This window comes from Chaetodon auriga, chromosome 18 (genome assembly GCF_051107435.1).
Source record: "Chaetodon auriga isolate fChaAug3 chromosome 18, fChaAug3.hap1, whole genome shotgun sequence".
In the NCBI taxonomy this organism is placed as follows: Eukaryota; Metazoa; Chordata; class Actinopteri; order Chaetodontiformes; family Chaetodontidae; genus Chaetodon; species Chaetodon auriga.
The window spans coordinates 12,626,371-12,914,728 of NC_135091.1; the positions used below are offsets into that span (position 1 = coordinate 12,626,371).

General features: G+C 42.6%; 14 protein-coding genes across 24 annotated transcripts in view; 10 read left to right on the top strand and 4 right to left on the bottom strand.

The window, feature by feature from the left end:
• The first annotated feature begins 223 nt into the window (after nucleotides 1–223).
• On the top strand, nucleotides 224–7,439 carry lca5 (lebercilin LCA5). 3 transcript variants are annotated; one of them, XM_076756883.1, is made up of 10 exons: nucleotides 224–653; nucleotides 1,043–1,127; nucleotides 2,461–2,886; nucleotides 3,270–3,511; nucleotides 3,618–3,923; nucleotides 4,219–4,356; nucleotides 4,455–4,545; nucleotides 4,667–4,803; nucleotides 4,904–5,078; nucleotides 5,151–7,439. In XM_076756883.1, exons 3-10 carry the CDS (start codon nucleotides 2,493–2,495, stop codon nucleotides 6,065–6,067), a joined length of 2,400 nt encoding a protein of 799 aa, XP_076612998.1. In that variant the 5' UTR covers nucleotides 224–653; nucleotides 1,043–1,127; nucleotides 2,461–2,492; the 3' UTR covers nucleotides 6,068–7,439. The 3 variants fall into 3 exon arrangements, with proteins under 3 accessions (XP_076612998.1, XP_076613000.1, XP_076613001.1); XM_076756885.1 differs by having other exon boundaries at nucleotides 261–438; XM_076756886.1 differs by lacking the exons at nucleotides 224–653; nucleotides 1,043–1,127 and adding an exon at nucleotides 2,286–2,318.
• Nucleotides 7,440–7,597: 158 nt separating this feature from the next.
• Nucleotides 7,598–15,772, top strand: fam167ab (family with sequence similarity 167 member Ab). Of its 2 annotated transcripts, none has more exons than XM_076755632.1 (3): nucleotides 7,598–7,717; nucleotides 10,843–11,413; nucleotides 12,443–15,772. In XM_076755632.1, the coding sequence occupies exons 2-3, from the start codon at nucleotides 11,045–11,047 to the stop codon at nucleotides 12,704–12,706; spliced, it is 633 nt and encodes a 210-aa protein (XP_076611747.1). In that variant the 5' UTR covers nucleotides 7,598–7,717; nucleotides 10,843–11,044; the 3' UTR covers nucleotides 12,707–15,772. The 2 variants fall into 2 exon arrangements, with proteins under 2 accessions (XP_076611747.1, XP_076611748.1); XM_076755633.1 differs by having other exon boundaries at nucleotides 7,638–7,797.
• Nucleotides 15,773–18,258: 2,486 nt separating this feature from the next.
• Nucleotides 18,259–26,473, bottom strand: ccm2 (CCM2 scaffold protein). Of its 2 annotated transcripts, none has more exons than XM_076755494.1 (10): nucleotides 26,073–26,473; nucleotides 22,369–22,545; nucleotides 22,142–22,225; nucleotides 21,856–22,039; nucleotides 21,445–21,581; nucleotides 21,076–21,211; nucleotides 20,808–20,865; nucleotides 20,551–20,686; nucleotides 20,304–20,442; nucleotides 18,259–19,572 (listed from the first exon to the last, which is right to left on the bottom strand). In XM_076755494.1, the coding sequence occupies exons 1-10, from the start codon at nucleotides 26,100–26,102 to the stop codon at nucleotides 19,277–19,279; spliced, it is 1,377 nt and encodes a 458-aa protein (XP_076611609.1). In that variant the 5' UTR covers nucleotides 26,103–26,473; the 3' UTR covers nucleotides 18,259–19,276. The 2 variants fall into 2 exon arrangements, with proteins under 2 accessions (XP_076611609.1, XP_076611611.1); XM_076755496.1 differs by lacking the exon at nucleotides 26,073–26,473 and adding an exon at nucleotides 23,314–23,413.
• A 4,606-nt stretch (nucleotides 26,474–31,079) lies between these two features.
• On the bottom strand, nucleotides 31,080–80,581 carry xkr6b (XK, Kell blood group complex subunit-related family, member 6b). Its single transcript, XM_076756827.1, has 3 exons — nucleotides 79,610–80,581; nucleotides 35,500–35,696; nucleotides 31,080–34,786 (listed from the first exon to the last, which is right to left on the bottom strand). The coding sequence occupies exons 1-3, from the start codon at nucleotides 80,176–80,178 to the stop codon at nucleotides 33,816–33,818; spliced, it is 1,737 nt and encodes a 578-aa protein (XP_076612942.1). The 5' UTR covers nucleotides 80,179–80,581; the 3' UTR covers nucleotides 31,080–33,815.
• Nucleotides 80,582–88,071: 7,490 nt separating this feature from the next.
• On the top strand, nucleotides 88,072–97,676 carry mtmr9 (myotubularin related protein 9). Of its 2 annotated transcripts, none has more exons than XM_076756411.1 (11): nucleotides 88,072–88,144; nucleotides 88,538–88,727; nucleotides 89,328–89,436; nucleotides 89,534–89,659; nucleotides 89,768–89,941; nucleotides 90,068–90,285; nucleotides 90,411–90,572; nucleotides 90,703–90,844; nucleotides 91,071–91,291; nucleotides 91,694–91,845; nucleotides 94,982–97,676. In XM_076756411.1, the coding sequence occupies exons 2-11, from the start codon at nucleotides 88,546–88,548 to the stop codon at nucleotides 95,143–95,145; spliced, it is 1,650 nt and encodes a 549-aa protein (XP_076612526.1). In that variant the 5' UTR covers nucleotides 88,072–88,144; nucleotides 88,538–88,545; the 3' UTR covers nucleotides 95,146–97,676. The 2 variants fall into 2 exon arrangements, with proteins under 2 accessions (XP_076612526.1, XP_076612527.1); XM_076756412.1 differs by having other exon boundaries at nucleotides 88,099–88,144; nucleotides 88,543–88,727.
• Nucleotides 97,677–100,043: 2,367 nt separating this feature from the next.
• On the top strand, nucleotides 100,044–106,412 carry tdh (L-threonine dehydrogenase). Of its 2 annotated transcripts, none has more exons than XM_076756807.1 (9): nucleotides 100,044–100,168; nucleotides 102,026–102,220; nucleotides 102,589–102,631; nucleotides 102,779–102,849; nucleotides 103,563–103,712; nucleotides 103,839–104,011; nucleotides 104,129–104,219; nucleotides 104,539–104,808; nucleotides 105,273–106,412. In XM_076756807.1, the coding sequence occupies exons 2-9, from the start codon at nucleotides 102,034–102,036 to the stop codon at nucleotides 105,410–105,412; spliced, it is 1,125 nt and encodes a 374-aa protein (XP_076612922.1). In that variant the 5' UTR covers nucleotides 100,044–100,168; nucleotides 102,026–102,033; the 3' UTR covers nucleotides 105,413–106,412. The 2 variants fall into 2 exon arrangements, with proteins under 2 accessions (XP_076612922.1, XP_076612921.1); XM_076756806.1 differs by lacking the exon at nucleotides 100,044–100,168 and adding an exon at nucleotides 101,186–101,248.
• A 5,676-nt stretch (nucleotides 106,413–112,088) lies between these two features.
• Nucleotides 112,089–131,901, top strand: pinx1 (PIN2 (TERF1) interacting telomerase inhibitor 1). The gene is made up of 7 exons (XM_076755603.1): nucleotides 112,089–112,122; nucleotides 112,721–112,830; nucleotides 112,950–113,042; nucleotides 113,188–113,275; nucleotides 114,192–114,281; nucleotides 118,671–118,753; nucleotides 130,435–131,901. Exons 1-7 carry the CDS (start codon nucleotides 112,104–112,106, stop codon nucleotides 131,143–131,145), a joined length of 1,194 nt encoding a protein of 397 aa, XP_076611718.1. The 5' UTR covers nucleotides 112,089–112,103; the 3' UTR covers nucleotides 131,146–131,901.
• Nucleotides 131,902–134,119: 2,218 nt separating this feature from the next.
• Nucleotides 134,120–137,923, top strand: sox7 (SRY-box transcription factor 7). Its single transcript, XM_076757118.1, has 2 exons — nucleotides 134,120–134,584; nucleotides 135,590–137,923. Exons 1-2 carry the CDS (start codon nucleotides 134,353–134,355, stop codon nucleotides 136,570–136,572), a joined length of 1,215 nt encoding a protein of 404 aa, XP_076613233.1. The 5' UTR covers nucleotides 134,120–134,352; the 3' UTR covers nucleotides 136,573–137,923.
• Nucleotides 137,924–152,167: 14,244 nt separating this feature from the next.
• Nucleotides 152,168–161,786, top strand: LOC143336664 (uncharacterized). The gene is made up of 4 exons (XM_076756928.1): nucleotides 152,168–152,647; nucleotides 155,809–155,974; nucleotides 156,147–161,494; nucleotides 161,604–161,786. The coding sequence occupies exons 1-4, from the start codon at nucleotides 152,168–152,170 to the stop codon at nucleotides 161,784–161,786; spliced, it is 6,177 nt and encodes a 2,058-aa protein (XP_076613043.1).
• A 3,118-nt stretch (nucleotides 161,787–164,904) lies between these two features.
• Nucleotides 164,905–172,436, top strand: LOC143336524 (uncharacterized). Its single transcript, XM_076756750.1, has 2 exons — nucleotides 164,905–171,445; nucleotides 171,486–172,436. Exon 1 carries the CDS (start codon nucleotides 164,909–164,911, stop codon nucleotides 171,443–171,445), a length of 6,537 nt encoding a protein of 2,178 aa, XP_076612865.1. The 5' UTR covers nucleotides 164,905–164,908; the 3' UTR covers nucleotides 171,486–172,436.
• A 5,559-nt stretch (nucleotides 172,437–177,995) lies between these two features.
• Nucleotides 177,996–186,888, top strand: blk (BLK proto-oncogene, Src family tyrosine kinase). The gene is made up of 14 exons (XM_076756028.1): nucleotides 177,996–178,073; nucleotides 179,222–179,300; nucleotides 179,489–179,579; nucleotides 179,672–179,702; nucleotides 180,069–180,162; nucleotides 180,533–180,631; nucleotides 180,749–180,852; nucleotides 180,951–181,100; nucleotides 181,508–181,660; nucleotides 181,751–181,930; nucleotides 183,652–183,728; nucleotides 184,561–184,711; nucleotides 185,930–186,061; nucleotides 186,189–186,888. The coding sequence occupies exons 3-14, from the start codon at nucleotides 179,490–179,492 to the stop codon at nucleotides 186,389–186,391; spliced, it is 1,464 nt and encodes a 487-aa protein (XP_076612143.1). The 5' UTR covers nucleotides 177,996–178,073; nucleotides 179,222–179,300; nucleotide 179,489; the 3' UTR covers nucleotides 186,392–186,888.
• A 9,054-nt stretch (nucleotides 186,889–195,942) lies between these two features.
• Nucleotides 195,943–218,346, top strand: fndc4a (fibronectin type III domain containing 4a). The gene is made up of 6 exons (XM_076757049.1): nucleotides 195,943–196,959; nucleotides 204,741–204,856; nucleotides 206,341–206,545; nucleotides 213,319–213,408; nucleotides 215,619–215,752; nucleotides 217,332–218,346. Exons 1-6 carry the CDS (start codon nucleotides 196,884–196,886, stop codon nucleotides 217,371–217,373), a joined length of 663 nt encoding a protein of 220 aa, XP_076613164.1. The 5' UTR covers nucleotides 195,943–196,883; the 3' UTR covers nucleotides 217,374–218,346.
• Nucleotides 218,347–226,347: 8,001 nt separating this feature from the next.
• LOC143336153 (low density lipoprotein receptor adapter protein 1) lies at nucleotides 226,348–267,667 on the bottom strand. 2 transcript variants are annotated; one of them, XM_076756097.1, is made up of 10 exons: nucleotides 267,278–267,667; nucleotides 245,492–245,634; nucleotides 243,185–243,297; nucleotides 236,504–236,618; nucleotides 236,025–236,097; nucleotides 235,652–235,738; nucleotides 233,166–233,293; nucleotides 232,352–232,386; nucleotides 227,987–228,015; nucleotides 226,348–227,202 (listed from the first exon to the last, which is right to left on the bottom strand). In XM_076756097.1, the coding sequence occupies exons 1-10, from the start codon at nucleotides 267,360–267,362 to the stop codon at nucleotides 227,156–227,158; spliced, it is 855 nt and encodes a 284-aa protein (XP_076612212.1). In that variant the 5' UTR covers nucleotides 267,363–267,667; the 3' UTR covers nucleotides 226,348–227,155. The 2 variants fall into 2 exon arrangements, with proteins under 2 accessions (XP_076612212.1, XP_076612213.1); XM_076756098.1 differs by lacking the exon at nucleotides 227,987–228,015 and having other exon boundaries at nucleotides 226,973–227,202.
• A 1,469-nt stretch (nucleotides 267,668–269,136) lies between these two features.
• The window catches only part of LOC143336237 (E3 ubiquitin-protein ligase RNF19A), a 21,167-nt gene continuing 1,945 nt past the window's right edge, over nucleotides 269,137–288,358 (bottom strand). The window contains exons 2-10 of one of the 4 annotated variants that reach the window (XM_076756251.1): nucleotides 281,963–282,595; nucleotides 280,699–281,189; nucleotides 277,179–277,384; nucleotides 276,907–277,054; nucleotides 274,737–274,899; nucleotides 274,511–274,625; nucleotides 272,049–272,180; nucleotides 271,163–271,433; nucleotides 269,137–270,916 (exon numbers count right to left, since the gene is read on the bottom strand). In XM_076756251.1, coding sequence (XP_076612366.1) covers nucleotides 270,634–270,916; nucleotides 271,163–271,433; nucleotides 272,049–272,180; nucleotides 274,511–274,625; nucleotides 274,737–274,899; nucleotides 276,907–277,054; nucleotides 277,179–277,384; nucleotides 280,699–281,189; nucleotides 281,963–282,115 — 1,962 coding nt within the window. In that variant the 5' untranslated portion in view covers nucleotides 282,116–282,595 and the 3' untranslated portion in view covers nucleotides 269,137–270,633. The remainder of the gene's footprint in view (nucleotides 270,917–271,162; nucleotides 271,434–272,048; nucleotides 272,181–274,510; nucleotides 274,626–274,736; nucleotides 274,900–276,906; nucleotides 277,055–277,178; nucleotides 277,385–280,698; nucleotides 281,190–281,962; nucleotides 282,596–288,358) is intronic. The other 3 variants (XM_076756252.1, XM_076756254.1, XM_076756253.1) reach the window with 3 other exon arrangements.

A 288,358-nucleotide genomic window follows, 5' to 3' on the forward strand; every position in this document is an offset into this window, starting at 1 on the left:
ACTGAAATCGTATCAGCAGCTGTGAATGACACAAGTACAATATCTTGCGTATAAAATGGAGGAGGAGGCAATGCTTTACAGCATAAACACTGAGCTAATATGGGGTTGAAACCATGGTATTCCATATATTCTCCTTTATTTACATAACGCTACTGTAAATGTACTGGTACTGTACATCACAACACGCACTACAGCGCCACGGTGGTGGTAGAGGGGTATTGCAGGGAGTTCTGCGGTTGCCATGGTACGGCGTCAGCGGTGCTGGAGCCATACTCTGCACTAAGAACATTGTACCTGAACGCCGCTGACTGCCAAGATTAACACTACACTGTCTTGCAGTTTTGTCGTGGATGATCATTACACTACGCTGGATTTTAAACCGATAGTCAGGTTTTTTTATTTCCAGAAAGGGCGGACGACACCTTCTTACAGCTAACGGTAGCTAAAGTTCACCCTAGCTTGCTAGCACTTGCAGCTATGTAGCTTGCTAACATTAGCCGATTGAGTGTAAACCAGAGGTTCTTAACTGCGATAAAAAGTTAAACGTAAAACAGACAAAGCAGCAAGATTTAGACGAGTAAACGCGGAAAACGGCGAGGCTGGCGCCAGCAGACGCTTAGTGGTGACGTTAAAACACATACCACCTGTTGATGGTAGGTTTTTGTTGCTGTGCTAGCATAACAAGCTATCGTCAATAAGGCAGTTAGCCTTAGTCTCAGTTAGCTTTCGACAACCCCTTATAGGCTAACGTGTGCTCATGTCGGCGATCTGAAATGCTGTTTGGAACATCACCCACTTTTCTCTCTGTTGATCACCTCTGTTTGATAATGTCGTATGGGAGTAAAGTTAAAGGGTCTTCTGACTTCTGGTTGGCACTACGTACATTTTGTTGCTTTTACTTGCCAAGCAATGCACAATGCACCTGTCAACAACAGACGGTCCGTTTTAATCCTATCTGTTCATGTCACGGAGGGCCGGGGAAGCTAGTACCACCTCTATAGTAAGGCCTTGATAACACGCATCTGGTCTTTGCTTTCACTAGGGATCTTGTGAGCTGACTGCAGTGGTTTTCTCCCTCCGGAGTATGATGGAGCAGAGGATGATGAATCTATAATGTAATATACGTGGTAAGTGTTGAGACTGAAACTTAATCCTAACACCAACCAATCTGTTTCTGAGACGTTTAACCTGACCCCGACCTTCCCCTTCCTATAACCAGTTAACTCTGCTACGCCAAATCATAACTTAAGCCATAACTCTAACCACAACACTGTGTGGAGCACATAGATGGGGGAACAGACATTAGATTTGGTATGATGATCATTGGTTTAATTATGTATTGAATGTGTGTAACGAGGACATAATGATCATTTCTATATTTAAATCGTCAGGCATGAAAAGCGTTTGACAATAATGGCACTGAAATTGTGAAGTAAATCACTTTAAATGAACTGTCCTCATTACATTTTGTTAGTATATATTTCTTGCTGATGTTTAGAGAGGAGAAAAAACATAGCATGAGAGCCAGTTTTACTGTTAAAGACTGTAGTCTACATGTAATGAACCGGGTCTCATTCAACACTGTATTTAACTGCCGAAACACTGTCTTCCAGAACAGGTTTGTGTTCAGGTGAAGGACCTTTCTGTCCTGCTTGACCCACAATTATGCTGTTGTTCTGTTTATGGCGATGCTGCTGTGTGTATTGGTGTTGCCATAGATGCGTGCCCATCAAGTGATTCTGTTATTGTCAGGGCTAATGAAAGGGCCAGATGACTGCACGACCTCTCCATGCCATTAACACAAATATTACAGAGCGTACACACTCCTCAGTATTAGTCTTGAACTCTTTGTTTAATCTTCAAACTACTCAAGGTTGTTAGGCCACCAACATAAAAGACTGACATTATAATAGATACAAATACAGTTACTTGCAAAATAATGTCAGAATTTCCTACAGTACGTGATAAAACTGTATCTACAATCAAAGGAATAAAAATATCAGGTGTGACCATAAACACTTTAATGTGTGTGCACATGTGCATCTTAATGCTTTTAGAAAGGATACTGTGGCTGTTTAATACGTCACCAGGGCAGACGGGGGCAGTCTAGTATTTTCTATGTAGCAGCAGTGGTGTGGAATAGTGATATCATTCATCATTCAGCCTCATGGAAAATCCTACCTCATGCGTGTTGTCGCTTGGTGACCGAGACACACAATATGGAAAACCACAGAGAAACCAGCTGCCCTTGCCTTCTTATTACAGTTTTGGATGAATTTTGAGATTTTTCGTTTGGCTTGCACAGTAGAAATGTTGAGGTCAGTGTATTGGGACTTTTAATGTAGGTCTGTTAAATCAGGTCAAGTACATCCTGTTCAAGTAAGCCATTGTTATTGTTAAACTGTAGCTCCTTATGTAATTCAGAACCTGATATGTTTCCACCCACCTTTCGTGTTAAAGGTCAACACAGCGTTTGTTCTCCAAGTGACAACATGGAATCTGAAAACATAACTGACCGATACGAAGACAACCGGGATGTCGATCAGAGTCGCCAGTCACTCCGGAGTACAAAGAAAGAATCCCGCGGATCGTCTTTCAAAAAACACAAAAAGAACTTCCGTGACAAGATCCAGGATGAGGATGATAAAGACAGCTGCATTGAGAGTAGATCGAAAACCCGAACCTGGCATTCAGACCCAGATCGGGACCAGGTATCAGACGGAGAGGATCGGAGAAGTAGTCGGTCATTTTACTCAGAGGACTATGAGAATGAGTCTCTCTCAGAGGGCTCCATCTCACCATACTCCCGCTCCCGGACTCCATCCCCTACTCCTCAGAGAGGGGTGCGGGCAAAGAGGATTTCTAGCAGCCCCCTGCACAAGACAGGTATGGACAGAAAGGATGTATGTGTGGACAGAAGAAGAAATGAAACCCTTACTCATTGAATATGCCGTACTGTCCAGGTGATGGCAGTGTGAGGCAGATTTTAACATTGTAATTTCTGCAGAAGAACAAAAATTGATTAAGATTTTAAGAGCATTTCTTACCCTGAACTTTGACTCACAACTCGTTTGTTACACACACCATCCTTTTCCTGTTTAAGTTCTAATTGAATAATATAAAAGTTCTTAACAATATGCTAATTATGTTGTTATGAGTAAAGTTTGAGCCTGTAGCTTCACTTGTCCAGGTGTTTTAGTCATGTTAAAGTGTTAACTGTCAGTACTTTTATGTTATTTCTATATAATATGCGCTTCTGTGCCTCGTAGGCGGTGTGGGGCGTCGGGGTGTGTCTCGCCCACAGCGTCCAGGTGGCCAACCCCTGATCCAGCAGCATCGAAGGGGAGTGCGTTCGCATAGCAAGGAGTCCACATCCCCTAAAGATCTGGACCTGGTCACCAAGAGGATGCTTTCAGCCCGCCTGCTAAAGATCAATGAACTGCGTAATGCACTAGCTGAGCTGCAGCAGCGCACTGATGAGCTGCAGAAGGAGAATCGGATTCTCAGACAGGTGGACCAGACCCTCTAGTTAAGCTTCAAATCAACCACAACCTTCACATTCTTTTTCTTCCACGTCATCTATCCTAAAATTGAGTTTCTTCTTTTCCACGCTGCAGCTTCAGGTGCGTCAAGAGAAAGCCCTGCAGCGCTACGATGACACAGAAAGCGAGATTTCCCAGATGCTGTTGCGCCACACCAACGAGACCCAGGTGCTGCGCGAGCGGCTCAGGCGAACTCAAGAGCGGGAACGGGCAGCCGAGCGGCGGTTGAAGGACAGCGAGGATCAGCTGCAGCGGAGTCAAGTGACCATCGCCCGGCTGAAGAAGCTGGTCGACCAGCGTGACTTAGGAGCCAGAGACGAGCTGAGCCGCAGGTTAGAGGAAGAGAAGGCTCGGGCCCAGGAGGCAGAACGAAAGATTAAGGTAAATTTAATTTATATATCATGTATTATCATGCATCCGATCTTATCCATGGCGTTTGAAATGTAGCTTATAGATTTGACTCCTTGTTATCAATTAATTGGTGTCTGGGTTAAATGGCTGTGCTATAGCTAGATAAACAATCAAGTGCAGCTAATAAGCAATATGAACTCTCATTTGCACCAAATGTGTATGTATGGACATCTGTAAACAAATTTCATCATCAGACTCCAGTTTCTTTTTGTCACATTGCAGTTCCAGAGTGTATTTTTTTATCTTTGTGTATTTGTATTTGAAGGAGCTGGAGCGCAGCATGGAGCTGAGCAACAGCAGTTACCAGAGACAGCTGGCTGCAGAGAAGAAGAAGACCATCAGTGCCCAGGAGGAGATCAGGACCCTACAGGAGGAGCTGGAGCGACTGACTAACAAACTCAAGGTCTGTACTGTATACACAATAATACACTTAAAGGTAGCAACTGAAAGAAACTGTGCTGTTTTGTGTATTCAGTGTATGAAATATTCATTTCTCGTTAGGAGAAGGAGAGAGAACTAGATGCCAAGAACATCTATGCCAACCGCATGATGAAACCCTCAGTAAGAAAAGACACTGATGCGAAGAGGAAAGGTAAGGCCAAACCACTGCTTTCTGCTCATTAGTGTTGTGCCTTTTCTGTATCAAGGCATGGTTTGGAATGGGATTAGCAAAATGAACTCAAATGTATCATCTGCTTTTGTTTCACGTATAGTCCCCAGCAGGAACAGCAGCAAGGCAGTGCAGACTAAAGACAGGATGTCTAGTCTGGATTTCCCGACACCTCCCCCTGCCATCAGCGATACCAACGAGTACAGCGAACAGGCACCTGATGAATACTTATCTCTCAAGGTACAAAGAAGTGACTCCTCTTCACTTTGCCCCAACGTCCACTCTTTCTCCTCTGTCACTTTCACTCATGCCTCTGTCTCTCAATCAATTTATACAACAGGAGCTTGACACAGTGGACAGACAGGCAGAGACAGAGCATCAAACTTGGGAGCAGCAGAAGATGAGAGACAGAGAAAAAGGAAGAGACAAGGAGAAGGAGTTGGTGAAGGAGAAAGAGGAGAAGCTCAGCCGGGAGATAAAAGTGCTTGAGGAGAAGGCAAAGAGACAACGAGATGGTAAGATAAGCAGAGAGCAGACATATGCATTGAGAGTACAGTAAAGCAACAGTCTTTGTCTTATGTCCACAGGCTGGGAGAAAGAAAAGGAGGAAGACGACAGAAAGATGACAAGTTTTCTGTCAAACCAGGAGGAAGACAACGCAAAGCATGGCCACGTCCAGGAAGAGGTGAAGAAGTGGAACCAGGAAGCTTTGGCCAACCAGCAAGCAGTAGAGGAGGCACGTCGTAAAAAAGAACTGCTGCTGGCCAAGATGCGCGAAATAGACCGTCACAACCAGGGAGCCCAGGACGCCATGTTCGCTGAGTCTAGTCCCTCTGAGTCCAGTAAGGGTGCCAGTAGCCATTCCTCTCCACGTCTTCCTGAGCAGAGGAACCATAGCACTTCAATTTTCAACCTCACAGAATCGGAGGAGCCGGCCAGTTTGCGCGCTGGTGCCGGAAGCCGGGAAGGTGGAAGGAGAAGATCAGGCGCAGAGGGTGGAGCTGTTACTACGGGAATCGGGAGGAGAGCGCTACGGTCCCAAATCTCCGGTGACGACTTGGCATTCGGAAGCTACGCGCCTTCTTTCGGAAATTCAGCTTCCCGAGGTTCTTTGGGCTTCCCGCCACCTCCGCCCACAGAGGACAGGGACTCTGCGTCAGAAGCGATAGGTGTTTTTAGTCTCAGAGGGGTGGAGACAGAGAAAGAAAAGGAGATGGAAAGAGGAGTGAGGAAGGACAGGAAGTCTGGCCTCATGCAGCAGCTGTTCGGTTCCCCGGCAGCAGATGCTGGTGACAGCGTGAGCACCTCCAATAAAATGGAGGTCCTCAACAGTCCCCCGACGACCAATGGACTACGCTCAAGAAGGGAAGGACTGCTCAGCTTCAACTTAGTGTCGTCCACTCCTCCGGCATCCTCCCTGAACACCCTACAGGTCGCAGATAGCAGACCTGCCATCCGCGCCATCGCCTCATTCGACGATGACATCGAGGAACTTACTTTATGAAATTAGATTCGAAGCCAGTCGTCTATCAGTTCAGTCTGAACACTATTGATTTCCCAGTAAGAAGCAGCTTTTACCAACAGAAGCAAAGGTAGAAGAGAAAAGAGGTTTCGAGAATATCACATGACTGTAAATTGTGTTACTGTCTTTTTAATGTTTCAGCATGTAGAAACTGATTTGAACGTGACCTTTGAGCATTCAGGTGCGTGTGTATGTGTGTGTGTGTGTGTGTGTGGACACGTGGATGGCAGAGATAGATGTCACAGTGTTGCTGAAAGCAGTAATGTAGATGCAGATTTTTGACCCTGTGATCTGTTTTAATGCTAGTTGTGTTGGCTGTGGTGTTAACTGGTTGCACTTGTTAGATCTGAAACGGTTCCCCAGGTTGAGTTCTTGTTTTTCTGGTAGAGTAAGACTGGTAGTTTATCAGATCAAAACAAGGTCGGTACATCTAAGACTTTGAATATTAAGCCAGTAAACAAATGCAAACCAAAGTGTGAGCAGTACAGTCACTTTTGGCTGCAAGTCCATTTTTCTGCATTTAACATTTTAGCGCTTTGCCATATTTTTTAGTAATAATAGTTTGGGATTGCTGTTATTATTGGTTGATTTGGATTCTTACGTGTCTTTGTCTATATTTGGACACATTTTATTCCACACAGTTTGAGCACAGTGAGTTGTTTTAGAGTCCATGCCATAAGGGTGTGCCACTTAGCATTATGATAATCAAAGAATATTTAAACGGCTTGCTAAATGTCCGACAATTATCTTAAACGGGTTATTTTTAATACAGTTATTCTAAAGATTCATAACATTTTCTGCAGGGTTATGACAGCCAATATCATATTGATACTGATCAAATACTCCATTACAAGGAAAATGTCGTAGAAACATGTTAATGACCTGTAGTCAAATGATACTAAATAATCCTATAAGCTCAGTGAAACAGTAAGTTGTATGTGTGTTATATTCCTTGTCACCTGCACTGATATGACTCATAGCAGACAATCAGCACTAAAACACACCACCAGTGGCTGTCGGAGAAGCTACAGCTGTGTGGAAGTGAACAGACAAAATGCCCTGTCTTTATTTATTATTATGTTCCATGATGGAGAATCACCACAGATTCTCACAGCGTCAGTCAAACTGATACCTTCACCTTTTATGAGGAGCTCTTTGTATTTATTCTGGCAGAATTTATTATTGTAACTTTGGTAAGGGATGAAATGTGGAACCAGTGAAAACTTTGTGGTCAGTCAGTCTGTGTTTGTGTTTTAAGATTTTCACATTTTGTACTTATTGCATTAATAATAATAATAAAAAAGTTTCATGTGCCGTTTTTATGTTCATTGAAAATAAATGCTAATGAACGTGATGCTGTTGCCTTGTTATCAGTCTGTGGTGCGCCCTCATTAATATTCATACGGCGGGAAGTCTGATAGGGATTCCTGGGACGTCTCCAAGCAACCAGAACCTGACGCAGCCGCCCCGCCCCTCCTCCGGTAGCTCCCTGCTCAAAAACAAGTGGCCCGCGGAGCTGCTGGGGGATACTGGTGAAGACAGATCGGGCTGGTGGAGGTGTGCACTGATGCGGCTGCTCGGACTCACTGTGGCCGCCTCAAAGTTGGATCGCAGCGGCTGAATTCTCACCAGGTAAACGAGCCACGCGCGGGTTGAATGGTGTTGATGGTGGTGTCTCACCTTGCAGCCCGGCGTCAGACAAGCAAGAGGAGGTGAGGATGGACGCCCGCTCACATGGACGCGCTCTCTGTGGGTTTATACGTGCGTGGCGCTGAGTGGCATTTCAGCCTTCATGTGGTTCATTTTTGTGCAGAGATCACGTCAGCCTGTTTCCTGAAGACGGGGACGACGTGTTGCCTTCAGGCTCAGAAACCTGCATGGCAACGTGAACAAAATGAGCAAAGGTGTTAAATCAGTAAACTTGAGCACAACTTTATATTGCATATTGTTATGGGTCAGGCTCAGGTTTAAGAAAGGTCAGGTGGAGAGGAAAATAGTTAGTAGTGTTCTTATTATAGTAGTAGTATTGTTTTGTGTTGGTCTTTTTTCACCTATAAAAAAGGATTAAAGAGACAAGAATGCTTTGAATTCTTATTTATGTAACGTTGACATAGTTTACCAGTGGTGGAGAGTACAAGCACTCAAGTACTGTGCTTCAGTACGACTTTGAGGTACTTCACCTGGGTGTCTTCACTCAATTCTGTTTATTTGATAGCTTTAGCAACTATGGCTACTTAGCAGATTCATATTAATAATACAAAACCCAATCAGCAAATACACTGTGACGCATTGTTATGGAGCCTGTGCTGAAATTCATAAGCTACCCTGTCGTATATACCAGCTGTTTACCAGCTGCAACATTGAAGTGATGAACACATAAATGCATCAGTAATTATGATTCAGTAATGTAATAAACAGCATTCTGAAATGGACCATTCTGCATAATGAGGACTTTTACTCTTGGTACTCTAAGTTTAACGTTAATGCTTTTGTACTTTTACTTAAGCAGCTTTTTCTTAATGCAGGACCTTTTAAAGTAATTTAAACTTAGAAGTATTTCTACACTGTGGTATTGCTACTTAAGGAAAATATCTAAGTACTTGTTCCACCACTGTTCTGAGTGGGTTTTTTTTTTTGTTTTTTTTTTTAGAAAGTGTCATAGCCTCTGCAAAAGCTCTTAAATTTAACCCTCTTCCTGAACATAAACAACCACAAAAGAACACCTGTTGGTACCGATAGCCGTTATGGGGTTTTCTCTTTATTTGTCATAGGCTGAGGCCTTATGGCAGATTTTGAAGCACAGATTATTAAGTTTCTGTTGCCATCACAAAGGAATCCAATACACCACAGTAATTGGGTGTTTACCCTCTGAATACTTTTTGTGTTAGGCTGCTCCTTGTGATCCTGCTGATGATTTCTAGGGATAATCATGCTCATATTCTGTGATGCTGTAGATTGGCGAGATACACTCTAAAGCCTGATTAGTTGCTGTGCAGTCATGTTTGTTATGCAGACATGCCTGCATGTTCCAGAGAGCCAGACTTCATAAGCCAGACCAGGTTTTGGCATCTTAGAGTCCAGCACTGCAAAATAAATTTTGTTGGTGTGGCAACGATGCAGCTGGATGTTGCTGAGCAATCAAATTCTGCTGCCTTGAAGCCAGAGGGGTGTGTGGGGTGATGCTTGGCAATTTGGATTCCAGTTGGGACATTTGGATGATGCAGATAAATGGTCTTTTTCCCCCCCTCTGCGTTTGTGCATTTGATATTCAGAATGTAAATTTTGGCTTCCTAAAGAGAGAAATTTCCATGCTGGTCTATTCAGAAGTGGCTGGCTCCACCAAAAGTGCTCCTTAAATAATCAAGCCGCCAACAAGGAGCTGGTTTGTGGTTTTTCTGTTGTAATGATTTTAAACCCTTTATTTCTTCATAACTGTGATCACAGCTCATTTTATTTAGTATAATATAATATTAGCTCTCACACACAGGCACACTCTCTCCCATCTTTCTAAACCTCTTGGCTCTGCAGTACCTATTCACAATTACAACCACCACTGCACACACGGGGTCTTCACAAACAAAAATGCATGTGCTATGGATTTTCATCCTCCTTCATTGGTCTCCTGTAACCATGTGGTCTCCAGAGACACGCTGAGTCCTTCAGAGGAGTAGGAGTGGATCCATTCTGAGGCATTCACAAGTCAGCCCCTCTGCACAGTGAGAGGTCTATTTTACCTTGCAAAACAGCCAAGCCTATCATTACATACAGTGACTTCACTGCTGGTCTGCTGTGCCCATTATGGAATAACTGAGCACTAACCACTTACTGAGTGCTTGAAGACTTTGTAAGAGGACACTGGGCAGAGAGTCTGCTATTATGAGTGTGTGTTTGTTATATCATTTAAGAGGCCGCATTGAAGATTTAGTTTGTGACTTTGCTGATTTTCCTTTGAGCCTCCAGACTGAGCCGCTGTCGCTGTGACATTTTGTACAGACATTCAAATTATTCTTTGACTTTCCATTTAACACCATCATCATGTCAAAATTTTATAACAATGCTAAAAAACAAAAAAAAAACAAAAAAAAAAACCAACAGCCTAGCCTAACAACTCAGCTGCACTTTGTTTTGTGCTAATTATCAGATGTTAGCATTGTAACTGTGAGCTGGTTAGTATTCAGCTCAAAGCGGAGACAAAATGCACAGTGTTGAATAGTGTTTAAAAAAAAAGGTATAAATATCTAATGAGGAGTACCTGAATATGTTCAGGAGCTGTTACAGTAATCTGTGAAGCGGGTGTTTTATTGTATTAGCTGTAAATAGACGGGCTGCTGTAAAAGAGCAAGGCTGTCAGCCCCTCTTGCTGCCGCTCGTCTGTCACCTCAGGTTGGTTAAAGCAACACGCCGCGAGGACCGGCGCTGGAAAATTGCTGACTCATTTACAGTCCCTGTGTCGTTGCTATGGAAACAATTTGTTCCTGTTAAATGAAACTCCTGTACATGTGTTCCCTCGGCGTGCCGATCATTTATTACTTGATATGAGGAGCCAAATGCTCACTCTAAATCGGTTTACAGGATGAAGGAGAGAAAAGTTTAATTACACTCTGCGTTCAGCCTGCTTGAGATGCAATCTGTCCTGTTAGACAACTGAGCCTGTCGTGCCGCAGCTGAAGCGTAACCTTTTTGTCAGATGCCACGTTAGTTTGGCCAGCGGTAGAGTCAGCGAATGTTTCATAACTTGCTTCTTCTCTTCTCTACAGTTTTAAAGATCATCTGCCTCTAAAACGACAATGGATCCATTAGAAGTCCTTTGAAGATCCATTTCCCTAAAGAGCAGAGAAAGTGGAGCGTAAACCCACCACTATGGTCATTTATAACAAAGGAAGAGCCCACCAATGAAGAACACATATCTTTTTTTACTTTGACTCACTTTTTAGGGAGCTTTTTCTATTTGCCACACTGATGACGGACACACCTTCAGCTCCTCAGATAAAGGTGGACCAGGCTTGTGTCCTGGAGGAAGCAGACTGTGGAGAAGACGTGGATTTGCCGACGGATGACCATCTCATGAACTTGAAAGCCTTGACGGAGAAGCTAAGACTGGAGACCAGGAGGCCGTCTTACTTGGAGTGGAAGGCTCGACTCGAGGCGGAAAGCTTCAGAGAGCCCGGAAATGGAAAAGTCCCGATGAAATTTGAGCCTGAAGGGAAAGTCGTCGCACCCAAAGAGGCTGTGGGGAAATCTGATGTGTTTCAGTCCAAGCTGCCATCAGGTGTTCTGAAGGGGTTTGGGAACATCGATGAAGCTCTCAGTTGGCTGAGGAGAGAACTGGTGAGACAATCCTTTACAGCACACACGTTTATCAGCTATGGATCATGGAGCATTTTGCGGTTCTAAAATACTTAATTTTGTTTAGTATTTGCAGCCAGTTGATGGACCTGTTTCAGCTGGATCCTTGAGGTTCAAGTACACACTTTCACTCAGATTTTTAATTTGAAGAGCTGTATAATTTTGCAGTTAAAGACCTGAATAGAAAATAACTTCCTGCTACTTAACTAATTAGAATTTAACATTGGACACAATGTCCAATTACCGGCCAGAAGAATCCCATTCACAGCGCTGAGTGAGATTGATTGGGACTCAGGCAATTGCATCAGATGTTTGCAACAGGCAGTTTCTGCAAGTGTAATCGTTTTTACTCTGCTCAATTACTCTGCACATTCACCCACGGCTCATCAGCCTGGGCTGAGCACGCAAAGAGACACCGTCAGAGGCAGCATCGTCCTCACAAAGACAGTGGACAAGAGGGATGATTATGATGCTTGCACAGACCTTTGCACACAGACGGTGGACACAAAAGAGATCAAAATTGAGAGAGCTTATGATGAGAAACTTGTTTGCGGATGTCCCACTGTGAGTTTGCTTTTTACATTTTGCTACCCATTAAGGACTGAATGCTCAGACCTCCCATCAATCTGTATCATGTGAGCCATGTGTAAACTGTTCATGCAATCATACTTTGAAGTAAAACGAGGGCTAGATGAGAAGATTGATATCAAACTCGTACCTGTACGGTAAACATGGAGCCACAGCCAGGAAACAATTAGCTTAGCTTAGCATAAAGAATGGAGGGTAACAGCTGGCTTTATAGGTGGTGTTTGTTATTGTTTTTTTACCTTTGAACAGAGCTAGGCTAGTTGTTTCCCCCCGTTTGCAGTCTTTGTGCTAAGCTAAGCTAACAGGCTGATGGATGTAGTTTATCGTTTATTTATCGTGAAGGCATAATAGTGGCATTGATCTTCTCAGCTTCATCGTCAGCAGGTTGTTTGAGCGCCGCTGTTTTCTATCTTTCTCCATCAGACAGACATGCGCTTGCAGGACCAGCAGCTGGCGAGGCAGCTCATGCGGCTCCGCAGCGACATCAACAAGCTGAAGATCGAGCAGACGTGCCACCTGCATCGCCGGATGCTCAACGACGCCACCTTTGGCCTCGAGGAGCGGGACGAGCTGGCCGACCTGCTGTGCGAGTGCCCGGTGACCCCAGGGCTCGGCCTCTCGGCCCCGCTGAGGCTCATCGGCGTCACCAAGATGAACATTAACTCTCGCCGTTTCTCGCTCTGCTAGTGGCAGCGCTTCAGGCAGGAAATCCCCAAAACAAAACAGCCTGTCTAATACTGCCTTTGCTCCAGTGCAACATGCCAGTGGCCGTGTGTTAGATAGTGATCAAATCCTTTATGCATTTAGGGTTTGACCACAAAGTTGTGAGGACGAACCTCGATGTAGACTCTGTTTTACGGCCCCTGTAATCAAAGACAGAGGTTTAGGTAATGTATATCATTTAAAAAGAAGAATTTGAGTCGAGTATGTACATACAAAGTATCTTTGCCACTAAACTATACATGGCAGCTATATACAGAAAGCTCTCTGTCTGACAAACCGCAGCAGATTTTAGACCTGTTGGCCACCGTGACTTGAAACAGAACACTTGCTGTTTTCAAACTAAAGTGAAGCTGTTTGCTGCAACTTTCCTGCTTTCTATCAACAAGCAGAGATGAAATATTTAAATACATTTTTACTGCGTACAGACGTCTGTATGATGCTTTCAGTGACAGTCAGGATCTTTTTGTCCTTTGTTCCACGTTCTGGATCTTAACCTAAATGTTTTGTGCTTTTAAAAAGATGCCTTAATATTGATAGAAATTGTACTTTAGCCAATGCATATTTGAGTTAGCGAGTAGTGCTGTAACAATTTAGCAAACATTGCTTTTTTTTTGTAGAATATGACGAAAATGATTTGTTCTTTATGATGATTGTCAAGGAGCACTACTGACCTTTGCTTCTTATAAGTAAGGATGTGTTTAACTCTTGGTTGGAGTATTTTATGCTCTAGTTGTTCAGTTCCAGCCATTTAAGGTGGCATTTTCTGTTTGAAACAAATACGTGGTTCAGTTTCTTGGATAAACATTGAATTATAACTCATCTAGATCTCTGCGTGTACACAGTGACATGATTATGTAGGTCTTATTATGCGCCCCCTGTTATGTCTGGAGTTATGATGAGATGTATCATTAGAGGTAGCTTTGCCTTTCTCATTTTCTTTTGAGTTTTGGAGGTTTTTCATTTGAAAGTATAGTCTGAATGCACAGACCATGCAACAGGAGAAAGGAGTTTCATGGTTTAAGATGCCCCTCCTTGTGGCCCAGATATACTATCACACAATCTGAACATAATCACAATTTAAAAGGTCTCACACACACCATCTAATTTGTTGGCCACAACAGAGCAGATTACCTCCCCCTGAAAGACAAGGTTAACATCTGTGTCTGCCACTGCTCAGGCAGTTCCAACATTATGATTAGCCTGTTGTACAAACACAATACTCAGCCATTGCGTCCCCAAACACTGAGGCTCAATGCCACCTGGAAAGAAAACAGCTGCTATGTCAACATGATCTTGTGTTACTAAGCCGATAATCCCTGGAACGTACAGTACTTTCAAACCAGTTTGCTAAATTTTCATACCTTAAATGGCGTCTTGTTAATGCTAGCATGTTTTCACAAACGTGCTGGAAATAAATAACCCATTAAGAAGTTGGCAGCGTTACTTTTTCAGCCTTTAATTTGCTGTCGTCACGTCAAACTCTCACCAGTGGCCTCTCATGTTTTCTTGCGGTGAGACTTGTCACTCGAACGCAGCATGAGTGGGGAGTCTTTCATCAGCACACTGTTTATTAAAGCGCTCACTGAACCATGGAGGGATCGGGGAGATGAAGCATATGCAATAAAGATACACTGAACCAGCAATCTTTTTGCACGTGGATGCAGTGTACGTCACTGTGGGCCACTTAAACACAGAAGTTACTCATAACTAAGTTTTCAGAAGGTCTAAATGGAATATCCTGCCGTGTCCCGTGTTACTCATGAATAATACATGTGTTCATGTGCTTTTTTTTTTTTTTTTTTTTTAACTAGCGTCGTACACTGGGTGAGAGTTAGATGAGAAGATTAATACCGCTCTCATTTCTGTCCATTAATTACAAAGCAGCCAGCAGTGGATTAGTTTATTTTAGTGCAAGGACTGCAATCGGGAATAAGATAGTTTGGCTCAAAAGAAAACAAAATCCACCTCCAAGCTTACTAATGAACTCTTTATACAGTATTTGCTTTGTTTATTCTGTACCAAAAGTGTAAAAGTGTCCATTTTTACAACCTGGCACATAATCCCCCATAAAATGGCAGTTTTTGTATGCTGTATTTGTTAGGTGTTGGTGGGCTAGCCTAGCTGTATCCCTCTGTTTCCAATCTTCCTGCTAAGCTCAGCTAACGGGTGCAATAATAATAGTAATAAACTTTATTTGTATAGCACCTTTCATACAAAAGAGACCACATGCACCAGATGCTCCACATGAAAAACACAGAATGAACAAAAAATAGATAAGGATAGACAATGAATGTAAAATAAGATGGAGAATGAAACCCAAATGATAATAATAAGATAAAAGTACGGATAAAAATAGAAGCATCAAAGCTTTAAAACAGCGGCAGGCCGCCAAACTTTGCCTTGTGTGCACACTCTACCAATCAGCACCTCTGAAGCAAACAGGCCGGCTTCATATTTAACAGATATGAGAGTGGCATCGATGTTCTCATCAAACTCTCAAACAGAACATGAATGTTTCCAAACGCTGAATTATTCCTTTAAGCTTTTGAAAAACGAATCTGGCCTCCTCTCTTCAAATGAGCCCCTGTCGTTTCTAATGCTTTTGTTCTGCTAATAGCTGTAATCTGTGCACGCTGCACCAGAACTTGTGTAAACAGTTGGGAACCACCCGGGCTCCCACAGTTCTGGGTATGTGTGAAGACGGCGGGGGTCATGAGGTTTTGCATGTGAGAGTCAGTGGAGCCCACTCACTGATCCCTGTGTCCCTCTCCATCTGGAGGGCCTGAGGTGGCACGTCATGAATGACTTTGCTGAGCCTGAGATTTTCATGCATGAGCTCCAGCTTTATGTGAGTTTATCGCTGCTGAAAGCCACCAACTCCTTTTGACTGAGAGGCTGCCAAAGGGGCCATCACATGCTTTTTCTAACACGCTGCAGGCGATCAAGGTGGTTTCTTTTTTTTTCTGCGTCAACAGAATGCTTTTTATTATTTTTACGCTATTGTAATGAAATAAATACAACTGTTCCAAATGCTTTGTGCTTGTTCAGATTCTAGTTCTGCCCAGCAGCTTTCCCTGGAGTTTGCCATTAATTTCATGCCTAAACCATCTCATTTGCATGACAAAATGACTTGACAGGCATAAAATCAGGCGCTATCTCTGCTGCTAAAGCATGAGGACAGACACTTTATAAAAAGATGAAAAAATTCGGCGTCATGTTGAGATCTGAAATCAGCAGTTGATCTAGATTTGGACAAACGGTATGATGTGAAACTGACTTGTGAGAACTTTCTCCAGTTAGAGCTCAAAGAGGTGAGTTATTCACTATCTTTACCTTTTGTCTACCAACTTCTTTTTCTTATGATGTTCACGGCTGAGAATGTAGCTGCCTTCCTGTTCCAGGAACGTAACAGATGTGACACCAGAGAGGTGCCGCGCTCACCATGACTGAGCTGCAAACTCAGGCATGAATGGCTGAGAGAAACCTCACCAAGGTGAACCACGGGGTGAGGCTGGCGAGAATCCCAGACTGCATCTGCACGCCGAGCCTCTGTGTGCGAGTGTGTCAGCACATCTTATCTCAGATTTACTGTAAGGACGAGACATTTAAGAGCAGCACATCCCAGACGAACCGCAGTACTCTAATTGATTGGCTATTCCTCATGTTGGCTGTTTTGTGGATGCTGTCATGGAGGATGTGATGATAGATTTTCCTATTTTCTCATTTGTGACACGTTGCAAAGCTTTCACCGCTCTATCTTTTAACCAGCAGTAACACTCTTAATTCCAATGGTGTGGAAATAAGAGCTGGATCAGACTGTTTTTGTTGGAGCAACAAGGCACGCTGTGGACTCGTGAGGCTTTAAGCTTGACCAATTAAACCCCTGGAGTGCTGAGACACCGATTCTGACCATGTTGGATGTTGGAAAATAGATTTATGAGGTCACAGGAACACTTGGACCAGGTCCCGAACACATATTAAAACATGTCCAGAAGCCAAAAATAGCTTTTAAAGCATGGCTTGCTATGTGGGATATTCATTTAGGGAAAAAGTCTCTTGCTTGCAGGGTCCTTTTCATTTGAGATGTGTGCTGTGTTTAGAGGCTAGTGGGCAACAGGGTCTTGAATGTGATTCACAGATGAGTGGGTGTTATAGATTTAAAGATATACAGTATTTTTTGAATACCCAAATGATTTTCTAGCCACTTGGGGGCACCAGAAACAAGCTGTAAACACAACTTTTTTTTTTTTTACATATTGTGACGTTTAATGTTGATATGGCGAACTTGTTGGCAAACAGCTGCCTATTAGCACAACCAGCAGACAACTCCACCAAATATCTGACTCTTTAGCTGCCAAATGCTCTGAAACGCTCAGCAAGTCACAGCTTATCCAGCTGGGTGCAGACTTCATCTGCTGTTTGGTGCTGGGCGGGTAGTGCGGCGGATTTATCAGTGAAAATCAAAACGATGAGCTGAAAGATGCTACGACGCCCTGTAGAACTGAGGAGAGCTGCAGTCAGGTGGTAAATCTACAAGCAACAATTTTCACATACAAGTAGTTCTGTTATCTTGCTTTCAGTCCTGATAATGAAGCTTTCAGTGAAACAAGTAAACCCATCTGATTCTTATTAAGGTGATGAAGTCACTACAGGGGCTCCAGTCGCTGCCGTAAAGATGCTAAACTCTTTCACTGTTTATAAAACAGCATGGGATCCCTTAATGACTTAATTAAACCCACTGATCTATTTAATAATTACTTTACTTTGAATGAGGCACTTCAATGAGTCATTCTGCTCGGTCTAAAATTGGATTAAGAGGAGAATTTACAGGAGGCCAATTAGGCTTCTGCCAAGTACTGTGAGAAAGCAGACACATCGAAAACAATCATTTACTCTCCCTCTGTACCCAAACAATGAAGCAGCATTGTTGCAAATGGGTACATCTAACCAAGAATAGCTTGTCTGTGTGATGAGAAAGAATCTGTTTGCTCGGTGAGATCAGAGGCTTCTTGGTTGGCTCATCCCTTTGTTGGAGGCAGACAGCGTCTCAAGCCAAAGCGGCGATCTGAACCCAGGTGTCGTGTTCCAGTCTGGACATGCACTCCTACACCTCTGCTCCACAACAGACACGGGGCAGCCCAGACGGCAGACAAACACCTGCTGATTCCTGCTTGTTTTGTACTTTTAAAACTCAGAGAGGGAAATCATATCAAAGGAGATCTGTAGAGGACAGAAAGGAATGCGCTCGACTCAGACTGTCCTGCCAATTTCTCGTCCCTCACACTCACAAAGCTAATCCCTCACTGTGAGGGCGACGTCCAGCGTGACTGCTTTGATGAAACTCAGGCAAGTTCCACAGCAGCTTAGGTGCATCCAAGCAGATGATCAGTCAGGGAGGATCATAATCACATTACAAAACCTTCACCTCTCCTGTCCGTTTCGGTGCATGAAAGTCAAATTAAATGAGGAGGTTAGTCTCACTTTAACCACGTGTTTTAAAAGACATCACAATGTTTGGAGTTTTACACCAATCCATTTAAAGTAGCTGTTATTTAATAACCATGATTTGCTCAACAACTGTAGTTACAGTTCATAATTAGCTGTCTGTGCGTGACAGACAGTTGGCAGCAGTACTGCAGTGTAAAGGCACGACGACAGATACATGTAATGTGTCAAGACATAACAAGACGACCTGCAGGAGAAGAACAAAACTTTTAAATCATAAATTTACATCGGCCATAACTGGCTTTGTCAAATACAGTCCCCATTCAGCCGCTTGAACTGGATGAGAATTTTCGTTTTTACAGCATTTCCTTGGTCAGTTGAATAAGACAAATTTCTATAAATGAGTAAACACTGGTAAGAAATGATAGTGTAAAAACAAAGTGGTACACAAATCTTACTGGAAAACAAAATTATATATAGCAAAATGTTACACTCTCACAGCAACAGGCACATGTGAAATAAATGAGGAAAACCAAAGTTCTCCTTGTGGATGAAGCTGATTGACCTATAATAATACAAAAAAAGCACAAACCAGTACATCCTCAGTCTTCACCTTCTAAGAACATGTAGACAGCCCTCTGATGGACCCTCCAGAGTCTTTGAGGGGATTCAGAACAGACTGGAGAATTCTCAAAGACTCTGGAGATTTGCGCTACAATGCTGACAGCAGTGGCAGATACTGCCAATAAATGAGTACAAAAATCAAAAGGAACTTCAAAAATATATCAAAGGCCATGAATCCAAAAGTAGGGAACTGACTGCGTGTCACCTGCAGGGTCTGCATAAGTGCATCTGCTGACTTCATGTTTTTGTGGTAACAGGTTGAGGTTTTTCGCAAGTGCGCAGGGACTACGGAACGTCCTCTTGACAATCAGAGGAAAATACAATTAACCAGTTCTCAGGTCAGTGCTCAGGACCACCTTCATCTGATCCGTTCAGCTCATGCCCACTGTTCATTTGAAGATTGGCTGCCATTCTGTGTCAGCTCTTGCAAAGAAAAAAAAAAAAAACCTCCCATTGCTCGCCGTGTCAGGGCGTCACTCCCTCCTGGTCCATGCTGCAGCCGAGAGCTTCGATGTCATTGCTGATGTCAGTGATCATGCGGTCCCATTCGTCTCCCTCAGAGGCGTCCTGGCCCTCATCCGAGGCAGCGCTCCCTCCGGCTGCTCCGTTACCATTGGTGGTAGAATCGGAAGCGGAGCTGGCTGTGCGCCGGTAACGGCCAAAGCTGTCTGTAATGATGCCTCGGCCGTCCTTCACACCAATGGTCTCGAGGAAATTCTCAAAGTGCTGGCTGTCCTTCTCTGGTATGAAGGGACGCAGGCCTGCAGGGACACATTATAATGCACATGGTCACGGACTGTGTCTGACGTGACATCTGTCCTGTTAGCAAAAATGTACAACAAATGTGTTTGTGCTATCTTTCTATTCAAAAGCAGGTGGATTTATATTATTGAGGACACACTAATGCAGATGGAAAGAAAACCAGAAGTGACTGTGAGGCGTGGCTTTACTGGTATAACCACCAAGCAATAATATGACACTAATGTGGCACAGTCAAAACCAGACCGCATCAGCACATCGACCTATTTTAAGAGCAGATGCATAAATCCCAGTGTGATTCAACAATCGAAGTGGCAGTGAACACATCAGTGTCACCATGACTTAAGATGAGACCAGTTCAATACACAGGACACAAAACGAGGCTCGTGCAGTGAAAATGATTCAGGATAACAGTACTCAGTTAGCAAACACTCCCTCACTGATCTGGTTAAGATAGCATCAGTGATTCATCCATGATCACACAGACTGACTCATGATACCATAAATCCAATTTCTTTAACACAGTTTGAAGGCGCAATTTTACTTTTTTTGTACGTTTGTTGTGCTTTTCTATTAACAGTTTCATTAGATTGCTGATGGATCAGCTTCCAGTTGACTCAAACATATTTTCCAGTTGTAACTGTGTAACAGCCTACTGTTAATCTGCTTTTCAGACCAAACTTTGTGCTTAAAGTGCTGCATCTTAACTAATGGGGACACAGTGTGGTCGTACCAAGTAGAAGGAACTTCCTGCTGTCCCCATAGAGTTGTCGCAGGTTAATGCAGAACTCATGGATGGAGGCACCGTTACGGTATTCATGGAGCAGGGTAGCAAACTGCTGGATCTCCTGTGATGACAGTTTGGTCCGCAGCTAGTAGGGGGAGAGATTGAAAAGTCAGAATATGAATTAGTACAGCTTGAAAAAATGTCTTATTACTCTGGAAAACAGACAAAGGAAGAGAAGGTGAAATCGTCGTACTGTGGTCATGTAGTCCTGCAGCAGCTCTGCAGCAGTGGTGCTGAGCTCCCCTTCACTCGCCGTCTTCGTCTGAGGGGACGCTGGGGTGGAAGCGGATGGAGAGTTTTCTTCCGCCTCCATAGAACCCTGGAAAGGACTGAGAGAAGACGGCACCCCTCGTAAGTGACAAGCAAGAGTGACCCACTTTACGCTTCTTGAGTACTGTGACTAAAATGGAAGCCTGTCATTAAGGTAGAACTCTTCACCTGTGTACTTACAATGTGTTGGCTTCCTCTTCATAGGCCTCTTTAACATCCACTTTACTTGAAGAGTCATCTTCAAAATAAAAGTACATATTTACAGATTTACATCGACTTACTAGCTTGAGAGGGAGGTAAAACCAAAGACATTACACTGATGAATATTACACCAAATTAAATTTACAAAGCACATTTGTGACGCTTGTATAGAGAAATAGAATCAATAATCTGTGAAACTGGTTAAGTTTGTTTTTCTCGAGTGAGCAAGTCTGTTTTTTCCCCTCACCACTGTATAGAGAAAGGTGTCTGGTAGGTGTAGTTGCTCCATCAAAAATGGCTCTGTCCAAGAAGTCGATGGTTGATTCAGTGTAAACGATCTGAAAGACCTGGCTGAGCAGAAGACACAGCTCCTCTGCTGCTGCCTAAAAGACAAAAAAAAGGGACACCATTAACAATGCACTCTTCTGCAGAGACTTATCGATGACAGTATGCTGTAATACGTTTTTGTCATGTCAGCATTATCACAACATCCTGTAACTTCATTTGAAATTACCCCTGTATGAGACTGATGACAAGTGCACCATTGCTTAGCTGTAATTTACCATTTGTGGTCTTCATACCACTAGGAAACATCACTGCAGATGCAACAGAATACCTTATTATCAACGGCCAGCACAAGCAGGCAGCAGACTTCTACAAGCACGGCTCCACTCTCTGATAAGGAGCTCAGGGTCTGGGACTTGTTGAGATCAGGACACGAGCTGGGACAAGGAGAGCCTCCTGACTCCTGGGCTGAAACACATCCAAAATACATTACATACACATAGAAATACAAATAATTTGATAACTCAAATGTTGAATTTTTGTCAACTTAACAGACACTATTTTGGACATTTTTGAAATATGTGAATCCAAACTTTTCTTCATTATTGGGACACATTATTTGAGTTACCAAATAATTTAACATCATTGCTGGTTCCTCTCCCAGAAAGATGTCGATCAAGCACTTGTTTCAAATCTGATTTAGTAGGACTTTTTATTCTATTTAATTTTTTTTTTTTTTTACCTGTTTTAATCACCACGAGGTGCAAAGAGTCGTCCCTGATGTAAGAGACAGCAGCGATATCATGGATGGGCACTCTAAGGATGATGTCTTCTCCATCGCGCCACACAAGCTTTATGTTGTATGCCGACAGGCTCACCACTGCGTCCTGCTCTGACGTCAGCTGGCCTGCCAACTGATGAGACTTCTGAGGATCACAGAGGCACACAATGTGGGTAATTATCCCCTGATATGATAGAAATTAGAAATAGCACATCATCAGGTTAAATGCTCTCACTCAGATACTCACCCTTGCAGTGTCAATGAGCTGCAGCACTTCTGTGCGACTTGATGGGTTCAAGTATCCTGGAACTGATGTCAGCTGCCCCAAATACTGGACAGAACACAACACAAACTATTCACTGAGAGTTGTACAAAAATCCAAAAAACATAGTGTAACTAATAGCCTGTAAATCATTATTTCCTCTGAACTGAACAATATTACAACATTTTAAATATATGGGTGGTCACACTCACTTTGACTTCCTTCTCAATGTAGTCATTGAGCAGGATGTCCGGGTCGATGCGGTGGTCGGGCTGAGAGAGTGAGAAGGTGTGGAGGGCCCTGCGCTCAGTGGCTTTCTCCTGAGCCTTCTTGTCTCTGCCCTTCTCTCCTTTCAGGAAGACTCGCTTGAACGGAGACACGATGCCAGGCTGGCGAATAAAGACAAAGAGAGTACATTTACTACAGTAAATGACACTCAATGTGTGCGGATATGTAGCATTTCAAACTCTTTCATTTATAAACCGGTGGCATTGTATGTTTCAATGCAACAATACATTACTAATAGTACAGGACCATTCATATTCACCACATACATAAAGTTGCAATGAGCTGGAAACACAATAAAGCAATTGCAAATGCAGTGCAAGATCAATGCCCCACCCCCCCAAAACAAGCAGGAACTATATGAAACTTCTGTTGACAGTGGTCCTTGTATGTCTTGTCGTTTCTGCTGACGCTGCCTGGCCTCGCTGTGCTGGTAGCTGCGGAGTAAGACACAGCAGATGGACTCTTTGAGAGTCCTCCGCGTTACCCAATATGTGTTGCTCAAATGTCAACAGTAGCATGTGCAAAAGGAAACTCTGCGTTTTGCAATACTGCAGCGGTTTGCAATTGGAGTCAGTGAAAAAAAATGGAGAATCACATCTTAACATGTAAATCATGAAAAATGGAACTTAAATCATCAATGAGCTGCTGCCACATAGAAAAAAAATTCATTCTCCTTCTTTTCTCAAAAGAGTATCTGTATTTACTTTTGAGCCTCTTCATTGCTTTGCTCTCAAATGACCCACAAAAAAACATGCAATTATATTATTATTTAGCTCTTGCATCAACAGGTAAAATGTCAACACCATAGCCTTGACAGGCGTAAGCATATGTATAATACAAATCATTTCAAAAACTTTTAAAAAGCCTACCTCGTTCTCCATGAACCCACACACAACAAGAGTCTCCTATTCAACAGCAAGCACACAGCCTGGCAGCTACGCTCGCACTGTCTGCACAAGTCACCTGCTACCTCCACTCACACACAGTGACAGCTGCCAAGTGGTGACATACAGGATCCAACACAGTGTGAGTGTGTACGTGAGGGGTGTGACCCCCCACAGAGGAAGGGAAGTGCATCTGTCGCTGCACTCAGGCACAACTACAGGAAGGGGACTAACCACAACTTCCTGTGATGACACGCGCACTGATGCTTTGAATTTTGATGCTGCAGAAGGCCATTTTTTAAACGTTCTTTCAAAGTAGTTTTGAAAACCGCTTCACAGATGTTGAAGACAAAAGAGTGTGTGTGGTGATAATCAGTTTTACTCCAAATCTTCAAATTTTATTGTGATGTGACAACTGCTGCCTTCAATCAGTCGCTCACTCAAGACACAGCTCTGCAGCTCCAAGTCCATACATGTCGCTGTTAAACCACATGTTGCATCTACATCACTGCTTATGCTGCAGATTAAACAGGGCAAAAAGTGCAGACAATGACGTAGCTCTATAGGACTTGTTTCCTAGACTTTATAGAACAGCACAACCTATGACCACTGCATTATTTAACAGTTTGGAGCTCATGTAGACAAGTGCATTAACATTTTATGGCTTCTCCTTGTGAAATGTGAGACAAGAGCTACCATAGCTGACCCCTATTTTTTGGGGTGAAAGTCAGTTTACAAAGAAATATAAGTGAGGACAGTGAATGGTGTCTTTGTGCTGTGATGGCCAGGTGGCCAACAAGTGCAGGTGTACTTTCAAACTTTCTCACACATGAGAACAATGCAGGAAAACTTATAGCAGGTCAAGAAAAACACTGCTGCTTTTATCTAACCTGCAGCACTTTCATTCAATAAAGATGCTCTTCATTCTTGATTTCATAAGAGTCTGTAAGACATTACCAAGCCAGCTGGCCTTAAAGCAAGCAAAGCATTCATTCATTCATTCAGTATTCACTCTGCGATGTTCCTGTAAGCTAAATGAATAGTGAAATTCTGTAACTTTTCCAGACAGTTACCAGACAAATCCCAGTCGAAGTTACATGCTGTCCCAGAGATTCCCTGACACAGAGGACACTTTTGTCATTGAGTTTATACAAATCAGTAAGCAAAGTGAAAAGTATGAAGGGGTCTGAGCTTTCAATTGAACCTGTGTAATGATCCAATATTCTGTAAGATGAACATAAAAATACATCTGGGGCAAATGCTGTTCACTATCACCGCCAAGTGGCACAAACAAGAACTGTACATACTGGTAACACTGATCCCTATTACAGATCATGGACTCTGAACAGTAGGTGCTAAGCCTTGTTGAAAAAAGCACACATTTTCATTTTTCTTCTGGCAATAATACGGCAAAAATCATAACCACTTTCATGAAGCTGAAACATTAATTTGTACTGAGATTAAAAGGAATATTTCCACCTGAGGATATCAAGACTTTCCAAAAAGCTAAAAGACTACAAGGCAAGTGTAAATAATTTACTATGAGTATCTTTTTTGTGGTCACAATAATTAGGCAACTTATGATCAGCAATAAGTTTTTTAAGAGCAGGCTTTGGGTTCGTTAACACTGCTGACAAAAACATTTCCTTGCCCCAACAAACCGTCTTAACACTAGGATATCACTTCATTTCCGTGCAAATTCCCCTTCACATCAGGAGGAGGTGGAATTTGATGGGAAGTAACTGCAGTGTTATTGTCATGGAAAAATGATGGAAGGAGGAGCACAACCATTGCTAAGATGTCACCTCAGACACATCACTTCTCATTAGGCTGCCCAGGCTGTGGGAGCTGGACAGTGTCCTGCCCTGTAGTTTCCTCCTGTGCCAGCCAGAGGAACAGAGGGGAAAATATCCCTTGTGTCGGCTCTAACACGCAGATCTGTGTCCATTTCAAACGGGATCATAATGTAATATGTATGTCCCATATGTTTGAGACAGGGTGGGGTGGCTGGCACAGGCAGGGAGTGCTGCTCCCCTCCAGCATGACACTTATACTCGCTGCCTTTGACAGCCTGTGTTGACCACACAGATCAACCATGACCCACGCCTACACGGCACAACGAAGGTAATGACTCTGGGAAACCTGGCTGTGTGTACATTAGCTTCTGACACTGCGGTTTATAACCGTCTGTGTCACCCTCACTATTTATAACACCACAGCTGTTAATACATTAACCACACGGTCATTAATACAACAATGGCCTCTAGTTAGCGTTACCACTTTTACCACAACGACCGCACACTACACCTGAACACATTTTAATGCTGTACAAAGCGAAATAGGCAAACTTGAAGTTGATATTTATAGAAATATGAGCAATAAAAACTTGGTGAAGCTCATGGTAATCTTGAACTGAGACGGTGACGTTTTAACATTAACTTATAACACTTCACTCTCCTTTAGGCTCAATCTGTTGCGCCTTAACTTACCTTTATTTAATGTCTATTCGATGAGTGAAGTTACACATTTCTCCTCTTTAAAGCAACGCTGGTTGATAGAAAAAACAACATATATTTCAGCGTGTATCTTGAGTTCTTTCCCACTGTCCGTTCATATTTACTTGATAGTTAGCTGAACTTTAGCCATCTAACAGCTAAACTCCCCCGGTCTCACTAGCTAGTAAGTTAGCATGCTAGCTAATCAACTTGCAGTACAAAGTAGCCTATGTCAACTGCCCGACTTACCTTTTTCACTTTTTTCACATCATCCTCCATGTCTATGTAAAGGTCCTCTTCTTCATATTCAGCTCAGCGTGGAGATCCAGGTGAGACAAGACATAACCACCGAAGCTTTTAACCAGCACTCATCTGACAGTAGTTAGATTACTAGCCTATCTTAGCTTAGCTTAGCCTAGCTTAGCGTTGATAAAGCGATGCCCGGATTTGAGCCGATAGCGAAATGCCATCCTCAGTTTTGCCTTATCCGTCAACCATTAGTTGAAACGCCGGCGTTCCAGCAGCTTGAAAATGATATGCTTTAGTGAGGCTAAAACAGCTAAAGAAATAGCCTGTAAACAAGACAAACTCGGATAAAACAGGCAAAACTTTTCAATCGTGCCGCCATTTTGGGCGTTGAACTGTGGTCCAGCATGCTTTGCATTGCACAAACCAAAACAGCTGCTCGTGAGTGGCTCAGCGATAATACCGCGTTTGACCGCACGGAACTGCGGAGTCACCTCACTTTACCTTGACTTAAGAAGATTATCAATGAATTCAATGACAGAGACTCGTTTCAGACCAAAGAACTACAGCCATTCATGCAGACTGCTTTAGTTACTTTTTGTTTGCTTGCTACTGCCCTTTGCTAATAACTCCTTTATGTCTCATTAGAAGAGGTTGAAGTTTTGACACTTCTGTCCAGTCTTCTTTAGGAAAGCCCCAAATCTCACTTATTGTTCATCACTTAATTATGCACAAGATCTTTAAATAACAGCTGATATATGTGACTTAAACCCTTTCAGTTCAAGTGTACCTGTGAGCAACACCAGTTCACCTGGCACACTTAAATATACTACAGCTGTGATTGATGTTACACCTGTGCTTTACTGCAAAGGTGAGTCTAAATTTCTTGCCCTGAGAAGAGTTTTACCAATAATCTATAAACAACAGTGGCACGATGAGGCTGATAAAATGCAAATGTCTCACCTGTGACCTTTTTGAGGGTGGTAAGAGACAATGTCTTAGTTTTTCTATGACAGGAATGACAGCGAGAGGCAGACGAGACAGGAAGAGAGAGAGACAGAAACAAGAGGCAAGACGATGTGGAGGTGAAAAAGAATCTCTCTCAAGGTTTGCTGCAGCAGTGCCAGGTAAGATCTGCACATGTCCAGTCAGTATTCACTTGGTAATCATAAATCTGCCCTGGTTTTCCTAAAGCTGAGGGGGGCTTTGTTTGAAGTGTATGAGATTGTTAGAAAATGTGACTTTGATGGCCTTTCTGTGATGTGTGATTTCTTTATGTAAATTATAAGAATTAAAGGCACCAGTTCTGATTTTGCTATGCTAAAATGTGAAAATACACGTGGGCATCAGTGCAGGAATACAGCAGAGTAAGATCTGCCAAAGTATTTAATTCAGTAACCTTGTGTTCAGGTCTGCCGGGGCCTTATTTGGCTTCTGGTTTATGTGCGATATAAAAATAGAGTTCTCAGCAGATGGAAACTCTCAGTATACTATATATTTTCAAGTGAATCATATTGCATTTGCAAAATTTGCCCATCGAAGGATGACCTCAGACTCATCCTCCAGATATCCACTCACCATGGAAATGCAAATGTAAGCTTTGCCCACGTCTCCACATCTATATCTCCACTACTGTTGCAAAATAAATTCTTCAATCCTCATTAAACTTCCCCCAGTTAGTCACATCTTACCCCTTTGCAAGCCATATACTGCAGCTTTGTTGAAATGTGTCACGTGCATGTGAATACAGTACTGATATATTGCACTTTCAAATACTATATTTATTTTTCTCTTCTGGGATGAACAGTCTGATATATGAATCTACAGTAAGGCTTAACATTACATTTTCAGCATAATATTTCTCTTTTCATCTAAAAACCAAAACATACAAAAAGAACTTTAGCACCATATGTTATTAATAATATTCATATTGTTCCCAAAAATAGGACATCAGTTTTGCTTTTTTAAAGAACGGGGATTCCATGAAACAATTTACTTACATTTTATATTTAACAACAACAAAGAAATCATTCCTTATATGTTCTCAGTCACAACATAGGTTGTATGAGTACACTTTCATGAAGATGCTACAGATTGTAGCGAATTTGCTTACTGACATTGTGCCAACTTTTGGAATACCCCGGATAAATCATGTAGTCTAGGGAGCATCCTGATAGATTTGTGAAATACACCAACAAGCTAACACAATCTAGAAATTGATTGAATATAAACAAAGCAATATTTCCCAACACCTTTGATAACAATTTCCAAAAATCAGCAGCAATTAATATGACAACCATAGTTGCTTCATTGGAATATCAAATCCATTTTTAAACAAAATATTACAGCCAATTCTACAATAACAACAAAAATAGATACACACAGATTAAGGACATATAGATGACAGGAATTTACAACACAGCAATCACGTTCTATATATATATTTTTTTTACCCAGATCCCAGTAGCAGAAGTACATTTGTGCTCCTGTGCATTTGCCAGAAAGACGCAGTTTGTCATCTGCCGGTTTCATTCTCTCAGAGAAAAGAAAGAAAAAAAGTCCTAGTGCAGATTGAATCATTGTAAAATAAAAAAACATACTGTATGCTGAAACCAGTATAATAAACAGTATATGAAAAGTAGAGTAACTGTTGTTTTTTTGTGCAGTTTGGAAAATCAAAATGGCACCATTGAGAGTTGAGTTCTGCTGTAAACTGTGTGGTTTTGAGGTGCTAGTTCTGGAGCATTTTCAGACTGCAAGTTTGTTAGGCACAGGCCCGTCAGTCACCCGGAAGGCTATGCTCTCAGAAAGCCAAAATGTGGACTGCAGTCCACAGTGGTAGCACCGTTTTAAATGCATTTATTCAGCACCAGGTTCTAAACAAAAATCAGAGAAGGATTGAAAGTAAAGTAAGAAAATGCACCGTTTTATCATCTGAACATACTGTGCCATTGGTCAAACAGATGGTCCTGACACAAAGGTACAGACTTAAACCAAGTCAAACACTACAGTGACCTGCTGCTACACATTAATGCAGAAATCAGAGGGTTTGATGTGCAGTCGAGAGCACTTACATGCTAAATGTTGAGGGTCACCTCACAATGAGTTCTAAAGGCATGCTGGGAGGTGGTGGGAAAACCAGGAAATGAGGTTATTCAAAAGTGAATCCGTGACCGGGCCTGTTACTTCATTCCATTGTAAGAAAATGCAACGTAAGTGATTTTTTTTGCGCATTTCGTCATCATTGACTTTTTCCTGCGTTATATTCCAACTGCAGGCATTATTGTTTTGGCTAGAAGATGTATTGTTCACACGAGACATACGACACAGAAAGTTTACGTCTTGGCACCACAAATCATTCATCATTGCAAGACAGAAGAAGATGTAAAGGCATAGACAAAAGTACAAAACAATCATTGACCAAATCGTTCGGTATCGTGGCTGGCATCTGTTAAGACTCTCCATCAAACCCAAAAACTAACGCTTGTGAGCTCAGTCCAGACTGCTAATTGTAACTTACCGAATCAACTTGGGGATGCTGCGATTCAGCTTACTCAAACGTAATAAAGATGTGGAACCCTACGTTCAAGTACGGAAGATGTTCAGTATTGCCTTACTTTTTCTCCTATGTCTTTGACAGAACCAGTAACTGGGTTTCACACGGCACCCAGCGCTTGGTTCTGTCACACTGTGAAGTTCAGCTGTAACACTCTAACGAGGAAACAGTACAGTCCTGTAGATGACAGCTTGGATGGAACTGTAAGACTGAGAGGCGTTGTGGACTGAGGTGCGAGCTGACAGGATTGAGAACAGGGAGAATACTGTTTGGTGTCGTCATCGCATTGGTGAGTGTGCTGGCACATGAAACAGGAAAAGAAAGACATTGGCATTGTTGTTTTGCGGACCTGGCTGCCACGGCTGGATTGAAGCACCCAAAGTAACAAGGCACAACAAGGACTGAGGAGAACAAGCTCGCTGTTCAAACGCTCTTGCTGTGTGTTGTGGCTGTCGAGGGATGTTGAGCTGGGCAGGTTACCTGACAGAAACAATTCTCTGCAGGGGATTTCTCTGTGACCTTGTATATGGTATACAGTGTGGCAGCCTGAATACTACACACTACATACTATGTACAGTATAGAAACGGTTTCCTCTTACACTCTTGTGTAGCTTAGCTCTTGAAACTTGTGTACAACTTAAAACGATAGAATTATATATAACCACAAAAAACCCACTTATTAACCAGCTTCAAGCTAACCCTTTTCACTAAATACAGAATGTGGCAAAATGGTGATTGTTCTGTAGAAATACGGAAAATATACTGCATGTTTCATAAAAATCCAGACTTGTACATATAGACTCTTTGTAGACTTGATTAAAATCAATTAGTTTAATTAACTGCCATAACTATGATTTTAATGACACAGTTAAGCAAGCATAAATACTCTGCGTTTTACGACATGAAGCACCACTAGATGAAACGTAGCCCAGTTGTACATAATCTTGTCCGAGATGCTATATAATACTTCCCTTCCACACATACACACACACACACACACACACACACACACACACACCTACAAATGAATGAATCACAGTGTATTTGCACCTGATTTGGACATGTGTCCACGTCTGGAAAAGGTCAGCAGTGTTTGGAAAGGATGCACCGTGCGCCAGGCAGCCAACTACCACAAAAAACTGCCCCAACCCCCCCAAAATAATAGGAATGAGTAATCATTCCCAACAACAACAACAAAAAAAAACAAAAACAAAAACAAAAAAATGAGCAAACCATAATTTAGTGGTACTATCCCAGCCGTGGAGTGGTCCAGGATGCAGTATGTTAAGGAAAAAATGGAGACCCTTGAGGACATGCCTGGTGATGAGAACTGCATTGAGACACCCCTGAGTCAGCTGGTTCAGTGGTCTTGTTTGTTGGTCCTGAGGAACCCCTGTATTGGCTGTTTTGCTTAAGTTTTTTTTTTTTTTTTTTAAGTTTTATATTTATTTTTTATCTTAACAATACTTATTGTTCATTATTCATTCACTGACTAACTATTAACATGGCTGTTCATTCACTACAACAGAGAGGAACTACTCTGGCTATATGGTAAACAATGAACAAGTTGGTTGTTTGCATACTCATGTATTATCTATACATATGGTGACTTGGATGTTTGCTCCACCCTAGCTGACCCAACAGTTCTCAATTACTCAGGGCTGAACATCACTTTTAAGCTGACGGGTGGCAGACCCTGGATGTTGAAGCTCTTGGTTATGGCAGTGTACCTCATTGCATGTTCTCATGTCAGGATCTCCAGTTGTTCAGCCTCAACCCCGTCGTTCAGTTACCAGAGAGTGTGAGAGTGTTTCACAGGAGGGTACCAAGGCCCAACACGGCAGAGACGGGGAAGAGGGCGCAGCAGCAACCAAGGATGGAGCCGAACAATCGGCGAGAGAACAGACCGGTGGGAAAGGGCTGAGGACACACACTGACAAGCATGCGCACGCACTACAATGCAAGCACACTTCCATCCCCGAATACATACTGTAGGTTATACAGCACGTGAGGGAGAGGTAAACACTCACCTTTCTCACACAGGCACACAAGGAATTATCCACCATACTCCAGTCAAGCCCTTTATCACGATCTGTCCTCATGTTCTTTTCCAACCCCGGCAAAAAACCCCTCTCGCCTTTGGCCTGGACTCACATGGCATCTGCCTTTTACAGTACGATGTTAGCAGGCACCCGTGGCCACAGCTAAGCAGAAAGCCAGTGAGCCAGGACAAAGGAATCTCTGCTTGGTGTTGGGCTCTTGGGCATCCCTTGTTGGGTGCATTCATACTAATGCCTGATACTAAACTCATGCCAAACACTGCAATGTAAAAAACGCACATTATATATTCAGATGAATCACTGACTAAATAGATTAAACTGGAGTATGAAATGCATTCAGTTTTCTTATGGATTGTTCAGTAGCCCTCGCTGGAAATTTTAGTCAAGTTCTTTTGACTTAGAAGGCATTTTTTAAAATTTCTTGTATTTTTGTCATGAGTGGTCATCCTGTGGCTGTCTGTGGTGATGAACTCCCGCAGGTTCAGCTGGCAGATGTATATCAGTGTATAATTGCTTCATGGCAGGCCTATAGATGGCACACATTTTGACTCATTCTACTGGTTCAAGGGGCAGATAAATTGGAAAGACAGTACTTTAAGATGCGATTTGGCTTTGTTTCAACTGCGCTAGCAGGTGCCAGAACAGTTGCCCTGTACACCCATATAAGAGCACAGCCTCTTTGAGGGCACACTGATGTTGAGGAAAATACCTTTTTTAACACTGCACCGCACAACATTTTTTGTTATGTAAAAAAGTGTGTGTTCTGGCAAAATATAGTTATGTTAATGACTATAAATGTGGACACAAATACGCACTGAAGTATAATAGCATAGAAATATCTTCTCAGATTTGTCATCCTTTTTTTTTTTTAAAGAACTTATTACAAGTCTTTGCACCCAATAAGCGTATATTAATCAACCTAAAACATTTGTTGATAAGAAAACAAAACAGGGAGGTTGGATAAGGGAGTACTTTCTAGGAATCCGAAGGGAATGGTGGAGGATTCCTTGAAGGCTGTCTTTGCACTTCAAAAAAAAGTGCGTTTTAACACACATTGGTACCCTTCTACCCTTTACTAAACACCTACAATCTTTAAAAAAAAGTCTTTGGAATGTTTTTTACTTAACTCTTCTACCCACCAATTTAGAAAACGTTGTGCTCATTTCGCTTACATTCTACATTCCTTCTATTGTGTTTTTTCACCTCTTTAACATTTTGTGCTGTCTCAACTACAGGCAGAAATGACCAAGTAAGGCGTGCTGTTACAGCTTGCCTCCACTGGAGGGCAGTCTGCACCGTAACGATTGAATGTGTGGGTGGAACTGATTGAAGGTCAGTGTGCTTCTTTTTTCTTCCATACATGATGCGATTACGATTTAGGATTTTGAACAAAAATAGGACAGCCAGGATACACTTGCACCACGTAAGCTCACAGAGAAAAAATCCATTTTGAATTACAGTAATTGCAGAAACGACACATCTTTGACTGTGTCCTCTCTATAAGGGTATCATGGTAGAAATTTCAGTGCCTTTTAATTCATGGGCTAAGGACTTGGTAAACATTATCATACATTTCAATAATTTACATAAAGAATGGCAGTAAATGTTGGGATGTGCAAAGACCTGCCTCCTCTGAGACTCTCCTCCATCATTCCCATCAGGCTTTGCGCCAGTCCCATGTCACAGGGACATACAATATGCCCTTCACAAGTATTCACAGGTTGAATCACCAATACAGTATAATGCATTAAACATATTTCATAATGAAACATTCATATGTTATCTACACACTCATACAGAACCCCCCTCTATCAATGTAGAGGGATTTATATGAGACTTCTGTATATATCACATAAGATACTGTAGGTTCATAATTTTCTCTCTGTGCTGTATGTTTTTTTTCTCCAAAAATAAACCATGACTGTGTGTGTTAAGACTGTCTTGACAGATTTTCAGTTGAGAAAACACACATCTCCTGCAGAAAAATTGAATGATCAGAGAGAAGGAGAGAGCCAAGTGTCAAATGGAAAAAAATAATATCTGGAGAGGAAGAAGAGCAGAATGAAAGAAAGGAAGGCATGTGCATTGTTGTGTGTAAGAGGAGGTGACAGAGCCGTGGAGAAGATGCCTTCAGAGGGAGGATTCGTACTGCAGGAGTTCATAAAGAAGCGGACCGTCCCTATACCTGATGCCCACCGCATTAGGGCTAATGTACTGCAGTACATTTATGGTCCTGCGCAGGCGCCGATCCACAAAGTGGGCATCCCAGGCTGGGTAGCGTTTTCTGGGCATGTCTATCTTGATGAGAGGACCCTCAGGCCGGATGGGCCTGCCAGCTGCATCAACAGGCTCTGTGGACCTCACCTGGAAAACCGGAAGGCAGGTGTCCGTGGCTGTTTCATCTGACTCCAAATATTCCCCTGCCAGACCCCGTGTGGGGGTGGCCTGAGAGCCACGGGGGCCTGGTGTGGGAGCCATGGGCTCGGCCTCAGGGGGTAACGGAAGGCCCCACAGCAGCTCAGCACAGCAGGAGCTGGCCAGCACCCTAAGCCGGGGGCCCATGGGGTGTAGAACCCCATAATAGAGAACCATACAGGCCACACCTGAGGCAAAGCACAGGAAGACGCCACAGAGGGCAAAAGAGGCATAGGCGTCAGTGGTGGCTGGGTCGCGGTACGCATACCAAAGGGAGCTGAGAATGGCATTCTCTAGCAGTACTACTGTGTAATAGGCCACCATTCTGTACCGCGTCCGACCCTCACGTACATTGAACCAACAGAAGACATAGACCACGCCCACCACCATGTTGAACAGTACCTCCTCCCACTTGGACATGCAGAAGTCGGTGCCGCCATGGATGACCCAGAAAGCCATGGCACACCAGTGGAGCACCACAAAAATGCCAAAATAGATGTGGAAAACAGAGGCAAATAGGGCAAGGGAGAGCACCCGTGAGGAGATGGTAAAAAGGCGCCAGAACAGATGCACCAGAGCACCTCGGTAACTCATGCTCTTCTTGTCATCACGTGAATCGCGCAGCAGTTTGTGGTAAGAGGCTAGCACCCAGGCCAGGGACAAGAGGGAGGACATGGCAGAAACACCTGTGAATGTGGACAGAGAGAGAAAGAGTAAGAAAAAAAAAATCATTTTTAAGCATGAATCATAACCCAAAGAATTATTATTATCTTGACTTGGCTGTCTGTCCATTCACTGTACGCAGTATGTTTTATTTCAACCAAAGCCATCTATCACATTTTGAAAAGCAATATTATTGCCAACATCGTCATAGGTCGGTCAGTCAACACTGTCTCCATTTAGTGCGCCAATTCAATTTCCTTAAGTCTTGTATAATAGTAGAGACAGCAGATATGTCAGAGCAGAAACCTGCTGCATAAATGATAGAGGGAGAGAGAGAGAGATTATCTGCAGAGTACCAGCAGCAGCATGGTGCCTCTCAGCAAATGTAGTGATGGCATTTCTATAGACACGCAGACAGGGAAGGGTATCACTTGCCATGATTGAATTGCCTTCCTTGGGGAGCTGTATCGCATGAGCAAACTGTAAATGTAAAAGAGCTTTCAATAACAAAAGTGATGAATGCTGGGAATTGGACACAGTGGTGGAGCATACTGCACACTGCAAATAAAGTGCCGTGTGAACTTTACAGAAAATGTATTTGTCAGGTGTAAAATATGGAAACATCTCAGCATCGTGTGATAACCACAGTATGACATCCAGTGTGATGCAAGAAAGACACAAAAGACAGATGTCTTGAAAATTTGACTCTAGTATAGAGCCTTAGGGAGCCCCTTACACTGCAGCCACTCAGCCTTGTTGCTCTGGATCATGATGCAGAGCTGCAGCACCAGCTGAGGGGCGCTTTCTAAGAAGGTCTCCAGCAGTCGCAGCATGTTGACATCGGCATACTCGTACATCATAGCCCAGTAAAAACGCCGCTGGTTCTCCTTCTGCCGGTGACTTTGTATCCCGAGGTACATTGTGCGGATATACCTGCAGGGAGAGAGAGGATGGACAGTTTGACAATCCCAACGTTCTGGTGTGCATCTAATTCTACTTATTTCACCATATTGGTAGAAAAGGAACAAGAGCACTCATTGACATCAATCTTTGCTACTCAGAGAAATGCATAAACTCACTGTTCAGCACACCTGCACACGGTTGAGTTTCGACAACACTAGAGGGCATACTTAGCTACTTTTTAAACAGTAAAATATATCAATCTGCATTTATGAGGAGTTTATCATAGGATTCTGAGTTAGTTAAAGGGACTTTTCAGATGTTTACCAACGAATAAAGTTGACATCAGTGGTACAAATACTTAAAGGAGATTTTAAAAGCTTTACTGTCTGATGTTCTTTATGATTCTTGTGACTGTTTTTATTAATTCCATGTTTATTGTGTGATTGTGTTCTTGATTCCTCATTGAATAAAGATTACATAAAACACATAAATCAGGGATTTGCCCAAAATGTGTGGATTTTGATTGCCACATAAACTATGAGCACAGCATCTTGCTCTAGAAGCAAGCAGATCTAGTGATAAAACAGACAAGAACACCAATGTGAGTATGACTGAGAAAAAGCAGCAGTGACAGAAACATCACTGGTACATACATGATACAATCCTCTCTTTGGCCTCTGAAGGTGTGCTTATTGAACTTGTTATAGGAGGCATATAGTAAGCAAGGCAATAATCATTCTCTAAAGTGCACCACATGACCCGTGTTGCCAGCAGCTGGACTGGCTATTTTCATGACTGATGGGGTTTCATAATGGTGAAGTGACTCTGGTGAAGCTGGGGAGATGGTCGGTAATGCAGCTGAGAAGTGGCAGCTAATTGAATCAAGCTCCTATTGCAATCAAAGCTGTAGCACTGCTTTTTTGAAAGGGCGAGACACCGGGAGTCATTGTGTGCTGCTGAGCAAAAATGTAATATGCTCAGGGCTGTGATATAGCTAATTAAGATCATAATCGTCTTTGGGTATGGATTTTGAAATGGAGCGGAGCATTTGGAGCCGCCAATTAACGTGCGCAGAGGAAGACGAGCAAACAACGATGAGGGAAAACGTTTCGCAGATCGAAGCTTTGGACAGGAACATCACAGTGTGTGATAAAAAATGCACAGTGAAACACATCAATCCATCCAACAAAGGAAGGAAAACAGAGCATATTAACCCACATCTGGCTGTAGAGAAAACAATCACTGAAACCAGTTATAGTGGTTTATAGTTATCTTAACAGTAGCTTCAGCCATTGCATATTGGGTGGTAGCTGCAGGGCCTATCTGCCTGAGCTGGCAGAGTGGCCAAATAAATCCAGCACTTGATGTGAAGGCAGTCAACCGAGGACAATAGTGTAGCAAGGACAGAAATAGACTAGACAGTAGCACTCCCCAAAACAAATTGAGAGGCCATGGATCTAAATTCCGTTCCTAAAAGTGAGACACAAATTCACTGCAGCATAACAAACAAAAGCAGAAAATGCTTATGAGTGGTTTTTCAACGTAATTAGCTTCTGCATTAGCTATTGGAGACGAGATTACCGTTTAATTTGAAATGAGGTTGACAACAGTGCGGTGTAAAGAATACATCGTCTAGTGGGGTCTAATTGCTCTTGGTTATTGTTTTGGCGAAGACTTAAGCATTAACCACTTCCTGCTCTCCATACATACAATACAACTCTGAACAGCTCACTAGACCTTCAGTAAATGTGACAATGGGAACATGGAGTATTTGGCACACGTGGAAGGCCTGAGAGGGAACCGTGTCTCTTTTTGTTCACTTGTGCTCACAAAATAATGAATGATCTCGACATACGCTTTGTTTTCCTCCGCTCACAAAATGTGATCTTGAATAAAAATGATACGAGGTTGTTGTTCTTGCAGAATCACTGTTCCTGTGATCACTAATTCATTATTTAATGGTAAAACAAATTAAGCATGCGCTGGTGAGAGATCACAAAAAGACCTAGAAATGTGGCACCCAGGAAATAAGTCACATCTAAGCACAAACTAGGAAACTAAATTGGATTGGTCTTGTTTTTCAGCCTTCAACAAAGCTCCCTCTGCCTCCCTCTTCTTTTTCTGACGAAGTTGGCAAACCTCTCTGGTCCAGTCTGTCAGTCTGAGAGTCAATTAGCTAACCTGAGAAGACAGCCAGAGTTTCCCAAAAGCTGGACAAGAAACTGAAAAAGTGAAACAATGAAGCGAAATGTCTGCGCACAACAACCATAGCTACAGTATGAGGGTGGAGCCTTGAGAGACGAGCTATGGGATTAGATAGAGTTTCTTACAGTAGCTATCATGGAAAAGGAAAGCTCATATACAAATATGCAGTGAATTATTATAACCAACATTTATGTGTTTTTTCACACAATGTAGAGTACACATATTACACACAGCCAAGGCTGCTGCTGCACGGAGGAATCAAAAGTAGAGAAAAGTCTGGCTGGGCAAGAAAATTCAGGGGTGGCGGTCTTTCTCGGGACAGCGGACAGGGGGAACCACAGAGGTTCAACATGGACAAAAGTTTTTTGGGATCAATAGCTCTGGGCTGTAAGAGGCACCATTATATCCAGAGGTAAAGGCTGGCATTCCGTGACATTTTCAGTTGGACTGGTAAATGTCAGATGGAACAAGTCAACCCCTCTCCCTCACTAATGACATGCCACAGAGACCTACACAGGCCCTTTGTCTCCATCCCCCAATTTCCATTAGTCTGTGTGTTCCACTGATACGTCTCACTGGTCTGTAGAGCCTCCGTCAGAAGCAGTAATCTTCATGGCCTCCATAGCCGCCGTGCCTTGGAAAAGCAGGACTCTGCAGCCATGCTAGCAGCTCTGTGAGGCTGTATTTGTGCGCAGCAGTGCTTTTGGTGGCATGCTGCAATGCTCACAGTGTCCAAGGTAACATGCTGAAATTTAGCAGGGGTAATGCTTACCACGCACAGCATCTTGTTTTAACATTTGCTAATTAGCACCAAACACAAAGTTCAGATCTGTTCAGAACTTTCATGACCATATATGCAATAGTTGTTGAGACATTTCACCAAAAACAAAAATAAACCATTGCAGTTTATTTTACTAAGTTGGAATTTCTGAATACTTGTTTTTTCCAAAATGTTTTTTGGAAAGTAATTTGTCACTAATTATTGAGGGAAAGGGACGATGTTCAAAGGGTACATTTGCAATTAATTCATTTGAATTAATTGTTAGTGTAAGTCCCTTAGTCAGGGTGCACCAAGTCAACTGAACATGCAAAAAAAAGTGTAATTTATCGACAGGCAATATATGAATAAATGTGAAATGATTTTATATTTATATATTTTTTTAATTCATTCAAATATCCCTGTATATTAGTTCCAATTAAGATGAGATAATCCTTTATTAATCCCACAGCAGGGACATTTGCTGTGTTAACTACAACATCAAAGGGGATTGTGTAATAGTAAAAAGCGTCAGTGAAAAAAGCAAGATGCGATAAATAAGTAAACAATATAATAAGTGAAACAGACGATGGTTGAATTCACATATGAAATATTGATAATGCACAGTTCAGCATACACTGATGTTGTACATGAGTGAATTTGTCAGTCTGGGTGTGTGTGGTCTCCTGGCACACTAACAGCAGCAGGAAGGAGGGAGCTGCAGTATCTCTCCTTCACACAGCGCGGGTGAAGCAGTCACTGAAGGATCTGCCCACTGCGGTCAGGGTGTCCTGCATGGGGTGGGAGGTGGTCTTCATCAGGGAGGATAGCTTAGCCTTCACCCTCCTTTCTCCCACCACCTCCACTGGGTCGAGGGGGCATCCAAGGACAGAATCATGAAGGACAATATAACAGGGTGTCTTCCTCACCCTCACTGGCTTAGTATCAGCAACTGTGCTCGCCTGTATTTTCTTTTGCTTCAGCTCCATCGCCCATAATCTATTTTAAACTGACAGCCTACTGTATGTGCAGTAATTCAAACTTCAGCTCTGATATTCAAGCAAAAAAAGCTAAATGAGAGCTCTCGCTGTGCACATTCACTTTCAGCCCTTTTCCCGTCTGATAACACACTTTGTTAGTTCATATTCCCTCGATTTCAGCAAAAAAAAAAAAAACTTGTACAGTAGAACACTTTGGGTTTTGCAGCTGTCAGAAAAATCTGAACTCACTCCATCACGCCTGCAACACACACATAGTGCATGCCTTCGCAAGACTCACACACATCCCGCGATTGTGATGCACACTGTTAACACTCCCACTGTGCCTTTTTCAGATGTAGTAACACAAATGGCTCTCTAAAAATAAGCACACACAAATGCAGACACGTGCGTGCACAGGCTTGCTCGTCAGTGCTGTAGGTAATAGGGGATTTCCTTTCTATTCCAGACACATTTGTCAGATCTCTCTGTCTTCCTCCCCTCGCCTCCCGCCCTCACTCCACTTAGGCTGTGGTCCACTCCTTTATGCTTTCCTCTCCCCCTTCCCTTTCAGCTCCATAGCTCCTCTACAGGGCTCCTCATGAATTATTTGTGGCAAGATCATAGCGATCGCTCATGGCTCGTTAGGCAGCGTACGCATGGCCTAACAGCTCGACGCTGTGCCGGGGTCATGTTCCAAGCTCAGCCGTCTGCCATTGCTGTCGAGACACAGGCAACCATTAAACCCCCCCCCACCCCTCCACACACACACACACACACACACACACTACACTACTCATATGCACAATCACAAACACTCCATCAGAAATCTGAAACTGACTAACCAAAGGGAGACGTCTGCTTTAAAGCCCAGATACAGATATGAAACTTTAATTACAAGGTTTGCATGAGTAGAGATTTTGAGATCTGAGTATGCGCTGCAGTGAGGGACAGGTGGAACGGCAAACACACACACACACACACACTCACACACCATGTGGACAACTTGGCCATGTTGTTCCTCCCTCTCCTCCAAAGTCATTGACCGATGAGTCATCCAACCACCCTTACACTAATCCCTCGAGTGGGTGGTTAGAAGGATCACACACAGACACACACACACACACCTAGCCAAGTTTCACAGCATCTGTCTCTGAAGTCATGCTCGTGGGAAGGCTCAGCAGCTCAGACTGTATTCATATCTTGTCATAAGCTGATTCACAAGAAGATCACAAGGACTATTACCGCAGCATGAAGCAGAGCTTATGCATCAGCTGCTAACAGGTGGAAACCGGCAGAACGCTAAGCATGGGGGACACATAACATACGAAAGGCCTGAGGGTTTTTGAGGACGTGTGTGTGTGTGTGTGTGTGTGTGTGTGTGTGTGTGTAAGGTGGAGGCAATGCCAGCTGCAATGAGTCACACCCTGAGTCACTGCGAGGGGCCGCACATCGACTCTCAATGAGGTTTAAACCTCCTTTATCAGGGAGATTGAAATTCTCCTCCTTTATTTGGGTATCTTCACTTCCCTGTGTCTTTCTCTCTGTTTCGCAGCTATCCCGAACACGACATCTTGCTTCCAAAACAGAATTAAATTTCTGTGTGTGGAAATTTTTCTTTCTTTCTTGTTTTCTGAGGAAAGTGGTGTGTGTGTGTGCGTGTGTGTGTGTGTGTGTGTGTGTGGGGGGGGGGGTAGTTACAGCAGGTACTGCTGGTCTGTTTCCTCCCTCCGTTTTTCCTCTCTCTCGTCATTGGCTAGTGACATCTTGATTAAGACTATTATTTCAAAATGACAGGCCTTGACTGACGCTGACATGAAATTAACGTGCACATCCACTAAATAAAAGGAGTAACAATTGCTGTGAGGACTACAGCCTTGAGAAGAGTTGCAAGCGATTATAAATCTTTTTACAAAACAATTAAATATTACTACAAACTCACTGAGTTACCCTTGTAATCTGAAATTCCTAAGTTTGATCATTCCTAACTGGTTTCTCCATGTCCATGGCTGGATCATCGGCCCCTATAACCTTCTAGGACGCTCGTGTCTAACTATAAAACAAAATATAGAAACATGATTAAGATGTGTTTATTTCTCAATTCCTCCCTCTAGGTCTGCACAGTCCTCCGCCTGCCTGAAGGAGTCAACATGCTTGGAACAAAGTGATTCTCGGATCGCCACACAGCATCTGAAACCTTCTCCCTGACAGCTTTGTGACGGTGAACCTGGGGAGGCTGCATCCAGCATTTTTTGTCTTTCCCACACTGACAATCTGTCAAGCTTGCCCACTTCATGCAGCGATTGGTCAGCTGCACAAAGGTGAGAGTTTGCGGGATTTAAACTTCTCAGTCTCCACGGCTCTGAAGACAGACTGCCTGAAAGCGTGCACCATGGTTCCCATTAGAATGATTACTGCATTGAAACATGTTGTATGAACTTCTTCATTTCAAGTATACCCAGATCTTAACTCATGATCAAATTGTCTTCCCTTGAGTTAAATACTGCGCCTTAGCCGCTCTAAGGTTAAGGTCTCCTTCTTTTAGTCTAAATTACCAGAGTTATGAAGTAACAATCACAATAATATCCTCTTTTATGGTCCTGCAGCCTTGATAAAGTGCATGCGTGTGAAGCAAACATTCCTGTTGAGCATATAAGGGACAGATTTTCCTGTCTCCCAGTGTTACCTCACTGGGATGGAGACAGCTCTCTATGAATGAATGGCTAATAGCATTTCTAGTGATACTGATTTTCAAAGGAGAAAGTCGTCTTTTCACTCAGCCCTAGTAAGGTCAACAGCACAGGTCAGCGATAGAAAAACTGGCAGGGATTCAGTCTCGTGCTCAAGGACACCTCAGATGGCCTTCTCACAAATCTGCCATCCCTTTGCCCTTTACAGAGAATGAAAGTATCACAGCTCCGACGGGAGCTTAACAGTGATGTCAGTGTTGTGTTATTCATCATTCGCCAATTTGTGAAGTGCCAAAGGAAACTGCTACAGCACACATCTCTTCAACTCAGCATCTTATCCTCTGTGGGAAAGGAATAGGAAATGAAAATATAACATTATCAAAAAATGTTTACGTATGTCAAGACGAGGGATTCTTTCACTCAGTGTGGCTCAATGGGCAACCCCTTTAAGAGCGTACGATAATGTCTTTATCCTCCTTATGGTGGTGAACAGCCAGCGATGAAAGGCTGGCTGAGCTGAGATCTGAGTCCCACAGGCGAGTCAGATACACTCACATACAAACACACAACGATCTGTGACCAGTGCCTTTGGGCGATTCCTACACCGAGCTGCTGGAATGTTGAATGGAGACCGGGCTGACGTGATGCAAGCTGAAAGTGATGGGGAGTGGCAAGCTGAGATGAGAGATGCTGTGTCAACTCTGCTCCACCCTGTCAGTTCTTGGAGTGTGCACTAGTTAAGCACCTCTGACGTCTTGACTAAATATTATCACTGTAATTACAGCACTTCATACATATGCATCATTTCATGTGGTCTGTTCGGAGACAAGATTTATGATTTGGTTTTTCAAAGGTTGCTAACGCCAGTAAGAATCTCACAAGTTAACGCCTAATTTAGCCTACTGCAGTTTGGCGTGTCACTGGAAATAAAGGGCATTTTTCTCAGGAAACATTTGAGCATGTCACAATAGGCATAGCACAGGTGAAACAATACAATTAATGATGACTGAATTCAATTTTTAGCTGCTTATAAAAGGAACACGCTTTTGCAAGAAGTTACAGAATGAAAACAATTTTACGACTAATACAATCGCTTCAACTCATTTACAACAAGCCATAGCTGACACTGTTTTGTTTTTGGTTTCACTTATTAATACTAAAATATGTGACAAAAGTGGCTACTTTAGATTTGACTACAAGACCAGCACTCTGGGTAACCATTCTTAATAATACTTTATCACTCCCAAATCAAAATAACAAGCGATTTTGGTGTTTTTCCCATTTTGCCTATTATAATTGTTAAATATGAAGCTACAGTTAGCGACAGTTGGCTCATCTTACCTAGCTTACTTGGGTCTTCATGCTAAGATAAGCTAACGGTCCCCGGATGTAGATCTTCTTTCATTTAACATGAAGAAAGTGAACACTAAGTATATTTCCTGAGATGCCAAAGCACCCTCTCAACTGTCCCCTTAACACTGATTCAGATGTAGAAGAAAATGGATATTGTTTCACATTTCATGTGTTCTTTATCTGTCTCACAGAGCACAAACACTGACCCCCAGCATGAATAGCAGCTCTCCTCTGCTGTACTCTTTCGTCTTTTCCTCTCTGCACAGCCAGTCATTTGTCACCATTAGCAACGGTCCTCAGGTACCCCAACTCATTGCACTGTGATCACGTGACATTGTGCAACCACTAAGACGACTGGAAAGCAGAAAGAAGAGAGAAAACAAGAAATGGGAAGAAAGGATATAAGATGTGGACGAGGGAGAAGAGAGGAAAGGAATAGAAATGATAAGAGAAAGTAAAGAGGGGTAGATGTCACAGACCACATGATCACGGCCTCTCTGGCTTTCACATGGCCAGCAGCCAGAGATTCAGGCTGATCTAAGATAATGTGCGGTCATTCTCCAATAATGGACTAAAGCATGATGTGGATAAGGAGGAGCAGATTCTGTATCAGTGCTAAAGAGCGGGAATGTTGCCTTGCCTTTCAGATACAAAATACTATCGATCACCTCAGCTGGACATCAGCAGCTATCAACAGCAACGGGGCTGCACTATCCAATATCCAGATGGGTAATCAAATAAAGGCCAGGCTTAATTAGATGATTGATTTCGTTTAACTCTTAAAATTAAAGCTGCATAATGCAGCTCTGACCAGGGTTATCAAATGGAGATTACACAGCGACTGAAAGTACACACCAAACAGCGCGCAGTCACCTCAGCCTGAACTCTAAAGCTGAGAGGTTTAAGACATAGATCATTTCCCAAGAACATTCTCACATTCAAAACATCCTTTTACCCCAAAAAACATTGTTTACAGCATTGTTTTCTCCTTTTTGAATGCATAATTCCATCCAAAGGCAGTTTTTGCTTGTTTTTGCCTTTTGTGTTTTCTCAAGTAGTCATGGTGTAGAAACTGGTTTTGCTTATCAACCTGATGTCTCTGTTATTCACCTGGTTTTGCACGTCTAAATCCATTATTTTCAATGAGAGAACAAAAAGCACAGGTCTGAAAGGTATTTTCGCTGTTGATTAATCAGCTGAATATTCTTTTGATTAATCGATTGATCATTTGGTCTACAAAATGTCGGAAAAATAGTGAAAAATACCCATCACAGTTTCCTCTTCAAATGTCTTATTTTGTCTGACAATCAGTCCCAAAGCAAAAGGAATTCAGTTTAATATCAAAGTCAAGCAGTAAATCCTCACAACTGGGAAGCTGGAGAGAAAGAATTTTCAGCATTTTGCTTATTAATTTACTGATTACTTATCAAAATAGTTGCAGATTAATTGACTCATTGTTTCAGTGTCAAAACACAAAAAACGGTAATGTTATTTGATGTAAAACGAACAATTTAAGAAGTGCAGCACCCTGCAGGCTCCACTCTCCATATTCGTTCTTCTTGATCTGAGTTTTTTGAGGACGTGGCTGGCAAAAGCTTTTGGATTTGTTGTTTGTTTTTTAAAGGTTAAAGTGTCAGTTGCGGCCATATTTCTGAATTACCTTCTCAAACACGCGGCACGTTACAGCTGGTTTCACAGCTCTTTATTTCAAATGTTCTGTAGAATTTTCACCCGAGGCACGCACACACACACGCACACACACACACACACACACACACACACACACACGCCTTCCTCTGCCACCACTGAGACAAATTTGACAGCAAGAGCTTAAATATTAGGATAGACGGTTATTACAGTAACAGCAATTTGTTACTCTGTGGCCTTCTGCTACCTCAAAATGCTTTCTTTGGAGAGAAATAACATTGCCAGCCCAGAGTGAAATCCTCTTTCTCTTTCACTTTCCCGCTGTCTGTCTATCACTGTCCGTCTCCCCACCCCTCCTGCGCTGTTTTTGTGGCTGCTCTTCAGCCAGAGGAAGGGCCAGATTATGTACGGATTAAGACGAAAAGGCTTGACCCACTTGCTTTTCAAAGAGCACCAAACCAAAAAGGGCCGTGTGGAGGCTGGCATCCATTCAATGTCAGCACTTCTGTTGTACTGTGCGAGACACTTGAAGCTCATGTTTATTGCTCTTAAGACTATAATTAGCAGGGCTGGCTTATGGTGTTAACATGCTTCCCTGAGTTACCAACTGATTGAAAGTTCTGTGTGTAAATCTCCCTTTGTGCCCGTGAGTGTTTACCGCTGCAATCACATAACCAAAAATATATAATAATAATATGTTTTGTTTTTAATTTGTTTATTCCTCAAGGTTTGATGGGCCTGCTCGCAGGTTAGGTGGCATTATGCATTCTTCAAGCCCCGAGGATAACACAAGAATGGAGGCGAGAGCCAAGTCAGCACACAAGGAGGAAAAGAGGAGGAGGGGGGAAAGAGATAGAGAGGAGAGGCAGTGGAGATAACCGCCAAGAAAGTGGAGGAGAGCCGGCAAGAGGAGGAGAGAATAGAGAGAAGTGACAGTGTGATGTAGTGACAGAGGAAGTGGAAGGAGGCGAGAGGCGGCGAAAGTGGCGAGACAAAGACACAAGGAAAAGCTACAAGAGGTAGAAGAGAACCTGGGGAGTGAGAGGAGAGTGAGAGGAGGGGAGTGAGAGAGAATGAGACCCAGGAGGTAAACTAATCACTGAGCACGCAATGCAATTTTCTGGCTCTGTGCCTCCACTCCACCATACTCCTCCCTCCTTCGCTCTCGCTCCCTTCCTCCCGCCACGCACACACACACACCCCCTCCCCTCCTCGTCTCGGGGGCTCTTTTTACTATTCCACTCACACACGCTGTCTCTTGCTCCTCTATCTATCAGGCTGTACCATTCCAGTGTTCCCCTCCTCTCTTTAGTACTGCCCAGTAAATCCCCTCTGGCGCCCAAAAATGGATTGAGCCACTCTGGCCATCAGCTTTCAAAAAATATGCTGCATGACGGGAAAGAGCTTTTTTTTTTTGATGAGGAGGATGTTGTGTCTTTTAAATAACTATTATTTAGTGCTGCAGGATATTTCCTTAGGTGTGCTTATACCTCATCATAAAGATGGGGTTTGTGAGTGATAAGGTGAATGATGGGAAAATACATCTGCAGTCTGCAAGAGCAAAGGAAAAAAATGATATAAAACAGAACCTGTCTGTTTGCATCTGTGCATGTGTGTGCGCTGTGTGCCTTTGCCCCGAGGTGAAGGCATTTAGGAAACGTTTGATATCTCTGCAGTAAAGGTTTGAAAGTGTGTTCAGTCTCTCTCCCGAGAGCGTCGGCGGCGCCTGCCTGCCTCAATGTTTTGCAGCGCCTTGATGATGATGATAGATGTTCGCTCCAGACATGCAAATAAAGGAGGCGGCTCCCCAGAAGTGCGCACATTCTCTCACTCACAAGTGCACGCGCCGCACACACGCAAGCACATGTGTATGTTTGACTATGATCAAGTCATCCATTGATATATTAATCCTCCTCTTTAGGGAATATACCCCAGGGAAAATGCAAAAAGCTCCCACACACAGCAGTCTCCAAACTGCCCTATTTTTGCAGGCACGTCGACTAGAGAGGAAGATTAGTCACATAACCTCCTAATTTGAAAGATAGGAGCCCTTCTCTAAGAGGAAGGTGTGAATGTGTGAGAGGAAAGCAAGCTAGCTCATTATTGACATGCAGTATATGTCACCTCATCCATCATAAGCGACACTGCTGCGACTGAAGTTTATAGGGACACACAAATACACACACACACACACACACACACACACACACACACACACATACACACACACTTAGTTAACGCACAGACCACAGGATCAATTTCAACAGGCTTATCAAATTTTCATTCTTACACAACAGTATCGGTGTCACACACACATATAGCCTACTGCATATAAAACATGTGTATAGATGCAACTACATTAGGCTTCAGCACTGACCGATACATCAGTTCCTACTGCATGTCATGACCGATGCATTACACTTAAGACACCCACACTAAAGCACTTACACATGTATGTCTCTTCCGTTCAGGCACAAATCCTGACAGCAACACACACAAACACACACACACAATCACATTTTTACACCAGGCTTCGCACCATCAGACGGCATCACTATGGGAAAGCCCCGAGTCCCATGCTAACCTGAGGGGATCCAATGACAAAAAGCATATGTGTGAGCCCCCAACTGTTAGTCTGACAGGCCCGCTGAGCAAAACCTGTTGTGACAGATCAAAATATCAGCCTCGCAGGCACAGGCAAGGAGGGGGAGAGAGGCAGCCAGAGGGAGAGAAAGCACATAAAGTGGCCACCATAACAACTAATCCAGAGACTCTTTAGCTATGCAGGGGTACTTTAAGGTCACAGACAGCCACTAATGCAGAAGGGCTGCACAGCAGACAGAGAGAGATGGAATTACTGACAATGAGGAAAAAAATTAAGAGTCATCATAGTTTCCTTGAGGAACACACACACACACACACAAACCCATGCACACACACACACAAAGCTGTGTGGTGGAAAAGAAATATCTCTCCTGCCCATTCCCGCATTTTCAGCCCTATAAACAGCTTCCTCCCATCACCCAAACACGGCCTAACACAATGTGATATAAATCCTCCGAGACAGCTGCCTGGATTCATGGTGTCAGCTTTTCCAGCTCTTACAAAAATGCACACACACAAACATACAAACACACACAGAGACAGTAGCAGCCACAACACACGTACAGACAGACATGTACCTCTCTAGGCTGGGGGAGGGTGAGATGGAAGATAGAGGGGGAAAGGAGACGTGGGGGATGGGACCAGGTCGATTGAGGTATCCTGGAAATCCTTCCTGTCTTCAATGAATCTATGCAGGAAGATCAGATGCTGACAGGGCAAAGCCCCTCTCTGGACATCGGATCTAGCCTCCTCCAAGGGGACTTCATCAGTGTGAGGAGTGCGTGATTGGCTGTTTGAGCATACACAACCCCCTCCTCATGCAGTAATACTTGTCTTATCAATAAAAGGAATGTGTGTATGATAGCCGCTATATCTCCTCGTCTGTGCCTCAGGGTGAAAAAGGAAAAGGCTGTGATGTGCGATAAGACACATACGGTGTGTTGCAAAAACAGTGAAAACAGTGTAGTGTGTATGATGTATTGACAACATGACAAAAGGGATGAGTGTGTTTTTATAGAATACTTTAAAGGTAGTGCTGTATGGGATGTCAAAAAATACACTGTCTGACAGGAACGAATGTTGTATGCATTTCTAAGTGTATACCAGGATGGACTGTGAGCTCTGGCTGGATTTGAAGCTCAGGTATTTGAGAAGAAACTAAAAGTCCCACACACTGTCAGTCACTTTGATGTTTGCTCAAAGGCTTTCACTGGCAAGATTCAGTTGTCAAAAGCTCTAAATTTAAGAGGTTTTGATCATTCTTTTGATTCACATTTAAAATGCCAATTGTCAAAAAATACCCATCATAGTTTCCTAAAAGGACAATGTCTTCAAATGTCTTATTTTGCCCGACAATCAGTCTGAAACACCATCATCATCATCACCAACATCATCCGTGCATATTAAAGCAATTGTCCGTAAAGAGCCACATACTCCCGGCCAAGAAATGGTCCAGCACAAAACTCCATGTAATAACACAACTTGATGTTTCAATACTTTTACACAGCAAGATATAACATGTTCATTAATGAGCTTTAGAGATGCTGGTAGGTGGATTCCTTTTTATCTTCAGACAGAGCCAGGCTAATCTTCCTGCCTACTAGCTGTCGCTTCATAAATTCATATTTAACCCGTTATTAAGTTCTTAGATTAGGGTCAACTTAAACATGTGTGCTGCGATCATCTGTGCCAGTTGTTGCTGTTAGTGTTTAACCTTTTAAAATGGCAAACAGTCAATCATAAGTGGGGATTAATGGATGACAGAGACCACCCCTCGCCACCTTCTAGACACACCTCTGTATGACTCATCTTGTTTTCTAAGTGCAGCCGGTTAAGTGAAAAGCTTTAAATAATTTGAATATTTTATTCAGCTATTACAATAACACTAGTTGACATAACACTAGTTTCACTCACGGCAATCATGCGTACCTTCCACATGAAAGAACTACTACGCTGGTCAACCTGAATGAAGCCATGTTTCTCTCCATTAAGGCTTGTTCCACATGTCATGAGACATGGTGAAACACGGGTTGGCCATTACCACTCCAGAGCACTTTAAGTTCAGTGGGTGGGCGGAGAGAGAGACAGCAGGAAAGAAGTGAGGGTCTGTGGTTGTTTGGATGAGAGTTTAAACGAGGTCGTGTTTGACTGAGTTTGCCTGTAAATGTGGGCTGAGTAAGTGAATGAGGAGAAGCAGTAAGTAATGGTCAGAGTGGAGAAGATACAGGATTACAAGGTGGAATTGAATTTATACACACACACACACACACACACACACACACACACACACATATACATGCACGTGTGTGTGTGTGTGTATAGAAACTAATATATAAATCCTTTCACAGTCTTAGTACACCTTTAGTTTATAATATAAAACGTACAAGTACATATGACTCAACAGAGCATACAGTATATGGCTTCAGCAATGCTATTTTAATAATAATCTGAGGCTTACTTCAGCTGAGACATACATACAGCAGGAGAGAGGGAGTGAGAGAGAGAGAGAGAGTGAGAGAGCATCAGAGAGAGCTGATCACTCCTGGGAGTTGCTAAGTGATGGTAACTGGACTCCAACATGTTTCAGTCTGGGAAGTCTCCTGATGAATAGGAGGGAGAGAGGGCAGTGGAGGAGGGCTGGGAAGGAAGACACAAGAAAACTTAGCTGTGTAATGTACAGGCACGGAGCCAAGGCATCCATTTCATTCACAAAACCCCTGAGCAAGTCCAACCTGAGGCTGAACAACCTGCTCCTATCCAACCCAGGGGAACATGGACAGGAAGCTGCTCTCACCCCTCCTTCTCCTCGCTCACTTGTATCCCCTTCTGTCTCTCCTTTGTTCTTTTGCTCCTCTTTTTTGCTTCCCTCATTAGGTTTTCCCCTGCCTTTAATTTTCTCCAAAGTCCTACAATGCTACCTTTCTATGCAGCATCACTTTGAATGTGTTGACAAGATCAACCAGCCAAACCAACGTTGTTTTGGGACTCCCTGACTGAGTTTATTAAAATGTTTTCCAAGTGTGAAATTAGTCATTTGGCATGGAACATATAACGTTCTTTTCTTTCATTTTCAAATGGAATGAAATAAAATGTTAATTATACCTATAGAGTGGCCATCAGCTGAACACTTTCACGTGCTCGTGCTGTCTGGGCTGTGCAATGACTGTAATTATCTGAACCAAATTACTGAGGTCTGTGTTTCAATGTTGCACCCTACTAAAATTACAATAGACTCTCCAAAATGGAAGAGTATGGTTTTAAATTTTTCATAAAAAGCATCCCTTTACACATGCAGCAGCTCATCTCACCCTGACCCTGGGGTAATTTGAGTCAGAGGCGCTGCTTCAGCTTGTATGGTCATCAATTTGACAAGAAAACAGCACACACAGAAACATGTGCCTGTGAAAGATGATCTGAAGCAATAACTTACATCACTTCGGTTGAGATACTGAAGACTTTCTTCTCCTCCCAAACTCAGTGCAGCCCTCTCTCCACCTTACAAAGCACACACAGAGCCTGAGACATACCTGAACCAGCAAAATGGTGGAAGAAACATTGTGAGACAATGAAGGGAGTCAAAATCCTGAAGCCATGGGAAAGCGTGAAAAGCTGGAGTTGATTGCTTGTAGTTTGCTTTGCACTAAATGTCAATAACACAGCAGAAATTCTCATCACGCGCCTGTACAGTCACAAAAACATCCCACCACAGTAAAAATACCCAGCTTGCAACTGCCTCGGTGACATGTTGAAGGTCCGTAGTCACAGCGCGTTAGAGGAAACTCTTTCAAACTGGTCTTTTAAACGAGGAGAGCCTCAGCTCGGTGATGCCCAAAAGCCATAAAAGGTACAACACACAGCCGAGCTTTAATAGAGATTGGTTGTATTGCAGAGTAGGGATCTTCTAATTCAAAGATGCCTCACCAGGGTTCTGGCATTTGCTATGACTCATAACTGTTGTGTGTTTATATACATGTCAGTGGTGGGTGTATATGTAGGTGTATGGTTTGAGAAAACAAATCTAGACAAATTTCTGTCCTAAGATTATGTGGGCTTGTGCACATGCGTGTAAGGATGCATATGTGGATTTTTCATACAAGCTAAAAACGCTGCAGATCTTCTCATAGGATAAGAAGTTACGGATGGGTGGACAACCAACAGGGGTTTGGAAAAAAAAAAAAAAAGCGCAAGGATCCACAACAACAAAAAAAAGTCTCATGCAGCGTGACTTTGTGATTCTTAAGCAGCAGCTCTGAGCATGACTTTAGAAGCGGGTGGGGAGCTATGGAGAGAGGAAGATCAGGAGGAGGAGGAGGAGGAGGAGGAGAAAGTAGGACAGAGATGTGTGGGCCTGGCTCTGTTAGGACAGTGGCTCTAATCAGGACTGAGCAGCTGCTATTACTCCAGCGCTCTCTCAGGGAGGGCAGGCAAAACCATACTCATGCGTTAACATCAAGAAGGGAAATCTGAATCACACAGGCTCTTCTTAGATGCAGCATACAGCTTTCAACAAAGAATGATTTGCTAGAAATGATGTGCAGGTGAAAATGATCAAGGTGGAACTGATGAGAAACCGTCTATGACCTTCACTTGTTTGGACACCATCTAATTGTAAAACGGCGATTGATCGAGCTAAACTCTTCACAATGTGCCTGTCAAGACTTTTTCTTAACAAAAAGCCACAGAGCGATACTTAGCATGTAAAGAGTTTGGAGTGTGTTGGATTTTTTATCCTTTTCAAAACCAAAAACACAAATGAAAAAAATTTCAGGAGCAGATTACAGTGTGGTTATCTCCTCCATTAAGCTGCAATCATTAGCATGTCTAGCTAACTAACTTATTACCTACACCAGCAACCGAGTGTTACTTCCATGGCCTACGAGCACATCATGAACGAAGTGTGTCAGTTTGAGGGGTTTCAGGTTAAGTTTTAAAAAAAGCCTCGTTCACAGCTGGCACATCCACTGTGCAGGCCGAGCACTTCCCCACTGTTTGGAAACTGGCACCAGATGCTATCAGAGCTTTTTTCTCTTGAAAATGTAAAAGCAAAAATGAACAATTTGATCTTTTTTTTTCTTATAATGCAAGGACTAATTAGTTCTACACTGCAGTACATGAGCAAAGCTAATTTTCTATTTTCATCTTGCACATACAGAGATCGACGAGGATGTTGACTTTTTGACTGAGAATTGTAGCTTGTACACGAGTGTGAACGCCGCCTGCTGATTGGCTAGAATAGTGTTTTGCGACTACTTTGTTTGTTTCCCACTTACAGAGCCAGGGCTGTGTGCAGAAACCAGCTGGCGAACCAAGAGGAAATATTCGCTCAATTTCAAACTGAATTTAACCTTTCTTCTTTCTCAAGAATGACTCATCGCACCTTTAAATAGGGATCTAGTTTTTAAATGAGTTAGCAAGCATTAAAAAACATTAAAAAGTCAGCTGGAGAGACCAACCTATGGAGCTATTATTAGCTTAATTAGCTAGCTACTTAGACAGCGAACAGTCAAACCTAGGGCTGCTACATAAATTACATTTCCCTTTGTAGCTTAAATAAAGATAGAATGTCTTGATAAAATAATCATCAATCCCAACACTCATCAAAAACTTATTTTTCATTCAAACTTTTTTTTTTTTTTACATCAGCCTCTATACAGCACACAAATTGTTTTTCACCAAAGCTCCAATCCCTGTAGCAGACCCTGTGAAACAACACCTAGAAACACCTCACACTGAAATATTAAATGGCAAATGGAAAGCGACAGTCTCTCGAAAACTCAGCACTTTGTGGGGAAAAACAAGCTGTCAATATCAGCAGCGCGGAAGCACATGAAACTTGAAAGAGACAGAGACAGTGACAGAGATAGAGAAACAGAAAGAGATAGAGAGGACATGTTGACATCTTCGTCTCCCTCGCTGTGGGTTAAGGTGCTCGTCTCTGACAAGGGAATGTCGATCTATATCTGAAGTGGACAGCTGAACCGAAAGAGCCACAGTGTGTTGGTACCTGTGTTCACCCAGGAGGCCACGCGGGATGAAAATCCTACTGAACTGCCACCAAAATATTTAAAGGGTGAAACTGGTTGACCATGAAGTTTTGAAGCCATTAAGTCTTTAACATGACAGCATTGTGAGATTTTCTTCCTACCAAGAGTAAAATACAACCACAGGACACGTAGAGTAAGTCAGCATCCACTTTCAACACACTGTTGTTTGCTATACCCAAGTGTGATCTACATACAATTGTGTGTCATCATTCGCTGTTACAACACAGCCATCTGCTATGTCCTCAGACAACTGTTTGTATGTGTCAGACGTTCTGAGTTATATGCTCTGATTTATTCATAAGGTTTTTGCTTTCCAAAAGTGATCACAAGACAGTTCAGTGCTTAACAAATGATAACGCTTACAAAGGGCTCTGCACCCGAAATGCCAGTTAAAGCCAATTAATGCCAGGAGTCAATAGGACTGATGTTACACAAGATTTCTACAACTGCCTTGCAGGTGGTGGGCCCACAAACCAAGAGGGAGCGTTTTACTTTGATGAGACCAAACAACCAATACCATCATTTTCCTGTCTGTAAGGCCTTGGTAACACGTGGGCCACTTCATTAGCTCATCAGCTGCTTCATTCATGCTTCACAATGGGTGGCTCATTCATCAGCTGCTCGAATACCAGCTGACGAGTAATGTCTAATCATTATGTATGCGGACAGTCTGGCCATTACAACTTGACACTTTTCACCATTCATGCCAACGCTGTGTGCTCTCTTCATATGCTAAGCTTCTGCTAAGATTTAATGTTGCTGTGTGTTTACTGGGAGGGCGATTAGTTATCTGAGCAGGAGCATCGTTGCAAGTTCCCTCAAAGGGGAGAGCCTTTTTTGTCAAATCTAACTTTTTAACTATTTGGTATATTGATGACATGAGAATCTCTGACTGAGCAGCATTTGAAACAACAAATATTCACAACAAAATCAGTTCACTTCAGCGGATCTGCCCCGATCAGCTCATAAACTTGAGTTTGAAAGTTTAACTTTAGATGCCTGTTATGATGTAAAACTGAAGTAGTCTGCCAGTAAACCTGCGATGCTAACATTGCACTTTACAGATGCCTCATGCTATGCCATTCACCTCAAAATGCCCAAAGTTTCCCCAAGTTCATATAAGAACATAGAGACAATGCTTTGAAACTGTGGCAGTGGCTGATCTTCCTTCCAAAAAAGAAAAATGTCCACCCTCTGCTCAAGCTGTGAGTCGATGTCACAGCTGCACACCGAAACAATATCCAACAGTGACACAGTTCAAATGAAAACATGCCACAACTGAAAAGGAAGAGTTCCTACTTCGAAAATAATGCCAAAGTTCCCTCTTGCTATCTTTTCATCTTTTCTACATGCCAGTAAAAAATTAGGATTCTGATCATATGTGTGTGTGTGCTTGTTTGTGGGTGTGTGCATGTGTGTGTATACACTGTGCCAGATGCCACACCTCAGCTGGATTCGGCCCAAATGGGATCACTATCTGGGAAAATGTGATATTCCGATGTTGTTTTTAATCAAATTATCACTCAGCAAACATGAGGCCAGCCAGTGTTGTAAACTGTACAGGAGCAGGAGGTTAAGAGCGCCCCAGCTAATGAACAAGCTGATAACCCTCTTTCACTGTCGGTGCCCAGATATATGGATTCCCCCTGTGCCAGTGTTGCCATGCATCCCAAAACTAAAACATCTGGGAGTGGATAATTAGCAGAGTGTGTGTGCTAGGGTGTGTTTGTACCGAGGTCACCTCCCCAATTCACATTAGACCACATCAAACAGCTGCATTTCAAGTCTGTGACACACTTCCATCAAAGGCAGCACACAAGAGAGGGAACTGTCCTCAGAAAGGCTCAATATGTTACGGTTGGGTGGCGTTCCTAAAGCAGGCCAGGATATAAGCGTCACTCTAAAGCACACACACACGCATGCACACACACACAAGCACGCTGCTGTAAATGGAACCAAGTCTGAAAGAAAAGAAGCGCACAAGCTGTATTCAGTAAACATACACAAAAACAAGACTGTGCACAAAGTAAGCAACACATACAGCGCAGTCTAAGGCGAAATACATATACATATATGCAGCTCAAAATATTTGTCAAAGAGAATTCTCCACACACATCAGCTATATGACTGAACATTGAGGGAAAAGATCTATGAGGCTTGTGTTTTCTTGGCTTTTCCTATTTTTACTGTATCCTGCACAGTGTCTGTCTCTGTCAGAGTGTGAGACAAGGCACAGTTGACTTCAAACAGTCTTGTCCCATCGAACAACACATCACAGTCCTACCAGCTCCACCTTTGAAGCCCCCTGGATGGAGCATGCTCAGTGGCACCCAGTCAATAAGTCGTTAGTGGAGGCTTTAATGGCGGATGCTCACCTTGTGAGGCTGTGCACTGACCCAGAGTCAGACCAGGGGCCACCGGCGTGCCACCCTGCACACGGCTTCATCTTATAGATCCAAAGGACAAACAGGACTGGGAAATGTCTTGGAAGATACGTTTGAAGAGTTCTGTATAGTGTGGGTCTGTTTCTTAAAGCTGTAGATTATTGAAAAGAAATTGTACATAAGTACAAATAGCAGCAGAAGGACTTAGCTAGTGATGATTAACTCTTCAGCAAGTCGCTTTGAATGAGCTCATTTGTTCTCTTGCTGAGTGTTAGATGAGAAGGTCGATACCACTGTCATGCCTGTCTGTTAAATATGAAGCAAGAGCTAGCAGCCTGTTATCTTAAATCAGCATAAACGTCCTGCACACAGTAAAACCACAAATCGATGTTTTTATACTTATAGTGTTTTTGTACCAACTAAACCGCTACACTAAGCTAACTGTCTGCTGGCTGTAGCTTCATATTTACTGCACAGACTAGCACTTTCCCCACAAAGAGCTCAAGCTACTGAGCTTTTGCAAAGATCACCATCATACCCACAGAAGCGTTCATGTAAAAAGACAAATCCTTAAGCAGCATGGTTACATGATCTAACCTTGCATTGCCACATTTGCCCCTGTGATGTCCTCACTATCTCACGAGTGCAACCCAAGGCCAGAAATGGAACAAATAAATAAATCAACGCCACGTACTACAACCAAGATAGGAATAACTTGAACCGGGTCAAGTCATGCTGTGTAGACATTGTAAAAAGATGTGACGGCAAGATTTAAAAGTAAAAACTCACAGCAAGATCAGTAGGCATTCATGAGGCCTGGAGACGGAGATCAAAACCTCTTTGCATAGTGCATGGGAAGAGATGCTTTAGAAAGTCTCTTTCATGGCTCTTCTCGTTGTGACCCGCTCTGAACCCGTCTGTGTTTTTGCCTTCACTGCCTTATTTCTTTGCTTTCCAGTCTCAGTCTTTTTACCCAATTTTCTTTGTTTTTTTTACCTTTTGTGTTTTCCCTTTTTTCCCTTATTTCTCATCTCTCTACTCTCAGTCTTCTTACCCAATTTTGTCAAGGCTCTTTTCATGAAAGACACTGAAAAAAAAAACCCTGCCAGTGCGATGACAAAGTACTTTGTGGCTCTTCTTTTCTTGACATTGTCTTAATGTGGGGAAAGTGATGTAACAGCCTGCAAATCAAATAAACATAAACAGCACACTTAATTATGTATTAAGAAGTGGTAACACTGATTTAAAGAGCAAAAAGTCTTTCACCAACGCTCAGATGTTTTAAGAAACATATGCATAAACACACATTGTCTTGCAAAGAATGTACTTTTTCCATCTTGTGTAAAGATAATTTAGTGCAACTGTATCCTGTCTTATATGCAGTCATGGTGAGAGTGGAGGAGAATGCATATCTATCATGTGGACAATAGGAACTGTCTCCCACAGTTGAGTCACCATTAATTAGGTCTTCAAACATAAGAGGATCTGGTAAAGGCAGATCCAGCCTTTAATAAATTCATGTTGAATAGAGCAACAATGGCGCACATCTTTTTTTTTTTTTTTTTTGTTACATTAATGGGATGCATTGGCTTGTATCCCTCATTACTTTGGCAGTCAGATAAGATGTTTCTGTGCTGACAGCCAACGTGTTTGTAGGCAACCCAAGTGTAGTCTAGCCAGGGAGCAGATGCTTTATTTATGATTATTAGCAAAATTGTATCAATAAAATTCTGATAGGAGTTAAACGCTTTCTTGTGTTTCAAATGAACACGTTCATCAAAAGAATCAAATGCGGCACAAGTGTAGCACTGAAGTGACAGAAATGACTGTGGCGGAGATCTGAGGTCAGCACCATAGCAAAGTCTTGCTCAGGTGACTAGCACAAATTCATGTTTTCCCCTGATGTGTGTCTCAGCGGCTCTGGTTTTCCACTTTAAAAATGCTGACAATGACCCTTTTTTTGCCTGTTTTATTTGCACATGTGCTGTGTTGTGTATGCCGTGAGGTTACCAGTGGACCATTTTACATCGTTTTTCCCTGCAGGTCTAATGTTTACCGTGTGCACAATTTTAGTTTAGCTTGTTGGCATGTTAACATTAGCTAATTAGTGCAAAATGCAAACTACAGCTGAGACTAATGGGAATGTCATTAGTGTTGTAGGCATTAAGTGATAAACCTGTCACATCCGTCAGCTCCTCACCTGCTGCCACTCTCCCTCATCTGCTTATCTGCTCTGCCAGCACTCTTCACCTGTTCGCCACACCCATCTGCTCAATCACCTGACACACACCTGGGACTCATCACTAATCAGCACAATACTTAAGTGGTTCTCACTCACTCATTGCCAGATTGCTCTTGGCCCTGATGCAAGACTCTCCAGCAATTATTCTCGGTATCAACCCAGCCTGCCTTTGACCTTGCCTGCTCTCCTACCCTCTGGTAAAGAACTCTGTTTTGTGACTCTGACCACGTCTTTTGTCTTGCCCTCTCTGAAACTGATCATCGGCAAAACAGTTTGCTGGTTTGCAAACCAAACTACCCCTGAAGCCTGTGTTCGCTCTGAGCAGAGACTCCTGAACCTCCAGGTTCAGCCAGTGCTGCTTTTGGATCCTGGTAATACCCATTACAATACCACAGGATAGGGCACATTTAAGGTTGACTTCAGATACTAGATGAAGAGATCATCACAAAGTCAGAGAAGTTATGAAAATTTATCCTGAGAGGCCATGAATGGCTGCAATGAAATTCATGGCAATCCATCCAAAAGTTGTCCAGACAATGACTCAAAACCACAAATGTCAACCTCATGGTGACGCTAAAAGAAAAAGTCAGAAAAGCCAAGGGGTGTCATGCTGATCCATTCAATTATTGTTGATTTCATCCTGGACCAAAATAGTAAGTAATGCTGCTAGTATCAGCATCACGTCGCCTGTTTTTTTTCCATTGTACAATATTACTATTTGGCTAAAACAAACACATACTAGCTTCAGAGCTTGTGCCTTAAGTCCACCACCGCCCATAACTCCAGGTGCATCAATTTCCTCTGTCTCCACCAGGCTGTGTGTGAGTGAGTGACTGTAAGAGAAACTGTAATTTCCAGGGAGAAGAGGAGTACTGGCTCAGTAGCGGCACAGCCTCAGGCCTCAGCTACACACAGCTCCTTTTACCCAGTCCTCAGAGGAGCTGCCTGTAAGCAGAACGATACCTGACAGGCGAAAAAGAAAAAGAGAGGCCATGTAATGGTGGGTGGAGCCAAAAAGTAAGTGCCCAGTCACAAGATATCCACATGTCCCCTTCACCCTTGAGTTCTGGTTGCAGTACACTCTAGGAAATAAAACTAAAATAAGACTGAACTGCTGGGATGTGTTATATAGGTCATTAATGCAGCCCGACATCCTCTGTGCATTGATCCGGAGGAGGCACATCATTAAGAGGCCATCGTCTCCACTTAAAATGTCAAAAATTACGGCAAACCCAGCTTGCATTATGACTTTATGAATTTTGCTCTCCCTGCCATCCTTCTCGCACTTTCACAATTCAGTGGAGCTGAAGCAGGAATAACTTCAACTTTCAAGAATTTACATATAGACCTAAGTATTTGATGGTTTTAGCAAGTCTACAGCTACAGAGGCCAGATGATGATTAAAACAGAGATGTTTGATGATAAGTTTGCATTACTGCACATTAATCCATTGAATGTCTTCCCGAATCCTGTTGCAGTTGTGTTCTCAGTCATCCAGTGGTTCCAAACATTTTTGGTCTCCCTTAAAAAGACATGTGAGCCTTCCTTAGAGGTTGTTGATGTTTATGAGTTGTGAGCAGTTCAACATGAGTGAATTTTACGAAGAGGCAGAAGTAGGCAGCATAACACGAGAATAAAGCAAATATCATGAAGGAAAGTCTGAAAAAAGTTGACAAAATTCTGTAGTGCTAAGATATTTTTTCTCTCTTCTTTACATTGTTGTTTGTCTCGTATTTATGTTGCAACAGGACAAAACATTAATTCAGTTCTACATTTATTCCCAAGCAACGTTTCAGTTGTATCCTCCTTGAATGTCACTGCAACTGAGATGGAGTCCAACAAGACTGTATGACATTACTGTCCAGAGCAGATATTCCCCCTCAAGCAGAGGACAGAGCAGCTCTGTGGGAGGCTCTTGCCTCTCATCACCCTGCAGAATAAGCAGACTCAGACAAAACATCTTGTGCAAAGCGCCAACCCAAGAATCCGCCCACTCTGCCTCACCAATAAGTTGAGTTGACCCCTGCTGGGTGGCGCGTTGGAATGGCACCATCTGCAGAGGGCCTGAAATGCCCCCGCACTTGGACCTCAGCAGGGCGTTGTGTGGCTACAAATAGATGCTATGGTAACTATGATTCTTCTGTGTGTTTTTAATAACCCAGTGGTACTCGCAGATGAAATGCAAGTGGAGTGAGATAATGTGTGTGAGAGAGATGCTGGTCAGCACACAGCAGATGTGGAAAACAAACAGCGCATTACAGTTCAGATTCTTAGGGATTCCCCGTCCTCCCACCCGCCTGCCTCTCTCTCTTCTTCAGGATTTCATGTACAGACATTAGAGTGACTGTTCATATCGCTGTTTGCTCAACAGCTCACACCGATTCCACACTTTATGCAAAGCTTGCAAGGAGACAAGTGTCTGAGAGTGTGGAGAGAGAAACAGAGAGTGACGAGGGAGGGAGGGAGGGAGGGAGGCAGAGGCTCAGGCAACGGGAGACAGTGGGATGAGTCAACACTGTACACAGCCAGGATCACAATACAGGAGACAAACACCATCTGGAAGCCGCAGAGGGTCGCCGTCATCGTGTTGCTCCTCTGAACCTGAGATCTACCACAGATCATTGTAATCAACACAATGGCGCTGGATGCAGACATCCAGCTGAGAGGGGAAATCACAGCCATGGCGGTTAGCGCCAAAAACGCTGCAACAGCAAGGGTGCCCAGAAATACTTGCTACTTGCTTGAACTGCTACATTTAAATAGCGGGTCAGCAGCTGGTTGGGGGGGTGAGGAGATAGCAGTGGGGTTGAACATCTGCATGGGGACTAAGGGGTTCGCTTTGTAGTGCAGACTCCTTCGAAAAACAGCTGTGTAAAATGACAGCGGTAAGGCTCCGTGAGAAAGTCCTCCGTCTCCCTCTTTCTTGCAACATGGCGACTAAAAGGTCTCAGGGGAGCAGCCACTCTTAGCCCACTCGTTGCCATGGTGATTAAATGTCAATCAAGAGATGGCGGGGTTCTCTACATTAGATTTTACACCCACACTCAGTCTCACACTTCCCTTATTCAAGCTGAAAGGACTATAGCAAATAAACATAAACATGCGTAGGTGGAGTTCACTGATCATGTCATGAAAATGATCCAACCCGAAAGGATTAGATTTTTTCTTTTGCTTTTTTTTTTCTCATTTCAGGCAGCAGAAAATAAAACATTCAGTGCACTTGAAAATTATGCATGCACCTCGTTTTGCTTCAGATACATTACTCAGATTTCATTTCACTCCTAAATTCCTTCTTCTTTATCCTGCTCTATCTATCTATAGGCCTATTCCTGTCTCCTGCCTCGCTGTTTTTCAATATTTTCTATTTACTATGCCCTCATCCTCCTCTGTCTTTGTGTCTGTGGCTCAGACAGTGCTGCTGAGTCTCAGTGGGGCTGAGCGAAAGTGACCTCGCAATCGACTGCTAATACAACTGTCATCGCCTGCTGCCCACCAAGGCCCACCAGAGTAGGCCTGGGGAAAAGACACAGAGGAATGAGAGACAGAGAGGGAAAGAAGAGATGACTGTATGAGCAGAAATGTGAGAGAAGATGGCAAAAAAAAAAAAAAAAAATGGAGATCCTGGTAGAGAGAGAGCAGTAAAAAAATGTGAAGCATAAGATTGAGAGTGGGGAGCAAACAGAGGGATGGCAGACGAGCTCAGTGAGCCTAAGCTTATGTCAGTGGGTGAGCGGGAGCAGAGTGGGTTGCAGAGGCAGACTGCTCAGACTACCATGAGTCACCGAGGTCATCTTGTGACAAGGCTGCATACTGTAGCATCACGGTCAGCAGGTCAGACAGGTGGATGTCTGTGAGCAAACCATGTTTTCTACCTCACTGGAGGCGTCAGGGTGCATGTGGGTGCTCCTGCCACAGCGCATTGTAGAAAGAACACCAACATATTCACATAGATTCATCTGTCATTTGAGCTTGTCTTAGTTTTCATCAACAGTACATCACCTGCCAGTTGAATTGTGTACTGCGATATCATTCCTTTTCAATTTTCTGCTGATAAAGTTTATGGGTCTATGGGTGGCTCTAGAGTTCTGTTTGCTCAAATTAGGCGGCTCTAACTTTGGAGATAGAGCATTCGTCCACTTATCAGAAGGTCAGTGGTTCGATCCTGACCTCTGCAGTCTACATGTTGAAGTATTGCCCACAACGCTGTCATCGGTGTGTGAGCGTGTGTGAATGGATAACACTTGTAATGAGCAGGTGGCTTAGCTACCGTGTGAATGGGTGAAAGCAGACTTTGAGTGTCATCAGACTAGAAAAGCGCTATATAAGTACAGTCCAGTCACAAATTACAGAAAAACTTAGGACTTAGTCAGAAACTGATAGCACAATGTGAAGATGCTTTGGTGATAGTTCAATCAGAAGATCTTTTCTCTCACACATTTTGCCTTTATTTCTCTTCAACTTGCTGTTTCTTCCCACTCTAATCTCCTCCATCACTTCCACTTTCCCACGCTGTCAAAGTCCATTACATTCACAAGTTTCGACCATGTCTGAACAATCTCTCTGCCCACGGTCCTCAAGCCCGTCGGACCAGGTCTTTGAATCATGGTGATCGTGTCATTCCATATTTCAGATACTGTTGAGCAAGCCACCACCTTCACATCACCTCCTCCAGGGTGTCCAGGGGGACTCCACCACCACCACTACTAGCGTCTTGATTTTGTGGGCTCCTGTCTCACATGGATCTACTTTTAATGAATATGCCTCTCATCAAGTCTAATCTCCAGAGCCTTCCCCCGTTGCTAACCTCACTAAATACTGCTACACACGTCCACCGACTTCTTCCTATTGAAATATATTTTTATTTCTAGAGAGGGATTTGTGCTTTTGGGTCTTCATTTTTCTACACATGGCTGGAGTTGAGCGTGTTTCACATGAAAGCAGAGCGCTTGTACTGTGCAGCAGCATTGGTGTGACTGGTCAGTGCTGGACTCCACTATAAATCTAGGTCACAGTTTGCAGCAGGGCAGTACCTCATTAACAGCTCCCTGACTACAGGCCATAGACAGTAAAATACTATGTATGTCAAACCAAAAATGGAGAGACGGAAACTTCACGCTGGTTAATTTGTCTGAACTTTTCCATCTTCAGTTGTGGGAATTTATGGGAACTGGAGGAAATGAAGCTTAGTGAAGGTTGACTCAGGAAGACTATCTTGCTTGCTCTTTTCATTTTTACCTTCTTGCACTCCCAATTCGACCAGTTTACTGAGGGTGTTTACAATTTTTAGACCTCTTTGAGCTAATCATCTTGCTGCTGTCAAACGGTTTTATCTCCAGCCGCAATGGGTCCTTCCAGTTCCAGATTGCATCCACTCAGATTATCAGATGGGCTTGTTATTCACTCTTTCACACCACCAGTGTCTAGACTTTCCCACGTAAAATGGTGATGTTTGCCACCTCAGCATCATCTAATCGCAATTTGAAGACGCTCACAAGAAGGTGCAAAACATACGCACGGTTACAGGTGTCAAAAGAAGGCTGGAGTGAAGTCAGTGGCAATTTACCTCCAGCCTCCAACTGTTTGTGTCTGTAAAGATCGAGCACAGCCTACCTGGAAGATTTATTACTGGATGCGTCCGGTAGTTTTTGACTCAGTTTAAAAAAAAATCAGGATACAAACAATGATTCAGAGATGATATATAGATTTTACAAAAGCTGTAAAAATTGCCAAAGCCACTGCAGTTTTCATATAAATCCCCCAATACGTCTAAAAATCCAGACACCTTATCTCAGCAGCTTTATTTACTGATCACCCGCTCCCCACCACCACTGCTATGATCAATTCCCCCAGCAGTTCTGACATGTGGAAAATGAAATGTCAGATTTTTTTTTGTTGTAATTCTGATGGGCAGATGCTGTGCAAAGAGCTAATTAAAACTGTGCAGGGAGTTCAGCGGCGAATAATTAATTGCATTATTACTGAACTGTCAGATGATCTATTTAATAATTCTTGCTATAGAACAAATGAATTCAGAGAGTCTCTCTCAAAAAGCATCAGACGGAGCATTTTCACAACCATGTAATCAACTTCCACTGCAGCACTTTCCTATGATCCCTCTGTCCTCTCTCCATCTTTGTCTTTCTCTCTTCAATCACACACACACACACACACAGATATTTTTGCTCTGCTGTGGTGTTTCCTCCCAGTTGCACATGGATGTAAAAAAAAAAAAACCACAAGCTTTGATGTGAGGCATGTTAATGCCTGGTTGGACATTTTGAGAAACCTTAAGCAAATTAATGTTTTGGCTCAATTAATTTCACAGTGTCTCCAGCAAGGACAGGTGTAAACGAAACCTGACACATTAAATCATCATCAACAGTCCAAATCCAGGAGGGGAACGCACAAACACACGAGCCAGCATGTGCACACAGACACACACCAGCGACTGAAGTGTGAAAATGACTGTACAGCTTTAGCAGCATTTGGCCTGGTATATGCAACTAACAGGTATGTGCAACTATCAGGTGGTGGAGTCATGACGGGGAAAAAAAAAAGAAAAAATCTTCACACTCACAAGGCTCATTATTATTCATGGCATTATAAGGAGTTATGTAATGTGCACTTTAATGATATAATTGCATGTTGTCTTAAAAGGTTTAAATGACACTCGGTTAAAGTGTGATTTTAGACTTTGTAAGTGAGCCTCTCGAAATGCCCAGAATGTTCATTTGAGGTGATTTATTTGATGTGTGCTTTATTAGGTCAAACTGCAAACATACAAACAAGATGTAGACTGTTCTCTATGGGCTCAAGCTAACTCCAAAGAACAGAATTGAGAAAGCGCTGCACATTTATATACAGACTACAGAGAAGAAGGGCTTGTATCTTGTATTCAGGGGATGTTGGAGTTTAAGCAACCCATATACCCTTATAAGATGGTGAACAAAATGTATTTTCCGATACACTGTGCATTGGTACGGCCAACTCATTGGTCTAGCTCTAATGGAAGCTAAGATTCAAGGCGTCCTTGAAGAGGATTTCAGAAATGCTATAGCATTTGTCCTGTTTACACTCAACCCAAAACTCTGAGGAGACTGTTTAAGGTCACCTTCGACTGGTATACTGACAAATTAGTGCAAATGCATTTGTGCTGAGGTGGAGAGAGGTTCAAATAAAAACAGCCAATTCTCCCTCTACATCTGTTCTCATAGGCACTAGATGTCTTAATGAGAAGCTACCCAAATTTGTCATGTGGAGTGAAAATACCCCAGGTGCAAACTGTGCATACTGTAGGAGCATAAACTCATCACAGAGCACATTTTACGACTGCTGTCAGCCTGTGGTGCATGACGGTGCATGACGGTGCTGCATATTGCTCCATGTTTTGTTACATTCACTTGTCTTCAAAGAGCAGAGATTTGTGCCCAGTGGGGAGGTGAGAGAGAGGAGAGCTCGACCATGCCAAAAAAGACAAAGACCAGTCTGGAATCTCTTGTGGCAGTGAGGGAAAAATGCCAGACAGGACAAGAAAATATATAAATAAAAATGAACAACCTTCTCTCTCTTGGACCTAAATGGTTTGGGAAACGACTCAAAGTCCTGCACAGAAAACACACTATCAAAAAAGTCCCAAATAAATCAATAAACAGACACTCAAACATTTGACAGTGCTGCTTGATTTCATATTCCCAAGGGTCTTTCTCCTCAGTACAAACGAAAAGAATTCCTGTGCTTTTTCTTTCCGCCTAGCACTCAGATAAATGTTAAGCTTATTTCAAAAGGCTCCATGATTAAACATCCCGTTAATCTTGGCACGTTCTACATAAAACTCCGCAGAGCATAAATCCATTTGCTGCAAAATGTGAGGGGAGGCAAACACAGAGGGAGAGGGGTTGCCGTCAATTTTCAGGTCGAAAATGGCAACTTTCTAAAGTTACAGCGAGTAGCAAACAGTCTTCACTTAATTAAAGATTAGATGCACTGGCTCAATTGGTGTTCTTTACGTGATTTATAATATGTGTAAAGTAAATTAAATCAACCACTCCTGCTTTGAAAAAGATATTTATGGTCTACTTTGTGTTGTTTCTTCCAAACCTGTAATCCATATGAAGGCAAGGGAGTCGCAGTGGCAGTTTTTAAACTGTTATGTCCCTTAAAGGAATACTGGACTAATCCACTCAGACACGGTGGCTGAAAATATCTCACTGACTCCATTTCATGCTGAAACCACTGCAGAAGAAGTATAAAGTGGAACAATGTTCAGCTGCATCTTAAAAACACAAATTGACAGCTCATATGGTTCTGCCTTACTAGAAATCCATGTGGTTGTCATGCTATGTTAAGGGTATTTTTAGTATATCATTGTATATTGAGAAAATTGCAATAAATGAGATGCGCATGCATGTATACATATGTATACAAATATAGTATTTAGAACTCTCTTGTTGTGTATTCAAACTATATTGAATTTCACTCTTTTACACAGTCACACATCTGGAACCACATGAGTTTAAATCCTGTCCAACTTAACATTCTCTGTCTCTAGAAACGATTTTGTCATCTGTCCCTTTAATAAATGGTGTGCCACAGGGGTCAATTGTTGGCCCAGTCCCGTTCTCTGTCTAAACACCTCTCTTCAGCCACATAGGAGAGAAAACATTCACAGTAAATGAATGTTTTCATATCTCTTAGCTTTTTTTATGCTGATGATGTGCAGCTATGTTTTCTAATTTCTGTTATGCACAATTACTTAAATCTGATTGGTCTGCCTGTGCAGAATGTCAAATCCATTGAAATGTCTGGTTCACTCATGGTTCAAGATTTGGACGAAGTCATCCATAAATGACAGCTTGTTCAACTGCCTTAGCAAATCGTCTCTATCTCAACTCAAAGAAAACAAGCTGTAGATCACACATTACTCCAGTTTTACCGTCTCTCCACTGGCTTCGCCCCGCTATACTTACAGGAGTTAAAAAAGTGATTTTATACTTTTTTTTTTTTTAGTTTTACACTTAATTCTGTAAGCATTTTCAGACATTTTCTTCAACCTCCCTCTTTCCTTTCTGCAGAGCCAAACTTCACGGCAAAACATCAGATGTTTTACACTGTACCATATGAGATGCGTCAAGTGCTTCTCAACACTCATCATAGCATAAGGCAAAAGAACATTCGCACCTCCTTAGCATTAACGCACACACATTCGCACGCATACGCATTTACATATATACAGCATGGGTGAGAAGCAGGTGGCTGAAGTTAGAAGTGACAACGTATTTTTCTTGTGGATGCATGTACAGTACAGAAGGGGTAGTGATATACGGGTGACATCAGTGCACTCTTCTTGCTTTTGTCTGAACACACAAGCACACTGACCATAGTATATTTAAAAACCCTGCAGGGCCTGTAGCATGCAGGCTGCTGTTGATATGAATTCACTCTGAGGACAAACAGACAGGGAGTGAGGATGCAGTGGAAACAAAACAAGAGATAAGAGAAGAAAAAAGAACGGTGAAGGCAAAGAGGGAGGAGAAGTGGGAAATAAAAGGAAGGGAAAGAGCAAATACAAATAGAAACAGAGACAGACAGGGGGACATGAAGAGGCACAAGAGTCAGAGAAGAGAAAGAAAAATAACTATAAAGCAAAGAGATAGGTCAGAGTTTCAACATCTGAAGCGTACTTATTATGAACCCATTCCCTGTCAGGCCTGAAGAGGAGGTGATATGTGACATCTAACAGATCACTGTTGGACTCCTGAGCTCATGACCTCTCTGCTGTGATGCTCTTGGGTCCCCCTCAAGAACCCAATTTAGCTCTCCTGGCTCGCCACGGACACCTGAAGAGAGGAACAAGCCACCCCGGCCACAAACATAAGGAAGAGAGGAAGGACGCACGAAGGACAGTTATGGACTGCTGAGAAGGAGGCCTGAATCTGGGCTGTCCTAAATATGACGAGGCCCCAAACATTATGTGGGCCAGATCAGATCTTAGAGGAAACGTCACATGTGAACACCAACATGAACTCAAAGCATCAGAATCCAAGCTGGTTTTCATACAGTAATCTCTTTAAAGCAATCGTTCAACATATGCTTGTTCGCATTTCTTGCCAGTTGGAGCTCCCCCCTACTTAAGCTTTCCTCCACCTTCAAAGCCATTGTAGCAATCCATGTGTAAGCTTGACACCAGCCTCAACCTCAAGGGTGACCCTACCAGGAGCTAAACTCCAGATGGTATCACCATATTAGGTACTCGCCAGCCTCTCTATCGCAGCAGGATGGCTTGTTCTTCAGAGGAGGAGGCTCACCAGTGTGTGTCATACATACATGATGCAATGAGTGTGACACACATACTTTCACAAAATTGCGTTGTGTGTTCATATCTGACAATGTGTTGACACTGTTCCTTTTGAGAGAAGGTGCTCTTTTCTATGGGATTCATAAGTTACACTCAACTTCAGTGGCAGCTGTAACAGCTTGGTGTGTGTTTATGTTAACATGTAAGCAAATTTCTAAAAAAAAAAGCTGCAGCAGTGTATGTTACTCTGCTCTCTCACTGTCACAGTGTTTGCAAGATTTTGTCACTTCTTCTCATTCTCATATTAGCGTGGTGACACCCTGCTTAGTGATCTGAGACAGCGCGCACACTCTGCACAACAGCACTGATTTTGTGAAAGCAGTGTGTTCTTTTGACTTTGCGCGCAGCACATCTTCATATAACTCATTTCTCAGTGAGTGTAACAGCTCACTAAGCAGGGTATCACCATGCAAATATGAGACCAAGAAGAGAGACGACTGCGAAACACTGCAAGTGTGACACTGTGAGAGCGAGAGAACTAACGGGGCTCTTCAATTATTTATAAGCAGGGATTGTCTGTTTATCAAACTGACGCCTGGAGCGCCGACCATGATTAGACTCAAACAATGGTGGTCTTCTCTGAGCGGTGCTGATGCAGCTTCCAAGACACAGCTCAGATATGAATAAAACACAGACAGCATCAAAAAGGGCTGGGAAATGTGTGGGTGCGTGTGTGTGAGTGTGCGCGTGCGTGTGTGTGTGTGTCTTGACATCAGATCAGGATTTTGTATATCATTTTTTAAATTACCTTTTGGGTAACACTTTAAATGTATTCTCTTTCATTGATTGCAACTATGTAATACTATGTTGTAAAAAATTCCTTGTTTATGCACCTGTTATGGATACATTAGACAGCTGTATTATACTTCTTATAAATGCTGGATAGGTGGGGGGTAAAGTGAGATGTTATCGTGTGTTGGCTGTTGGGTATATTATGCTTTATCATGTATTGCTGCATCATGATTGATCGTCTTGAACTACAATGAAATGTGGCAGTGCGGGCATACAGTAGTGCTCCTACGTCATAACAAACTCCAAATTATTCATGGGTGCTCCTGAATATACATCATTAGTTAAACCTAAGGTAACCTCCACCAAGTCCAATAGTGCTCTCTTATACAGTGTGCAAGGCTGCAGGTGCAAACTTCACGCTCGGTATTGTTGCTTGTTTTTGAGAAGCGTAAAGTTCAAACATTTATCCTTAACATCTCTGGTGGAGTTTATTGCAGACAGTTCACACTTGGATGTAAGAGTATAATCAGTTTCATGCTATGTGTGTATTTATTATTCATTTATTATTATTCTACAATTGGGTATGTTTTGTCACTATTGAGCTCAACTACCATCTACTGGATTTTAAGCCGTATGCCATTCATTCTGCCAATTATTTGTGTATCCGCTCTAAAATTTTATGAGTTCTTTCTTGGCAAAGGCCCCACCTTTACGCCGAGTTTCATGAAAGTCGATCCAGACAAATAAACCAACAAACTGTATCGAGAACACCACAGCGCGAGGGTTTTCTCTTCCAAAACTGCTGGTGTGAGAAAGGTGCAGACAATCACGTGACTCATCCAACACACCTGGAGGAGCCAGTCGCTTCTTTTCCCCTGACCACAAGGGGCAAGGTTCTTCCCAAGACACCACAGCCCTCTGCCCCAACACCACAGCAAGAGATAACACTGAGATCCCTCACATCGCTGAACAGCAAACACTGCTGGCCAGGATTTATCCAAATCTCTGTGCTTGCAAACAAGTACTTTATACCCTGTTATCCGCTGCCCCACTCAGGCATTATGTCCCGTCGTGCAGCTTCATTTGCATACGCCTTTCATTTTACTACTTGTTTTCTTTTCCCCGTAAAGCACTTTGTATCTTTTCAAAGGAAATGCCATGAAAATAAAGTTTAATATCACCATCATTATTCAACATATGTCCAGTATTTATTCTGTTTTCATCCTTGGTTTGAGCCTCCAACCCCTGGGTCTGTTTGGCTTTCTTCACCTGCCACTTGTTTTTTTTCCACCTGGACGGGTTGTGTACGACCATCTTATACAATCTCCTGGGCTCACTGCAGCTTCCCACAGTTGAATGTGAACATTGTTTTCACTTGAGCTGAAAAGTGGCTGAAAGCAGCACAGCGTTGCTTTGCGGGGTGTCAATTCTCAGTGGAAACTGCAACAATAGCAACTCTTTCACAATAAAGGAGTGATTTGATTCAGTGGCAATTTCAAAATATTATTCAATGCACCTTTAAAGACCCCTCAAATCTTGGTTATAGCCTCTCCCTTCTTGCAGCATTTTTGTATTGATGCACTCTATTGTGTACAGCCTTTGCAACTTAGCTTAAATAAGTGCCTGTGAGGAGCCACGAATCCAAGGAAATGGCATGTAGTGTGAGAGGAGGGCCATTAAACCACCGGTTGACTCATGAGCAAAGGTGTAACACTTACCTGCAGAAATGAGACGTTTTGTCAGAAAGAGGGAGCAGAAGTGAAGGGACGGCGAAATGTGGGAGATCTGAAAATGGGCTCTGTAGGGAGTAAAAGATGGGTGGTATGGAAGGATATGGGAGGGAGGAGGTGTTGAGTTGTAACGGGGCAGGAGCCAGATGCTCCAGTTTCCTTGACAGAAATGGAGGTCAAGTGCAGCTTTATGCGAAGGCAACACAGGGAGAGAAGCATAGACATAAAGAGAAAGATGGAGGGGAGGGAGGTAGCATGATGACTTTAACTAGCGGTAAGGGACACAGCATTTGAGCTCACAGTGCAGAAAGCCCGATCTTTCTAGCGATAGCAAATAAGGAGAGGATAAGACAGCACAGAGGAACACACAGTGTGGTGTCTCCTTCCAGGATGGATGGAGGGGGATAAAAGGCTCTATGAGGAGCCTAAGAACATTAATAGGAGTAAGTGATAGGGAGGGATAAAAATAAAAACATATGTTAACTTCGCAGGGAGGACAGATGGTAATGTGGTGGCTTCAGCATATGAGGAGCACTAATGGATAGAGAGAGTGCACAGGGAAAACACATGATGATCTCAAATAGTACATCTGGGAGTGGATGCCTCACCTATTTCAGGGAAAAAGGGAAGCATAAATATATATTAGGAATACAACTATTAGGCTGGGGACTCCAGATGAAAAATAGCCTTTGTGTGTGAGCATTTCAACTCACAGTGGATATCCTCTGGGCCCAGGTAATGATTTTCTCTGAACAGAATATGCAGCAGACTAATGTGAAAAAATATACATCACACAACATGCGCGATGTGCTTGTTGCGAGCGTTTCTGGACGAACTCAAAGGGAAAGTTGCAACGGTGCAGGTTTGGATTGTTGTTCAGAGGAGAATGGAAATAATAGACAGCTGTAGGGAGGACTGGGAATTGAACTGGTGCAGCCGATATAATTGCCAAACAGAACTAGGCACACACCACATTGTACAAACAACAGACTTCAAAGTCAATAAATCCTTCACCGTCATGAGCCAAGTTCCACAAGCATGCTAGCTACAACTGTAGCGAACAGAAAAGAAGAGTGTAAACATGTTAACATGCACGGGGACAGATTGGAAAGATACTGGAGAGTATGTGTCAGATTTAGAGAATAAGGCTGCCTTTGGATGAAAGTAAAGGAACCAACAGATTGATAGTCCATCGTTCAATAAGTTCTGACCTCTCTGCCCTGCCTGTCCTGCCCTAAAACCTTAAAAAATAGACATTTTTTACAAAAGGCTCTGTAATTTCCTAAACCAGGTGGGCACAGTAGATTTAAGAGGCATTCCAAACCGGAGTCAATACTGCATTTACGCTGGACTATTTTCTGCGGATTAATACACATTTAGCCCTCTTGTGTTTGTGCGATTGAATCAAACTAAACTCCGGCATCCATGTTTATGATAATTAACAAACATCTTACCTCGTGCACTGGTGTGGCTCACTGATGTGTTTGTAATAGTTTAATCTCTGCGCTCTGACGGAAAGTGCAAAGGAGATGACTTTTCGTGAATAGGAGAGCGCCAGGGGAGGGTGGGAGGAGTTCATTGTCCACTGTCTGCACCACCTCTCTCTGATCTAAGTGCCTGAAGAAACAGGACATGGAAATGTGTAATTCTGCCATGGTGTGTGTGTGTGTGCGTGTGTGTGTGTGTGTGTGTGTGTGTGTCCGTGAGCAAGAGAGAGGCTGCGATGTGAGACTGCATATAAGGAGGTATATAAAAAAAGAGCTACTCTCAACTCCCCTGAGGCGCGCTTTGTGTGTGTGCGCGTACACATATGTATGTGATCTGCATACAAATCTCCGGTCTGGTAACCCATCTGCCCGTGTGCTTAATATTCCTTCATGAGTGCCTGTCTCTGTCTGCTGACCAGTGTTTAGAGGCAGCAAGGATGTAACATCAGGGCCTTCAGGCTTCTACTACAAAATATTGTTTTGCTCAGGAGGTAGGCCTAAGGCGGTTAAATCAAGCATCATCATAGGCTCTTTATCTCCATTCATTCACCTTGCACTGAACTTAAGAGCTTTCTGCAGTGTCAATGGGTGTTAACGCCTGTGGAAACTGGGACTGCAATGAGCTAACATGTTAGCTACTCATTCACTTAGGGTTTTACCCTGACATACACAGATAAGTAGTCTGGAAAGTGCTTGGAAATTGTGACCGCTTCACTTCAACCAATCAGATCAATGAACCTTGTGACGTAGGCCGAAGTCATTTCAAAGAAGAGCACAATCATCTTTTCCATCGAGAAAAGCCTTCAGAGCCGTTTTTGCTCTTCTTTCAATGCAGCATACATGCTAACATCTTTACGAGCCCCCATTGTTGTATTCAAATGAACAGTCGCCGTGGTCACACCTAAACCACGCCCATAGCTGCCAGGAGTTCCACCAAGATGGATTCTGGGCTCACGTGATTTTGCGTGATCTCGCAAATCCAGCTGCCTCGCAAGCGACACAGATAAATTCACCACCAAGATTCTGTTAAAACTTGCTGGTTTCCAAAGTGTAATGGTGCATGAGTCTGTTTATTAAGAGGTGAAACATTTGGATTGAAACAAATCCCACACGCTGAATCTAACATTTTCCAGCAATACTCACTAATTCAGCAACCCAGCTTGAACCAAAACAGCAATTCAATCCCTTTTTCAGATCCCTCTCTCTTCCTCTGCTCCTTGAAAATCTGAAGCACACGTTTCTGTATCGTTTCTGGCTTTCTGTCTCTTTACCCCCCAGCTGTGATAGGCTCCCAAGAAAGCTGGCTTTTCTCACATTTTGATAGGCTCCTCTGTCACATAATTGGGGGTTTTCTTGGAGTGCTGGCTTTAAAGGTTTGTCCCCTGTTATCAGTGCTAATGAGAAAATGAGTAGCGTTACACTGATATGTTCCAGAGGAGCAGTGGAAGTTTAATGTGCCATCTGTAAATAACAAACACAGTCCGATGTGGACGTTAATAAAGACGAGCGTTCTCTGTCTGTGCCTGCGTGCTCTTTTCATCTTCTGTTCTCTGTAGAATAAAATGTGGTTTCTTATAAAGTAGGCCTCAATATTTTTTCCGCATGCTTTTGCAACAATGGAACACAATTGGATTCTTAAGGAGATTCCCAGACTTATTTATTCTGCCAGCAAACTGAATAAATAGCCTAGTAAGACCCAGTTGTCTATCAGTCATTTCCTTCACTCCAAAAATACTCCAGTGCCTCCACTGTGGAGGGAACACGCTGGTCCCATCTTTTGCCATTTTAAACTCTCAATACATAATTATATGGATTGTAACCAATTTATCCAAGCCTTCATCTTTTCCCTCTTTCACCCCCTCAGCTGTTTTTTTTTTTTTCCTTGACAGGGCAGCTGGTTGCATTGTATCATCTCAATGTCTCGCTTCACCGCATGTACAAACCTTTTTTGGCAACTACAAGCAGCCCAGCCAGCCAAGAGAGGCTTTTGTCGACTCCTTCCCAGTCTGTATTAATATTTACCAGGCATGGAAACACAGGCAGATGTCAACCATGAGGCGATTTCGTCGTGTTGCTCGCTGGTGAGCCCACTCTTGTTCTGGATTAAAGTCTAATCCAAGCATCAGATTTGTGGTGTTAAAACATTTAGTACAATTGGGGGGGGGGGCACTTCTCTGGCCACTGTAGAATTCCTCGATAGCCGAGATGAATGCACATTTTCAGTGATAGGACAATTAAGATATTTACCAGCATATTTATCTTTCTCATTGTGGTCTCATTTGACCCGTACACATATGGAAGATTTATACTTTAGTGGTCTGAATTGTATTTCATTTTGGAGCTGAACTTGAATACATTATGTTTTTTTTTTATACCCTGTCAAACCACCAACAACACAACCCACACACTAAAAGTAACATCATAAAAAATAACGGAATTAACATGCATCTTGCCTCGTGACCCGACCAGCTACTCCTTTCATTTTTATATACACTACTCTAACAGGGAAACATTTCAGCACTGTCTAATATAAATACAAGAACTGATTCTAGGTGTAAGTCTAAAGTCTGTTCCAGCAAGAGTCCAAATATATACTGAACATAATATTAAACCGAATACGATTCAGTATTTCAAAACATGAAACATCTTCTGGATATCATCTTCATTGTACTTAGGATGCTGTGAGACACCCAGTGAGACAGTATAAATCAATACACACTCTCATATACACATGCCCTGCAGTGTGTTTAATTTATCACAAATCTGCATGAAGATGCCAAGAAAACGCATTCAAACATATCGCTGAACAAAGTCAGGATTTCAGCACTGGACAGCTCCCACGAAAAAGACAAGAGCGGAGGAGTCTTTTCAGGAGGGACAGCCCCCGAGTCTTGTTCAATTTGGTGTCTGGATGAATGATCACCACATTCTGTTGAGTATTTAAATGCTGATGACATCATCAGGGTTTTGTTTTGTTTTGTTTTGTTTTTTCAAAAGCCCCCTTTGGAGTCCATGGAGGACATTACACAGCTGTTTTCCATGTGGTATTTCCTGTGATGAGTAAACTGAACTCACATCAGCGGAGTGCCCCTTTAACTATGTAATAGTTTAACAACATTGAAATATTAAGCTACTGATCATAGTTAGAGGTTGGTTTTAAACTGCAGTGCACAGCCCTAACTGTTTTTTATTCTGAGGTATATACAACCCAATTACCAGAACAAATGTTGGCATTGTACGTATCTGAAAATTGCGATTATGTTGAATCTTTCCTTACGGTCAAACTTTGCATTGCAGTTTCACGTCATGCCAATACTGTTGTTAAGGTCTGCTTAGGTTTAGGCATAAAAAACACTTGGTTAAGGTTAGGAAAAGATCATGTTTTGGCCCAAAATATCCGGTTTTGTTGCCAGAAACACGACTTGAACAGTCATCCACCTAGCCGTCTGCACCACCATCCCCTCTTCCTCCTAATGAGAAACTCCTATACATGTACCAGCAATCTCACTTTGATCCCCACTGCACAAACACTGATATCATATGATGAAATGTATAGATTTACATATCCATGGTTTGCAGACAAGAACAATGCCAACCTTTTATTCTGGCAACTGGACTGGATATGCAATGGCTACAGCAGATGTGAGAGGTTGAAATGCATCCACTGGATTTTTAAAAGTTTGTTCATTGTTGTTTGAGAGGCTCCAGAAAACTGCCTATTACACAATTTTTTTTTTTTCATGCCAAACTATGAGATATTAAAAAGGAAGCAGAGGATGACACCTCACCCAATTCTGCTGGGATTTCCCAACAAAAAAACGATTCCAAAACTTTCCACATGGGTTTCCTCAGGGAGGGCAGAGATGGATGCAGTTCTTTTTCACTCAGACACTAATTTGGGCTTACACTGATTAAGCTGTCCATCGCACTGCCAGGAGACCTCCGTGTATGTGTGATCCACTGTGTGCCTGAGCGTATGTGAGCAGAATCTCTAAAGCTTAAGGGGACGCCATCGGCAGTGCTGGTGATTCACAGGGAGGACGACATGAAAGAGCTGTGGAGAGCCAGTGACATAGTGGGATTACAGATGGGAGAGGAATCCTCCCCGTTTAGCCAACAATTAACAAGGGGATAACTACAAAACAAGCCCGGCGATTCTGTCATCAGCTCAGTCCTCAGGTGCACAGAGGGAAAGCAGCTAATTGAATGTAGAATTGAAAACAGGATGGAGTAACGAGACATGATGAGGCAGTGTTTTTGACTCCTGTCAGCACTTCATCTCGTTTTTCCACGTTAATGAAAGTGAAGCATTTCACAAACTGAAACTGTACCATCTTGTTGAGAATGTCTGATAACTGCTGTGAAATCCAGTCATGGAAACATATGATGACAAAATACTAGATATGATAAGTTCTGACATATCCAGTGAATTGCACCCTATCGTGATACTATAAGATAAAATAAGCAAAGTGCAGCACCATTAAATATATCCATGCCCCAAAAATACAACGTAACATGATAACACCTGCTTGCTATTGGCAGTTTGGCCTCTCACAATGGCTAATAATCTCCATATCATGTGTTAGCCCTGTGGGTCTTAGGTTGTGAACTATCACTAAGCTGACAAGAGCAGCTTTTGACCCTCAACCCCGAACCAGCAGCCAGGCGGATCATGTCCGAAGGGAGACTATGGCCTGACAATGATCCCTCGCTCCAGGCTTTGTGCTGTCACAACATACACACCAACACATTATGTTTACTTGGGTTCCTTATAAGCAAGTTTCAATGCACTACTCAGCTTTTATAACTGTACCTACAATCTGAAGCTGGAGCTGAAAACTAAAGCTGCTCCATGTGCTACACTGTGCTTCCATGGTCCCAATGTCCCTACATGTATCACTGCAGGTAGAAAGTGAGTCCTGCTACACTACAAATGGCTTCAAAGGTTTGTATACTGTACAAACAAGAATACCTGAAGACACAACCAAGAAATTGGTCTTAAAGGAACGGTTTGATTTTGGGACTTTTGGTATGTGACTTAAGTGCAATGTTTCTGGTACATCCTGTCCAGTGACACCACAGAAAAGCACTTGCCAAAAAACCTTGCCCAAAACTTTCATAATCACCAACACAAGCAATGGCTGTGACAGTGCTCGACAGTCCACAGCGCTCTCCACACCGTTTTCCCACCACAGATATGAGCAAAGTAATCAACTGAACCACAGCAGAATAAATAAACTCGAGCCAATGCAACTGCAGCTAATCAATATAATCGCCTTCAGGTGCAGCTGAAAATGAGGCTGATGAGGAATGCAGAGTGGATTGTCTCATTCTGGGAAAACCCATCTTGACAGGTGAAGCGGCTGGTATGCACTAACTTGAACATAAGAGTGAAGATGCTCCTCTTCAGCCACATAGACTAAATGTGAGGGTGGGAATAGGTGAAACTGGAGGAGAAGGTATCTCACTAAAGCTTGTGCCTTTTATTTTTTCTTTTTTCGAAAAAGGTCAGTGAGTTTCAGTTGAGATTTTACTCTTCTAAGTCTCAGCATGTGAGTAATATAGCCTGTGGCACAAATGTTCTCATGCGTTAGACTACAACACAGTCAAGGCTTAGAAAAATCCATTCGTCTGACGAGGAGCAAAGGCGGCTGTCAAACACGAGTACTGTAACCGAATCCGAATCGGTGGTCAAGCTCGGCTTCTGATGCTCAAAAACACTACAGACGTCGACTGAAAACCTGACAGTGAGGATGACATGTTTCGACCTCTTCCACTGAGTCTCACGGTGGGCTGTTTCACATTTTGTCAGCCGCTGGCAGAGCATTCGTCGTGCGCTACTTTTTTCCCATTAAATGCCAGCCACTGCGTCTGTCTGCACCAAAAAACAACTCGCTGCTCAGAAGCTTCGACTGAACAGCCTAAACGGAGCAGAGGAGCTGCGCGCACCAGTGTCACATTTTACTACTACTGTAGCCTCTACATGTCACAGATTACGCGCAGAGACGTGCACCTTGAGCATCCCCGCGGTCCCCCGACGCATCAATTTGGACGGCCAAAAAGCGGATTTGGGGACCAAAGATGTCGAGCGTCGCAGAGGAATCGATGACATCATGTCTGTGGGGGGGAAGCTGTAGTTTTGCGAGCCGTGGAAACAGATGCTCGTCTGGCCTCTAGTTGCAGAGTTGGAGTATTTGATGCGGGGAGGGAGAGCGGGTGAATCGAGGCGACCGTGTGCAGGGTGAAGCGCTGTGATGTGAGCGGCGCGCCTGACACACGCACACTCAGACACGCACGCACACAAACATACACACATGAGCTTTCAGCTACTACCTGTCCGTCTTTGAACAAATAGCCCTCTTCCCTCCCCACACAAGCGCAATGGCGCACTGTGATGAAATAATCACAGCGGTGCAATTTCTGTGCAGCTGTCTGTTCTGGGCACATTTGGCTGAGAGCATGGGAATTATGCAAAACGCCTAAAATGTAATTAGATATATTAGAATTGCAAAAACAGGCATGCGTGGCAGCAAAGAGTGGAGACTGTGAGGCGAGCGTAATGGCATCACCACGGTGCTGATTTTCACCCCAGTCATGTACACAACAACGGGTTATACCAGGTGACAGTCAAGAGGAGGCTGGAAGAAGTGAATGGGTAGAGTGAGAGGAGCCGGACGCACTGTGCTCTGAGGGTTTTAACTGATTCCTTTAAAGGCAAAACTTTATGTTTGTCTTACCTCCACACTTGTCCCAACTGAAAGATGTGTATGATAGTCTGCCAGACCCAGACAGAAAGACGGCAGCACCTGTCTCTTTGCAGACCGGCTGTAGCTCTTCGGCTACTCAGCCCCTCCACGGAGCCCAGTCCGCCTCCTGTGTAATCCTGCACAAACCACCTGAAGCTCAGGATCTGGACCAGAACCGAGGGCACCAGCACGAAGAACAGGGTCAGGCCCGACCACAGGAAGTCCTGCTTGTGGTAATAATCGATGGCCAGCCACAAATCGGTCCCCACGTCCCAGAAAAAGACCAGCAGTGCCAGGATGATCCACAGGCAGTCCAGCCAGAGGCGCTCCTCCTGCGGTGGCCGCGCCGCATCTCTCTCCTTCCCCTTCCCCTTCCCCCGGAGGTAATGCAGGCAGGCGCTCCGGCAGCCCCAGTAGCACGACGAGGTGTTGCAGCAATGGCAGATGTGGAATGAGCTGCCGTTCCGAGTGTCGTCCTCTCCCGTCCCCACCACCTCGTCCAGGTTGTGCAGCTGGGCGAAACCGGTGACGACCCCGCGACCATCGGATTTCGCTGCCATCTTTCCCTCTGATGTTCCCACCTCCTCCGGCTTCCGGGGTTCGTGACGACACTTCCCTGACACCTGTTTTGCACCCCAAATGTTGGAGCCATCTAAAAGCGGGGTGTCTGCGCGTCGCCGTCGCTCACTCTGTCCCCAGATAGCGCACCGGTGGCGCCACGGACGCAGCACATCTTGTCTTGCTTTCCCTCCACTGCAGATCTATTCCCACCTGGTAACAATAATCTAATCTACAAATTCGAACTATTCAATTCGTAACTCATGCATCTAACTGCGGTCGGCCAGTTTTTACCTGTGCTTTCATCTCCTCCCCACCGTTCAGTTGTTTACCCTCTCTGCAGCTCTCCTCCAGCTGCAAGCTGAGTGCCATGAGCAGACCGTCCCTCCACTGTCCCACGCCGACGTAATTCATCCCCCCACCTCTCCCCTCCTCCCTCTCTCACCCCCTCCCCTCTCTCTCTCTCTCTCTCTCTCTCACACACACACACACACACACACACACACACATACACACACACACACACCGTCCCTCCCTCTCAACGTGGTTGCCATCTAGTGTCTCGTTTGAAGCCCCCAAATACGCAGGAGTGGTCTGCATGATGTAATGCAACATGCCTCATCGCCGCCAAAGGAAGTCTTTCCTGTTGTTGGAACATTTGAATCAGTCTCGGTGACACAGTGTGGGGTCACTTTTTTGGAGGAGGAGGAAGACGAAAGACGAAAGACGAAAAAAGCATCCCGCAACCGACGCTTACTGCTCATAAAGACTTCATAATGCTGAGTGATGAGTGTAGTGTTCCTATCTGATATGATCAGCAATGAGTGTGCTTAATATACCTGTGAAATTCATATCTATTTGTAAGAGAATAGTCATTTCTACATACCGGCATCGACAAACAATTTGAAGTTATCTCTGAAAGTTACAGGATGACAGAAGAGGAAGCTCTAGGCAGCTTCTACACCACGTCCTCCGAGGAAAGACGTAATTTATCTATAGGTGAATCTATAGGCCTCTGGAATGGTTGCTAAGAGACATGTTGGGTTTTCTCTCCTTTCTGCAGCATTTTTTTTTTCCTCCCCAGCAGCAGTCAAGGGGTTAAGCAATTGCTGAAACGTGACGCTCCCCCCCTCTGGTATAGCATGTGCGAGCAAAAGAGCTGGTGAGTCCGCCGCAGGCTCAACATCACTGTGATTAGACTGTGCCCACAGAGCTGCCATGCAGGGTCATATCCAGTGTGAGATTGATTGGATCATGTCCGCTTCACCCCCGCTGCCTGCTCTGCTCGCCTGTTTGGACGCCGGATTTCATGGGAGCTGTCCAGTGCTGAAGTAGTGCTGAACACACACTCCGTGTATCTCTCCGAGGACCCTCCTTGACAAATGCATTCCTGAGGCCAAAACATAGTTCTGTTCTTGAGCCTGAAACGCAGCCTTAAGCCTTGAAGGAGTGAGGACATTTGGCTCAAATGTCCTCACTTTAAAAAGTCCTCATCCTCAAGGTCTAAAACTCAGTTCAGCTCAAATAGAAAATCCTTCATTTGAACCCCAAGGAGCAACTTGAGGCAGTCTGCTTTGCAAACACTCAGACGCCTCATTACAAGAGGTTACAGGTTACGAGAGAGTAGCCAATCAACAGTTAAACGAAGAAAGGCTGAAGAACTTTGTAAACTGTCTCTTTTTCTTGGCTGTTCACAGGTTTTATGGTTCTGGATTAAACCAAACCTGATTTCTGCTTCCTTCAAACTTGAGTTTACCCTCACTATGAAAGACACACACAAACACACACACTCTACCAAACCATTCCAGTGTTACAAGGCTACAGCACAAATAAATATCCATAACCATCTCGCTTGGTTGTGATCATGGCCACCACTTTATTGTGATAATATTGTGGACTCGAGTGGAGTTTCAGCAGGTCAGACAGTCACATCCCAATCCGAACACCGCTGAAGACTGTGGCTAAAATATGTGTGACTCTCATGATACCACAGTGAATTAGTATAAATACAGAATCGTGTGCAGACAACCATGAACCATCACCAAGCAGCCTTGATCAAGAATTTGATATTTCGGTATTTCGACCACAGCTGGCTTTCAAACTAGTTGTAGTGTCACATAATCGTGCTCTCAAGTCTTGTGTGTGAAAACAGCCTTCGAGCATCAAACTCTGCACAGACTTCTGTGAAGCTCCAACATCAAAGTGACTTACCAAAAAAGCAGAAAACATTTTACTTTTTGAGTCAGGGAAGACTTTACTGGAGCAAAATGTTAACACATTATAGAGGAAAAGCATGACTAGTGTGCAGGCTTTTCTCTCTTTGTACAGCCGGGGTAAGAGATGTCACTGGACCGGTGCGATGGAGCCCAGAGCTCTGTTAATTCACTTCATTATTTTTGATTGGGTTCACTGGACCAGGTCTTCTCTGGTTTCATACCAAAACAGCCGTATGTTTTCTCCCAGTCATTATAATATACTGTACAATACACTGAAAAGCACTTTATATGATCACAATTAAAATAAATCTAGTACAACTAATCACATTGTCTGATATAAATACATCATGTAGGATTGGACAGTTCGCCTGTGTCGTGGTGAATCGTTACTTCTTTGTCTATCAAAATAATTTTTCGTTATTACTGACTGTAATTAATGTTCATTTACATTTTCTTGTCATTGTCGCAGACCTCTGATTCATGAAACCTTCACATGTCGACGTTAAATAAAAAAGTTTGAATACCCTGACCTGGAGTATCTAGAATGTTAAACAAAACTGTAAATGTAGACAGCGGGGGGCTTTTGCGCTTTCTGTGGGCAAACCCACTGAAAACCCACCTGGTGGGCCCAAGGGGCAAACCTGCTGTGGGCCACACATGGCTCAGCCAACAGGCAGGTTTATGTGTGGCCTACTGCACTGCAGATTCTCTTATGTGATTTTATATGCAACAAAACTTCATGCATGTTTGTGTTACGTGTCTGTTGTTTATTTTATAGAGAAATTGCATAGAAGAATCCCTTACAAACAGTAGACACAGACAGACATCACGACCAAGAGATGTAGAGCTCCACTTCCTCACTGAGTGCGCCAAGTATTCTGAAATAAGAAGTCCCCTTTACATCTTCATCCAAGCAACAGCACAGTGACAGCTGCTTATAGAGTATAAGTTATCTGAACTTTTCTCAAACATTCAGTTTATGTCAAGGTTGATTTTATAAACAGCTGCCATGTACTGGAGCTCTTTTATATTACAGGGATAGTGGATGGAGTGGTTGAATGAGCTTTGTGTGCATAGTGGGTTAAGACGTATCACACCTTGACAGCCTACCTATGCGTTCAACGTAGTATATTATCTCGTGTGCATGTATTAACTAATGTGTGGGACCCAATCGTGTGTCGTGCAAACGCAATAGCAACCGCAGCAGCAGGGTGGTCCCGACGGGCAGTGATCCAGCCGTGGGAGCCAAGCTGGCCCTCAGCAGGCTGGCAATAGATAGATAGATAGATAGATAGATAGATAGATAGATAGATAGATAGATAGATAGATAGATAGATAGATAGATAGATAGATAGATAGATAGATAGATGGATAGATAGATGGATAGATAGATAGATAGATAGATTAATTGATTCATGGGAATAAATTACAAAAACAGAATTATTGTGGTTTAAAATTTCAACTTATTGAAATTGAATCTTGACACTTCGAATAGGGGGTTGTGTTCAAGGTACCGGCACATCATGAAACCTGTTTCATCTGAGTAGCCTTCTTATTCTCTTCTTCCTCAGAGCTGTTAAGAATGCCTTGTGAGCGGCACACTGGATGCACACTCAGCTCTAATGTTCACTGGAGATGGCAGGCGGTTTAATGCAGCAAAGGCCTCACAGCGATGAAAACAATCACAAGATATCAATTCAAATTAGAAAACTTTCTCTCTTTTTTTTTTACCAGTCACAAACTGCTTTATAGGGCAACAAATAGGCATTAGCCATTTGAAACAAAACAAAAACAAACCACAGGCCTAACATGAGTGTGTGTTCGCCAGAGAGAGTGGGTGAATATTAAAGAATACAAGGCAGGACTGCAAGAAAGACTCAGAGGCCTCTCGAGGAAGAGATCAGGATGAAGGCTGGTTAGGGGGGCGTAGGCTAAATAAATCAGACAGAGTGTGTGTGTGTGTGTGTGTGTGTGTGTGTGTGTGTGTGTGTGTTGGATTTCTACCCAGGGAGAAGGAACCTGCAGAGGAAGGGAGCACTGATTTCTTTTGAGTCAGCTGTACTTCAAATGTAAATCCTGCATCCTGTGAGCGACATGTTCAGGTGGAGCAAAACCCTGATGCATTGTGGGCAAGACTTTGCCTGTGTAATTAATACAAGAGGCAATAAGAAGACAATAATAGCAAGTCTGTGGGTGGTGTTTTCAGATTGCGTGAGTATTCCTGCTCCTGAGGTTTACCAAGGTGTTTGGGCCACACAAAGACTGACCACAACACAAAAAATGGAACGTGACAGTGGTGAAAAAAAGCCATGTGACCAGCTCGTGTGTGCTCACTGTCATGTTGGTGGATTCAGATTTCAGATTTGAGAGGGAGATTTCAGCATACCTAAATTGTATAGGTGTTACCAAGGCTCTACTTCTACCAGTGAGGCCAAATAGGCCATGCAATTGCTAAAACTTGAGATTTAATGAATGATAAGTTATAAGTGAGCGTGCAGTGACTAACAACTTGAGGCTGTTTTCAGTGTAGTACAATACAGTCTAGAGATACTCATCCAGTAACAATCGACAAATTACTACTAACATTTAGCAATGTTTTAAGGCTGTTAGCTATCCCGAACAACAAACTTGCCAACTTATTTAATCTCAGTTCTTTTGTTTGAATGTGCAAATCTGAGGTATCTACTGTATCTGCAAATCTAAGACAACAGACAAGTACCCTGCTTTGTTCATTGTGACTGTGTTTCATCAGATAAACTCAGTTTGGGTTCTACTGTAAAAATGAAATGCTCTGTATCAGGAGTGCTTCTCAGAATTAAAGACAGAAAGAAAGAAAAGAAACCAGCTTTCAAAACCTATGAAAATTTGATGAAAGCAAATAGGGAAGCATATTGCTCAGACTTAAACGTTTACAGCAGCGCACACACGGCATGTGCTACATGCACTAAATAATGCAGAGAATGTAATTAGTGATGAATCCTTCAGGAGCTTTTTCGCACTTTTTTTCCCCCCTTCGAGGTGATGACTGGAGCTGAAGTAGATGTGAATGTCTCAGTGCAAAACTCCTTCGTGTTGTACACATATGAATAGGCAAACCTGTCTAAGCAATAATTTAAATTTACGAAAGAAGACAAAGAAGAAGAAGACAAAGAAGAATTACCAGTACAGCAGCCAATATCGTATTGTTCTATCAGATAAATCAGAAGCTTGAAACAATATAAATGCTGCTTTCTCACAGAGCTTACACAACATATTTTGGTATTAGACTCTTCACCCACGTTTCAGTCATCATTATCTGTCGTGACAGACTGCTCTGATTCACTGGACTTGCCTAAAATAACAAAACAACATCAGAACAAACACCAAAGAAACCGTGCAGAACAGGGGGTTGGATGAGACATTGTCTTTACCAGAAACTGAATAAAAAGCTTGAGTGAGTAATGGTGTAGGTGTGGGTACAAGCTGCCAGTCCCTAAAATTTTTGGTGGAAGATGTTCCAAAATGTTCAGAACTCGTCAATAAATGTCAAAATCTGATCTGTGTGACGCAGGCTAGCGTTCAGCGGTTCACTCAAGACAGATTTAGAAACTCACTGATTAGTGCTTGATCACAGTTTGACATTTTCTGGTTGTAGTTACTCATCCAGGTCTATCGCTGTTCTTGTTCTTTTTTTGGGGGGGGGGGCAAGTTGATTCATATTTTTCCCCCAGACTCCTCCAAGGCACAGTGAGCAAAGTGTGTTTCATCAAGTGTTATCTCTTTAAACATTCAGCTGCTGCTGTGAAAGTTAACATTTTATTACTGAGCCTTTTATAACAGATGCTAAAGTAAATCATCTTCTCCTGCAATGACACGTTTGTTTAAGCATCCTGTTAAATAAAACATAGAGGCTGGGTTACTGTATTGTCTCCTGCACCGGGCTGGGAAGTGAATATTTGCTTTGAAAGCTATTTTTTATCAGCCCATCCTCTGTTTTTTTTTTTTTCTAAAAAAGTCACAGCAAAGCATCTTTTCCTCAGAGGCAGGGCAGTTATTTGGTTTGTAAAGCAACACTGGGTTTCACATTCAATTGAGCCCTGGCGTCAATACATGCGTTCTCTATGATGTGGGCTGGAAAGGCCCAGAGCAAACCATCTATTGTGAAACCCAGACAGGCTGCAACTGAAGCAAATAATGCACTGATTTGCAATACATCAAACACACACATGCACATACACACACACACACACACAGTCCTGACAAAGATGTGTTTAAAAGAAATAAGCCTGCTATCACCTTCGCCAAGCCATCTGCTCTTCTTCTTCTTCCCTCTCCAAAAGTGTTCACCTGTATAGGGAGTCTCCAGTTCAAGGTTGGGCTGTGTTCCCTCCTGTGCTTTAACATCTCAGCAGGCAGACATCCTCGCCATCCCAAGAACTGAAGACAAAATCCTCCGGCAACAGCTTTTCCAAACCGTACTCCCTGCTGCTATTAGGGAGTCTAGGATCTTAAAATCATACTCAAATTGCACTTATCATCTCTACTCTATGTGTCAAAATAAGTCACAGGAAAAGAAGCAAATCTTCACGTTTGTGAAGGTGGAACCATGAAATGTTTTTTCAAGTAAAATCTACCTCGAAATAATCCATCTTTCAAGTTACGCCACCCTCTGCGTCACCAGACTGCCCACGCTGTCATACCACACATCCTCCAAGGGATTCCATCCAATGACCTCCCCTCTAACCCCTGCTGCACCAGCCTGGCGCTGTCTGCTCAGACCTGGAACCATTCCTGGATTGTTAAAACCTTTTGTTCACAGTAGAATAATTGCCATGTTTTTCATATGGCTGATATTCCACCATCAGCCATCTAAGGAGGGATGGGTCTCTCATTGAATTCCCTCTCCTGAGCTTTCTCCCTCTTTTCTGCCTTATGTTGCTCTGCCATTGCTCGTTAGTCTGGAAAGACTGTATATACACTATAGACACCAATTTACTTTTTTCTTTTGTTAGATTGTCCAAGTCGCCTTCACACTCTTGTTTTCTAGTCTCCAGCCTGTCAATGTACTTGAGTTGCCTGCCTGCTGTTTTGATTGAAGCTCGTCCACCTGGTTTTGCTGCGGGTGTATGTTTGGGTCTAATGCCTACTCCCCTTACAATTTATTATCAAAACAACACACACATATTCCTTTAACTTGCCAGCACAATAATGTATTTCTCATGATCCTGCAGAATGTACCTTCCAGGCATAGTTACTGAATTATGGGCTTATGCGGTTTAGTCTTTAAACTCCACGTCTCTCCAGAATCTTTCAATGTCACCACCTAGTGTCCCGTTTTGATATTGTTCAATGCTCCATGCGAGATGAAGACATGATAGATGAGCAGCTAAAGCAGTTCCACGTACTGTCTACAACAGCAATATGAAATGCAATGGTGGTAATCTGTAGGTTTTCATAACATAATGAATAAGTGAATAAATACCTGTGTGATTTTACTAATCATCTCCATTTACAGGGGGTGATTCCTGAACACATAATCAATGAAAACAGTTTGGACAGTTCTAAATTGTGCGGAGGCATTTAACTTTAGTTTTGAGGCTCAAAACCACTGGAAAGCATAGACTACCTTTATTCCCTTTTGTAATGAAGAATTGTGAAATTTGCGTTGGTAATTGTCCGGAGCCAAATGTCACCGGTCGCTTGTTTCCAGTCGGCGTGTTTTTGTAAACGTACCAGTGTCGCCCAACAACAAATTAAACGAAAAGACAAGCAGGTATGATAAATCGTTTTACCATCAATGAAAAAATGTAAAGTTTTGTCTCTTACGTATCTTGCATGTATGTTGTTAATATTTTGACTTAAATCTAAAAGTGACATACAATTTATGCGGTGTGTCAGTATTAGCTAGCTAGCTAACGTTAGCCACTTAATTTCCTGATTCAAGCTAACTTAAGCTAGCTGACAGATGGTCGCCGCATTTATTGGTTTAATGTTAAGTGACATCGACGTGCACAGTATCGTTCCTCAAAAGCAGAAAAGCAGGGCTTGACTGTTTTAGCAGTGGTAACGTGCGCTAATCAGTAGCATTGTCCGTATGCATTGAAACAGCCCACACCCTCCTTATTTCTCTCCCCTGTATCTGGGCTAACTGCTGTCTTTTCGTCAGGTCAGATCATGGAGTTTGCAGAGCTGATAAAGACACCCAGAGTGGACGGGGTCGTCTTACATCGGCCTTTCATGCCCACTGTAGAGGGGACCCTGTGTTTGACTGGTCATCACCTGATTCTCTCCTCCAGACAGGACAACACAGAGGAGCTGTGGCTGCTTCACTCAAACATTGACTCCATAGAGAAGAGGTGATGACCTTCTTATTAGCTGTTGTGAGGATTTAAAATCCTCTTACTTAATCGTTTTTCAGGCAATGATCCTTTCAGATTGTAGCTTAATTACTTGTACATAAAAAGACAGTGACACAGGACATGTATTTGCATCATTTTGAGTAACAGGGAAGGAAATGTCAAAGTAGAGTGCATTTGACTGTGGCTACACCTCCAGTCCTTCCAGTGCAGTTCTTGTGATTGCGTGCACCAGATCACAGCATTTCACTGCCGTTTCTTTTTTCTAAAGTACTCTCAAGCTTGACTGTTATAGCGAAGAGAGGATGTGAAACTGCCGTGGCAGGAAGTTTGAGTCTGACCGTGCTGTGACTACAGTGTTTCCCGCACTAAGGATGAAATGCTGGCTGCAAAAATCAGAAGCAAACACACAAATCATTGCACATGAAGGCACTATCCTAGCACCCTTAGCATAAGATCAGCAGTTTGTGCTGCATTTTCCAAATCTGCAAAGACACAACATTAGTGAGTTTGCTTACAAGCAAGTCCACACTCAGGCTCTGAAGTCTGTGCTTTGGTCTATTTGGATCATTTTAGTAAAACCTTCAACATTTCTTTCAGATTTGTGGGGTCTCTGGGAAGCATCATAGTCAAATGCAAAGACCTGAGAGTGATCCAGCTCGACATCCCTGGCATGGAGGAGTGTCTCAACATCGCCAGCTCTATTGAGGTTTAAAACACAGATTACTTTCAACATTTTTCAACCGCAGAATGTTCACTTACTGTCAAATATGATCAACCAATACATACTCTTCATTCCTGTCTAGGCTCTGTCCACACTTGATTCAGTCTCCCTGATGTACCCTTTCTTCTACCGGCCCATGTTTGAAGTCATAGAAGATGGCTGGAATTCATTTCTTCCAGAGGATGCCTTTAAAGATTTGGAGTCCATGGTATGGGCCTGATTAGTGGCAAAAGCTGTCACACTTAATGGTCCCTCAGCACCTCTGTCATACATGCTGAACTCCCTTCTTTTAACCTGTCACCATCCCTTTTATCAGACAGATGAGTGGAGACTGAGTGTAGTCAACAAGGAATTCAGTGTGTGTCCATCATACCCCCCTTTGGTGGCAGTGCCCAAAGACGTCGATGATGACACACTGAGGAAAGTAGCTACCTTCCGTCACGGTGGCCGTTTCCCAGTGCTTAGCTACTACCACAAGAAGAATGGCATGGTGAGCACCAGGGAAATGGAGTTTACGTGATTCTTTGTTCTCTTGGAAAACAAGGTGGATTTTAATTGCCTAAGATGTGGTTTACATTTATTTTTATGGATTATTTGTAATATCTTCCACTTTCAGGTGATGATGCGAGCAGGGCAGCCTCTGACAGGCACAAACGGGCGACGCTGTAAGGAAGACGAGAAGCTGATCAACGCCACCCTGCGGCCCGGCAAGCGTGGTTACATCATCGACACACGCACCATCAGCGTTGCCCAGCAGGCCAAAGCTCGAGGTGGGGGATTTGAATCTGAGGCGAACTACCCCCAGTGGAGGAGGATCCACAAGGCGCTCGAAAGGTGAGTGAGATCTACAGCGCACTGTGTTTTCTACTTCTCGTGTTTTGTTTTTTTTTGTCTTTTTTTAAACATGCATATTATTAAGACTCTTTGGATGCGATGCTGATGCTGTGTGTCATTTCCAGGTCTAACGTCCTGCAGGAGAGCCTGATAAAGCTGGTAGAGGCGTGTAACGACCAGTCGCACAGTATGGACCGTTGGTTAAGCAAGCTCGAGGCTTCCAGCTGGCAGGCTCACGTCAAGGAAATCCTCACCACTGCCTGCCTGGCTGCACAGTGCATCGACAGGTGAGGGAGCGAAGTCTACTTGTTATGTTAACCCTCGACCAGTAAACACTCAGTGAATCACAGTAATGAAGCAGACAGTAATGTAGCAGGTGATACTCTGACTATAATCGTGTGTGTGTGTGTGTGTCAGGGAGGGAGCGTCAGTGCTCGTCCATGGTACAGAGGGCACAGACTCCACCCTGCAGGTGACCTCTTTGGCTCAGATCATCCTTGATCCGGCCTGCAGGACCATCAGAGGCTTCCAGGGCCTGGTGGAGCGAGAGTGGCTGCAGGTAAGCTCCTCTGACCTTTGAAGCACGGCCCAAATCTTTTGCACCTTTCTGATAAATCAATTGCTGAGAATTACAAAGAATTTCTCATTTTTAAAGCTTGAATTTTTCAGAAACTTTTCCATTCCGGTATAGTAATCTGGTCCAGTAAGCATTTTAATATCATGATGGACGTGTCCTTTGCCTTCCTCCTCATGACCCCTCTCCCCTCTTGCACCATGCGTCCCAGGCGGGTCACCCGTTCCAGCAGCGCTGTGCCCAGTCAGCCTACTCCAACAGCAAGCCTCGCCAAGAGGCTCCTGTCTTCCTGCTCTTCTTGGACTGCGTGTGGCAGATCCTTCGCCAGTTTCCGTGCTCCTTTGAATTCAGCGAGAGCTTCCTGGTGCTGCTCTTCGAACATGCTTATGCTTCTCAGTTCGGTACCTTTTTGGGCAACAGTACAGCTGAGAGGTAAGTCTGTCAAGGTTGGCCAATACGCTTAGTTTTGTGTTGATAATGCGCAATATCATGTACACCTGCTTAATCCAATGCAATCAAATGCAATATCTACACAATACAGTGTTTAGAAACGTTAAATAACAGTACATAGGCCTTTATTGTGGTAATGTCTCATTCATGTAAAGAGCTGCGTTATGCACACAACATTTTATGGAGCCTTTGATTCACATTCTTGGCCACAGGCCACTAAGCAGCTTTACCAAAGCACTTGTGGTTTAGGTGACTTTCCCAAAGTCAAGTTTTTATGAAGGGAAAGGAGAATGCTTGTGTGCCATTGAACAGGTTACAAGCCCACTTCAGCAAACTGCAGGCAACCGCTGTCCTTACTGATCAGCTCACTCACCCTTTACACAGAGCCAAACTGTCTCTGCCGGAGAAGACTGTGTCCCTTTGGTCGTGGGTGAATCGGCCACAAGAGCTGGAGCGTCTGACCAACCCGCTCTACGAGGCCAACAGTCTCGTGATCTGGCCCTCGGTGGCTCCTCAGAGTCTGCTGCTGTGGGAAGGTAAGAAACAAACGCTAAAGACATGCAGTGGCTGAGATTATTAGACCAGTACATTTATAATGCTGCATTGGAAAAGATGAGAGATAAGATAAGATAAGACTTTATTGATCCCACACCGGGGAAAATCAGTCATTACAGGCAGCAAGTATCACAAAACGCAAACGCAGTGGCATAGAAGGGTCAAGATAAAAAGGTGGCCAGGATACAGAAAAAACAGACCAAATAGAACTCAACTGGTCTTTGGACTAAAGCTGTTGAGTAGTGATTGCGATTATCCCTGATATATGACCCTCAAAGGTTCAACTCACAGCAGCAAGTACAGTGAAGTTAATGGGGTTAAAAACAAGCCTGAGAGAAACAAAACGGAGCTTTTGTTTGAACAGGTGATTGAAGACGCTCAGAGTCGGTCATCATAAAACTAATGCTCAGTGTCACATTTTCTGAGACGTATTGTATAATTTCCAGGTCACACAGTTCCAGCATTTGTCACGTTTGCATGGAAAATGTTCATCCCGTGTCCAGAGGGCTGTGGAAATCATTGTGTGCTTTCGACATTCTTGTATTTACACAGTACATATTGCATGTTTTGTTGGTTTAAATGAGAAAGTAGGCTGCACCACTGATGACAGTCCTGACACAAACAACCTGCTTCTGTGTGCATCAACCACCAACACTGCCTGCTGTGTACTTGCAGCATGACACATATTTCATGACGTTGCGGGCTTTGGCTTGTGGTTTTGCTTCATCCTTGGAATGAAGACAGGCCTGAAACCGAGTCTGAGTAAGTTAATTACTAAGATGATCGCTAATGCCTGAAGCAGCTGTGAGCAGTGGGAAGGAAAGCTTGCTGTGACAGCCACAGTCATGCTGCCATAAACTGATCATTGTCACACCTGTGATTACATTTTGTCTCAGACAAACACTCTGAAATGACACCACAAGGGGGCGCCGTTGGTTTCACAATTTGCATTAATGATAAACTGAGTGACCCTGTGAGCTTCCAGTCCATTCTGTGACCTTCATATTTGCTCCCAATTTACTTTCACATCCATAAAGGATACGACGTTGTAACGTAAACGTTCACTGAGCAATAGAAATACTCTCTTTACACTGTAATAATGTTATAATTAACAGTATATATAACTGAAAAGATGAATATTTTGTCTGAAAAACAGTGTAAACAGACCTTCTAGCATTTCCTAACCTCTTTCATTCATCAACGTCCACCTCTGGTGACCTGCCTTATGAAGTGAGTGAAACGAGGAGTTCAAACTTGTGCCCGTTTAGCTCTGATGACTGTTTTCCCTCTCGTTTGGCGTTTGGCACCTTTATATTTTCGACGTTGCTCGCATTGCTTCTCAGGCATCTCAGTGATGTTTCTGGCTTACGTGTTTGTCTAATTATAGGTTGCACAGACAGTATCCCCGCCGACTCCTAAGCCAGTGCAGTCATGTGCACGCTAACCGGAGTCCTGTGGTGCACTTTTACTCTCCGTCTCATATAATTCATTTATGGATTTAAGGCTTAGATTGACTTCACAGCTGGTGTCAAAATTCTGCAGGTGCCTGCATAAAACTTCGCTCCAGGGTCACACAATTCGTCCACCTTGATGCTTTGAAGGTTTCAGCGCAGTAACTGCTGGTAAACTACACAATCAGGGATGCAGTGATGGTGACGATTAAGGTGAAGAAAATGTGTGTGGGTGACGTGAATGCATACAGCTCTGCTATCTCCCAGCAGCCTCTCTCAGTATCAGGCAGCAGAGCTCCTCTCTCCAGGTTGATGTGGGAAATTACATCGTTACATGCAAAAGAACTATCATTAACTAAAATAATTACAAGCCCAAATGAGTTGCTTTCTGAACGACCTTATTTTAAGGAGCTAGGCTTAGCATGTGGCAGGGTTTTCCCAGCACAAACTTTAATGATGGAGATAAAAATGTTTTGCTTTTTGGGAAATTGTTGTTGGAGAATGGATTTAATTTCTATAATTATGGGTTGGAAAAAAAAAAAAAAAAAAGTTCCAGGAATCGACGCTTGAATTCGCTGGATGTCACATCAGCTCAAAGCGCACGCTTTTGATAAAGAAAAGCAGGGGGAGCAGGGGGTCTAGACAGATGAGAGGTCATCAGGTTCAGGCGATCCTGTGTGAGGGGCCCCCTTTTCCTGCCTAAAGCCTCCGAGCCACACCCTCATTCTATATGACCAGGAATGTATGTGAGCTACTGAAGCACATGAAATGCTACAGACATCCTGCTTACACAACTCTTTCATAGAGAGCGATGCATACTCAAACTTAAAAGATCCCATGCGAGTCTAATGTGTGTGAGGGCAAGGGCGCCCTCACATACAGACAGAGTGTGCCATCCAGGCTTTTGTTTTACTCCTGCTAACCTGGATTCAAAAATTTCAGAACCTCTCTATTCAGTCATTTCTAATGATTCAATTCAGAAGTTAATGTGAAGGCGCTTCCCTGTTAATTCAGAGAGCTCTCCATCAGGAGAGAGAGACGTGACGTTGTCGCCCTGTCGATGCGCAGCACATCCCACTTGTGCGACATTTACCCTGCTTGTGACAGACAAGTCACCTCGTTATTGTGCAGTACATTCCAGTCATACAGCACATCTCTATGGTCACACTTGTGTTTCTGGAATATCAGTCCCACAAAGTCCTCTGCCAAAGTCCCACACCCAGTGTCAAGGCTGTTATCCACACTGTGCTCTGTTTTTCAGCACAAACATGTTGATGTCTACTCACTGCTGACATTTGGTCTCAAGAGTCTTTATATGGGTTTATTACTCTACTAAATGATAACTCTCTGCTGTTAACTTTGGTTTAAGACATTCCCGTCAGCCTCGGCTGCACTTTGTATTTAGTGCTACTTAGCGAATGTTAGCATGCCAACGTGCTACCTGCCAAACATTAGCATGTTTATATTGTGCCTGTCAACATTTTAGTTTACTAACATTAGCATTTAGCTCCAGGCACTGCTTTGTCTAAGCCTCACAGAGCCGCTGGCAGGGCTTTAGACGCTCAGTCTAAATAGAGCATAATCAGAATAAGAGAAAGCGCTTCTGTGTAACAGGTTTTGTTCTTCGTGGATTATTTACATTGCCCTCTTCCCTTTTCTGTTACAGGAGTGTTCCTCCGATGGAACCGCTCCTCCAAGTGTTTGGACGAGGCTTATGAGGAAATGGTACATATAATTGAATATAACAAGGAGCTTCAGAAGAAAGTAAACAGCCTGCGCAGACAGCTGGCCCAGCTGGAAACTGAAGATCCTCTGCTGCAGACGCCATAGAGAGAGAGAGAGAGAGAGAGAGAGAGAGAGAGAGAGAGAGAGCTGCGAAAGGAAGCGAGATGGAAGACAGAGGTAGAAAATATGAAAACAACATAATACAAACAGATCAATGTCAGCCCGGTTTCATGCTTGAATTAGATTTAAATTCTTTTCAAATGTTTGAGAATATATAATCCAAACAGAATTTTGGATTTTCTTCATGCTGATTGTTGTCACATTTGGGTTTAGATGAAAAATTACCCCAAAGCCAGATTAACGTCACAGTCCACCACGGACCAAAAGAGCACCTAGACTGAAAAAAAGGAGATTTTTAGCTAATTTTATCATGTGTCACTGAAACTAAGCAGGAGTGAGAGGGAAAGATCCAGAAACAACTAGTTTAAAAAAAAAACAATTTTCCAACTATTTCATAATTTAATCATTTCAGTCGTTCTTTGTTTTTTCTTTTTCTTTGAAGCAAACATGCCAAACATTCTTTGCCGGTTACAGCAGGTTGTGAGACTGCTGCCTTTCTTCGTCATAAATCTTTGTAAATGTAATATCTTTGACTTCTGGAACTGTCAGACAAAAACGTCTGCAAAGGCCACCTTGGGGAATTTGACTGGGCTATTTTTGACATTTCATAAACTAAATCGACTGAACTGATTAAATGAAAAATAATTGTCAGATGAAATGTTACTTGCAGTCCTACTCTAATAGCGTGCACGCAGATGTGTGTGTGTGTGTGTGTGTAGACAAAGCTGTTCTTTAAATGATGCTTTGGCATTGTGTCAGCTTGATTTCTCAGTTGCTAAGCCTCGTCAAACCCCCACGTCTCACACTGGCTGACCCTCATTTACATACCAGATACCTAAACATCCAGTGAGTGAGTGCGTTTCCTCTCAGCCTGGGAGAATTTTTGAGCATTGATCGCGTTCAGGGGGGAGTACTGGTCCTTGGGATGTCCACTCACTACAGGGTTCACATTTGCACCAAACGTCCTGCTGATTGTATATGCCACGGAAGCACTGCAGAGTATCTATGGCAACATATAGGGTGCTATAAGGCAGCATGTGACTTCGCTGCACGTTGAGATGATACAATAAGCGTAGGCAGGGTCAGTGCCTACTGTACTGTACAATGAGACGGGAGGTTTGTCTTAATAGACCAAAATATCCTGATGCTTGCATGTTTATGAGATCATTACTTGACCTTCCAGCACGAAGCGTTGCAGGACGTATTGATCCTTATTTAACACAACCTTATAAAATGTCAGCTTGCCTCGTTATGTTTGTCAGTATTTATTCCAGTTTCATAATAGCTAAGTCGTCGAATATGTTCAAGCATATGTTGCAGAAGAAAAGATGTATGATGGCACTGCAGGCTTTGTTGCCACAGAAATGGTCTGTCAGCTTAAAAGGTGAAAATGCTATATTAACGTGAGATTACTGCTTTAAAGACCAAAGTATATTTTGGTTATCAAAGTTATATAAGAACTGTTGTGTTCAAGTACATTATTAAACAAAATGCACATCTGCTGTTGTGTAGTTTAAGATCCAGAACTGATGCACTTTGTGTGAAATATCAACATATTCCTGTGACTCTTGTAATCAGCCTCATTTTAGTTGTTAGTGCTCACCAGCTGTTACCATATTAGACAATAAATGTCTTAATATTTCATGTGAAAACATGCCAACATATCCGACTAACGTCAAAACTGTTAGATTTCCTGCTGACGACACAGACAGTGTGTCATGAACCCGGGCCTCATCACAGCACATCAAACATGCAAACACTGCTGGTGTTTCGTCTAAATCTTTGATTGTCATGAAAGATGCAACAACTTCAGCTAAATTATCCTCTCATAGTGACATTAAAGCTCATCTTTCACTGCTGCCCACAGGTGGAGGCAGCTCCCATGGACATTATACTGTTAAGAAAGCTTTAAGCTGCACTTTAAAGACAAAAACATGGGCAGGTTGAAATCTGTTCTGCCAGTAAGAAAATGAATTTCTCTGCTTCTTTCCATGGCATGTTCATATCTTTAATGCATTTTGCTTCAAGAATGATGTAACAATCACACTAATCAGAGCTGATTCCAGCCACTACGTCAGACTGCTTTATAAAGGGAACGTTGCTTATAGGAGCACAACATACTTTTTTTCCAGTTGCCAAAAACGACACCTGACCTACCGTCGCTTTGCGTGTGCATGAATGGAACGCTGAGTTCGGTCAAGGTAAAGGTGTGATTTTTCCCATGCTTGCATTATCCCTGGTATTATCTTTAAATGGTCACTGCTTTCTCAAAGTTGGCAAAACTCTAAAAGATGATCAGCACTGTGGACAAATAGTGCTTTTGTCTGTTGTTGTTGTACATATCAGCTTTGTGCGATGCCTTACTGCAAGATCAGAATGAGAAATAAACATTTCAGTTCTGTTATCACTGCTGATCACATGTCTGTAAAATTCTATGATTGCTCAAGAGATGAAATGTGTCTTTGTTTTTGTTTTTTTCAGTTTTCAAGCCATTAAAAATGATAGCACAAAAGATGTTTGATTTAGTCATTTTTCAAAGTTTTTGTTCTCACAAGATTTGTGTAATTACCAGTTTGATTTTGAACATTTCATCAACTAAAAATACATCGTTAGCTTGTACTAACTAGCTAGTACTAAACTTTAAAGCTGCGCTGATATTTTTATATAAAAAAACGGTGTGTCATGTGAAAAGTGTCTCTCATAGTGATGAAACCACAGAGAATCACCCCCTGACTGCAGTGTCCCTCAGTTTTACAGAGCGTTTTCGCATCTTTCAGCTCATTGTTTTGGTTCACTGTTTTGATTCAGTCCCACAGCTCTCATCAACCCATTGTGAAGTCCTAACATGCAGATATCGTTCGCTATGAGCTAATGAACACAACAGAGCATTCAGCAGCTAATGAGCCTGATATGCGAAAAAGTTCACCATTAAAACTTCATACGGTGGTGTTATGTCAATGTTACTCGGCAGCTCAGGCGCCCTGGTCACGTCTCCGGTGACGAAGGAGCATGATTCCACTATAATGACAGGTGACAGCGAATTCAGATTTCCCATACTCTCTCCGCACATGGTTTGTCCAAGGACTAGTAAACAGTAAGCACACTATGTTGCCATCCCGGTGATGAAAGGATCATCTGATGAGGTGACAGGGGAATAAATAGCCGGGACTCAGCTGCTCCATGAAGCCATGTGAGGGCAGCCAGTGTTTACAGAGCGAGCGTGCAGTCATCACTCTTCTCTCCATATTAATGTGCCCTCGCATCTGTCACTACTCTGATTTCATAGCTGAACGACTTGCTTTGCTTAACACGCAGTCTAGGAGGAGAAGATGCACTGTTGAAGGTGTTGGTGCAGCCCATTGAAAAGTTGGAGAGACTGATGAATCATGTTTTTTTTGTCTTTGCTGCACAGATGGTCCCAGCTGGGGGTTGCACTGTTACACAAACACTAAAAGAAAAACTAACCCAAACTGTGTCATCGCAAAGCTATCAGGTGCCGGTGTTGTGTGTAGAGTTCATCCATGACGCAAAATATGTCTGTGATGCTTGTAACTGGATGCAACGTAAGTGTGCCAGTTTACAGATTAACTTGTTTTCGAGCAAGTCATTTCCTGATGACAGGCGTGGGGGTGTGCGCCCGTCCACCACTCACGTTTCAGCACAGATCTTAAGCCCACCCTTTGCTGGCTCCACTCTGAGACATCACCCACCCTCTTTGGTCCTCCTCTATGTACTGCAAACAAACCTCAAAGTCAAACAGAGGGTGCATACATACTCCCATCATCCCTTTCCCTTGATAAACATGAATGGATTCTGGTACGTTCAAGTCACAGAGCCTGCATAGTTTGACCGCTGCCTTTCACTGCAATGAGCTTGTGTGAAGTGCCTTTTCAAACAGTGTCATTATCTTATCGTTAGCAGTGTTTGATTACAAGGCTGCATCAGGTTTGGCCTTTGTTATGCTTCACGTGTAGTCCAGCTATGTTTAACTTACTCATTGCTTTGTCTCAGTGTTTTTGTGGACACGTGGCTTCATTTGGTCCTACTTAGTCCAGAAATTTCCAAAGATAGAAAGTACGTCCAGCTTTTGTGGTGGCATGTAAATGATGCTTCATACATCTAGAGTATTTCAGTTTGATACAATGGAGCAGTCATAAAAACACAGGGCTGAACGTTTCATTCAGTCTTACTGTCATACAGCTTCAATGAACAGCTGGAACAAGGTGATACTGGATATACAGTAAACTGTCAAACAGTGAGGCACAAGATGATTTTTCCAATCTTAAAGCTATTTAAGGGGAAGCCTGAATGTGAAAACATGTACCCTCTTTAGGAACTGAGGTCTTGTAGCACCTCATAGTACCCTACAAGTTGTAAACCATCTCTGGGTGCTTGGAGAAATTGAAACTGAGAATTTAAGGAAATAAATATTCATATTGTACTCGTGGCTTCATCCAAATTTTCTAAGAGTAGTCTGGTGGAAAATTAAGCTAAACATAGTTTTACTCACATTTTAAACGTGCTGTGACATAAATATTGATATTTAAACATTGAAATATAGGCTCCATCACTCATGAAACGGAATCAGTCACCACACACAGGCTTTGAGAACACCTGCTGCGTCAAATCAGTTTGTTTGCTTGTTTTTTTTGGAGACGATGTGTAGAACTCACTCGTGGCCTACTGACAGCCAGCCACAGGACTCACAAACGACACCTGCAGCCACGAGGCGCATCGGGGCGCGGGGTCGGTCGGTGACGCGCTATGGGAGGGGTCTGCAAGGGACGACCGCACCTCCGAGGCTCCACCAATCGAGAGAAAGCCGGCTTCCCCTGGAGCCAGATGGCCGCTGATATATAGCTTGAGGACGCAGCTGATGCAACACAGGACAGAGATAACACGGGCGTCACGTCAGAGCACAGCAGGCTAGTGGATCGGCTTAAAGGAGGAAGCAGCATCTCACTCTCATAAAGTCCAGCAGGAGTTGAATAGTCCTGTACATCAACCGGTGAGTGAACTCCTTCCGTTGTATTTCCTGTAATCATCCGCTCACATGGCTTGAAATGTGTTTCAATTAAATTACTTTTTCAAAACACGCTATTCTGTATTTAATTTGTCTTTCACGGCCACGTGCTGCCTCTGGTAAATTCTTTTATTTAATTTTGATTAGCTTTTTGTGATAACTGATATTTCACAATTCATGCGCTCATGTGAAGCTGTTCTGCAACCTGTTGCGAAACCTCACCCCGTCCTTATCTGAAGCCAAAGCAAACCAAAGACCCATCTTAATTCTATTAGATATCAGGCTGCCAGCGTAACGGTGACGCGCTGAGCTCTGGCAGTGCGCCAGGACAGCTTCACTGCGGCGCGCTGGCCTGGTTTCATTTGTCTGGATGACCGACTGCGTCTTCACATACCCCGATTTTTCAAAGCGTGTCATGGACGATATAATACGCTGGTTGTTCTCACTCATTCAAAAGAGCATGACAAGCTATTTAGACTGCTCACCATCGACTTAGTTCATGTGGAAAAGCAGCCGCACTAAATACAGCTCAGCAACCCTGCCATTAACGCGCTGAATTAGAGACGATCCTCCAAGACGCGTCGCATGAGGTCCAAGGGGGGGGTCATCTCTGGGCGGCCACCCAATTACACAACTGACTTGATGCACGTTGAAACCATGTTGGCACAACAGCCAACATTACATGTGGTGAAGAGGGCGAGATGGAACAGGAGCGCACGGCTTTATCGCGCAAAATAGTCGCACAAGTTTTACTGCTGACGCTTAAATTATGATCTCCCTCATTAAAATAATAATAATAATAATAGTCTGTGTTACATCATATGTTTTGTACTCCCAGTAAGAACTCCTCTGTAAGATGTTCAAGACAAAAGACCCTTGATAGCCAAAACGTTCCAGAAATATTTCCAAATCCTGGCACAGTAATTGTCAACCCAATCTTGGCACTGTTTTCGTCTGCTACTGTACGCCCTCTCTCCCTGATTGGCTCTCGGTGAAGGCAGGGCAGTATAAATACTCTCAAGTTAACACTGTTCCTCCCTTTTTTGGAGAGACGCAGCACTCACGGTAAGCTCACTTCTGAAACTGATGCGTTGAGCTGATGACGAGGCAGCTTAGGGATGAACGAATGAAGAAACGGCAGCTTCTCATTACTTTAAATCTGTTGAACCTCTTTTACATGATAGGAGGCAGCTTCCAATGTCCTGGCTGAATGCTCCGTCTGCTCTGTAGCCGTGCGCCTTTTTTGAGAATGAAACGCTTGTTGGAGTGTTTATCTTCAGTAAAGTCCATTGAAGCTTAGTCAAAGTTAACAGACTGGGTGAAAGACAGTCGAGGAAGTGTTTGTGTGTTGCTGTGCGCTTCAGTGCTGCTTTGCGCCTCTTTGGAAACAATAGTCATTTGCATTTGAGTGTAGCCTACGTGTCCTCCCCGTTGACACGTTTGCTCGCATCTCAGACCGCTTTCATTGTCTTGCAGATTTGTCCCTGTTGTGAGTTTCACTGTTTCAGTGCGCATGAGTTGTAAATTAGATCGTCTACCACAGTTACAGTTCTGTCGACTAGTTGCTTGTCTCTTGGCGCCTGAGGTCTGGAGACGAGCCCAAATCTCTTTACACAGAGCGTCATGCCTCGACCAAAAATGTAACCAATGAGGCGATCAGAGGAGGGCAGTCGCATATATTCAGATGTCTTCCATTAAATGTCATTAAAGTGAATGAACAGATTTTTTTCCGGCTCTCTAGCCAAAAAAAAAAAAGGCTCTTGACAGGCTGGATTGTGCTGATGCCTGTGGAATCAGCCCAATGGTCACCTGAAACACTGAATGCTTTCTTTACCTCCACAGGTACCAGTATGCCTGTCATCAGAACCCTCAGCAAGGTGGCCAAGCAGGCTCTGCTCAGCACCCCTGGGTGTGGCTGCCAGCCCCTGACAGTGGCTGTCCGCAACATCAGCTTCTCCCCTCGGCAGGTGACATCTGACGCCAGCTTCCACTCTGTGTCCTTCTCTGAAACAGACCACCCCAAGGTGCTCATTACAGGTACGCAGCATCAGCGAGGCGGTGCAATCTTTTTTTTTTTTTTTTTTTAAAGAAGAGGTCCAACAGCATTGTTATGATGCACGGTAATCAAAATAAGGATTATGATGATTGGGAGTGAGCTGCTACAAGATGTGCTCTGCAGGGATTCAAGACCAGCAGGTTTTCTAACAAGTTCTGCAATGAAAACAGAAAGCGATGACAGTGAAAAACAAAGTGTAGGCGGCGAAAGCTGACCTTTTTCTTAGGGCCCACTCTCCTTCTTAGTTACATCAGTCTCCATAGAAACCAGATGATCATTAGCTGCTGCTGATTTAATGTGTGCAGCTGTCTGACACCCAGTGTTTCTGTCTCTGCCCGTGTTCATGCAGGTGGCCTGGGTCAGCTCGGGGTGGGGCTCGCCAAACTCTTGAGGTAAGATTTCTGACTCGTCTGTATGCAAATGACACATCCTGTGGCCTGGAGCTGGCAAACAGCCGGTTGACAAATACGCTTCAACAACGTGAGAGCAGTGTCTGGTGTGTTTTCATGTTGTGTAACATTTTGCTCCCTGCTTTACAGGAAGAGGTTTGGCAAGAACAACGTCATTCTGTCTGACATCAGGAAACCTCCAAGCAACGTTTTCCACAGTGGTGAGTCAAGTCGTGTATTAGAATTGAGTTCTGCTGTGTGAAATTCAGCAGAATCAGACACACACAAAGCATCTTTTTACAGTGTTTGAGCGCCTGGTTATGTTACATTCATCCAAATGAGTTACAATCAGTGCATTCAGCCTCAAGGAACAAGCACTAGATGACATCAAAATGTAAAATCTCTGTAGTGTCTTTGTTTCATCACATCAAAAATCACAAAGTTGAGTTCCTCTTTGTGAGTGTAGCTATGAATGATACTCAGAAAATTCAGACATTTGGCAATCAAGGTTGTCAATGTGTTACAAATGTGCCCTACCTTCACTGCCAAACCCCAGAAGGACAGTGTCGGCAAATAAATCATATTGACTTTCATTCATTTGCACAGAAGAGGAAGTTACATTATCCTGATAAATGTTGTTGATGTATGACGTCAGGTCAATGTGACACATGGAGACTGTTTTGTTCTGCTGATGTAGAGTAATGAGCAGTCCAAAAGACAAAACCAAACTGATGTATGAGGATTGAGAATTGCTTCCAAGGAAGTGTGTTACAAGCTCACCCTGAAACAAGCACAGTCACTGCAGACAATTAACAAATGTACATTTCCTGCTTCTGCTTAGTAATGATACAGTAAACTCCAAATAAGTGCTTTGTCGAAAACGAGTTGAACAGCTGTTTTGTAAAACCTTCAATCACCGGTCACCTCTTTGCAGGCCCCTTCATCTACTCAGACATCCTGGACTACAAGAACCTGCGGGAAATTGTGGTGAACAACCGCATCACTTGGCTGGTTCACTACAGCGCCCTCCTCAGTGCTGTTGGAGAGGCTAACGTGGCTCTGGCGCGCTCTGTTAACATCACCGGTAAGCAAATTAGTGACTTGCTTACTTTGTCTGATTGGATCGAGTCTTAGAATCATGACCATAGCAATGATGCTCCTTTAAATGTGAAGGTGTTGTGTCCTCATGGGTCTTTTGTCTGTTTCTTAGGGCTTCACAACATCTTGGACATCGCAGCGGAGCACGGCTTGCGTCTCTTTGTCCCCAGCACCATCGGCGCCTTCGGTCCCACTTCTCCCCGCAACCCTACGCCAGATCTCTGTGTGCAGAGACCTCGCACCATCTATGGTGTCTCCAAAGTCCACGCTGAGCTGATGGGAGAGGTTAGAGCTCAGATTTCTTTCCTTCTTTTGTCACAAACACGACCCTCCGACGACTGGTCTCTCTCCCACGGTGAAACTGTTTTTAACTGTAATCTGTTACTGTCTGTTCTTCAACAGTACTACCACCACCGTTACGGCCTGGACTTCCGCTGTCTCCGCTACCCAGGAATCATCTCTGCGGACTCCATGCCTGGAGGCGGCACAACAGGTGAGAGAGATGAGGTTAAGACCACGTACAGGGTTTCAGTTTTAATGGACGTCTATTCCTGTAGCACTCCTGTCAGGTCACACGTTTGTTATGCAACTGACTTATCTCGGAGAGTTGTCGTGACTTGTATTTTTAGGCTAGCGGATAACACGACGCACTGTCTTCATATTTTTACTTGTCTGGACAGCTACCACACACCGCAATACTGTTGTTGTTATCAGTTTGGTTTTTCATATCTGCGGTGTTGTTAAACGTTCTTTAATTCAGATACGACTAATACTACTTCCTTTTACAAAAATGTTAATTTGTCTCCGAACAGACTACGCCGTCCAGATTTTCCACGATGCAATCAAAACCGGCAAGTTTGAGTGCAACTTGAGACCCGACACGCGGCTGCCCATGATGTACATTGACGACTGCCTCCGTGCCACACTGGAGGTGATGGAGGCCCCAACTGACACACTGAGCATGAGGACCTACAACATCAACGCCATGAGCTTTACCCCCGAGGAGCTGGCCCAGGAGCTCCAGAAGCAGATGCCCGAGCTGGAGGTCACGTATGACGTTGACCACGTACGACAGGCCATTGGTAAATCGCCCTTGGATTTGACCTGATCATCAATTCTTGAGATTCTCTCATGTCAGCCACTTTAAAAGACATCATTATTTGTTATCTTTGACATGTTGAAATGTAGTTTAACAGGAGCACTTGTAGAGACAAGTCACAAATTCAACAAAGCGAAGTCAGTCGCACAGCAACATTTAAAGCTAGCTAAAAATTAGTCCGCATAAGCTACTGATCATAGCAGATCAAGCAAGGCTGTAGCAGCAAAAGCCTTGAATGGATTAAAGTGAGTAGGTGTGTGCTTTATTTCCCTAAATTATTCTTATTTGCAAGAGGAAGACTCTTGCAATCTTACAATCTGCCTTAAGGTAAACAGGAGGTTGGCAAACTCGGATTTAATTTAGTTAAGGCAGGAAACTCTGATCACATAATCTAATGCAGGCTGTACTGAATCCTTTTTTTTTAATTACTAAATTTTATCTTTGCAGCCGACAGTTGGCCAATGAACTTTGACGACTCCAACGCACGGAAGGACTGGGGCTGGAAGCACGATTACGACCTCCCAGAGCTCGTCCAGACGATGCTTAACTTCTTTGGCACGGACACGCGCATGGCTCGTGCTAACTGAGGACGCGCGACATCGCTCCCAGTGTTCTTTGTACATAATGTAAAGACTGACCAAAGAGAATAGAGAAACATGGCCTGTACATAGTCGTTCTCTCACTTCTCTGTGTAAAATCAGAAGGGCTCTGCTTGCCTGGCACAAGGTTACCGTGTCTTCAGAATGTAAAGCGGGCCAGACAATCCTTCCTGCTCCTGTCTGTCCACCCCTGCTTTGCTCTCTTTACCCCCTTTTTCTCCCTGGAGATTTGGCGAGGAGCGGTCTGTCAGTGGGAGGTTGTCAGCGGTATCGGTGATCACGACTTGTTTGGATGAAAGAGAAGAGGACTTGCATGTTGATGAGTTGCGCAACTTTTTGCTTTTCCTGGCAAAAAAATCAATTTCACAAGCTGAGGATGGTGCATTGTGTATTTGTGCGTGTCTCCACCTGTTTTTCAGTTATCAGTTAACTTTCTAAGGATTGTTAAAATTCAGGTATTCAGGGCCTAAAGCGTCTTAGGCTAAAATCAAGTCTGTGTATAAATACACAAGTTGTGTCCTCTGATGCACTTTAGACAGACTTGTGTCTTAAAATTACTGACAAGTAAATGAGGCTAATCACCTGCGGGGGCAATTTCTGATCTGTATTTCAAGCAGTGCAGAGCGATAATTCCTACGAATTGTTCTTCTGTTTATTCCACGTAACATTATTTATTCTGTCTGTTGGTGTTAAATATGTGGGAGCTTCGTCGAGTGAAGGCATCTCTTAACACTCTTGTTTCCAAGTGTTCCTGTCCACTTTTATTGTTTCATTTTTATTATTTTTTTTTTCATCAACTCTGGGGGAATCTTTTGACACAAAAGGGAAATGTGACACCGTATGTCACATTTGCGTTTGGCCACATTTGGTGGTTTCTGTATTTCGACATTTTGTAAACGAAATACTGGAATTGGTTTCTGTGTGAAAGTCTTAGCAGGTTCTGTCTGTTCACAAGAAGCTTTGACAATAAAACCTTTTTCCACGTACCTCTGCCTGTTTCTGTTGCCGTGTTCACATCTTCACAACATGAAGAGAATTTAACCTCTTAACAAGTTCATCTCGACTCTCTTGTATAAACAAGCTGCAGGCGGTGTTCCCTTAACTCTGAACCTCAGGGTGACGGAGAGCGTGCCATGTCAAACATTTGAGTACAAAATGTTCTCAGTTTGGCTGTGATCACTCCTGAGAACAGGGACCTGCCTGTCTTTACTGAGAGGTTTCGATTTGGTTAAAGAAGCCCAGTCGTCTTATTATGATGCGAGTTATGTAAGCTGTGGAGCATTACATAGATCTCACAGCATTACTGGCTGTGTGTAACTTAAAGCAGGCAAGATGCGTCAGTGCATGCGTTTAGTCATGCTGACAGGCATTCTTTAGGGTGAAGCTTTAAATGCAGTGACATGAATCACTCTAATCAGGCTGGTTTCAGACTCACCTCAGATTGACCTTTATTGACTTGGAATCATCACCATAAAAAAAAAGTCAGACTGCATTTCCAGTATTTCTGAGCAGGTTGAAACCAGTATTGTCTGACTGCAGAAATGAATATGAGGCGTGCTGTGCCAGCGCAACGTGTGAAGGTTTGAGTGTGTGCTGTTGGCAGCTACAGCCTGTAATATAAGCCATGAATAACTTTGTGTGCTCCAGCTGAAAGTGACACAAATCATCATGTGACTTGAAGACGAATCCAAGAGTTGAACTGTGCGTATTATGTGAGAAATTTGAGAAAGCACATCCAGATGTCAGGATACCTTTTTACGCAGTGCAAGCATGAACCTGCTTTACTCGCCTCTCTCTGCAGCTGCACAGCTGTAAATGTACCCTCCTGCAGTTCAAGGTTAAAGCTTCAAACTTGAAATCACTGTGCGAGTGCAGCCTTAATTGGCTGCGCTCTTGAATGCAGATTAAATTACATTGCAGATTTAAATGTGGACTGACCATGACAGATCACACAGTCTGTTATTTTGCTGTACTTCTGTTTCAGCATGCAGTGCAAAAACACAAGTTAATGACACTGGATGTGGATGATCAGCGAGTGTGATTAACAAGATTTACATGGTACTTTTTGGACATTTAAATCCTACCCTACACCGCCTTCATATGTCAAATTTATTGTGCGTGTTAGACAAGTGCAATATGATTCAGTAGAGAGCAGTAGGGTTAATATTGAAAGCAATCATTATTGATGAGAATATTTAAACCCCAGTTGAGTAAGGATTCACAAGAAACCACCCCAGACGAGACAAGAATCCTCCTCAGCACGTCAATAAATGTGCCAAACCGAAGCTGCTGTATTTTCTTCCCCGAATAGGAGCATAAACTGTAACCCTGAGGACAGCGACGTCCTCCACTGCACGCTCGATAACCTTTCTTCAATTTCTCTGTGTCAGTAATTGCAGCTGTTCTGGGCGACCTTGTTTGGTTTTGTTTTGCAGTCGTGCCGCAGAGAGAGAAGAGCACAGAGTGGAGACAGACCGCCTGAGTGCACCGTGAGATTCACTTCATTCAGCCAAAATTAGTATTAAGTAAGGTGAGGTGCGTTTTCCATTTGGTCTCAATCACAAGCCACTGAGACTGAAGAGCACGCGGGCCACAAACACTTCATGAGCTCTCGACGCTAATTAGCACCTCTGTGAATGTGTGCCAATAAAACCGCAGGTGTGCTCCCCGGCTGGAAGGAGAAATTAGAATTTTCTCATTGCAAATCTCAACAAACGAGAAGTATGTATGCAGGCTGCAGCAGGAATGATTTTGCAAATCCAGCAGAAGTTCTACAAACAGTAATCTTTGTTTTCCTAAGATTGCGTAGCTTGAATAACAGGGGAAGACAAAACCATGTTCACACCTCATGGTAATGGATTTAATCCTGCAACAAAAGCAGCATTTTTAGTTTTGTGTTAAACATAAAGTTCACAAAGAAAGATGAGACAGCCAACAGGGAACCAAACAGATCACAGCATCAAGTTACAGCTGCCTGTGACGCAGTTTAGTCATTTCGATTTTTAAAGTCCTTTTAAAACTCATGTAGTTTTTTTTCTCCCTCTTATGTGAAATTGCATTTTGTCTGCTTTGAAGAGTAGACATTGGTAGCAATGTGGAATTGCAAATGGAGGTCAATATTTGCACTTGATTTGCAACATTCCAGATATAGTCTAATGCAGCTTTCCCGCTGACCAGGACAGAATGTCTTTTTGCTGACATTTAGCTGTGAGTGTGACATGGTCTTAAAGAACTGTGGACTAATCAATACACACCTTCCAGGAGTTACAACACATATACACAAATACCTGTTTAAATGCTTAAAACATGCATATTCCCACATACAAGTTTAATATTGCCTTTCTTTATGTGAATGTGACTGAACATGTGTGTCCCTCTCAGACTGAGGTCTGGAGGGTTGCGGGGGAAGGTGTTTTGAAACAGAGACAAAGAGGCATGTGACTAGGTGCTCACTTTTTCCCTCCTCTTCACTCTCTAGTAAGGGAAACCAACCCTGCCTCTTATGTAAGATGTCTCCCTGGGTGTGCACACACACTTGCAGGCCTGCCTCCCTCTTGGCCAATCAGGGAGCTTCCCCGGTTGCCTGGGCCCCAGTGTTTTGTTCGTCATCATGTAATAAGATTCACACTGTGTGTGCAGCAGCTTATGTTGGACCGAGGCAGAAAGTGAAGGACGGGACATAAAGTTCGGGGGGGGGGGGGCTGCTGGGCGGTGGGTCAAAAACGCCAAAACACTCTGTGCCACAGCTGTTATTTCACATGGAGTCCTGTTGTCATGGTAATTGAGCCCAAGACCCCCCCACCCCACCCCACCCCACCCACACACACACACACACACACACACACACACACACACACCACCTCCTCCCACCATCTAACCTCAAGAGAAATGTAAGAGCCTACAGTATGGCGCTCCCTTACAGCTCCACAGCTTCTTCATCTGTGACAATGCTTCACTATCACAGGCAGACACTCATGACAGATTTCATGTTTTTAGTGTCTAAATGTCAGTTGTCTCAACAGTGTTTGATGATTTTGTGTCTTCATGCTAATTAAAGAACTTCCTCCTATCAGACAATTAAAAAAAAATAAATAAATAAAAACTGAACTGAACTTCCTCTTTCTGTTTGGGAAATGGTTTTGCAAAGTAGTTTACGGCTCCGTCACCGCTCCAGCAGTCTGGAACTGCTGATACTGTGATGGTCAGAAAATCAATGATGACCTGGGGATCATGGCCACATTTATGAGCTCTATGGATTCAATGATCCTCGAGCTATAAATTCTGAGGGACGTTTTTGAGCTGATCTGACCTTTACATTGCCAGTGCACAGTTTCCTCTGTGATAAGTACAGGTGAAATCATTTAAATGAGGTGTTTTCAAGGTTAGAGAGAAAAAAAAAAAAACAACAGGAATGGTAACATGAGGCGCAGTGATACCACAGACTATTGTGAGCTCTGTTGTCAGCTTCTTTGCAGGACAATCTGGTTGGGTCAAGATGACAATATTCACTGTCACTGATCCCTCTCGGGCTGTTACACAACCTTGCCTTAATCCCATGCTTGAGGAGGTAATTTTAACCGCAGATCTGGGGTCAGATTAGAGCTTCACACAACTCAGGCTCGACCATTATAGAAACAAACTGATGCCTGACTCTGGAACAGCAGATGTGATGATCTTGCTCACTGTAATCCTCCCAGTAAAGCTCTGCGAGACTGTGTCAAATACAAGGTTGCCAGTGTCTTCACCTTAAATAGTGCACGTTTCATATTTTATGCCAACCATAATAATCTCCATAATTTATTTATCAATGAGCTCTATATTCAATCTGTGCTGTTTTGAGTGCTTGTTCAAATGGAAAACCATAAATTCTCAAATCAGGGGCTGAAAGTCCAAACCAAAAAGCGGCACCTTTTAAAATTCATGTGATGCTAATTTTCCCTTCATTTTTAACTTTTAATTAATAATTGACATGGAAAAAGTAAACAAAACATCTCTTTGTGAGATAAACGTGGGACTTGGGCTCCATCCCAGGGTTAATAAAAACTCCTGAAGGTGACCCAAGTTTAGCCTGTTGTTTATCTTGGACATGATTTCAAAGACCTAAGGTGCAGACATCCTCTGGGACTATTTTGCAAAAATAAATATTATGTTAATTTCTTGGCCGTAGGCACATAAAAACTGTGAACACTGGCCTCACATCTAGATAGGACTGATAAATGTTCCCAGAGAGCTTTTATAACCCTTTAGTAACTCAAGGACATTCAAATCCCAACCACCACTTACAACTGCAAGCAGCCACCTGTAATATGGAGCCTGGAATGTGACACTGCAGAGATTTTAGACTTTTACAATGCTTAACTGTCAATCACTGAAAAAACAGTGAACACTGCAGGCTCCATACTATAACACCCTAACAGCACTGGTAAGTGAGACCAAAACAACCATTCAGTAGCATCCCAGTGACTACCACCGACACAATCACTGTCTATTACTGTGGTCACTGGTTTTTTTTAGTCATATGTTGATCACAAGTTACATAAGAGGACTTCAGTATTCATGTGGAATCCAGTTGGTCCACATCTCAATTACAACTGCTTTACTTTGCGGTGGTGAAGCTGCTGCCTTCAAGTGCTGCTTGCAAGCTCCAGTTTCAGAGTGAAAGTATTTTTTGTTCGCAGCCAAAAATAAAAAGAAAGAAAGGAAAAAAAGTTTCATGTGAGTATTTGGGGCCACATTCAGAGAGGATCAAACTGATGCTCGCCTGCTTCTAATTTTCCCTAATAATTCAAAGCAGCTCTCTGCACTATATTCAGATGTTTATAATTGCTTGCGGTTGTGCTTTTCCTGCCAGTACAGGAAACAGCTCAACATCAAAAGCTGCTGATATGAGATACTGTGCAGCTGGGACATCACATCCATCTGCAAAAACATTATGACATCCACGTTTTGTTGCAAGAACATGTTATGCAATGCTTAGTTTGAGATGGGATTTCACAGTTTAGTTCTGGGTGGAGCTTGGCTAATGAATTAGTGGGCTGATATCAGCTGATACCAACTGATCACACACACATATATTTGTATTGGCATTTATAGTAGACGATATGCAAAATAATTTGCAGAAATTCAATGTTTTAGTCAGCATATTGAAAATGTAATATCATATATTCTGTAGTATTGTTATTATTATATATTCATATATATTAATTGTAATTACTATTATATTATTGCTGACATAATGAAAATTCTTCCCAAGTACTTCTTAGTCACAACTCTACAAACTGATTTGAGCGTATTTTTAAATAAAATAATATATTCCTAACATTTTTGTACAGCCAGATTTTCTTTACACTGACAAATCAGTATCAGTGGTACTGTAGTTTTGGGTACATCGAACTCGGGTGACCCAGCACACGTAGCATGATTTTATTGTTGTGGCTGTGTGGTTGTGGCGCCACCTATTGACCAAGCAAATCACTTGCAGTGTTACAAATGCAATAATGATTATATTGAAAGTCGAAATAATATGATAATTAATACACTTTCATCTGTATGGAATATAATGTACAACAAATATTTTTATAATTATATGTTCACGATAAACAACCAGCGTGGCCACATATTGTCTTCAGGCATTTTCTAGAACACCTACTCGATTTTCAGCCTGGTTAAGGACCCCAGGATGTCCATGCTTGCTGAGCGTACGTAAATTTCTTCTAGAGTTTTGATGAATATCTCTCTTTTTCTTTCAGTGTAACTGCATGAATTTTTATGTTTTATGTTCACAGAAAACACCACTACCACTTGTTAATACTTGACTGCATTCTGACAATATTCAGTATTTCGTATTTGTGAAAGTATTCGGGAAGCTAACATTAGCATTAGCTTTAACTACAGTATTCTGTAAACACGTGTTGTCACTTGTAACGTTGAACAGGTACTACATTAGCTTGTCATCGGCTTATTTTAGATAACTTTAGCGTCCTTCATGGTCGAATATTTTTTAATTATGTGCGGACCGTTTGTAAGAAACTATCTGTAAGCTGTCACATTGTTTTCTCAGAACACGGTCGGAATTAGGAATGTAAAGTATTGCTTCCGCTCCTGTTGTCGTGATGTTGACAGTAGCTGGCTGTCAGTCAATGTTTGCACAGACATGAGACCTAATTTGGTAATAAACTATTACAGCGCATAGAGACGCAATATCAGTCTTATCTTGATTCGAGTTGCATGTCCTGATAGTTTATGTAATGATTGTTAGACCGCTCTTATGTAATGACACTGCTGCTCTCTGTCCAGCCCGGAGGAAACAGAAGTGGTCTGTCGATCCCAGGAACAGCGCCTGGAGCAACGATGACTCCAAATTTGGCCAGAAGATGCTGGAGCGAATGGGCTGGTCCAAGGGCAAGGTGAGTGTAGACATTGATGTCTGCTGTTGCAGGCTGGGTCAGCAGTGGTATTTTGGCAGTGAATGAATGAGTTGTTGAACATTGGTGTCACATGTTGTGTCCTCTCTTTTCATGTTCAGGGCCTGGGCAGAAATGAGCAAGGCTCCACTGATCATATCAAAGTAAAGCTTAAAAACAACAGCTATGGTCTTGGAACCAATGTCAGCTATGAGGTGAGCACATTTACTATGTTAGTTTCAGGTGTACCTAATAAACTACTGGCTACTTAGTGTACGCCCATATTTATCTCCTGTATGAAAACACTATGAAGATGATCTGTCGTCAAACTGAATTGTTTTGGTTCTGCTGTGTTGACAGGATAACTGGATCGCCCACCAAGATGATTTCAATGAGCTTCTTGCTCAACTGAACAACCATCATGGTCAAAACAACAACAACAACACTGGTATGTAAAAAAATGCATTAAGATGTTTTATGTGTGTGTTCTGCACTGTTTGCAACGTCACAGGGTAAAACTCTTCAAAACCATGTCACTTTTTTTTCCCAAACTGATTAGCCCTCATGACATTAAACCTGCAGTGCAGAACTTTTGTCTCCTCCTTTTCCCTGAAAACAAGATCTCCTCCAGACGTGTTTCAAGCTGTATAGAAATTGCCTTGTTGTTTCTACTCCAACAACAGCACAACTCATGCTTGCAGGGCCTAATTCAACCCTTTAAATAGGATTTTCATTGAACGCGGACGAACTTCCCACTTTCAGCAGATGAATATGAAAAAAGCCTTCAGGTTCTAACTCACACATACATCATTCTGCACAGGGAAGCTCAAACATTCAAACTGTAGGAACGAGAGGAAAAATAGAGGAAAACTAGAGATCATGTGGTGTGTTCAAGCACTTCATTGTCCTCGGTTGTATAAAAGAAAAGTTACTTCTCAATTCATATTACACTCTATTAAATTGATGGGCAGGAAGATAAAAATTATTCTGTGCACTAAATATTTGTCACATATTGCTCACTGGCAGTGCATTCATTAAAAATGTTTGTCTTTTATTCATCACCATCTACACTTGACACCCATGTATACTTGCTTTCAGATGTAATCCCAACACTGTGGCTCTGTGTCAGACTACACCTGTTCTACACGAAATTAAAGTGCAGCTTTTTCTGGTTGGTTGTTCCACCTCTTGCACAGCAGAGGGTGCTGTACTGCAACATTTTGCAGAAAAAACCTTTGGATACAGTCACTGTCATACAAGGAACATCATCATTAACGCCATCCTGGGAAGCAAAGTGCATAAAGAATACTGTTTGTACTACATGTCATTTATATTTTTTTCCTTCTATTTCGTTTTATCTGTAGAACCTCAACCAGATGAGAAGAAATCATTCAGCTTGGAAGAGAAGTCCAAGACGTCCAGAAAGAGGGTCCATTACATGAAGTTCACTAAAGGTGGGTTTTTATCTTTTGGCAGCTCAGTGTCTTTTACAGCAGCAGACAGATAGCAGAGGGATAAACAGGAAGACACTAAATGTCACATGGTGCTTTCTTTTCTCATCGACATTACGTTGATTACCTGTAAAACTGTTTCTGTACTATCATGTAGCACATGTGAGCCAGACTGCATCAGCTGTTCATCATGTAGGTACAATTTCCATCTGAAAACATGTTGGCCTAAAATGTTTTCAGCTTTTTTAGTTCGCGACTTCATACAGGATGGACAGACAGACAGAAAGACAGACAGACAGCCTCCTTTACCTGTGGTTGAGCCATGTGCGATGCTGATCACAGCTCTGTCAGGCTGTGCTGGGTCAGTTGGCCCGGTCAGTGCTAGGGGAGGTTATTAATAACTCCCTTCTACTTTCATTACTCCTTTACACGTCAGGAAGTCAAGATTTGCTGGTCAAGGCCAGTACACTGATAGGCACGAGGAGGAATTCAGCGTTCAGGACCACTGGAGACCAGAATGAATAACCGCTATCCCATATTTTAATGCTGAGTTGCTTTACTTGGAGCATAGTTGAGTGATTACAGGCGCAATTTCTTATTAAGATTGTCAGTGCTCGCAGTAATTCTCTAAGGCCTTCTGCAAGGAAGCAAGGCACACTCATCAAATATTAACACGTGTTTAAGTAATTAATCTTTAGTCGTTTCTATTAGTGGGTTCAAATATACCTCATCAGGTCAGCGTACACGGGAAAACAAAATATCTCAACTTTTGCCTCACCTGGAAGAGCCTTTTATATTTTACGTCATTCAATAGCAACTTCCTGTTTCCTGTTTGGGGCATCTGGCATGTCCATTTACACCCCCCCCCCCCCCCCCCCCCTCAAAAAAAACAACACCTCCCAGGGGCTGTGTGACCCATTAGATGACCCTGTCAGATAAAACATGGCCTCTGTCTCTCCCCCAGACCCTCTCACCCTGTTTTTGTGATCTTAGTTTGGCAGGAGCCATAAAAAGACCCTGTCCCTGATGGATGAGATGCACCATACAAGCCCTCACTTAAGATATGAAGCACGGACATTAGGGGTGTGATGATGAGTCTTGTTTTTCTTATTTTCCTCCGGATGCTCTCCTTCCTGCCCTCACTCTTTATACATATTATATTGAAGTCCTACAACTCGGTGTGACAGCAAATTTTCGGACTCATGCAGAGGCACCAGTGCCTCAGCTCGTGTCCCATATTCAGTTTGCCACTTTGTTTGAATGCATCCATTTCATTTTTAAAGCTACGCTTCTATTTAGGCATCTCTGTCCTTACAACTACGTCCACCTTCCCCCGAAAACAGCCTCACTGACCTTGTACAAAGCACCACAAACCGTAGCTTTGTTTGTCTCTCACCACTGGACATTTGTGTTGACAGTGAACTTGGGCCTCTTTTATCGTCTTTGCATTAGGATGCACTTGTACCCCAACCTGCCATCAACTGATAAAGTCTGATCCTGCAGGGCTTTAAGTTCTAATCCATTTGAGGAGATCCTTTCCGTTATCACCACCAGCTGTTTATAAATGTCAGGGGAAGCTAAAGAGCAGGTAGCACCTGACACTGCTGCTGACATCCGCTCTCTTTCAGTGTTTTCTCAGACTTTCAGAAAGCAGAGAGGGAGGCAGCTTAGGTGATAGGAGGGTACGCAGGTGGGCATGTTTTCACTGGAATTCAATCTTAAGCCAGTTTGTGAGTCTGCAGACAGCAGACCCGTCAATTCAACTGTCTTTGGCAACGTGACACCACCTCAAGCCGTTTCTTCTCAAAGAGGCTGCAACCGTTGTCACGCAACAGAAGGGACGCTGGCGTCTCATAACCTATAAACCTGAGAGTCCAGTGCTCCGTCTGCCTGAGGTGGTCTGACATAAACTCTCAGTTGACTTCGACTGTGAAGCTGTCAGTTTTGAGACGTTTAAATGTTTGAAATATTGACGCCGCTCTCACAACAGTAGGCGGCAGCTACAGGAAAGTCTTTTTTGATCATCTTCCTTCTGTTGACGTTGCCTTACTGTGTCCAGCTTGTGGTCTGGATTGGCACGGGCAACCAAACACTTCCCTGGCAAGCATATACAGTAACCTGCCAGGCCTGTTTGCATGCTTCCACCGATTGCTCCAATGCCGGCTCCCCTCCCTGTGAAGCTGTTGCCAAGTTAAGGCTTGGTAATAGATTTAGTGTCTCTAAGCTTGTTACATGAGAGGTTGAAGAAGTCATGTACTCCTCTCATAGTTCTGGATGTGCACAGACCATCTGCAAGCAGGTAAAGGTCAGCAGTTGAATCCACATTAAATACATGATTTCGTATCCAGTCAGATCAAAAATGTTGTAAATGACTTAAAACTTACAACCTGATTCCAAAAAAGTTAAAAACAGAATGCAGTCATTTGGAAACAAACCAAAGTGTCCATGTAGTAACATCCTTTATACACTCATGTGTTCACAAAGTGTTGAACCTCCCTCCATCCTTGCTTGTGAGCGACTGAGCCTTTCCAGGTTGCCCCTTTCATACCCAGTCATGATACTATCACCTGTTACCAGTGAACCTGTTTACCTGTGGAATGTTCCAAACAGGTGTTTCTGGATCATTCCACTACTTTCACAGTGTGTTGCTCCTGTCCCAACTTGTCTGAAACGTGTTGCTGCATCAAATTGAGAATAAGGAGATATTTACAAAAATCAATGAGGTCGATGAGGTAAAACATTAAATATATTGTCTTTGCTCTGTTTTCTATTGAGTATGTCTTTTATTATGGAGACAACAAGACGAGACACTGACAAAACCACATAAGGAGGACGAGACCAATAAGAACAGTAAATACAGGCTGTTTTGGAATTGGGGAAACATTGTTTGCTTCGTCTATAACCAGACCAGTCTTGTCCAGTCATTTATTGATGACTGATTGGTTTATTGCTCTTGATATTAAATCTGTGAAAACATTGCTGCTAAAAATGTTGTGGCCACAGTAGCATCCAAGAGCCTTGTAACCATCTCCCTCTCCACCTCGGTGCAGTCCTCCTCCTTACTCTCTCCTGCTTCTTTATTGATATCCTGTTCGGGCTGGCTCCCTCACTGCCAGTGCTGAGGATTGATGGCCTTTGTTTGCGGGGAAAGGCACCAAAATCTCCGCTGCTTAGGTCTGGGAGCCCACAGCATAAACCAGTAACCCAGTTTTAATTGCTGCCTCCATCTATCACCTGTCATGGCAGCATGGCTGGTGGTTGATGCAGAATTTAACCACAGCTCTCCATCCCTTTTAATAACAAAGCACATCGCGTCTACCTCCAGTCCTGTGTTTAATACTGGTGACGTGCAGCTGGACTCCATCAGTCTTATTTAGCTTTTTTAAGTCTTTTATGAACTCATCAGATTCGTGTACTTCTCTGTAGAGCCTCAGCTTTGTGTTGGTCTGGTTTGACTAGTTATCAGTGCTGACAGTTGTTGCCATTTCAACTGTGTCCTTGGAAACCAGCATGTATTCACTAACACTTTCCACTGCACGTTAGCAGCGCTGGGCCTCATCCTGCATAATGGCACCCAGCCACCTTTTGAGCATTTGTGGGAAAAGCAGCGTTAAGCTTCTTTTTTATCAGAACACTGTTATTTGCACTTTCACCTGAAAGCCTGAGAACCTTTGACAGGTACTTCCTCATCCAAACAGCAGAAAGGTCAGATTAGGTATAATTTTATGTTCGACCCGAGTTCACTAGATGACAAACAACACAGCCCCTCCCCTCCTCATTTGTTTTAATTTTCAACGTACTTTCTTGGTTTTGCTTCTTAGACCTGCATGTGCAGCGACTTTCAAAGCCAAGCGTAGGGGGAGATAGAGCTTTAAAAGCAATAAATAACCAAATGTTATCAGAGCCCCGCTGAAGGAAGAGGATGCAGCTGTACGAACAGGACCCGGGCTTGAGACAGGCGACTGTGTGCTTCAGGAGTCTTTGAGGCCCGGCTTGAAAATGGGAATCCGGAGGCGTGGCGTGGCAGACCTCGTCGTCGGTTTATTTTTCTTTGCCGTTTTATCCCTGGAGCAAGAAGCAAACCACGCAAACCTCCCCTTTCTTTACTCAAGAGACCACCTCCTCCTACCTTCTAACCCCCAACACACACACGCACACACACAAGCACACATATGTACAGATCCAAAAACATACTTTTACCATTACAGGTTGCCTCTTAAAAACCTTTCCCCTGCATTTTAATTTGTTGTATTTATTTGTTTATTTTTTGTTGGATGTGTGTTGGGACTGAATTGTTTTTGGTCACCTTTTGGTGCATTTGGACTGTGAATTTCTGTCTCATTTTATCCTGTTACATTTGAATTAAATCTGGCCTTTTTCTATGTGTTTCAGGAAAGGATCTGTCCTCCCGTACTGAAACAGACCTTAACTGCATCTTTGGGAAAAGAGCAAACTCTGCTAAAGACCAAGAGCAGGTAAGAGATGTCCAGACTGTTTACATTATCCACGATTTGCCTTTTAAAGTTGAATTCAAGCAGCAATTTTAATTTTCCAAGATTCTAAAATATCTTGTTTTTTTTTATCATCCTGCAAACAGTGCAAATGCAGCATCTTTTAAAAAATCCAAGAAAATTGTGTCATAATTATATCCACACTAGGAAATATGATCATGACTAATACCCGCAGGCAGTCAGTCTTATCGCGTCAAAGTGCACTATATCCAGTTACAAAAGATTATGATGCACATCCCTAATCCAAACTGTAGCTCGCTGTTGTTTTTGCAGTGAAACAGTAGTAGCGCAGGCCTGTGATCTTTCTTAACGCAGCCAATGTGAAGTATGCACGGGGGGAGGAGGTGGCGTACCTCTGGCCAGGTGGCTCGAGCTTATCTGCCTCTGTCTTGGTAATTAAGGATGACCACTGGTGCTGATGCCTCCATCAATCGCTGCACTATCATATGATCCTTCTGCTTCTGCAGGGCCCAGCTCCTAAGGAGCCCATGGCCCTAGATTAGCCATGTCACAGCGTGCGGCTTTAACACTGCCAACAGGCCACTGATGGCAGCAAGAGCACCTAAATCCACTTAAAGGATTTGCACTCTTAACCCCGCACTCCTCTCTGCGCACTTCCTCTCTTCTCTACTTCTGTCTTGGAGCGCTCACATCAGGTAGTTATGATGCCGGCGGGCATTATTAAAGGCAAATCAAAATTGGGGTGAGGTGTGCAGAAATCTGAAATGATGACGCTTGCAAGAAAAAAAAAAGTTCTCATTTTGCTCTTGGCAGTGGTAGTTGGTCACTTCAAACGTCACTTTGCCATTTGGCGTTATGCTGGCTCTCATGCTTTTCAAATGTAGCTTACAGGCTCAGACAGGTGCAAGTTGTAGTTCCAGTGAAACCTTTTTATTAAATTAACCTGTGGTTCATCTTTTCCAGTCATTATTTTAATTAGAAATGGGATGCCTTGGAATAAAAGTTATTATTTTTATTCAGAAATGGAACCTGAAATTTAAACATGAGTATCTGCTAATGGAGGTATAAATTTACAGAGCTATAATTGAGTCACACCGTCCATCCACCGGCTTCAGTTGAAAATACTGACAAATAGAATCATCACGTTGAATAAGAATTGCATATTTACTATCATAATAATTTCTGCAGCAAGATTCATGAGAACATTTTTAGATCTCAGATGTTTTGGATGCTCACAGATGGGACTTCATGCTCATGAAAAATCAGCCTCACAAGTTCTGCTGACCCCCAACAGAACCAGAAGGACAATGACAAATGTCGCTTTTGGACTCAGAGACCCAGAAGAGCCTCTTGCTGGCCTCCTCTGTTTATCTCAAGCATTTAGCTTGAAGAAATTGGCATCTTAAAATCCATAAATTGCACAAGGAAAAACCTTCTCTATTCCCCTACAGGTGCCGAGCCATAACATCACAATGGCTGCTGCTCCCTCGCTGATTAACATTGGAAATGCGAGCAATACACACCGTCATTTTCTCCCTAATCGTTTGGTTATGGGTTGTTATTTTTCAGCCAGGAGGGACACCATTGACCATATCGAAAACACTGAACACAATTACAATGGCTTCCCATGAGGCCTTGTGTTGAAGCCCAGCAACATCTGAGGTTACTGGGAAGAGGTAAAGAGGGTGATGGACCAATCAAGCTCGAGGCATTGTGCGGGATCTCCTGCGAGTGTGTCCATGACTCTGCCAGTGACCCTCGGCGCACCCTGATCTGTGCTTACAGTACTGCTGCAGCACATAATTTGCTCTGCAGTATACACACGTGCAGTAATGTGAACACCCTGAAGAGCCGTGTTCCTAAGCACTGACGATTATCAACATGAGGAGCTTCGGCTCTGTGGTTGAGTTGGTTTGCAGCCACCGGTCATATTATCACATATCTGCATCCTGACAAGGTGAGGCCAGGAGGCTCGACCAAATCTGGATGGGCTCCTCCAGAACTGCCCTCCTTCCCTCTCAGGAATCTTCACCCACCACCCACTGCTGTCTCCCCAGCCTCCTTTCCACCAGTCCCCCACTGCTGGGGTCTTCCTTCCTCCCGCAGTGATGTGCTTCCTGCTCGCCTCTTATCGCGGCTCACAACGCTCCCTGAAATGCAGACAGGCAGACACACACATGCACGCGCGCACAAACACACTCAGCTGTCCCACAGGCCTCTGTTCATCAAAGGCAACGCTACATGTGATGAAAAAAACATATGAGCACACGGGACAGATTATGAACTCCTTTTGGTTGGATGCAGGTAGCCAATAAGGCTCAACTGTCATTGTGTTTCACCTGCACTAGTTTTCTTATTATGTTCAGATGTAAACCTCCAGTCCCGACGGCAGCGTTGTTATTATGGGTTAAAATCTCCTTTTTTATATACAAATATAAGCAATTTGTACTTAGATGTGTTAAAGTTGAAACTGAAAGATAAGAGTTTATGATACAAGTATAATCTCAGTATAATCAGTCCAGTACAACACCAAACTATGACCTGATTAATAAACATTCAATTTTCCAACAATGTCAGCAGAAACTGAATAGAAACTGTATTAAAGGTAGAATCTGTGGCTGAGCTGTTGTATTGAATTCCTATAGATTGCACAGTTAGGAAAGTGGCCACTGAGTGTACACACCTAAGTTCATTACACTTGCGCAGAATTACTAATTATTAAATAAAAGCCTCTATCTACAAGATGAATGGATGAAGAGTGTTTCACTCACAGCCTCTTTCCACCTTACAGCGCAGCCACCTGAAAATGTATGCTTAAAACCATTATTTACACTTCCTGACCGGTGAGGGCTATCCAGTGGTGGTGGAGCACCTGTCCATCTACACGGCTCTCTGTTATCCATCACCCATCCCACGCTTGCGAGCCCCCTCCATCTCCTGCCTCCTCTTGTGCCCCTCAACACAATTACTCACAGCATGACAAACGACAGGCGCTCTCTGCCGAGATATCAAAAAGCCCCGGCCACTTCTAAATGAAGGCACTTTGGCAGCCCTGTGCTCCCCCTGCTTATCGGCGGGCGAGCAGTGCCCCTGGCCATCCTGCGTCCCCCTCTCCTTCCCCCTCCCTCTCCACCACCGTGCCCTCCTCAGGGGGTTTAGTTAGGGGAGCCACATGGAGGGCCAGCCCGGCTTGATTTATCTCCCTTGCCCCTCTGCCCGGCCACTCAGGCAGGCCGAAAGAGCCGACGAGGCTCCAACGGGCCTCAGCTCGAAAGCCCGGCATTAGCTGAAATAAACCATTCTGCCGCCCAGTGAAAAATGTCCTCTGATTGGCTAATTAATCAGTCAAAGGGGAGCGACGCGGCTTGTGACTTGAGGGACCCAAGCGGGCGACCGCAGAGGGCCTGCTGATAAATAGACTCCCCGCCGATTCATACATCAACAAAAGTTAGTCATTTTTTAAAGCCGCCAGCTCAGATGAGAGGGGGAAACAAGCCGCAGTTTTATTTTTCCACCTACGTTCTCTTCTACATTTCCTTTTTTTAGGGTGTGTGTGTGTGTGTTTTGAAAAAGACAAAATTCAATTTCATCTTCTCTGGATTTTTTTTTTTTTTTTTTTTTTTTTTGGTGGCAGTCTTATGATCTTATGACTGTAAAACGACCGAGCCTTAAATAGGCACATTCATACTTTTGTCATTGTAATAAGTGTGAAAATAAATTCTAAATTCATTTGGTCTTGCAGATATTGAGTTTGCGAAGAATCCCTCTCTATCATTTGACTTTAGCTTCATGTAATCACTGAACTGAATTTTCATTTTTCATTCAGGCCCTTAATCAACACAAAAAAAAGAGCAGATCTGTAATGAATTAAGTTTCACAGCCAACTAACAGATACGATGATTTCACTATTAGAAATATTAATTCTGTTTCAACATCGACCCGTTCTGCAGTTCTGTACTCCCTAAAATGTCATGGAAGAAAAATGGTTGATTATAATTGGGTACAAGGCTTGTTTTGACGTCTGAACCCTCCACTCAGACAGTCGGTATGGCGCACCCTGCTCTGGGTCAGCGTGACCCCCGCGGCCTATCCCACTCCCACTCCTGCTCAGGCACAAAGGGCCGAGGATCACGCCTCATCGGGTGGCACCTGTTGCGAGTTTTTCCTGCCCACGCGTCGTCCACATGAAGGATCGCATGTCAGCGGGGGCTCCCCTGACACCACCATCTTAAGGAATATGGGACAGGGGCGGTGCGGGTTGGGGGCTCGAGCGTTTGGCAGATGCTTCTGCGAGGCGCCAGGGAGCCGATGGGCGGAGTCGAGCGGGCGAAACTTTGCTGATGGCGCAGAAGTAAAATATCTTTTTGGTACAGAAACTGTCTGCAACTCCAGCACAGGTTGCACAGGTTGCTGCTGAGGCCTGTGAGCAGTGACGTGTGGCAGTGTTGGACTGATGTTTTTAAAGTGTGTCACAATTATCAGTAAGTGGGCTGTTTGATACAGATAAGACATGAAAGAGTTCCATTAACATGTCTTTAGCTGCTTTAATCATTTAAGGCGTCTTTTTTTATTTCAGCTTCACTTCATAAAAGTAAGCAACTGCTTTACTATTTTTAACCCTGATTCCAAAAAAGGTGTGTTCATGTGCTGATATCCTTCATGCAGTCATGTGTTCACGAAGTGGTGAACCTCGTTCCCTCCTCGCTTGTGAACGACTGAACCTTTTACCAATGAACCTGTTTACCTGAGGAATGTTCCAAACAGGTGTTTTTGGAGTGTTTTACAACTTTCCCAGTCTGTTGCTCCTGTCCCAACCTTTTGGAAATGTCTTACTGCAGAAAAATTCAGAATAAGCATATATTTACAAAAAATAATGGAGCTGATGAGGTAATTTTCCATCAGTAGACAAAACCTAATGAGGACTGTCTTACATGTGGTTCATACTGTAAATATATATATATAGTTTTATTGTTACCTTTAGAGGGTTAACTGTCGTCTGTCCTCTTAGTAACATGATTATTCTTCACTTCCTGCAGAGCTCCACTGCATTGTATGGCTGACAGTATAAATGGAAATCCAGCACCAAAGCAGAGGAGTTTCTTTTGGCTCAGTTGTCCGTCAGCTTGCAGCATTGATCTGTTGAAAGGGGATGCCGGTGTAAACGTTGTCGCAGTGTGGTTGGAGCGCTTTGAATGGGCCGGTGCACTCATGCAGGGTGCTGGGCTGATTGTGAAGCCGAGGAGCTCTTATTCATTCTCAGATAACATCTAATTGCTCCAAGCGAAAGCTCTCCCTCTCTTGAGCATGTTTGTTGACAGGCCCTTTTGCTTCTGCCGCCGAAAATATCAAGACCCGCCAAGTCACCGCGCCCCCCCCCTCACAAAGACACACACATTTACCACCTACCTCCCTGGCAGTTGTGTGGACTGCTCCCTCCTGGCCATGCCAGCTCGCTGACACTTACAGATTAGCGCAGGACAAAAAAGAAAAAGAGGGCGTCCGTCTCTTAGTTACGGGCCTAAACTAGAATACACGAGGCCGGGGTAATTACCGCCTGGTGAAGCTAACCGCCCAAAGATTTCCAGCCCTCTTGGCTGTTTACAGCCACCGACTACCGTTTAATCACTGACTCTTTAATCTAATAAATCACAGCTGGGGAAAATAATCACTGCATCTTCCTCCTCGGGGGTTGGGGTGGGGGGACCCCGACGCTCTTGAGGGGGGCATTGTCGGCAAGCGTTTGCTATGTTGAACAAGCACAGGGCAGTCACGCTGCATGCATAATGTTGTCTTCATTTGTTACTTATGATAAACGTTCCCGCACCGGCCACAAAGTGCAATTTTTCAAATCCCTCTTTTTTGTGTTTTGTCTTAACTACACACAGAAAGTATGCCTTTAGAAAAAGTATTGTTTTCTGGAAGCTTCCATGTGTGGCATTTAATGCATTTATGGTACATCATTTTACGCTTTCTACCTTTGTTACCGCGTGTAGATATAATTTCTGTGGAGGATAAAGATAAATATTAGTATTAGTATTGATGGTCAACTGAAGGGTTTGCTTATTTACAGGGAATAAGGCATCAGCCTGTTTTTGTGTCCGCCCACATCAGCCTCATGAAGGATGGGCTCCTGGACTTGTGTGCTCATCAGGGAGAGACAGCTGGCTAATCAGGGCCTGATCCATAGACCTTGAGTATCGCCAAATTTATTATTGTGGCAGGACAATGAGGGCACACTCATGCAATTACAGACCCAACCAATATTGGCTAGAAATTATTGAAAAAGAAAAAAAAAACAGCAAGTAATGCAAACAGGCAGTTTTTTAAGGAAATAAATGAGCAGCTGCAGCTTTGTCAAATGCTAATTAACATGTGAGCCAGAGGGCGACTTTATACCTTTGAGTAGCTGATTGGGTAACCTCCTAATATTTGTATGTTTCAATAACTTCTAGTAAGTCTAAAAGTTTGAGTTTTTGAGTTTTGAGTTTTGTCCATTCTATGAAGTTTAGATTTTTCATGAAAGTATAACAAGGCCACATTTTTCAGGATTTCTGTGTTGTTTTTAAACCTCGTACACACATTGAAGGACTTGAAGGGCCGGTAGTTCGCGGAAAGGCTGACCTCGTTACCCTTTTTTTTTTGGAATTACCATGAAATAGTCAGGTGAAATATACGGTCTGTGTACTGCAGATGCCCCAGTTTCCTGGTTTATTTTCTAAGCAACCACATATTTTATCAGTGCATCAGGAAAAGCTGCTGCCAAACCACCAATGCTTTGAGTTCTGCATTAAAAGTGTCCCTGTTACAATCCACAGCATCGGGATGAGGACAGATCCGGACGTTTATATTGGTTTGTTAAAAGCTCCATTGAACAGTTTGGTGATGATCAGCACAGCGAGTGACTGAGTCGTGGAAGTAGAAACAGATTAACAGCAGTCAGCGGTTTCATTTGAAGTGATCCACACGGACTGTGAGGGTCAACAAGTGGTGCCAACTGAGCCGCCATCTTTCCATCCGTACTGACACTCATCTCTTTACACATTATATGCAAAACTCTGCCTGCAGAGCCATTCAGCTGCGAAAAAAACATCTGGATTATTTAACTGATTTAGTTTTTAGGGCTTGCTTTTGTGTACGCAAGCACTTTACTGTACACCGAAGCTGAACAATGTGTGGGAAAAATTAAAACAATAACTGGATTGGACTTCGTGTTAGCAAAGACTGTAGAAAAGGCCTCGGATTGGGATCAGAAACGTTAATCAGGACGTCTCTAAAAGTATTGATTTTGGATTTTTTTTTTTCTCTCTTTCAGAATAAGTAGACAGGAAGCAGCTTTGCTTGCTCCCTAAAGGTTTCAGATCTAGACATCGTGTCAGTAAATTGAAGTTCAGTGCATTTCTCTGCAGATCTCGCCGAGTCAAAAAAGTTTCACGTGCACTCTGGTGAACCTTTTCCACCGTCCCTCTGCTGGCTTGATCGACTCTCCTCCTGAATGTGTTGGCCTCGGCATCTTGGCACCTTGGCACACGTCTTACCGCTGGCTTTCCATCGGCTACATTAGCAGGGAGAGATAGAACTGGAGTGTCTTGAAGGAGGTGGCCTGTTGAATGTCTTCCCACCCTCTCCTTTTCTCTGGGACCCTCTGCGGGCCCTCCCTGTGTTCCTTGCCCAGCCCCAGCCCCCGCCAGGGGAGAGAGTGGAGCAGGAAGGGCCCGATAGCCAGCCAGGCCGCTCCTCTGCCGAAGGAGCCTTATCTCAGAACTGCACACAGTGCACTGAGCGCATCCTTTTCCTGGGGTTCTGGGTCCTGGAGGAGGAGGAGGAGGAGGAGGAGGAGGGGGAGGAGTAGACATGGCTGGATATAGGTGTGTTCTCCAACCCTCCACTCCTCAACCCCACTGTGTTGTAGCCCAGGACTGCCTTTTTCAGCTGTTCTTGTCTAGTTCCAGCAATTATGTAAACTGATTTTATAAAGTTGGCCGTGTCCCTTCTTTAGCTGTAGGTGTAAAAGGGAAATCTCTGTTTTTACTCTTATAGGAAATGAACTTAGCTGTGCAGAATTTGGCTCAGCAGTTAAATCATAAAAAATGAAAAATATATATGTATATTTTTGAGTTATTTCTGTGCTTAGATCCTCGGACTAAACTGTATGTAGACGGTTTAGCCTTTTGTTGCTTCCCCTGACATCAGCTGAATGAGTAAAATAAGACACTGACAAACTGTGAAAATGTAGAAATGGACTCCAAACATCTGCTGAAAGAAAAAATACATGAAGCCACAGCTGACCACAACTAAAGACTTTCTGCAGCTGCTGATGAACAGCCTGAAGTAATTCTCTGTGCTGCAAGGCTTTTTACTGTGAGTCAGTCCAATTCAGGAAGGAAAATCAGCATCGCAGTACTTTCATTTGATATGAAGTAATAAATACATTAAAAAAAGACGATTCTTAAAGAAAACATCAGAGGTCTTGAAGAAAAGGAAAGTGTCTGTAACTGAAAAGTTCCTCATATTTTTGTTTTATTAATACTGTAAATCATGACCATTTACTTCAAGAATTTAGAAAGGAAATGAAAATGATAGTATACTGACACTGCAGTGCTCACTTTTATATTATAAAACCTCCGCCAGAGCTTGTTTTTATGTGTAATTGCTGTATTTTGTGGCTGCTCTTCATCATCTAAATATTTCAGCATGAAGCTTGTATCAGGATACACACGTGTTCTGTATGCTCTGACACGCACGCAGAATTAGTCACGGATACAAACAGTCCAGAGAGAATAACACACACCTGGAAATAAGGAAACAAGATCTCAAACATTACTGCCGAGTCGTTTCTTAGTAACACGTTAACCCTCAACAGAAATCTCCAGGGCTGCCAGTGATGCTGACTGGACCTTTAGGTTTATCTCCATACTGTGTGTGTGTGTGTGTGCGTGTGTGTGTGTGCGTGTGTGTGTGTCCAGCACAGCGCTTTCCCTGCTGTCGGATCAGGGTCTAATGGAGATCCCCAGGCAGTAAGGAACGAACCACATACCAGGTTCCAGCCACTTTCCCTGATGAAGGAGATGTTTCTCAGTCACTCTCCTTCTCCTGCTTCTCCCCTCGCTCATTCACACTCACCCCCTCTCTCTCTCTCTCTCTCTCTCTCTCTCTTGAGAGTAATTTCACAGGCAGTTCTAAAGTGGCCCCCAGCCATCTTCCCAAATCCCAGTTACATGTTGTTTGGCGCTGTCAGCTCTAAGCCCCATCTCCACTCTCCCAAGCAGAGAGGATGCCATTGTGCAGTAACAGGGAGTATAGATTTTCTCTGGGAAGTTGGAAAGTTTTGTTTAATGGCACCTCACCTGAAGGGCCTTATCCCTCTTGTTAGAAGTTCGGGGGTTCTTTCTAGTGGAGGTCTGAGGTGGCGGAAAACTTAGCGGTCCATTTCAACGCCTGCCTTGTCATTGAGCCTCAATCGTGTGCTCTGCTTCTCAAGCCGTCCTTTTTAGATGTAATGCAGTCGAGAAAATCTGCAGCGACTCGTGTAACACTCGTGTGTTATACACCAAATTTGATTTTATAGCCAAAAAACAAAATCTGAACCCAGGGTGTGTTCGCAGAGCTGTCACTGCTTACCATATTAATCAATATATTAGGCCGCAAAAACAATGGTTGTTTCCCTTATGGAAGTATATTGACTATGGAGAGCCTTTTAGTGGGTTAAGACTAATAGCTTGTAGGGTTTCACTGAAGTCCCTGGTGGCTAGTTTAAAAGAAATGACGTGTGTTTTTTGTATGTATAGATAAATACAGACGCAGCGTACTTCAAGCTCCAGAGGAAGCGCGGTGCATACAGTCACTCTGCATTTCAGTCCATTCAGGTCCCACAAGACCTGCTCGGATCCGCATCCACATTGTTTCACCGGTCCATCAGTTAGCTTGTCTGTCTCAATCCGCGTTGAGGGTCGAAGTACTTTAATCCGAATGTAAAAGCTTAAAGGCCAAACCGTGAGGTGACTCGGCACGACGCGGCGTTTTCAGTTCATCTCTAATCCGTGGGGTTAGAAAAACGGCGTCTGCTTCACCATCTCTGAGGTAGCACACGGAGCGGCGGTATTGTTTAGTGCGATTCTCAGGAGGAGCCTCGGCATTCTTCTGGACAAATCATTATGCATTGAGTAGGCCATTAGGAAAATGAAGACAAATGGGTCGCAGGGGTGAGGTGACAAATTGTTCATGCTGGAGAGTTAAAACCTAGACGGTGTTGGAGCTCACAGTTGTAAAGTTGGCCCTGTTTTATAATGTAGCCTGAAAGGTTGGAGAGATGTGTGTTTTAGCAGATCTCCTCCTGACTGCCTCACTGGAATCAGTAGAAAGCTGTTTTTCGTCGTTCTCTGACGTTTCCTTGCTTATTGGCAGCCTGTTCCTTCATCTGCTGCAAACGTTGCTCAGTTCTGTAAATGTTGCAGGGGGAAAAGTCTCATCTGAAAATGAAGATGACATATGTCAAACACCAGAAACCTGCATCGGCCAAGGAGAATAATGACCAAACACGCTGTGAATTGTCACCAGATATTTGAGAAAAATAAACAGCTTCCTGTTTGAAGGGCGGTTAAGACCACACATCGGCAACAAGACTGTAATCTCAGGCTGGTTCGGGTCCAGCTGGGGGTCTTTGTTGTGGTTCACACCTTCTCTTGTTTCCTCTCTGTATCTGCAGTGTCACTGTCCAGTGCAAGCAAGATGCCAAAAAACAAAGTGACTTTAATCATTGATTTAAATAATTACTCTATAATAAGTATTTTTGTCTTTGGTATGAAATTTTGTCACTGTTTTTTCTAATTAAATTCGCCATTTATTTAAAAAGAGAGAAGTCATACATATGACTGCTATAAAAAAGATTTAAAGATTAAAGATTTAAAGATTTAATCGTAAGGTTTGCAGTTTATTAACCCAGGTGAAAAAATACTTAAATAATACCTTTTGAAGAATCTACAAACTTTGTGCTAGTTTTGCTGCCTAGTAGTCCTTGAATACCACCTAAGTAATACTTTAGTAAGTACACTTAAAATGAAGTGGGATTAAAGTACATTTTAATTAAGCATGCTAAATAGTGTCTAACAGAGTACGTTAAAATAAGTTTACTTCATTACTGTTAAAAGTATTTAGAATTTAGCACACCTTTTGGAAGTACATTTAAGTACAAATTATAATACACTGACAATAAAGTACACTTTTTATAAGTACTTTGAAATACCACTTTCGGTATTACAGAATTAGTATTAAAAGTATACGTCAAATATACTTTAAATTTAGCACAAAAGTGTTAGCACAAAAGCTTAGGTGATGTCCACTCTCAGGCCTCCATCGGGCTCATAAACTATTGTTTCACACGACATGAGGAGCCGTCACAGAGGATGACAGTGACACACAGCTGGATGTGTGGCGCTCGCTGTTGTTGTAAGACGCTGATGATAAATGCTTATTTTAAGGTGATCCTTTAACACCTATTGTTGCATCAACATCCTATTTTGGCTTCTTCTCACTCACCAAAATCTGTGTGGTTAATCTCTGCGTGATGATTGACGATCACTTAAGCTCCTCTGGTCACCATTGTGTGCTGTCTATTTCTGTGACGCGTCTCTAAATGCTGCATTAAATCCTAACCTGTCCCCTTATTTGTGTGTTTGTTTTTGGTCTAGGGGAGCAACATCAGTGATTCTCAGGGTGAGACGGAGGCGGCTTTTACTCCTGCTTCTTCTGAACTGGATACGGAGTCCATCACCAAGACTGTGACCAGCGCTCTCAATATGCAGCAGTATTTTGCACAGCGAATGGCCCAGCTGAAGAAGGCTCGCGGACACACCCACAGCACAGCACCCTCAGAGGCCAACGAGACATCGGGTCCATCCGAGGAGCCCAGTCCCACCCACAGCAGCAACGACGGTTCAGAGGAGCCCAAAAAGAAAAAGAAGAAGAAGAGCAAAAAGTCAGCAGATGAGCAGGAAGTGGCAGAAGAGAACAGTAGCGCTGCTATTGTAATAGAGGACAATGAGGACCAACCGCAGGAGCGTCCGGGGAAAAAGAAGAAAAAGAGGAAAAGGGTCGAGAACGAAGGAGCTACAAATGAGAACTGTAGCTCCACCTCTGGTGTGGAGCAGAACTGTGAGGAGCTGCCTCCATCCAAGAAGAAGAAGAAGAAGAAGAAGCTTAAGAACAACGATCAGGAATGCGAGCTACTAAATGGACACGGGCCAACAGAGGGTCAAAGTGTAGCATCTGAGGTCGCTCACAAAAAGAAGAAGAAACACAGAGCGGAGCAGGTGGACGCTGTAGTAAAAGAGGAGGAGCAGGAGCTGGTGGAGAAGAAATCCAAAAAGGACAAGAAAAAGAAGAAGAAGCATCAAGAATAGGTGGCATTAATAAAAATGGCTTCCAGTTCCACCAGTCCTAAAAGCCTCAGGGGGACGTGGCACTCATGTCATCCCGTCATCATAAACATGATCGATGGGCGGGTTCATTATCTTTATGAGCAAATCAAATGTCTTTTATATACAATACGATAACCTGTTCATGAAGAACACTCGGCTACATGAGGAGGAAAGGGAGGTTAGACATTTGATCTCATTAAAAACCTCAAAGTGTCCAGTAAAGCCACTGGGATACAACACTGTTGCAGCAGATGGCAAAATGGCACAACTTAAAGAAAGAGTTACAGTATTTTGGTAAATACCCGTTTGCTTTCTTGCTGAAGGTTAGATGAGAAGATTGATGCCACTGTCATGTCTGCACGGTAAATAGAGAGTTAAGAAATTCTGTGTAGCGTATGTGTGAGATGGCGTCAGAGGCGGTGCCGTTGTTCCTGTCAGGCACAGCCGGGCTTCTCTTATTGAATAAAAAGGCTCCAAATTGTTGATTTCTAACATACCACCAAATAATTCGAGAAACCTTTATTTCATGTTTTATGAACCATATAAAAAAAAAGCTTTTTTTTTTTTTTTCAAAATACCACCATTTGTGTCTCAGCATCGTAAATGCATCAACATTACTATTTATTGAAGCAGTTTTCACAGTGGATTGTATTAAGCATCTTTGTCCAGTTCAACATCTGCCTGATACATTAACTTGAACAGGATCATACCTTTTTTAAATAAATCCAAATAGACATGAATGCAGGTGTTTGTTTTTTCTTTCGTGGGTGGAGTGAAATGTAGGCACTGCATACAGTATCGGCTGTCGAGGTAAACTGGAAACGACAACAGTCACCATTTCCACTTCCAAATGTGATTTACGGCCTTACGAAATATTGTCTTTGACATGACAGATAAAATCTTAACAAGCCAGTCTCGTGGGTGGTGTGAGTCAAAGGAGGAAAAAGAAGGCTATAGCTCTCCGGTCTCAGACGTCAAAGCAAGGCAACATTCCTCAGCACTGTTCTGCATTTGTAAGTTATGAAGAACTGAACTTGGATTGGTTCATTTGTCATGTTAGGATGACTCGTGCAAGGTGTGCAGGTTTGAGTCCGTTTATAACAAGACACATTAGTCTGTGAGAGATGAAATAAAAGTGTACGTTGAGCATACAAAATGGAAAATCTCTTCAGGAGCTGAACCTTTATGACACATTAAAGGTGCCGTGTTATACTAACATGTTATAATAAAACTTTTCCTTTTAAAAATCACATCAGTCACAGTATGAACACACTGTGTAAGTGTTCAGCCGCCACTGACATTAGCACAAAATGATGCTGCTCACTTTTATTTTGAAAACAAACAAACAAAACTACATTCAAATTACACACTGTAACATAAAAGCAGGTTATGTGTGAAATAAGAAAAAAACTGATTTAGGTTTAATGATGCTCAGCAGTGGAATTCATTCATAAACTTCTGAATGTGCACTCATGCAGAGACAAACCCCCTCCTCACGTCTCCAGTAGCCACATGTCTTTTACACTGAAAGGGTGAACAGCAGCAGGCTGATACAGGTCCCACCCACGCAGCAGTTAACACGTAACGCTATTAGTCATCTCAGAAACCCCCAACTCTGAGCTTTCGTGTGCTTAACTCCAAATTGCTAATATGATGTGAAACTTTTGTCTCACGTTGCCACTCTGCTGTCTGAGAGCACCGAGCGTGCACTCTCACTCCGGTGCCCCCCCTCGGCTCAGCGTGGCCCCTATATATCACTGATGTGCCTGTTCTGCACACAATCTGTGGCTTCAGGTGCTGTATCCTGTTCCTGTGTGTGTGTGTGTGTGTGAGGGGGGCAAGTTTCACACAAAGCTGGAGCTGACACTTCAGTTTGAATGAGGAGGCACCACCGGTTACAATTTAAGATCCGTGCTGCCTGTGGATGAACTCTGGAGGAGAGACGATTCTGTAGTTTCAAGAGTTAAAACCACAGTTTCTAGTCAGGTTATTCCCTCCTCTATAAATATTACAAACCAAGATACTATCTGACCTGTGATCAGTAGCTGGATTTGAGCTGTGTCTGTGTGTGTGTGTGTGCCCTTGTGTGTGAGAGTGTGAGCTACTTCATGGCTGCTGCCCAAGAGTATCCTGTCAACAGGAACTCCTGGATTTGATATGCACTGGCCTCTGGCCACAGAAGGAAACTGATTTGTTTGTAGTGTGTGCTCAGTGGTTTTATCTCTCCTCTCACCCACAGATGTGATCAGAGGTTCCAGAAATTGATCTGCACCCAAACTGCTAAGAAAAAGGGCATTTTCCTTCCCTGACAGGCTCTTATTTTCATGTAGGCTTTTGAATTTAGATGCTTGTGTGAAAGAATGTATTTATAAACAATACTTTCTGTAACATGCATCTGTAAGAAATGGTTTGTCTAAAAATGAGAGTGTTGTGGTTTCCAGTGCCATGACACTGTGGTGCGTTTATAGGAGTTCAGGGAAATCTGAAAACAGCCCTTCATGCAGTTAGTTGGGTAATGTCGTTGAGAATACTGCAGAACAGGTTCGATAAATCTGTCAGGTGAGCTTTTCCTTGTTGGCTTGGAAAAAAAAAACTGCCAGATCTCTCTTAGTCACCACTGCAGCACTGACGTTAAATTGCGATTTTTTTCTATTTTTATTCCTGTTTGTCAAACTTTGGTTTGATATCACTTCTTAAAAGAGCTGAGAGAATAATCAAATGGACACAAAATGATGAGGAGCTGCACTCTGATTTTAACCATTGTCGTTATCTGTCAGTGGAAAGTGGTGTTTTGTTGTGAGGCCAGTTTAAGTAGTTAGTGGTGTTGAAATGCTCCTCTCCCTCTCTCTCTTCCCTTTCACGGGGCTCAACTCGCAATCAAGGAGGAGCCGAGAGTCCTGCGGGGCTTCTCCTGGAACCTGCTCCTCAAATATAAAGCGCTCCCCCCATCCACCAGGAAAGACTGAATCATAACTCACAAGGAGGAGCCGCCGCGGCATCTCTGCTTTCTCCCTAAATCCTGGCTGTAGCCTGTAGTAGCTGTAGTGATAGTCAGTGTGTGAATCACCGCTGGATTTTTTTTAAAAAGCAGTTTCTGTAGCTTTTCAGCCTTTTTTAAAACTGAGCACCCAACTTGCCAAAGTCAGAGGGAGACGCGCGTCTTAAGTTTGGAGAGGAGAGAGCGCGCAGATGGCAGCCCTCATCAGCGCGTACTCGTCGTGGCCAGAGTCCTTCGAGTGTCCTCCAGGAGATGTGGACGTGCCCGACGGACATGGCCCGCACAGGACCGCCGTGGACAAGGCGCCGGAGCCGCGGATCAGACGGCCCATGAACGCGTTCATGGTGTGGGCCAAAGATGAGCGCAAAAGGCTCGCGGTCCAAAACCCAGACCTGCACAATGCCGAGCTCAGCAAAATGTTGGGTGAGATGAAAAAGTTATTTAAAGTTCTGTTAATATCTGCTTGAATTTCCTATTATTATTATTATTATTATTATTATTATTATTATTATTATTATTATTATTACTTTTAGCCGACCACACACTTGTAATTCCCTTCAGGCCTCGGGTGTGTTACAGAAGTTTTTAAGTTGTTTCCGACGCCAAAAGGACGAGTAGCCTGAGTAAAAATCGCAGAAAACCTTCAAAGAAAAAGACAACAAAACGTTTTTACTCGCAGTTACTGAGACCAAGTCCATTCATCACACAACTTCATTACAGCCTGACGCGCGTCGCCAAAATCCTCTGCATTAAAAAGTTAATATCTCCAACCGTAAAATTCGTTAGACTGCGGACATGGAAAAGGAGAGAAATGTTTCATTTTGCGTTGGATTTGAGCATCTTTGATCAGTGTTTAATTGTAAGCTCAAAATCTGTCACTCGCAAATCGGAAATCATTTTAAAGCCAAATCGAGAACAGCAGCACATGTAAAATACGCTTTCCGACATGTTAAAAATATAATTAAGAATCAAGCGGGACGCTGAATATTGAGGTTGCGGTGAAAGTATTAATAATGATGGTTTTTTCTTTCTTTTTTTTTTTTTTTAATTTCGCATATGAGAAGTAAATCACAAATATGAGCTTTTTCTAAAGAAAAGAAAGACGTATTATTTGTTGTGTTATATCTGTTTTGTTGTGCTCTTTAACTTTGTAATCTCACCATTATTCATATGAATTTAATATCTTAATTATCCACCAAAAGAATATCAGCCTTCAACTTTTTAGAAAGACTGAGGACACATTTATGGATATTTTACAAGTTGTTGAAATTGTTACTGTGAGATAATATATTCAGTCATTTCAACATTTTGTGGTTATTATAAGCTTTAAAAATGTCTTTTTAAAAAAGGTGCTAAAGTAAATAGTAAATAAATCTGTTGAACCAAATTCAGGATTTTAACTCTGTCCTCTGTCTTCTCTCCTTGCAGGTAAATCATGGAAGGCCCTGACTCCCCCTCAGAAGAGGCCCTACGTGGAGGAAGCAGAGAGGCTTCGGGTGCAGCACATGCAGGACTACCCCAACTACAAGTATCGACCTCGCCGGAAGAAGCAGCTGAAACGCATCTGCAAGCGAGTGGACCCTGGCTTCCTCCTGAGCGGGCTGGCCCCCGATCAGAATGCCCTGCCCGACCAGAGAGCCCTCTGCCACCCCCTCGACAAAGACGAGGGCAGCCCTAGTGGCATCGGCAGCAGGTTTTCCAGCCCCAGCCCTGCTCTGCCCAGCGTCAGAAGCTTCCGAGACGCAGCTGCGTCCAACAGCAGCTTCGACACCTACCCCTACGGCCTGCCCACCCCTCCTGAGATGTCCCCCTTAGACGCCATGGACCATGAGCACGTGCCCCCCTCTTATTATTCGACGTCTAGTAGCTCCTCCATCTCCTGCTCTTCCTCGGCCTCCTGTCCCGATGAGCACCACCAGAATCAGACACACATGGGCAGCCCACCCCCTTACCACACTGACTACGCTCAGACCCAAATCCACTGTGGGGGCACACACATAGGTCACATCTCCCACATGTCCCAACCTGGTGGCGGTGGACTGATCCCTGGCCCTCCACTGTCCTACTACAGTACCTCATCTTTCCCCCAGATTCACCACGGGCTCCATCAGGGCCACCTGGGACAGCTGTCCCCCCCACCAGAGACACAGGGTCACCTGGAGACTCTAGACCAGCTGAGCCAGGCCGAGCTTCTGGGTGAGGTGGACCGCAATGAGTTTGACCAGTACCTGAACTCCACTGGGACCGGGTTCCATCCTGAGCAGGGCGGCAGCATGACTGTAACAGGACACATCCAGGTGGCGTCTGCCGCCACCGCCTCTGCGTGTCCCAGTAGCACCACAGAAACCAGCCTCATTTCCGTGCTCGCTGACGCAACGGCAGCCTACTACAACAACTACGGCATCTCGTAAGCTTGGTCACAGCACCCGTTACACCTGTGACTGACCAGAGACACTGCAGGGTTTAAAATGGGTAAAGAAATATGGGACGGTGCTGCACTCGGGTGCTAGTAAGAGAAAGCTTTCTGTGCTCTCGTCTGTAATTTCAACTCTCGTATTAGTATCTGTGAGCAACTTCCTCCCGCCATGATTAAAACCTGAACTGATTACCGAGCAATATGATTGTCTGGAGCCGAGGAAAGAACAAAGAGCAATTTGGAGGAATACGAAGAAAGGCAGATGGACAACTCAGGGATGCAGACACAAAATACTATAGTATGCCACCTCCAGTTGTCATGAAATTTCTAAAACCAGAAGAACAATCGTAAAAGACTTGTTGTCCACTTGTAAATGTCACCAGTTACTGTTGCCAGTGCGGCGTGTACAGATGCTCTTTAAAAGCTAATTTAAGTCCTTTGATGTTTCGCCTAAATGCTAACTGTAATGCTATTATCGACGCTTTCCATTCGAATGTTTGTACCATATGTTCCCGCTCTCATTAGTTTGGGAGTCTTACCTCAGTAGTTGTAATTGAATGAGGTTTTAGTTGGACATTTCTTATGCAATTTAACAAAACGGTGTATTATGAAGAAAAAAGGCGTTTATACTTCCTCTCAAGTACTTAATAATATATAATCATAACCTCTACGATGAAAATAATAATGGTAACTATAACTGTATGCTGATTTAGGTTTGTGAAAGACAATAATTTAAAATAAAGTACAATTTTTATAGAAATGCCGTTGCTGCTTGGAGACTGCGTCCAGACAACATACCACAGCAGAAGAGTTCTTTTTTTTTATTGTTCCATTATTACAGCGAAACAGGCGATTTGGTAATAACGACACATTTCTCACGTGCACACGCACAGCACCTAATTAATACACATTCCTGAATAAAAACTCCTGCTTAGTGGGATTTTATTTATTTTTTTTTTTTTCCAGTTTTCACACACAAATAGGGAACAAACTGGTGTGTGATGCTTGTCCATTCAGTGTCACTCCATGTATTCTTCTATTTTGGGCTCTGTCTAGCTGTTGTACTGCAAGTGGCCCATTCTGACACCCACTCCCCTGCTTGCTTTTTCCACCCTCCATCACATCATCCTTCTCCATCCGTCTCCTCTCGCTTTCATTTCATCCCGGTTCAGAGGATTAGTGTAAAACAGGCGCAGCCGTCGCCACCCGCCTCCATCTCCACCGTCCTTTGTTTTCCTGGAGTCTTATTCTGGGTGCCATTCTTAGGCACTCTGGACCCCCCTTCCACCCCCCACCCCCTCACCCCGTGTTCTATCTTGCTGATGCAGACCTTTCGTAATCTGTGCAAAATAAATAAAAAAATAAATCCCAGGGCCTCGTTGACTGTTTTACACCCTCCTCATTTTTCTCCCCCACCCCCTCCTCTCCTCCCCTCTCACCCCCTCTGTTCTCTTGAATTTTTCTTTTTCGATAAAAGGAATTCAGGGGGCTTTTGACAAATCCTGGAGTCTGGCTGGTCTTCCTGCATTTTTTGGGAACGGTTGAGTCGTGCTTCTTGTAAAGAGGATGTGGCGGAGGAGCGGTGTTTCCTGACTGATAAGGGAAAAGCCTCTCTCCGTCAGGATGTTTGGGCCTGGCTCGGGCCTGCATTAAAGCGCCAGAAAGAGGGAAGGGAACCCGCTGTTCAGCAAGCGGGAGGAAACACTGCCTTGCTGATTAGCATCTTACTTACCCGTCTTTACCTACCCGCCATTTTTCAGGAGGGGCTTTGTCAACCTGGCCTGTCGTACCTTGACCACAGACGCACCACAAACATCCACACAGCAGCAGGAGGTTTCTTTCTCTGAAACCAGAAAACAACACTTGTGGTGAATATATGCACCTAAAAATGACCTTTCTCTGTACCCACATTCAACCACAATTGTGTGCTCTTGATGCACTGTGCTGCACACGTGATTAAACTCACCCGCATGACAACATTCATCAAGCACCGGTGTTTGCAGCTGGCCGACGTCGCGCTCATTTCTTCTGGGTTAGATCATTACCCTTTGTGCCTGCAGGGGCTCAAAGCTCTGCGGAGGGTCCATTTGAGTGCGGCCATATTCTGGACGGGTGGCGCCCCAGGCTTACGGGGTGAGAATCAGCAGGGTCAGCTCAGGGTGCTGCTGCAGACTCCCCTAGCGAAGACGCCCTGCAATGTCTCAACAGTCACATCCGCCACCTCAGGGTAGGACACTGTAGCACGCACAAGGACAAAGAGCGTCAGCATAGCATCGTCATGTTCGACTCAGAGTATTAGACACAAGTGTTTGGGCACAAATAGCAGAATAAAGCAGTGTTTCCAACATGATATGACTGTATTTCCAGATGCTTTGATATTCTAATAGTATTTCAGGACTCAGAATCATTGTGGCCACACAGCAGTTTAAAAATATAGTTACTGTCACATGAAAACTATGGATTTCCTTTCCTTGTTTTCAGCTTCACGACAATCCAGTTTTCTTTAGTTTAGCTGGTGATTTTTTTTTTTTTTCAAAAGTCAAAATGAGCGACATCGGAGATGGCTGGTTTACACAGGACAGCAAACACATTCCAACGCATGTTACACATTTACACAGTGGCTACTCATAATACAGGTATGACATGTTTTTCCTTCTAAAATCTTGTATAATGGCGCTGCTGCTATTTTAAAAATGTGATCAGCTTTCACCCACCGAGCCTCTGCAGTGATAAATAAACGTGGCCTCTAAACCATTGCATATACAATAGTTCCTGGTGATAAACTATTAATCAGACCAGTTTACATCTCCTGTAGATGATAACACTTATCTCTGATTAGCACCAAAGTCCCTCCTGTGAAATGCCCAGAGGAGCTCTACAGGAGTGTTTATGGTACAGAGGACTGTGGATCCTGTGAAGTTCTCGGGAAGTGAGGGCAAAACGCTCAACTTGTTCGTCTCAATCTTTTCCTCCCTCGATGTTGACTCATCATCATCGTCGTAACTTTTAGTCACAGCCTTCTGCTGAAAACCCGAGACAGCCACAGCTGCAATAAATCAACAACAGGGGAAGACGCAAAGTGTCAACAAAAGCTGCCATGACGTTGCTGTGAACAGCACAAACTTTACACTTTATAGACACAGGCACTACCAGGAGCTGTCTGTAAAGGCCCTTGCTATATGTGAAGGGAGCGCACAATCTTTAATTTGACTCGTTTTCTCTTTCACACGTTTGCAGGATCACAAGCTTTACAATATTTGCAAATATAAGGATATAGGCTGAACAAACAAAAGAGCCTCCTCTTGTTATTTCTCTCTGATTGCTGACTGGCTCAGTTCCAGTCTCAGGTCAAGCCCGTGGAATGAGTCTGTCAGGTAGTCTGTTATGTTTCCTTTTTCCTCCTCTGCCGTCATGTCACTTCCCTGGCCAAACAAACAACTTGGCGGTCTAACTCAACACCAACTGTCAAGGTAACAACGTAAGGCTCGGTGTGTGTGGACGGGGCGCCGAGCTCGCACAGCTGTGTAAAGTATTATCCATCTGCTGGGACTGAGGTGAGCAGTGATCACTTTAAATATCGTGTCCTCCAGAGGCACGGAGGAGGCTGACTGTCTGGTTGGTCCAGCGTCCATTGTGTAGCCGGCGAGGGAGCGTCCACTCACGTCACATTTAGAGGTCGACCGTTTGGGCTATAGGACGTTCTTTGCCTATTAACTGTAGGTCAGGAGGAAGTGGCTGATTTGAACTACGTGACTAAGGCATATCAGTGTCTGAGACTGAGATGCCCTTTAAGCCTCCATACTGTACATACTGTATGTTATGGTGTGCTGGAGGAAAAGTTATTATGAGCACAGCATGTCGCCTCTGTAGCACTGCAAAATCTAATATATGCAGCTGCATATATCACAAGTAATTATTTGCAACTGGATGAAGCAAAGTGGTTATTCCAAGTGATTCTGGGGGAACAATCATGCACTTCCTGTTAAGCCTTGCAAATAGAAACCAACAAAACCCATTACAACATCCTCATCACAGTAAATGCAGTGAACTTTACACCCAAATTCAACTACTCTGCGGAACGGATAAAGACACACTTACATCAGTAAATACTAAATGTTGTCGGAGTGCATTTCCAGTTGGAGTGTGTTACAGCAGCATAATAACCTGTTTACAATTTGTACTTGGCCCTAAATCTGGCCAAAGGAGGAAAAGAAGGAAACACACACACGCACATACACACACACACACACATACACAGACACCTCACAGCAAGGGATTATGGGTGCAGCTATTCTTCATCTCATTGTGGCTCAACAACAGGCAGAGTGTGGGGTGGCAGGCAGGCGTTTACGTCGCCGGACGAAGAATGGACCAGACTCGTCGAGGGACAGGTGCCATGTGGCAGAGGATGTGCGGGGACACAGATGGGGACCCCTGGAAAACTTGGGGGACTGTACGAGCAGCCAAGGGCCTCCCACCCGTACCTGTGCTGTGAATGCTGCAGCTGAACGGGATCCGGCACCTGTTCTAAGCAGATACAGGCGACCAGCAAAGGCACAGAGGGAGGCCAGCACATGGCTGCCAACCCAGGGAAGGAGAAGGCTAGATTTCCATTTACCCATAAGCGCGTCCTGATTACCAAATCGGCACAGGCTTTACTGCAGAATGTACAAAAAAGGATTGAGAAATGTACTCTCTTCCAAAACTACGTGCATTTCAGTAAACTCCCCACTTTAATAAGAGCTTTCTTTGTGTATTAACACGTTCTACTCAAAGCAGAAGCAGCACTGAAAAGTCAAGACGACTGAAATACTGACACAGATTTATTATTTTTGAAACAAGAGAAGCTAAATTGCATGTCCTATTTTTTACCACCTGGCCTGCGTTGGTCTCTCCCTCTCTCATAGCACGGCTTGCACTGGTCTAAGTACTGTATATGCTGCAGCGCTATCAGGCTTGTTTTTGACCACTGCAGATTCTCCCTGGGGTGGTGTAACTCTTCACCTCAATGTGGAGGAGGATGTTCCTATTGTGCTTCCTAATTGCAATGTGGTTGTTCCATTTAAGAGATAGAACATCCTTATCTGTTCCGTGTGTGATGTCGTGTTGTGGGAATAACGGGAGGGGGCATTAAGTGTTTTCATTCATGTTTAAATTGAGATAATTACAACATTTCATGCAATGTTTTCAGTTTCTGACAAACGTGTTTAAGACAAGGGTGAGACGTGTGGTTGAACTGCATAGGATATGGCTAATTCCTGCAGAGTTTGGAAAGCTGCTTTTGAGATGTTGCTGTTCTCTCTCTCTCGTTTTATTTATTTATTTATTTTTTTTGGGGGGGGGGGGAGGGACCACCAGCTAACGCCGTGTCCAGACATGAAGCGAATTTGGACATTGCTCTTTAAAAGGGCTACATGTCTTTGATCTTAAGTCACTCCCCATCTTTTCCATTTTAGCGGGCCCTCATACTGCCATCGTGGCTGTGGCCCCGTCGTTCCTGCACAGTTTACTCGGTGTGCATCCTGAAAAGCAGACGCACTAATGATTTAGATGAGTGATGTTATAAGTTCAGCAGTTTGAGAGGGCCGCTTTTAACAGCTACTGTGCAGGATAGACAAAGCAAACCACCAGGCTGCCTGATGACAGCTCGTGAGACACACTGAGATCCATTAGGTTTGAAATATTTCAGCATTCACCATTCATAAAATCAGTGTTATGTTAAACTGTGATGCTGATGCAATCAGTCCCGCAAGAGCTGAACAGAGTTGAAAGAGGGAAACATGGTGATTGCTGCTGACTTTTTCTGTATTAAAACAGAAATCTTTCTTAATCCAAGTGCTGTCAGCTCTGAAACTGTGCATTACAAGACTGCCTATTTGAAATAAGTTGTGAGTAAACATATGTTAGCGTTATGTTTCTGTATGTCAGTTGCTAAGTTGTATATAGACTTAATTTCTGGGAGACAAGGCTCAAAATAGATCAGATCTTCCAAAATCTTTAAAATCCCATCTTGATTTCTATATAAAATTCGTAAAAACTTGTTTTACATTTTTAAAAACATCAGCCACTTAAGAGCATTGTTCTATAACTAAAGAAAAGAAACTATGTTGTGATTGATGTAAAGCATTGAATACAGTGATAAATGCATTCATTACATCTGTGCCAATATCTTGTGCAATATTCTATATTTCCTTACTGTGTTATATATTTTCTGCCTTGCAATTGTACAAAAACACTGAATGTTATTATCCATATCTCACACATGTGCAATTCAAAATGTTCCATCGTGAAACTGAGCCGTCCTTCTCCAGGCAATATTATTTTTTATTTTTGTACATAATGTACATAGTTGATTTTATTTTGTATCCTTTTTATTGTCTATTTGCTCTTTTTCTTCCTCCCGTTTTTATTCTTGCTGTCTCTAACAACTTAATTTCCCCGACGTGGGATCAATAAAGTTTCATCTTATCTTCAATAAAAGGTAAAATATGGTTTATGTAAGCTCTACATTTTGTGATTGTTCTGTCTCTCCTTTGTTGAAATTCAGAGGAAAAGATCTGGGAGTGGCTTTATGTGAAAATACTCAAGGAGTAATTTAGAGAAGTACGTTTTGAAGTAAGAAATACAATCAAAGAGGCTAATTTCATATGTGTATATATAGAAGAGGAGGAGGATATACTCATATATATATATGAGTATGTATGTACACACACACACACACACACACACACACACACACACATATACAGTATATATTCTGGTTTCTTCAACCAAAGGCAATGAGCCAGCCTGCCAAATAAGGATTTATATCTCTGTTTATTTAGTCTGTAGAGGTTTTTTGACAGAGGTCTTCAGTGTCCTCATTGGATAGAAAGGACACTCACTCAAACTTTAGACCCTCTGTGAGAACAATGAAAAACGAAGAAGAAACCTTGGGAGGGCCTCCTCAAACACGGATCCTCTTGCTGCTGGTGATGACTGAAGACGTCCTGTCTCTGCGTACACCCCTGCTGTGGAGGTGAAGCTGATGGTGCTGGGTGGCAGTGATGTTGTGTGGGTGAGGTAGAGGAGGGGTGACAGTCTCACACAGCAATTGATGGTGTAACTGTCTGGCTTTTGGCACTGCTTTCATCTTCTTCTTCCTCCTCTTCCTCTTCTCTTTCTTTCATTCTGGAGGCTTTAGGAAGTGTGTCCTCCTCTTCTTCCATGGCCACATCATCCTTATCACTGTCCTCAATGCAGCTGACATCGCCATCAGAGCCGTCATCCGAGTCGGTGTCGGCGAATTCATCCCACCACCTGAATCTTTTGCTGCTGCTCTCGTCATCCTCGTCATCCTCCTCTCGAGGCCTCTGCCAGGATCGATCAAGCTGTGGGTCTTCCTGTTGAATGGGCAGGTCTATTCCCACATCAGCTTCAGCAACTGGAGCGACATCCTCAACATTATGTGGGAGAGGAAATATTCTTTCGAGAAATACCCGCAACCTCAAGCGGGCAAGGTCTTCTTCTGAGACATTGTGGAATCCGTCTCCTTGTCCCTCCATCTGTGCCGGTCTGTAAATCTACAGAGCAGTTAGTAACTTGCAGTAGTTAAAAGATGGAAAGAAAAAAAGGACTTCTGCAGTGTCTCCTTTAGGGAAATGTGCCGTCAATGGCGTCTGTTTACCTGGTTTTAATCGAATGAGTGCAGAGCTACTAATGGAGGTTAAGGCAAGATTCTCACAGTTACATCACCATGACAACCTTTGTGATGGTAACGACAGATTTCAAATTCCAAAAATAACAAACTTTTTTTTTTTTTTTTACACATAATTTAAAGTAAGTCACATAATGTTGATACATGTGATTTTTCCAGTCATCTGTATGAACATTTTCACTGTTATGTGCACATTCAGTGAGGAAATCTTTGTTAAATTGACATTATTGCCACACATATTAAGTATTATAGATTTAAAAAAAAAAGACTTTTACAGCAAAGAGTGATTGCTTTTTACTTTTTACCGACAAAATAATTCTGAAGATAATAATTGGCAGATTAATCGATAGTGAAGAGAATTGTTACCTGCAGCCCTAATTAATGTTTATTTATATTCTTCAATTTTCATCAGAGTAGAAAAACTATGTGCTATTTTAAAGTGCACACACACTTCCTGCCCACATACCTGGAATTATGATATAAGTGTCCATCACGCAGGAGCCTGAAAACATTGAGTTTAAGGTTCACGTAAGATGACTGAAGCAAGTTCCTACAAACAGGAACAACAAACCTCATTTACCAGCACTTATTCACAGATAAAGTACGTCAGTCATGACACACAGCATTTCCGTCGCCTTGATGTGCTCTGTTTACATTCAAGCGTTTCTGGGTAAGAGTGCTCCTGGCCGACCTTGGCAGCGGGCCACTCTGGCATCATTTCCACTCACTCCCATTCCTCCGACCTTACGTTATGAGTGTAATACCCTGGATGTTGTTGATGTCTGAGCTTGAAGGAATCCCTTCCTGCTGGATGCTCAGCGCTGTTTCCTTAAAGACCCAACATCAAAAATGAGACACATGGAAATGACTCACACAGCTGTCCCCAGAGTGCAGACACTTCAGCTAAAGTACCATGTTGACAGGTCCAAAACAGGACATGAGCAGGATGGGTCTATGTTTATTACAGATGGCGGAATACTTAAGAGCAGTGATAGCTGAAAGCTCTGATAAGCAAACCAAGCAGCTGCAGTCACGTATCCACAGTGTCCTATAAGTGGGCACAAACACTGAACTCACGAACCATCAGCACTAAAAGTCTCAACTCATATTTGTTCAGTTTCCAGCACAGAAGACACCCTATTAACAAAGACTAACGTTCAAACATAGATTGATGATAAATAAGCTGCTCCAACAATAACAATAGCGACACAGCAATTCATCACATGTCGGCAAACAAAATTATATCAAGACATTTTCCAGAATCACAACTCTGTTAAGCAAACATTGTACTCAGACTTGACCCTGTAGTTTGGTAAATTGTGCCTCTGCAAAATATTACACAGTTTGCACTTTCACAGGGCAGTTTTCCCAAGGTGTCTGAAACTAAGAATCTCTAAAAACTCATTAATTACAGTAGCCAATGACCTTATGGGCTAACTTATGCCATTTATAAACTGACCAATTTTTGCTTAGGTGTGGGATAATAATTCTGCAGGCAAGAGGGCCTCTCAAACATATAAATCAAACATTAACATCAGATATGTCAGAAGTCTAGGCGTGGATTTGAATCCCACTTCTGACTTACAAATCTTTTCTGCAGTGATTAAATTAGAATACAAACACCAACAATGGCATGGCTCAGCTAAAACGGCCTTTACCACACTGTACTTTTCATAGTGACCCAACCATGTTCTGTCATGTGAGTGAATGATATTCAAACAGAGACCATTAAGACAGAAATTCAATACTTAGGCCTAATTAATTACTTTTTAATGCCTAACTTGCTTTTGTTAACTGTGGGCTTGACCTCACATCTGCAAATTGATTTGCCTGACTTTTGGACCAATCAAAAGCTTACAATAATTTTTAAAACAGGCAGCTGGTTTGGATTGATTTCTGACATTTACAATAGCGGTAAGTGTGCTGCAGGGATGCCGACATAAAGCCAGGAATTACTCTTTAAAACTGCCCACCTGGTTGGATGATTCTTCCATTGATTTGATGCAGTTTTCTAGCAGTTAGCATCTAGTGGCTCTGAAAGGAACTGCAGCCAAAACATTAAAAAAAATCAACTATTTTCAAGGCATTTCCTTGAGCAGCTCGTTGTTTGGAGACTCAGTGAAATGACAGATATGAGAAACAATGACAATTCTCATTTACAGTGATTATTTTGCCAGACTGCCCAAAATCATTAATTTCAATCAATAATATTAAAATACTAATGATTTCCTGCCATTGAGATATGTAAACGAAGCCAGATAAGATAATTCCATGAGCACACAGATGCACAATATTCCCATGGCATTCAGCACACACACACACATGCACACACACACACGTGCATGCACAGGTGCACCTGCACACATGCAGTGACACAGTCATTACAGCATACAGTGACAGTCTGTTGCATTTGGTAGAACAGTGTCTGAATTTATGGTGGTGAGGTTGAACACATGGAGTGATGCTCTGTCAACCTTTGTCAACCTCATTACACATGAAACTAAAATAGTGAAATGCTGTTACCTCTACTTGGTAAAACCCCAAACTTAGCCTAGAAATAAATAAATGACAAAACTGCAAATGAATAAAGTGGACATTTAAATTAGCATTCTCCTGAGGTTTTCTGTAAGTACAGCAGGATTTTGTCCAGAGTGTGGGCCTGCTGCTGTGGGATTGTGTAAATGTGCTTTGTGTGCAAATGTGCAGTCCAGGCTGCTTCTCTTGGTTATGTTCATAATCCCTCCCTGTGATCCTCGCTGTGACAGGTAAAGGTTAAAGAGTGTACAGAGGTGAAGCTCATCTGGAGATTTGCACAGGCTCCTACTGTTGACAAAGACGTGAATATGTTCCTTAGATCTTCTCTTGGTTTAGATAAATGTATTGATCGTCCGATCTAACATGCAGTGAAGGTGATCTATTCCAGGTGTTTTCCTTACAAATAAGCACTTATTTATACTATTTGTATTTAATTGCGTTTTTCTTTTAGAGATAAAACGTGCTTGTATTTGGTGTGTATTTGTATGTCATAATTCCAATGATTATTCATGGGGGAATAACTGTATTTACCTGATTACTTTTACATAAAAGTTCTATTTTTTGACTGGTATGCAGCCTAAATAAATGCAATTACATAAAAATATTAGTACCCTTTAAGTAAGAGTATCTGGAGGGTTAACCCTCCAAGTCTTCCCCTGGAGGTGGGGCCATTTATTGAGGCTTCAGCGTCCTGGGTGTAAAGGTTTTGTAGGATTGAGAGTCCTGCTGCACAGCAGGTTGAACACTAATTAGCCTTGATATTTTAACTGCAGCCAGGAGGGGGGAGTGCTAAGCCTGAGCATCAGTGCACACGTGTGAGCTTGATGGATGGACGAGCTTCAGGGCATCCCACTGCGACTGTGATCCAAACTGCATTAACATGGTGGAGGCTACTGACCGGGCACTGAAATGCCTGCTAATCATATTTAATTCAATTTAATGCAGACTACCGGTTCTAGGAAATAATTTCTTTGTGGCTTTGTGGCACTTTAGGCTCCAAGAGGCTGGAGGTGGATTCCCTTAAATGGGAAAGACATTTGTGTCAGAATTCAGACATTTAATTAAAAGATAAATCACCTCTCCATGATGACTCAAACTGACCGCGACCTCTTTATGAGGGCAGTGCGGGGAGGTGCCTTCCTTGCACAGGAAAGCCCACAGTGAGAGGACATAGCCACGTTCTCAGCAGTTCTTTTGAGTCACTCTCTCACCGTCATGACTCAGCAGGGGGGTCTTTCTGCTATTTTCTCCCATGAGTCAGGACACAATAAATCTGCCCACCTCAAGTCAACTCCACCCCACTGTGACCCCTCAAGCTCCTTAAGACTGAAGACAGATGGCAGCACGAGGGCTTGCCCCACTCTGTGTGCGTGTTGTGTGTGTGTGTATAGGCTTTGTGGGAGTGGGTGCTCCCGTGATGAAGCACTTCTCGAAACTCCCAGCATCACAGGGAGGGACAGGCATGCTGTCTGCGAGCCTCTGATAAGGGGAACTGCTCACATACAGTATTCAGTGGCGGTCCTTTTGTCCTTGAAAAGAGCAAGCTGACCCCAGGTGATATTTGGAGGAGGAAAACAGAGTCTCTAAAACGGCTTCACACACTGTGCCTTTCACGTGTAACATGCATGATTAGATGTTTTTGACCTTGACAGCATTTCACTTGCTCTGTCACAACAATCTGTCCGAGGAGACTTTGCCAACAAGGCAGCTGGGGTGATGTAGGCTAATTAGCCTCTCGTTAGAATCACAGTGCCCTGGAAAATAAATAGGTGAATTAAACGCTGTCATCTTTGCCCATTTATCTCGACGTGGCCCTCGTAGACGTCTCTTCTGTTGGGCTTCTGTTATACTGGATGCAAACCTGCATCCGCTTTATTTCCGTGGCATTGATTACACGGCATGACACAGCAGTCAGGAGAGCTGGTGTGAAATGGCACGAGGCTGAATATCTCTGGAAAACTTGTCGATCTCATGGCTATGCTGCTGTTCAGGTTGCTAAATGTAACACAGAACAAGAACGTGTATATAATTAACTTTAGTGACAGGAAATTTAAAAAAAAAATAACCCTGCTTTATAGAGCTATTGGAAAGATGTCTTCAGTCCATTCTGTTAAATCATAATAATAATAATATAATAATTACATTTAGAGATATTATATTTTATATTTTCATATTTTGTAATCATATTTTTACATCAATCTAGAATACTAAAACACAGTGCATGTGCAAACTAGTTTTATATAAGATTTGTATAACCCAAAATCACAAGTTTGCCTTGAGAGGCTTCACAATCTGTATGAAGAAATGTCCTTGTTTGTGATCTTTTTCCTCAAAATACTGTGATGTTACAATAGCATTTTTTCTAATTATTGACATACCAGTTTATTTCTTGCTATATTAATACAAGTTATTACAACAAGAATCATTTTCACATTATAAGACACATTAGCATGTAGTAAGAATTTTTCTATCTAATATATCTTGCTCAGTCATACCACATTAAAAAGACACCTAACCAAATTAGTCAGAGACAGAACAGAGGATAAACTACAGACACACAATTATTAAGCCTAGTGAAGGCACAAAAGGTGGCAGATAAATGAGGGAACATTATGCCGAGTCATAGATTGTCACTGAGCCTTCCAGCGCTGTCTAAAAGCGTGTTTAACTCCCTTTATGCAATGGTGAGTCCAAGTCATGTGTCCAAAGCCTCAGCAGATTTCAGTCCAATCTCAGAGTGATTAGCAGGGCTTTTCATTCTATCCTTAGCTTCCCATGTATCTGATTAGCAGGTAGGCCCGCTTCTGGAGGGAGGCTTTTGAACTGGTTTCTTGTTTCCCTGCTTGCAATAGCTGCAGTGTTTCCTTGGGAGTTTACATCTTACATGCTGTGGCTTTGGAACTATTTATTTTTGCTTTGGTTCATTTGCGATTGTGGATCATGTGAGTATACATACTTAAGTTTATGTATGGCACACTGTGACTGGACTGCTTTATCTCTTGCACATTAAATGTTATTTGCAGAGCAACAGAAACATGTACTACTAGCTGACTGAATGCAAACTGCACTTGCAGAGGATCAAATTAAGTTAGAATTTAAGTGGCGTTGGGCAGTAAATTGTGTTACTCACACAAAGAAAGGATGCAATAATCCATGTTAAACTGGATGAACTCAGGCTGGCCTGTATGCAGGATGTGATTTTTGTTTTCCTTGTTTGAACTTTTTTAGGAGTCTCAGTTGGCAAACATGACACCTTAGGGATCAATAGCATTATTCTAGGGCTCCAAGGCCACATATGTTTCCTGGTCATGGTGAGTAAAGAAAATTGTTTTTGCATTTGTAATCCACGGAGTAGAAACAGGCAATGCATTTGTTTAGTAGCAGCTAGATTGCAGAATACTTGTCTCATTCATTTTGCAACTCTGTAGAGTGAACAATACTGCCTTGTAGTATGGTGAGTTATCTTTACATACAAGTATATATACTGTTGTTATTATCACAAACCCTCCTGCAGCACCTGCAATGTTTGCATCCTGCAAAAGAGCGGAAAAATGTGTTGTCACATCCCTAAGTAGTTATGCATATTTGTAATTTCATATTTGATGTTGTGCTTTGGCTTGTTCCTGAGGTCACAAAACACTGGATGGACAATGCCAGCATCCAGCAGGGCCACACGGGGCCAATATTTTACAGCAGCGCACAGATGATATGATTGATATTGCAACACTGTTGACTGAAGAATGTTTTCAAAACTCAGAATTCAGTTAACTGAAATAGAATTCACCTTCACAATCCAGGATTATGGAGGACAGAATAAGCTTTTGTACACAAGTTATATTCAATTAAACTGCCTTTGTCAGCTATTGATGGGTATACTTTAGGTTCAACCTCGAGACTTTAAGGCCGAGGTTGGCAACATGACACGTAAGAGCATTTACAGCAATCAATGACACAATGTTCAGCTAAAGGAAACACTTGCTGCTTTACTTGTAACATTGCAAATGCAAGAACAAGGACAACAGCCAAACCTGCTCTTTATATGCGTCAGTCAAGCTTGGCCTATTTTTGAGTCACAGAATTTGACTCATTTTTATTTGCATTTCATAGTGGGCTTGCATCCCTCTCCATCAAGCAACAATGAATTATCTTTACCTCCTAGTATTGTCACAGGAAGAATGCATTGTGCTTATTGCAGATATCGCTGCTTTTTATAGGTAATCCTTGCATTATTGATTGCAGGAAAAGCTGGCTAAGATTGTCTTCAGTGACAATCACTGAGGTAATGTCCACTGTCACTGTTAGCTGAGACTTAAGCTTGTTATTTAAAGTCACTTGGGGGATTTATTTGTGGCTGTATCCTCATTATCCCCATCTTCATTTACTCTTTGATCTTCTCAGCGGTCTGTACACACAGTATGTAACAGCCATGTCATGCGTATCCAGCTTAAAATGCAGCAGATAATTGCAGTAACGAGTGATTTCGACAGCGGCTAAAGTGTGGATGAATCTATTCTTAATCTGGATGTATTTGTCAACCAATAAGCAACCCTGATTCCAAAAAAGTGCCACAAAGTGTCCCTGAGCTCATGTAGTAATATCCTTTATACAATCATGTGTTCACAAAGTGGTGAACCTCGCTCCATCCCTGCTTGTGAACAACTGAGCCTTTCCAGGATGCCCTTTTTATACCCTATCATGATACTGTCACCTCTTACCAATGAATCTGTTTACCTGTGGAATCTTCCAAACAGGTGTTTTTGGAGTTCTAAATATAGAACTGAAGAAAACCAGCAGTGTCTTCAAAAAGGAAACAAATCCAGTTGCCTTTGACTTAGTACTTCTGGATAAATGTAGAACAGCATTATACTGATTACACCTTCAGTCTTAACCGTCTTTTTGTAAGGATTTTCTTTTGCAGACTAGCCTTGTGTCAGCCCTCATCAAACACATTTAGATAGTACTTTAGACTTAAGTACTGTAGAGAAGATGCCAAGGAGTCATGCTGGGTTACCAGGAAAAGCTAATATGGGCTGGAAAGCACAAGTGCAAGTTCACTGTCTGCACGCAAGTTCGAAGAGCTGCACGTAAAGGAAACAGGAATTTCTGTCAAGTTTTTGTTTGCCTTGAACTTGTATTCCTTCACGCTACGTTCTAGCTCGTTCTCCAACCTGTTCTTCTTTTTTTCTCTTTCAGCCTGGGATGAGTGGGAGCCATGCAGATGTGTGGTGCAACATCTTCCCCTAGGCAGCGCAGGAGGAACATGACAGCCCCCGCTAACTGTTTGCCTATGCTGACCTGCCCTCTTCTTCTGCTCACCTGAGACCATCCTTCATCCAGAGCAGGCAGACGACCACCCAGAATGGCCTCCCACAAACGCAACTTCCAGTGCTTTAACACCGTCGGTGGTGATAGCAAGCATCACACCAGCCGGCTCCCTAGGATCCCCCAGCATGGCATGGTGGCTGATCACGACCGTCCGGAGGAATGCTACCTTTGCTCTGAATATAGACACGCCCAGGCCCTGGAGGCGCTAGAGGTTCAGGCCACACCTTTGTATCACTCTCACACGCCATATCACCACCATCATCCACATCAGTATGTTTTCAGGGGGCCGACCAGGCCTGAGGAGCACCCTGTGGCGCACTTGGGCCACAACCGCCACATTCATCATCACAGGTACAATAAGAGGGTGGTGCTGGTGAAGAACAGCGACCCCTCACTCAGGAAGACCATCATCTTGCACCGCAGGAGTCTACGCAGTCTGGGGCTTTTCTTAGAGGAAGTTTCTGAGCTCATGCAGTACCACATCAGGAAAGTGTACACACTGGAGGGCCGCAAGGTGAGGTCATAAACACCTGGAACTACAAGATTATGGAAAGAGAGGTTTAGTTTTCATGTTTTTTCTCTATATTCTCTTACGTTTCCTGCAGAGAGTTTTTAACAGAGCACAGGTTGTGTGAGGATTTTATTCTATTGTGTGTTTCCAAAACCAAGAGGAAGTTTCTGTTTGACCCCAAGTGAATACCTTCCTGTGTGTTTTAATGGACTAAAGATAATGGCAGGATCTGAAACTAACAGCATTTGAGCTGTGTTTGTCCACATTACTTTGGGAGTACTCTGAAAAGTACATTGCTGTGAAAGAGTGAAAGAGAGGCCTCTAGTGACAGAATTGATTCCATTCTAAATCCTACTATCAGCCCATATATTTTATGACAAATTTGTTTTTTTATTTTTTATGACAAATTATTGCAGATTTTTTTAACCTTAGAATATAATAATATGAAATTTATTGAATGCAGCCACAATATGGAGTGCAGAACATCAATGTCAAAGACACAACTTTCAAGTTTATTTAATAAAGCAAATTGGATGAAAGGATCACAGTGTTACTAGTAATCATTTTTTAAATAGTTGATAGGTTATTAGTGATTCTAACATTATGTCCTGCGTGAATTTTCTTAACGTACACAAGGAATAAGTATCATATTATTGGCTGGATATTAAAAAAAATATTCACTAAATACAAAAGATTATATTCATCAGAAAATATTTATGTGCATTTAAATGGTCCGTTTCTTTTACCAGTATGTAATTTCGTCTGGGTAGAAACACAGCTGTAACTGGATGTGTACAATTTTTCAGCATTTTCACAATGAATATACTCATACAATATCAGTTTAATTCAGTTTGCTCTCACTAGTTTGTTACAATTGAAGTCTAGTGGGATAAATGTTTTGAGTGTGTGCATGAGGGAATGAAACAAGGATATTCCCTCACACACACATTTAGATTGTGGATATCTTTCCGAATCCCATTAATCTTGGTCGAATCAGAGCTATTTTTGAGAGAGGAAAAACAGGTCAACGCTGAGACTCCACTCCCTCTACTTTGAAACCGGAGCTATCTCAGAAATGTGTCTTCCACAGTGGCAATTAATTATCTTCACCTGGGATTTGTGTGACCACGGATGAAGCCATTCATCTGCCTTTACCAACACTGGATTTACAATTTAAAACTGCACTTTCATCAAAACTGACTGTTCATGAGCAACATAAAGTCAACAAAACTGTCAATATTTTAGTCTGCACGTTTCTGGGAGTTTCATAGCTGTCAGTAGAGAACAGAAGCAGTAGCATATTGAAAATGTCAAAGCACTTTGCATAAATGAAATACATAGCATGTCAGTATTTGCCTTACAGATTACTTCACCGTATAAAAAATAAAACATGCAAAACAAATTATACATACATATTGATTTATATATCTGTATTTCCTTGTCATCTTAAGATGAAATAGTTAATGGCATGGTTGCCACTGTTCACTTAAAACCATTTATCTCTGAACAATGTTTTTTCAACCTTGTGACTTATGAGTCACAATTAACAAAAACAAAAGGCAAAATACAGGCGCTACTTTTATTAGGTCTTTGTAAGGAGATGCTGGGGTCAGCACACACTCACTAGATTAGCATTTAGTCTAATCACATGTGAGACAGAAAAGTGATGATGATGATGATGATGATGATAATTGCATGATGTTAGCATTCCACCTTTGTTGAGCACCTTACTAACAAGCACAGAGACTCAGTGTTTCTGTGCTTTATACATTTAAGTATGAGGTGTCCTAAAGCAAAGTAAATCAAAGCAATGATACCGCAATGCTCAGACTGCTGTAGTTGCTTGTCTACACCATTTAGTCTGCTATGTTCACACACTCAGCAAGCTTGAAATACTGCTGAGCAATACCCTCTCACAAGTGACAATGGCAGCTCACCATTGCAGGAATGTGCCGTCATGTGGTGACGTTTCCCTGAGATCATCCTGGATTAGGATATTTATCTTGTCTTGACTCACTGCTTGACTCATAGCCTTATTTTGCAGGGAGCATTCAACTGCACAAAGAGGGGACAATGCCTAGACCTAATTAAAAGATTCCCACCGTAACAGCTGTTTCCTAAATGTTTCCCTATAAACATTTTCTATTTGCTGTAGTTCTATATGTTTCCTATATATAACTTATACTATATAGGAAGCACAAGGCAATCAATACCTAAATGACTGAAAAAGTTGATTGTCAACAATTCCCAAAATTACATATATGACAGCACTAGTGACAGGCGTACTGGACCTTCACCTTCACATGGTTAACACAGAAAAAATCATAGTTTGCATCAGAAATGTTAATGTTAGGTACGTTATGTAACTTAAGTTCACTATGGAAATTAAAATAAGTCAATGTTTACTTTTGGTTTCACACCGGACATAAACAGTGGTCTCTGTTTGAGTCATCTATCCACCCCACCTTCCTCCATATGACTTTCTTGCTCATTATACAACGTCACCTGACTTCCTACGTTGCTCCTGTCATATTAAACATGGCCACAACCCAACAATAAACGTAAATATGGGTCATAATAACCTACTTGCACAGGTGACCTATATGGGTGTTTTTCTGGTGAGGACAAGCTGAGACAACAGTAAACATGTTGTCCCAGTGAGTGCAGCTGGCCTCTTAAAAGCAAAATTTATCAAACTATTGGATGTGTGGTAAATTCACAATTCTCACACATTGATTGGTGAGTGGGCTAAAAGAACAGGGCTCCATATAATTAAAAAAATTACACATAGAGGGTGTTTAAGTTGTAAAACACTGCACGAGACACGGCTCATTCTACATCCTCCAGCGTTCTGCTTTCAGTTTGCTCACACCAACAGTGCACAGAGAGGCTGCCATGGACTGATAGCAAAAAGAAAAATATTCCTCTTTCTTTTTAAAAAGTGGTCTAGCAGAGGTTGTGTTTTAAATTGTGATTTAGCAAAAATCCAAATTCCCCAATAAAATTCCCAATCTACTTCAAATTATGGCATGTAAGTGACATTTAATCCAAACTGTTTCCAATCAAACATGCTTGCAATTCTCTTGCTTTTACCTTTGTTTTGCTATAAACTTCATTCAGTAAACAGACTCACTTAAAAAATACTCTCTGTTCTTATGTTTCAGATTGACAATGTTCAGAGTCTTATGCAGTGCCCCAGTGTCCTTGTCTGTGTGGGACGTGAGCCTTCTCACCCTTCCATCGTGGAAAATTTTCGGAAAACATCTGATGACAAACTTCCAAAGCTGAGTGCAAGGTCACGCTCCAGTGGCTGCAATGAAGGGCATGAGGGTACGAGAAACAGTTCATTGACACAGACATTTCTCAATTCTGTTTTTAACTGTTCACTGTTTATTTGGAAAATGATCTGCAATATGCTGTATAATTGTATTGTACACAATTAGCAAAGGAGACTAATGTCATCTATTTTTTGTCCTTTTTCATGTCTTTATGATAAAACAAGGAATACCAACAAAGAAAAATGTCATCAGTCCAAAACTGGAAACTGACACCAGATCCACCAGGCAGTCAGTGTCATCTGACAAGTCATTACCAGATGGAACCGACTCTCCAGAAAATTTGGATTCCTGCCCACACACCGGTGAAGGAATGAGAGATGATGATATAGAGAAACGGGTCCGTGTCAATAAGGATGGCAGTTTGTCTATGGAAATGAAAGTGCGTTTCCGGCTACAAAATGACGAAACATTGCATTGGTCGACAGAAGTAAGGAAGACAACAGGCAAGACCAGTGAGTACCTCCAAGGACACAACAACCCCTATTTTGTACAAGTTAGTGAGAGAAGCCATTCAGAATCTGAAAACATCTCTACTGGTGAGCAAGATGAGGCTCACATCACCAGGCACTATAAAAGACATATGGAGGAGCCTCATTGTCCTCACTGCTGCAGTCACTGCCAGGATTATGACATCTGGAAAAACATTCCAGAGGCACATGGAGCGAGTCGCTGCATTCGAACTTCCAGTTCGAGTGCATCCTCACATACAATGGTCTCTAGAAAGACAATGGTTGAGAGGCAAACTCTGTCTAGATCAAGTGAAGAGAATACAGAACAAGTGGTGGAGAGAGAAACTTGTGTGAAGCAGACTGTTGAGGCAGCTGAAACCGTGGAATACTGCATCATCAGGAGTGAGGCTTGCTCACCAAAGTGCAAGGTGCAATCCTCCACACTGGACAACTGTGAGGTGTGTGTTGACAGTTCTCCAAATGATCAGGTCAGTGTCAAAACTTCGCAAACAGAGCAAGAAGAACGAACAGGATCTGCTCCTAGTGCTTCCTCTGGAGTATTAACAGACCACGAGGAGGATCAAAATAATGAGGAGGGGGATGTCCCACCGAGTGCTTCAAGTGCAGTGTTGGATACAGGATCACCTATACAACATTTATCTCTGAGCCCTACAGATAGAGCATCTAATGCTTCAGGGCATTCAAGCAAGTCAAGAAAATCCCAAAAAACATACACTTGTAATTGTGGAGTGTCTAATGATGATACAAAAGGACAAACTGAGGCCCAAGCTGAAGAAAATGAAATACAAAGAGATCAATCAAGTGCCATGTCTGTTAAATCAAATGCCTCTGGCAGATCAAATAAGTCTGAAAAAATACAGAATGCAGAGTCTCAAGAGGAGAAAAGATCCAAAAGTGCCACCTCAGTTCATTCAAATGCCTCAGCAGCATCCAAATCTGATGTTTTAGATGTTGCAGCTGAAGAAATACCAACACAAGAAAGAGCATCAAGTAGCATGTCTGTTAAATCCTCTAAAACTGAAAAATCAATGCAGTCAGAAATAGCAGCTGAACAACATAAATCAGAGGATAATGTTGATGAAGAACGAGCATTAAGTTCCATGTCATCAAAATCCAAAGCATCTATTAAATCAAAGGGATCAAGAGCATCCACTCACCCAGGTCAAGCTGTGGAGGAAGCGGAGCAAAGGACACCCAGTGCCATGTCAGCTACATCAAATGCCTCTGCAGAATTTAAAATAGGAGCATCTGCAGAGGAAAATATTCAAAACCCAGGAGAAGAAAATGAGAATGAAACAGGACAGAGAGCACAAAGCGTAATGTCAGTGAAGTCAAATGTTTCTGTGAAATCTAAAAAGTCAAGAACTTCTGAGGCTCCACCCATAGAAAATTCAGAAGATGAACCAGAGGGGAGTCTACATTCTCCTGTGTCATTTAAGTCAAAAAATGCTGAGGAAGATTATGAGGAAGGAGAGGAAGTTGAAGAGGCTGGAGAAGATCAAGAGAGAGTGCCAAGTGTCATGTCATCCAAATCAAATGCCTCTGCAATATCTACACATTCAAAGGCGTCCAAGCTTCAAGATGAGGAAGATGCTATGGACGATACTCAAGAGAGAGCAGCGAGTACAACGTCAGCAAAATCAGCAAAGTCTAAAACCTCTGAAATTGAGGTTGAACAAAATGCTGAAGAAGTGCAGGTCACAGATTCACGATCACCTAGTGCTTTGTCAGGAGTGACATCAAATAAAGCTGGCAGTGAGGAGGAGGTCATGGAAACTGCGGTGAGAGCTCCAAGTACAATGTCAGTACGATCCATAAGGTCAAATGCATCTGCAAGGTCCAGAAAATCAGAAAAAACAAATGCATCTGAACAATCAAGAGTGTCTGATCTTTCAGCTGAGGAAAATCAGACTGAAAAAGAAAGTGAACGAGCATCCAGTGCAATGTCAGCGAGGTCTATCAAGTCAGATGTATCTGCAATCTCTAGAAAGTCAAACTGCTGTGAAGAAATTAATAAAGTAAATGCTGAAGATGTAGAAGGACCAACAGAGAGAGCAACTAGTGCTATGTCAGCTAAGTCTAATGCATCTGCAAGATCTAGACATTCAAAGAGGTCTGACCTTCATGCTAGAGAAAGTGTTGACATATCAGATGATGGAAATGCTGAAGAGAAAAGTGAAGAGAGACCACAAAGCACAATATCAGTCAAATCAGCAAAGTCACTGAAGTCAAATATTTCTGCAAAATCTAGCAAATCTAAATCCTCTGAAGTTGCAAACAAAGAAAGTGAAGACAATCACGAGGATGCAAATGATGGAGAGCAAAGTGAAGAACAAGCAGCAAGCTGCAATGATGAGACTGAGGATGCACCAACCTCCACCTATGTTTCAGTTGAGGAAAATCTTGTCAAAAATGTTGAAGCTGGAACGAGAGCATCTAGTGCCATGTCGCAAAAATCAGCCAAGTCAAAATCTTCTGCAATATCCAGTAAGTCAAAAGCTTCTAACGGTCGGGCTGAGGAAAACAATGATGATGAGGAAATTGCAGAAAGGGCACCAAGTGCAATGTCAGCAGAATCTGCAATGTCAAATGTGTCTGCAGTATCTACAAAATCAAAAGCTTCTCAAGTTCCTTCCAGACATGGTGACAATATTTGTGATGAAGGTGAAGCTGAACAGGAAGCCAGAGAGAGATCAGCAAGCTGCATGTCAGATAAGTCCTGCAAGTCAAACATTTCAGCGAGCTCAAGTAAGTCAAAACGCTGTGATGGTTCAAATAAAAAAAATATTACTGAATATGAGGAAGAGAGGGGACCTAGTGCACTGTCAGTGAAATCGGCACAGTCAAATGTGTCTGCCAAATCAACACAGTCAACTATTTCTGCCAAATCTAATATGTCAAAGCACAGTGATGTTTCAGCTGAAGAAAATACTGCAGATCATACGGAACATGGAGAAAGACCTTCAAGCAACATGTCAGCTATGTCCACTAAATCTGCAAAGTCAAATGCTTCAGCAATATCGAAGAAATCAAGAGGTTCTGCAGTTCCTTCTGAAAACTGTGGTGATGCTCCTGAAGAAATTGTTGTTGAAGGGGAGAGTGAAGGGAGAGCAATGAGCTCTATGTCAGCCCAGTCAGTTCAGTCAAATATCTCTATAAGATCAAATAAGTCAAAATGCTCTGTCCGTGTTCCAACTGAAGAAGGCTTTGAGAGCCCTGATGAAGGAATAGACAAAGAGCAAGCTGAAGAAAGAGCACCGAGCAGCATGTCAGCCAAATCAATCCAGTCACATGTTTCTGAAGTATCTATTAAGTCTGCAGAGAGAGCGCCCAGTGCCATGTCAGCCAAAACTGCAAAGTCAAGTATTTCTGCCAAATCTACAAAGTCAAAAGGACTCGATGGTCCAGCTGAAAAACATCTATCTGATCATGAGGAACATGTAGACAGAGCTCCAAGCAATATGTCGGCCAGGTCAGGAAAGTCAGCAAAGTCAAATGTTTCTAACACATCAAGAAGATCGAAGGTTTCTGAAGTTCCCTTAGAAAATGGTACTGACAACCCTGAGGATAGAATTGTTGAAGGGGAGAGTGAAGGAAGAGCATTGAGCTCTATGTCAGCCCAGTCAGTTCAGTCAAATATTTCCAAAAGATCAAATAAGTCAAAATGTTCTGTTCATGTTCCACCTGAAGAAAGCCTTGAGAGCCCTGATGAAGGAACTGACAAAGAGCAAACTGAAGACAGACCACCAAGCTGCATGTCAGCTAAATCAGTCCAGTCACATGTTTCTGAAATATCTATTAAGTCTGCAGATAGAGCACCGAGTGCTTTGTCGGCTAAATCAGCCAAGTCCCGTGCTTCTACAAAATCTATCATATCAATTGCCTCTCAGGCTTGTTCTGGCAAAAGTACTGCCATACCTGATGAAGGAGATGGTGAAGATGAAACGCAAGAGAGAGCGCCCAGTGCCATGTCAGCCAAAACTGCAAAGTCAAGTATTTCTGCCAAATCTACAAAGTCAAAAGGACTCGATGCTCCATGTGAAGAAAATATATCTGATCATGAGGAACACGTAGACAGAGCTCCAAGCAATATGTCGGCCAGGTCAGGAAAATCAGCAAAGTCAAATGTTTCTAAAACATCAAGAAGATCGAAGGTTTATGAAGCTCCCGTAGAAGATGGTACTGATAACCCTGAGGATAGAATTGTTGAAGGGGAGAGTGAAGGGAGAGCATTGAGCTCTATGTCAGCCCAGTCAGGTCAGTCAGATATTTCCATAAGATCAAATAAGTCAAAATGTTCTGTTCATGTTCCACCTGAAGAAAGCCTTGAGAGCCCTGATGAAGGAACTGACAAAGAGCAAACTGAAGACAGACCACCAAGCTGCATGTCGGCCAAATCAGTCCAGTCACATGTGTCTGAAATATCTATAAAGTCTGCAGATAGAGCACCGAGTGCTTTGTCGGCTAAATCAGCTAAGTCCCATGCTTCTACAAAATCTATCATATCAATTGCTTCTAAAGCTTGTTCTGGCAAAAGTCCTGGCATACCTGATGAAGGAGATGGTGAAGATGAAACCCAAGAGAGAGCGCAGAGTGCCATGTCAGCCAAAACTGCAAAGTCAAGTATTTCTGCCAAATCTACAAAGTCAAAAGGACTTGATGGTCCTTGTGAAGAAAATCTATCTGATCATGAGGAACATGTAGACAGAGCTCCAAGCAATATGTCGGCCAGGTCAGGAAAATCAGCAAAGTCAAATGTTTCTAAAACATCAAGAAGATTGAAGGTTTCTGAAGCTCCCGTAGAAGATGGTACTGACAACCCTGAGGATAGAATTGTTGAAGGGGAGAGTGAAGGAAGAGCATTGAGCTCTATGTCAGCCCAGTCAGGTCAGTCAAATATTTCCACAAGATCAAATAAGTCAAAATGCTCTGTTCATGTTCCACCTGAAGAAAGCCTTGAGAGCCCTGATGAAGGAACTGACAAAGAGCAAACTGAAGACAGACCACCAAGCTGCATGTCGGCCAAATCAGTCCATTCACATGTTTCTGAAATATCTATAAAGTCTGCAGATAGAGCACCGAGTGCTTTGTCGGCTAAATCAGCTAAGTCCCATGCTTCTACAAAATCTATCATATCAATTGCTTCTCAAGCTTGTTCTGGCAAAAGTCCCGGCATACCTGATGAAGGAGATGGTGAAGATGAAACCCAAGAGAGAGCGCAGAGTGCCATGTCAGCCAAAACTGCAAAGTCAAGTATTTCTGCCAAATCTACAAAGTCAAAAGGACTTGATGGTCCTTGTGAAGAAAATCTATCTGATCATGAGGAACATGTAGACAGAGCTCCAAGCAATATGTCGGCCAGGTCAGGAAAATCAGCAAAGTCAAATGTTTCTAAAACATCAAGAAGATTGAAGGTTTCTGAAGCTCCCTTAGAAGATGGTACTGACAACCCTGAAGATAGAATTGTTGAAGGGGAGAGTGAAGGAAGAGCATTGAGCTCTATGTCAGCCCAGTCAGTCCAGTCAAATATTTCCACAAGATCAAATAAGTCAAAATGTTCTGTTCATGTTCCACCTGAAGAAAGCCTTGAGAGCCCTGATGAAGGAACTGACAAAGAGCAAACTGAAGACAGACCACCAAGCTGCATGTCAGCTAAATCAGTCCATTCACATGTGTCTGAAATATCTATAAAGTCTGCAGATAGAGCACCGAGTGCTTTGTCGGCTAAATCAGCCAAGTCCCGTGCTTCTACAAAATCTATCATTTCAATTGCTTCTCAAGCTTGTTCTGGCAAAACTATTGGCATACCTGATGAAGGAGATGGTGAAGATGAAACCCAAGAGAGAGCGCAGAGTGCCGTGTCAGCCAAAACTACAAAGTCAAGTATTTCTGCCAAATCTACAAAGTCAAAAGGACTCGATGGTCCTTGTGAAGAAAATCTATCTGATCATGAGGAACATGTAGACAGAGCTCCAAGCAATATGTCGGCCAGGTCAGGAAAATCAGCAAAGTCAAATATTTCAGCTGTATCTAAGAAATCAAAAGCCTCTGAAATCCCTACTGAGCACATTGCTGATTCATCTGAGGAGGCAAATGAAGAGGAGCACAATGAAAGCAGATCAGTAAGTTCAATGTCAATCCATTCAGTTAAGTCAAATGTTTCTGCAAGGTCGAGTATCTCAAAGTGTTCAGCTAATATTCCAGTTGAAGAAGGCGGTGCCAGACCTAAATCACATGCTTCTACAGTATCTTTGAAGTCAAATGCTTCTAAAGTTCCTCCTGATACTAATACCCCTGAAGTCAGAAATGATGAGGAAGAAACTCAAGACAGAGTAGAGAGTGCAATGTCTACAAAGTCAACTACTTCTGCCAAATCAAACATGTCAAAAGTGTTAGCTCCTGAAGAAAATGCAGATCATGTGGGAAGAGCTTCAAGCAATATGTCAGTCAAATCAGCAAAATCATCAAAGTCAAATATTTCTCAAATATCTAAGAAATCGAATGTTTCTGACATCCCCTCCGGACACAGTACTGAAATTGCTGATGCAGAGACCGAAGGCAGAGTGAGCTCAATGTCTGTTCACTCGGTCAAGTCAAATATTTCTTCTAGATCGAAAAAGTCCAAATGTTGTGAAGAGAGCCCCAATGGAGAAAATGACCAAGAGCAAATAGAAGAAAGAGCAACAAGCTGCATGTCAGGCAAATCTGTTGAATCTCATGTTTCTGAAAGGTCTATGAAGTCACAAGTCTCTGGCGTTACTGAAGATGACGTGGCTGAATATGAGAAAACGACAGAGAGAGCACCTAGCACCTTGTCAGCTAAATCAGCAAAGTCACATGCTTCAGGTTTATCTGCCAAGGCTTCTGCTGGCAATCCTGATGAGGAAAATTCCGAAGCAAAAACAGTGGAGAGATCACCAAGCAATATGTCAGCCAAATCAACTATTTCTGTTTCATCAAGAGGTGCAACACCATGTGAAGTTCCATCTGAAGAAAATTTAGCAAACTATGAGGAAGCTGTGCAAAGACCACCAAGCACTTTGTCAGTTAAATCTGCCAGATCAACACGGTCAAATATTTCTGCAAAGTCTAGTAAGTCAAAAGCCTCCAATACAACAAGGGAAGAAAATCATGAGGAGACTCTGGAGCGAGCACCAAGTAATATCTCCATCAAATCAGCAAACTCAAGAAAGTCAAATTCTTCAGCTGTATCAAAGAAATCAGAAACTTCTGGGGCTCCTGCTGAAGATGGTGCCAACATTACTGATGACAACACTGACGCAGACACTGAGGCAAGAGCAATGAGCTCAATGTCTGCCAAATCAGTGAGGTCGAATGTAACATCAGTATCTACAAAATCCAAAGCTTCTCAAAATCCTCAAAATACAAACAGCGAAGAAGATGGTGGAAATGAAACTGAAAACAGAGCACAAAGTGGCATGTCAAATAAGTCAAAGTCCACCGGAAAAAACATTGAAATTTCAAGTGAAGAAAATGCAGCTGATTGTGTGGAAACTGACGAGAGACCGCCAAGTACCATATCAGTTAAATCATTAAAGTCGGATCTGTCTCTGAGGTCAAGGAAATCAAATGTTTCTGAACAGACAGCTGAAATACCTAATGAAGAGGTAGCTCAAACAGAGAGGACACCAAGTGTTTTGTCAGTGAGGTCAAATGTTTCTGCGAGAACCATGAAATCCAACGTATCTGAAATTACCTGTAGTGAAAGGACTGAACATGGTGAAGAAACTGAAGCAAAAGCAAGCAGTGAAATTCATGCAGAAAGTCCAGACACTCCTTATGACAGAGATGCTGATGAGAAATCTGAGAGAACTTCAAGTGTCATGTCAGCCAAATCAAATACATCAGTAAGATCAAACAAATCAAAAGTTTCTGATGTTCCTGTTGATAAAAACACGCATGAAAAGGAGGAGAGAACACTGTCAGCAAAATCCAGTCAATCTGAAATGTTAGGCAGATCTGAAGTCCCTGCTGTGACAGTAGAGGAAAGTGAAGACAGAGCACCTACTGCCATGTCATCAAGGTCTAAGACTTCAGTCCATTCAAAGAAGTCAACAACATCTGCGTCTAAAGAAAAGAAAAGTGAAGGGCGGCCACAAAGTTCTTTATCCGTCAAATCAAATCTGTCTGTGAAATCTCGAAAATCCAAAGCAGCTGATATTTTAACGGATGAATATGTGGAAAATAAAGGGGAGTTGAAGATGTCCACAGCCTTTGATGTTCATGCTGAGGAGCAGACCAGTGTTTCTTCGATAAATGCAGGGGATGCTGTGAATCCTGATGATGAGAGTAAACCCACATCTAATTTGTGTGACAAAGAGAAACAAGATACAGTTGATACAAGGAGTTGCTACTCGAAGTCAAGCAAGTCAAGTAGGCAAGGCACAAAAAGTCCAAAAGTAGAAGTTATTGCCAAACCAAAGTCTGAAAGTGATATGTCCCAAACTCTAGCCACCGGAGACTCAAAATCCAGTGCGTCTAAAGGGATAACGAATGGTCCTTTGGAAGCAACAGACATTGGTAGGAGTGTTGCTGACAACAAAAGTGACACAAGCAGCAAACGCAAACAAAAGAACACAAATGCTGATGACTTTAAGCTGGTCCCATCTAGCCTACCCAATGCATCCCCTACTGAGGTTGTGAATGAATGGCTGAAAACAATACCAGCAGATGGAGATATGTATGACATGGAGGAATTTAATGATGACTGTGAGGAACAAAAACCTGGCCATATAACAGGGGAAGTTAAAAGAATGGAGGATAATGAAAACAATGACGCTGTAGCTGAGAATGCAAAGGACATAAAAGAAGGAGTTGAGATGAACAGTGTCCCTGATAAGGATTGCCAAGCGAGTACAGAGGCACCAAATGCAGAGAATAGCCATGCTCAGAGAGATGATGCCTCAAAAATCTTTAACTCTTCCATACAGGTGATGAAAGTACTTTTAAATCCAAAGCTTGACAGATGTAATAGTTTACCAGAAATTTCTCCAGTGTATGGACGTAAACTAAGCACTTCAGCTAGAGGTCTTCTGGATTGCCTGGTGAAACTGCAGTTAATAGACAACAATCCTAAAAATGCAAATGAAAAGGATGAAAGATACCAAGAGCTAATGAATATTCTTCAGTCTCTTTGGCTTTGTGTTCCTCCGGAGAGTAAACATGCATCAAAGAGGGACAATGACCATTTTGTGGATGACGAATTCAATCATACATCATCTTCTGGTGTGGATGTCAACAGTGGCTCCACGGGCTCAGGGAAGAGTAGTGATGGTGTGAATGGTTACGCATCTCAACCACACACCGGTGCAGATGTGTTGGGGAAAGTACAAGAAGTCTGTGAAGTTGAAGCGGAAGCAGATGCTCAATGGACATGTGAGACAGAAGTAGAAAGAATATATGAAGAAAACCAAAAGGAAGATGATCCAGCAACAGATGACACACTTCGAAGCAATGACAGTCCAAGAGAACTACCTGAAACACCACCCTCCTCAAACAAGAGCTCAGGAAATGACAGCACTGGGCAAAAACTTCCAGAGGAGGCTGAAACAGAATGTCATGAGGACACCAGCTCTGAGAGTCCTCCCCACATTCAAAGAGCGCAGTTAGCCAAAAGGATTTCTCAAGATCCTGATCCTGTTTGGGTCTTAACCCTATTAACTAAAATAGAAAAGCAGTTCATGACACATTATATTGATGCAATGAGAGAGTTCAAAGTCCGATGGAACTTGGATGATAATGAGCAACTTGACATGATGATAAGTGAACTTAAAACCGAGGTCCAGAAAAGAATCCAAGCAAGTATAGACAGAGAACGGAGGAAAATTCAAAGTCGAGCCGGCCTACCAAGACCCCCTAAACAACCGATGTCCCGTACTTCAACAACACAAACAGAAGAGAGGAGACGGAGGCTGAAGATGATACTCAAACAATCAATTGATCCCCCATTACAGAAAGATGATGATTCAGCTACAAGCACTTCTTACAGTGACCAGCGTAGTGAAAACGATGATGAATACTGTCCATGTGAAACATGCATTAAGAAAAAAATGACATCTAGGGCACCACTTCCTGCAGAGGTTCTGAATATTGCACCTGTTGCCATGGACTTTGACCTAAAGAGGATTCTGATGATGAAGACCTGTGAACCTGGCGAAACACAGGTAATCACCTGTGCATCACATCATGATGCTGAAACAGACGTAGCAGAAACACTTGTAGAAAAGGTTATCATTGACGCTGTAAAAGAAGTGGAAGGGGATGAAGAACACTGTGAAACTGAGAATGCCTTTGCAGTAGCAGCAGTTGAAAAAGAAGCAAAAGATGTGTGTCAAGATGCAGGTCAAGAAGATGGATCTGAAAACAATGAAGCAGAAGAAGCAGACACCATCAAAGAATTGACTGAACAGACTACTGCTGAAGAATCTGCAGTGAGCAAAACAGAAGATGAAAGAGCAGAAGATGATGAAGATGAATCTATGGTAGAGACAGAGAAAGCAGACGCAACTATAAATATATTAGAGGCTGCTGAATCTACCGCAGCTGAGGATGAAAATGTAGCAGGAGAGACTGCTGTGGTTACATCAACTGAAGACCAATCTGACAAAGAAGAAGCTGTGGAATTGAGGGCAGTTGAAGAGAGAGAGGAGTCTGCTGCCATTAGTGAAGATGATTCTGAGGAGTTCAATGTGGCAGCCACAACTCAACCTGATAAAGAAGAAGATGAGGCTGTGGAAGCAGAGCTGGTGGATAATGAAGAGGAGATTCTTGCCACCGGAGCAGATAATTCTGTTGATGAGAATGAATTATCAAAGGAACCAACTGAGTTAACGACAGCTGAAGATGAGATTGCTGTAGACGAAGAGACTGCTGTCACAAGTAAAGATGAACTTGAGGAGGCAGCTGAAGCCACCACAGCTGAAGATGAGATTGCAGCAGCGGAGACCGCTATGGCAGCCACGAGTGAGCATGAATCTGACAAAGAAGAGGCTGTGGAAGAAGAGCCAGTCAATGACGACGAGGAGATTGCAGCTACCAGTGCAGACGAGTCTGCACATGAGAACAAGGACATAGCCACAGCTGATGAATCATCAAAAGAACCTACTGAACAAGCAACAACTGAAGATGAGATGGATGTGGAAGATGAATCAAAGGATGAAACTGCTGAAGATGAAATTGCAGCAGAAGAGACAGCTGTGGCCGCCTTAAGTGAGCATGAATCAGACAAAGATGATGCTGTGGATGCAGGGACAATTGATGAAGAAGAAGAAGAAGAAGAAGAAGAAGAAGAAGAAGAAGAAGAAGAAGAAGAAGAAGAAGAGATTCCTGCCACCACTGAAGACAAACTGACAGAAGAGACTGCTGAAGCCATTGCAGCTGAGAGTGAAAATGCAGCAGAAGACGCTGACGTGGCATCCTTAAGTAAACATGAATCTGAAAAAGAGGTGGCTGTGGAAGAAGGGACGACTGATGGAAAAGAAGAGCTTGCTTCCACAAGTGCAGGTGATTCTGCAGATGAGAATGATGACACAACCACGGCAGATGAATCATCTAAGGAACCAGCTGAAGAAGCGACAACTGAAGGTGAGATTGCTGTCACAAGTGAAGATGAATCAAAGGAAGAGAGTGCTGAAGATGAAATTGCAGGAGAGCCTGCTATGGCAGCCACAACTGAAAATGAATCTGAGAATGAGGGAGGTGTAGAAGAGGAGATCGTGGCCACCACTGCAGGTGAGTCTGCAGATGAGAACGATGACACAGCCACCGCTGATGGATCGTCAATGGAAACGACTGGAAAGGCAGACACTGAAGATGAGATGGTTGAAGAGAAAGAGTCTGCTGTCGTCAGTGAAGATGAAACGAAAGACGAGGCTGCTGAGTCCTCCGCAGCTGAAGATGAAAATGCAGAAGAAAATGTGGCAGACACAACTGAACAGGAATCTGAACATGAATCTGAACATGAGTCTGACCGAGAGGAGGCTGTGGATGCAGGGGCAGTTGAAGATGTGGAAGAAACTGCTGCCACCAGTGATGATGACTCTGCAGAGAGTTTTGATCACACCACAAATGAAGATGATACTGCAAAAGAGAGTGATGCCTCTGGTGATGGACTGTCAAAGGAACCAGCTGAAGAAGCAAACACTGAAGATGAGCCTGTTGTTGAGAAGGAGCTTGCTGTTACAAGCGAGGATGAATTTAAGGAAGATACTGCTGACGCCACCACAGCTGAAGATGAAAATGCAGAAGAGACCACTATGGTAGCCACAAGTGAACATGAATCTGACAAAGATGAGGATTTGGAAGAAATGACAAAGAACACCAGTGCAGATGAGTCTGCAGATGACAACAATGACACAGCTACAGCTGATGAATCATCAAAAGAACCAGCTGAAACTGAAGATGAGATAGCTGCAGAAAAAGAGATCACAAGTGAGGATGAATTAAAGAAAGAGACTGATGTGGCAGCCACAACTGAAAATGATTCTGACAAAGAAGGAGCCATGGAAGCAGGGATGGCTGATGATGGAGAAGAGACTGCTGCCACCAGTGATGAGGATTCAGCAGAAGATGCCACTGCAAATGAAGATGAGACTGCAGAGGAAAATGATGCCACAGGCGATGAACTGTCAAAAGAACCAGCTGAAGCAGGAACAACCGAAGATGAGACTGCTACAGAAAAAGAGATGGATGTCATAAGTGAGGACGAATCGAAAGAAGAGCCTGCAGAAGCCACCAAAGTTGAAGATGAAAGTACTGTAGGAGAGTCTGATGTGGCAGGCACAACTGAAGATGAATCTGACAAGGATGAAGCTGTGGAAGCAGCAGTGGTTGAAGATGGAGAACAGACTGCTGCCATGAATGATGAAGAGGAAACTGCAGACAATGATGAAGCAACAACAGCTGAAGATGAAAGTGCTATGGAAAAAAATACAGCTATCACAAGTGAAGATGAAGCTGAAGATGCAGCAGAGGAGGCTGGTGTTGGAGCCACAACAGGGCATGAATCAGACAAAGACGCTGCTGTGGAAACCACCAGTGCAGATGAGTCTGAATCAGATGAGAAGGAAATGGCTGAAAAAGCAACAACTGAAGATGAGGATGCTGAAGGCAAGGAGACTGCTGCCACAAGTGAAGATGAAATGAAGGAAGAAGCTGGTGAAACCAGTGCAGCTGAAGAGGAAAATGCAGCAGACACAACTGAACATGAATCTGACAATGACGCGGCTGTGGAAGCCACCAGCGGAGATGAGTCTGAATCAGATGAGAAAGAAATGGCTGAAAAAGCAACAACTGAAGATGAGGATGCAGAAGGCAAGGAGATTGCTGTCACAAGTGAAGATGAAATGAAGGAAGAAGCTGATGAAACCAGTGCAGCTGAAGAGGAAAATGCAGCAGAACATGTGGCAGACACAACTGAACATGAATCTGATGAGGAGGAGGTTGTGAAAGATGTGGAGGAAACTGCTGGTAGCAGTGAAGATGATTCTGTCGAAGGCATGGATGCCACCACAAATGATGATGAAACTACAGAGGAGAATGATAAAACAGCCGCAGTTGACAAACTGTCAAAAGAGCCATCCGAAGCAGCAACTGAAGATGAAGTTGCAATGGAAAAAGAGGCTGTTACCACATGTGAGGATGACAAGGAAGAGACTGTTGAGGTAGTCTCAGCCACAGAAAAAGAAAATTCAGGTGAAGAAGAATTCAGCGCTGCTGATAATGAATCAGAAGAAGAGGAGATGGAAGAAACCACAGATGGAGAGCTTGTGTCTGAATCTGCAAGAGAAGATAGCTCCAAAGCTGTGACTGAAAATGAACCAGAGGAAGAGAGCAACGAATCAGCCGCAGATGAAAATGAATCTGTAAAAGCTGCAAGTGATGACGAATCAGGAGAGGAGCTTTCAGAAACCAAGCCTGAGAACGAGACTGCAGATGAAAGTGCAGAAGACGATAAAGTGGCGGTGGAAGAAAATGAGACCTCAAGTGAGGCAGAGCATGATCAAGAGGAATCAACTGAAGAGCCTCACGAGACAGAATCATCTGAAAAGATTGCAGAAAGCAGCGCCACTGAAGATTTGGTAGAAAAAGGTGAGGAAGACAATACATCTCACAATGAGGAACCAGTAGAAGGTGAAAGAACTGGAGAGGAATCAGACGCGGCTGAAAATGCAACAGGTGAAGATTGCACAGAGGCTGCAACAACAGGAGATGAGACTGAAGAACCTGAAGCAGCAGAAGAAGAAGAAGAATCTGGAGAGCCTGAAATGACAGGAAACGAGGTTACTGAAAAGGAAGATTCTATCGATAACACAGAAGATGAATCCGCGGAAGATAACAGACAGCAACTTACAGACGGAGAAGATGAAGAGGTCGCGGAGACAGACAAAGCCGAGCAAACATGCGAAGAGAGTGGCATGACTGAAGATCACAGAGAAGATGCTTTAACTGAGACAAATGATGAAACAGAAGGCCCTGACGAGGTGGAGGAACTGAAGCCAGATGAGGATGAGGAAGAAAACAGAGAAAACACACCAGTGGAAGATCCAGATGAAGATAATGATGAACAGACAGGAACAACTGTAACACAGTGTGAATGTATTAACATCCAAAATGGAAGCCATGATAACGATGAAGAGGAAGCCTCCAAAAAAGAGGAGGAGGAAGCTGAGATAGACCGGAACGGAAACCAGGGAGATTCAGCTGATGGTGAAGATGAGGCCGAGGAAGATTCAGACGAACCAGAGGAGGAAACAGACGACGGAGAGCAACGCGTTGTTCCGAGCGAGACAGACAACAAAAAGGCAGCACCTCAGGAAACAAAACGAATCCCTCTCGATACTTTGATCAAAGCGTGCAGTGCAGAATCGGAGGATGGCACTTACGCTGACGTCGAGGATTCTGAGACTGAAATAAACAGCAAAGAAGAAGACACGAGCCTTGATTCTGAGTCCTTGAAAAAGGTTTCATCCTAAGTTGATTGCAACTCTGGAAAGGCTCCGGGGGAACTGATAGACATGCAGGAGTAAGATGAGGAGTCCACTGCTGAAAATGACAGACAGCTAATAGCATTGATGCTACAAGCAATGAGCAGTCTGAGGTCATTCTTGTCATTTTAAGTAACAAAGTCAGGTCTGCCAGAGGGACCTAACAGGAGCTGTGAAGTGAAGAAACAAAAAAGGATGGATCCTAGATTATTGTCATTGCTAAGTCAAATGTATGTCCTTGTTAAGCAAGCACTAAAGAAATACAAGCACTTTGTTCCAGCATTTCTAATGTTGAGACTGCACACCTGCACAACAACTACTGCTCATACAGCTGTATGATGAAGGAGTCTTAAAAACTTGAATGTATATACTGTATGTAGGTGGTTTACATACTGAGCCTCAGACAGAACATTAATGAAAAATGTCGTACATGCACATGTACTGTAGTTTGTCTTCCAGTTACTTTGGGATATTTACCCATTCTTGCCGCACAATGTTTTTTTTTTCTTTTTTCCAGGATTAAGTCTGCAGATATATTATTTTATCTAATCAAAGGAATTCTTTGAAGACTTTTTGTTCCAATTAAAAATTCAAATAATACTAATAACAATATATTTTTCTAGTTGATATTGTATTTTTCTGGAAAGCCAGAAAATGCTGATAATATTCATTTTGAATGTTCAAATTGTGCAGATCCAGTCCTGTTCATGGCAGTGTTTTAGTCCTGATCTAAAGAGAGAGCAGAACTGGATGATGATTAACACATCAATTCTATAGCAGATGAACATCTCTGCGAGGTAGCAAAAGTCAAGGCAGGGTTTTAATGTATCGTGACAGACTCTGCTATTGTTCTGTGTTTTAGACCATTCAACAGTGTTTATCTGTAAGAACATACAGTATTCTCTGTGGTACAGAGGTTACGACCTTTGCTGAATGTACTGTACTTGTTGTTTCTGAAATTAAATATACTTTAAAGTGATTTTTGTTATTCTGTTGTAAGACATGCAATTCATATTCAGAACTGTGATATTTCACATTATAAGCTTAGACTTAAGACCTCTTTGAATTAAGGTTTGCAATAAGTGAATTTTATAATTTCACAAATCACCTATTGAAACATAAAAAATGTATGTACAGAGAGTCACTTAGGTGAGTATAATATAAATGTCAGTCTTTCAGTATGATGTTGAAGGATGCTACTGAAGGCGACCAAAGAAATCAGGCAATGCTTACTTCACAGCACATGTTCCATGATATGAAATTGTCTTTACCTACAATTCACCACAATCACAAATATTTCTAAACAAAATGAAATTATGTCCAAAATTCCATAAAATACAAATGGCGAACATCTGCCACTGAAGTGATATTGAACACCACTACTATTGAAAATCAGTGAAGAACTTAGGTGGGTGGTAACTGTGGGTTCTGTTTGTGGCGTGCTACAATAACATCACATGCACAGCTGTTGGCATAAACATCAATACAGGTCACTTGAGTCTCTGTATCGTTCCGGATAATTGAAAACATAATAGATATCACATAAGTAAGTCAACTTCTGTGGAGAGGCGTGGTGAGTGAGTGCGTGAGTCTGTCTGTTGAGACTTCATTCAGTCTCCTTCGACTGTGAGCGCCATTAAACAGAGCTGATGGATGTGCCTCTCTCACACTTTCCATTTGCAGTCTCTTGTGATCATGTGACATACATAATTGGTGTCACTCTGATTGACTGCATAACACTACAGTGGGCCAGGCCACTCTTCTCGAGCTCTCTTATTGAGACAAGAACATTGTATGCCACCTTTAAACTCCTTTTACTGCGTCTGCAGCCTGCATGCAAAACAAGCAGCAGCAGGGAGGTGTTTACACCATCCAGGAACTGTAATACCAAGACATTTTTCTGTAGAGCTAAAGAGAAAGTGACTGTTGGATTTGACTGATCCAGATTAGAAACTCCAATGGGATGATAATGTTGCTACATGCTAATGTGTTAACTTAAAGGACTTTACCAACTAATAACTATCAAGGGTGCTTTTTTGGATTTCTTCTGCCCCCTTGTGGCTAAAAAAACAAACAAACATACCTTTAATTTGTTTTAAAAATAACAGGTAGGTTTGCATTTAAAGGTGTGCACATCCACACAGGTGTTTTCAGTTAACTACTTTGGTTAATTAGACCTCTGCTCAGGTTGACAGTGAATGGAGCTGTGTTGGGAAATGTGCGATATCACCAAATTACACCATACTAATGAGAGTGAGAAAGGTGTATGTTGTCCTGCCCTATTACAACAAAACTAGCTGGAGAGTGCGAGAAATGTCACTCAACAGCACGTGTCTGAGCAGTCCTCAGAAACAGGCGTATCAGGCAACTTCAGTGAAAACACCTGTGTGGTTGGAGCAATGGCCGTGTGCAGGCTTTTATAAAGTGTCTCCTGAATTATTGTTTTCACCCAAAGGTTCCTCTTTTATGAGATGTTTTGTAAGTTAAATAAGTCCAAAAGTCAAAAATATAGTTTCACATGTCACCTGACCACATCCATGCGAGTCTGCTATGAGTGTGCTGTAAAATTTCCCCTCAAGGATGAGATGTCAAACAGGACTTAATAAAACTACTGCTGATCAAAACCTGTTTTAAAAGTATACGGTGAAAAATTCCCTTCGGTGTCTATGTGAAACGCAGTGATACTGTTCTTCTAATCAACATTTATCGTGACCTCTCTCATAATAATGCTGCACTAATGTTTGATTGAGATGAATTCAATCTTCAGATCCTCTGGAAAAGCACTGAGTTTCTGAGGAAGCACCTGCTCGCTGGCACTGAGCTATTTCCACAGTAAACACTGGAAGAGTGAGGAACGTCATCCGGAGCGCAATCATAAGGGGCTTTCCCGAAACCATGTTTACCTCAGAACAACTTGCCTCTCGAACAGCTGCCTAGACCTGCTCCCAGCCACAGTACTGCAGACCCAACTACAGTCTTTTAAACAGTGTGACAGGTGTCCTTTGATGGGGGAAAATGCAGCTTTTAGTAGTTATAGTAATGGGTCATTTTGCTTTACATATTAAAATGTATGAAAGTTATGAATCACACATAAAAAAACATATAAAAGAATAAATAAATAGCCTGAAAATTAAGCAAGTTAAATCAGTTTGAAGGCTGCAATCTTACAATACATGCACTAATATGCCACAAATAAAGCTACAACACAGTTTCACCAGTGTGTTTGATGTCTGCTGTCCAATGGGGGGAAAGTGAAGTCCACCTGAAACTCATGAACATGTCAGAGGAACAGCAGAAGTGGCTGTTGAATCCATGGGGGAGTTCAATTGTTCCTTGTTTATTGACAATCACTTTGTCTTTTTAAGGCAAATGCAGGAGCGAGACCTTCTCTCGCTCCATGTGTGACAGAGGACAGAAACGGTTCCCACACAGACAGGAAGTCAAAGAGGGGCCTCATGTGATGTAGAGGGGGATCAAAATTGAGGAAAGAGCGTGTCTGTGTGTTGATACGTGAGGGTCTGAATAAATCAAACCTTCCAACGGAGCACTTACAGTGCAGCTTCTAGTATAAGTTATAATATTTCTTTTATGTAATGAATGCTCTGTTAGGCTGCGCACACACACAGAGAAATCTAAAGCAGGCGTATAAGCACATGCAGACGTTTCAGTCACATGCAGTGCACACTCACATTGAGAATGGGAATTGAAAGCATTCACCGGCAGCATGTATGCTTTTGGCATAGAGGTGGCCGGGACTGTGCTGGTAAAGGAGACCCACGCTCCCGGTCTTTCCCACCGTTGTTCAGGTTATCCTGTGGGGCCACTTATGACCCTTCTGCAGGCAGGATGCAATGTCTGGGGACCCCAACAGAGCTGTGCACAAGCATCCGCCACGGCCCTGGGAAGAAAACAAGGGCTGATGGAAAACCAGAAGAAGGGAGTATAAAGAGAAACAGCAGTTAGTAACCAGGACGCACTCAATAACACTCACCGTGCACCTGCAGCCTGTGTGTGTGGATTTGTGTGTATGTGTGCACAGTGAAGCGAGGTTGTTCCTTCAGAGAACTACAGCACAGCACAGTCCCCACACACAGCACAGGTGGTCCAAACAAAAACCTGTGAAGTGTTGCCCAGAGAGTAATATCCCCACGTTGCGTGTTGTATAAAGCCCCCCATAGGAAACAAACACTTCCGGTGCTGTAAGATTTATTGTTCCCTGCACTTATAGGTTACAACATACTCTGAATGATATCTTCCTTGCGCGGTTCTTTGATTCATTCTTAATAACACCTCATAGCAATTTAGCATGCAAACCAGAAACAAAAGGGTCATAATTGCACTAGATAACTCAAGGACACATTGTTTTGTGTTTCTTGTTTCCATCGCTGGAGAAGAGGGGTGAATTCCCTTTTCAGCGCATTGTGTGGTGAGAATAGGAAAGACCTGGTTAACTGTGCTGTATGGTGTGAAAACCCAAAGCATTGTTATACTTTGATAGATTGACCGCACATCAGCTCGCAATTCGTTTTCCCCAATGTGACAGACTTTGCATCTGTATTCACATCCGCACACTGACCCCCGCAGCAGACGCAGATATACAAGCATTACAGAAAGGAAAATCCCAGAAGTTCAACACTACTGAATCATTTCTATATATGAGGTCAATGAAAGGGTTATCTATTCATAGAAAAGGCATGAATTTAGGGAAAAGCTGCCAAAGTGGTTTGGAATGGACCTACTTTAGCAGTCAGGGTTTAAAAACTGACTGTCTACGCCCTCCAGTGTCAGCAGTGGGGAACACCAACAAGCAGGCAAACCACAATACAGTAAACCTCAGATATAATGTAACCAGTGCATTGATTTTGCTCATAAGAGTCCACCTCAGAGAGTACTGAAAGCAATTTTTATTGAGTCCAGTATCACAAAGCACAATTTGCTTCAAAGGCCTTTTTTAAAAACTGCACAATTACATGACAACCTCCATCATTAGACCCTCAATTCAGATGAGGAAAAACTCCCCACAAGACACTCTTAAAGGGGGAAAAAATGGGAGGAACAGATGAGGGATCTCTCTTCTAGGACGGACGAATATGCAACAGATGCCGTGTGTACAGATAAAGAAATACAAATAAAAAATAGAGATATATGTTGATTGTAAAGCATAAAGGATGGGAGGATCAATACCTTATGTGCAATACTGAGAACAAGTACCGCTACTAGTGTCAGTCATCTCAATACAAAAACAAAAAATGGATCTTTCTCACAGAACAAACATTTGTTATTTACTATTATAAACAGGCATCTGACTGAACAATTAACAGAGAATACTGAAAATGAAGTGCTTTTTTGAAATCATCTGGTGGTAATGAAAATGTAAAAACAAAAGTCTTCACTCTGCCCTCTATATGATAGTACATCAGCTGCTCTTATTATTAAAAAGAATAGGTATTGTTTGGTGATTCTGGCCACTGTATTGTTTGGTATCAGATCAAAACTGTGTGTAATAGACAGTCGCAGTTCCAGAAGGATGAGGAAGTAAGGGGAGCATAATTAGCCACGCTCATCTAAAAAAACTGAACTTTAACAACTGTTTAAGTAGAAAAATGTAATAATATGCAGATATGGCACAAATAATAAGAACCGTCACTTCTTGACCTAAAAAACACGAAGATGATTCTATACTTCATACTTTTTCGTCTTCAGTTCCACCTTTGGCCTGCACAGATAAATGCACTCCCACTCATCCCATGAGGCATGTGTGCAGATACCATTTCTCAATTATGGGGTTTTAAGACCAGTCCACCAGTCCACCTTGTGGCAGGAATGTGCACTGTTTTGCTGTGAACATGTGTCCCAGTAGACAAAGTTTCAAAGATGAAGTGTAGACATGAGCAACAGTAGTTTAAACCACCAGAGGAACTGAGAAATATGTCATGGAAACCACACTCTCTCAACCACACCTTTAACTCAATGCTTATCACCCACACAGTCAAGTACACTACAGTATACAACCCCTTTTCCACGGCATGGACATTTGCATTTTAGATCACAGATACATGTAAACACATGATGGACTGTCCACTGACAAATGCTGAAATACAGCTGTCCCTATTAAACTCCTCTTTCTTTGTAATTTGACCGTAAATCTGACTCTTGGCTGTGATTAGTCTGAAGATCCATCATATTCTTCTACTTCAGTTTTTAACTGGTTGAAGGTTTGATCGTAGTGAACTAACTGAAGTTCAATCAACAGGCAAGGTGATCTTTGTACTGCCACAAAGGCAAGGGACGGAGTTCCTGCACAAAAATAAATGGACAAACTGCCTACGAGTTTACGGTAAACTCAGTGTAGTCCCCCAGGGGAGTGTGTCTGTGTCTCTGTGTGTGTGTGTGGGGGGGGGGGGGGGGGGGGGGGACAAACAGAGAGAGAGAGAGAGAGAGAGAGAGAGAGAGAGAGAGAGAGAGAGAGAGAGCAAAAAGAGAGAGAGAGACTTTCAGAAACAAAATGAGCGAGTGAGAGTGACACACTGACAAGCAGTCGCTTCTCAATAAGGAAGCTGAAGACAGTTTGCATCTGGAGTTCGTTTGAAGACACGAGCCAGAGGACAAGGTCAAGGTATTTATCTGCTGTGTGTTTGTCTCAAGCTACAGACTGCTAACAGAAGTGCAGCTACTCTAATATTATGAAGCTAAATGAACAATTATATCAAATAGAGTAAAATTTGAATTAAAGATTTAAATGTAGTTGACAGCTGAGCACTAATTGAGTTCACTAGAGTTCTATCGGCGCGCTGTGAAGTCACATAGTTAATGATAACCACAGCAGAGCGTTCACAGCAACCATTTGGAGACCAAAAAACATGTCTTAGCATAAAATTAATCAGACGAGCGGTTACAATCTGTCACAATATTATACATGAAAATTAATGTAGACTAAGAAAAATACATTTCTTGGTGCATGTGTGTGGAGAAGGTGCGATGAAGGTATTGATAAAGTACAAAGGTTGAATATTAGGCCTCCTTTGAATGATCACTTTCTTTACATGAAAACTGATGTGGGATGCATACTCAAGCTCACAAAGCTGCACTTAAGTAGACATAATGATTAGAGGAAGTGTCACTGCTCAACAGCTATGTGACTTTCACATAATATTACCGCTACAGTCTTGAGTACACATCACTGGGTATATTTGGGTAGACTGTCATCAGAAAGTCAAACATAGTATATATGTGATTTAATGGTATAATTAAAGTCTATATTTTTCAATGTTCCTGTTACATGTTTGATGCTGACATCAAAAACAGCAAGACAAATGACAGCATGCTCTTGGTTACATAGGACATTGTCGCTCTGTTAGCTATTTGCATGCACAGCCATAAGCTTTAACTTCCTTGATAAACATTAATCCATTGAGATGTCAACTGTCGGTAATGTGGCTTGAACCGGCTCTTGCAACTATTCTAACGGCTGTTTGGTTCAAGTGACGTCTCCATCCACCAAAAAAAAGAAATTTGCAAAACATGTTCCACGATGATGCAAATACTGAGTACATTCCTGCCTCTTCTGTGTAATGCAGTGTGACAATATAACTGCACCTTAAACTGTACACGCAAATGCCGCCATACAATGATGAAAACACATTTTCCACTTCCTCTTTTGAGAAGCAAAGTGGTGTAAGTGTACTTGTACCCAAGACATGAAATGAAAAAGAGACTCTTTGCTCATGATTTAGCAATTTTGAGCAGTTTTAATTCATTTTTCAGCACCGGGCATGAACTTACGCAGGCCCTGCAGTGGGAGGAGCGGAGACTGAAAACAGCCCCAGTAAAGCTGCTTTATCAGGTATGAGCGCAGAAACAAACATGCTGCAACTATCTGAGGCTCTTAGCAGGAACTTAGTACGGGTGGTGGTATTTGATAACATGAAATGAACTGCACGGCATTCTGCAGCATGTATTGCACCGTTACACTGAGTAAATCTTGTTAGTAGTATGCGGTATAACCAAAGAATATTTCCACCACACATGCAGGATGGGCTGCGCTTGCAGTGACCAGAAACAAGTAAAAGATGGCAAGTTCTTCAAAAGAAAGCACAACTCTCAACAATCATTAAATCACATAGTGAGTAGACCAATTAAAGGAAATATTAATCTAATTAACACTGACTGCATAGTTTGAACTTTAAAAACCACGACTACTTTTCTGTTTTTCAGGCACGAAGTGGAAACACCTGTTTGGATAATGGTAATCACAGGCCGCAACACACGCATCAAACTCTCTGCTCAGAATAACAGACACAGACTTGTGTCTATGCAGTCGACATTAGCGGCAGTGAGAGGAGGCCTCATTTAGTGATTGAAATCTCAGTTGGATTTCCTCTGTTCTCTTCTGGGGACAAGATGAGATTATTCACAAAAGAATTTCCATGTCACAGACGGAAAACGACAGAATCTTCAATCCTCTGAGAAGAACGGCTTTTGTAACGCAGTACTTTGAATTTAGCTGCGTGATACTTCCACTGTATTAACTTTAATGTCCGGCTAAGAAGCTAAACAGTCCACAAAATGCTGCTGTTATTGGCTGAAATAACTCTTTGCTCTACTTCTTTAGACGACATCGTGTTTGTGGCCCAACACGACTTCAAAGCGACCAACGACAGTGATCTATCTTTCAAAAAGGGAGACAAACTCAAGGTTTTACAAGAGTAAGTAGCCTCCCTTGTCCTTAGTGTATAGTATGTATTACAAATGCAGCTGACAACATTATTAATTAATCTGACGATTATTTTCACAATTCATTGTTAAGTCAAAAAAAGGGGAAAAATGCTCATCATAATTTCCCAGAGGGCAAAGTGACGTCTCCAGAACCCAAAGACTCCACATTTAAAATCATAAATGACAAAAAAAAAACAGCAAATCCTTCCATCTAAGAGGCTGGAACCAGCAAATATTAGACAGACTGGTCAATTAATTGACTAATTGTTGCAGCTCTAGTGTGTATCCAGAAGCGATGAAACAAACGACTCAGTATTTCTAATAGAAAAGAAATGAAAAGCCGCGTTTGTCTGTTTCCAGAAATGGAGAATGGTGGGTGGCGAAATCGTTGCTGACTGGACAGGAGGGCTTCATACCATGCAACTATGTAGTGCGGGCAGATACACTGGAGATAGAAAAGTGAGAAATAATTTCACACATATTATCTGACTTACTCTGCCAAAACATTTCACGGACTGTTAGGTAATGCTTTCAGACAGTTGCATAAAGTCTGTTTTGTGGTCGTCTCTTTTGCAGATGGTTTTTCAAGGACATGAGCAGGAAAGAGACTGAACGGCTGCTTTTAGCCCCTGGAAATAAACCGGGTGCCTTTCTGGTCCGAGAGAGTGAGACCAGTCCAGGTGACTTATATCAGTCTTTTTGTGGTCACGCCAAACGTGAAATATTCAAAACTGTTTAATGTCTACATGAAACAGCGCTAATTTGTTTCCCCCCTCAGGTTCCTTCTCACTGTCAGTCAGAGATCATGCGCTAGAGCAAGGAGATGTGGTAAAACACTACAAGATCCGCTGTCTGGACAAAGGTGGCTACTACATCTCCCCCTCCAACACATTCCCAACCCTACAGGAGCTTGTCAAATACTACAACCGTGAGTAATGAACACATTTCATCAATCCAAAGGTCTGCATTTAGGTCTCAAAATGTTTACCAATCATAAATCAAGCAGGTGTTGATTTGGATTCAAATTTGGTTCACTGCTATGAATTAGACAACGTGTGCACTGAGTTAAAGGGGGAAGTTAGACCCTTGTGATGTGCTGTGCATTTCCTGTGTGAGAGGAGAGATAGTCTTTCCACTCCTGTGACTAAACCACGAGATAACAAGGCCAAATCTAGAATGGTTGCCAACGCTACACATGAGCGTACACAGACGAGCTTCAGAATTATTTAAAGAAACGCAAGCTCATCAGAGCTGTGATGTTTCATTTGCTAAATTTAGCAAAATGTCAACAGAAAAAACAATTTACGTTATCACATGTATCACACTTGGGTGCAGGTACAGCAGACGGTCTGTGTCAGCGACTATATGCACCTTGCAAGCCGAAGGCGCCCCAGCAGCCGTGGGCACATGACGAATGGGAGATTCCCAGAGAATCCCTGAAAATGGTGAAGAAACTGGGGGCCGGGCAGTTTGGAGAAGTGTGGATGGGTGAGAGAAGCAGTTAATCCTGTCTGCATTTTCAAAGCCAAGACAGCAGGGTGCAGTGAGTGAAGCGGCTCCTTTTAATTCCTACTGCAGGTTATTATAAGAACAGCCAGAAGGTCGCTATTAAGACCTTAAAGGAGGGAACGATGGAGCCTGAGGCCTTCCTCCAGGAGGCCAACCTGATGAAGCAGCTGCGGCATGAACGACTGGTGCGCCTCCATGCTGTGGTCACGAAGGAGCCCATTCTTATTGTCACAGAGTTCATGATCAATGGTAAGACAATGAGTAAGAGGAAGGGGAGGGTGCTTTTTGATGATTAGAGTCTCTCCAATGTGCGGGGGGTGTTTTTAAATTGTGAAAAAAGTCCATTGCATATATTTTGAAAGTCCTAAGTAACATCTTCAAATGTCTTGAGCCCAACCAGCAGTCACTATTGACACTATTTGAGTCAAGAATCAAACTTAATCATTTAACAATTATGTAAAATAGATTAAAGCAGAAAAATCCTCACAGTTGAGGAGCTAAAGCCATAAAATGTTTGGCATTTTTGCTTGAAAAACGACTTAAACTATTAATCGACAATCAAAATAGTTGCATATTAATTATTAACGAAATTAATCCAGTTGATTGATTGATTCATCTTTGCAACTCCGACACCAAATAAATTTGAAAATGTGGGCAAATCATTAATATTGCATTTTTGTCAGCCGTTGTTTAAATTACTCAAGACTTACTTGTGTGAATAAAATACATAGATGGAGCAGCCACAATGAAATGGAAATTTATGGAATACAATGTAATCAAATTCAAGGAATTAAAAATTACATATGTGAATTTATCATCCATTATATGAGGCGGTAATATCCTGGACTACATTATGCAGTAAGGTTTGTCGGAAACAGCTGACTGGAGCACCATGAGCCAGGGTTTCTCAGAGTCCAGACCTTGGTCCACATCCAGACCTGGCCTGCGGGTCACATCCAGCTCGAAATGGTCCATCCTGACTGAAATGTCCGTATCCTCTACAGATAGTCACAGAGAATCACAAAGCTCGACTATTAGATGTGAGAGGCGTCACTTGGGTTTGGTTTCATTAGCCAATTGTTGTATTGAGTCTCAAACTGAGTATTTTTCTTTGTTTCCTGGGATCATGAAGAGGAGGTTTTAGTTGAGATAAAGAGTCATTGGTAGCTGAACTGTGGGTTCTGAATTGGAAAAAAGTACGTAATTAACAGTTCACCCGTTCTACAGAAACGGAAGCTTGCGGGGAGCTGCCGAGCTCGTCTGTTAGATGTAAGACGGCTGGGGAAGGTGGGTGTTGTGTTGGGTGAAAATGTGTCTGCCAGTTCAGACATTAACGTTACACCAGAGAATTTGCTATCAGCTCCTAAATCCTAGATGCAGAATAAATCTCTTTTTCTTTAGGACACAGCAACGAGTGTTAATGTAATTGTAAGAATATCTGAAATATGGACTAATTGTCTGAGGCCTAACCCTAACCCTCTGCCTCGGTTTCATGCTGGCCCAATCGAAGGAAATGTGACGTCAATTAATTGATTAAATATTACTTGCTGTCACCAATTGTTCCCGACATCTGACCTGCAGTAAAACCTTTGACCGTTGAGTTTGAGAACCACTGCCGTAAACGACTGCCTCAAAACTTGACTGAGAACGAAAGGCTTAACAAGACTAACATTTCAACAATAACAAGGGTCGTTGTATTGAATTGTTCAGCATTGAGCAGGTGTTTGCCTTATCATGTATATCTGAAGCCTTAAAAGCGGTGATTGCACCATTATTACTTTGTATCGGGTAACACTGAAACTTGCAGCAGAACCATGTATTTGGTCGCTTCCGGTAGAGTTTGCCACAAGGCGCTTTACTGCGTCACCCGTTTGATTTTAAGAAGTTTGCACGAAACAATTCGTCTTTGAAAATGCTATCTGCCGTTTGTCACGATGACAGACTCGTGCTTCTCCTTTTCTCGTTCGCAGGATGTCTTCTGGACTTTCTGAAAACAGACGAAGGCAAAAAGCTCAAGCTGAATAAGCTGATAGACATGTCAGCACAGGTGGGGAACCTTGAGCTCTGTGAACGTACAGAATTGTCTTGTATGTGACATTTCCATCACGCTGCTAACGCACACCCCTCGCCGTAACAATGAAAGCTTTATCTCAGAAAATTAACCAAATACACAAATCCTTGTTATTCTTTGCCTGCGAGCGCTTCTGTTATTTTTGAACATTTTCACGCCTGCTTCTGTCTGCAGCAACGTGACATTAATATCTAATGGGCTGATTTTTGCATCCTTTGCCAAAAACAAAAACACTAGCCTTCTCATTGACCTCAAAGTCTATTTATACACACCAGCTGCTTTACAGTAACGCTTCAAACGTCTGTTATAGCATGTGCTTTCATATCAGTCATGGTGTAAATACACATGGAAACTGTCAGCAGTAGCTGTGTGGTTTCTGTGGTGGGGCTTTTGTTCATACGGCTTGAAAGCCTCGCCCTACGTCAATTATTAACATCCGGACAGGAAATCGTGCTATTTTCCATCCACAGTGAGGTCCCCCAGAACTCTTTTGCCCCTCCAAAAAAAGCATTTTCACTTCCTGAGAGTTGGCACATCCTGTTAAACCCACTTTGCTGCCAATATCAGACAGACATAAACACGAATATACACACATAATGTGGCTGCACAATTACATATGCTCAACTACACAATGACTAGAGGAAGCAGACACAAACAGTCTGTGTACAGTCTCCATTTATTCTATGGCTTCAGTGTGCTGTAAAGATAAATTTGTGAATCAACAGTTTAGTTTGCTGTCTTTGCATTTGATCTCTAAATCCCTCTAAAAGCTCTTTCCAATATTCCTCTTTTCCTTCCTGTACGACAGATAGCTGAAGGCATGGCGTACATCGAGAGGAAGAACTACATCCACCGAGACGTGCGTGCGGCCAACATACTGGTCAGTGAAACCCTGCACTGCAAGATAGCAGACTTTGGCCTGGCCCGGATCATCGAGTCAGAATACACAGCTCAAGAAGGTGCAGTATGAGCAGCGATTCCCCACACTGGATGCTAAATATATATGAGTTCAGGTCCCTCAATGCACCTTCCATCCCCCTACATTTTGACCATCATGAAGGTTTCTAATACATTACATTCATTGTCAGTTTTGTTCAAAGTGACTTACAGTAAGTACACAAAAACTAAAAAAGAACAAGAGATATCTGCCAGACGTGTAATCCTCCGAAAGCAACAGCTGAAACGTGTGTTCGAGAGCTTTGCTGCAAGTGTGAACCAGATGGAAGAGTGGTCGAGGTGAAGTGCTGTAATGCTGCTTCTAAAAATACTACCATCAGTCTGTAAAACACCCACGATCAGTCATTTTTAATTTAATCATTTCCAGAAAAAATACTGAAGACCTCAGTGTCCTCAGTGGTGCCTGTGGCCCTGAATGCATCATTCAACCAGTATTCTGGCAGCTTGATGTGCTCTCATATGTCATTTTATATTATGTTAGCAATATATTATTTTGTGATATAGTACAATTTTATGAAATTCAATTGAGAAACCATTTTTAGATATAATGGTGATGGATAAAGTTCTGGTTTTGGCCAATCCAGTGCATTAGATACCTCACAAACCAATCACACTGATGCAAAAGACTTGTGAATCCAGTGTTTGTTAGCGTTGCCAGAAAAGAACGAATACAGCCAGAGATTAAAGAGACAGACTGCACATTAAATGGAAAAGATGGTACAGGAAAATCTCTACCAGTAATCAAATCTCTATCATCTGAGGGTGTACATTGTCGCATCCCCCCATGTTAAGAAGAACAAATACGCATTCACGCATACACACACACACACACCCATTCTCTACAGCTACCACCCAGTAACTGGTACATAGTTTATAGCTCTGGCTCTCTCTCTTTAAGAACGGCTGTTATTCTTGTTTGTATTATACGTATTATACTGTATATTATAATACATATTATATAACTATATATTTAGTTATACTTAGTTATATTTTCAACAGTTGCTATTATTCTCTGTTTATGTACTTAGTTATATTTTTTAAGAACATTCTTTTCTCTTTTTATTTTCATTCTTACTCTTGTTTATTGTGTATATTTTATGTTTATGTGTATGTTTAACCTGCTGCTGTTGCAACAAGAGAATTTCCCAAATTGGGATCAATAAAGTAAAGTCTAAGTCTAAATAATACTAAGTAGTTCTCACCCTCTTTCTGCCAACTAGGTGCAAAGTTTCCCATCAAATGGACGGCTCCAGAGGCTATCAATTTCGGCACGTTCAGCATCAAATCGGATGTATGGTCCTTTGGGGTCCTCCTCACAGAGATAGTCACCTACGGAAGAATACCCTACCCAGGTATGAGAAGTTTCACTGTTTTACTATATAGTTTAGAAGTAAATCCAACTGTTGCATTATTACTTTGCAGGGAAGTAAACTGCAAAATGTAGTCCATAAAATCTCACATTCTCTTTTTCATGATCAGGGATGACCAACCCAGAGGTGATCAGGAGCCTGGACAGGTCGTACAGGATGCCGCCTCCGGACGGCTGCCCCAAGGAACTCTATGACGTCATGATGTTGTGCTGGAAGCAGAAGCCTGAGGAACGGCCGACTTTTGAATTTCTGCAAAACACTCTCAACGACTTCTTTGTCGCCACGGAGGGACAATATGAGATGCAGCCCTGATCAAAGAGAAAGGAAATGTTTCCCGTTGGTAACGTGAAGAAAACAAAACGTTCCAAAAGAGAGACTTGAATGGATCAAGGGCCAACTATAATAACTAATAACAATTTTTTTTTTTTTTTTTTTTTAAATGGACAGTTTTTTTTGGACACCTACCTTCTGACTGAATGTAAAAGCTATTTATGGCTTCTTCTGTCTGTCACAGCGAAGAAAAAACATGTTAAAATCAGGTAGGAAATGTTTTATTATACTGACTGTACTGTTATTGACTGCTCCCATTCCTGATGACAGCCCTGGAGCTCCTGAGGACACAGAATCAAGACTAATGCACCGTGGTTCAAAGGAATATGGAAATACAAATACAGCACATGCACCGTGTAAAAAGGCCTTTGGACCCGAGGACGTCGGCGTAGGTAAAGTTCCAGATTAAACATTTGCATGGTACAGAATCGAGCAGCCTGAGATTACATGCACAATACTTTGCACTTTGTTTTCATTCATAAAAAAGAAAACGGCTTTCTAAAAGGAATTTCTACTTCGATATATGTTGTTTTTTAAATAAAAATATCTACATTATTTAGAACTTTGGTTTGCTCTTGTATTTTCCGGTTGCCATAAAACATTCGTCACATTTCAGATCACGTTTTTAGAGCCCACGATCACTTTTTATATTTCGTTGTTTCAAGTACTGATTGCAGCGTTTGTCATTAAGGGTTAATCAGTTCACTGAGAAGCAGAACTCCATCATGGGCTTTGTGTGTTTAACATAAAACTTTACAAAAAGAGTGGCTTTTAAAGGCTTTTTGAGCCGTTAGTCTGAATTAAACAAGAATAAAGAAGCTTTACATGCACAGTATGTCCCACACAAACACAGGTCATAAACAAACTGTGACAATGATGAGTGCAAGCAACCTGAAGCCTAACATAAAAAACAGCCTCAAAGTGAGAGACAACCGTAGCCTACAGGAAGCCCTTAAAAGCATCTGACCCTGACCAAATTACAGCAGTTTTGATCCTCTAACTAAATCATCCCTGGGGGTCCCAGACAGTATCTTGAAGATAAGAGAGTGGAATGGCCGCTGCAGCCAGGGGTTAAACCCCGCCACTTCCTGGATGGACAGGAAACAGGAAGTGTGAGTCAGCATTCCTAAAATGCCACACTGAGAACGCCCTCACACACCAAACTGGTGAAGGACTAAATATTTTTCTTCCTAAACGACACTGGCTGGTATTTGATGGCTGAGACACTGTTTTTTTTCTGTTGTGGTCAATAAAGCTCCTTCGAATTGAGAGGGAGACTTTGACTTTTCATGCTGTCATGCAAATAAGATGAGAAAAAAACAAAAATCATGTCTCATTAACTCTCATGAATCAATAGTACAAATACCATCATCACACTAAGTGCTGTCTGCCATGAGTCTGGGAATTTTATAGTGTGTAATAAGTGACTTAATGTTTATATGCCTCTGGCCAGCTTTCCTGTTGCATCATCAAAATAGCTTGTAACAGTGATGGAAAAGCTTTTGCAATGAGAGAGCTCGGAGCTTTTTTAAAAAAAGAAAACATATGTACACGTTGGAGAGTTTCCAGCTGACAACAACAGGAGGGGCTTGTCTCAACAGCATTATCAGCATTAACACAATTAAATGCATCGCAGCATCAGATGCCGTAGTAGCAATCTGTGTAATATCACAATGCAAGCACTTTGATGTGGTCTTCATTAAGTTATAAAGAATATAAATGTTTAAGTGTGATTAAAAAAAAAAAGGAAAGGTTTGACATTTCAAATGCAGAGAAGTGAAAGTGCAGTGGTGCGTTCACAGCTGTATTCTTGTTGCCCTGCAGAGGTCAGTGTTACACAGTTTCACACTGTTGAGAGTGCTGTGCCGCAAATGACGTATGAGAGTCAAATTCCCTTAATTCAAAACAACCTGTAACATAATATGTCAAATTATATATTACCACAATGTCAACATGTTTTCATCCTTTTTTTCTGAACTATGTTTTGTGCATTTTATGTTTTTTAATGACAGGACGTGAGGGGAGAGGAAGAGAGATGTGAATGACAATTTAAGTTCAATCTGTGGAGTGTTTTCATTGAATACTGAGCTACAAAAACACAAGAAAACATACTTCACATCGTCCTTCACATCGTCCATATGGTATAATGCCCGTGGTCATAGCGATGGTCACAAAGTCATATGCATATTTCAGCCTACCATCGCACCAACTGCTATGTGCTAAAGTGTCCAACTGTGAATAGTCTCTCATATCCGATCCTGCATGGTGGTCTGAGTCATTACAGCCGGACTCTCTAACCAAAACAGTCACGCACAGATCCTATCACAGTTATCTGTATTTATTTAAGCGTTATCTCTCTAATTGTCTGGTTTTCTTTGCATCTAAAAGCATCTTTTTGTGCTGGAAGACATTTAAAAAAAGGAGATTATCTTTTATTAAATATTTGCTTACCTGAGAGGCTCAAAGGGAACAGTTATTATGACCTAAAATCTTCATTCTTTCTGTAGAACAGTTGCATCACCCTGCTTTATTTGTCACACTTTTATTAATTTACACATTTTTTCTTGCTAATTCCGGTGTGTTGAGCATAAACTGAAATATTTTCATTCGGTGAAAGACAATGTAGATCTTTTGGGAAGCAGCTAATATCACTCTACCCCCACAGGCTCACAGATCATACCATCAATCTGTCAGCTGATGAATGTGGGCAACTACGATTAATAAATCTAACAGTGTAGCGTGATTGATAAGCAGCCTCACCTTGAAATGAGCCATGATGTTAACACAAGATGACATGACGTGTTGGATGAGGGTTGGCGAGGCCCGATCACCCTCTCCCCTCCTTCTGTTCATCGCCGCTGCCATAGACGAGTAATGACGGGAAACGGTGGCTCGCTCGCAGATTGATGACTGATCCCTGCAGAAGGCAACACATCATTAGCATCTTTTAAGGGTAACCCCGTGCTGTCATCTAAGATTAAAAAAAACAACAACAAAGGAGCACATCACCACAGATGAAAAGAGATGTGAGAGGGAGCTTTCATCTTCCAATAATGTTTCGGCTTTCATTGGTGTTCAACTGGGATTATGCTCCTCATAAACATGTTTTCTCTCGTGGGCTTTGATGTCATTAAATTAATGGAGTCCATCAATCAAGAGTCTTGCTCCAATAGATGTGAGGGCTCTTGAAACGATGAGAGAGGTCTACAAAACGTTTTACAAAATGAGCATTTGCAATATAAATATAAGCAAAGAGAAGGATGGCAGTTTTTTGAGAGGGGAAACTACTGTTGGACACAAAACATCATTGGCTTAAGATGTCAGTGCATTAATCTGTTCTGAGAGTTTGACTTTGAGAGAAAAAAAAGGAGCAAAATGAAATACTGCCGTCACTCTGCAAAAAAATACTCCTTTACTCATATTATAAAGCTTTATTTCCAGAACTTTTAAAATCACTTGCCTCAAACAAGAACATTAAAGTCAAGTTTCAAGCATGGCTCTCTCTGTGGTTCCAGGTGAGTGCTGCCAACAGGCTGTTTTACAGATTTATGTGGTACGAGTTACTGAAACACTAATATATCTCTGTACCCACAGTCCAGTCAGAGCGTGTCAGAGTGTTCGCAGGCTGCACACAGGGACAGCTCTCAGAACATTATGCAAAAGCAGTAAACAGAAAGGCTAACAAATTCCTCAATGACACATCCCTCCCCCTCATACCTTTTTGGAGTTGTTGCCGTCGGGGCGGAGGCTCAGAGTCCCCTGTGCGCGGAAGTGCTGTTTTAAAATATCCTTTATCCCTCATTGCATTTGCACAGCTCGACACTCACTGAGCTGAGCCAGCACACAGCACTCTGTATTTAGCTTTTTTAATCTGCCACTGGTCAACTTTTTTACTTACTCCTATTCGTACACAGCATTAAATATTGATGCTGTAATGTATTAATGCCTCAATTAATGGACAATGCATTTTTCAATCTTGAATCTTGAGTCTATCAGTAGTGAGGATGGTCGTTAATAGGTGTGTACAGTCGCCAACATTTTCTTAAAGCTGCATTTGCTTTGATTTGTTTTCTGTATTAACAATACACCAAATAACTACACATAAATACACCTGCAATGGTAAAAAAAAAAAAAAAAACTGGTCATTTCATGGTCTACCTCTGACATTGACCTCATCTTTAGAAGCAGAAAAATACTTTGTTCTCTCTCTACTGCCAGACAATACTGAGCACTTAATGCAAAACATGAAAGAAAAGAAAATGAAGTCAGAAGAAGAGAAGAGAGCAATTTCCAACTTGGCTTATGTTGTATAGATCTGTAAAGTGGGCTGATTATATTTTCTGATCAAAATGAAGTCTTATGCAGAGGCCATTCGTGCTAATGGAATTTTCTTTGATGAAGCCAATACAAAAGAAATCTGCCCGCAGGCGCAAAATTTATGCTACTCTTCCTTGGGCTGATTGGGAAGGATTTAGGAAACCATCAGCTAGATTGATATTTTCTCTTGATATATGAGTCCTTGTCAATTCATTTACTGTAGGAAGCCTTAAAGCCATGAGGTAGCAGGAACCCCACCAACCCCCACAAATGTGAGCAGTGAGTGACCACCGTGGTTGTGCTCAATGATGAGTCAAGGGCACCGGTAACTACAGGGAAATTTAATTATATGTGCGCTGGTGCAGTGAAAAGTACTGAAGGATACTGCTGGCCTACGCAATGTGGGCTGAAATGCTCTCTTAGACCTTCTGTCGCCACTGTTGCGCGTTAGAGGACGAAATGATCTCAGCGGTTTGAAGAGAGGAGTCACTAATGAGGAATCAGACGAAGGAATGAATGCATCCGTCTCTCAGCTAAATGAACTCCATACAGGCACATAAACCTTTCACTAGACAGCCGCAGAAGAGGCAAACACCTGATATCTTGTGTCTTATGAGTCTTTTGTTAGCTCGCCAACAAGACAGCTCATCATCCCTGATCAGTATGCAGCGCTGTGCTCCAGCCCATTTTAAGATCCCTGCTGTCACCGTCTCCCTTCTCCTGGTGGTCTGTGTACCAAATGTCAACGTAAATATTCATATATGTGGCTTTGACCTTGGATGGCTGTGTCTTCCACCACCAGCTTTCTATCTGCCTGCTTTTTTTAAAAATCTTTACATTCAATGTCAAAAAGAAGAAAATCAAGAACAAAACATGTGGCAGTGAGGTGTCCAGATCTCATATAAAGCATCTATCTATATAAGTTTTTTCTTTTGCATTTACAATTTCTTAAGTAACTACTGTGCAGTGCTCTGTGGGAGGCGCACAATGCTTTTATCCCATCCTTCCATTTTACCTAATGAGGACTGATACGTAACTGCTTTATCTCCGAGCCAGAGAGCTCTTTGGATTTTGCAGGGTGTCATCCAGCAAACTGTTTCCAATGTTACACTGTAAGTACCTGAGAGTCATCAGGAGGATGGACGAAGTGAACTATGAACAGTCTATGCCTGCAGTCACTTATTAAATCCCTGCCACTTCTCTGCCTTCTCATTACTTACAAAGTTCTCTTGCTGGGCACTGAACACCAAGCAATTAACATTTTGATTCTTTCCTCTCGCCAGGTAAAGTTTTTTTTTTCTCCTTCTTTTTTTGTGGTATTTTAAACCCCGTCCTCACGAGATTTTTGTTTGAACGTTTCCAATTTAAATGATGACTAAGCAACACAGAAAAAAATGTGAAGTATAGAGCGGGGGATTTGGGATAAATGGGGTTCAAACCCCCAAAGAAGTTTGAAGGTGACCCTCTGCTGTTTAGAAGGGTTCTCTGCAAATCTGCCTGCTTAATGTATTCATTAAAAACAAGCTCTTTAAGACACCGCCTGCATAAAATTATTTCTATGTTAAAGTGTTTAAGATTAATCCAATAGTCCAGCAATGTGAAGGTGACACGCTCTTTAAAGGACACAGTGGCTAAAGCAAAAAGGGCACCGTCGAAGCGCATTTGCAGGATCACTATATCTTCTATGCAAAAATAATTGTGATTTTGATGATGATGAATAACATCAAATTAAAACGAACACATTTAGAACATGACAGATGGTGACCATGCAGGGATCATTGGATAGAGCTGTGAGTACATGTCAAACAATAGCGATTTCATTAATATCCTGTCAGTCATAAACCTGCACTAAATTAGAGATGTGCAATAATATCAGTATCAGCCCAGTAGATAAGATAAATTATGCACATGCGGCACGAGTATGTCTATGATGTGGAGAGATTTGATGCTCTCTGCAATTAGCTGGAAAAAAAATTATATTGGTAATCGGCCAAAATGAGTTGGAAAATATTGGCATATCGGATGTTGGCAAAAATCCAATGTTGTGCATCCCTACTATAAATGTCTCTTGATGCTGAGGTGATGGCAAGCTGACACTGTGAGGAAACTCCACCATGTCTACTTTTAAAGCACTTAACAGCAATAAACAAGATCATTTCTACATGCAATCTGTGAAATAGTCCACTGTGAACGCCGACAGTCAGCGTCTGAGTCTGAACGGAAAGATGTCACACCAGTTTGGAGAAAACAGAGCAAGCATAACCTTCGGTGCAACCGAGACAACAGGTCAGCTCTACAGTCATTAGAGCGACACTATTTCACTGTCAGTCTGTTAGAAATAAATTCTCTGCTTCAATATTCCAAGACCTGCACGGATGCGTGTGTAACTCAGCATCAGACAAATCATCAGTAACAAATGCTGCGAGAGTGAAAATCCATCTATTACTGCTGCACAGAGCTTGAATTAATTTAGTAAGACCCAGTGTTTTACTCTGAAGGACGACTCTCCCTCATGCAGTAAACAGCTGAGCAAAAGGGGCCACTGGTGCAGGCAAGCAATTATGCTGAAAACAAACAACTCCGTCCAAAATTAGAGTGAAGCAGAAATGAAGTGGCGAGCATTTCGAGTGCTTCTATGCAAAATTAAAAAGCCATAAGCCTGAGTGCTGCTCATATAGATCGGTTCAGTTCCGCTGAAAGCCGTTCATATAATTCATCATTGCACATTTTCTAATGTGAGTGAAGCTTTTGTTAGCTTTCCAACACTCTCTGTTTAATGCTTCTGTAAACCAGCCACCAACCAATCTATCTACCACTTTGATCAATTATTCAGTATTTTCTGTTTTCCACTCATATCAATTACTTTTATAGGCCTTTTAGAGGAGTGAAAATATTATGAGGGACTCCAAGCTCTGTGGAAACCCAACCTTTAATACCGACTACAGCAGCTCTTGCATTAGATAGCGGTTGCTACTGTATTTAAGGTGGACCTGATATGGAAATTCTTGCCATTCTTGCTCCTCATTGTCCTCATTGTGTTGATCAATATGAAACAATACAGTCGCCAGAATAAAACGTTGGCATTGTATGTTTCTGCAAACCACAGATATGTTAAATTTGTATGTTTTATACATAGATCAACGTTTCTATAGGGATCAAAGCCATGTAGTTCAGATTACCTGTACATGTATATGAGATAAATCTAGGTGGTTTACGTACCTAAACCTAACCAGCCCTTCACCGCAGTGTTGTCAGGGCTAAAGAAACTTAAAGTTTGAACATATGTGGTTTGCAGAAATAATACAATGCCAACATTTATTCAGCCAACTGGGAACAATAAATGAATTATTGTCTCAAAGTTTCAGTCTGTTGCCTTTTTTGTGACAGTGATACAGTAGTTGGTCTGTACTACTGGTGCTGTCTGGATCTTGAGAGGTCTGATACCAACATCTTTAAAATGTTTTCAATCATGTTGTAATCCAACCAGTCAGCGACTTGCTGTTAAGACAGATTTATGTCCTCTAATAATTGTTCCACGTGAACTAATGATTAAAGTAATTTATGACACAGGGAAGGAAGTAATGCTGCCAAGACTTTGCATAAATTCTGGCTCATGTTACAGCTCAAGGCGGCAGGGCTAGTGCGACATCGTTCTGTGATATTTCTCTGTAATGTGAAGGAGGGCTAACATCTACAGCATTGAAAAGAGACAGCAAAAAGCTTTTTTTTTTTAGGGGCGAAGGATATAAATCCCCAGCCAGGTACAGTCTCGGGTATAGCTGTGTGTGAGCCAAGAACTCTCTTCTGAAAATCATCCCAACTTACTGGAAAGAATGTGGGAGAATTAAGCTCCTTGTTCACAAATCACAGCACAATAGTATCTTCCTGATTTTTAGTCTCAGGATTAGTGTTCATTAGGGGTAACGCATAGATACACATATTCACCATTTACTAGTGTATAAAAAGCACTTATTGATGCCTTATTCTGCTGATTATGGGGTTGGGTTATTAAGATTGTAATTCATGTACAAGAAACTTTATTACTTACTATCAATAAGCAGGAATTAGGAGGTTATTGAGGTGAAACTCTTTACTGCTAACGACCTAGTTGTAGAATATTTTCATGCAGAATAAAGCATCAATGCATACTTTATAATGATTAATAAAGAGCCAACATGCATGCTAATAAGCAGCTAGTTAACAGTGAATGTGTACCTTGATTTAAAGTGTTAGCACAGCAGGTCGAGCTGCAGTGGAACAAGCCATGGTGTAACTCTCTAAACTGGAAGAAGAAAATCCAACTGATGTGGTATTATAGGCGAGTTCAGTACATAACGGGAAGGATATAATGTTTGATACACAAGTTGAAAAGAAATGGAACCGTCTGGCTGTTCAGTGGAGCCTCTATAATACACTGACTTAACATCACACAGCACAGGCAGGGCAGTGAGCGCTAACCACAGCAGCCCCACGTGTCAGCGCCTCCATTCAGGAAAACTGAAAAGTTCGCAGTGAGATAAATGCCACAAAAATGTGCAAATAGACAGCCGTCAACCCTGATTCCAGAAAAGTTGGGACGCTTTGTAAAATATATATAAAACAGAATTTGCTGATGGTTTTTGGGGGGACAGTTTGGGAAAGATGTGGAATGCTCCAAAAACACCTGTTTGGAACATTCCACAGGTAAACAGGTTCATTGGTAACAGGTGACAGCATCATGATCTTTTTTTTTTTTTTTCTTAAACAAAAGCCTCTGTCTCCTCTGGCTTACATGAGCACTGATGATCACATAGAAACCATGGCAACATCTCAGACGTGTGTGTGTGTGTGTGTGTGTGTGTGTGTGTGTGTGTGTGTGTGTGTGTGTGTGTGTGTTTCCTTGACCACAAAAACTTCTTTAATTGGTTAATTTCACAGACAAAGATGTGAAGGTAAAGTTTTGAAAGAGGGCAAACTGCTTTAGGATTCATTTTGCTCCCTTTGTTGTTGTTTTAAACTCAGATTCGTATGATCTGCTTTCCACATCCACTCATCTGTCTTTCACTGGAAGCTGTTGAACAAGTAGTCTCCCACACATGTGATGACTTCTTCTCAGTGCGGACCGCAGTGTGTGCCGGCAGATTCCCTATAGACAAGCAATCGGACGTGAAACGCTTGTCCCAGGAGGCAATGCACTCAGCTTATCAACGTGATTCATCTTCCTGATAACACGGGGTGTCTTTGGGGGGGCTATGATGGCCGAGAAGCAGCATCGACCTGCTGCTACTGCTGCTGCTGCTGCTGCTGGGGTTGTGTGCAGATCACAGGGGCGATGGCTGAATGAACCACTTCATGCTTATGACATGTCTCATCACAAGTTGAGTGAAGGCTGGAGCATCCTGTCTGTCGAGCAAAGCAACATGACAGCACTCTCTAACATCTACACTGCTCACCTGATTGCGGTAAATATCACCTTGTGGTATTGCTAATGAAATACTGAAGCGGCAGGAGAAGCAGGCTACAGTGTGAACACAGCGGCTGCAGCCCAGGTGGGCGTATTGCCGCTGCCCCCTCCTCTAATGGCACGTGGAAGATTAATCATGGTTATGCTGCGCGTGCACTTGAGCTGAAGCGCTAAGACCTGTTACAGGCTGTGTGTTATAGGCTGCTACCGTAAAGGACTGCAGGACGAGCGACCCCGCGTGCGTGAATGAACAACAATCAGGTGTGAGCCTCGGGGCGCGAGCGCGTCTGAAAACTTAAGGCGCTGGCCGCGGTGCTGAAGGCACGCGACGAGCCTGTGAGCGTCATCTTTTCCACGACCTCCTCGTGCCTGTGTGAACCCGGGGACGATGGGAAGTCAACAGTTTCAGCCACCGCATTTAATGTCCGTCCGCGTGAGAACATGGACGAAGGACTTGTGGATTTAAACCCCTGAATGAAGAAGCACGTCTCGGCTCGACAAGATGTTTCTGGAGACATCATTTGTTACGTACTTTGACTGGTTATCCATTTATTGACCCGCTCGAGCCCGACTCGACCAGTAAGCGCCCATTCATCCATTCCTGAAGGGAATTCCAGCATGTTGTTAAAAAAATGAACTGCAGTTATTTAGTTGCCCTTCAAGCATAGGACGTCTGCGTTTTAAACAGAGGAGAGCGACGAAACCCACCGAGACATGGCTCGTCTGCTTGTTTTGGTCAACTCCGTGGTCCTGTTGCTTTTTGGCAGCGACATGTTCTTGGTAGGAGCAAGTAAGTATAAGCCTCTATAGCAGTGGACTCAGTCACTGTGCACTTTGCAGCCTCGTCAAATGCGACATTAGCTTATATGAAATATTACAAAACGTGAACAAGTCACTGCTTTAATCTGCACCTGATGATGCATCCAATTTCATTCATGCACACGCTGCACACATGACCTACAATATTGTTTTCATGCTCAGCTCTACTCACTTTATTTTTTCAGTATAACAGCCAGCTCATCCAGTAACACCTGTTTGTGAGATATAGAAGAGATTACAAGCATGCTTAAGCACAAGTAGGGTTGTTGCACCTGTCCTTACTTTCTTTGAATAAAAACAAGACATTGTGACAATTTTAGGCTTAAATTCACTGCTACATAACACCCTGAAGGATAACCTTGGCTGTTTGCCCTTCTTATGCATAAAATAATAATAATAATAAAAACAGTGTTTACAGCAAGAAACCTGTCAATATTTTCCTAAAGAGTCTCAGAGTCTGCACTTCCACATCCAGCCTTTTCTCATTGTGTCTGCTCACTTGGAAGGCACTTTCTCTCAACCCTCTTCTTAAACCATGGCACTGCTGAACACTGTGACTTGTAAAAGCCGTAAACACACTCACTTCTCTGACATAATGTGCCACCGAAACACCAGCTGTGCAGCCAACACTGCTTACAGTGAGATCGCCTGTGGTTTAACTGTATGCGGTCTCATTTACAAGAGTGTCTATGCACCCAGTATAATCATTTTTGCATTCTTTCCATCGCGAGCTCAGTTTGTGAATCTTTCTCATTTCTGTAACAGAGATCTTCTTCTATGTGCATATGTGCATGCACAGTATCTCTGTCTCTTTATCTACCAGTCTATCACCTCCTCCCTCGGCTCTCAAGGGAACTGAGTCCTACATGTGATAGCGCCTTGAGAGAATCAGACTGGCACTTCACCGTTTCTGTGGGGGGGGGTGTGTGTGTGTGTGTGTGTACTGGGTGCCTGATACAGATATTCAGAGCTCTTGTCATGTTCTGGCGCTGACATGCGAAACGCAAGAGCATCTCTGATCTCGGTGGAGTTCTGCATGCGGGCTGTCAAGAGCCAGAGAAGCTGCTGCTAGAATAATGAACATGGCACGCATAAATAGAAATTTGGCTGTTGCAATGAGCTTCAAAGTAAATGAAAATGAGTGCTGAATTCATTACTGCAAGCTCTGTGCATGCTATGAGACTTAGGGATTCACTGACACGTCATTCAGAGAAAGGTCTAAATTAATTGAAAGCCTCTTTGGTTCATGCTGAGGTTGTCCATTAAATATTTTACTATCTAACAGAGCAGCAAAAGAGAGGATTTCAGTGGTCTCTCATTGGTAATTCAATTAATGGAACTTCCTTAATTATTCTGAGAGTGATACTGAAATTATGCAGTGGTGGATGGTGAATGCTGGCATATAATGAAGCCTGCTTTTCTTTCATCTCACCTACTGAAAAGCTTTTCACTCATCCGCTGAGCATGCTTTTCAACGTGAGTCATGATTACACAATAATCTACGTGGCACAGGTCTTGAAATTTGGACTGGTAACACTGCAGATTTGTAAAAACCCGCAGAAGTTACAGCTGGTCCACATGACGGATTGAGCTTCCAGCATCTGAATGTCATTGAGAAAAATTGCAGTATGATGCAGTCTTTTCACGTCAAACAGTGTAAACTCACAGAAGTTGTTCTTGGTCCAAACTGACAAGAAATGCTTCAGTGTAGGAACTCATACTTACATTCACACAGTCTGAAAACAAACATGCTCGGAAATGAATCCCTCTTGAGGCCTAGCAGGGCTTTAGGCAGTAAGCTAATGTGAATTAGAATTTGCTGGATTGATTTGGATGGCCAGGCTCATATCATTCTTCAAATTGGCAATCTGCTGTTCATAAACCTGGCGACACATTCTTGACAAATAGACGTTGTGTATTAGGGCTGAATCCATCAGGGTGAGGGCCAGTGTTTGCTCATGTCGTCGTAATTTATTCTGCTGTCACATGGCAGACAAATACAACAGCGGTGTGTGGAAAAACATGGATTTTATTCACTCCAGTGTTTTGAGTTTCATACAATAGCTCACACTGGTGTTTAGATCTATAAAACCAGTGAGAATCGGCTACAGCCAATAAGATTACAAAGTGATTGTAAACAATTTGTTCATAGATCTACTACTGCACATCCCTACATGGTAGCTTTTACAGATTTGGGATGATGAAGTAATGTTAGCTTGTGGGTGCAAAGCCTCCGGGTTTGGCCAGTGATTACATTAACCTTAGACTTGCACCCGGTCCCATCTGTTCCCACTCGGCCTCAGAGTCTGTAAGGAAGAAGACAGAGTGTACCTAAAGGAAGACACAGTAAGTGCTCCTACTGTAGCAAGGCTCTAAAATGTATAGGAAAAAGCACAGGACTTAGCCACGCCTGGCTGGACAAGCCCTTTCATCTGGATCCAATATACTGTTGATGCTGCACTAAATATATCATAGAGATCCGATCAAAGATCACGTGAAGTCCTTTCTCACACATGGCATCGCGTTTGAAAGAAAGGCAGGATCTCGGACGGGAATAGAGCTCAGAGATGAAACAAGAAAATGGTCTTCAAAGGTAATACAGGGGCAGAGAGTGCTGCAGCTGAGTTAAACCAGCACGACATTGCTTAAGAGCTCCACTACCAGGCAATTTGCAGCATGGAGGCCCGCGAGCAGCAGTGTGACAACCTCCCGCTGTGTCGAGGAGAACGTTTAGACTTCCCACGACTGGGTTTGAAACGCATCCAGATGAAGCTGTTTGAAGATTAACTGGGCAACACATCAAAATTCAGGGCACCTGTTTTGAGTTATTGCCTTTATTGATAAGATGCCGTTGAATATATGATCTCACAGGGGACGGAGGCATTATTAGTGTTAGAGAGGGATTACATTACAAGCAGTCCTTCAAACTGTCACCAGCTTAGAGGTAATTGAGACTGAAATATGATCAATAACACAGGCAGCTGTAGTTAACCGCTGTGTTGTCCTCCTATGAGTGTTTGAAGCAATGTGAATTATGCACCTTTGGGAGTTTTGCTGTGTTGTTGGTGAGCTGATCAATCATCTGGAACATTTTTGAACATTTAGTCGCAAATAATGAGCAGCACACTCGTTCGTGTTAGACTTGATATTGCTTGTAAAATGAAGTAGTAGCAGCTTCTGTCTCTGTCTCTGATGCCACTTTGTCACACTACCAACTGTAAATGAATGCGTGAGCTTTCAAATTGCCTCTATCGTTTGAAATGATTCAAAGGAAAGAAAGGGGTTCAAAAGTGTGTTAAGAAGGTAAGAGGAGGAGTTAACCTGCAGAGTGCGTCTGATACTAAGTGCTTAAGGGCCTTTAAACAATAAGTTCAATTGGAGCTTGGTGACATTTTTATTTGCTCATGAGCTCAATCATTCAATAATCCATATCAGGTGCTAAATGCAAACACAGAGGTGGTTCCTGGAGACAGTGAAACAGAGATGACATGCCATCCGTCATGTTGTGCTCCTGGTAAATCCGACACTTGATGCAATCTCCACTTTTTCACTTACATCTCATTTTCCTGTTTCTTTCTAATCTGCGTGTCACGGTTGTCCGAGGTGGCCTGCGATCCAAAGCTGCACAACCCATCTCATTGGGATGAATCTAAAATCTTCCCGTTTGACCATAAAATGCATCTCCCATCAATCTCGTCCCTGATGCTGTGAATATACAGTGTAAGCAACCAATGAAAAAATGACGCCTAAGTCAGGATATATTGCGCACTTGTGCTTCACCAGCAAATACAGAGGACGAACTATAAGATGCCGCGGCCGTACCTCACTCTCACAATTTCAGACTGGGCTCCTTTCCACGTGGCTCGTCAGCCATTCAGATATCCACCTGCTCTTTCACTATCTCTGTGCACTCTGTTTAGATGGGAAGTAGCTGATTTGCTGGGCTTTGGCTATATATGCTATGATTCATCCTGGCAGCGCACCCACATCCCAAGAGGGTCTTACCATTTGTTTGCTCTGACACACGCCTCGGCCACCGTGACCTATTGCTGTTTGATTTCAGATCTTATATAACCCATTCTGTGGAGTGGGGCTTACTCAGGAACACGTGGCCAACAACAAACATTGAAGTATCCACAATGACACTTAATACTGCAGAAGGGAACATCAAACAAGCTGGAAGGGAGCATTGGAAGAGGACTGGACTATTGGACTTTGCATCAATAAAAATATTTGCGTTAGAAAATCGCAGCATCTGTTGTCTGCTCATGAGCCAACAGCGATTAAATATTGGGGATTTTCTTATTCATCATGAGCTTCTACTGTATTAACTGAAATAAATGCAGCAATGTTAGCTTGCAGTTTTAGCTCTTTATGGTCTACAGCCAAAGAAGTCACCTTACCTCGGTACTTCAAGTTGAAAATTTACTCGTCCTGCTCCGCCGCACGCAACGGAAACAACATCATATGGGAGGAGGGCACTTATACATTAGTGATGATTCATGGCCCGCTTCAACTGAACCGCCACTCGCTCCATCACCAGTAAATGACCCGCAGACAATGCATCATGGTTACTGGCTGCTTTTTTTGCTCATGCGTGACTGTTTGTAACCCCCATTACCTAAAGGACAATGAACTTCAGAAGAAATGGACGTGTCATGTCTTGGATAAATGTTGCAGCTGACTCTGGAGAGTGTGTGTGCTGTTCCACGCATCCTGATGGCAGTTTAGGCTTGACAGTGTTAACAAGTCAGGTTCATTCTTACAAAATAAATCAATATCCATGTTACATAAGCTCAACTGAAAGCAGTACAAAGACAGTATGTTTAATGTTTCACCTCATCAACTTCTTTGATTTTTGTAAATATATATTTATTCTGAATTTGATGCCGGCACGGTTCGTTTGCAAATGATTGAATTCTATTTTTATCTGCGTTTTACAAAAAGCCCCAACTTTTTGAATCTGGGTTGTATTTTTGCAAAGTGTGTATTGGGGATGATTCAGTTGCATGAATCTAAGCTTGTGTGGGGCTTTTAGAAATAAAAGCTTGTGACAGTTTTGCAAGGAAATATAAATGAATCACCTGAGGAGGGGTTGGTTAAGTGCATCTCAGCCAATCAGTGTCCTAGCATGTTGTGATGTAAGTTTACTGTTAATAGCTTTAATTATAATCAAAAGCTCATGACACTAAATTAGCTGTCAGTTAGACATAGCCAAGGCACAAGGACACAGGAACCATTATTGTAAATATATGTGTGACTCATTCACCGCAGCTCTCCCAGAGATAAAGGACAATATGTACGCACTATATGTGCCTTTTCCTTCCTCTTAACCTACTGTATGTCCAACCTAACACATTACAGCACATGCCTCCATAAGCTTCCCATTAAGTGGATAAAATGAGACAGACGTAACCTCTTAACCTCTTGATAACAGTGATCCCAACAGCTAAGCCCACTTTCTCCCCACAGTTGGAACATTAATTTCCTCTCGTGCTCTCTATCGCAGGCTAAGCATTAGTCTGGCCTCTTGTTCATCTTATTCGCTCCCCCTCCGGAAACCAATCTCTGAGTGTGTCACGAGCCCGAGGAACCGAGCGCCGTGCCTGTGTCTGACCTTGACCCCCCCATCCCTTGGTTCATAATGCCACAAGGGCTGACAGTGGGAGACTGATAGCCTCGTCTAACCTGCGGGTCTTGAGATCTGCCTCAATGTCACCTTTTGCACAGAGCAGGCCATCGCTGATTGTCTCTGAGATAACACAGACAAAAGTGCAAGAAGGAGAGAGGGACAGATAAAAGGGGAGACACAGTGAGATAAGAGGAGAGGGATGTGAGAGGAGCCGATATAGAAAACAGCAAATCATTTGAAATAGCCCCCAATTTCATCATTTTGCCTTTCATCTTTCTCTCTGAAGTGCACTTTTTGGATGAAATATTGTCCTTGTACAGCACATGCCTTTGGCTGTCATCTCAAGACGACTGTGTTATGGGTTATTATGCCCATGCTCATGAGTTAATAAAAGCGTTTGAAATACAAATTGACTGTACAAATGTCAATTAATATTCGCTTTGTAGTGAAGTGCTACAGAAAGCCGTATCTAGAAATCTTACTACTGGTACTTAAAGAGCAGCCTTACAACTCATTAGGCAAAGCGTATTAGTCCGTCTATACTTATATATCTACCGTCTTCTCCCACACCATCTTTATAATTCTTTTCACATATCTGACAGCTCAAGACATTTCCACTCACATGACCCTCTCATCATAGTACCAGTTACCTTCTGCGACAACACACAAAGTCCATTAGCCCCACACTCACAACAAAAGCCCTGAGGATGGCCTCAAGGTCTCCATCTGCCCAGCCAATCAGATCTTAGCTCCTCCATCTAGTCTCACATAGCTAGACACATCTTCGCTCTTCATTTTAGCACAGTGTTAGTGCTGGAGAAAGGTCAGGCTAAACCCATTATCATTCTGGTATGGGGGAAAAAAGTGTTCTCACTTGCTTGTATTTCTTCAAACTGATCACAATCGTTCTGGTGGTCACTAAGGCCAGGATGCAGCAAGGAGGAGGGGACTTCTTTTTGTGCAACATTTGCACATGTGGAGGCGAGCCTTGGTATTAAAATGGCTAAATCCCCCCGAAAGAGAAGGTGACAGCTGCTAGCTTGTTTAAGTTCATTCCGTTAGCGACCAGGTTAGGGTAACTTGTCATTTTCAGCTTGTAGGCTGCTAGCTTGGAGGTCATTCAGGTTTTTTCTCGTAGTGACGGGGACTTTAAAAGTGGTGACACGCAGAGAGCAGAAGGGGAGGAGAATGCAGAGCTAAACAGTCAGCCAATGGCAAACTTCCTGGGAGGCAGGCTACAATCTGTCTGACCTGAACGATTGTGAAGTCGTACGAGGTCCTCTATTAGATCTGTCGCCCCTCCGTTTCTCCTGGCTTTTACTTTCCCAGGCTATTATCCCGCTTCACAATCAGCACATCTGCCGGGCACCAAATCATGATAGATGGCCACGATGTGACTGGGTGAAGAAACGTAACCCTATCAGAGGGAGCTGGACGTGAAACAGACACTGCGGTTACTTTAGACAGACCAGTCTGTCAGGTGGACTGATAAGGATGTTTAAAGGGAAAGAGGAATTCATACACATCTGTGATTTTAGTAGTTCTGTAGGTTCATAATAAAATGCAAGGAAGCGGATTATTTAAACAGCTAGTTAAGGAGTTAACTGAGATGTTCATTTTAATTTTACTACTTTGAAATATTTGTTTGGTCAGAGGAGTCGATACAGTGATGTGATGCTATCAGTGTCCTTCCTTCAAAAACACAATCGCAGTAAAGATGGCAGCCTGATGGTTTATTGGTCTGAGGACAGTGGATCTGAAAACCATGAACAGGAAAGTACTACTGAAACCAATCCAAAATCCACATTAAACAGACAAAACTACAGAAAGGATGGCGTTAAAAAATGGCATTTTTAGTCTAACAGCTTCATGTACCATGATGACACAGAGCCGGTGTCCCACAGTGCTGCTGACTATCATCCACAAACCCGACCGCATGACTTTTGAGACTCGGTTATTCACATTTAATTCAGAAACAAACACCTGTGCCACGTTCACAGTGCCAACACAATGCTTAAGACGTTCCAGGTGCAGTGTGGACACAGATGGCACGGCTAATTTAATATCTAGAGGAGTGGGTGGATGAACAGATCCCTCTGTTTCTGTTCCCTTTCTTCCAGACAGGCCACCGGCTCCTGTCAACGTGTCCGTCATGCACCTGCGGGCCGACTCGGCAACTGTATCATGGGAGGTTCCAGAGGGAGATATAATAATTGGCTTCTCTATCTCGCAGCAGGTAAGTCCTAAACTTCCAATATGAATCAGGTTAGCAGAAAAGCCCCAACAAGAGAAAATTACATCAGTTTTATTCTTGGCTGGAGCCATTGGTGGTTTGGCATTGAGCCTTCATCGTGTTCTGTTGAAATGTTGTTGGCAAGCCGACCAGCCAATAGCTAGAATGAAGAAGTTCACCTGGAATCCATTTTCAACCATGTCACAGGTCTTGACAACCTGTGGAACACATTGGGATAAAATCCCAATGTGTTTTTGTCAGACAATGAAATGATTTATTCACTCCAAGTTTGTAGAGGAGGTTTTGTGAGCTCAGCAAACACCTCATCTAACATGAGTCTGTCCAGCATACTGAGTAAGGAGCAGCACATACGCATAAGATCCTGGTTAAATAAAGATGTGTTTTCATCTGGGTGTATATTCTCAGGAACCCCTTAAAGCTCTGCTTAACATGCGGAAAGGCTGACTAAATCTCGCCTTCAAGCTTGAAGACAGTAAAACTTGGCATGGTCTGTCAAGAGACAACACGGCCACAGCAGAGAATGCACAGAAGCATGTGGGACTGCCAAACTGCGTTCTTTTAGCATGCACAAATTCAAAGGCTTAAAATATGAGAACCAACGAAGGCTGACACGGCATGACTGGATTCCATATGCTGCTGTAATCATGTTTATGCTTCATGCAGATCATAACATTAGCAAGTGATTCAACTTCACTATTCACTCATGCGACTGATGTTCATCATGTTAGCTCAATTTCAACACGTTTGGTAATTGCCTCCAGTGCATAAGGCAGTTTAATTATTACATTATTCATTGTTTACAAAGAGTGACATGGTTTTTTTGTTTTATTTGATCTCTCTGTCAGGCAGGGCAATAAAAAACACACCAGAAGCAGACATCTGGCCCAAAGCCACTTGAAGTGTAGATGAGGTAGAGAGTACGGTGAGAGGAGAGCTCTGCATGCAAGAAGGAGGAATAATTCTCACAGCTTTGGGTCTTGAGTGCTCCAATAACACTTTGAAAGGTCAGAACAAAGTCTGAGACTTGTGACTGAAGGTACTTGCGGCCTAAATTAATCAGAATATATTGACGGCATAACTCTTCAATTTCCTGTCAGGGCTCCATATGGCAAAAATGAAGTGCCAACTGTTAACATAATGAAGTACTCAGCATGTCGTTCGCCAGCACCTTGAATATTTTCTGGTTGGTCACCTCCGTCTCAGATTGTCATGTCCCATATCGAGGGTTGTGATTGTTTTTAGCTTTTTTTACGATGTTGGAGGGTGATGCATTGTTAATGCATTATTGCTCTGTAAAGATGAAAGTCATAAAGTCAAGAAACAAGACTTTTTACAGAAGACAGTGTCCCTCTACGAGACACATTTACAGGCCTGGTGTTTCTGTGTGGTGACCTTGATCAACTCATTGCCCACTCTGCTGATTATTGCATCCACTCAATAGATCAATCCATTGTCTTGTTCCCTAGAGGCAGGAAGGACACATGCAGCGATTCATTCGGGAAGTCAACACCACCAGCCGCTCTTGTGTTCTTTGGGACCTGGAGGAAGAGACAGACTACATCATCCAGGTCCAGTCAATTGGCCTCTATGGGGAGAGCCAAGCCAGCAAGAAGGTCCATTTTCGCACCCTCAAGAAGACAGACCGCTTCCCCTCCAACAGCTCCAATCAAGGTATGCTCTGAGATATAGGTACTGATAATTTCTAATGGCAAAGTTCATTTGGAAAAAAAGGTGTTTTTGTCTGTGTTCAAGGGCTTGTGCTTCCTCAAATACTATTAAACCTCTTAAAACTAAAGGATGAGGCAGGAATAATCTTTCTGTTATCATCGTCAAGTCATTTGAAAACACGACAACCAACAACCAACCTATCCTGCTCACAAGTTGTTTATGCAGCCACAGAGTTTATATCTCCTTGCCATGGAGCTCCATTATTGTTTAAAAACTATTAGTCTTGTTTAGACGGACATATCTCCACACTTTGTTTCACCACTGTGCCAGCGCTGGAGAAAGAACCCACTATCATTCTGGTGTAGGAAAAAAACAGGCTCTGGCTTGTTTGCATTGCTTTAAACCAGTCACAATCATCTTGCCCAGGATGGTGCCTTTGCAAAATAGTGTGTGTGTGCTCCAAACCACATGTATTACACCTCAGCGTGTAGGATGCTAGCCCAGAGGTTGTTTCATGTAGACGGCGACTTTGGAAACACACAGATAGTGGAAGGGTAGGAGAATGCCAATGGCAGGCTTATACCGAGAGCCTGCATCCTGTGAGTCAGACTAAAAAAACACATTCACAAAACTGAGAGCCTACAGCCATGAAAGCAACTCTTTGAGGGTGTACTCCACCTTAGTTTAGCGTGTTGGCATGCTAACAGTTGGTAATTAGCACTAAACACAATGTACAGCTGAGGCTGATGGGAATGCTATTAGTTTTGTGGGTTATTTGATCATTAACTGCAGTACTGAGCAAATTTTGACCTGATGGGGCAACTAGAGGAAAGGCCAGGACATCATTAAGCTCATTATGATTCATCCTCTGGGGACCACAACCGTCTATACCCTATTACCTGGCAATCCATCCAACAGTTGTTGAGATATTTCAGCCCGGACAAAAGCAGTGCTAACAGGCAAACCAACACTGACACCCTTAGAGCTGCTTGTGAGACTAAAAACTATGAAAAACAGAGAAAAAACAACAGGCTGCACTGGATGACGCATCCCTTTATTAGCTGAACATGGCCAGCCTGGTCAAACTAGCAAAGCAGAAGCAACGAGGAACAAATTAAATGTTCACTTTAATGAAAGAATCATGTCGGTTTGTGGCACAGAGGTGTAAGCTTTGGACACACAGGCAATTAGTTCGTAGGATAGATTCATTCTGTGTTTTGGTGTCCTCATGAGATTTATTAACAATTTATATCATTTAATTACCAGGCATCACGTTAGCTCAGAACGTCTCCTCGAGTGCTATAAAGTTTGACAAAATGCAGTATAATTAATTGATGATGCCACAACAGGTCAGTTTAATCTCACTGTGTTACGTAACATAATGCTTTGCTTTTCATTCTAGCGTAGACGGTACGGCCACAGGCACAGACAGGAGCAACCGTTACATTCGCTTTTTCCTGCTGTTGAATGATTTTAAGTACCCTGACATTGAAAAGGAGGTGAAGGCTAGTGCTGGCATGACTGTAACCTGAAGCCTCCTTTCACAGGGTCTCTCTGAGGGGTCTCTATGTGCTTCTTGCTTTCTGCTAGACAACAATTCATTATTGACAGACTCTTCAAGCGTGGCTGCAGGCAAGCTCCTCTGAATTTATGCAACTCTATATCAACCCGTGTGCCTAATCAGGATTGTGACACACTCTCTAAAACACTTCGGCTCTGTGTCTGGGCTCGGTTCATGGGCCGGAGGAAAAATGAAGACTGTGACCAACAGAGAATATGTTCAGTGGCTCTCGATTTCTTCCAGCGCAGATGAGGGAAGAGTGAGAAAAAGCTATTTGCTTTCTATTATAAGCATTTGAGAAGAGTCTGCGTTTCAGAGAAAACTCCTTTGCTAATCTTCTCTGCATTAGTTCAGCCATGATTTCGGGATGAGCCAATTACATTTGACATTGGTCTCGACCCAGGCCTGACACTTAATTCCTCTGTTATCTTATGGTCTGGTTGAGGTTGTGAAAATAGGAAGTGCTGATGCAAGTGACTCATAAATGTTTCTCTTCAGCTGACTCAGGTTTGGTACCATTAGTTAAGCTGGCAAGATCGGCAAAAGAGAAAGAGACAAATTCAGGCTCAAGTTCAACACAGGAGCTTCCGTGCTCTCCATTACGCTAATACAAGCACTGGCATTACACTCCTTTCTTGTTGCTCTACATCAAACACTGAGGAAATGATGTTCTGGGCTTGGTTGGAAGTTAAAAGCGGTGGATTTTAGAAAGCTAACTTGCATCAATATGTGAACAAAGTGCTGAGCATGAAAAGACTTACAGCCTTACTGGTTTTCCAAGACTCTCGGAAAACATTCACGATGCAACATTAATCAGGATGTGTAGGCCTCCAAGTGGGTCAGAAAAACAGCCCATTCGGTGGATGAGCTTCATTTGTGGGAGTTTGTTTTTCGAAGTGTAAAAGCAATCAGTGTCAGCTCTCCATAAATCTGACGCCAGCACCGCTGACTTCTCATGCCCCACTTTCAAAGTCCAATAACATCAAGTTTCTTTACGTAACTCTTGTCGTGTTTATTGCTCGGCTTCTCTTCTCATGTTTGGCTCTGTTGTGTATTGTATATTCTGATGTTGTTGGCAAATTAATTGTGGACAGAGTGACACACACACACAATGCACACATCACCAGGGAAATATCCACAAACAACAGCTGTGACTAATACTCTTTTAATACATAGCCTGTTAATATTGTGATATTAATATCCCGGTCTCAGATAGAGACGCTAGCTGAATGACTGCAAAGACAAATAACCTAATTAGCTCTGCTGGTGTGATGGAAAACCAGTAAAACAACAGAAAAAAATATGTCTGCATGCTAATTGTTTGACGTTTCATCTTTTAATCCTGTATAAATGGCTAAATTACTATAAAGATAAGGTGCTAGCAATGGTGCCACTGGACATTTGAATCATGTTAGCGAGTGCAATGTTGATGCTTGCTATTGTAAACTGTGGCTTTCATAAAAGCTGGCTGAATCACTTTTAATGGGAAGCTCTGGGAGCTTTTTATTGTCTCCTACACATTTTTATCCATTCTACAAAGAGCAGAAAAAATACACTTTTGCAAATATACTTTCACGTCAACTACATTAATTACCCTGATTTCCCTTTTAAACTGTACAGAAACTAGGCTTTTCTACTATATACTGCTTTGAGGCCACACTGTTAGTTCCCACAACTACTGAATTTCTTTTTGTTAATATTACAGTTCTGTCTCTTACCAAGCCTTTGCCAGCTCTGAAAGGATGTTTACAGTGTTTCCCCCTTAAAATAACAACATGTCGTATGTATTCCTCATAAACATTAATGAACCTTAATTTAATGTGACACTTGTTGTTCAGGATCTTGCTGCTGATCATTGTTCCTTAAAAGCCTTTTTAAACTAGCTGGCTCCAGCATCATAGAGCCATTTTCAGAGATCCTTTGTCACAGCCAAGCGCCTCCTATTGAAACTAAATTGATTTTTGGTATGTACCAGGCATCCACAAGAGCCGGAGCTATGATACTCACGAATCAATAATGCTTTTATTTTTTTTTTCTCTTGAGCTCAATGCAATTCTCTCTGATAATGTGATTGCATATTAGTGCAAATGCCACTGAATGTACCTGGCCTGGAAAGATTCAGCATCCATCCATTTCATATAAAGCATTTCTGGGCAAGATGGCGTGTGCCATGTGTCACCGGAGAATTTGAATTTAAATGGGCTACTGGGGATTTCTAGGATCAATACATCTTTCTATTTCAATTCCATTAGTCGCATGGAACCCTTTTAATCAAAGTATGTATTTATGTGTTGTGCATGGACTTCAAGGGCGAACCATTGATGAGCTGCGGTCAGAGGAGCATGGCTCTGGCTTTAAGTGCAGCAAATCGATTGACATAAGACTACTACATTTTTGTTGTAAGCAATATCTTAAGCAATGTCTATGTATGTGCAGTTGCATTTTTTTGAAGAACTCAGTATAATTCCAGCATAATGAAGGGAAAACAAAGGATTTCCATTGGACGTCTGTTATAAGAGTGGTAAAGTGAACATGCTGTATTTGTTAGCATGATGCCACAGTCAGTCCAGAAATCCTTCCCAAACAAAAAACATGCTGGAAATGTCTCCTGCTGCCAATAAGCTGTCAAGCTGCTTCACATGAGAGAGCAAAAAGAGAATCATTTCAAAGGATGTATGCCTTGAGCAGTCAAACCTAACTAGGTAGGAGGTCCCCTTAGACACAATTACTGTGTTACACATCAAAGCGATGCCAGGCTGTCTTTGCTGAGTCAGAAGCTACACCCAGGCTCTCCCATTAACGGCACGGATACAGACGTAGGCTACACGCCGTTCGCTCGATGCACAATTCTACACAATTTCACAACTTTACGCCTTCATGTTTTTATGCATACAAGTTAACAGGCAGCTGATTTGCTGAGTGGGGAAAATGGTGAAATCACCAAATCTGCAGATATGTTGATAATTAATGAATCATTCAAATCACTTTTTGAGCAAAACTGCCAAATATTACCGAAATACAGCTTTTCAATCGTGAGGATTTTTTACTTTTTGTTTAAGGTTCGTAGTCTTTTACATCTTTGTGCAAACTTCAGTGCTCAACTGGCAGCCACAGCTGTAAATTCTTTGTATAAAGTGAAGACCTGACTCTTAAAACTGAGAAAATGCGGGGATTAACATTTCGCAAAGTTACTGAGCTACTGTTGATTCAACTTAATATCTTTGATTTGTTCTTCTGATTCTCAAAGTTCAGTGCAGCAGCAGGGAAACCTAAAAACAATTGATCAGTCTCACGGAGACATAATACAAGAATAAATCACATGATGCATCTGTGCGACAGCATTACAGCACCCCTGGCGTGTTGATACACGGCTTCCCGACACAGTTCACAGCCACCAACAACATCACGGGATTTGGAGCAAGCAGAAGGAAGGTCGACTAATTATCTCAACACAAACTCTCTGGTGCACCAGAGGCACCACAATCCCCTCATTCTCCACTAGCAGAGCATCACATGGCATATTACATAAAATATGTATGATACAGCAGCAGGACATGTTATTCAGGTCATCTGAAAATTCTGTTCACTCACTCTGTGGTATGAAACGTACTGCATAAAATATGACCAAATACATACTGTTGGCCTTTTATCAGCATGCTGCACAGCCTGCATGCACCAAAAATACTCTTTCAAGTTATATAGAGTCATTGGATGAACTAGAAAGCTGCAAACAAGAACAAGATCAGTTGGAAAGTCTTGCAGAATACAAAAGCCTCAAAGATTACTGAAAAGCCTTAATGAGCTGTCATCATCCCGACATTGCAACCAGTGCTTTCTCCACGCATAGACACAACTCTACATAACTTTTCATATATGCAGAAGAACTATATGACAGAGCGGGCTGGGTCCATACATATTGAAGCGATGTGGGATTAATAAAGTGGAGAACAACTGGCAGGAGCACTGACCTGAGGCCTGATCTGACATTTCAGTGTAATTTGCAGCCTGGTTTCAACTCCAGAGCTCGCTGTGCAACGGGATGACACAGGAGATGATGCAGGTGTAGCTTGGGTTCGCTGTCACGTGTGGGTCGAAAGAGTTGGCCAGCTGTAATCCTTTCTCCTCTTCACACTGGCTGTGAGGTGATACTGGGCGACTGTAAGAGATAAGGGAGAAAATCTAAAGCTCTTATTTGATGTAGAAATGTGTTCTCCAGTTCAGCGCAAGCGTTCGCAGAGTGAAAGCTACATGCTACTACCAAGAAGTATCCCTCCACCGTGGCTCAGCAGGAGACAGAGGGAGTTTCGTGCACTTCATTTGCTATACTATTAGTCTTAGATCACACACGGTTAGCCTGTAGCTAATAGAGAGAGCTAATTTCCAAGATTTCAAACGTTTGACAAGCAGAATAATTTCTGTTCAACTGAAGGACACCTGGATAGCCGTGAGAGGCTTGTGCTGCCTGCCCTGACAAACACTGTTTTTCCAAGAGAACAGCTACAACTGTGAAATCAAGAAAAATACTGTGATGTGACATTTTATTACATATCATTAAATTAGCATCAAGCACTTTTCTGTGATTTGTGGTCATTTTAAATTCCCGCTGTGCTGCTCAAATGCCCGTGCACACTACTACCAAGACTGACAAATGTGGCAGCGCAATTGACCCTGAGCCTGAATAGCTCTCATGTGAACAGTCTTGGCATTCTGGGCCAGTTCCTTGACAACTTGATTCACTGAAAGAGGCAATTGGGAAGAGTGGCGCTCTGGAAGACTTCCATACACGCGGGTAAAGAGATAGTTTGGGGAGAGGAAATAGGCCCATATAGTTAATCTACTTAAAGGGGGATTAATGCTACAGGATTGATATGTGGTAATGCCCATCACATTTTCTAACCACTACAGCTTTTTATTAAATGGCAAATCAGACATGAGAGATAAACACTGTCCATTTCTTCCCTCATTGACAGAATGTAAGTTGAAGATCTTGCAATATCAGGGAAAGCATTAAAAAGGCTGTGCAGGCAACACTGCCCTTGTGAAAGTCACAGTGTTCAGCTGAAACACAGCTCCATCATGATGTTTGAAGCCATTGTTTGTGATGTTGACCAGCTTTGTTGCATTTTACTGTATCTCACATTTTGTCTCTTCTATCGAAGGACAGAATATTCAGCACATTGTATTCAGTATTTTGTGTTTCGGCCCTCTCTTCTAGATGACCCCACTGTGCAGGGCCTGGACAAGTCCCGCCATCTACAGACAGGAGAGATGATCATAATTGTGGTGGTCTTGGTCATGTGGGCAGGTAGGTTTGCAGACTGTGTGTAGTTCAGAGGAGAAGACAATCAGAACCAAAGAGCAAAAATGTTTTAAAGTCCCCCAAAACCTATTTTCTCAGTCAGCTCCTAAATATAAGCAGTAACATCCTGTGGGAGCGCCGTATTTTCTGCCTCAATTAGGACAGTTTTTGGTAATTCACATGAGAGACTGCTATATTTTTTGTCCCTGTTTCACATACCCGACTGATGTTGATGTGGTAATTTGGGGAAAAGGTGATATACATACATATTTCTGTGCATCAATCTGAACCAAAACCAAATCAGACCAAACCAGCCACGTTTATGAATGTCATATGCTCCATGAATAATACCTTTGATTGCTGCTGTTGTTGTTAATGTTTAACAATAAATGTAAAGAAATCAGTGGAGCTAAGCCGACATGGATAAGACTAGATTTAGCTTTGGGACAGTTAGAGGTTAATCAGTTGTCAAGTTAAGCACCTGATTAATGTTTGATGTGTAATAGTGAGGATACTGTCTCTATAATGACCATAAGCTCTCAGTCCTTCAGGGTGACACCGTAACACACACGTCTGTGATCTTTTAAAGGTTATTAATAGCTGACTGTAGACCCAGTAAAGTCCAACCTATAAATCCAAATGCCATGCATGGATGTTATTGAACAGTTGTTATCAATCGTGAAATTCCAACAAAATCCTGCTTAACAAGCTAAAAGATAATTGGACTTTTCCAATGGATCTGCAGAATGTTAACATGTTTTATCAGCCTCAATGATGGAGACCAGTGGTGCACATCTGAGAGAGGTTTCACACAGTAGATTGGCTTGTAGCCACATCAATAGATTGACACATTAATCAATAAGGCACTAATAAATAAAGGGACATGGTCATCCAGCACAAGACCAGCAGGATCCCTACTGAGCTGCAGTTAGAGTCCAGAAAACTTCAAGTAACAGAAAGAAATAAATGGAACAACTGTGAACATCCCGTCCCTTTTAGGCTTTTTCACAACACCAATGTCAAACCGATATCATGCTTTTCTGAGCGTTCTCTTCATCTGAGTTCTCCGTCCCAGTATGATTTTCTATTCCTCCACGGAAGTGTGCTGATTAATGAAGTGTTGAGGCACAATGAGAAGTGGCATATCTGACAGGCTGCCAGGAGCAGGGTTTCCCGCCCCCGAGCGCCCGAGTGAGATGTTAAATAATACTAATGAGAGGAACCAAAGTCACACGGAGGCTGTGAAGAGTGGGCGCCAAAGAATAAAAACACCTCATATGTGCGTTCATAATGGACTGCTCATTTGCAGCCAGCCCAGTTCAAAGTCAGATTTACCTCATTCCCTCATTTAGTGACACATCAAGCCATCAAAAGCTCATAATCTGCACAACACAGTTTGTTTATTTCTGCATGTATTTGTTCTTTTCTGTTCTTTTATCCTTTATCTGTGTTACTTTCCGCTGCTTGGTGTAGCTGTGAAATAAGAGAATTTAATTATGAACTCTTTGCTTTGATATGATGCAATCTCATCTGCTGTATCGTGTAATGTTTCTGTGTCGTTATTGGCTGTCGGTGAGTGCTTGAAATGTAGTGTAGGCCTTAAAAAACATCAAATTTGCATCAACATCACAACAAACTGGAATGTCAAGGATTTAAAAGACAAATCAGTGCTAAAATGCTTCTGCAGTTGACCCATGAAACAAAGCAGTGCAAACATGGAGATGCCTCCCATGGATGTGTCTGCTGGAGACAATAATGTGTAGCTGCAGTATGACGTGACGCATGAGTGAGAATTAGTTAATTAAATGAATTACACTGTGCTAGTATTCAGCTCTCCAGTTGTCATTACCAGAACTGTACTGCGTATCAGTTTCTGAATATTTAATGATCACATTCTCACCGAAATTCAGTGAAGCAAGGAAGTTAATTGTGAGCGTACAGTACTTATCCAATCTGTGGGCAGAGGAGCATCTGGCAGATTGAAAAATGTAAGAAAGCACAGTCAGTGGAGAATTACTCTCCTCCAAGCTTTCAGATAAAGGCACAGGCATCGCCCTCCCCTGGGAGCGGAATTCCATTATCCACATGGCCTTTCAACGTGCTCGGTTAGAGGAAGTGGTGACATGTTCGCGAGTGACAGTTGCTGCCTCATGACTGAATTCCTATCCTCTATTTTTTGCTTGTGTGTGTGTTGTCCATCCCTCACCTCGTGGCAGCTGTTATTGCCCTGTTTTGCCGGCAGTATGACATCATCAAGGACAACGACTCCAGCAACAATAAGGAGAAGGCCAAGCCGTCGTCCGAGCGGAGCACGCCGGAGCACCACAGCGGAGGGCTGCTGAGGAGCAAGGTGAGTCCTCTGAGTGAATACAGCCTGTGTTACAACAGAGCTGTCTGTCACGTCCACTGTCCTGACCACACAGGCCTTCTCTTCTCAGACTGCGGGCAAATCCGATTGGTTTCTCAAATCCAATCTTTAAGACACTCTGCACTGTTAACCTGACATCACCAACCTGCCGTCAGGTAGCACGTAGGCGGCTGATGTGGCTTTCTGATGTGGAAGCATGAATAATGGAGATGCATCATCTCGCCCTCCAAACAATCACTGAACTCCTGTGTCGCACCAGACAAACTCAGTCTGCACTGGTTCTGCTCAGCTGCTCCTCCGTCACGCTGGATTTGACATTGCACGTTGCATTGCGAGTGACGCAAAAGACACTTTGAAATCAGAGCGTCTGGACCGAGATGTATCTAATTTTTTTTTTTAGCATTTCAAACCACCTCCACATTAATGTGTTTAATGTGTCTGATGTGTTGAAGGATGCATTCAGGTGAAGTTTCTCTTGTTGTTCTGCACCTTCGCTGCAGGAACGGTTCCCCCCAGCGAACAATAACATTAACGTAATCTAATCTGTGTGCTCAGCCAACTGCCATGAAGTGCACACCACATCTTCGGCGTTTCACGACTGCAAACCTGATTACGCTGGATATTAACACAATTACTGTAGTTTAGCAGAATACAGGTGCATCTGGCTCTGCTGTAGAGGATGGAAAATAATAAAAAAAAAAAAGCTCCAACACGCCACGATTAATGATGGATATACTGAGAGAGTTGCAAATGTGACGTTTAAAATGAAACTCTCCCTATCAAATAACACTTCACTGGGGAAAAACACAGCTTGCATTTCTTGAAAAACATAATACTGAGTCGCCGGTGGAGCCTTGAATATGTGAGAAATGCTTTTAAAAGGTAACCAATAGCAGCGGGCAGATAAATGCAGTCGCAGTTCAGTAATGAGGCCGTGACCGAATCGATAAGCGAGGTCATTTGCGTTGTGAGTGTTGACCTCTGGCTAGGATTTACCGTAGCAAAGTATTGAGTTCTCTTGTTTAAATTAGCTGAGGGGTAATCGCTGCAGGATTTCTCATCGTGCCGGTTTATCTCCGCTTCCAATCCTCAATAAGGTTTCTGTCAGAGAAGTTCCGATGAGGACTTCAAAAAGCGTGTAGTATCAGTCAATCAAAGGCTTTGGTTCTTTTTCAAGCAAGGAAAACTCTTTATGGATGTACGGAGACAGATCAGGGCTACATTTAATCAGTGTGAATGAAAACATCTCGATGACTGTCGGTCTTAAACACCTGAAAAAACAATGGAATGAAGAATTACATTATTGCTAGCGTTGGCTCTCAGCATACCGTTGAAAACTGGTGTCAAATTCAACACCTACTATGCAGCAGTTGCAGTGAAATGCAGACTATTAATGTCTTCCAGCATTGAAATAATATTACCATGGCTCCAATTCCTCATCCAGGTACAGTATCAGGTTACTGTGACACTGTATTGGCCTACAGTGGTCAAAATATTTCTTTACTTTGGAGGAGAAAGTCAATAGTAATCGATTTTTTCCAATTTTTCCTTTCTCTTGCAGTTTCATCCGTCCGTGCCGTCTATCAACATCATTGAAGTTTGAGAAGGAAGCTGAGGTTAAATTCCTCTCGCTCTTCTACCATCAATGCATTCTCCACCTTTTTCACTGATGAGGAAAGAAACAGTTTCTGTGGGTCAACATCGGTGGATCAGGTTGACCGAGGCTGTCTTACAAAAGACGCACATGCATGCACGTAGTTTTTGTAGGAAAACACACAGACTACAGATACACACTCCCATCCACACACCCCTACACACACACACACACAGACTGTACATTAGCTACCACAAACCTACTCCTGCAGGTCTACTAGAACATGAATTAATGTTAACCCATGGTGCAGTTAACATTGATGTCTTTGCCAGGTGCTTGGTATGTTATTGCAATACAACACACACAACTTATCATCTCTGGGAGGCCTGTCTTCATGACTTTAAATACGCAGTGTATTTTTGATATTGGCATGTGCACGCCCACCTGCTATCGGCAACTCAGCTCTGAATAAACCAACATACTCCATTAGAGGTAGTGTTAATACATTGTCTGATCACAAATGTATATTATCCGAGTGCTGCGGGCAGATCGTTAATGAGGAGAGAGACAGCAGATACACGTATCCAAGATCCATTTCGAGGAACCACAACAACAACATGTCTTAATGTTTTATAATTATTGAAATTAAAATAGCATTTTCTGGGCAACATTGTATTTTTTCATATTTCATACATAACAAGCATGATGTCTGTACATATTTCATTCACTTACTAAATGAAATTGCATGCAGGTCATTCGCCTGTAGAATAGCATTCGATGTGCATTTGAAATTAGATGCCAAAAACGGAGAAATAAACATAACTCAGTACTGTGGAGCTGTTTTCTTCTATGTTACCTGTTTTTAGAACAGGACGTCATCTTTTATCATCCACTAGATCTTGTACATTTCCTGACAACTGTATTCCCCCGAAGTGTAAAATAAAACCTTCTTTTCATTGTCCCATTAAAAAGTTGCAGCTAATGTAATGGAGTCTTTCTCTCACTGAAATGCATAAATCACCTCCCCTCTGCACAAAACGCACGTTCACACACAAACTGCTCATCAACTGTCTGCGTTTTGTGCATTCTGAATGCCGGCCAAGACTTACAGCTCAGCAGAAAACTGCATGTCATGCACAAAATGCTTGCCAAGCCGCATCACAAAAAGTGTTTTAATGCAGGTAATACCTTCCAAGTAATTAGATAATGATAGTTAAAATTATTGTGACCTCGCCCCCTTCAGATTGTGGTACAGAATGCATATAGTGTGTGAAAGGTTACACATTAAGCTTGATGATTTAACTTTTCCAGAAGATTCAGATTATTTATACATCATATTATGAGCTTCCTGAGGTCCGCTTTATGGACTTAAAACTACAAAAAGTGCTGTCTTTCTAACAGAGAGAAAAGCACCTGACACGGCCGGGATAGAGATGTGATGTAAGGGATAACAGGCAGGGATTTTAAAGGGATCACGTCTCATTAAAGCTTCAGCTCCAGAGATGGTTCTCAAGTCAGCTTGACCAGATGCGCTCATTGATGCTGTTCTGTGAACACGATTTGAGCAGGAGAAGGCTCAGTGTTTAGCTATCCTACAGATACATATAAAGAATCTGTATGAGGGAAAATCACGAGTGCAATAAAATCAAAATATAAGACTGTAGCAGCCGGATGACTAATGGAAAACTAAATGAAGAAACTCTAATAGTATATGCAGTATGAGAACAGACTGCAGAGAGAATGCATATAAATACACTGAACACACTATGATGGATACATATGTACAGTGATGGGTAAACAGCTTATAAATGGTAGTAAATTTATACTGTGACATGTATGTGCAGAAATATCAGGTAGTAATGAATATATGCTGAGATGCAAACAGACTATAAACAATAAGTAAGCAGATGGAGCCAGTGCAGCAGACCATGTAGGTACAGTACCAGCACATATCAGCATGGTAGTCATATAAGAGGTGTTATTCAGAATAAGCATATTTACAAAAAAACAATGAAGCTGATGAGGTCAAGCATTAAATATATTGTCTTTGTACTGTTTCCAGTTGAGTATATGTCAAAAATGATTAGCAAGTTATCAAATTCTGTTTCTGTTTCACGCAGTGTCCTGTCTCTTGAAATCTGGGTTGTATCTCACCAGCTTATCCACAAAGGACCAGAAGTTATGAGACAGGACGGTCTCCTGCAGTACTTAACGGCATAAATTCAATAAGCCATTTCACCTGGCCTTTAAACTAGAATGTTCCTAATCAAAAAAGTAATTACACAGAAGTGTCTAAGAATACAGCTCATCTGAAAATAGAAAGTGATTACAGCGAGCCAGGGATTAAGAATTAATATTGTACACCCTCCATCTTTTTTTCTAAGTCTGTCTCGGTGCAGCGCTGCACACTTCTTTCCATTAGCTGTTCGGGTGATTTATGGGCTGTTGTTGTGGCTGAGATAAGCGCCGGTTAGATTTCAGATGTGACTCAGAGATCCAAGTATATGCTGCATCTATAAATAAACAGATTCATAACCATAGGGTTTGCATAGGAGTCTGCTTTCATTATTGCAGCACTCGGCCCCCTGTTCCCATGTGCAGCAATATTAGCAACCTCGTCCCTTCTCCGTCTGCACTTTATGTGTTTCTGCTTGGGTAATGGAGCAGAAACAGATGGACAACAAGGCTTAGTATTCAAATAGAAGTAAAAATTCATTACAGAACAACCTATTATGAGGCTGGAATGAGGCCTCGCCAGTCAGTTTTTCAGAGGTAGAAGGTCTGTTAAAGTTGAAAAGTGCTGCTACTGCAAGTCCTAAAATCCTATTTTTATACACGCACCATTTATCCTGTTGCACATGAAAAATGTTTCATTTCAAGTATACCCTACAAATAGCAGAAACAAGACACCAGATGACCTGGATGACGGGAAATAGTCACTTTACTTGAAGGTCATTGCCCTCCATCCACTTTCTCAGCTGCATTAGTTTAAGACCTTAGTCGTGCGCCTGACCTCCACAAGCCGATCTCGACAGATTCTCAATATCAGACAGTACAACACAACATTAAGCCATTAGAGCAGCGTGGAACACCTTATCAGTACCTAATTAGCCATTTCAAAATTGCGTTAAATAGCCAATTAGCAATTAATTACACAGTTATGAATACTAAAAGAGCTGCTCATTTGCAGATCCCAGGACAGCGTGGACAAATGAGATGGTAATGAACATATTGCCCCAAAGTTAAACTAGAATTCCTGAATTAGAACCTAGTGAGTTATAAATCTTATAGGTTTTTAATAACCTCGAATCTGTCTTATCTGACCTAAACGTCTGGGGTCAGAGGTGCTTTGGGCCACTGCTGAACTATGACAGTGTGGCTTTTAACTGCAGACCACTGAAACAGAAAAAAAAAAAGTATGGTCGTCTGTCTGTTTGCACTGATCTCAGATCTGCCAATGATCAGCCAGGAGAGCAGACGTGGAGAGTCTGCACATGAAGTAACACCTAGCAGCTTCTCACTTTCCAGTGAGCTCTCTGAAAAATATCAAAGTGCAGTTTTTGATCTCTGTACTGAAGACAGGCCTGCTGCTCCACAGAGTCTGTTTCAGACAGGTGGGTCTGGTCCGGATACTCCAGTCCTCCGGGATTAGAAACCAAACTTTAAAGGGCTGCTGAGGCTCCAACTCACCACCTTCCTCCCCACAGGCTGCAAAAAGTTGACAGGCTGTTAAATGGGAATTAATGTATTCTTAAACATACTATATAAATAGAAGGCATTTGTCTTCACACCCATCCAGTGAAAGTCTGCAGACTGAACTTCTGTATCCCAGAATCGCTGAACCCTGACGGTGAAAGTGATCTTACTGAAACAACCCCTCTGTTGGTTTGGCAAAGGGATTGGAGGCACCGTGCCACGATGCAGCTTCCACGTCTTTAGAAATGATATTTGCATACCTCTATAAAGTCATCAGGCTAAACAAACACTCAGCACTGCCACCTCACAGAAACACACATCTGATTAGATTGACTCTTTTTTACCAGCAAGATATGAGAAAAAATGTCCTTATCTGAACCCTTGACTTCTCTCTTTCCCTCACTTTTTGTTTAGTTCATCCTGTATTTTTTGCAGTGTGAGAAATCTTGCTAACAAGTTGCAGGTGCAGCTATAGAAATATCAATTGTACCTGGAATTGTATCCCCTTGGTTACAGAATGCATTTCTACCCACAAGCTACTTTCATACTGGGATCAATGTCGCTTCGTCATACAGATCATAACAATGTAAATTCTGAGTCCAAGTATAAAGACTTTTCATTTTATAATGGAGAAACACAGACAAGACCGTGCTGCCTGCACCTGGTCTGCATTCTGCTGAGCTTTCAGTGAGGTCTGAGCAGTGGGCCAAATGAATAGACACATCGATGTGACTGAGTCAGTCAGACAAGAGCGTGTCCTTGCTCTGGATCGACCACAGCCGGCTGGAAAACCTTCGAGAGATGGATCAAACTCTGGTGTTTAAACCGAAATGTTCTGGAAGAAGAATGACAAATAGGACAAAGTCCCATACTCCGACGTCAGTCTGCATGTCTGCGGCAGGAGCTGTGAGCTCCAATGGGTTCTTTTTGAAGATGATTTGTTGAAACTCATTATTGATCCAATTATAGAGCAATTCTGGCATCAAATTGATTTGCTGCATTGCGAGCATACTGTCGCGCAGAGAGAGCTTTGACTTTAACAAAACAGGCTTTTACAAGTGGCCTTCAACATTCTATGATAAAAAACTTCGAGTTGGGTGAGACCAAAGTTTTCTACAAAGTGTTTTATTATGCATAAATATGTAACAAACCATAACAGTTTCCAAATTCTGTACAGTTTTCTACACAGTTCAGGACAACTGCTTGTGGTTTATACACAAATTGCTATTATCATAATATCACAACACGGTTGGAAACCCCACTGATTTGCATAGATAGAAAAAAAGCACCGTCTTTGAAAAGTAAACCGATACTGTAAACGTCAGCGGTTCATTCAGGAAACAACAGCTTATCTGACGGCGCTCCGCTTTTCCTCTTCAAGATCTCTCTCATTTTCACAAGCCTCAAACGCTCTGAGGCCTCAAACCCTCGCAGGCTGATTTGTATTCAGTGCACTCCAGACCCAAACTGGCATGTTTTACCTCCGAGTGCAGGTCTGCCCCCACCCCCTCCTCCATGGAAAATTCTTGGCTGCGTCCAAGAGCCGCGTCCATCCAAGAGTTGCTGGGAATCCTGTCACATCAGTGTGCTGTATGCAGAATACTGGTGACATGACACAAACCTCTCAGGGGCCTGTACAGTCCAGCAGATCGATTCCTGCCATCATATAATTTATACAGGGGCCGATCAATTCCAAACAAGGATCCAGAGGGGTTTGGCTGCAAAATCAAATTATATTAGGTTGTTTTTTTTTTTTGGCTTGAAAATCAATTAAGAAGGGCAACGGCTGGGTGAAGACTATACCCAAGTGTAGTATCTAATAGTGGGGCTTGTGGTGAAGCTGTGCACAAACAACTCCAGTGTTGATCCTTCTGGGAAAACACGCTTCAAAACTCTTCTTATTTGTTGGTTGTCCTTATTGAAAAGCAATTCTGAGCCTGAGAGCTCGAGGACAACAGCCCGTCTCCAAATATCACTCAATAGCACTGAATTGGCGGATACTGAAGCATCCGCGCCTGAATCAATCGGCCGGTCAATGGCGGAGCAGGAAAGGTGAGAAAATGTTGTAAAAATCATTTCCAGCCGTGAGAAAAAGGTTAGATGACAACGCAGCGCTTTCGCACTCTGCTGACCTTGAACCTCACAGTGGGTGATTTAATGCAAACATGGCTCAGGAGTTCATCCGCAGATCGTCTGTGATAGATGAACAGTGCAGCTTCCTTTCAAATGTGCAGTGCAGCTGCTGTTTCAGCCAGTCAGGGATGAAACAATGCAAATTAAGCTTGGTGGCGTAACCTGATAAGCCATCCAATTACAGGGGTGTCATGACAACAACAACACCCCCCCCCCCCCCCCACCACAATGATTCTCAGTCATGATACCATGAAGACAGAGAGAAAGACTCCTCTGACTTAGGACAGAGGACATGTTTGGTGGCACGGGTCGCACTTGAGACAGGAAAAAACATGACATGTCCTTCATGAAACAGGTGATCGCTGACTTGAGAACAGCAGAATTTATAACTGTGTACTGTGCGTGGGTCCCTAATGGCTACTTAGAAAAAATAAAGCAATTCCTGCAGTGATAAAAAACCACATACCATTACATTTGTACAAATCGTCTAGCCTAACGCAAAACATACAAGGGTCTACACATTCACATCTCAACAAGAGTGATAATTATCCCCAACCTGTGTGACGCCCTGATTCTATTCATCCTACTTCATTTCTAATGGTACAATATGCATACATTACTTAAACAGCTTAGACAGTGAAAAAATACAGCATATGGAAATAGCTTTGTTCACTCTAATAGTTTGGCCATGTCACATACCATCATCGCTTCTCTGCAACAGGAACATGATCTGTATGTACAGCTGGCTGAACGAGGAGACGGCGCGACGTCGAGCGGTCATTACTTTTTGGTTACATAAGCCGTGTTCAAGTAAGACAGCGCTGAAAGAGAGCGTTACAGGAGCGTCAGCCTGTTTCTGTTGTGTCTTTACAAACACAATCTGTGTAAAGATGGACCTCCCACTGACGCTGTTAACACAAAGCATTGTTAATTACTGAATCATCCACATTTCTCTCAAAAGTAAGGTTGTCTTGTTTGTTTTTTTTAATGGAGCATCAAAACCAGATGAAGATCTGTTTACCTTAAAGGGCCACTCCATCGATTCTACACATTAAGATCAGTTTGCTCGTCGCGATTAGCGCCACTCAGCCTGAAAGTGAAAACAGGTGTATCATATCGTTTGTGGCTCCAAAGCCTGGAAAAAATAACCCTGATGATGTCATCATAGTGATGTCATCATGGTTACCTTAACTTAGATTTGGATGTCTTTAATATAAAGCCCGCCTTACAAACCCTGGGTTGAATTTGAATGATGGAGGTAGGTGCACTAATAAACAACACTAACAAGCAGCATTATGGGAAATTAGGATTCAGTCTTTCTTGAGCTTGGTCTATACTAGAAGGTACAGGTGAGCATTTTGGCCTCTGTTACTTCAATGTCTTTTTTTCTCAATACCCAGACCTTATGAAAGTGCAATACTACATCAGTGGAGTGGCCCTTTAAATGAAAAGTGCACGGCTGGTGGTCCCTAAGCTGCAGCTTCCTCCTCCTTCAACCTCAATAATGAGACTGAAAGAATGAAAAGAGTATCGCTGCAGCTTTTGTTCTTGGACCTTCCAAAGCTTTCAGCGACACCTCATGGCCTTCCTCAGCTCAGTTGTTATGGTGATGGTTTGGTCGCGTGATGACAGGTATATTCTGTCTAAATCTATTTCTATAATTTAGAAATAGCTCCCCGATCCACACAATCATCTCTTCTATAACAAAATGGGTCCATGTGAGTGTTTCTGCTGTATCCTTTCTGCAGCGGCACACTGCAGAATTATGACCTCCACTGCCAACATTTCACACAATCATTAATGTCAATTGGCTACTAATGATTTTCACTTGCACACTGTGTGAGCGCGATAACACCCTACGGTTGGCTTGCTCCCTCTCTTTATTCTTCAGAGGACATCTCCGTGAAAGGTACTGTTATAAGAGGAGGTCAGTGAGGTGATTGAGGGAGTGTGGGAGAGCTGGTGGCAGAAAAGTGACGGATGGAAGCGGAGCAGAGGAAAAGGTTAGCAGTTAGTTAAGCTGTCAACTCGGCGGTAAAGGTACAGTACAGGTTACAGTGCGTCTGTTAATAAACGCTGCAGCCTCTCAAGACCAAGAAATGTCTCGTCTGATGTTTCCCAACCGCTGGAAAAGTGAGCGGGGTTAGCCCAGACAAACATCTCCACTGTGCTGAGCTGAGCAGGGAAGACAAACAGCACGATTTTGGCCACTAAATCTATAGCAGGCATCTCCAAACTATTCCACAAAGGGCCGTGTGGCTGCAGGTTTTTCCTCCAATCAATCAAGAGCACGAAGTCTGACCAATCAGCTCTCTGAAGACTGAGATCAGCTGATGAAATGAGTCAAGTCTGGTGTGCTGCTGCTTGGTTGGAAAGAAAACCTTCAGCCACTCGGCCCTTTGTGGAATAGTTTGGAGATGCCTGATCTATAGGAAGTACAGTTAATTACTTGACTTAGCCGTCATTCGTACCTGCTGGTGGCACAGCATTCAAGCCATTTTGGCCAGCAGCACTACGCTGAATGAATGCAAAATCAATGTGGAGACCATCAACACCAGCTAAATGACTTTTTTTTTTTTCCCCACCAGGACTAATGGGTGCAAATGGTCCCCTGTGGACTTTTTAAGTAACTTAAGCCTTTCAGTTTTTCGGGTGTTGTTCATTATCTGCTCTAGCTTTGCCAAGTGATAGTAATGGTCCCAAATTATGTCAAATTGGATATTTTGTAGTGAAAAACTTTCTTGGGGGAGAACCCCCAAACCCCCTGCCCAATACATGCACCTAAATCTTCCACAAACGAAGGGAAAACACAGATTTTAAGATATCCTGGCGTGCATGAATACATGTTGGCATCGCATGCTCACGGACATATGGCACCCACAACACCACCCCTACTGACAAACAAATGAAAAATGGAAAACACTGCATCTTCATGACAACTGAGCAAATCCGTTTTCTGAAGCAGGCCAAGAGATGTGGTTTCAAGTCTTGTATACACAAAGTAAGCCGTCCTTGTGTTGGCTATAAAAGCTTGTTTGACATGTCGGTAATGAAATGTATACACTGTATCACACTGTAAATGTTACTCGTATGCCTCGTTCAGAATAATTTCTTTACTTTCCAACGTTGATTCAGGCCTTTTTTTTTTTCCCAACACATTTATGTTGCAATCAGCAAAAAGATGACACATGGGTACAGTATGTCTGTATGTCTACTGTATCACATGCTGTTTCATTGACTGAAACTATAATTCATCCAACATCATGACTGAAGATTTGTTCCGTATTTGCTGACAACATCTAACACTGGACTTCTTCCAGCGGCTGCTGAGACCAGCAGCTCCATCAAGCAAACACCAAGATCAGAGAGCCTTATATACACATTTTCAGACTTCTTGATGCTGAGAAAATCTTCATCAGAATTTACAACTTTAAGTGTTTTTTTTTTTTTTGTTTTTTTTACAAATTCAGATTAAAAGAAGGAGACGGGATTCGTCCTTTCACCTTCTGCAGGAGCCTCTGTGAGGAGGAACGTGTCAGTCTTGCTTGCCTTTCTGTGCTGTGCTGCACGCTGTGTGCGCCGTCTTTCATCTGGGAGTTTGTGGGAATTTGAATACGGCAGGAGACGCCTGAGACGGCTGTTTACACTGAGTGGAGTGTGTGTTGACTGGCAGGCATTCACAGAAATAGCAGTTTATAATATCAGGGCATTCATTCTGGCTCCTCTGCTGCAGCCGCAGAATATCAAACAGCCTTTCTCATTCAGCTTGTGCACCGAGAAGCATGATACACTTTGCTGTCTGTTCCAGTGCTGAATGCTGTTTTGTGGTTTTTGTTGGTCTTGGAGCCTGTGGTATGATTTCTGTCTAATTTCTGTGGTGCCGTAAGTGGGGCAGCGACTGGCCTATTCAAACTCATTGTTGCAGATATACAACAGATTCTCCTTGGAGACCCGATGAGGACTCAGAGTTGCATCGTCAGAGACGGGTTCGGAGCGGGACTCGGCCAGTCTGACAGAGACAGAGAGAGAGAAATGTAATATTGCTACAGAAGTCAGAGGCAGTGAGAATCTATTCGCCAAAGGGCTCACAGGATATGCAAATGTTTACAATTGAAAGAAGGGAAGGATGAAATGTCGCAAGGACATGCAGAGGCTGACTGAATGAATGCAAGGGCAAATGTACAGAGTGTAATGCAACCAACGTCCTCCTGAAGAAAGACTATGATGCGCAGTTCAGTGAATAAAGGCAAGCCATGATAAAAGCTGGTGAGCTGAAGGACCTTCAGACTGAACACACAATTTAAATATACCTTTTTTTAAAAAAAAATGCTGAGCGAAGGTAAGGATTCAAATCATTTTCTCAACAAAAAACCCCAGAAAATGTAAAAAGTGACAAATGTCTCTATATGTTAATTAAGAAGACAAGATAACAAAGACATTTTAAGAAATAATGTAGTCCTAACTGAACCCCCTTAACTGACCCCTAAAAAGTAGTTGAAGTTTGCAGGAAAAAGGTCCTCTTTCTGAAGCTACAGTATCTGGTCTGCTTTGTTTGCATTTAACAGGCTAAATAACTTGAATGGGGCTTTCTATGTGCATATTTCCTGCACAGGTGGAGTCTTAAATGACCAGACGCGGACAGATTCCCTCGTGGAGGGGGTCCCTGAGACAGCTCATCACAAAACGGTCCAAAGATTTAGATGATTTGTCTGGACAGTGCAAACATGGAATGGTGGGATTCTGAATGTAAGCAGCATCATGCATGTAAAAAGCATCCTGGTCACATCACTTACCAGTGTCCATCTCCTCAACTTCCAGATTGCTGCATGTCAGGCAGAAGAGAGAGGAGATCGTGACTATGTGAATCAATCGGGAAGGTTCAGATTTGTAAAAACACTCTGAATGACTTGTGCTGCCCCTGCTCCATCATGCATGAAAGAAAAACACTCAAAGAAGCTTAAAATTTTAAAAAAGAAAGAACTCCTCACATTTGGATAGGATTAAATCATTCAAGAGCCTCGGTAGCAAGGCAGCAGTTACATAATAGTCATTTTAAACTCCAAGGTCAGCATTCATTCAAGACGTTTTAAACACAAATGAAACCATTTAATTAAACCCATCTGAAGTAAAATTAATGTCAACAGTTGTCAGCAGCAGTCGCCCTGACTGTAAGCACTGAGCCTCCACTTGAATGGCTATCTGCTATTCCAACAATTAGATTTCTACAGAAGCTTAAACTCTGACCTTCACTGATACAGTTAATTAAAAATGATTCTGCTGAAGTTGGTTTGGCTGTGCTTCTACTTAGACCAAGTGGGATAAAGCGGTCTAAAGTGAACCAACAACCCAGAGACCAGCCAACTGACTGAATGTCGTCTTAAACACGCTCTTGTCAAAGAGGCTAAACTAAGCAGAAAATTAGCTCGAGGTCTTCTGGACAGGAGCGATAGCCTGCAAACACTAAACCTAAAGGATAAAAATACTAACTCCTGTTCTAACATGTTATCTTATAAGCTACACAGAGCTCTTAAAAAGGCCGAGTGGTGGAGGACCGAACAGTTCTCGGCTGAGGCCAGAGAACAAAATGTAGTTTTCTCACTCATTTCTAAATCCTGCTCGTGTGTGATATGGTCTATTTGCAATGCAGTGAGCTTCTGGGGGCTCCGTAGTGAACTGTGTCACCCCTGAACATCTGCGGAGACAGACACCACGACCTTCCTCTGCCGATCTATAAGCACTCCCAAAGTCACACGTAACAGTGAAGCGGTGCGACAGCCATGACGGCTCACCGTGATCCAGTCTTCCGTGTTTCAGGACACATCTGGCTGACCATTCGCACACCACCACGGCAGAGCTTGACATGCCTGCTGACCTCTGCAGAGAGGAGGTCGGCTCCAGCACTCCAAAATCCCGTAGCTCTCGGACGTCAGATCTAGACGCTTCCCTAAGCGTTCCACCTTCCTCCGCTTGACAACCTGAGGTCAGTACTTCCTCCTCCCTGCCGAGAGCAGCCTCAGTGATGATCTGCCTTTGTCCTCTGATCTCCCTCCATGCCCAGCCAGCTTCTCTGCCTCTCATTTACCCATTTGTTTTAACCAAAGCATCTCATGCTCCAACACAACAACAGATCTTTTAGCCGCAGGCATAAAGGCTTAATGAGCAGCTCCTCTCTCTTTACGACAGCACTGCAGGGCACGCACACACATATCGATGGGTTGCATGAGGTAATGAAAAGCAATGCATGTGCTCAGACACACCGGACTGTTTGGCCTACATTTGTTTTTCAAAGACGTTTGATGGGCTTTGAGTTTGAGTCAGTGCACGATGTTGTTGTAAAAGCACATTGTCTTAAAAGGAGCCCCATGTCTGTGTATGCAGTGATGGTGCAGAGCAAAGGTTATTTCCATCACGTCTTCATGAGCTGGAGCACATGGTCGGGAGCACGTCCGTCTGCGAGTATTTCATACCAAGTCTCACGTTTCACCCGTGAGATTTGCATTTCATCCTGTCTACAGGCACCTCATGGCCATGAAATGACAATTTCACAGACTGTCACACTTTCAGGGGAAATAAATAGTGTTGCATTGTTATCCTAGTTCAAGAGATAAAGTGCTGATGAACTGTGGAGTGCACTTCCTGGCTTCAGTCACTGTGCTGCTGACGGCTCTGTCTGGAGAGGTGGTCATCGTCTTGGCAGGAAAGGATAAGCAGTAGTCATTTCTATTTCTATCCAAATAAAACTCTGTGTAAAATGTAAAGAAAACAGAACGCAATCATCTGCAAACAAACTGTGTTCATGAGTAATGGTTTTACGAAGTGTTCCTGAGCCCATGTGGTGATGTCCTTCAGATAATCATTCTGAGTCGGGGTTGTGTGCCTGCTCTTTTCTTTTCTCAACAGCCATTCATCTGATTGACTTCACACTTGTGCATTGCTGACCAAAGGAAGTGTGAAGCTGTTTTCAAGAGACATAAGAGAAACATTGCCCTGCAGGCGCGAGTTCAAACAACAGATGGTGAGTTAGATTTCAATAGCAGGACTTTTCCTTCAGCATCTCCTACAAACGCTGATAATGTTAGTTATCTTAACATTTGTAATACAGGAAACAACAGCAATTGATACAGTTAGCTTTCATGTGTGCAGTGGGTCTTTGGCCTACAGTCAACTGAATGTCATTTAACAAAGAAGCACAAGTAACAACAATGATTATCATTATTAATCATTTAGGTGTGGCTCATGTTTTGGGATCAATAAAACTGTCTAAAAACTGGTGGCATATTACATATATAACAGGCAGACAACTCTCTCTACAAAATAAAAGCCCTGTCACTACAGAAGCTGAACAAGCTTCAACAGTGCCGGCTATCATTTCCCATCCTCGGCCAGAACCAGGCAGCCGACGGACACACAGATGAGTTGTGACACTCACTACACCTACCAACTATTACAGAAACCCCAAATAATATTGTTAGGGCTGAGGTGACTCAAAGAAATTAATTTGGCTATTACACGTCTGACAGCAGCTCCCCTGGCTTCACTTCCGAATGGTAAAAGGTGAGGAGGGATAAATTAGCACCGATATTAATGAAGCTCTATAATTGGGTCTTAAACTATGCCTCCCTCATGGAGAGAGGCAGTTATTTCCCTTAGTCATACGGACAAAAACAGACAAGAATGTGATCACTTAAGACCTGTGAGTGCCTTCACATCTATTACTCACATATCTGAGACACAAGGAGCTCCTTTTAATTACAAAGCTAATAAGCATACTATATCTCGCAGAGAAATAGCCAAAAGGTTAAGTTTGTGTGGCTTTGATGGTGAATTTTCCGCTTATCTGATGGACAAAAGATTGAATATATGGGCAAGGAGACAGCAAGCTTTCTACAGATTCCACCAAATGCAGCACTATTTTAGAACAACCTCAGAGGAAGCACTTTACATATGAGAAAAAGGATGGCGAAAATAATCAAGCTCTCCCCGTGGAGGAGTCCTATAAGGTCAGTCAAGACTGCAAGTTCCCTGAGTTAGACAGAGTTTTGTTTTCATTACACTCTGCAGAAGGAGACACAGAACAACTAATTCTGATCGTTGGAGGCAACGCTAGAAGAATAATGCATATGATTACCATATATTCTGGTCTTGGAGGAGTACGCAGCAGACTTTAGACGACTTACTCAGAACTTAAATCCCCTTTAATTTTGATGTCCTGTACCTGTCTAACACCTGGAGCCTTTTCCTTTTCTTTTGAAGTCTGTATTTCATTGTTTGTTTAGTTATGAATGTATAGAATATTCATAAATCCCTTTCTGTAATGTTTGCCAGTTAAAAACACTCACTGTCTCATTGTAATTGCAATTGAATTAATTAGACATTTCAGCCAAATCCCCATTCACAATATAATCACTCTTCAGCTCAGGAAAGCCATGGTTGAAAAACTACAAATAATTATTGGGTTTTAGGAGTGAAAACTAGCCTATTTTATTTAAGTACTCCAATATAACCCTGGTGTTGCACAAGGTAGTGGATCAAGTCACATCCAACTTCTTCAAATGGCCATTTATTTTGCTTTAATTAGAGCTGACAGCTGCTTGACTCTAAAGCTGTCTCGTTTCATTCAGCTCCGGTTTAATAAGACACCCGCGCTTTACAACACCCACATTAACAGTCATTTGTTGTGTTAGGTTAGAGGGGAGCACTCCAGGCCAACTTGGTGCTTCCTTTCTAAATCTCTAATAGACGTGATCACTTTTAACACCACACCAGTTAGTGAGTACACACAGTCGACACGGCCCTGCCTCGAGATGCTTGTCCTCTGTACACCAGGTCATTGGCATGGATGTAATGTCATCTTTCTGCACGGAGTTACCTGAGGAAAGGAGACTATTGCATCATCCTGTCTGCCCGTGCATGTGTGTGAATTCCAGTAAAAATCTGCGTCAATCAATGTGTCAAATGAAGGTTTTCTTATCTCAAAGAGTCTGACAGCTGACCATCGCCCTCTGTTCAGCTGTCATCCTCTAAATTCAGCTTGACAGTATTCAAAAGGACCAACGTAAAACTGGTTTCATGAATTTGTTTCTCTGTCCCATCTCCTTTCATAAATTAAAGAAGGATCCCCAGTGTTCAGCAGACTGGCAGTCACATGCAAAGGTTACCTTGAGAACGCATCATCAAGTCCATCCTCCACGTCCTGGTGGGACATAAACAATATGAATCAATATACACATAAATTACTTCAAATTACTATCCTGCTGCTTCTGTGCTTTCAGCTCCTGTGCCTCTTCACTGAGTCAGCTGCCTGTCATAACTTATTTTATCGAAATGACACACAAATGAATTACTGAGCTAAAGATTCAAAACCAGCACAACACATATTTTCCATGGGTGCTTCCTTTTGGCAACACTGCATGACTTAAGTATGGAAACACATGGATAAGTAATACCATGCCATGTTACTTTTTCCCTGCAGTAGTTTTTGGGAAAGCAGGTGATCCAACCAATTTCAGTCACCTTGCACTGTTTTCATTTATGAGATATGATAAAATCAGTATCATTCTGTCAAATCTGCACTGAAAACCATATTAACTTTAACCTGATGTGAAGCAGAAGTGGAAGGATTACATACTACACAACTGATTCAACAGTAAAACAGTATTAAATGCTGGACTAGCTGATGAAATCTGACTCCATTAAAGAATCATTTCTTCCAACGTGGGAGAAATCCTTCCCTAAATCAGAGAAAATATGTACAACAATGATGAATCTGTGTGAGATCAGCCTGGAGGAGAAATATTCTAATGAATACGGCGACACCTAGTGTTAAGAAACTGCAAGTGAACACCAGGCTGGTGACTGATGAGCTAACCACCCTTTGACAAGACTGGCTCAGTGCATCCCTAAAAATCAGTCACCTAATCATAAAACTGATATAACCATTATTTTTAGCCCAATCAGAGCAGTCAGACCTACCCAAGAATCATGCTTGATGGGTCGCCGTCGAGTGGGGTTACTGCGAGGTGAGGGCGAGCTGAGCGAAGCGGAGAAGAAGGGCCTCCGGAGCTTCTCCTCCACCTCAACGGCCTTGTGTGCCTCCGGATCTGAGGGGGGTGGCAGGTGTGGAAGAGACGTCGACAGGGAAATGAGGAGGAAGAGCGGAAAGAAGTAAACAAAGAGGACAGAGGAGGTGAGACAGAGAAGAGGAAAAGGAGGGGGGCACGTTGAGTCAGCGTTCTTGTCTCTCTAACTCCGGAGCACAGACGTGAAACATCAACTGCAGCCTGTGGCACGAGCAGCTTTCTCTGCAACAGGCAGAATTTAAATCATCTCTGTGAAACTTTCATATGTCTGTCTGCGCCCGAGCTCCTCCTGAGGTCCTCCAGGCTTTCACATCACATTTTCTCTCTGTCCTCGGGCCACTACTGCTGGAAGCGGAGCACATTTTAATTGAAAGAAGCTGGAAAAGCTGGCTCTTAACTAACTACAAACCGAATGGATGATGAAGTCTCATTTTGCAGACCCTCTGACCCCCCCGAGGAGCGGAAAACATTTTGACCTATAAATGTCACGGCCATTGGAGAGTGCTTCAAATCTACTGCTCCCCTCACTGACTAATGAGTGGTGTATAATTAGGTGATCTGTCCTTAGTATACCTTTGCGTGAGGAGTGATTGACGTCAGTTAAAGCTGTGCGTGAGAGGGAGCGGCACCAATCTACAAAAGTCTCACTGTTGTCTGGAAGGTTGTTTTAAAGTCATTATGCAAGTGACTACAGTAGCATTCGCTAATCGTATTCACTGGAAACTGTTGGGTCCAGTAAGGGTGCAAGTACTCTAAATCCTCATCTAATTACTGTCTCATTTCAGTGACTGCAGTTGTCATTTTTATCGGACTAATCACATCATTGTAATCTCATCAGTGACAGTTTCTTTCTCTCCAGCCTTTTATAGAAAATTGGGACTGCATAATCTTTGTCCTCGTCCTCGCACAAGAGTTCTGAATGACCTGAATGTTATGGTGAGATCAACATGTGAAGCTGTTTTTGGGCCTTAAACTGCACACGCCACCGAGGTAACGTGTGCAAAATGTCCATTATCACCAGGTGAGGTCAGCGTGTCAGCTGTCAGCTCTTGTCATATGATAAGTGCCGTGGGTTTTATATGTTGTGAAGTGCTGGAGGGTGGTGGATCGTTCTGCACAGAACGCGGCGAGGAAGAAACCCTCGCTTTCAGGTCAGACACCTCACATTATATCACACTTTAGAGCTGCTAAATGAATGTGTGAACGTTCCTCAGGCTCTGTTATCAATCTTTGGTGATCAGTTAGAGGCGTGTTTGACAGCTACACAAACAAATGCCTTTTGATGGACAACGCATCACAGGGTTAAGCTGATAATCTTACAGTGAAAAGAAAAAAAACAAGTGTCTTTTAATGATCCTCTGTGGCTGATAAATAAGTCCTGTACTGACATGAGCTTCTCCTGAGTGAAGCTGTGCGTGTACGTGTGTGCAGTAAGTTTCTGTGTCCAGTATATTTTGAGGAAAAAGCAGGACTTTCATATATGCAAATGTTACAAATAACCAGAGTGAGGGCAGGTGCTCTTAAGGTGCAGCAGTCAAACAGCAGCTATTTGTGCAGTATGTGTTAGCCATGTGCCACAATAGCTAGTGGAATAAAGATGCTTATCTAGTGTCTATTGAGTGTGATGTGTGTGAAGTGCTGCACACAAATTCATCTTTGTTCTTCATCTTCTAAAATACTAAAATGAACTATTGTGGCGATGGCTTTTCTACCGCACTGCTGCATGTGCATTCCCATGTATTTACTAAGACTTTAAGGGAATACACTCACTTCCTTGTGCGAATTAGATGATAAGTTTGATACCACTGTCTGTCTTGTCTGTACAGTAAATAAAGCCTGAAGCGTAGAAACGGCACATTGTGGGTTGACATGCCAGACTGTTTCCTGGCAGCGCGCAGTAAGCCTGTAAAACATGTCACTCTGCTGTATGGATTAAACAACATGACATGGTAATTAGTGAGCTTTAGAGCTGCTGGTAGGATGGATGGGTTTTTTAATTTCAGATTGAGTCAGGCTAGTTGTTTGCACCTGTTTCCAATCTTTATGCTAAAGCTAAGCTAATCACATCCTGGCTCTCACATTAGATTTCTGAGACAGATGTGAGACTGGTTTCAGTCGGCTTATCTAAAGCTCTGTGACAAAGCAAATACGCATATTTCCCAACGTTGTTTCCCTCAATTCATCTACACATTGATAAGGTTCATGCAACAGTCACCATTGACTTTAGACTGAAGATAAAGATTCACCCAACTATCCTGCAGTAATTATCAGAAAGATATTCTGCTGTGTGGAGATCCATTCTGCAGCCTGTTAGTAATAAAATCACGACTCTTGTCACTGCTGCAGACTGTGGATGAGGACACAATCAGATGAACGTACCTGCTGGAACACACGGAGCGTTTGCTGTCTCTGTCTGACCGTTGCTTGCTGCACAGGAACAGCAGGTCCTGGCCTTCTTGCTTTTGTCTGCAGACAGACAAAAAAAACACAGCTCTCAAATCTAAACCTGAAGAAAGCCACGGCATCCATCGATGGTTGAGATGTCAGCATTTCAAACTTTTCAGCTTTTGCAGTAATTTCAAATGCAGCAAGTGGTGTGTGTGTGTGTGTGTGTGTGTGTGTGTGTGTGTGTGTGTGTGTCCATATAGTGCAGTGGAGAAGAATTTTCTGCTTTTCCATCCTTTTTTCTAAACCATTCAAGAAGAGAACCTTTGATTGAACTGTCTCCACTCCCTTTGTTCAGTGAACTCACCTTCCTGAGCAATCTCCCAAAGATCGAGGGCTACTTTAAAGGCCTGGGCTACTGTTAATGTCACAGCCTGAGCCTGGAGAGAAAACAAAAGAACAAAACAGGAATGAAGCACAAAGAGTGAAATCATAATGAACAGCTGTGATTTGGTGGTCAAGAAAACGTTCTGCTTTAACATTTTTAGCCTGATTATTAATCAATCTATGGCGATAATTAGATTTCCAAATGTCAAACATTTACTCTATACACTAAACCATTTGACTGAACTGACAGTAAACAGCAGACACTAGTGAGCTGTGAGAAGAACCTCCACAAGATGGAGCCACACACCGTCTACATTTATGCTACTTCCTGCCTCAAGTGCAGTTCATTACGTGGACTCAGTCCTCAAACAAACTGACCCTGTGACCTGCTTAAGTCCAACAGCATGTGTTCCATATAACAAGATATATACAGAAAAATCACAAGTGCTGCACACTTACTATCTTCTTCTTTTGGCAGAGAAATGCGTGGCACTCCAGGGTCTCACTGAACTGACTCTGAGAGACATATGCGAAGACCTTATCCTGAGTTTTATCCGCTGTGCAGTACGAGATTCTGCAAGAAAAGACACAAAATAATCAGCAAGCATTATCTTACCAACACTGTCAATCCACCTGTTACCATGAACCAATTAGTAACATGAATGTCTTGAGGCAAACATCCGTTTCAATCATAGGACACACGCAGAACAAAGGACGACATGGACCATGCACGAGCTGCAGGCCTGCGCTCTTGATCAAAGGTACACTGCATATATGTCAATTTAAGCCATAATTTTGCTTTTGCGCTCAACCTTTTTGCATATGCATAAGCAAAGCAATCATAGCAGGATGAGAGCGGTGGTTCTGAATATTATGCTGACTTAAATCCCACAGCTGGAGCAGCAGACAAATGAAGAGCAGGGAGATCCATGAGAGATGCTTGAAGCTGCAACTGAGCTCTTCAGTGCTTCATATTTTCAGATAAAGCGTGTTTTATGCAAATACTGTAGCAACTCAAATGCTGATATAATGTTGCTTTGTGGATTCAAGGCTTTCTGTGCAAAGCTCAGACGAGTCAGTGATAACAGGTACAGGGACAACTTCTACAGATTTTTGGGTTGGGCTACGCCAACACACCAGCTTAAAAAGTATGAGTTTATGTTGAATTCACTGTATGCAGATAACTTGTGTGCTGTTCCTCAGAGTTTTGTCTTATTTATCTCTTGAAAACACAAACCACTACGGAAAGGTAGTGAAGCCGAGGGAAATGTAGATGTAGAAAATGGCCTCACCCTGACGGTTACATAACAAAGTGCGACTTCTCTAGAAACATCTGAATTTCTGCTGTCAGTAGGAAATGGAAAGCCCTGGATTACGAAATTATCTCTGCTGTGACTCCATTGCACTTGAGACCTCATTCCCAACAGTCACGCCCAATCTCTCCTGGATCTAATATCTGCTGGAGAAATCCGAATGTCTGCAAATCCACTGACAGCCGTGGACTATTATTTTCAATGGTTATCTAAAACCAATCTAGACCAAGTCCACCAAGCCATTTTGCTCCCTGACAACAGCCTGCATGGGTTCACTGAAGTGAAGCGCCCAAAACCGATGCATTTGTTTTGCTGGGTTTTATGCAGGCTATTAGAAGCAGTATCGATCTGAAGTCACCCCACATGTCTGTCTGAGGTTGTTCCCCGAACCAGCGGTGTGAGTCATGTTTGTTGCTTTAAATAGATGTGTAAATGAGCCACAGTGAGTGATGCTCTTGACCTTTGTTGCCATAAGTAAACAGACACCTTTATTAGAAGCAGCACAAGGACAAGATTGGGTGCTTTTACTCTCATTATGCAAGGGAAGGAACTCAGCAGGCCGAGGTTGTTTTTCACTGGCTATCAAATCATCGTATCTCAATTAAGACTTGAGAAACTCTGCAAGCTTCTCTATATGCATGTCATCATCACCAGAGAGAAAGACTGCAGGACGCAGTGTGTGGACATAATCTGCAGTCATTACACTAACTTGCACATTGTATACAAGAGGGATCTGCAGCTGGCAGCCACTCATTTGTTGCTCCTCTTCAAGAGGGCCACGAAAAATTAAGTAATTTATTCGATCGCACAACGAGCATAAAATCACCAGCCTTCGGATTTCCCTCTCAGATTGTTTGCTGGCTCGCGCCCATGATGCATGACCCATATTGCAATGCCCTGGACACCCAGCTCTGCATATTCCCCCTCTCCCCCCGTGCTTCAACTTATATTTGGGCCTTAATTGCAGAAATATGAGCGGAGAAACCGTTGAAAGAGTTGACCTATTTAAGTTTGGAAAACAAGCGTGATGTAACTAAAGCACCCTAACTGCTCGATATAAACTTAATTATCATCTTATTGACATGTTATCTACTTTCTCCCTGTTAAATTTTGCACAACCTCAATTTCACTTCTTTCTTATGTAGACTCTTTCATCCACCACAGATTTGCATCTTGCTGTGTGTGCATCCTCTGACTTTTAATTTGTTTTCCAATAATATTAATAACTGTATAAATTATTAATGATGATGAAGAAATACATTATACAATGATTCATACCGTTCTATTGGCAACACAATTACAGGAGCAGCACAATCAATAGTAATTAAATCAGTAACAGTTGTGGTTTTGTTGTTAAAATGCGCACACACACGTACACACAATAACACCGTGAAAAAGGCCTTTGCATAAAAAGTTGTTTAATAAAAGGTCCCACTCTGAGCAAAGTTTAAATAAAGGTTCCACAAAGGCTTTAAATAACCACTGACAGTCAGATGAAGGCTGCCGCCTGAAGACACAAAGCCCGCAGACTCTGCTCTCTTTTTACATATTGCAGTAGAGAGATACCCAATAGTTCTGAGACTGTTTTACAAACGCATTTCAACACGAAAAGCTGTTCATTGTTCACAGTATGTTGTTATATTTCCCAGAACATTCAGCTGGAAGCATAAGCAAAGTGAGCAAATAGGCCAGTGCACATACAGCGCCTCTCTGAGCAGCCAATGTTTGCTAGTAAGTATCAGCAAGAATCTACAGGACTGTAATTTTAACAGTGAACTGCCTGCAAACTTACACAATGACGGTGAACAGTATGGAAATTCTGAACTTTTCATCTCCTGTTATCAACAACTATAGTTTCATAAATACGAATGCATTATACAGTATGGGTAACAGAGAACTGTTCATTATAATATGGCATCCATGTGGCAGTAATATGATTCGCTAAACAAAGGCATCTCATTGGAGTGAGTACACATTTAAGCTTTGATTAATATATGGAGTGTGATGAACGTGTGTGTGCGTGTGTACAAAGGTTTCTGAAAAATCCCGGGCATGCAGAGTTCGCTCATTATAAGACAACTGGTATTTTTTTTTTGTTTTTTTTTTTGTTAAAGGATTTTAATTGCTGCCGCCAATGTGTCACACAATGCACCGCATTCACAAAACAAGCCTTCAGCTTGAAACGACAACAGAAAAAAATAAATAATTGACAGCATCGCAGAGTTTTCGCTCAGCTTGAACAACAGAAGCTGAGCTGTCAGTCTGCATCATATCTCCAAAGGGGCTCTGTGGACCGCCAGCCTTTGATCTCCTCGCTGTGTCGAGCACCGGTGTTTGTGAGGGAGAGGGAATATCATTGGAAATATTTAAATATTTACAGTACAAAGCTTCAATAGAACTTCATACATCAAAGCCTCATATTCTCTATATACACTGAATAAAGCAGGTATGCTCTCTAACGCAACAATGAACTTTTTTTGGTCAACTTCTTAACCAACATACGTGCAATAATGAAACACAGAATGTCAAAATAAACACTCGCGCTGTTCAGTGATCCTGTAGACATCTCTCACAAATCTAACGATATGTCAGAGCAACAAGCGCCATTACCAGACGGGGTGTCAGTGATCGCTCCAGTTCTCCTTTTCTGACCTGCATGTTTCTGGTGATTGATATGCTGCTCGCTCTCTGAGAGCTCCTGACTGAATATGAATCAGTAACGCCAGCCGAGGTGGAAGCTGAACACCTCACAATGTGCTGCCCATTGGGAGGTGCAAGCGTCGCTTTGTTTTTTCATTATTTAGAAATGAAAATACCACAGACGAATAAGACTATTCATTTTTGAGATCTGGATTTAGACCAGGAATATACAGTATTGTACACACAGTAACAAAGTTCTCACCATCATTACATGAGATTAGATATCACGGGGGCCTTTTGCGATGCAAATGTTCGGTTACTTCAAGGTTCAGTTATTTGTCATTCTACAACACAGAGTTGCACAATGAAATGCACGTTACAGACACTTTATGCTACGCTAAAAGAACTATTATTCATAGTGGAGTGTGAAGGATGTGTGAAGCTGAGGAGTCTCACAGCCTGAGGAAAGAAGCTGCACTGAAGGTCTCGTAGTACGGCAGCAGAAACTTCTGCATTGCTTGCCAGGCTGTGGCTGGGATGGGTATTTTTAATATTCTTTTAATATACTTTGGGCTCTGTGCAGGCACCTCACCTCACCATCATCACTCATGTTCAGTAGACGGGTACCGGTGATGTTCTGGGCGGTTTTAATCACCCGCTGCAGAGCCCTCCTGCTCTTCTGTTATTGATCGTTCCATTGACATGAAAAGTAATGCAGGTTGAATCGTCGGATCAACATTATGCCTAAGCTCAAATGGCCATCTATAAAATACTACCATTTTTACATTTTGACATCAGTTTGGTTAAAAAAAAAAAAGCCAAAATGATGCAGCTTTACTATTGTTGTAGAATACCATCTAAGCTCCTGTGTGCTTTAGTCCTTGACCTGACCCCCACCAGCAGTCAGACCTATAGCAGCACTACAAAGCAGACCTGGTGGAAGATCAAGCTCATGATGCTATAATTGAAGCGTCTGATGCTGCAAACTGGATGCACTGTAAATTGCGCTGCGAAGGCTGAGTTCAACATCAGGTTGTAAAACAGCTTAAATGTCGACGATGCAGGACGATACTGCATGGTTTGTGTGTTTGTGTGTGAGGGTGGGTATGTGTGGGTGGATGGGGTGGGAGGGTCATGGCTGCAAGGATCCTGTTTCCAATGTGATGCACAACGTCTTCCTGTCTGTTTTCTATCCTCCACTAAGCTTTCCCTGAGGGAAACAGCCCCACTTCCACTAAGTGTGAATACACAATTAACTCCAGAAACACACACATTTACATACACACTCACCTTGCTGTGTGAGGTGCATACCTAAATGCTCATATGTCCATCCATGCAAGGACATACAGTATGTCCACACATACACTTTGTGCGCCTAACTCTTGTCTCCCTCATTTGTTATGCACAATAAACAGTCTGATCGGATGCATTCTCTTACATCTACACTCCACTTTCTTTCATCCTTCACTAGCTTTCCTGGCCAATAAATGGATTATGTGCATCTAAAATAAGACACAAGAAAGGAGGGGCAAGAGGGGAAAGGGGCTGTAAGGAGGTGGAGGTGGGGGTGGGGTCTCCTAAAGGGGATAAATCAATCCTCAGTCAACCCAAGCTCTGCATGTGGGCCCTCATTCTCTCCTGCATCATTACTCGGGAGTATTGGCAAAGATGGCAGCGTGAGTTTCAAAGTGGGCAATTAGTCGTGCATATTCCTGCGTCCAGAGCTCTGTTTATGTTAATATGAGCAGAAAAGAAAGATTTCTTTCTCGACAGTGAAAAGGAAAAGGGGAAGGAGAGGAGGGGAAGATAAGGCCAGAAGAGTAGGAGATCAAAGGCGAGGCTGATTCCCCTGGCCTGTGGTCTGTTACCGCTGATAAGGTGGATCAGGAGGGGATACGATGCGGACCTGTGCGCACACACATACGCACACACAGACACACACCAACCTCATGTTTCCTCTCACACACACAGCTCCTGTCTTTATCACAGCCTGTTCTGTAATCACCGTCCAGCCATATGATATTTAGACTGTAATCCTCAATGACACGAGGCCCAGTCTATATTTCAGGATGCTATCCAGAGAGGGGAAGCCAGCCAAACATATCAGTCCACACACACACACACACACACACACAGACACACGCACACGCGCGCGCACACACACACACACACACACACACACACAGACACAGACACAGACACACACACACACACACACACACACACACACACACACACACACACATCACTGATTTGTCAGAGCAAAACCTGGAATGGTGCTGGAAAGGTTAGCTTTCATTGACACAGAGAGACAGTAACAGACAACCCCCTGCGACCCCCCACCCCCACCCCCCCGCCCACCCTCCAAATACTGGCCTCTGGGTGAATTGATCAAACATGAGACTAGCGACAGCTCTGAGCAGAAAACTGCTCGGTTCAATCCTGCAAAAGGAGCCCTTGCAATGGACAGAGGGGAAAGTGACCTACATAGAGGATATCAGTTTCTTGGTGTGCCAGATGAAGCCAAGTCTTTGTTTTCAGGCCTCTGCTTGAAGGATTACCAGCATTGTTAGGCATAGCTGATGAACCGTTTAATAAGATGAAATAAATGAAATAGCAATAATTTAGCTCATGAACCATCCATTTAATAAAGTAACGTAAGTGATGTATCGTGTCAAATTGCTCATCCATCCGTAAAAAGTCAGGCATTGGCTCTGTGAGGTAACGATATGAACATTGATGGTCTCATTTCTTAATGATTTGAATGATGTTTTCAATTGTTTGCATAAAGATTTGAATGTAATTAGTCTTAAACCAAAGTATTGGATAAGAATTCTATGGCATTTAACACAACGGTTGTCAAAATATTTCACACAAAACCACAAATATCAGCCACACAGTGGGGCTGGAGTAAAAGTCAGGGGATCATCAAAGTCATTAGGTTTCATCCAACCATGAGCATCTGTAGTTGATGTTTCAGGCTGGACTAAAAGGATAGGAGGGGGGTGATGGACAGACAGGCAGAAGAACAGATGAAGCCATACAGCTTGTACCGCTAAAAAACACCCCAAACCCTGCATCCAGTGGGAAGTCTGGTAGAAATGTGCACTCTGCTGGAGTGCTTGTTTCAATTAGCTGAGCCACGATTCTCTTTAAAATCTACCTGACATCAGTTTTTTTTGTTTACCTGTATATGGAGACATTTTCTATGAGGTCTGTAGTCTCTGTGTCCGTGATGATGATGCCTTTCGGTGAGATTGTCAGTGTTACTTTCCGAAACTTCTTAGCACTGGCTCTGGCCTGTGGATATGAAATATAAAAACACACACACACATTAAAGAAAATCTTGCCACTGGTATGCTGAGCGAGCCTGTCACTCTTACACGAATATGAGATCATCTTATTACTGATTAAGCAGCAAGAACCCTCAAATGCGAGAGAAGCTGCTGAGCAAAATTCAGCAGCCTGCATGTGTTGTCCCAGAAACGTGGGGAATTTATAAAAGGTGACAGAACAGGGGGAGGAACGCCGCAATGTGGAGCCCAGAATGAGCACTCGAGGTCGGGCTGGCAGCCACAGACTCCCCCTGCCGCTCTGCTCCATCTGGAGTTTCAGAAAATACGGCCATAGTGCTGAGCTTGCAGTCTGTGGGAGCGCCTGTTGACAAAGACAATGACCTCCTCGCCATGCAATTAGCTAGCAAATGAGAGCAGTTTAGTTTCACACCCAAATGATATCAGGTTAAAAATCAGCGGAGTGACTGAGATGGAGTACAGAGGGGAAAGAAGAAAGAAGGAAAATTAAATTTCATCATTTACTGCGCATTTCTACATTCACCCTGCACGAGAACTCTTTCATTTTTGCAGGAGATGAAATAAAGCCCAACAGCGAAGAGAAGCCGAGGAAGAAAAGGAGTGGGATCTGTGCTTAAACAAAAACAAGGACTCCTGAAGGACAACGGCAACGGTGCCTTGGCTTGCTGTAGGAACGCTAAATGCCCTGGAGATGGTGACTACGAACAGCACATTCTGCTTAAAACCACAGCACTTACAATGTGGGAAACTCAAATTATAATAGGGAGTAGGAGAGGGTGCTGGGGCTGGCTGTGGCAGCTCATTCATGTAGGAAGTGCTAACAACCACAATTTCTTCTGTCATGTTACTCATGCCGTGCCACAAGGCAAAAAACCAATCTGTCAGCTTGAGATACGCCAAGTTCAGCCTCTCGCTATACGTTTGGTCCCTCTTTCTTGTCTTATCATGTGCGACTGGAGCATATAGCAAATGGAAATGTCGCAAATGTATTCAGTAATCCCATTCAGGTTGATTGGTTTCCAAGGGAACAGACGGAGACAACTGAGTTGCTTCGTCTGTCCTGATGCAAATCAATTGAATCTTAATCCTGCCATTAGGTTCAGTTCAGTCTCTAATTGAGAGGTGGGAGGTTTATGATTAGGCTGTCTGTGCCATGCCTGTTTTTCTGCAGAGAAGGCCCCTCCAACAGATTAGACGTTTTTATTGGTGGGGAAAAGGTGTGCACGTGTATGAGCAGGAATTAAAAACTGAGATGTGAATATAATGAAGACGTTTGTGTGGATAAAAACATGTGGGTAATTGGGGTTTTTCTATGTCTACGAACTCGCTGGTTCAAATGCAACAGTTTTCAAAACTGCCTTGTGTGGAAACTGACAGGATTCAGAATTGATGTGGAAAGCCGTGCTCAGAAATCCCCTGTGTGGCTCAGGGTTGCGGAGCAAACATCACATCACTCATTTGACTGCTGCACATGTGCAACTCTCGATAATCCTGCATTAGCAGCTGTTTCCATGCAGCCGTGCTGACCTTGATATAAACATGACCCAAGAATAACCACACGCCAAGAGAATTAGACAGAGGTGAGGGTGAAGGACACGGATCACTCAGTCTAAAAGCACTTGTGGTGGTAACTTTTTTCCCTAGAATAGACCGTTTGCTGAGCTCTGACTGATTGAGTTATGGACAACAAGAACATCTTCAAATTCAGTCTCCCTTTCATTGTTTGCAGTGGTTCTCAAAGCTTAGTATATTGTAGATAAGGTGCAACAATTTACACATTTATCATAAATGACAATCCTGACAAAATGCTGTCCTGGGTCATCAGAATAAGATGGATTAAAACTGAAGTTGACAAGCATTCCTCTATTAGTCATTCAGATAACGCGCACTGCAGTTTGAGGCTGTAATTTCACAAATCCACCAGAGAATTTCTATAATAAGCATCGCTGTAATTGAAATTTTCACAATGTCACTTGAAATTTCCCATCACTGCTGAAGGTGTTGACCTTGCCTACAGAATTTGATGCAAACATCTGTACAATCACATGTACTGTATTCAGTACTTACAATGAAATTCAGGTATAGCAGGCAAGATTTGTCAAGCAGTGATTGTGAAATGTCAGAGCCAATTTAACTTACATTATAAGGTTATATGAGTCAGAACGGTACCAGTGACTCACCGTGGCTACAATTCTGCGAATGGCAGCGGAGGCCATGTCCTCTCCTTTGGGCTGGCCCACCAGAGTCATACCCAGGTACTTCACATTGAACACCATCCCCTCCAGCAGAGTCTCCTTGGTGTCTGTCCAGTTCTCTGGCAGCTCTGGTTGGACAAAAAGACAAGACATCAAGACATCACCAAAACGCTCTGATGCAACTGAACAAGGGCATGAGAGGAATTTAGTACTGACGTGCTTCACTGCCACAAAAAAAAAAAACAACAAATCAACAAACACAATGTGTTCTCTTAGCTTTCCATCTATTTTTTCATAATAATCACAATTTCCTGGAAATTAATATCATACATTCATTTACACTTTAACACATTTCAATAAGTGATTTAAAAGAAGCTTGACTGCACACCAACTATGAACTACAGTCAAAACTGATCTGGCAGTTACCGCTACTCTGCTAAGCTAACATCAGGCTAGTTACCCTTTTAGCAGCATTAATTTGGCTGTTTTTATTATCCATGACTGGACTTAGCTTTTGCATTACTTAAGTCAGATAAACTAAATTAATAAAATGTTAATTCACTGAAATTTATATATTTATAACAGTTAGGGGGCTTTAGTCAAGGCTGGCCATCTCTAGCTCGATTTAAGGAGTTGTTTTGAAAGGGGATTTATATGTTAGGAAAGATCACCTCGAAAGAATGTGGCCCAACTCATAAAATACAACTTTCAAAGTCTGTCAGAGACTGTTTCGAGTGGCTGTCTGCACTGCATAGTTTGTTGAGCAGACTGTTTACAATACTCAGCACAGACAGCATGAGAGTTGGCAGAGTAACATCACAGCTGAGCAGACACCGCTGTGGATATGCAGCCATACTTTGCACAAATTATGTGGGATATAATGATCACACAGAATTTTTATTATGAAATTATTTTCTGTCGGAGGGCTTGAAATGTCTCTCTGTCGGAGCTCTGCAATATGTTTTCCACTGTGCTACTGTAATAAGAAAAGTTGAAAATGGCGTGTGTATTGGAAGATAAGGATAAGATGAAAAGATCAACTCTACTACGAGAATAAACACACGGTAAAATTGTTCCACACTGTGCTTTGAAGACATCTTACATCCTATTCGACTGAGATCTGTTATCATCTCCAACTGGATAGTAAGCGAAGGTTTCTATAGTGGAAAACAGAATCGATCCAAGAGGAAAAAAAAACTGCAGCACAGGCCCCACAAACCCAGGATCAGCTGGACTCAGATAGACTGCACAGAACGGCTGCAGTGACCTGCTGTTGCTGTGATTTCCAACAGGTAGCATCAAGCTGTCCTCTAGCTGACTACTGTGGGCAGGGAGGGGGACCGTGCTCATGCAGAGAACTTAAAATATCTCTCAGCAACACCTGGACACCCTGCAGTGGAGCATCAGGTGAGGAACGACTTACAAAACCAAGCAACAGACCACATTCTGTGCTAAACCTAAAGGGCCGATAACTGAGACACGATCAATTAACGCACAGCATTTCCAAGCATTCTCTTAACACTAAAGCAGCAGTGACGAAGACGACCACACAATACATGCGCAGCCAACAACAGCAAAGACCTGAAAATTCCTTTGTTTCCGCTCTCCAAACAGAGGTAATTCTGCTCATAACATGCACTGAAATGAGAGCGTGAGATTGACAAAGAGTAAGAACAAGAAGAGCATGTAGAGAGAGACAGACAGACACACACACACACACGCACGCACGCACACAATCACTCTGCTAGGCTACACTGGCATCAGATCCTCCACATGGGCCGAGCCATCTGTCACTGGCAGGCCCCATGCAGCTGTGAAGGCGAACAGCAGAGAACACCATCCCCTTACAACGCTTCCAACAACTCTGAATTATTAACTAATCTTCACTCACACTATGGGGGCTGCTTTAAAACCAGAGAGCACATTTTATGTTATTAAATGCGAATGCTCGGGGCACATGCTGGACGGCGGACATGGTTTGCTGCTTCTGACCGTTCTGGATGAGAAGTGTGTGATGATTACAAGTCTCATATTTTGTCTCACGTGCCTTTAATATTTAAAGCTATTCAAAGAGTGAATGTAATATATTTACTGTTGTGAGCCAGCAGGGTCACTACCATTTAAGAATGGCTCCTTAATGCTCTATTGATCCATGAGGGAGAAATTCATCCTTTTTCTTTCCTCTCCCCACAGGAGGTCAGAGGTCAGGTTCAGCTCGCCAGTAGCACAAAGGGATTCACCCTCTAACAACATAAAGGTATTATACATTAAGGGATTTTACTGTTGAGTTTTAAAAAATGATGTTTTGAACACTTTAAACATCACAAACAAGCATTACTGACTCCATTTCCACTGTATTGAGGTGGCAATGAAATTCTCAGCAGTGGATATTTGACAATCTAGGCAAAAAAAAACCATATAAGATTTGAGCATACAACCAAAGCTGTGGAAAGAAATCTACGAATGGGTATCACAAATTGACCTTTCCCTAAACCCATCCCACGACAGCAACTGTTCATATAAACGTAGGTTAGCAAACGCAACAAGGCGCTACAGAGCAGTTTATAGCCTTTCCAAAGCCAAAAACACAAGAACAAAACTGGATCGAACAGATTAAACACTGTTTATTTGATTGACATAAACTGCAAACAAGCCCACCTGACAAGCTTATTGTCTACATTTTGTATAAAGTTAGAATATCAAACTAAATTAGAATTTGGGATTACTGGTTATATTGGAAAACTCTGTGTGGGACTGGAACAGCCGCTGTGTGGGAGTCAACATGCTACTATAATCAGAGTAACAATAGTTGGTTTGTACTGCTCTTTGTTTGGTTTAGCCAAGTTTAATGCTTGCAATCACTCGTCACCAGAAGGGCAAAACTCATTGTTTATTCCTCATCATGACTGGTAAGGATCGCTTACTTTTTACCTGGGACATGTAGTTTTACCCTCTATCTTTCAGCATTATATCTCCGTAGCGACCATGTGCATATAGCATTTAAGACCCTTTTACAGCTGATTACAAAAGTCATCATTTCAAGTGATATAATTGATGGCCATTGCCTAGAAATGAGCAGCCTAATGTGTGAAATTGACCCATTCATTATTCCAAAAATTTATTTAGCAGCATATCTGTCACTGTTACATTTGGAAACTGCACATGCACCATGCTAGGACGAAAAGCTTGACTGGCGCGGTAAATAAGGGTGATGCAGCTTTGCAAGGGGTCAACTCCAAACACTTGACCTTGATCAAGTCCAGTAATGATCCTTCAGTATAGTTTTGGTCATCCCAAGCTCAGACACATTAACTCCTGGTCAAATGTTTATTGCATGGTTGCATCCTTTAAAATGTCACAGCGCTACAAAGCTTAAGTGCTAGAGTCCACGCTGCGCCATCACCAGGCTACACACATGAATTATTAAAGAGCTTCATGTTGATGCTGCAGGGTTTCCAACATATTACCCCCCCCCCCAAAAGAGGAGCGCTTCAATTTTTAATAAATCCTGTGAGTCTAAGGAGGGAGTGGGACTGATAAGAGTGACAGGAACAAGTGCAGGGAGGCTAACTGGATTTTACCACATTGAAGAAAATACTGAGGAAGACTAAAAATCTGAACTTTCACTGTTTCCATATGCTGTACATTTGTCATCTGTGTGTGTGTGTCAAGGTGATCTAATTTAAAGGAGGGCAAAACAGATAAGGGAGGGCGGTGGTGGCGCACTGATGATGTTTGCATCTTTATTAAACTGATGCCTGGCAACACTTTCACAGGCAGGCTGTTGCAGCAAGTGCGCGGACTCCAATACGCTCACACAAAAGCCTCACAGTTGGGACACACACTAAAAGAATCAATGCATTACAATGAAGGCACAGACAGATTTGATGACATTTTGCTACACTGGGCCTCGAGGTATAAGTTATAATATCATTGCCCTGAGATGTTGAGCTCAGTAAAATATTCAACACTCTGTTGAACGAACTACTGACAAGTGTAGAATTTCACAGTAGCTGAGTTGACTGTTGTGGCATAATGGGTACCATGTGCTCTGCACGCCTTCAGCTACATGCGGTGATCACCAGCTGTCTCTTTGAGCTCGGCGCTCAGTAATTTAATTTGCACTGAGAAGTCAAAATCGTACCCCGGTGAATTCTGCTCTGAACACCTCCACTGACGCTTAATTAATAACACAAACAGGAGTGCACAGATATGCACACAGGCACAATATAGCAGGAAAGGGCAAATGCACAGGCATGCAGGGCGCGCACACACGCACACACACACACACACATCATTTTCCCAAGATATCATCATCCGAGTTAATTGCAAATACTGTTGGAATTAGTACGCTCTGGGGTCAAAATAACAAAGGCAATCCCTGTTTTCAATTTCCCTACAGGTCAGAAAGTAGGCCATTTTTTTTTTTTTCTAAGGAGGTTTCACACACCATCTTGGTCTAAATCCAATGGAATAGGCACAACATCAGTATATGAGTAAGGAAGCTGCTTTCTAGACCCAGCTGACACCCCCATCCTCCACATCCTGCTTGATATAATCTCTTTGCTTTACTGTTTTACTCATCCGATGGAACTTTGAATCTAGGACACCACCTTGACAGGGAAAATAGGCCGCACATTCCGGGAGGATGGTGGGCTGTGTGTGTGTGTGTGTGTGTGTGTGTGTGTGTGTGTGTGTGTGTGTGTGTGTGTGTGTGTGTGTGTGTGTGTGGGAGGGGGGGGTGTAACTGGTTTCCTGATTCTGCCTTGAGGGGGAACCAAGTAAAGCTAAGTCCTTCCTTTCAAGCTTTCACTCTTCTGTTTCTCCACTCACCTCTCTCACCTCCTGTACCTTCACTTCCTCTGACTGAACCCCCAAATTCAAAATGAATCCCCCTCCTCACATATATCGTAGAGACTAGCTTATCAGAGGGGCTTGGGGATACTAGGTACCTCTCAATCAGAGCGACCGTACAAGCTACTCCTCAAACGTTGACAGCATCAACAAAGACAGAGTCATGTGATCAAACAGCCTATGTTGCCAAGCAACTGCAGATTAACTAAAATCCCAGCAGCAGCAAGGAGGTGGTACCTGCAAATTACATTGCTGAACACCTTGGCTAGGCATCAAAAGAAGTGTACAAACCACATAAAGTGCTCAGATAACAGTGGGATTAGCCTGCGCTCTGAACTGCAGTAGCACACTCCCACCTCTGGAAGCAAATACTCCACAACCGATGGGCCCCACCACAAAACCTCACGTCATGATATTTCATGCAGCCAGCTCGACATTACCTTCACTCCCCTGTCTTTGCACGGACAGATAGCTGACAAAACAGGAACGCTACAGAGCACCTGCTCCCTTAAGACCGTGTTTCAAAAGATTAAGATGCATGTTTGACTACAGATAAAAACATCAGCACCTCTATAAAATGCCTATAAAATGTGACAAATGGTCCTCTTAAAGCCAAAGGTGGCATCTTCATATTGCTTGTTTTTCAGTTTTTCAATTTATTATCACTTTTAACTAGACTGAGGAACATCAAAAATAACAATAACTAATCAAAGTAGCTGCCAATTACCTTTCTGATGATCAACAGATTGATTAAACTGCTAATCATTTCAGTTCCTGTATGTTTGGTGGTATTACGTTCAATATGTAAGTAACAGATGAGGTGATTTTCTAAACGAGCTGTTTTCGTTCATCAGCTGGAATCTAGTAATGTATTCGCATCATGACAAAGGCTCTGTACCAAAACACAGTGGTTAAATAAAGAGCTGCTGTTGACAAGGTCTTGTTTTTTTTTTTTAACAGACAGAAATAGGATGCATTTTTACAAACTGGGTTTACTCCGTGGTGTATTCCTCATCATTAGTATCAAACTGACGGAAATCATATGACAATACAGCTTTTAGAGTGAGAGGCAGACACCGAAACTCCTTTGTTTGTTTTTAACATGTCTATTCATTCAGTCTGAAGCTGCTGTATTTATTTAAGCTGCAGATAAAGCTGACGCTCCGCTAATATTAAGTCTCTCCTATTTGTAGATTCCAGCGCTGGCTGTGTAGGACTGCTTCTAACTTGTGTGATCCAATTTCCAAAAGCTCCAGAGTGTTGTAGAGTTCAAGTCAAAATGTACTGAATACCTACCTGTATTTACTTATCTGTGTATTGTGTATTATATATCATAATATGACATTTGAAACTTCATTTGAAAACCTCGACAGAAGAACATAAAACAAAACGACATTCAGTACAGCTGTATCGAGTGCAGCCACGTTCTTATTTGCCGCTACATCACGGTTTAATTACAACATTCTTGCGAGTTTCTTAGACAGCCTGCTCATTGAACTCTCATCTCAATCTGATGGTTTTCATTTTCTGCTGACAAACTGTCAGAGAAAGACAGAAGGAAGCAAAACCAATAAAATGAATGACTGAAATCCTTGAAGACAATGATTTAACTTGGCTCGTGTCTACTTGGAAAACAATATATTTTCTACCACTGTGGGGTCATCAAGCTTCAGTACTTAGAAAAACAATTTCCTTTCAGCCTTTATTGAAGTTTCACTGGCAGGAAAAGCATCTCTGGAGTGAAATAATTCAGGTTTATGAATCAACAATTTGCCCTGGAGGTCCTTGAATGAATCAGTGTTGGTGTGGATCTTTCAACATAATCCCCTTCTCACCAAAAGCCGTCATTAATTGCTTTCACTTCAAACACCATATCTGTTGTTAATCATAATGATGGTGTGAGTTATCTCTGCACAGCTGAGCAAACAGAGCTCTAGCAAAGTGGGAGCTGTTAAGGACAGCCTGGGAATATGAAAGAAGAAATGTGAATTTGTCGAGTGACTGACATCGTGTAGCTTTGTAATCTTACAGCAGAAACTGAAAAAAAGAGGATACTTAAAGCGTATGATGTAGCATAAATAACTAACTGTTTAATCATTTTAAGATGAAATAAACATTATCTCAATGTCAAAAAAGGCAGCTAAGGAAGCTTAGCTTAGTTTAGCACAAAGACTGGAAATGGACAGAAACAGCTAGCTCGGCTCTGTCAGTGGTATGTCTGCCAGCACCTCTAAATCTCACTCATTAACATGTAATTGTTTTTACAGGGGGTCCAAACAGAGCCAGACTAGCCGTTTCTCTGTTTCCAGTGTTTGCTAAGCAGAGTTAAGCGGCTGCTGCCTGTATCTTAGGAGGTGGCTCAGTACTAATATACAGGGAGTGGAGGTAAAACACATGTATGACTTTATAGTAATAAAGAAGAACTGAAAAATTATGAAAAAAAAAAAAAAAAAATTTTTGCTTAAAAAATTCAGCTTTCAGATGTTAAATGTGCCTGGAAGCATGACATATACAGCCTGTGTAATAAGCAACCTATTAAAAATGATTGCCAAAAAACAATCACAACTTTATCAAAGACTTTCATATAATTTCCTGAATGCTAATTGCCACTGACTGCAGTTATAATAAAAAACAAAGGCCTCACCTCCCCGCCCCCCCCGCCCGCGAATCAGGAACTGTTCTCCAAAGGCTCTGTGAATCATTAATTAGAAAGGATCAAACCGACGATTTCACATACAGCTGTAAAACAGCCTTATCTTCTCTACTCTACGAAGCATGTTTTGTCCTCAGAAGTGTCCAGAGAATGAAATGGGATTAGCGCTGGGGTTATTTTGCGGGCAGGCATTATCACATGCTTCAAAATTAGAAGTCAACACAGACATTTGCGTTTTGTTCCTGAATGACTCCCTGTACTCTATTTATAGCCGGCGTCCCACTGTGAAAATTGTGCTAATATTTGCTCTGCAGACAGTGACAGTTGGTTGGCATGATGCTGTGCAGGAGGACTGAGCCAGATAAGCACACGCTGACTTTTTTTTTTTTTTTTTTAAAGCAACATTTCCTGGATGCAGAACTCATTGTGTATAGTGGCACCGCAACAACAGAAAATTACATTTACTACAACCCAGTAACAGTGTTTTTCCCCAGAAGACAAAGACAATAAAGGAGTGCCGGTGTGCGCTGTATATCTGGTTGATGTCAAATGATATCTGAAGTCGAGTGGGATGTCACTGCAGCAGCACTTTCCCATGATAGTGGATGAGACTAACACCCTATATATCTTCCTGCTCAGTCAGGATGCCACTATTTGCAAAGTAAGCACAGGTGGAAAAGCTAGAACTAATTCACAAAGAGGCCACTATTTCTACATTACACATATTAAATTTGCTTTAATTCTTTCTTGAGAAATTATATCCAGACTCTTATATAACATAGTCAGGCCTATCCAAGACTGTCCTCACCAGAAAAACAGCAACTCTGGTTGTTTGTTCAAATGTTTAAAGGAGCTGTATTATCGATGTTTTTTTCCCTGAACAATGGCTCAAATGACAATGTGTGTGTGAAATGTGCCTTGTATTGACAAGCCCACACAGAATTATCATCAGACTCTGCAGATCCCTGCAGCTTTACTGAGCATTTAGCTTTTTAGCTTTCAGCTTATTTCAGCAGATTTACTGGTTCACTGTTGCCTCTCTCATCAACCTCATTCCCAACTGTTTTCAGCAAATAAAGCTCGAAAAATCTCCAAACCAAAACAGAGGAGAGGAGGATGAATATCGGACTTAACCAGATTAACCAGGTCACCTGGTAAATCTAAGTCCAGTGATGTGCCGGATCTGCCAGATGTGTGAATGGGCAACTGTTAGGCAACATGTTATAGGCCACAACAAGTTCATAAGATGATAATATGTCAATGTTATGTTTACAGCTTATTGTGCTGCCCCCACATGGCCAACTAATTAAGTGACCTCTTGTAAAAATAATGACTGTTCCTACATAGAAGCAAAAGCATGAGCTGCATGCCACTGCTTTACTGGGGTTGGGGTAAGTGGGTGGGTATACAAACTGTCTGAATTTGACACTGGAGACCAGAAATAGCAGCGTGTGTCCTTCCAGTTGTGCAGCATTGGTGTCTTTCATCCGTCACTATCATTTCCTCACCATAACCAAGTAATTTTAGTTGCCTTAAACCTTATGAATATGAATCATTTTTGCAGCAATCATGTGGGTCAGGGGAGGACGCCGACACACAGCCTATGTTTCTGTTTGGGTATGAGGATTGTTGGCCTTTGTTAAATACCAGCTTTATTCAGAAAAGCTTGTGTTAAGCCGTTTAAATGCTCATTTATCTGCTTCACTATGCGCTAATTAATCAAACACAACACTGCGAGAGGAGAGATTGTTCGTTATGCAGGCTGTTTACAATCTCCTGACAGTTATAGTTTATCATTGACTAAAGGCCATTAAATATGGAGGTGACTTGCACAGTAAATGTCCACTGAAAGTGCCTTGTATCATTTTTATTGAGCACCTCAGCAGCCACTGTTCCTCTAGGCCTGACATGTAGACCGCTGCTGTCTGTTAAATTAATACTTTTGAGATTTCCATGTTGGTTATATAAGCACCAGCATCAATTCTTCTACCCACTGACCAATATGCATCCTACAGTTTCATCCTACAGTCATTGCTTAAGCATTTTGAAATCAAGGGCTCTATCAACACTGATATTTTGAGGTGCAGTGAAGTTCACTTTGAGAAAGAGCACATGCCAAAATAACAGAACCACATTAAAAACGCAGACAGCTCCACACTGAAGGAAATCTTTCCTCGCGGCTATTTATTCATCACGCATAATCGCTCAGCACCGTGGAAGGATTGTTTTCATTAGCAATTCAAACAGGGCATGATTTTCCCTTTGCTGATACCGATCTTTTCCCCCTGGAGTATGCTGGCTCCCACTGCAACGTCTTCATTAACTATAAATAACTACGTCAACAGAGATCCATTCATGAAATAATAGGTTTATATTTAATATTTTGTTTTCTATTCAAGGGTAAAAGAAAAAGCAACCAGAATCCGAGGCTTTCCCAATCCCCATCTCAATGCGAGCGCTAGGAAAACAAGCCTTTGCTTGAGCAATCATTAGCTTTCCCATCCATTATCGCACCAAAGCAAAACAAGCCACCTCTGAGACCTGCTGATCTCATTTGAGACAGTGTATCTCTGCGCCCCGTTAATAGATGAGGACATCCCACAGGAATCCCCTCTAATGCGATAGAACACTTTAGACCCTTCCAGCTGAGTGATGGATGCAAGTCTGACACAGCCGGATACCTCAGCTTCTCAGGTCTCATGTCTCTGGAGTATCAGAGGGTATTAAAAGGCTAATCAATGTGAGTGCCTGGGCTGTGCGGGACAGTTTGGAAATGACTCATTCAAACTAAAGTATACATTTTTTTCTTGGTATATCTTTGTTGTTGCTAAATATCAGTATGCGAGTTAAGAGGGCTATATTTGGCTGCAGAGGGTTGCAGGTACAGTACATACAAGGGTTTGGTTTCAGAAGTGAGGGGGGACACAATGAAGTCAAAGACAAACAAGTGAGTGCCTTCATTTATATGTATTTATATCAATGTAGCAAATGACATGATGAAATTGGCTATTGTGCTTTCCATAATGATGGCAGTAAGACAAAAACAAGACTACAGCTGTGCCACCGGCTTTGTCGGGCTGTACTTAGCATTTAGATCAAAGCACAGCTACCTAACATCAGCATGCTAACATGCTCGCAATGACAAAGCCAGCATGCCCATGTTTAAGTCATAACATTTACCATGTTGACTCGGGGAATGTCATTTGTTTTGCAGGGATTTGCTCATAAACCAAAGCACTGGACAAATTCATATTTTGATCTGATGATGATGATGATGATGAAAAGTTAAGGGATCACAAATATTACTACAACTCATCCTGAAGGGAACATGAACGTATTTACCAAATTTTATGCCGATCCATCCACTGGTCCTCGAGTCATTTCATAAAAAGCCTCACAGTGCTGCTAGAGGAAAGTCAGAGGAGCAAGTCAGTGAGTAGACTTCATCATGTGGGGACCAGGAATGTCATTTGACAGTTGTTGAGACATTCAGTCCAAAGTGGTGAACACACTGACAAACTGACACTGCCATCCATAGAGCCATGTAGCTAGCATGGCTAAAAATGAAAAATGCGATAAATAATGTGAATTCATGTTTAACTTCTATGACAAGGACTTGATACTTTGTGGTATTGTTATTTTTCCACCTTGCTTACAAGGAGCACTGTGCTATTTCTAGCATCTTCAGAAGTAGAAGTGCTTTTTTCAGCCTGTCAGAGATTGTCTGACAGGTGATAAAAAAAAAAATCCTGAAAATAACTCACCGCTGCACTTAATGGTTGTTGCTGTTGAGCTTCTCTCATCTATGTTTAGCAGCTGGATAGTACGATGACTCTGTTTAGAGAGATTTTAGTGCATAAATCAAACAGAAACTATGAGACAAAAATAGGATTTTGAAAAGTGAGGCGAACACGTCCCCCACATTCCCAGTGGAAATTAGGCCCTTGTATTAACGGTATGACCTTATCCAAAGTTAGCCAAGGGCATCTAAAATCATTTTTATGCAAAACAGATGTGAATAATTTAAGTGAAAAACAAAAAAGAATTGAAAATTAATCAAGAGTAGCAGCAATTTTCTAACATTTTCCATGTGCTTTTAAAGTCTATCATCACCATCAGGCTTCATAATTACGATCAAGATGATCAGAGGAAACCGTTAAAAGCTAATTCACTAATCTCAGATGGCCTGGACGTCAACACCTCATCTTAATTCATTTGACAATCACGAAATGGAGATAACTTATCTTATGAGAAAACTTCTCCTGGGCTTTCTTGCTTTGTTTTAACCTTAATAAAGCGAACTCTGCGTTTCTACACAGCACTGAGCTACAGGAGTTTTCCATTTTCACTCCGACGGTACGGTTATTTTTGGGAGTGGGCTCCTCGGCTCTTGCCGCTGTGCTCAGATAGCGACATGAAGTGTCAGAAATGGTGAGGGGAGTTTGAATTTTTCAGAGGTACAGAACACGGAGATGGGATTTAGCTCTCCAGTGGAGGAGCAGGTTCAGCTGATATGCACATGTGCGCACACACACGCACGCACAGGCATCTGCAGTACTTAATCTCTCTCACACACACACACACACACACGCACACACACACACAAAATAACAATTGAAAACATGCTCAAAAGGACTCTCACACCAGAGTGACAGCATATCCCATTTCACAGACAGCTGTCACACACATCAGGTAGAAAGAGGACTCAGATGTTAGAACTTCACTGTACACACTAAACAGGAACCTGGATATTGTGTGTGTGTGTGTGTGTGTGTGTGTGTGTGTGTGTGTGTGTGAGACTATCCCAAGATAGCATCTCTCAGTTTCCTTGTGTTGCATAATTCACTTTACTTCAGGCAGGGGAACCTTGTTGGTGCTAAAAACACTCCAGAGAGGCCGCATGGAACAGCATAATAATGAGCTGTATGTAAGATGCCAAAGATGTGATTTGAATACATGCGTTACTGTTAATTAATGTCAAACAGGCAGCCAGACGTGTATTTCTTCAGTGTTAGCCTACAGGAGTGAAAGATGACCTCATGATCAAGGCCAACCTGGCTAAAAGTGATCAAATGTAAGCTTATATAATCTAGAAGGCTTTAAAAGAACATGAGTTACCAAACATATCCACTCACAGCACATGCTATATATACTGTGAGCCACATTACACACTTGCCATAACACAAGTCCCAAAGGTCTCACAAAGAAAATCAATAAAGAATATGATGTGGAGCAGATTTTAATAACGTGGGGCCGAGGTTTTAAAATCAATATTTGTGCAGTGCAACAGTGAAGAAAATATACTCGCAGCTTTAAATTTAACAGCCACAAGACAGCATGAAGACTGAAAAATCAACATCGTGAAATATTTGACTCTGCGTGTGAATGTTGAGCTGTAATTGAGTTATTGGAGGATACTTTCCAGAGCAGGAAACAACAAAATCAACACAGAAGTTCATTGTTGTTCCTAGAGGAAACAAGCATTTGTAGTAACGTTTCCAACAAAATGAAAAATAGGCTTTAACAGATTGAACCAAACCTCCTGATACATACTCAAAGTCACGTCTCAGCAGTATTAACTTCATCTTGTTAGATTCACACTAGACCAAGTAATCGGTTTGGCCGATTAATCGGCACCGTTTTAAAAGCTATGGCTGCTGGCAGTGTTTATGACTCTTGGGCACTGGCAGCCAGTGCACTTCATGCATAAAACAGACTTTTAAATTTCATTTTTCAAAGCAGACGACATCAGAGATCTTTTTTTTTTTAGACAGCAATTCTCCACTCCAAAAAAAAACCTTCAATGCATTACTCTGGCGACACAGTTAGAAAATGTGGGCTAAACCTTTGAGGTCTCAGGGAACAGCTGATTTTACAGCAAGCCTGCTGTTATCTCTGAAAAATGTAACGCAACACTATCAGCTCTTTGTCCGTGACACAAGACAGGCAGACAGGGAGGAAAAGAAATCATTCAACTGTTCCTCTATTTACCAACGTGGCGTTCTCTCCACCAAATAATCCAGCTATGTGACTTTAAATTCATGAAATGAACTCACAGACTTTCAGATCCTCAATGTACAATGTAACCAGAGGCGCAACAGACATAATCCTATCGCCCATTATAAATAGATATGACAAATTTCAAGGATTATAATCCACCAAATGACACTTCAGGATGTTCTGTTCACGATGTAATCCATGAAATCACACTTCAGAATATTCTCTTCCTAATGATTTAATTCTGGTGTCTAAAACAGTGAATGCTTAAATAGCCAACGAAGCTGCTGCAGAAGTGAAGCACGCCATGCATGAAAACACCACAGACGGGTGCAGTAATAAAAGGGTAATTTACTTTATAAAAAAGATTATCATGGTAGTTCTTTGATGCTGCCTGAGTTGGGTCTTCTGAATTACGGTGTTTTTGCATTTTTCCCAATGTTTCATTCTTACAGCGATCTTAAGAAAACAACTGCAGCATCATTTTCTCCCACATTCAAGCGCAACTTAAAGAATTAATGAAGAGTTTGATAGACACTGAAGACTATGTCCTCATTTATTAAGGTATTTATTGACTTAGATATTCAGTTCAACAGCTATCCAATTCATGATAAAATCCAAAGATTGTTTATTTCTGATGGTGTCACTCACTGTCTTTTTCCTGCTCCAAACTGTAGTTATTATATCGACCTTTAAGAATCCACTATCAGTCGACCTCCACTTCACACATCCTTACTCCAGTGTATTCACGCTAACCCTTTTGTTTTGACTACAGAGGAAGCAAAGATCCCCGCTGTTCAGTGTATAACCAGCTAAAACGTCCTCTGTTATCCTTAAACTGCGAAGAAGAATTACGGTGAATCCCCCTGGCACGCTGGGGAGTTTAAGGCATGACTTCAGACACGACAGTTGTGGGATAAAGGACAGAAGGGCTCCCGCTAAGCTTTGACTAAACCGAGACCTATGACAGAAAAAAGAATGAGGCATTATTGAATTTCAAAACACCCATAGCGACCACAGGATTAAAACAAAAGCTGACAAGTATGACAAGAGGAGCATTTAGCATAGTGAAGCACTTGTCAACACAGTGGAAGGTTGAACAGCATTGTTCTCACCTGCCCAAACAAACCACAAAAACGCTGCAGAGTTTCATTTAACCTGCTCCAAACATGTTTAGTGTGACAATATCCTAAATCCATTTAATACTGTGTGTCCTCTTGACTGAGGAAACTGCAACCCACAACAACACCTCTGCAACCCGAAGTGGATTCACAAGAGGATGACTGAAAGCAAACAGATAGACTCACACTGACAGACTGCTATTCATGTCTCAAAATATAAAAGCTACCAGTAGGCTACAGACCAGGAAGAAATAAAAATAAAGGCTAGCAAAATTAAGAGACTACAGCCAAGCTTAGCAGCTCTGTGAGGCTGTACATCGGCACCACTGAGCTAAATGCTAATGTTACGCTAACATGCTAGCAATAGTGGTGCTAACATGCTCATGTTTGGCAAGTACAATGTTTATCTAAGCATAGCCTGTTAGCATGCTAATTTTGTTAATTAGCAGTACAGCTACTGGACAAAAGTGAAACATTGACCTGACAAAGTGGTTTTAAATGCTATGAGGCCTACAATTCATCCTGAGAGGGACATCAATGTCTACACCAAATCTAACAATAATCCATCCCATAGCTGTTATATTATGTTATTTCAGTCTGGACAGCAGCAATGAGTCGACCGACAGACAGTCTCACACTGAGCGGTGTGGTAATAGAAGAGCACAGTAATAATCAATCAAATGTCAGAGGCACGAAAAAGGATGGAATGAAAAAGACTGCTGCTGAAAATGTGCATCAAGTTCCACAGAAATGAAAAACTACGTGCGAAAACCAAGCAGGAAGCAGACAAACACAAAGTCTGTGCAGGGCTGTCACTGAGGTGGCTGTGCTTTTGACAATAATCCAACTAATCAGACTGTTGGGGGGATTTAGCTCATGTAGTTCTCCTCTGGCCAGTGTGGAGTCAAAAGGTTATTCACTCCCACAAAATCCTCTCCACTACTATCCATACAGTTAAATTAAACCGCGGTTGAACATCGTGCTCACTGAGTCATTTCGATAAACATGCGCTAAAAGGGGAACGGCTGCAGCTATGAAGTGCTTTCTGAGGGGAAAAATACACTTTAAGGCAAATTCACGATTTATACACTATGTCACCATGTTAACGTTGTACCTCTAGAAAGTAGAAATTCTGATTATATAATAACTGTGAGCTTATTGAGTCATGCATTGAAAGGACACTGAGGTATATGCGATGGGTTTAAATAACTTATATCATCAGTTTGATGAAAGCAAAACCTCACAATGTTAGCTGCTGCTGATCTCTGAAATGAGAAATCCATCAGACAGGTTACTGAAAGCACGTTCCATGAAAACTCATTAGCAGCACTTGATCATCTAATCTATCCTCAGTCTGCAACCGGAGAGACTGATGAGTGTGTGAGCATGAATTATGCAGTGTATAGGTGGGAAATCTGCCCAGTTAAATCATTGTCTGATAGACTGAAGCTCAGCTAAAAGCACATATTGGTGTTACCAGGACTTATAAATAACTGTGTATATTCCCTACAGACCCTGATGAGAGCAACATTCACTAACCAGGTGTTTTATCTGTGAGTGTAACTGGAAATGCTCGAACGCCAAAGTCAAAAAAACAACAAGACTCAGCTGTTACCTTTTAAATGATCTAATTTATAGGTTTGGAAAGCACATTATGCCATCAATTGAATGGATTTACAATAAACTTTTACAAAGATTATCCTGTGTTGACTTTGGAAGTGATGTCTGGAACTGGTGCCAGAGCTATTTATCAGACAGACAAGTGTGTGAGAGTCCACTCTGATGCTTCAGAAACCCTGGACTCAAACTAATATAGGAAGAATAATAACATGGCACTTCAGATTCAACTGTCTTAGCTCACCTGTTGTAAGGTTGGGCAAGTGGATGGATATTTCAGCTATTGGCTAACAGCTGAGTCCATAACCGGTTTCTTTGTTTTTTGGGTGGGGGTGATTTTTTGGGAGATTTCTGTCATTTTATATTGCCAATTTAATGGTCTGCCTCCGAAGAACAAGTGAGGACCGCAGCTTAGTAACAGCCTGTGATACAGCAAGATAACCCAGTAGCACAAAACGTCCAGCCACAGCTAAGAGCAGACAGACTCAAATATTCAACCATTCACATATTCCTTCATTGGGTAGATATTTCAGTTCTGTGACTCGGATATCCCCCCCGCTAAATGTAGGCTACCACCTTCAAAATACATTTTGCCAGCACATTCATGTACTATATTCATACTTTTAAGTGCAGTTAAAATTTGGAAATACCACTTGGGCGCCTGGCATTCCTCTCACTCGCAGCAGTGAGTACATGCTTCAGTTCACCGTAGCTGTTAAAGGGAAGACAAAATGCTGAGGACCTCAGCTGTGAGGGAACACTTTAAGGCAGAGTGCCAAGCATGCAGTTTGAAACTGGCCTACCACAGCGGCACAACAGGCACGGACAGAGAAAACCCTGAACGCTGTCAATAGTAAGTTATTGTTCGACTGTAAAAAAGTGAGACCATACTAGCTAACAAACGTAGGTTATAACCAGCATCTCTTGTCGAGTCGGCGAGATGAAGCTTCTTTGTTTAAACAGTAACATTACACATAAAAACATGCACCGATCAAAATACTTCAAATAACACATAAGCAGTCATGTGAGCACATCTGGGGCTATGACACTTACTGGCATAACACACACACACACACACACACACACACAGCTTCAACCCTCCTTTTTGTTTCTTATTCTCTTCTGTTTGTCAGTTCTTGGTACATAATTTGTGTGTATGTGTGTGTGTACTGTAAACAGGGCCTTACTGTAAAAGGTCACGCACTGCATGCAAATTCAACCTTTCCTGTGGACATCATGTTAAATAAATCCAGGACCTAATCACTGAAAGCATTCAGGCGATGCAAATTTGATGCAAAGCAGCTTTCCGCTGAAAACTTTTTCATAGCAAAGGTTGAGGATTGGTCAGAATGAACCAGGACACTGAATTTTTAAGAAGAAAATCAGCAGTTTAATCAACTAGAGCTGAAACACTTAATCGATTAGTCAATCTACAGTAATCTGACTATTTTGATAACTGATAAATCGTTTGTTGTTTTTTCGAGCAAAAGCAGTGAACAACACCAAAGTCTTACATTTTCTTTGTTTCAAGAAACCGTAAACTGAACACTGGGTTTGACATTCCCTTCATCGTTATCCTGTGTATTCCCACCATGCGCCCTCACTGCTGCTGCTCTTCCTCCTACCACAGTGGTACGTCCCTGATTCATGGCTCCTCGAGTCTTAACGAGCCATTGAGAGATAATTGCTCCTCCGGGGTCAGCGCTAACTGACACCAGTGCCTTTGCATGTCATTCAGTCAAGTCCTGGTCAGCTGTAATATAACTGCAGGCTGTATTCACTGCCAGAGTTTCCAACCAGTCCAGCCTAATGAGGTTTGAGTCCATTAATTTCAGATCAAGCCCTTCTCTGGACTCTAAAACACAGCAATACAAACTGCATGTTCTGACATTTCCCTCAAAGCAATAAAGCTTGAGAATCTAAAAGAACCACCACTAAAACAATTACAAAAAATAATCCTAAACCCAAGGACACAGTCTTAATGGATTCAACTGAGTCTGTCTCAAAGCTACACGATTTGAAATTGATGCAGACGCTACAGCCTGGGTGTCCTTGGTGCCAAGGGCAAGTGAGTGTGACTTCTGAGACACAGGGAGGTCCGTACTGCTTGTGCTGTATGTGACGAGATCCAGAGGGAAGGCTTGTACTCCAGGCACATGCTGTGTCCTCTTCCGTCCTGCCAGTGGCTTTGACCTCAACAGATGACAACGGATGGCCACGAGGGGCGGTGGGGAAGTGCTTGCATGTCAGTTTTCTGCTGGCCAAAGAACTAAAGGCTGGCTTCATACATGTGCAGAAATGCATTTTTATATCATGGGGTTTTTTTTTGTTTGTAAGGCAGAGTAAAAATGAAATTATTCTGTCTGAGTATCTCTTCACATGGCTAGTATAACTTAACACACTAACCCAACATCCTGGGCTTTACTAATTTATCATGAATAGGGTTAATGGATGTGTTAAAATTTTCCAACCGACCACCATCAGTCCAACAACCAGCGACTGCCGACATATTCGCTCAGAATGTCATTTTCTAATCCTTTTTGACATATACTCGATTGAAAACAGTACAAAAAACAATATATTTATAGTTAATTGGATATGTTTGACCTCATCAGCTTCATTGATTTTTGTAAATATCTGCTTATTCTGAATTTGACGGCAGCAACAGGTGGGAAAGGGGCAATAAAAGACTGGTATGAAAGGAGCATCCTGGAAAGGCTCAGTCGCTCACAAGCAAGGATGGATTGACATTCACCACTTTGTGAACACATGAGTGTTTAAATGACAGAGGCTCAGTGCTACTCAGAGACAAGTTGTTTTACCATTAAAGCCTCAAATAATGACTAGTGAGACAGACCAGAGAGTGCTGTGGTCTGATTATTCCTGTGGTGAAAGCCTCTTTTGTGCTGCTTCACAAGGGAAAAATAATCATTTTTTAGACTGATTTGACTTGAGAAGAACCTCCTCAACAACTTTAAAATGGCTCACTCAGTTTTCCCACTTGTCAACCCATTTTTAGTTTCCTTGTACATGTGAAGTGGTAGTTATTGGGTGGATTTATTACACTGAAAGGCAATATCCATGCATTTTACTTGCTGCTGCAGCCTTGATGTTAATCTGACAAGATTCAATCCAGATTTGTGCTGTGTTGGACATGTTACTGAACTGTCACTTGGTCTGACTTAAGATTACTGTCATGACTTTTACATGTAAGTGACTCAGGTGTTCATTCAGACAATGTTCAGATTTTAGACGACGTGTAACACTTGCATCAATGTAACAAGGTTCATGTCTGAAAGGGGCTTGTGTGTTCAGTAAAACTTTTCCAATTGTGCTTTAAAATGGCCCTAAAAATACAATTCACTGTGATATTGGTTTGCCATTATATGACCAAGTCCTGACAATACGTCTCTACATAATATCACTATTAAACAGCTTGACAAGGCACGGTTAATGCACAGAATTTGTCCACGCATGAACTTTATATTGTCATTTCTTTAACTTAATGTCCACACTCTGCATGAAACTCTCTCACCTCACAGGACACAGATCAGTCATCTCTTTTTTTCTCCAGTTTTACTCACACCTAATTTGTGTGAATGTGCCCAACAGCTGCAACGTTGCCTTATTTGCATTGCCGGCTTTGACGCATTGCCACATGCTGGCATACAGAGGCTGTCCTCTCTCCAAATTGCCTGCTAAGTACCTTCTGGACATCAGCAGTCACCCTGTCTGTACTGTGCAGTTTGTGACTGCCGTGTTCACATTTTTCCAGCCTGATTCCTCTGGTGGCTCCAAGACACTAACTGCTTCTGTCATCAGGCGCTGAAATCCAGCTGGATTCTCCTCTGACAATATTATTCTGCGTTTTCTTCCCTCTCTTCCTGAGGCCAACAGCAGTAAGGGAAGAAAAGCACAATGCAGAGGCTCCTGCTAACAATGTGACACAGACAATGCCTTTCAACAGAACGTGTAGTTGGTTTGTTTGTCAGCTTTTATCATTTTAAAGTTACCATGGTGATGATGGGTCGCGGAAAATAATAACGACTCCCATCCATCAATGTTGGCACAAAAAGCCAAGATCAAATGTTTCCCAGCAGCCATCAACAGCATCATCCATCTAAAACAACCTGTCACTTAATGTTGACATCCTGTGCTCAAATTCAGAAAGGTAGAGCATGCAAAGCCATCTGAGACACTCATTAAAGCCCTAATCCAATGAGAAAACTTTTAAATCCCACACTCAATATTCAATAATTTATGCAGAACATGTCCCAGAGAGCGTGAAGAAACCATGCCGTGTCGTGTTTAATGGAAGCTGGCATGGGCAGCTGATTATTCGCTAAGCAGGAATCCAGGATGAGGCAAAAGCAGCATGCTAGCATTTAGGGCAGCGAGAAGCTTGCAGGCGTTGTAGCTGCAGGGAGGGAGCATTCAAGACGACACTTCACACTTGGGCAAGACAGCAGAGCTGTGGGCAACAGAGCAGCCCCTCGCTCTGCTCGTCACTGATGGTGTGACAAGGTTTGCTGCTCTGACCCTTCAATCAGCCTCCTGCACTTCACGCTGTCGCACCCGAGGAGCATCCTGGCACACTTTGTATAATATTTTCTGAAGAATTTGAAAAACTATGAGCAAATAATTCTCAATATTCAAGTAATTTATGTCACTGATTGTTATTTGGTTGTGGTTTATCGATTCATCTATCATTTAATTTAGACTTATAGACTTATATCCCAATTCACGTCCTTAAAGTATTCAGCATTGGCTCTAAAACTACCCCACTTTAGTATATGTATGTGCAGCTGTAGGATTTGAATGCACAAATTCGTAGAATTGCGGTATTTAACTTTGGGGCTGCAACAAATGACTTTTCATTATGAATTACTGTATTTATTATTTTATTGATTACTCGATTAACCATTTACTCTAAAAAAAAATGACAAAAGAAAGAAAAAGGCTCATCACTTAAAAATGCCAACATGATACCTTAAAATGCCTGTTGTCCACCCAACAGTCCAAAACCCACTGATCTTCGACTGAAAAGGACATAAAACACTAAATTCGAGAAGATGCAAATGGAAAAAAATTGGCAGGTTTTGCTTGATTAAACAATTGGAAGATTGGAAAAAGTTCGACTGCTCTTTGCTCGACTATTTTTAGGCACCACTTCGAATTAGCTAGCTAGTTTTAATTTATGCTGCAGTTGTTTTGGTACAGCTGGCGGTGGGACACGCCATCACTCAGGAGGAAGTGAAGTAAAGAAATTACAGCTGGCTGAACTATGTGAGAGGCTTCAGCTTGTAATTGTGCTTTTCACAGCACAGCACATCCAGCTCAGCTGCATTTGACAACAAGACAAACAAAAGCTCCGTCAACACTCCGTTAGCTTACCACGAACCGCCACAGGCACATATTGTCCCTCTTAACCCTCTCCTGGTACATTTTACCGCCTTTGCTACATCACCAAAAACCTTTCCAGCATTGTACCACATCCAAACATTAAAACACACACATTGCCTCACTCACTTTCGTGCTTTGAAGTTCCCCATGTGTGCCGCGGGACTCCGGGGCTCTTGATAATCGCTCTGCCGGCGGATTTGAGGGCATCCATCCCGAGGTGTGTCTGCTCTCCGGCAGGTGGATTCCCCCAGTCTCCGGGACCACAGGGCGGTAAATACGGCAGGCTGAGCTCGACGGCGGATGCGCCAGAGAGGAGGAAAAGGCGAAGGAAGACCTCACTGGTACAAGTTCCCACCCTGAGTGTTTCCCGTTTGCGCTGCCCACAGAGACTGAGGACCCGCACGTGCACCTACTGCACCGCTCCAAACTTCAGGGCGTGTCCTCCCAACCTTGATGAGCACGAGGAGGCTCCTGTTGGTCTGACGGAGGATCCTTAATGAAAATCATTAGTGGAGTGAGGCAGTGAACAGAACTTAGACTCACTAATGAGTTTATGGCTAATGAGCTTTTTTCTCTCTCTCTTTGCTTTATTCAAACTGTGCACTGTTTTTGTTCTTAAAGAGGTTACTATCCCTTTAACGTGTTAAATATGTTTAGCCTGCATCGGGCACAACACGCTCTTCATGTTTTTAATTAATAATAGTAATAATAGTAAAAGCCTCTTTAATGTCATTTACCCTTCATCCCCTGTTTTTTTTCCAAGCTGGTTCACAGATATGTGCTAAAACGCACAACCAGTACCCGTAAGTACGTTTACTCAAGTACTTGTACTTTACTTGAGTATTTCCGTTTTATGCTACTTTATGTTTCCACTCCACGACACTCCAGAGGGAAATATTGTACTTTTTACTTAACTACATTTATCTGACGACTTTAGTGAATACTGAACAGATTCACATTTGATAATACAAAATATAACCAACAAATAAATTACGATGTCTTATTATAGGATAAGACCTGATCACAAGGACTGTGCAGCATAAAGTAATTAAAATAAGCAACAACTTTACCAGCTGCAAAACTGAAGTGATCTACACAATAATGCATGCGATAATTATCATCAAGCAATATAATGTGCACTACTCTGAAACGGGACATTCTGCATAATAAGGACTTGTACTCTTGTACTTTTACTTACTCTACTAAAATTTTGAATGATTGACTTTTACTTGCAACAGAGTATTTCTACACTGTGGCATTACTACTTTTACTTCAGTAAAAGATCTGAGTACTTCTTACACCACTGACTACAAATGAGCAACTAACAACTACCAAGCTTCAAGTTTTCTTTCTTGTATGTTGGCGCCCTCTATTGATCACAACCACTTATTACAGCATTGATGTTGCCCATTAAACTCACTGCATACTGTTCAAGCATAGTAATATCTGGGGATATCAGTAGTACTGCCAGTTTTTGTTGTTGTTGTTTTGAAAGTGTCAGTAAAAAGTGTCAGTAAAAAAAATATGGGGGTCTTAGAGACCTAGTGGTCTAAGACAGTGGTGCTGGACACCCACAAGAGGTTGTGAGATGTATCCGAGGGTCACAATTACCAGTAAAGCAGGGGGAAAAAAAACAAAAAAACACACACATTTCAGATGCTCAATGTTCACTTTTTTCAGGCTGTCATCTAATCTTTGCTTTTTTTCTGGATCAATTTACCTCTGAAAATATTCACACACCAAAAAAAAAAAAAAAAAAAAAAGTGTTGAACTAGACTTGCTGCCAGTTACAAGACATTTAAACAGTCACAGGCCAAAAATGTTGGGAACCACTGGCCTGAGATGATTACCATAACCTGCCATTTTCCTGTCTGTGCTTCTCCCGTAATACAGCAAAGGCAAAACGCCACATCAGGAAACTGGTAACGACTCTCCTCTTGAACTTTCCCTGATGAAAACTCAACGTGTGACAGATACAAAACATGCATTGTGTCCTTCATGGTGAAATCTTTATTCAGTTTCTCTCCACAACCCAGCACAGCTTATAACGTCGTGTCCGAGTTCATCTCTCACAAGTATTTCACACTCAGGAAGCGAAGCAGAGCATGTATAGTCATGTAGTTCTCATAAATCTTCTAGAAGGGGCTATTAGAGTTTAGCCTGAGGTGGCATGCTGCTGTTGTAATTTTGGTGCTCTGTGATCATTTCAGAAGGTCTTTAGATTATATTTTATGCTCTCAGCAGCGCACACTACTGCAACTACACTTTACTGCGGTGTGTGTGGGCATATGTGTGTGTGTGTGTGTGTGTGAGTGTGCATGTGTGAATCCGCTCTTGTGTGTTCATGTGTTATCCTGGATACACAGCAAGTAGTAGAATCATGCAGCTACTTTAAAATCCAAGAGTCTTCGGAAAAAGACTGCAGTGTCGCCGCCACGTGGTCGTCGTCGCTAACGCACACGTGCAGTATCTGCCTTAGAATGAGCATTTTTACAAACTAAAGCAACGTCTCCCTCCACAGTTTAAAAGGAAATAGCCTCTTGAAGGCTAAAAGCTGCACTAAAACAGAGCAAAAGTGCCACTGCTGCCCTGTCCCCCTTCCATGGAAGACTGTGGATTTGAGATTAATAGTTGTGATTAATGGTATTTAAAGCCGTCTGGTCAATTCAATCACCGCCATAATGTCACAGAGCACTTTTTACTCCAATCGAGAACAACAGTTACAGGCTTCAGTAGATTTCAGATGTCATTTCCAAATGGCCTTCTTTCACAAAAGAGCAACAGTGAAGCATGCGTCGTCCGTTTAAGGTTGCCCAATTCAGGTGTGACCAAAAAAGTACTGGAGATATTCTTTAAGGTGGGAAATAATCACCTCCTACTGTTTTACAACTTAGCCTGAGAAGCATTTGATATTTACTTGGTGGCACAACAGTTGTTAGATTCTTAATTACCCATAAAACAGATCATGCTTGTGTGGGGTCTCTTTATTTGTACGGGGAGAGGGAGGAGGGAGGTGAGGTCACTAAAAGAAGTGTGAGAGTACAGCGAGACGGAGAGAGGGCTTCATGAAATAGGTTTAAGATAGAGGGGGAGTAAGGTAGTCTCTTCCAGAAAGGACAACGTAGAAAAAAACAGACTGAATTGGTCAGCTAACATGCTCTCAGTCACGTGTGTTTTTGATTCATTGTTGGATCCTGTCTGATTTACAGTTTATCCCCCTCTGATTCTTATGTCATGGTCTCATGCTATTCGTCTCATACACAAACTCTCACACACACTCGCATTTTTCATTTGCTCTCTCTAAACCCGCGTCTTCCTTAGAGGCTGGAGCTAGAAGGCAACTGGTGGGAGGGCCTGTCTTAGAAGCAGGAAGTGGTCTTGGACAGCGATTTTCAGGTCAGTCCGGTGACACGTCAGCACGTGTTGATTTCCATACAACCTGACTAATCTTCAACCAAGTACAAAGCCTGCACTGGAGGACCTCATACACCGTCTGTCTCAAAGACTGGGTAAACTGTCCCTTCGTCTCCTCCTGCTTCCCCTCCTGGTTTCTCTCTTCCCTCCTGCTCCTCTCCTTCTCCTCCTCCCCCCTCTCGTGTTTCTTCCAGTTCTGAGGCACACAGGTAGTCATGGGACTGGGACTGCGAGTGTCCCAGGGACTCCACCGACAAGCTTCGGCTAGACAGGATGCTACTTAGGCTGGACTGGCGGGCGCCTCTGGGATGGGTCTCAATTTCCACACGGACCTCAAAATTGGTTCCATCCCTGTGGTGACAGTAGAAACACATGAAGAAATCAATAAAAGGCAGCCAGGCAATCAAAATGAGTCTGATTTGAGGATTATATGCTTAAACTAATGTATTCCATTCATAAAAGTTTCCAAAAAACAATTAAAGAGCAGGACTAAGCGCTTACAGCCATGGTAGCGGGATGGCAATCCATCCACTACTGGTTGAAACATTTCAGTCAGGACTGAAGTCGTGGATAAAAACAGGAGGCAGACACATTTACCTCACAGGAAGCGCTTGTGTGTCATCGACCTTGCTGTCAGGCACAGTAACCACCTCGCAGTCTGAGCGGCTGTCCTGCTGGGTGTATCCGTGGTGTTTTGTGGCTTCGTCCAATTCCTCGTAGCTATCTAGCTCCGGGGGCGTGGTGCTTGTACTGGGGAGGACGCCCACTTCCTGTACACTGACTCTGACTTCCTGGACGCTGGTGTCGCTGAGCGTTGGGTTGTTCTGACCTGTCCAGTGGTCACTGACTACATGAGAGAATAGAAGATCTATAAGAGAAGTTGAAACTTCATCAGATCAGGCCGCACTTTGGAGCAAACATTACAATGCACCTAGTACTTATGCAGACTTAAGAGTCCTTAACCTAAATTAACTGCACAGTCATATCATCTTATTTGCTTTGACATTTTGTTTATTAGGCCTATATGAAGATAGAGCCTAGAGATGAGCTACTACTGAGCATAAAGACTGGAAACGTGGGAAAACAGCTATTCTGGCTTTCGTTGTCTACCAGCACTCTAAAGCTTACTGACAGACACTGTCTCTTGAACCACACAAACAGTAACAGTCACTGTCTTCTTCTTGTGCCTGACAGGCAGTCCTGCTGCTGCTCACTAAGAAATAGTCCCAGCACTTAACTCTCCCTTAAACCACAGCTTGTCAATTTATATGACTCTGTGTATGGACAACACAAGCAAGATGCAACACATTAATAAGAGGCGTGCTTAGAGCGGTACTTTAGAGCTGTGGACACAGCCAGGCTATCTGCTTCCCTCTGCTTCCAGTCTTTATGCTAAGCTAAGCTAACTGCCAATCATCTGGCATGAGAGCAAATGAGTGTGTTTCCAAAAATGTCAGACTATTCCTTTAAATCCTGTACTCACAGCTGGCCAAGTCCTCCAGTTGGATTTTATGTGTTTCAGGAGGTTCACTCTGCGGTCGACACCAACCGTTCCTACAGAGCGACATGGGGACGACCCCGTAGACATACGTCAGCATCAGCGGCACACCCACACCTGCAAGAAAAACAGAAGAGTGTGAAAAACCAAATCATGTCTATTTCTAGTTTTAGGACATGTGTAGCTGGTGGAGCGCCCTTTTATACAGTTTTCACCTTATCATTATTCCTGCAATACTCAAAATCAAACACAGGGGGGAGCCACTCCTGCTTCCCTGTCCACTGCAGAATTAAGTTGCTGAAACAGTGACAGTATGACGTTATTCCTGGCATCTTGACCTCTACATTTAAGCAGTTCTGTTGTTCTAAATAATGCTCAGAACTAGTGCTTATGCTCCACGGACATCCCCTTTCAGGAACCTCTTTCGTTGCAGGTTTTTAAACCCAGTCTCTGTTAATTGGAGACGAGCCGATCTAACATTTTTCATCCATTTTCTGTTTTCATTTTTAAGAATTTGAATTTCCTGCATATCTGTTTTTCTATGACTGTTTTGGTGTATTACTAGCTGTTATTTCATCCCTTTGATCGTATGTGCATTGTGCATCTAATTCATTGTAAGTCTATGATATACTGCATGTTTTTTGTTCTGTGTGGTGCTGCTGTGTTGTCCAGGACAGTCTTGTAAAAGAAACTGGAAGCATTTGTTATGGTGAGAGAAGGAAAAGACGTTGGAAAGGCGTTGAGAAGAGAGCAGTGCACAACTCCTCTAAAAAAGCCAGTTCAACCCTAAAAAATTCGATTTCGCCCCACTCCTTCATAACCTTCACAAAAGCACTTTTAACAAGCCCTCAAACTCGATGAGCAGCGATCACACAGCGCAGGGAGGGTCTGTGTGATTATGCAACCTGTGATTGAGATAGGAATTTGGGAGCACAAAGCAGAGTGCCGACCAAACAAAGGGACATCATTAACACAGCGGGAACGCTGGCGCGCTATTGACTCAGCGACAGGGTGAAACCAGGGCAAGAGGATGAGCCTGCCAGCCAAACAGTTGACAGAAAGAGAGGAGTGAACGCGAGAGGCTGTGTGTGTGTGTGTGTGTGTGTGTGTGTGCGTGTGTGTGTGTGTGTGTGTGTGTGTGTGTGTGAGAGAGAGAGAGGAAAAATGAGAGAAATGACAGGACAGGGAGCTGTGAATGAAATATGAGAAACTAAAGATCAATTGTAGTACGGTGAGAGCGCAAAACAGATGAGATATGATAAAACATACGGCAGAGAGAAAGTCAAGTGAAAACAGTGTGAAAAATGAACCAGAGGCAGCGGTGCAAGTGGGAGGGGTTGGATGTGCAGGGGTAGGAGGTGAGGGTGAAGAGTACAGTGCAGCTGAATGTGTGTGTGTGTGTGCAAAGGCAGGACCTGTCAGTGTGCGGTACAGTGATGGTTGCGACCCTGCAGAGGGAAGCTGAGAGGCTGCTGAAGCCTTAAGGGTTTCTGGCACAGCCGCAAATGTTACCTACGGCAGGAAGTTGCATGAGTCATCAAAATGCTCATTTGTGTGTGTGTGGTGATGACATCAAGCGGCATGTTTGCATACATTGAATACTCATGATTTTATCAAAGGGATAGTTTGACTTTTTGGGAAATACGCTCATCTGTTTTCTTATCAAGAAGATCGTCACCACTTTCATGGCTGTAAGGTAAATATGAAGCTCCCGCCAGCAGCTGGTTAGCTTAGCGTAGCACAAAGACTAGAAACATGGGGAAACAGGCAGATCATCTATTCAAAAACTAAGTGTAAAAATGTCACGCTGTGGTTTTATGGAAGGTAAAATGTACCATTTTTACACTTCAGCTTTTGCATGGATACAAATGAGATATAACGTGTTAATCAGTTAGCCTTACAGGTGCTGGTAGGTGGGCTTTTTGGTGGTAGCATTATATGAGAGTGGCATCATTTTTCTCTGCAAAGAGCAAATGTGCATATTTCCCAAAATGTCAAAGCAATTCTTTAATTTTAGGTCTATAATTGTGTGCGCACCATGTGAAAAGAGGGGGGGCTTCTTGCTCTTGATCCTCAAGTCCTTACTCATTATTATGGAGGGGATTATGGGAGACGCTCCCCAGCTAGCAGCCATGTGGATCATCTTTATCTTTAATGACTTTTTGATCCACATAAATACTGTTCCCCAGATATTAGAAATTTTGATAAAACTACAGCTTTATTATATTTTTATTATATAACTTAGCATATTTAGCATATGAGGTCTCTTCAGTCTCTGACCTAAACTGCCATGTGAGGATATTGTGGCGATTTTATCAACTTTCTTAAAAAATACAGTTCTATAACTAATTCACAACTAATTTTGCAAAGACGAGCTGACGCCAAACTTCAGTGGCTCGTCTCAGTGTGCAGGACAGAGGGCGGCCATGTTGCTGTTTGCTCCTTACCAACAGTGACCGCTGCTATGACCGGCGACACAAACACTGACATCATCACCCCACTCGCCACCGTCAAGTAGTGCTTACTTCCTGAGATATTGTTTTTCTTACAGCGACCATGGACCTGGAGGGGAAGAAATATCACATATGTCAGGTGACAGGAATCATACAGAACCTCAACCCGTCATTCAAACCTTGATTTGACGTGACACAATATGTGTTAACTGGTCTGTACCTTGCGGCCCATGTAGATTGGTATGCCCACAATGATGACTGGGATGGCGATGCCCGCTATAAGGGAGATGACCACTGGTGCTCCGAGCAACATGCCCACCTGCCACAGAACCTTGCGGGTTTGAGACCATGGCTTCTTCCCCCAGAATGTACATCCTGAGGGACTGAGGCACAAAAGACACACAGCAGGGGACATCAGATTTTTACTTTTAGCCATGTGAGCATCATGGATCTATGGGTAGAAATATAATTCTGCCAGTTTGTCCACCACTTCAGCCCAAACTGAAATATCATAAAAAACGACTGGGTGGACTGCCATGACGTGTTGTACTGACCTGAGGATGAATGCTACTGATTTTGATGATCTCAACATTTTTGGCTTTCAGTGAAATATCTTGTAAGCTATTCGGTGGATTGCTGTGAAATTTGCTACAAATATTCAAGGGGTCTACACGATCATTTCTCATAACCTTGATTACCTACTAGTGTGCTGTATTTGCATTTACTACTTGCCAATACAAATAGCAGCAAAATTCATGAAATTCCCATCAGCCTCAGTTGTACTTGTGCAGATATTTGGTTTTATTCCAACTTTATTCTCAAAATATACAAAAATGGTTATGTGCAAACTTCCAAAGACTCATAATCACCCCCTGCATCAGGACATGACCTTTCATGCAGCCTCATCCAACCCTGACACGAACATAAAACCATTTTGAATGATTAGTTTTTACCGCAGTGGCATGAATAAGCGCTGATGCAACAGCATGACAACATTAACTGTCTGTCTCGTTGCTGTCATTACATCATTACCCCAACTGAATGATCTCATCTGCATTTATCTTTTACATACAACTTTCTCCCTCAATTACCACCATTTACAGCTACCATTCATAGACTCATTTATCTGACATACTGCTGTTAGATAAATGGAAAAGTCCGCTTACGAGAAGTCAAATTTTCTGTCTCTGGATGTGACATTAGGTGCAATAAGCGTTGCCTTAAAGTGCCCCGTTAATCTTGTATGAGCCTTTGCTGTTGCGGCGTTATTCTCCCGGCCAGGGAAAGCAGTAGAACACTGACTAATGCTGTTTGGTCTTAATGAAGCAGAAATTAAAGCAGCAGTGGCAATATAAGCAACACAAACAGTTCCTGAGGGCCATGCTTTTTCTCCAAGCATGCGTTTGAATCACAGTAGCAAAAGTCACTCTGAGGTTGTAAAAGCCTGCGTGGGGAGAATGCTGATGAGATATTAGGACTGTGCTCTGTTGCTCTGGACTGGCAGATTTGCAGTGAGATGCTGAAAGTTTTGCCCTTCAATAGGACGTTCGCTGTGATTTGCATTGTGAAAAACAGAGGATGGGGGTCGAAAGACAATGCAGCTCACGCAGATAGAAACTCTGCCTCTGTGTGTGTGTGTGTGATTCATGCATCAGGCAACAGAACTGAAGACATGAGAATGATCAATACATAAATGCATATATGCGCCTTTCACACACTGTAGTTCTAAAACAGACCTTGACCGGCAGACAGATGAACTTCAAATTTAGCTAATCAGCTTCTAGCTATCTTGTAGCTTGAGTTACATATTCTGCCGCATGGAAATATGGATGCAGATAGGGCTGATTAATTGATGACAAGTCAGCAGTGACTCCCTTCCAGGACTGGAAAAATCAATGGAAGCCCAGACGAACAGTTTAAAGCAGCGCAGCCTCTCAACAATGACATACTGTCTGTGCCTTGCTGACGGGACCGGTTTTTGTCTGCGACTGGATACTGCTTTAAAATGTACAGATGGAATAGAGGTGTGAACACGGGTATGCTCATTTCAGTGAGGCTAGTAATTGAGACTTTGGCCTTTGAAGAAACTGTTCAGTATCTTATATTTGCCGGAGTTGGACTTGTGCCACCAAGCATTTTCTCACCTCATCCTGCTGTGAGACAAGGATCAAATTCTGCTGCTCTTTCTCTTGTATTTTTGTGCAGGGCTCTCACTGCATATGTCCCAAACACCAAGATAGTTCATTACAGGACAGCGAATAATGATTATTTTTCCAACTAATCAGCTAATTGTTTCACTGCCGGTTCCCCAGGTAAATAAAACTACATGTTTTTTTTTTTTAGATGTTGGCTTTTGCTTTGGTATGTTAATGTGTTCATGAGCTGAGTACCTGAGGTAGTGCACGTCGGTGATCTCCTGCATACACAGCCAGCAGAACTGACAGGCACACACAGTGCAGTTCATACGGTTACAGCTGCCGTCATTGGTCTTCATGATGTAGGCACCACAGCGAGGGCACGCTTTGATCTCCTCTGCATCTTCAGCAACAGAGTCAAAGTGTTAGGGGGTGGCCACGCGTTCTGCAATATTCATCTGGCACTTGTGATAAGGATGAAATAACCTCAAAGATCCTCTGATTTCTGACACAAAAGAAGGCCTCACCTCCTCCGGGTTCTTCATTGAAGACGTACAGCGTGGAGGCATCGTTGCCGCCTGAGGTGTGGCGGGCTCGCTGGCGCCGGGCCTGGTCGCACGTCTGGTTGGGGTGCCACAACTGCCGACAGTGGTAGCAGAACTCCGTGTCACATCCCTCGCGTCCACAGCTCAGCTTGGGACACTCTGCACAGCCGTAAGCTATCACTGCATAGCTGAAGAGAGAGAGAAACTGCAGGTAAAAAAAATGGACATCATTAGTATGTTAATTGTCCCTAAAGGAGACAGCAGGCATCATGGAGGTTTGAGTCCAGGTGTTCTCTCCACTCACTACTCCACCCTGTTGCCCTAACATGCTCTGCTGAGACTCACAGTTTCATTTAAAGATCACAGCTTTGTTTGCTTGTCTGGAGTCTCTATTAAAATGCTGCAGGGAGTCGAATCCACTGCTTGATCCTTGCATTGTTCATGTGTTCAGCCTGGTGAAACACAATGAATTGTTCATTGTTGTCTTTGCTCACACACAGCAGCTACATCTGTTGACTGTGTGCCTCAGTGAATCACAACTCAAAGAGAGATACAACTGTCTGTGGGACTGGTTTCCAGAGTTCAGCACCTGAACCAGAAATATACCATCCTCAGATCTTGAGCAAGTCATTATGATTATAAGAAGGAGCTTGGCGCCTGTGGACCTAATCTCGCTCCTCAGAGGGGGCATTAACATAAATTTCAATATTCAAAAGATCATGTGATTAATGATCAAATACAAGTGAAAGTAACTGTGAGTGATTCACAGGGGGCTCGAGGATCTAGGCAGAGCTGCTGTGTTGTGAAGTTTTTCAAATGCTCCTCCAGGCGTTTTCCTTTGGCACCTCCAGCCTGATGTGGTTTGCAGCTTTGTCAGAAAGGCAGATGAATCAGACAGGCTGAAGGCCACACACACATCAGACGATAATTAGACTGCTGCCTGGGTCCCACTTTGGTGTCAGACTGCATTTAAACTGACTGCGTCTGATTCTCAAGTCAAGCCCTTTTGACTGAACAACAAAGCCAGTGCGGACCTGCTTATGGATTTCCAGGTATCAGCGGATATCTATCTTTATCAAACAAACCGCAATAATTGGATTATTTAGTTCCTAAACACCCTTCCACACACACACACACACACACACACACACACACACACATACACACACACACACACACACACACACGCATACACACACACACACAATCCCTCTCCAACAAGTTTCATGGCATATAATGGCATATAATACTCTGCTTTGAATAATTATTGAATAATAATTTCTCTCTTTTATGGTTTTCAACAGAAAATATCAATTAACTAGTTAAACATCTTTAAAAGCACAATCTACTCCTTCTTCCTCATCGAAAAATCCTTTATCTTTGAATATGCAAATGCTTTTCCTTTCAGAAGTTTAACTGCTGGAGACAAGATGTCTCCTGCATGACTGAAGAGTTCGTTCTCAGTGTGTGTGCACTGGAGGCTTCAAGGTTTCTACAACACACTTGTGCAAGTTGCAAACTGGACCGTGACTGGCTTCCATACTACAACCCAAAAGTTATGGGTTGCTGGGTAAAACATAAATAAATCAGCATCCCAACTTTTTTGGAATCAGGGTTGTAGCCGTGATGTCAACTAAATCCTGCTTTCATATAATTTTAAACTTACTGCATATTTAATATTTTAAACGGAGAAAATAGTACAGGTTATGTGTTATAACTGACATAAGTTCAAGTCAGATTATATCAGTCAGAGGAGTTGAACTACATTTTATGGTCAGAAAAACAAACCTCACAACCTTCTTTTTGGGGATAATACAAAAATCCTTCCTCAAATGCAAACTGTAGCAGTGCCGGATAAAAGTCCCGATATTTGACACCAACACAGGCACAGACAGATTTCCACATGAAATCCTTGCGCTGCAGATCCTGTCTGCATGTGCTAAGCTCCTCATCTGAAACCACCTCCAGCAGAATCATATATGCAGCAAAAACATGACAAAATGTGCACACATCGATTGATCCGAGCGTGTGGACACACAGAGCACGCTGTCTCACAGCCAACATAATCTCCAGCTAAGCTCCTGTCCCTAAGACCTCCAGGAATGTGTATATATTGGGAACATGGGAATACACAAACCATAACTGTGACTGACCAGTTTACATAACGGGTCAGCACTTCAAAGAATCTCTTATGTGGAAGCTATTAATCATCGAAAATTCATAACACTGCTGACCACCACTTGTAAACATTTTTTTTTCAATATGTGAAGCTCAAAATTCTGCAGATCTGTTGCAGATTAATCCGATCTCTTGTTTCTCTGTTCTGTTTAATTCACCCCAGCATCAGACAGGTTGGCATATTGATTTTTGCTGCACTCATTCATCATGAGCAGACTGTGAGCTCTGACAGCCGGGGAGACAGACAGTCTACCACTGAACTCTGGTGCATACGTGCTTTTGACCACAAATATTCACCCAACACCCACACACAACATGTACACACACACACACACACACACACACACACACACACACACACACACACACACACACACACTATGATTTCTCATCAGCAGCCCTATCTTGTTACCCATCCATGAGCATGGAGGCGATACATCCACGGATCAGTGCATGCATGTGTTATGAAGAAAACATGAGCGTTGACTCGGAGCACGTCTTGTGGTTGCATTGCATTGTGGTCTATTTAGGCTGCAGTCAATGGGAAAAACTGACTCTCCCACAGCGGATGTCTCCCTGTGTGATGTATGATCGTCCTGATTCTGCACTGAAATCACAGTTGCTGTGTTTTAATCATCTCTGCGCGACGCATCATCCTAAAAACAGCAAAACAGTCTCAGATATCCTCAGATTCTTCCTTTCACTCCCACTGCACCATGCACTGTGTCTGTGCTGCTGTGTGTAGTCCCTCATTCAGACTGGATTCTTGAAGAGTTGAAGCTACCAAAGCAAAGGAGCTTACTTCATCATTCACAATCAGTCTGTTCTGTTTCGGGATCTGCAAAATATATTGGTTGCATCAAAATTTTAAACAGCCTTGGGATGCATGTAAAGCTCAAAGTGAGCTTTCAGATGCTGTCAGTTCATCTTTTCAAAGCTCAGTCAATCACTCTGACACTGCTCCAGTCTTGTGTTTTACATAAGACTGGTGGTGGGATGACAGGGGTTTAACAAGAGCTGCCATATTTTTCTTTTTTCGATAATTACAGGGGATCGCTACTGTGTGACTGAAGATGTCAATAAAAAAGTACATTTTTCTACAAGTTTAGGCGATCTAGAGAAGACACTGTTTTCGTTCTCAAAGTTGTTAGTTAACGATAGTGGTGGACGTTGAGTTGAAGTTGCGATACAACAGTGTAAAAAGTCATGAATTCAAAGTCTATTGAACTAAATTATATTATCCTGATTTCAAAATGAGACTTTTTCCTGCATAAAAAACATGCAGGACAAAGCTTTTATGATTTTGTGGTGGTCTGATTCTCACCTGCAGTCAGGCGCAGGGCACCAACGTGTATCTGGATCGGCAGCCAGGAAACGTCTCAGCTGGTACTCCTCAAACCGCTCCAGCAGCGCCCGGTCGTCCAGGATGGCACGAACATCCAGCGGCGCCAGAGTCTCGGGGCACTGCGGGCACGCGATGCCCACCCGGCTCTCCGAGATCTCGATGCGCAGGTACTGACGGAGGCAGTCAGAGCACGTTCGGTGGGAGCAGGAGGAGAGTCGTGGGAAGTGGCAACGCGGTTGACTGAGCAGGCACAGTGGGCACTCCTCCAGGTGTTCGTCCAAAAGCTGCTCCTGGCTGGAGGAGGAGAGGGACAGGACGCCGGTGGAGCCGCTGCTGACCCCGCCCACGCACTCGGCTGTGGCGGCACCGTCGTCGCCCGCCTCAGCCGCTGCCGGTGGGCCTCCTCCTTCTCCTCTTTCTCCTCCAGGAACTCTTGACTCTCCTGCCTCTTCTGCTGTGAGGTTGAGGTCCTGTGAACAGGTTCAGAGCTCCTGCTGATTCACCAAAATCCAATCACTTACATCAAAAACATTGACGATGAGGATTTTTTTTTTGTTTTATTTTAAATGGAAGCTAATGGAACATCCTCACATTTCTTGTGAAAATCACTCTAGGTGAGTGTGTATGTAGGTGGATACTTTTTGTATTTGGTGTACTTGGTTTCTTGGCAACATCATTTCTTGAAATTGGCAATTAATTAAATAAACACTCTAATGGATTTGGGCTATAACAGAATGGGAGAAGGAGGCAGCAGGCAGAAGCTAATACATCCAGAGTTAATGATCTACAGCCTCTCTTCAGGTTCCTCTTTCTTACGCAACAATGAGTGAGATGTCCAGATTTTGGGCAACAAAACCAGACATCTGACATGTTCCAGTCTTATGTTTCAAGGTCAATAACTTCTGTTTAATCTTGTCACTATACGCATGGAGGGATAAAAGACTAGTAATGAGCCAATGCATTATTATATATTATATAGGACTCTTTATCATGATAGCTCTTAAAATCATCAGTATAGTACCATTTAGTGAACCAGTAGGTTCTCTTCAAGCCAGGAAAAGTGTAAAACTAGTGCTGAAGCTGGAACATATAAAAACCAAAATGAAACCTTTTTTAGAAAAAGCTTAACTAAACTCAGCATGTCTACCTGAAGCCAAAACAAACAAGAAGAAATAATGCGATCGCTTCCTCACTTCCACTCGCTCCCAGACGACAGTAACAGCGCTGGATGCCTCAGCCTCACCTGCTCTGGGTGCTCGCTCGGGGTCAGAGTGATGGCCACCTCCTCTTTGGGCCAGGGCTCCACGGGCCTCTCGGGCCGCGGCTCCGACTTGGGCTTCCTGCTGAAGAAGTTGAGGAAGCTCAGCGGCCCCGTCTGCTGCTTGGGCCTCTTCATGGTCTGGGACTGGAGCGGGAGCAGCAGCTGAGGAGGTCAGGCCAACGACCATGAGCGGGATGCAAGAGGAGTGTGTGTGTGTTTGTGTATGTGTGAGGGAGAGAGAGAGGGTGTGTGTGTGTGTGTGTGTGTGTGTGTGTGTGTGCGCGTACGTGGGTGGGTGAGCGCAGTGAGCTCTCACGGCTCAGAGTCTTGAAGCTGGGCGGCTGCTCCACTGTATGTGGGAGGAAGAGCGGGAGGAGAGATGGAGAGGTAGACGACAGGGAGGAGGTAATCCCTGCCTGAGGGGAGCATCACTAATTTGGAGCCTTTCCGAGACCTGGTCACGTGATCTTGCTTTGTCTCTCTTCAGTCTGCGTTCCCTCCTCCTCTTCCTCCTCTCCACCTCCGCCGCAGTTCCCTCGGTCTGAGCTAGTCCTGAACTGGCCCACAGCCCTTCATCATTTTAGGCCTCGTCTTCACCGCGAGCAGTCCCTCAGCCTGGAGACAAACATCGCAGTCATGACTAAATGACAGTGAATCAGAAATAATGGGATGTGCATTCTGCCATTTTGTCAGAAAACATGTTGTTGTACAAAAAAGTCCATAGATGAAGAGTGGAGCTGCTGAACGCATCAGAGGCGATAATTCAGCATAATGGTCAGCTTTCAGTGGGATGGCATCGAGATGATTTGAATATAATGTGTTACAGTCGCACACATTTCTTTTTTCCAAATGAGAAAAATGTGAAAGTGAAATAGAAGAGTTACTGAGTGAAGTTTTAAAGGTCCACTGTGTAGGATTCAGGAAGTTCTATTGGCAGAAATGTAATATCACGTAATAAAGAAATGTAATATCCATAACATATGTTTTCATTAGCGTAGACCCACTGACTCTAGACAGTGCCTTTCACATTTTTTTGTAGCCACCGTGTTATCTCCTACATGCTGGGAAAAAGAGGGGTGAGAGGAGGGGTATTCATCTGGTTGCAATCTGCAACCTCACCACTAGATGCCACTAAATTCAACACACAATGCAAAGCATTACGATGGAACACAATTTATTGCATTAACATCAATTTAATTACCATATTTTAAATATAATTACATACTAATTTTCCATATTATGATATATATTATAATCCCAAAACGGTTTTATATAAAAAATAATATATATTTCAATTTTTTTTGGAATTGCACATTAATTCAATCTTGGGATGCTGATCTGAACAAGCGGGCCCCTTCCTGGGGTCACGTCCCAAGTAAAGCCTATTTCTGAGTGATTTACCTTATCTTTCACTTATTTCTATTTAAATTATTCAAATATAGCAACAGCAAGGACGTTCCCACTTTGGTTCAACAGGTAGACACATGCAGCTGGTGATGAAGGGTTTCAAGAAGACAAATCTTTGTTTTAAGGTGTCACAAGCCAAATTTACAACTGGGTAACAAAATGTAATAAAACACTAAAAACAATCGGCCTTTTGTGTATTAGATGTCCAGTGTCCAGGATTTTGTGGCATCTAGTGGTGAGGTTGCAGATTGCGACCAACTGAATGCCCCTTGTCTCACCACTCCTTTTCCAAGGCTGTATTGTATTTGCTTTGTCCATTCTGGGCTACTGTAGATTGTATTCTGCCGATAGATGCCTCTAAATCTTCTCTTAAATCATGAGTGGACACAATACCAGGAGCTAACTTTAAAATCTGACCTTTCAATATGGTCACAAAACCAGTCAGTTCAAAAACAAGCTGTGCCATTTAACTCCTGAATCTGTGTTTAAAATCCCCACCCGCGGCCTCTCTGCGGCCCGGCCTGCCCGTCATGCAGCCTTAGCATGAGCAATAAGGTCACAGTCATGAGACACAAAGAGCAGGCGGATGAGAGAGTTGTGACTGGTTTGACAGAAAGGACTGGGGGAGATGGAGGGTGAGGCAGAGGACGGGCAGTGATAGACAGCACAGACAACTCATTCTGTCTCCATTAGGCAGCAGCGAGCTTTCATAATCAGGACCAGAGAGCAAAGAGAGCAAGAGGTGATTCATGCAAGCCCAGACCAATTAAAATGTGTCTCCATATTGCCACTACGTCAAATGAGACCATGGAACACGCCATGAAATATGATATGATTACAGATCATCATCTATTTAAAGAACTGTTGCGTGTTCTATAATTCTGGAATTGAAGAAAAAGCCAAACCGATGGTTTTTTTTTTGTTTTTTTTTAATGCATCAGATCACCCACAGAGGCAGGATAAGGCTACAGGAGCTATATACTTCATCACTCTTTTAACAGGGATGCACAAAGACTCTGGATTTATGTAACACTGCGGAGCCTGCCGAGCCTGCCGTCTTGCATGGAGACTGAGAGTTAGAGCTGTATTTATGTTCTAGTCCTGTGGATATGTTAAAATCGACATGAATAGCAGGCTCCTCTTGCAGCAGCACATCATTATATATGATAATTTAAGAGGAAAGGAAAGACGTTCTTGCCCTTTGAAAAGCTGGCACCATAAACTGATGATTAGTGTCGATATTTTAGATGCAAGATATTCTTTCCACTGGAGCGCTGCTGGAACTACTGGATCTCTGCATTTTTCTGTTGAGATACAACTTGGCAAGTGCCCCATAAAATAACAGAAGTACTAAAATGCAATGCACACTGCAAAATTTTTCTTCTTTTTTTTGCATTTTATGCTGGAATTATTGTTAAAGCAGCCTTAATATTTGTAGCAGGGAAATTTAAACATCTTCCAAGAAATGATCTGATAGGAAATCTCTTTAAAAATGTACAAACCAAAGTTAACAAATGAAACACTCGAACCAGGGGTGTCCAAACTTTTTTTCTTTCGGAGAGCCAAAACCGAAAAAGCAAAAGCCAAAAGCAAACACCTAAACACCTCCCAAGTTCCCTTAATTGACTGACTTAATGCGCAAAGTGTCACTAATCACTAATTAGGGATCCTACATATTTAAAAAGCATTTTTAGCTCACAAAAAATAAAGTCTTCGAAGACGACACCCATCAACATCTTTAGAAGTGAAACAAAGGTTCCTGATAAATGAGAAATAAAATAACACACTGGTGATTTGCCAGAACACTTGAAGGATACGAACTGCTGAGAGGAGAGGTGTGTGTGAAGGCAGACAGCACAGATACAATGTCAAAGTCAGCGCCACAGCATCCATGCAGCTCTTACAGCCTGTTTTCTACACTGAGAGACAAACAGTGACAGTTTCAGCTCTTTAAAATTCTTCAGTGAAGAAGCGCACGTCCTCATGAGGTGTCTCTCCCTTTGACGGTATCTTCTCTATCACCTGACCATCACTTACAAGCATTTGGTCCACTGCTAACTCACTTTTTCCAACATTCAGTGAATGAAAAGTCTTCTCCGGCAGTTCAGGCTCAGATCACTTCTGTGTTTGCAGATTTGAGAATAGAAAACAAAGCAGTGGAGGCACTCCGTGTTGAGTTAAGTCACCCCTAGTAACAAAACTACTTCCCAGCAATGATCTGAAAGCATTCAGTCGTCCCTCCACATGTCTTTTTTTTTGTTTCATTTTCACCAAACGGAGCTTTTTTGGATCCAATTCCCAATCTTGTGTCGTGCATCCGCTTGAATTTCCCTCCCCTGCGGACTCCACGGGGACTGACTTTCTCAGCACAAGCACAGGATCTAAAGCGCCGACCTCTGGCGTGAACGCATCACTGTGCTGTATTTATAGAACTAATCCCCACATATGAAGACATCAAAAGCACACACGGGACGCACTGAAAAGACCTCCCCACGCTGTCTCCACACGTTCATGCAGACACGCTCAAACACACACAGGCACACAGAGACACGTACGAATAGACAAACACAGAATTGAGTGTTTTTAAATTACAGCTCAGTGGGCTCCAGCCAGGGCTTATTGCTCCACGCTGACAAGACGGAGAGCCGAGTAATTAGACAACACAATTCGCCGCCTAACAACTTAGATAAGCTGTCACTGTGAGGGAAAGTTTTCCATCAGTGTGTTCTGAATGAAAACGACTGTTCTGCTGCACAAAGACAAAGAGGGGAGCGGGCAGTAACTTTGTGCAGGCTGTTCATGAGAAATTAGATCATATAAAACATGAAATCAACAGGAAATAAAACATCTTCGAGCCTAAACGATCAAAACAGAAACACACAAATGTAAGAACTTTGCAGTGAGTGAAGCTGTAGTTTGATGTTTTACCAAAACCACAATTTTCACAATGTTTTTACTGAGTTTCACAGAAAAATATGTACAATTAATTCATTTTAAGGCAAAATCATTGCTATAGACGTTATACAAACATTGCATTTCGGCACCAAAGGACCAAATGTGAGCTGGCTCTGGTGCGTGCACGGCTGCCAGCTTTGACGGGGATTTACGGGCTCAGACTTGGGCCGATTTGGGAGAATTGGCTCCAGTTAGCAGAGTAGTTCTGGGGTCAGTTATGGCCCTTAGAATTCTGGAAAAGTATTCTGGCAAGTCAATTTGAGGCTACATGCCGGGCTGACGAAAGTTTTCCTTTTGTTTTCTCTTCACCGTCTGACTGAATCCTTCGTTGATCGCTGATAACGTTCTTTCACCCCAATCATCCTGTTCACAATCTGTGCACAGCATCCTTGCATTGTTAGAGATCATCGTGATCATCTCACATTAGATCTCCCATCCATCAGAAACGGCACACACAAAGACCACGCAAACACACACACACACAGGCACAAATGTTATTATGCACATGCTCATTTGAATTATGTGGATACAGACGTGGAAATGGCTCGAGGAGCTTCTTGAGGATAAGATGCTGTCTGTCCTCTAGGACCACTGGTTAGGATACACAAAGGGCCATTTAATGGCTGAACAAAGTGCAACTACATTGAGACAGAATGTTCAAAAACATCCGCGTTGTGGTGTCAGTCTCTGGTTTCTGATTTCAAAACCAAGAACTTCCCGCCAAAAAAAAAGCATCCAGGCTAACATCTTAGCTTAACGTGGTTAAACACATTCAATCATGAGACAGTGGGGGTGTAAGACAAAGAGAAGCCTTACTGTCTTTAATGTCAACACGCTGAAGGCTCGAGGGACAACACAGTTAACCACTCCATGGATGGACACAGATGCTGCTCGGAAAGAGAGCGAGCACATCTTCAGTTTACAGCTTAATGGTTTTCTTTCCTCTTCAGTGAGTGTGCGTGCGTGTGTGTGCATGTGTGCGTGCAGCATATACGGTAAACTGCTCCCGAGGCCAAAGACACACTTAAAGATTTGACCTGCTCTCTTTACTATATAGGACGCTTTGATGCTTCGCTCACTTTCTCGAGAGCTCTTGGCCACAGAATGAACACAGACTGTACAAGAATTCAGATTCTTAAGGCGCCTCGGGGGGATTACAGAGAATTAAAGGACAAATACAAAATCTGTCCTAGAACTTTTTTTTTCTTTTCCTGCCACAGCACAAAGAACTTAATCAGCAATTCTAACAGGTTTTTTCACCCTCCATCCGTGCGAGTCTCGCCTAAAACATCAGATTTAATGACTCTGAATAACTGTGATAAAACTAAGTTATTCACGAAGTTATGTGTCATTCTACAACCTGCTGCTGCATGTTTGGGGAACACGTAGTCCTTCTGAGAGTTAAGCAGCCACACCACTGGAGAAGGTAGAAATCCTATGGGAGAAAAAGAAGCCACTGTAGTCCTGAGAGAGAAATCCTCTCCATCTCTGCGGTGACTGTCGGGGGGTGTCATTTATAGCACACAAACGGATTCTAAAACATAGAGATCCACACCATTTCTTCTTAACTCGCACACTGAATTAACAATGTGCTAATAATTTATAGATAATGTTATGGACTAGTTATCATTGTCGAGCCTATTGTTCACAATGTAAGAGGGGACGGAACTATAAATCATGACCGTCTCAACAGCGCGTGAGGAGGACTTTAACAAGACGGCTGTTTGACCTTGTGACCTGTTCAAGCACCTTTAGGGCTGAGTGACACCTGTCCCATGTAGCTACACCAGTGCACAACAAACCGACAGCTCCAGCCACGTGCCTCAGTCTCATTTTTAATTTAGCTCCAACAGGCAAAAGAAAACCGAGCCCCTTGGCAAACGGCATCACCGGACATCGTTACATAATGCGCACAGGTTTTGGCTGGAGTCTCGTTTTCTTACCTACTGACATGATTCAGCACGCTGATTCACAGCAGTTTCAATCTGACAACAAACGCAGCATGCACTAAAACAC

Coding starts and splice junctions, on each gene's coding strand:
- lca5 (XM_076756883.1), top strand. CDS start 2,493: ATGGAATCTGAAAACATAACTGACCGATACGAAGACAACCGGGATGTC. Junction 4,357..4,454: donor GACTGACTAACAAACTCAAG/GTCTGTACTGTA, acceptor ATTTCTCGTTAG/GAGAAGGAGAGAGAACTAGA. Junction 4,546..4,666: donor CACTGATGCGAAGAGGAAAG/GTAAGGCCAAAC, acceptor TTTCACGTATAG/TCCCCAGCAGGAACAGCAGC.
- fam167ab (XM_076755632.1), top strand. CDS start 11,045: ATGACGGACACACCTTCAGCTCCTCAGATAAAGGTGGACCAGGCTTGT. Junction 11,414..12,442: donor GTTGGCTGAGGAGAGAACTG/GTGAGACAATCC, acceptor TTTCTCCATCAG/ACAGACATGCGCTTGCAGGA.
- ccm2 (XM_076755494.1), bottom strand. CDS start 26,102: ATGGAGGATGATGTGAAAAAAGTGAAAAAG. Junction 22,040..22,141: donor AGCTCATTGACACTGCAAGG/GTGAGTATCTGA, acceptor TGTGATCCTCAG/AAGTCTCATCAGTTGGCAGG. Junction 20,443..20,550: donor TGCAGGACTACATGACCACA/GTACGACGATTT, acceptor TCCCCCTACTAG/CTGCGGACCAAACTGTCATC.
- xkr6b (XM_076756827.1), bottom strand. CDS start 80,178: ATGGCAGCGAAATCCGATGGTCGCGGGGTCGTCACCGGTTTCGCCCAG. Junction 35,697..79,609: donor CAGTTGGGACAAGTGTGGAG/GTAAGACAAACA, acceptor CTCTCCCTGCAG/GTATATCCGCACAATGTACC. Junction 34,787..35,499: donor CAAGGCTGAGTGGCTGCAGT/GTAAGGGGCTCC, acceptor CCACATTCACAG/GTGTTTCTGCCATGTCCTCC.
- mtmr9 (XM_076756411.1), top strand. CDS start 88,546: ATGGAGTTTGCAGAGCTGATAAAGACACCCAGAGTGGACGGGGTCGTC. Junction 89,660..89,767: donor TTAAAGATTTGGAGTCCATG/GTATGGGCCTGA, acceptor CCCTTTTATCAG/ACAGATGAGTGGAGACTGAG. Junction 90,573..90,702: donor GCTGCACAGTGCATCGACAG/GTGAGGGAGCGA, acceptor TGTGTGTGTCAG/GGAGGGAGCGTCAGTGCTCG.
- tdh (XM_076756807.1), top strand. CDS start 102,034: ATGCCTGTCATCAGAACCCTCAGCAAGGTGGCCAAGCAGGCTCTGCTC. Junction 104,220..104,538: donor GCCTGGAGGCGGCACAACAG/GTGAGAGAGATG, acceptor GTCTCCGAACAG/ACTACGCCGTCCAGATTTTC. Junction 104,809..105,272: donor CCACGTACGACAGGCCATTG/GTAAATCGCCCT, acceptor TTATCTTTGCAG/CCGACAGTTGGCCAATGAAC.
- pinx1 (XM_076755603.1), top strand. Junction 114,282..118,670: donor TTACATGAAGTTCACTAAAG/GTGGGTTTTTAT, acceptor TATGTGTTTCAG/GAAAGGATCTGTCCTCCCGT. Junction 118,754..130,434: donor CTGCTAAAGACCAAGAGCAG/GTAAGAGATGTC, acceptor TTTTTGGTCTAG/GGGAGCAACATCAGTGATTC.
- sox7 (XM_076757118.1), top strand. CDS start 134,353: ATGGCAGCCCTCATCAGCGCGTACTCGTCGTGGCCAGAGTCCTTCGAG. Junction 134,585..135,589: donor CGAGCTCAGCAAAATGTTGG/GTGAGATGAAAA, acceptor CTCTCCTTGCAG/GTAAATCATGGAAGGCCCTG.
- LOC143336664 (XM_076756928.1), top strand. CDS start 152,168: ATGGCCTCCCACAAACGCAACTTCCAGTGCTTTAACACCGTCGGTGGT. Junction 155,975..156,146: donor CTGCAATGAAGGGCATGAGG/GTACGAGAAACA, acceptor TGATAAAACAAG/GAATACCAACAAAGAAAAAT. Junction 161,495..161,603: donor CCAAATCAGTCCATTCACAT/GTTTCTGAAATA, acceptor TTGCTTCTCAAG/CTTGTTCTGGCAAAAGTCCC.
- LOC143336524 (XM_076756750.1), top strand. CDS start 164,909: ATGTCCCAAACTCTAGCCACCGGAGACTCAAAATCCAGTGCGTCTAAA.
- blk (XM_076756028.1), top strand. CDS start 179,490: ATGGGCTGCGCTTGCAGTGACCAGAAACAAGTAAAAGATGGCAAGTTC. Junction 180,163..180,532: donor AAACTCAAGGTTTTACAAGA/GTAAGTAGCCTC, acceptor GTCTGTTTCCAG/AAATGGAGAATGGTGGGTGG. Junction 186,062..186,188: donor CGGAAGAATACCCTACCCAG/GTATGAGAAGTT, acceptor TTTCATGATCAG/GGATGACCAACCCAGAGGTG.
- fndc4a (XM_076757049.1), top strand. CDS start 196,884: ATGGCTCGTCTGCTTGTTTTGGTCAACTCCGTGGTCCTGTTGCTTTTT. Junction 204,857..206,340: donor GCTTCTCTATCTCGCAGCAG/GTAAGTCCTAAA, acceptor CTTGTTCCCTAG/AGGCAGGAAGGACACATGCA. Junction 206,546..213,318: donor CTCCAACAGCTCCAATCAAG/GTATGCTCTGAG, acceptor CCTCTCTTCTAG/ATGACCCCACTGTGCAGGGC.
- LOC143336153 (XM_076756098.1), bottom strand. CDS start 267,362: ATGGATGCCCTCAAATCCGCCGGCAGAGCGATTATCAAGAGCCCCGGA. Junction 236,619..243,184: donor GAAAATGTCTCCATATACAG/GTAAACAAAAAA, acceptor CTTTTCTTGCAG/AATCTCGTACTGCACAGCGG. Junction 236,098..236,503: donor TCTGCCAAAAGAAGAAGATA/GTAAGTGTGCAG, acceptor TTTTCTCTCCAG/GCTCAGGCTGTGACATTAAC.